Source organism: Scyliorhinus torazame, chromosome 7 (genome assembly GCF_047496885.1).
Source record: "Scyliorhinus torazame isolate Kashiwa2021f chromosome 7, sScyTor2.1, whole genome shotgun sequence".
In the NCBI taxonomy this organism is placed as follows: domain Eukaryota; kingdom Metazoa; phylum Chordata; class Chondrichthyes; order Carcharhiniformes; family Scyliorhinidae; genus Scyliorhinus; species Scyliorhinus torazame.
This window is the reverse complement of record NC_092713.1, coordinates 32,521,818-32,731,952: the sequence shown is the minus strand read 5'-3', so window position 1 is coordinate 32,731,952 and position 210,135 is coordinate 32,521,818. Positions and strand designations below refer to the sequence as shown.

General features: G+C 47.8%; 3 protein-coding genes and 1 pseudogene across 7 annotated transcripts in view; 1 reads left to right on the top strand and 3 right to left on the bottom strand.

The window, feature by feature from the left end:
* mtf2 (metal response element binding transcription factor 2) overlaps nucleotides 1–14,821 on the bottom strand; it is a 106,725-nt gene extending 91,904 nt beyond the window's left edge. Inside the window, exon 1 of one of the 3 annotated variants that reach the window (XM_072510505.1) lies at nucleotides 14,634–14,821. The gene's annotated coding sequence lies outside the window, so the exon portion shown is untranslated. The remainder of the gene's footprint in view (nucleotides 1–14,633) is intronic. The other 2 variants (XM_072510502.1, XM_072510503.1) reach the window with 2 other exon arrangements.
* Nucleotides 14,822–72,646: 57,825 nt separating this feature from the next.
* Nucleotides 72,647–158,277, top strand: LOC140426120 (divergent protein kinase domain 1A-like). 3 transcript variants are annotated; one of them, XM_072510498.1, is made up of 6 exons: nucleotides 72,647–72,996; nucleotides 83,741–83,802; nucleotides 114,543–114,677; nucleotides 142,876–142,983; nucleotides 151,041–151,217; nucleotides 151,294–158,277. In XM_072510498.1, the coding sequence occupies exons 1-6, from the start codon at nucleotides 72,915–72,917 to the stop codon at nucleotides 152,104–152,106; spliced, it is 1,377 nt and encodes a 458-aa protein (XP_072366599.1). In that variant the 5' UTR covers nucleotides 72,647–72,914; the 3' UTR covers nucleotides 152,107–158,277. The 3 variants fall into 3 exon arrangements, with proteins under 3 accessions (XP_072366599.1, XP_072366600.1, XP_072366601.1); XM_072510499.1 differs by lacking the exon at nucleotides 83,741–83,802; XM_072510500.1 differs by lacking the exons at nucleotides 72,647–72,996; nucleotides 83,741–83,802 and adding an exon at nucleotides 122,509–122,719 and having other exon boundaries at nucleotides 114,540–114,677.
* Nucleotides 143,105–148,364, bottom strand: LOC140427216 (actin, cytoplasmic 2-like; annotated as a pseudogene).
* A 5,598-nt stretch (nucleotides 158,278–163,875) lies between the features above and the next one.
* On the bottom strand, nucleotides 163,876–202,303 carry LOC140426122 (large ribosomal subunit protein uL18A). Its single transcript, XM_072510501.1, has 8 exons — nucleotides 202,178–202,303; nucleotides 196,247–196,316; nucleotides 196,016–196,131; nucleotides 191,227–191,361; nucleotides 178,560–178,762; nucleotides 177,830–178,007; nucleotides 172,177–172,265; nucleotides 163,876–164,052 (listed from the first exon to the last, which is right to left on the bottom strand). Exons 1-8 carry the CDS (start codon nucleotides 202,178–202,180, stop codon nucleotides 163,953–163,955), a joined length of 894 nt encoding a protein of 297 aa, XP_072366602.1. The 5' UTR covers nucleotides 202,181–202,303; the 3' UTR covers nucleotides 163,876–163,952.
* Between the last annotated feature and the right edge of the window lie 7,832 nt (nucleotides 202,304–210,135).

Genomic DNA, 210,135 nt, shown 5'->3' with positions numbered 1-210,135 from the left:
ACACACGCACACACAACAGCCAGAAACACACACACGCACACACAACAGCCAGAAACACACGCACACACACAACAGCCAGAAACACACGCACACACACAACAGCCAGAAACACACACACGCACACACAACAGCCAGAAACACACACACGCACACACAACAGCCAGAAACACACACACGCACACACAACAGCCAGAAACACACGCACACACAACAGCCAGAAACACACGCACACACAACAGCCAGAAACACACGCACACACAACAGCCAGAAACACACGCACACACAACAGCCAGAAACACAAACAGCCAGAAACACACACAACAGCCAGAAACACACACAACAGCCAGAAACACACACAAAGCCAGCCAGAAACACACACAAAGCCAGCCAGAAACACACACAAAGCCAGCCAGAAACACACGCACACACACAACAGCCAGAAACACACACAACAGCCAGAAACACACACAACAGCCAGAAACACACACAAAGCCAGCCAGAAACACACACAAAGCCAGCCAGAAACACACACAAAGCCAGCCAGAAACACACACACGCACACAAAGCCAGCCAGAAACACACACACGCACACAAAGCCAGCCAGAAACACACACACGCACACAAAGCCAGCCAGAAACACACACACGCACACAAAGCCAGCCAGAAACACACACAAAGCCAGCCAGAAACACACACACGCACACAAAGCCAGCCAGAAACACACACACGCACACAAAGCCAGCCAGAAACACACACACGCACACAAAGCCAGCCAGAAACACACACACGCACACAAAGCCAGCCAGAAACACACACACGCACACAAAGCCAGCCAGAAACACACACACGCACACAAAGCCAGCCAGAAACACACACACGCACACATAACAGCCAGAAACACACACACGCACACACAACAGCCAGAAACACACACACGCACACACAACAGCCAGAAACACACACACGCACACACAACAGCCAGAAACACACACACGCACACACAACAGCCAGAAACACACACACGCACACACAACAGCCAGAAACACACACACGCACACACAACAGCCAGAAACACACGCACACACAACAGCCAGAAACACACGCACACACAACAGCCAGAAACACACACGCACACACAACAGCCAGAAACACACACGCACACACAACAGCCAGAAACACACACGCACACACAACAGCCAGAAACACACACAACAGCCAGCCAGAAACACACACAACAGCCAGCCAGAAACACACACAACAGCCAGCCAGAAACACACACAACAGCCAGCCAGAAACACACACAACAGCCAGCCAGAAACACACACAACAGCCAGCCAGAAACACACACACAACAGCCAGAAACACACACACAACAGCCAGAAACACACACACAACAGCCAGAAACACACACACACACAACAGCCAGAAACACACACACAACAGCCAGAAACACACACACAACAGCCAGAAACACACACACAACAGCCAGAAACACACACACAACAGCCTGAAACACACACACAACCGCCAGAAACACACACACAACCGCCAGAAACACACACACAACAGCCAGAAACACACACACAACAGCCAGAAACACACACACAACAGCCAGAAACACACACACAACAGCCAGAAACACACACACAACAGCCAGAAACACACACACAACAGCCAGAAACACACACACAACAGCCAGAAACACACACAGCCAGAAACACACACACACAACAGCCAGAAACACACACACACAACAGCCAGAAACACACACACACAACAGCCAGAAACACACACACAACAGCCAGAAACACACAAACAGCCAGAAACACACAAACAGCCAGAAACACACACAACAGCCAGAAACACACACAACAGCCAGAAACACACACAACAGCCAGAAACACACACAACAGCCAGAAACACACACAACAGCCAGAAACACACACAACAGCCAGAAACACACACATGCACAACAGCCAGAAACACACACACACACACACACAACAGCCAGAAACACACACACACAGCCAGAAACACACACAAAACAGCCAGGAACACACACACACACAACAGCCAGAAACACACACACACTCAACAGCCAGAAACACACACACACACAACAGCCAGAAACACACACACACACACAACAGCCAGAAACACACACACACACAACAGCCAGAAACACACACACAACAGCCAGAAACACACACACACACACACACAACAGCCAGAAACACACACACACACAACAGCCAGAAACACACACACACACACACACAACAGCCAGAAACACACACAACAGCCAGAAACACACACAACAGCCAGAAACACACACAACAGCCAGAAACACACACAACAGCCAGAAACACACACAACAGCCAGAAACACACACAACAGCCAGAAACACACACAACAGCCAGAAACACACACAACAGCCAGAAACACACACAACAGCCAGAAACACACACAACAGCCAGAAACACACACAACAGCCAGAAACACACACAACAGCCAGAAACACACACAACAGCCAGAAACACACACAACAGCCAGAAACACACACAACAGCCAGAAACACACACACACACACACAACAGCCAGAAACACACACACACACACACAACAGCCAGAAACACACACAACAGCCAGAAACACACGCACACACAACAGCCAGAAACACACGCACACACAACAGCCAGAAACACACACGCACACACAACAGCCAGAAACACACACGCACACACAACAGCCAGAAACACACACGCACACACAACAGCCAGAAACACACACAACAGCCAGCCAGAAACACACACAACAGCCAGCCAGAAACACACACAACAGCCAGCCAGAAACACACACAACAGCCAGCCAGAAACACACACAACAGCCAGCCAGAAACACACACAACAGCCAGCCAGAAACACACACAACAGCCAGCCAGAAACACACACAACAGCCAGCCAGAAACACACACACAACAGCCAGAAACACACACACAACAGCCAGAAACACACACACACACAACAGCCAGAAACACACACACAACAGCCAGAAACACACACACAACAGCCAGAAACACACACACAACAGCCAGAAACACACACACAACAGCCTGAAACACACACACAACCGCCAGAAACACACACACAACCGCCAGAAACACACACACAACAGCCAGAAACACACACACAACAGCCAGAAACACACACACAACAGCCAGAAACACACACACAACAGCCAGAAACACACACACAACAGCCAGAAACACACACACAACAGCCAGAAACACACACACAACAGCCAGAAACACACACACAACAGCCAGAAACACACACAGCCAGAAACACACACACACAACAGCCAGAAACACACACACACAACAGCCAGAAACACACACACACAACAGCCAGAAACACACACACAACAGCCAGAAACACACAAACAGCCAGAAACACACAAACAGCCAGAAACACACACAACAGCCAGAAACACACACAACAGCCAGAAACACACACAACAGCCAGAAACACACACAACAGCCAGAAACACACACAACAGCCAGAAACACACACAACAGCCAGAAACACACACATGCACAACAGCCAGAAACACACACACACACACACACAACAGCCAGAAACACACACACACAGCCAGAAACACACACAAAACAGCCAGGAACACACACACACACAACAGCCAGAAACACACACACACTCAACAGCCAGAAACACACACACACACAACAGCCAGAAACACACACACACACAACAGCCAGAAACACACACACACACAACAGCCAGAAACACACACACAACAGCCAGAAACACACACACACACACACACAACAGCCAGAAACACACACACACACAACAGCCAGAAACACACACACAAACAGCCAGAAACACACACACACAACCGCCAGAAACACACACACACACCAGCCAGAAACACACACACACACACAACAGCCAGAAACACACACACACACAACAGCCAGAAACACACACACACACACAACAGCCAGAAACACACACACACACAACAGCCAGAAACACACACACACACAACAGCCAGAAACACACACACAAACAGCCAGAAACACACACACACAAACAGCCAGAAACACACACACAAACAGCCAGAAACACACACACACACACAACAGCCAGAAACACACACAACAGCCAGAAACACACACAACAGCCAGAAACACACACAACAGCCAGAAACACACACAACAGCCAGAAACACACACAACAGCCAGAAACACACACAACAGCCAGAAACACACACAACAGCCAGAAACACACACAACAGCCAGAAACACACACAACAGCCAGAAACACACACAACAGCCAGAAACACACACAACAGCCAGAAACACACACAACAGCCAGAAACACACACAACAGCCAGAAACACACACAACAGCCAGAAACACACACACACACACACAACAGCCAGAAACACACACACACACACACAACAGCCAGAAACACACACAACAGCCAGAAACACACACAACAGCCAGAAACACACACAACAGCCAGAAACACACACAACAGCCAGAAACACACACAACAGCCAGAAACACACACAACAGCCAGAAACACACACACACAACAGCCAGAAACACACACACACAACAGCCAGAAACACACACACACAACAGCCAGAAACACACACACACAACAGCCAGAAACACACACACACAACAGCCAGAAACACACACACACAACAGCCAGAAACACACACACACAACAGCCAGAAACACACACACACAACAGCCAGAAACACACACACACAACAGCCAGAAACACACACAAACAGCCAGAAACACACACACACAACAGCCAGAAACACACACACACAACAGCCAGAAACACACACACACAACAGCCAGAAACACACACACAACAGCCACAAACACACACACACAACAGCCACAAACACACACACACAACAGCCACAAACACACACACACAAACAGCCACAAACACACACACACAACAGCCAGAAACACACGCACACACACAACAGCCAGAAACACACACAACAGCCAGAAACACACACAACAGCCAGAAACACACACAACAGCCAGCCAGAAACACACACAAAGCCAGCCAGAAACACACACAAAGCCAGCCAGAAACACACACAAAGCCAGCCAGAAACACACACAAAGCCAGCCAGAAACACACACAAAGCCAGCCAGAAACACACACAACAGCCAGAAACACACACACGCACACACAACAGCCAGAAACACACGCACACACAACAGCCAGAAACACACGCACACACAACAGCCAGAAACACACGCACACACAACAGCCAGAAACACACGCACACACAACAGCCAGAAACACACGCACACACAACAGCCAGAAACACACACACCAGCCAGAAACACACACACCAGCCAGAAACACACACACCAGCCAGAAACACACACACCAGCCAGAAACACACACACCAGCCAGAAACACACACACCAGCCAGAAACACACACACCAGCCAGAAACACACACACCAGCCAGAAACACACACACCAGCCAGAAACACACACACCAGCCAGAAACACACACACCAGCCAGAAACACACACACCAGCCAGAAACACACACACCAGCCAGAAACACACACACCAGCCAGAAACACACACACCAGCCAGAAACACACACAACAGCCAGAAACACACACAACAGCCAGAAACACACACACCAGCCAGAAACACACACAACAGCCAGAAACACACACACACACACACAACAGCCAGAAACACACACACACAACAGCCAGAAACACACACACACAACAGCCAGAAACACACACACACACACACAACAGCCAGAAACACACACACACACACACACACAACAGCCAGAAACACACACACACAACAGCCAGAAACACACACACACAACAGCCAGAAACACACACACACAACAGCCTGAAACACACGCACACACAACAGCCAGAAACACACACAACAGCCAGAAACACACACACACAACAGCCAGAAACACACACACACAACAGCCAGAAACACACACACACAACAGCCAGAAACACACACACACAACAGCCAGAAACACACACACACAACAGCCAGAAACACACACACACAAACAGCCAGAAACACACACACACAAACAGCCAGAAACACACACACACAAACAGCCAGAAACACACACAAACAGCCAGAAACACACACAAACAGCCAGAAACACACACAAACAGCCAGAAACACACACACACACACACAACAGCCAGAAACACACACAACAGCCAGAAACACACACAACAGCCAGAAACACACACAACAGCCAGAAACACACACAAAGCCAGCCAGAAACACACACAAAGCCAGCCAGAAACACACACAAAGCCAGCCAGAAACACACAAAGCCAGCCAGAAACACACACAACAGCCAGAAACACACACAACAGCCAGAAACACACACAACAGCCAGAAACACACACAACAGCCAGAAACACACACAACAGCCAGAAACACACACAACAGCCAGAAACACACACAAAGCCAGCCAGAAACACACACAAAGCCAGCCAGAAACACACACAAAGCCAGCCAGAAACACACACAAAGCCAGCCAGAAACACACACAAAGCCAGCCAGAAACACACACAAAGCCAGCCAGAAACACACACAAAGCCAGCCAGAAACACACACACGCACACACAACAGCCAGAAACACACACACGCACACACAACAGCCAGAAACACACACACGCACACACAACAGCCAGAAACACACGCACACACAACAGCCAGAAACACACGCACACACAACAGCCAGAAACACACGCACACACAACAGCCAGAAACACACACAACAGCCAGAAACACACACAACAGCCAGAAACACACACAAAGCCAGCCAGAAACACACACAAAGCCAGCCAGAAACACACGCACACAGACAACAGCCAGAAACACACACAACAGCCAGAAACACACACAACAGCCAGAAACACACACAACAGCCAGCCAGAAACACACACAAAGCCAGCCAGAAACACACACAAAGCCAGCCAGAAACACACACACGCACACAAAGCCAGCCAGAAACACACACACGCACACAAAGCCAGCCAGAAACACACACACGCACACAAAGCCAGCCAGAAACACACACACGCACACAAAGCCAGCCAGAAACACACACACGCACACACAACAGCCAGAAACACACACACGCACACACAACAGCCAGAAACACACACACGCACACACAACAGCCAGAAACACACACACGCACACACAACAGCCAGAAACACACACACGCACACACAACAGCCAGAAACACACACACGCACACACAACAGCCAGAAACACACACACGCACACACAACAGCCAGAAACACACACACGCACACACAACAGCCAGAAACACACACACGCACACACAACAGCCAGAAACACACGCACACACACACAACAGCCAGAAACACACACACACAACAGCCAGAAACACACACACACAACAGCCAGAAACACACACACACAACAGCCAGAAACACACACACACACACAACAGCCAGAAACACACAAACAGCCAGAAACACACACAACAGCCAGAAACACACACAACAGCCAGAAACACACACAACAGCCAGAAACACACACAACAGCCAGAAACACACACAACAGCCAGAAACACACACAACAGCCAGAAACACACACAACAGCCAGAAACACACACAACAGCCAGAAACACACACAACAGCCAGAAACACACACAACAGCCAGAAACACACACACGCACAACAGCCAGAAACACACACACACACACACACAACAGCCAGAAACACACACACACAGCCAGAAACACACACAAAACAGCCAGGAACACACACACACATAACAGCCAGAAACACACATAACAGCCAGAAACACACACAACAGCCAGAAACACACACAACAGCCAGAAACACACACAACAGCCAGAAACACACACAACAGCCAGAAACACACACAACAGCCAGAAACACACACAACAGCCAGAAACACACACAACAGCCAGAAACACACACAACAGCCAGAAACACACACAACAGCCAGAAACACACACAACAGCCAGAAACACACACAACAGCCAGAAACACACACAACAGCCAGAAACACACACAACAGCCAGAAACACACACAACAGCCAGAAACACACACAACAGCCAGAAACACACACACACACACACAACAGCCAGAAACACACACACACACACACAACAGCCAGAAACACACACACACACACAACAGCCAGAAACACACACACACACACACAACAGCCAGAAACACACACACACACACACAACAGCCAGAAACACACACACACACCAGCCAGAAACACACACACACAACAGCCAGAAACACACACACACAACAGCCAGAAACACACACACACAACAGCCAGAAACACACACACACAACAGCCAGAAACACACACACACAACAGCCAGAAACACACACACACAACAGCCAGAAACACACACACACAACAGCCAGAAACACACACACACAACAGCCAGAAACACACACACACAACAGCCAGAAACACACACACACAACAGCCAGAAACACACACACACAACAGCCAGAAACACACACACACAACAGCCAGAAACACACACACACAACAGCCAGAAACACACACACACAACAGCCAGAAACACACACACACAACAGCCAGAAACACACACAACAGCCAGAAACACACACAACAGCCAGAAACACACACAACAGCCAGAAACACACACAACAGCCAGAAACACACACAACAGCCAGAAACACACACACACAACAGCCAGAAACACACACACACAACAGCCAGAAACACACACACACAACAGCCAGAAACACACACACACAACAGCCAGAAACACACACACACAACAGCCACAAACACACACACACAACAGCCACAAACACACACACACAACAGCCACAAACACACACACACAACAGCCACAAACACACACACACAACAGCCACAAACACACACACACAACAGCCACAAACACACACACACAACAGCCACAAACACACACACACAACAGCCACAAACACACACACACAAACAGCCAGAAACACACACACACAAACAGCCAGAAACACACACACAAACAGCCAGAAACACACACACAAACAGCCAGAAACACACACACACAAACAGCCAGAAACACACACACACAAACAGCCAGAAACACACACAACAGCCAGAAACACACACAACAGCCCGAAACACACACAACAGCCCGAAACACACACAACAGCCCGAAACACACACAACAGCCCGAAACACACACAACAGCCCGAAACACACACAACAGCCCGAAACACACACAACAGCCCGAAACACACACAACAGCCCGAAACACACACAACAGCCCGAAACACACACAACAGCCCGAAACACACACAACAGCCCGAAACACACGCACACACACACAACAGCCAGAAACACACGCACACACACACAACAGCCAGAAACACACACACACACACACAACAGCCAGAAACACACACACACAACAGCCAGAAACACACACACACAACAGCCAGAAACACACACACACAACAGCCAGAAACACACACAAAGCCAGCCAGAAACACACACAAAGCCAGCCAGAAACACACACAAAGCCAGCCAGAAACACACACAACAGCCAGAAACACACACAACAGCCAGAAACACACACAACAGCCAGAAACACACACAACAGCCAGAAACACACACAACAGCCAGAAACACACGCACACACACAACAGCCAGAAACACACACAACAGCCAGAAACACACACAACAGCCAGAAACACACACAACAGCCAGAAACACACACAACAGCCAGAAACACACACAACAGCCAGAAACACACACAAAGCCAGCCAGAAACACACACAAAGCCAGCCAGAAACACACACAAAGCCAGCCAGAAACACACACACGCACACACAACAGCCAGAAACACACACACGCACACACAACAGCCAGAAACACACGCACACACAACAGCCAGAAACACACGCACACACAACAGCCAGAAACACACGCACACACAACAGCCAGAAACACACGCACACACAACAGCCAGAAACACACGCACACACAACAGCCAGAAACACACGCACACACAACAGCCAGAAACACACGCACACACAACAGCCAGAAACACACACAACAGCCAGAAACACACACAACAGCCAGAAACACACACAACAGCCAGAAACACACACAAAGCCAGCCAGAAACACACACAAAGCCAGCCAGAAACACACACAAAGCCAGCCAGAAACACACACAAAGCCAGCCAGAAACACACACAAAGCCAGCCAGAAACACACGCACACACACAACAGCCAGAAACACACACAACAGCCAGAAACACACACAACAGCCAGCCAGAAACACACACAAAGCCAGCCAGAAACACACACACGCACACAAAGCCAGCCAGAAACACACACACGCACACAAAGCCAGCCAGAAACACACACACGCACACAAAGCCAGCCAGAAACACACACACGCACACAAAGCCAGCCAGAAACACACACACGCACACAAAGCCAGCCAGAAACACACACACGCACACAAAGCCAGCCAGAAACACACACACGCACACAAAGCCAGCCAGAAACACACACACGCGCACACAACAGCCAGAAACACACACACGCGCACACAACAGCCAGAAACACACACACGCGCACACAACAGCCAGAAACACACACACGCGCACACAACAGCCAGAAACACACACACGCGCACACAACAGCCAGAAACACACACACGCGCACACAACAGCCAGAAACACACACACGCGCACACAACAGCCAGAAACACACACACGCGCACACAACAGCCAGAAACACACACACGCGCACACAACAGCCAGAAACACACACACGCGCACACAACAGCCAGAAACACACACACGCACACACAACAGCCAGAAACACACACACGCACACACAACAGCCAGAAACACACGCACACACAACAGCCAGAAACACACGCACACACAACAGCCAGAAACACACGCACACACAACAGCCAGAAACACACACGCACACACAACAGCCAGAAACACACACGCACACACAACAGCCAGAAACACACACGCACACACAACAGCCAGAAACACACACGCACACACAACAGCCAGAAACACACACAACAGCCAGCCAGAAACACACACAACAGCCAGCCAGAAACACACACAACAGCCAGCCAGAAACACACACAACAGCCAGCCAGAAACACACACAACAGCCAGCCAGAAACACACACAACAGCCAGCCAGAAACACACACAACAGCCAGCCAGAAACACACACAACAGCCAGCCAGAAACACACACAACAGCCAGCCAGAAACACACACAACAGCCAGCCAGAAACACACACAACAGCCAGCCAGAAACACACACAACAGCCAGCCAGAAACACACACAACAGCCAGCCAGAAACACACACAACAGCCAGCCAGAAACACACACAACAGCCAGCCAGAAACACACACAACAGCCAGCCAGAAACACACACAACAGCCAGCCAGAAACACACACAACAGCCAGCCAGAAACACACACAACAGCCAGCCAGAAACACACACAACAGCCAGAAACACACACAGCCAGAAACACACACAGCCAGAAAAACACACAGCCAGAAAAACACACAGCCAGAAAAACACACAGCCAGAAAAACACACAGCCAGAAAAACACACAGCCAGAAAAACACACAGCCAGAAAAACACACAGCCAGAAAAACACACAGCCAGAAAAACACACAGCCAGAAAAACACACAGCCAGAAAAACACACAGCCAGAAAAACACACACACACAGCCAGAAAAACACACACACACAGCCAGAAAAACACACACACACAGCCAGAAACACACACACACACACAGCCAGAAACACACACACACACAGCCAGAAACACACACACACACAGCCAGAAACACACACACACACAGCCAGAGTGTGACTCACGCACACAGACAGAGAATCTGGGCAACTTGCTCACTAATGTCTGCCATTCCCAAGGAGCAAACCCACCCTAAAGTGAGGCCTGGATACAGTTATAGGTTGATCCACACATCTGGAGCCATGGCCTAGCAAGTCTCAAGGGAACCTGCACAAGATGGAGCGCGTTCAGATCCCACAGCAGCTACCCTCGACAGGCAGCATCTAGTGCCTGCTCAGGCTAAAGCCACGCCTCCAGTGTCAGCCACCAGTTTTTGTTTTCTTTTGTTTTTGACGTGCGTCCCGCCCACTGTGAGGCCGTTTTCCAGGATGAGGTGGACCGCTCGCATGGCCCACAGGAAAAACACAAACTTACCGTACATTCGCAAGGCGGCCACAATGGCCGATGACCCCGGCCATTGCGCACGTGCACGCCTCGGCAGTCATAACAATTGACCCCTAAGTGCCTGGTTAGCAGGCGGAAGGGTGACAGGGCCGCGGGGGCAGCGGAAGATCTAGAGGCGGTGATGAATGGCCCCGCCGCCGGTGGCGCAGAAGTTGCCTTTGAGGTGCTTGCCATGCCCACCCCGGTGCTGTGTGCTGTCTTGGTTGTGCGACAGTGTCTTGCTGGGAGGACCTTTTGTGGTGGGGGGGGGGGGGGGGGGGGGGGAGGAGTCTTCAGCCGGCGAGGGGCCTAACAATATCCCAATCTGCCCCGCAACCGCTGCAGATGGTAGGAAGTTGCAGTCATCAGTGCCCCATAACATTTTTATTAGTGTCACAAGTAGGCTTACATTGCAATGAAGTTACTGTGAAAATCTCCTTGTCACCACACTACGGTAGAGGGAGAATTCAAAATGTCCAATTCACCGAACAAGGACGTCTTTCGGGTCTTGAGGGGGGACACCGGGGCACCCAGAGGAAACCCACACAGACATGGGGAGAACAGACAGTGACCAAGTCAGGAACCAAACCTGGGCCCCTGGCGCTGTTAAGCTAACCACCGTGTTACCCATAGGCTACATCCACTGGCTAATGTGCAATGTGTCAGGGGCACAACAACAAACATGTCAAGGTCAGAGCCCACATATATCTGGCTACTACACAATCCTAAAGCTGACCAACATTGTAACCAAGGACAAGATTGAACGTAAGAACTAGGAGTAAGAGTAGGCAAACCTCTCGAGCCCACTCCGCCATTCAATGCGATCATGGCTGATCTCCCCTCGGCCTCAACTCCACTTTCTTGTCCATTCTCCATGACCCTTCAACCCATTACCAATTTAAAATCTCTCTCTCTACCTTAAATTTTGTCAATGTCCCAGCATCCACCACACTCTGGGGGTAGTGAATTCCAGAGATTCACAACCCTTTCAGATAAGTAATTTCCCCTCATCGGTTTTAAACCTGCTACTACTTATCCTAAAACCATAACCTCTTGTGACCCTCCCCTCTACGTCTACTTTGTCGATACCTTTTATCATCTTTATACTTCAATTAGATTTCCCCTCCAGGCACACCCAATTCAGATCTGACTGGTTTATTAGTTTTCTCCTGATAATTCGGTTTATTTGCAAGTTATCCAATAATTTACATTGAGAGAATATTGTTACAAAGTCAAATTATCAAATAATTTAGACAAAGCAATTTAGATTAATCAGTGAATTATAAATACAAATGGGTCTCATCTCCAGGTTTTGAAAGTCAGATGCCATGGATCACTGCTGTAGCTAACCCTCCGATTGCAATTTTACAATCAAGAGATCAGAGCTTTGACAGTCATCCAGACTTGAAACGTTAGCGCCATTCTCTCCCCACAGATGCTACCAGACCAGACCTAATGAGATTGTCCAACATTTATTGTTTTTGTTTCAGATTCCTGCATCTGCAGTAATTTGCTTTTATCATAGGTTTATTTGCCCGTTGAAATATTTAATGAATTAAACAACTCAAAATTCAGATAGAACTTAAATGTAAACGCAGTTTGTTCAAAATACCGATTCTGGAAAATATTTTATACACTAATTTAGATTTAAAGTAAAAATACAAGAATGTAGCAAGCAAAACTAAATCAACATTGTCACCTTACAAAGTACCCCCGTATAGGAGCTAAACGACCGCATTTAATAATTTACTCATTCCATTCACAAATATCACAAACTGAACCATTATACTTCATTTACTCAAAGGTTACCGTAAATACCTATAATCGATAAATATTTATACTTTACAAATTCAATCCAACGAACTCCAATAGTACAAATCGCAAGTGGAAAGCCGCGGCAATTTCCATGAAAAAGAAAAGCTCCGAGCTGCAAACTCCCTGTGGCTTCCTCCTCCCCCCTTGACTAAAGGGTCAGAAGACGAAGCCCCTACAACCTGTTAGACCTCCTTTCAAACAAAGGAAGTCGGCCAATGTAAACAAAGTAAAAGAAAAACTGCGCCACTGAAATCAGCTCATGGTAACCGCATCGAAACAGGTTGGTAAGGGGGGATGAAAGCCGAGCTATCGAAGAGACGGCGCTGAGCTGCTTTCCCCCCCCCAGAAACGGGAACAGCAAGGGCCTCGCTCTCGGGGTGACCGCGATCCTTTTTCAAACAAACAAACAGAATAAAATATTAAGGGCCACGTTCACCTCATTCGGGCACTGCGGTGAAATCCTCCTTAAACATACGGCTTTGCGGGCGGCTGCGCCCCCCACACCCCCCTGTTTGGAGCCGCTGCTCTTTCTCCTCACTCACTAACCCCCTCACTCACTCACTCTCACGGACAGCTCCCCTCACACCGCCGCCATTTTAGTTTCCCGCGAACTCCGGCGAAGCATTGTGGGAAAGGAGGGGAGCGGGCAAAGCGCGCGCGCGCCCGTGATCCATCACTGCTCGAGCACGCTGGGCCGGCGCCGCGCGTGCACCAGATTGTGCCTGGGCGAGAACCGGGCATGAAAGAGAGAGCGAGGGCGCAGAAGAGAACGCCAAGGGAATGGACGAGAAGTGCATGAGCCCGCGAGAGCTGCGCGCGCGCGCGCTAGACACGCGCTTACAGTCGAGAGGCGAGCGCGAGAACAGCGCGGATGGGGGAGAGGACAGCATGGGGGGGATTCTTCATTCGGGATCGTGGGCACATGAAAAATCTGGGTTGAGCAAGAGCCATCCAAAGGGGAAATTACGTTGACCGCAAATCGCATTCATATCTTTTGGTCTTGTCCAAAGCCGGAGGATTACTGGAAGGAGGCTTTGTGGTGAACCACGTTCCACTGTGATGTGCCATCGATAAACACACGACGGGTGATGAACGTAGCTGAGGCTTTAATACACCAAACAGCAAACCTCCTGACCTCTGGTCCCGAACTGGGTCGGAGGTGGAGACTAGCCACCATTATATATGAGCCCGAGGGGAGGAGCCACAGGCAGAGCATGGTGCTGCTGGTCATGGCCGCAGATGGTGACATTGTCTAAGTACGGGAACGTGGCCCGCAGCCCATACTGGTCAACCATTCGGTCCATTTCTCTTTGGAAGACCGGAACCCCGATTGGTGACGCCGAAGGGGACCCTGAGGAAGTGGTAGAGGCGGCCATCTGCCTCGAAGGCAGTGTTGCCGGTCCTCCGGGCAGATAGGGAGTTGGTGGTACGCAGACTTCAAGTCAACTGTGGAGAAGACTCGATACTGCGCAATCTGGTTGACCATGTCGAGCTGCGTGTACTGGTTGATGGTCTGACTAGCCGATGACCATCCGGTGCTTCTCCTCAGTCTTGACGACCACCACTTGGGTTCTCCAGGGGCTGGTACTAGCCTCAATTACCCCCTCTCGCAGGAGTCGCTGGACCTCCGACCTGATAAAGGCCCTGTCCCGGGCACTGTATCGTCTGCTCCTACTAGCGACGGGCTTACAGTCCGGGGTGAGATTTGCGAAGAGCGAGGGTGGGGCGACATTAAGGCTCGCAAGGCTACAGACGGTGAGGGGGGGCAGGGGTCCACCGAACTTTAAGGTAAGGCTCTGGAGGTGGCACTGGAAGCCGAGCCCCAGTAATAGGGCAGCGCAGAGATGGGGAAGGACGTAGAGTTTGAAGTTCGCCTACTCTACGCCTTGTGCAGTAAGGGTCGCGACACAGTACCCCTGGATTTCTACTGCATGGGATCCGGAAGTCAGGGAGATTTTCTGGGTCGCGGGTAAGATTGGGAGGGAGCAGCGCCTTGCCATATCTGGGTGAATGAAGCGGTCTGTGCTCCGGGAGTCGAAAAGACAAGCCGTCTCGTGCCCGTTGATCTGGTCGGTCATCGTAGACTTTGTGAGGTGGTGCAGCCGGGACTGGTCGAGCGCGATGGAGGCAAGCTTCGGAAGGTGGTTGGTAGGCCGGTCAGAGGTAGCGGCGGCCAGCGTACGTTTGGGTGAGCCAGGCTCCCGGGCAGCTGCGGAGTGGTCCCAAGATGGCGGCCCCCATGAGTCGCGCGTGGCGGGGGCATCGGTGATGGCGTCCAAGATGGCGGGCCCCATGGGTCGTGCGTGGTGGGTGGCAGCGGTGATGGGGGCCCCTGTGTTGGTTGGAGGATGTGTTAAAGATGGCGGCACCCATGGGTCGCACGTGGTGGCTGAAATTGAAGATGGCGGCGCCCACGGGTCGCACTTGGCGGGTGGCGCGGCAGCTGGGGGCGGCCCTGACAGGCAGCAGGCAGCGCTGGGCCTAGAAGTTTTAGGGGGAGATCGGGCCTGGCAGGCTTTTGCAAAGTGGCCCTTCCTCCCACACCCGTTGCAGGTTGCGTTCCGTGCAGGGCAACGTTGTCTGGGGTTACCCTGGCGGCAAAAGTAGCTGCGCGGACTAGGCTTGCGTCGCACCCGGGTCAGATGATGGCTGCGCCCACGAGGTCCATGAGGGTGCCGCACGGTCGGAGGTGTAGGCCTCCATGTTCTGGGAGGCCACCTCCAACGAGTTGGAGAGTTGTACTGTCTCTGGGAGGCCCAGTGTACCCCCTTGTAGTAATCGCTGGCGGATATAGTTTGATTTCATGCCTGCGACATAAGCGTCCCTGATCAACAGCTCCGCGTGCTGGGCAGCCGATATCGCCCGGCAATGACAGTTCCGGCAGAGTACAAGCAACGCACGCAGGAATTCTGCAAGGGATTCCCCAGGGCGTTGCCGTCTCGTGGCGAGGAGATGCCTCGCATACACCTCGTTAACGAATTTCACGTCTTGTCCCTTCAGTAGCATTATTGCCTCCGCATACGAGGGGGCATCCCTGATGAGAAGAAAGACTCGTGGGCTCACCCGTGCGTGGAGGATCTGCTTCTTTTGGAGGTCTGTGAAGTCTTCGGTGAAGGATCCGAGGTACGCTTCGAAGCAGCTTAGCCAGTGCTCAAATGTTTCCGCGGCGTCGGTTGCCTGTGGGTCCAGCTGCAGGCGATCAGGCTTGAATGATGAGTTCATCATAGAAGTTTAGTGTATTAAATTGATATGCCATCAATAAACACACGACGAGTGATGAACGTAACTGACGCTTTAATACACTAAACAGCAAGCCTCCTGGCCTCTGGTCCCGACTGGGTCAGAGGCGGAGACTAGCCACCTTTAGACATGAGCCCGAGGGGAGGAGCCACAGGTGGAGCCAGCCGGGACAAGCCCAGACATGTAACAACACAACACAATGCAATACAGTGGTTTACCACACACTTACTGCTGTATATAAATATATTCACTGTTATTGTTTGTTCCATTGTTATTTACTGTTGTTGTTGTTGCTTCTGTTGGCTCCGCCTGTAGCTCCGCCCCTCGGGCTTTGTATATGGTTGGCTGATCTGTGGCCCTACCCCCAGTGAGGGATCAGCAGCAGGCAGGTGGGGATAGCCCAGACGGAAAAGATACCCAGCCCCGAGCAATTTCTCTAGACCCCGTCATCCAGTCATCAGAGTCGGAGATGGACACGTTCGACGAGGCCGCCGCGACACCTCTCCCCGAGGAGGAGGAAGATCAACTTCCAAGGAGGTCGTCAAGGAAAAGACGGGCACCTATAAGGTACACCCCACCCACCTCGGAGAACGACCCGGCGGACGACACAGAGGTGACAGACCCGGACATGAGGAGCAGGAAGTAGCTCAGAGGAATGCCAGCTGGCAGGAATTCCTCGGACCTTGGGGGGGGGGGAGGGGTGTAATGACCTCCAATTGGCATTATTGGTTGGCCAATTGGAGTATGAGCTCCCTCAATGATAGCTCATTGAGGGGACCCATATAAGCACCTGTGTCGGCTTTGTGAACCAGTCTTAAATTGACTGGAATGCTAGCAGCACTGTTTGGAGCTGCTCATGGATATAGTTATTGCAAATAAATACTGGTGTAGTGACAGTACCCCTGACTCCTGTGGATTATTACAAAAGTGAAAGCCCATGGGATACAGGGCAATGTGGCAAACTGTGTAAAAAGTTGGCTTAGAAATAGGAAACAAAGGGTAATAGTCAATGGCTGCCTTGCAATTGGAAAGTTGTTTCAAGTAGTGTTCCACCGGTCTCGGTGTTGGAACCCTTACTGTTTGTGTTATATGTTAATGATTTGAACATGAACATGGGGAGCGTGATTGGGAGATTTGCAGATGACACAAAGATTGGCCTAGTGGTGGACAGTGTAGAGGATAATTATAATCTTCAAAATAATATAGTTGTATTGGTGGAGTGGGCAAAAAAATGGCAGATGGAATTTGTTTTTCTTTTCTTTTAATAAATTTAGAGTATCCAATTCATTTTTCCCAATTAAGGGCAATTTAGCGTGGCCAATCCACCTACCCTGCACATCTTTTGGGTTGTGGGGGCGAAACCCACGCAAACACATGGAGAATGTGATACTCCACACGGACAGTGACCCAGAGCCAGGATCGAACCTGGGACCTCGGCGCCATGAGATAACCGTGCTAACCACTTGCGCCACCGTGCTGCTAACCACTTGCGCGACTGTGTGGCAGATGGAACTCAACACACAGAAGTGTTAGGTCTTGCATTTAGGGAGGTCAAACATTTGTAGGGAGTACACAATAAATAGGTACATATTATACATTTTACCATTAATATATTGGTGTATAGGTGCATAGGTCCCCGAAGACAGTAGTTCAAGTAGACAAACTTGTTAAAGTTTTGTGAGGGCTACGAAGAATCCAGCACGTGTTTATAGAATCGAAAGAAATAACTTTATTTACAATTACATATATAAACACAACTGCAGTACTCCACCACTGCTCTCTCCTCTCTAGCTGGTTCCACACTGGCCAGCTCTATTTATGCAGGTGGCTCTGCTAATGATTTCTCCGCTCTCCTCATTGGGGGAGCTCATATTCACGAAGGATTGTGGGATGGGCAGCACGGTGGCGCAGTGGGTTAGCCCTGCTACCTCATGCCGCCGAGGTCCCAGGTTCGATCCCGGCTCTGGGTCACTGTCCATGTGGAGTTTCACATTCTCCCAGTGTTTCCGTGGGTCTCGCCCCCACAATCCAAAAATGTGCAGGCTAGGTGGATTGGCCACGCTAAATTGCCCCTTAATTGGAAAAAATGAATTGGATACTCTAAATTTATTTTGGGATTGAGGGATAGGCAATAGTCCCCAGCCAGTAGTAATCAGGCAGGTTATAACATTCTATCCTCGTCGCCAGTTTTGTGAGGGCCACAAAGAATCCAGCATGAGTTTGTAGAATCGAAACAAATAACTTCATTTACAATTACATATATGCAACACTACTCCACCACTGCTCTCTCCTCTCCAGCTGGTTCCACACTGGCCAGCTCTATTTATGCTGGTGACTCTACTGTTGATTTCTCCGTCCTCCTCATTGGGGGAGCTCATACTCACTAAGGATTGTGGATTAGGCAATAGTCCCCAGCCAGTAATAATCAGGCAGGTTGTAACAGAAAGCATATGGGATGCTCTCCTTCATTGACAGGTACAGAATATAAAAATAACAATATAATGTTAGAATTGTGTAAAACACGGGCGGCATGGTGGCGCAGTGGTTAACACTGCTGCCTCACAGCGCCGAGGACCCAGCCCCGGGTCACTGTCCGTGTGGAGTTTGTACATTGTCCCCATGTCTGCATCGGTCTCACCCCCCCAACCCAAAGATGTGCAGGTTAGGTGGATTGGCCATGCTAAATTGCCCCTTAATTGGAAAAAAAAATTAGCACTCTAAATTTATGGGGGGAAAAAAGAATTCTATAAAACACTGGTGAGGCCTCAACTGGAATATTGTGTGCAGTTTTGGTCGCCACATTACAGGAAGGACGATATTGCCCCGGAGAGAGTGCAGTGGAGGTTTACAAGAATGTTGCCAGGGCTAAAAGAGTGGCTACGAGGAGAGATTGGATGGGTTGGGGTTATTTTCCTTGGAACAAAGAAGGCTGAGGGGTGACTTAATTGAGGGTAAGGGATAGGATGGACAGGATAAAATTGTTTCCCTTGATGGAGAATTCTAGAACCAGGGGACATGGATTCAGGATAAGTGGCAGAAGGTGTCGAGGGGACATGAGGAAGAATTTGTTTTACCATGGAGGGTAGTGGGTGTCTGGAATTCGCTGCACGAATTGGTGATTGAGGCAGAGAGCCCAAGCTCTTTCAAAAGGTACCTGGATCTGCACCTTAAGTGCTCTGAGCTACAGGGTTATGGACCGAGTACAGGAAGGTGGGATTAGAAAGTGCACCTGGGTGTCTTCAGGCGGGCATGGACAAGATGGGCTGAATGGCCTCCTTCTGTGCTGTAATTTTTATATGATTCTATTCTGTGATTCTTTTTTTTATAGTACTCAATTTAGAGTACTCAGTTCAATTTTTATTTTTTCCAATTAAGGGGCAATTTAGCGTGGCCAATCTACCTATCCTGCACATTTTTGGGTTGTGGGGGCAAAACCCACGCAAGCATGGGGAGAATGTGCAAACTCCACATGGACAGTTACCCAGAGCCGGGATCGAACCTGGGACCTGGAATTTAAACCTGACAGCCAGAAGACGAGGTACTTATGGCAGTAGCTGAGCATTTAAAATTGCCTGAGATACAGTCTGATGCACTAGAACTGGCAAAAATTCAGTTACAGATTAAACAACTGGAACATGAGAAAGAATTAAAGCAGCTTGAATACGCAATGAGGAACAAAGAAAAAGAGATAGAGAGTAAAAAGAGAGAGAAAGAGATAGAGAGGAGAAAGGGATTGAAAGGAAAGGGAAAAAGAGAGAGTTCGAACTTCGGAAAATAGCCATGAAACATGACAGTCAGTTAAAATTGGCGGATGTAAAGGGAAACATACAGTTTGAGGATAGTGATGAGGATAATGAGTCTGAGCTTCATAGTCGAAGGCTTCGTGGGGATCTATTTAAATATGTCAATGCATTGCCAGGGTTTGATGAGAAGGAGGTAGAAGCCTTTTTCATTTCATTTGAGAAGGTAGCTAAACAAATGAAATGACCACAGGACATGTGGGTAATACTGATTCAAACAAAGTTGGTAGGTACAGCTAGTGAAGTGTTTGCATCACTATTAGAGGAGGTATCTGAGACGTATGAGGAGGTGAAAAAATCCATTTTGGGTTCATATGAACTAGTGCCCGAAGCCTACAGACAAAGGTTTAGAAATTTAAGGAAACAACCAGGTCAAACATACATGGAGTTTGAAAGGATCAACCAGAGTAATTTTGATAGGTGGATAAGGGCTTTGAAATTAGACCAAAGGTTTGAAGCTCTCAGAGAAATTATATTTTTGGAGGAGTTTAAAAATTCAATTCCTGATGTAGTGAGAACTCATGTGGAAGAGCAGAGGGTTAAAGCTGCGAGGTCAGCAGCAGAAATGGCAGATGATTATGAATTAGTTCATAAATCAAAACTTGGTTTCCAACATCAGTTTCAGCCTGTGAGGGATAGAAACTGGGGACATGAGAAATACTCAAGTGGTAGATGTCAAGGTGATCTGATGGGAGATAACAAGGAGAGTGTACCTTAGATTAAAAAAGAAATCCAGGAGGGTGGAAGAGAAATGAAACGTTTCAAATGTTTTCACTGTAATAAACTAGGCCATGTAAAGTCACGGTGTTGGTGGTTGAAGAAAAGCACTGGGAAGGCTGATGTGGTAAAACAGGATAAGGCAGTGGGGTTTGTAGAAATGGTAAAGGAAAGCCCAAGTGAAGCGAAGGAGGTGCAAAAGATTGTACTGCCTGATCAAGAGGTGATTGATAAGAAGGTGCCAGATGTCTGTAAAGAATTTACTTGTGTGGGTAAAGTTTACTCATTTGTATCAGGACGAGCAGGTAAAGAAGTCACAATTTTAAGAGATACGGGAGCTAGTCAATCTTTGATGGTAAGAGATAAGGAGTTATGTAATTTGGGAGGAATATTGCCAGAAAAGGTGGTCATATGTGAAATTCAAGGTGAGAAGAGTAGTGTTCCAATATATAAGGTAAGGTTGGAAAGTCCAGTGAAGAGTGGTGAAGTGGTAGTAGGAGTAATAGAGAAATTATCTTGTCCAGGAATACAGATTATCTTGGGTAATGATATAGCTGGGAGTGATGCCTACCGTGGTTGATAAGCCAGTGGAAAATCAAGACAACTGAAGTGTTGAAGGACGACTATCCTGGGATTTTTCCGGATTGTGTAGTAACAAGGTCGCAAAGTCACAGGTTAAGACAAGAGGAGAAATCAAAGAGTGAAGATAAAGTTGAAGTGCAATTATCAGAAACGATTTTTGATCAGATGGTTGGAAAAGAACAGGTGGAGGATAAGGCGAATATTTTTAGTTCAGGAAAATTGGCGGAATTACAACAAAAAGATATAGAAATAAAACGGATGTATCAGAAAGCATACACGGAAGAGGGATCTGAGTGTATACCAGAGTGTTATTACCGTAAAAGTGATGTCTTGATGAGGAAATGGAGACCTTTACATATGCAGGAGGATGAAAAGTGGGCAGAAGTTCATCAAGTCGTATTGCCGGTAGGGTATAGAACGGAGGTGTTGCGAGTAGCACATGAGGTACCAGTGGGAGATCATTTGGGAGTAAGGAAAACTCAAGCTAAAATCCAAAAAACATTTTTATTGGCCTGAACTACATAAAGATGTAGTTAAATTTTGGCGATCATGTCACACATGTCAAGTGATGGGGAAACCTCAAGCAGTGATAAAAATAGCGCCCTTAATACCCATTCCAGCATTTGAGGAACCTTTTACAAGGGTCTTAATTGATTGCATAGGACCGCTTCCTAAAACGAGAAGTGGGAATCAATATCTTTTGACTATAATGGATGTGTCTACTACATTTCCAGAGGCCATTCCAGTACGCAATATTACAGCTAGAAAGATTGTAGAGGAGTTACAGAATTTCTTTACTCGATATGGACTACCAACAGAAATACAATCGGATCAAGGATCAAATTTTACCTCAAGATTATTCAAAGAATTTATGGATAGCTGAGGAATAAAACAATTTAAATCAACTGCGTACCATCCAGAATCGCAGGGAGCATTAGAAAGGTGGCATCAGACAATAAAGATAATGTTGAGGGCGTATTGTCAAGATTATCCAGAGGATTGGGATAAAGAAATTCCATTTGTACTGTTTGCGATTAGGGATGCACCTAATGAGTCAACCAAATTCAGTCCTTTTGAACTAATTTTTGATCATGAGGTAAGAGGACCACTTAAATTGATTAAGGAAAAATTGGTGAGTGAGCAGTTGGAACTTAGATTATTGGATTACGTGTCAAACCTTAGGGAATGATTAAATAGAGCAGGGGAATTGGCTAGACAACATTTAAAGGTTGCACAACATGTGGTGAAATGGGTAGCGGACAAGAAAGCAAAGGTTTGTAGTTTTGCCAGTGGAGATAAAGTTTTAGTTATTACCAGTGGTAGGTGAACCTTTAAAAGCAAGGTTTTGTGGACCTTATCAGATTGAAAGGAAATTAAGTGAGGTGAATTATGTGGTAAGAACGCCAGATAGAATGAAAACTCACCGAATGTGTCATGTGAATATGCTTAAAAGGTACTTTGTAAGGGAAGGAGAGCAAAAGGAGGGGTTTTAATGATTCTAACTCAGAGTGAAGAACTGAATCCAGATGACTTTGAATTTGACATTCCTCAAATTAAATTGGAAAATGAGGATGTTCTTAAAATTTGGGATAAATTGTTGAGTTACCTTCCAGAGGAAAAACGAACTGACCTGAAAGAGCTATTGATATCACATGGGCAAGTTTGTGGAGATAAGTTGGGAAGCACTAAAATGGCTATATATGATGTCGATGTGGGGAATGCTGTTCCAATCAAACAACATCCATACAGACTTAACCCTTTAAAATTGGCCGAGGTTAACAAAGGGATTGAGAGTATGCTTAAAAATGGCATAAACATCCATTACCACGGTGACAGCATTGTGTACCATATACCAAGATGGACAGCACGGTAGCACAAGTGGGTAGCGGTGTGGCTTCACCCTTTAAAATTGGCACCGGTTAACAAAGAAATTGAAAGTATGCTTAAAAATGGCGTAATTGAAGTGGGTTGCAACCAATGGAGCTCACCCATAGTGATGGTACCTAAACCGGACGGTACCCAACGGTTGTGTGTGCACTATAGAAAGGTTAATGCAGTTACAAGAACGGACTCTTATCCTATCCCACGCTTGGAAGATTGCATTGAGAAAGTGGGACAATCAGCTTTTATTTCCAAACTGTATTTACTTAAAGGTTACTGGCAAAATTTATCCGAAAGGACGAAGGAGATTTCAGCTTTTGTGATTCCAGATGGTATATACCAGTTCAAAGTTATGCCATTTGGCATGAAAATCGCCCCAGCCACATTTCAACGGTTAACTAACAAGTTATTTCAGGATTACTCAATTGTGCAGTATGCATCGACGATCTGGTCATTTTTAGCCAGTCATGGAAAGAACATTTGAAGCATCTGATGGGGTTATTTGATCAACTTCAGGTGGTGGGTTTGGTAATAAACCTAGCCAAAAGTGTATTTGGAAAAGCGCAAGTTACTTTCCTTGGCCATACAATCGGACAGGGTCGAATGGACCCACGGGATGTAAAAGCAAACAGTTATTGAGGAGTTTTCAATACCCTCAACACAAAGAGAAAAAATTGTATTTTTTGGCCTGAGTGAATTTTACCGGAAATGTGTGCCGAATTTTAGCAGTGTGGTTGCTGCACTGACGGACTTACTAAAGTGGCGGAGCAAATTTTAGTGGACAGCAGAGTGTCAACAGGCACTTGACGGCCTGAAGGCTGTGTTAACCACTGCTCCTGTGTTAGCCATCCCAAATTATACAAAACCATTCAACGTGGCTGTTGATGCCAGTGATGTGGGCATAGGTGCGGTGCATCTACAAGACGACGACGAAGGACTAGAGCGGCCTATTGGTTATTTTTCAAAGAAATTAAATACACACCAGAAGAAGTATTCAACGATTGAGAAGAAGACTTTGAGCTTGGTGCTGGCTTTGCAACATTTTCACATTTATGTGACCAGCAATCCGTCTGACACAATTATATATACTGATCATAACCCGTTGATGTTTTTGGAGCAATTCCGGAATAACAATGCCAGACTGTTTCAATGGAGTTTATTGTTACAGCCATTTCATTTAAAAATAATATATGTGGCAGGACGAGAAAATGTGATAGCCGATGCTTTGTCACGAATGTGATGAAGAGAAGCAGATTTGCTGGAAGAAGAAGAACTAAAATGGACTGTTATTATATCTATTTGCGCGTTTTGTTTTGTGAAACTAAAAAATATTTTACTGTCTCGAAGGAATGTGAAAGGTGAAAAATGAAACCATCTTTTAGTTGATGGTTTATTTTTTCTTTCTTGGGGGGAGGTGTCAGGTAGATGTACCTTTCAGAAATGGGTGTTTATCAAATAGCTGCAGTGATGTCAGTGTGGGTGGAGCTGGGCTGTCTTTCTGTCTTTCACTTTCGTTTTGAGCTGTAAAGCTGCTTTGTGGCTCTGTTTTTGGTTTTGTTTTCAGAGTTGGAGAGCTATATTCAAAGCAAACAGATATGGAATGATCTTTCTCTCTACAAGTGAAAGAATGTCTTCAGCTCACTTGATGATTTCAAAGTAATACCTGTTTCTGTAGAGAATTTAAACCTTCTGTCTTTGTTTAAAAAGGGTTTAACTTATGGATGTTGCTGGGAAAGGTATTAAGGGTTACTTATAGAGTATGTATCTGTGGGGTTACGTGTGTTGGTAGTTGATAAGATGTTTACTGTGTTTACAAAATGTTAACTGGGTTCATAGAATAAACATTGTTTTGTTTTAAAAATACTGAAGGTCTCTGTTGCATAACACCTGGAGAGTGGATCCTTGTGCTCCCCATAACCAAAATCTATTAAAAGTCGTGGGTCAGATGAACTCCATGATATACTTTGGAGCTTTCTAAACCCTGGCCCATAATAAGCTCATTAAGCATACAGTATCCTGGGTTTTATTAATCAGCGCATAGAGTACAAGAGCAAGGAGATTATGCTGAACTTATACCAGACACTAGCTCCTCAGATGGAGCACTGTGCACAGTTCTGGGCACACTATACGAAAGATGTTAACGCATGCAGAAGAAATTTACAAGAATGGTTACAGGGACAAGAAACTTCAGTTAGGAGGATAGGTTGGAGAATTGAGACTTCTCCTTGGAGAGAAGAAGGCTAAGAAGAGATTTGATAGAGGTAATCAAAATCATGAGACCGCTGGATAGAGTAGATAGGGTGTTATAACCTGCCTGCTTACCATTGGCTGGGAACTAATGACAATCCTACAATCCTGTGGGAGAATGAGCTTCCCCAATGAGGGGGGCGGTGAAATCATTAGCAGACTCCCTGTATAAATAAAGCTGGCCAGTTTGGAACCAGCAGGAAGAAGTAAGCAGCAAGCGAGGTTGCTGCTGTTGTGTATATATATGTTATTGTAAATAAATGTTATTTCTTTGTATCCTTAAAACTCGTGCTGGATTCTTCGTGGCCCTCACAAAACTGGCGACGAGCATTAAAATGAATAGCTGTCTACACTGCTGAAGCCACCTCCCTGGACTTTTGTTGGATACAGGTTGGAAGTTGCTTTCTATTACACCATGCCTCTGTACGGACATTTGGATGTTTTTGATGCTGCGCTGGAAAGCTGGAACCAGTATGCACAACGGATGCGTTACTATTTCCGGGCAAACAATATCACCGAAAACGAGCGCCAGGTGGTCATATTGCTCACCGCCTGCGGCCCGCATATGTTTGGGGTGTTTAGGAGCCTTAACGAACCCAGCTGCGCCGGACACCAAAACGTTTGATGAACTTGTGAATTTAGCGGGGCAGCATTTTAACCCAACCCCGTCCACGATAGTCCAACGTTACCGGTTTAATATCGCTGAGAGGACCCCCGTCAGAAATGTTACGCGACCGTTTGGTTTGCGGTATCAACAATGCGGCCATCCAGAGAAAGTTGTTAGCTCAGCCAACATTGACTTTTCAACAGGCCATTCAAATAGTATTGTCCCGAGAGAGCGCAGAACGAGGAGTGCAGGAGATACAGGGAATGGAGGTGCATGCCTTGGGGCGCAACCACTTCCATCCGAAAACGTCCCCCCCGCACTCCTGCGGTACCTTGGGCGAGATGACGTCCAGATCGACGCCAGTGGCCGTCGGACATTCCTCCCCAAAGGGAGCCTTCTCCAGAACCAATAGATGAGGAGCCATGTCCATGTCAGACTTGTAGGCGCCGACCCCGTCGCGGACGCCAGTCCTGGGGGCACCAGAGGCGCCATCGTTCCGACCGAAACTGGGACCAGCCCAGGGGCTGTACCTTCCATGTGGATGAACCTGCGGCAACTATTCCTGAGGACGTGGAGACGGAGGACGACTGCCTGCAGTTGCATTGTGTGGCATCTCCCCGTGTGGCCCCCATCAAGATGACAGTACGGGTCAATGGTCACCCGCTTGAGATGGAGTTGGACACTGGCGCAGTGGTCTCCGTGATCGCCCAGAGGACATTCGACCTCATCAAGCAGGGTATACAGACCCTTACATTAACCGACACACAGGCCAAGTTGGCCACCTACACGGGGGAACCATTGGACATTGCAGGAACTACGATGACACCTGTTGTTTATGGACGCCAGGAGGGGTGTTTCCCACTTATCGTGGTGCGCGGCCATGGGCACAGCCTGTTGGGTCGGGACTGGTTGCGCCATTTGCGCTTGCAGTGGCAGCACATCCTCCAAACAGTTTCTGGAGGGTTGACTGAGGTGCTAGGACGATACCCAGATGTATTCCAGCCCGGTTTGGGGAAAATAAAAGGGGTCGTAGCCCGTATCCAAGTCGAACCAGGAGCCATGCCGCGCTATTTCCGGGCGTGCCCGGTGCCTTACGCCTTGCTCGAGAAGGTAGAAGGGGAGCTCACTCGTTTGGAAACTTTGGTATTATCAGGCCCGTCCGTTTCGCTGACTGGGCAGCACCAATTGTACCTGTAATGAAACCAGATGTTACAGTCCGCTTGTGCGGCGACTATAAACTTACAGTGAATACGGCTTCCCGACTCGACCGATATCCAATGCCTCGCATAGAGGATCTCTCCGCAAAGCTTGCAGGTGGACTCTCGTTCACAAAATTAGATATGAGTCACGCCTACTTACAGTTGGAGCTGGACCCTGCCTCCCGACCATATGTAACGATTAATACACACCGGGGCCTGTATGAATATACACATTTGCCCTTTGGAGTATCCTCTGCCTGCGCTATTTTTCAAAGCGTAATGGAGGGCATTTTGAAAGGTTTACCGCATGTCGCTGTCTACTTAGATGACGTTTTGATCACAGGGACGTCGGAGCAGGAACATTTGGAAAATCTGGAGGCTGTCCTTAGACGCTTTTCGGAGGCTGGAGTCCATTTACGTTGCACAAAGTGCGTCTTTCAGGCAGAGGAAGTAGTCTACCTGGGTTATCGGGTGGACCGCTAAGGTTTGCACCCCGTCGCAGAGAAGGTGCGCGCGATTCAATAGGCCCCCGCCCCGAATGACACTTCGCATCTTTGTTCTTTTCTCGGCCTCGTAAACTATTACGGGAAGTTCCTCCCCAATCTGGCAACTACGCTGGCCCCGTTGCATCTTCTGCTAAAGAAAAATCACACCTGGGTTTGGGGTCAGCCGCAAGAAACCGCTTTCCGGCGGGTAAAATAACTATTATCGTTGTCTGGGTTACTAACCCACTATGATCCTGGAAAGCCTTTTCTCGTCACATGTGATGCATCCCCGTATGGTATTGGGGCCGTCCTGTCCCACAAGATGGAGAACGGGGCCGAGCGGCCGACAGCTTTCGCCTCCTGCACATTGACTGTAGCGGAAAAAAAGTACGCGCAGATCGAGAAGGAGGGCCTGGCAGTGGTCTTTGCGGTGAAACATTTCCACCAGTATGTGTATGGCCGCCACTTCACTATCGTGACTGATCATAACCCTCTGCTGGGACGTTTCAGAGAGGATAAACCAATACCGTCCATTGCTTCCGCACGGATCCAGCACTGGGCTTTGTTGCTCGCTGCATACGAGTATTCTCTGGAGCACAAACCAGGAACGCAGATAGCGAATGCCGATGCACTGAGCCGATTGCCTTTATCGACTGGCCCCATGTCGATCCCCACGACCGGTGAGGTGGTTGCAACCCTAAATTTTATGGACACCTTGCCTGTCACGGCATCACAGATCCGTGAGTGGACCCAGACGGAGTCAGTCCTGTCAAAGGTTCGACACATAGTCCTGTATGGTGGGCAGCATAGACAGCTCCCAGGCGAGTTGCGGGCATTTTCCTCCAAGCTGTCAGAATTCAGCGTGGAAGACGGCATCCTCTTGTGGGGGACGCGTGTGATTGTCCCGGTTAAAGGACAGGAGCTGATACTAAGAGACTTGCACAGTGGGCATCCAGGTGTGACCAAAATGAAAATGTTGGCCCGGAGTTATGTTTGGTGGCCAGGCCTCGACGCCGACATTGAGAACAAAGAACAAAGAACAAAGAAATGTACAGCACAGGAACAGGCCCTTCGGCCCTCCAAGCCCGTGCCGACCATGCTGCCCGACTAAACTACAATCTTCTACACTTCCTGGGTCCGTATCCCTCTATTCCCATCCTATTCATGTATTTGTCAAGATGCCCCTTAAATGTCACGCCTCGTATCTTTCCACTGAAGGAGAATCCTTCGCCGGGCTACCAGGGACGCAAAAGCCAGAATTCCGGCCTCTTTCGCCTCCTGCACTTCCGGCTCCTCTGCCACCCCAAATAGTGCGAGCCCCCAGCCCGGTTTGACCCTGGATCCTACCACCCTCGACACCGTCCTCGCTACGCCCTTCCAAAATTCCTCCAGCGCCGGGCATGCCCAGAACATATGGGTGTGATTTGCTGGGCTCCCTGAGCACCTAACACACCTGTCCTCGCCCCCAAAGAACCTGCTCATCCTTGTTCCGGTCATGTGTGCCCTGTGCAGCACCTTAAACTGTATGAGGCTGAGCCTCGCGCATGAAGAGGAAGAGTTCACCCTCCCTAGGGCATCTGCCCACGTCCCCTCTTCGATCTCCTCTCCCAACTCCTCCTCCCACTTACCTTTCAACTCCACCACCGAGGCCTCCTCCTTCTCCTGCATCACCTGGTAAGTTTCCGAGATCTTCCCCACTCCCACCCCCCCCCCCCCCGAGAGCACCCTGTCCTGTACTGTGTGTGGCAGTAGCCGTGGGAATTCCACCACCTGCCGTCTGGCAAACGCCCTTACCTGTAAGTACCTGAAGGTGTTCCCTGGGGGGAGCCCGTACTTCTCCTCCAGCTCACCCAAGCTCGCGAACTTCCCGTCCACAAACAGGTCCCCCAACTTTCGTATGCCTGCCCTGTGCCACCCTGAAAACCCTCCACCTGTTCTTCCTGGGGCGAACTGGTGGTTCCCCCGTAATGGGGTCCACGCCGAGGCCCTAACTTCCCCCTATGCCGCCTCCACTGCCCCCAAATTTTGAGGGCCGCCACCACCACCGGGCTCGTGGTATACCTCCTTGGAGGGAGTGGCAGCGGTGCCGTTGCCAGCGCCCCCAGACTCGTACCCACACAGGACGCCGTCTCCAGCCTCTTCCATGCAGCCCCCTCCCCCTCCATCACCCACTTGCGCACCATTGTCGCATTGGCGGCCCAGTAGTACCCATAGAGGTTGGGCAGCGCCAGCCCCCCCCTATCTCTACTCCGCTCCAGGAACACCTTTCTCACCCTCGGAGTCCCTCGCGCCCACACAAACCCCATTATACTCCTGTTAACCCGCCTGAAAAAAGCCTTTGGGATAAACACGGGGAGGCACTGGAACAGGAACAAAAACCTTGGGAGCACCGTCATTTTGATTGACTGCACCCTACCCGCCAGGGACAGCGGCAACGCGTCCCACCTCTTGAACTCGTCCTCCATTTGCTCCACCAGCCTTGTAAAGTTAAGCCTATGCAGGGCCCCCCAGCTCCTGGCCACCTGGACCCCCAAATATCTGAAACTCCTCTCCGCCCTTTTTAGTGGGAGCTCGCCAATCCCCCTCTCCTGGTCCCCTAGCTGAACTATGAACAGCTCGCTCTTCCCCATATTGAGCTTGTACCCCGAAAAGTCCCCGAATTCCCTAAGCATCCTCATTACCTCTGGCATTCCTCCCACCGGGTCCGCCACATACAGCAGCAGGTCGTCCGCATAAAGCGACACCCTATGCTCCTCCCCACCCCGCACCAACCCCCTCCAGTTCCTCGACTCAGTGCCATAGCCACGGATTCAATCGCCAGTGCGAAGAGCAGGGGGGACAGGGGACACCCCTGTCTCGTCCCTCGGTGCAACCGAACGTACTCGGACCTCCTCCTATTTGTGGTCACACTCGCCATCGGGACCTCGTACAACAACCCGTACAACCTCTTCAGCACCTCCCACAGGTACCCCCACTCTACCCTATCGAAGGCTTTCTCAGCGTCCATCGCCACCACTATCTCCGCCTCCCTCGCCGGCATCATGATAACGTTCAAAAGCCTCCGCACATTCGCGTTCAACTGTCTCCCCTTCACAAACCCTGTCTGGTCTTCATGGATGATCTGCGGCACACAATCCTCAATCCTCGTGGCTAAGACCTTTGCCAGCACCTTGGCATCTACATTTAGCAAGGAAATCGGTCTGTAAGACCCACATTGCAGGGGATCCTTGTCCCGCTTCAGGATCAAGGAGATCAGTGCCCGGGACATCGTCGGGGGTAAAGCCCCCCCCCCTCCCTTGCCTCATTAAAGGTCCTAACTAACAGCGGGCCCAACAGGTCCATATATTTTTTATAGAACGCGACCGGGAAACCGTCCGGCCCCGGTGCCTTCCCCGCCTGCATGCTTCCTATCCCTTTGATCAGCTCCTCCAGCCCAATCGGGGCCCCCAGGCCCGCCACCAGTCCCTCTTCCACCTTTGGAAACCTCAATTGGTCCAGGAAACGGCCCATCCCTCCCTCCTCCCGTGGGGACTCGGATCGGTACAATTCCTCGTAGAAGTCCCTGAAGACCCCATTGATGCCAACCCCACTCCGCACCACGCTCCCTCCCCTGTCCTTAACTCCCCCGATCTCCCTAGCTGCGTCCCGCTTCCGATGCTGATGCGCCAGCATCCGGCTTGCCTTTTCCCCATACTCGTAGACCGCCCCCTGGGCCTTCCTCCACTGCACCTCCGCCTTCCTGGTGGTCACCAGGTCGAATTCGGCCTGGAGGCTGTGCCTCTTCCTCAACAATCCTGCCTCAGGTTCTTCCGCATACCTCCTGTCTACCCTCGCCATCTCCCCCACCAGCTTCTCCCTCTCCATCCGCTCCTTGTGGGCCCTGATGGAGATCAGCTCTCCCCTCACCACCGCCTTCAGTGCCTCCCATACCATCCCCACTCGGACCTCCCCGTTGTCATTGGTCTCCAAGTACCTCTCTATACTTCCTCGGACCCGCTCGCTCACCTCCTTGTCCGCCAACAGCCCCACCTCCAAGCGCCACAGCGGGCGCTGGTCCCTCTCCTCCCCCATCTCCAAGTCCACCCAATGCGGGACATGGTCCGAAATGGCCATTGCCGAATACTCGGTATCCTCTACTCTCGCTATCAGCGCCCTACTGAAAATGAAAAAGTCGATTCGAGAATAAGCCTTATGGACATGTGAGAAGAATGAAAATTCCCTAGCACCCGGCCTTGCAAATCTCCAAGGGTCCACCCCTCCCATTTGGTCCATAAATCCCCTCAACACTCTAGCCGCCGCCGGCTTCCTACCCGTCCTAGACCTGGAGCGATCCAGTGCAGGATCCAACACCGTGTTAAAGTCTCCCCCCATTATCAGGCCCCCCACTTCCAAGTCTGTGATCCGACCCAACACACGCCGCATAAAACCCGCATCGTCCCAGTTCGGAGCATACACATTGACCAGTACCACCCTCTCTCCCTGCAACTTACCATTATGTACCTACCGCCATTATCTGCCACAATGCTCGACGCCTCGAATAACACCTTCTTTCCCACCAAGATCGCCACCCCTCGATTTTTGGCATCTAGCCCCGAGTGAAACACCTGACCTACCCACCCTTTCCTCAGTCTTACCTGGTCTGCCACCTTCAGGTGTGTCTCCTGGAGCATAACCACATCCGCCTTGAGCCCCTTCAGGAGCGCGAACACGTGCCCGCTTATCCGGCCCATTCAGTCCCCTTACATTCCAGGTTATCAGCCGGATTAGGGGGCTACCCGCCCCCCTCCCCCACCGACTAGCCATGAACCCTCCTCGGCCAGCCACGCGCCCGGACTCCACACCTGGCCCGTTCCCCACAGCGGCATATCCCCGTCTTGACCCACCCCACTCGCTCCAGCTCCTCCTTGATCTTAGCAGCAGCAACTCAATTCCCCCCCCCCACCCCGGCTAGGACCCATCCTAGCTGGTTTACTCCCCCCATTGCACTTCCGCAAGTCAGCTGACTCCTGCTGACCCCGGCCACTCCTGCCTCCCCTTCGACTCCTCCCATTGTGTGGCACACCCTCCTCTCCCGCTCCCCATTCACAGGCTCTCCCCCTCCGTTCTAAGTGCGGGAAACAATCCTCGCTTCCCCGCCCCGGTCCCGCCCCCCCCCCCCAGTCTTCGGCGCAGGAAAAAAATCCCGCGCTCTCCTCCTACCAGGCCCCGGCACCAACCAAAACAGTGCCCAACCCGCCCCATCCACCCTCCCAAACCCGAAAGAGAAAAACACAGAGAAAAAGAAACCCAAAACAATGCAAAAGCCCCCCCCCCCGAACCAAAAATAGGCATAACATATCCACCGCAGTCCCCAATCGCCCATCCCGACCCTCAGTCTGTGTCCAGCTTCTCGGCCTGAACAAAGGCCCACGCCTCCTCCGGAGACTCAAAATAATGGTGCCGGTCCTTGTAGGTAACCCACAATCGCGCCGGCTGCAACATGCCAAACTTCACCCCCTTCCTGTGCAGCACCGCCTTCGCTCGATTGTACCCGGCCCTCCTCTTCGCCACCTCCGCACTCCAGTCCTGATATATCCGAACCTCCGCGTTTTCCCACCTGCTGCTCCTCTCCTTCTTGGCCCACCTAAGCACACACTCCCGATCGACGAACCGATGGAACCGCACCAGCACCGCCCGCGGAGGCTCGTTAGCCTTGGGCCTCCTCGCCAACGCTCTATGGGCCCCTTCCAGCTCCAGGGGCCCCTGGAAGGACCCCGCTCCCATCAGCGAGTTTAACATGGTGACCACATAGGCCCCCACGTCCGGCCCCTCCAGCCCCTCCGGGAGGCCCAGAATCCGCAGATTCTTCCGCCTCGACCGATTCTCCATCTCCTCGAACCGCTCCTGCCATTTCTTGTGGAGCGTCTCGTGCGCCTCCACCTTTATCGCCAGGGCTGAGATCTCGTCCTCATTGTCAGAGATCTTTTGTTGAGCCTCTCGGATCGCCACCCCCTGGGCCGTCTGTGTCTCCAGCAGCTTATCAATAGAAGCCTTCATCGGCTCTAGCAGGTCCTTTTAAATCTCTCTGAGGCAGCGCTGGATACCCTCCTGTTGCTCCTCCGCCCACTGCCTCCACGCTGCCTAGTCTCCGCCCGCCGCCATTTTGTCCTTCCCTCCCTTCTTCTGGTCCACCACCACCTTTTTTGTCACCCCGCTCCTAGTTAAAGCCATATACTGACGGGGAACTATTATTAACTCCTTCCCACACCGGGAAAAGAGCCCAAAAGTCTCGAGAGGGAATACTTTTGGCAGTGTTCGCTTCACCAATCTGCCCCAAAATGTCCGTGGAAACTCCTGAATGCGTGACCTACTCCTCCATGGCCGCCACCGGAAGCCTCGTCCCCGCTTCTTCAGTGGCCCTGGTGAGATCTTTTCACAGTTGTTCCAATTCACTTTTGATAAAGGTCCTCAGGTCAGTTTGCAGCTTTAAGCTTGCCCTTCCCCCGCTTGCATGCTGGAAGGGGCCCTGTTTATCCTGTTTGCAGCCAAATCTTCCACTGCTTCTGCCGGGCCTGGCAGCCAAAAGACACAATACTCCTGGGGGACACCGTCAGGGGAGTGTTGCAGTCCTCTTGCCACACCAGGAAATGTCAAACAAATGCCGTGGGGGCCCTGCAAAAGAGCCCAAAAGTCCGTTCCAAGCAGGAGCTACCGAATATGCGACCTAGCTCTGCATAGCCGCACCCGGAAGTCCATGTTCCTTTTACTAATCGACGCCCAGTCTAAATGGCTAGAGGTGCATAAGATGCTAGGCACAACGTCCTGCGCAACAATTGAGAAGATGCGTTTGTCTTTTAGTACACATGGCCTCCCCGAGGTGCTGGTCACGGATAACGGCACTCCATTCACCAGTGAGGAGTTTGCGAGGTTCATGAAGATGAACGGCATACGCCATATCTGCACTGCCCCTTACCACCCGGCTTCAAATGGGTTCGCGGAGCGCGCAGTGCAGACATTCAAACGAGGCCTAAAGAAGCAGTCTTCCGGGTCAATGGACACGAGACTGGCTCGCTTTTTGTTTTCGTATAGGACCACCCCCCATGCGGTGACTGGGGTAGCTCCCGCAGAACTCCTAATGGGCCGGAGACTTCGCACCCGCCTTAGTATGGTTTTCCCGGACATTGGCGCAAAAGTACGCCGCACACAAGAACGGCAGGGACAGGGTTTTTCTCGGCATCGGCCGATTCGGCAGTTTGCGCCCGGTGACCCAGTGTTTGTTCGCAATTTTGCTGGTGGTGCCCAGTGGGTCCCTGGCGTAATCTTTCGCCAAACGGGCCCTATATCTTACCAGGTGCAAGCCCAGGGTCGTCTCCAGCTCAAACATGTAGACCATGTTCGGTCCAGAAGACTACCCCTTCCAAAGATTCCCCTCGCCCAGAGCTCATTTCTACAGCTGCAGAGACTAGAGACAATGGAAAGTAGTCCTCACAATCTTCTTCTGGTGCCTCACTCAAAGCCTGCACAGATCGTTACAGAACTGCGCGAAGATAGAGACGCCAAGATGATAGAGGCAGCAGCCTCTGACTCTGAGATGGAGACACAGGACGCATCAGAGGGGGAATCCTCGAGCCCACGGGCCGTGGATGTACAACCGTTACGCCGTTCATCACGGAAGCGCCGGTTTCCGTCTCGTTACACGCCGCACGATCCAGGGCCTCGTGCAAATGGTGTCCGGCCTGTGGCAAAACGAGTCCGACGCCCTCCTTGCCAGGGTCTTCGGTGGATTCCTTAGACTTTGGGGGGGAGGGATGTTATAACCTGCCTGCTTACCATTGGCTGGGGACTAATGACAATCCCACAATCCTGTGGGAGTATGAGCTTCCCCAATGAGGGGGCGGAGAAATCATCAGCAGACTCCCTGTGTAAATAAAGCTGGCCAGTTTGGAACCAGCAGGAAAGAGTAAGCAGCAAGTGAGGTTGCTGCTGTTGTGTGTATATATGTTATTGTACATAAATGTTATTTCTTTGTATCCTTAAAACTCGTGCTGGATTCTTCGTGGCCCTCACAAAACAGGGAGAAACTGTGCCTTCTTCTAAAAAGCTCGAGAACGACAGTGCACAGATTTAAAGTGATTTGCAAAAGAAACAAACGTGATATCACGAATATCTGTCCATGACTGTATCAGTAGGAATGATTTTTTAAAAAAAAATTTACTGTACCCAATTCATTTTTTCCAATTTAAGGGGCAATTTAGCGTGGCCAATCCACCAAACCTGCACATTTTTTAGGTTGTGGGGGCGAAACCCACGCAAACACGGGGAGAACATGCAAACTCCACACGGACAGTGACCTAGAGCCAGGATCGAACCTAGGACCTCAACGCCGTGATGTAGCAATGCTAACCACCGCGCCGTCCCATCGGGAGGAATGATGACCGCACAGTCATCGTGGAGACAAAGTCCCGTCTTCACATTGAGGATACCCTCCAACCTGTTGTATGGCAATCGGGGGCTGATTTATAATGAAACACACGGCCCCCAAAAGGATTGCAGTAGAGACGGTGCAGAGGAGATTCACCAGGACGTTACCTGGGTTGGAGCGTTCAGCTATCAAGAGAGACTGGATAGGCTTGGGTTGTTTTCCTTGGAGCAGAGAAGGCTGAGGGGGGACCTGATGAGGTGTTTCAAATTATGAGAGGCAAAGATAAGGTGGATCGGAAGTAACTTTTCCACTTAGCAGAGGAGTCAATAACCAGACTTAAGGTGAGGGTGGGAGGTTCAGAGGGCATGTGAGAAAAACCTTTTATCACCCAGAGGGTGGTTGGAATCTGGAACTCACTTCCTGAAAGATTGGTAGTGGCAGGAATCCTCACAACATTTAAGAAGCAAATGCCAGGGCAGCACAGTGGCGCAGTGGTTAGCACTGCTGCCTCATGGCTCCGAGATCCCAGGTTTGATCCCGGCCCTGGGTCACATTTTTGTGGAGTTTGCACATTCTCCCCGTGTTTGCGTGGGTTTTGCCCCCACAACCCAAAGATGTGCAGGATAGGTGGATTGGCCACGCTAATTTGCCCCTTAATTGGAAAATTAATTTGGGTATTATGAATTTTTAAAAAAAGAAGTGAATGCCATATCATACAAGGCTACGGGCCAAGTGCTGGAAAATGGAATTTGAGTAATTGGTGCTTGATGGCTGACGCAGACACAATGGGTCGAAGAGCCTCTTTCCGTGCTTTAAAAGCTCTACAAAACCCCTCCTTTACCACCCCAATCTGCCTCCTTCATCTCCCAAACCCCTTTCTTTGACCCCCAATCCCCCTCCTTCATCTCCATCACCCCCATCTCTCCTCCTTTGTTAACCATCCTCCCCTCCTTTATTCTCATCCATGCTCCCCGTTTCCCCTTCCTTCACTCCCCATTTCGCCCAGAAGGAAAAGACATTGTGTTTGTGAAAGCGAGAGAGCAAGTTTGTTTGTGTGTATGTGTATGACTGTTTGGATCAGGAAATGGGCACGTTCTTCAGGTGTGAGCTGATGTTGACAACAGCCTCCATCCGGGGATGTGCCACATGGCATTGTGATGCTGTTGGCAAGGGGAGCCGCCATTGAAGTAGGATGTAGTGTATAAGAGTGCAGGAAGGGGAAGAACATTCAATAGCTAAATCCCTCACCCTGAGGATTCTTTTGCAGCCAGTCCGGATGAAATGATCAGTCGAACACCTCGTTACTTTAACATGTTTATTTCTCGGCTGGGGCTAAAACCACTGTATCTCTTGAGAGTTACACCAGCAAGCCAAAGTCAATACGTCTAATAGCAGTTCTTATACAGTTTTTGGCTCATTTCTGAGGGCAGCTCCCTCGCATTCCTATCTGTGCTCTCAGCTCAATTATAATTCAGCCCCCCTCAATTATAATTATCTTTAAGCCTAGTGCACCCATTCCCAAGGCCGTTACTGCAATTTGTCTGGTTCAAAAACAAGTGATACATTTTGTTACCAGAAGCCTGTCTTGACATTTCTTCACACAAAGCTTTATCTAACATTTTGTTTTTCCCATAAAGTTCCAATCCATCTTGAGCCAAACTCTCATTTATCGATCATCAGCCAAACTCTCAACCCAAGCACTGAGAAGAGTCTACTTCAAACTTTCATTCACTCAGAAAGAACAATGTTTTCTGATTTTCGATTGATGTCCTCTCTTCGTTTGTGTTATTGCGAGCAGGAGCAAATCGAGCAATATCCTCAGGATTAGAATCTCAACACATCTTTAGACTTCCAAACTTAATAAATATTTTATAAAGATCAAGACTTGGATCATGTAATGCCAAATTCTCGAAGAATATGGAGGTTTCTTTAGACCCTAGAACTTTTGTCAATCACTTCATTTATCCTATAGTATAATCAGTATCTAAAGTTAGCTATGTATATTATGATACAATGATAATTGGTCAGAAGTTAGGATCTGTTCTCTTATTCAACAGATAATAATGGGTAGAATCAGTGGCGGTACACCTGAGATGATATCCAATTTCCATGTGGGAACCGTAGAATTTCACAGCACAGAAGGAAGCTACTCAGCCCATCATTGTAGCTCCAGAGCTCTCAGAAAGAACAATCTACGCTGTCAGTTTCCATACTTCTCTTTTTTTTAAATTTCAGATATGAAATATATAATGCATTCTATACCCTCCACTGTTTCTAGTGGGAACATTCCATGTCCTGACAACCTCTCAATTCATATCAATGGTTATTGTATCAAATTTAATTTGATTAAGAAAATTAGGAATGAGTTCAATTTTAGGTATAGGTTAGGTATACAGTCAGAAAATATTATGTCTTTTTCTTTTTTTAAATAAATTTAGAGTGCCCAATTGTTATTCTTTTCCTATTAAAGGGCAATAAAGCATGGCCAATCCACCTAACCTGCATATCTTTGGGTTGTGGGGGTGTGTTGCTCGTTTTAGCCTTAGTTTATTTGCACTAATTCTGTCACCTTTGCTCTTGAGTCGCCAGGTATCTTTCTGATACCGCCACGTGGTTCAAGTCCGAGTAATGATTAATAATCCAACACAACGCTTAGTAAGAGTTAAATCAACGCTCATTTATTATATACAGCAAAGAACAAAGAAGAACAAAGAAATGTACAGCACAGGAACAGGCCCTTCGGCCCTCCAAGCCCGTGCCGACCATACTGCCCGACTAAACTACAATCTTCTACACTTCCTGGGTCCGTATCCTTCTATTCCCATCCTATTCATATATTTGTCAAGATGCCCCTTAAATGTCCCTATCGTCCCTGCCTCCACTACCTCCTCCGGTAGTGAGTTCCAGGCACCCACTACCCTCTGCGTAAAAAACTTGCCTCGTACATCTACTCTAAACTTTGCCCCTCTCACCTTAAACCTATGCCCCCTAGTAATTGACCCCTCTACCCTGGGGAAAAGCCTCTGACTATCCACTCTGTCTATGCCCCTCATAATTTTGTATACCTCTATCAGGTCGCCCCTCAACCTCCTTCGTTCCAGTGAGAACAAACCGAGTTTATTCAATCGCTCCTCATAGCTTATGCCCTCCATACCAGGCAACATTCTGGTAAATCTCTTCTGCACCCTCTCTAAAGCCTCCACATCCTTCTGGTAGTGTGGCGACCAGAATTGAACACTATACTCCAAGTGTGGCCTAACTAAGGTTCTATACAGCTGCAACATGACTTGCCAATTCTTATACTCAATGCCCCGGCCAATGAAGGCAAGCATGCCGTATGCCTTCTTGACTACCTTCTCCACCTGTGTAGCCCCTTTCAGTGATCTGTGGACCTGTACTCCTAGATCTCTTTGACTTTCAATACTCTTGAGGGTTCTACCATTCACTGTATATTCCCTACCTGCATTAGCCCTTCCAAAATGCATTACCTCACATTTGTCCAGGTTAAACTCCATCTGCCATCTCTCCGCCCAAGTCTCCAGACAATCTAAATCCTGCTGTATCCTCAGACAGTCCTCATCGCTATCCGCAATTCCACCAACCTTTGTGTCGTCTGCAAACTTACTAATCAGACCAGTTACATTTTCCTCCAAATCATTTATATATACTACAAAGAGCAAAGGTCCCAGCACTGATCCCTGTGGAACACCACTGGTCACAGCCCTCCAATTAGAAAAGCATCCCTCCATTGCTACCCTCTGCCTTCTATGGCCTAGCCAGTTCTGTATCCACCTTGCCAGTTCACCCCTGATCCCGTGTGACTTCACCTTTTGTACTAGTCTACCAGGAGGGACCTTGTCAAAGGCCTTACTGAAGTCCATATAGACAACATCTACTGCCCTACCTGCATCAATCATCTTAGTGACCTCCTCGAAAAACTCTATCAAGTTAGTGAGACACGACCTCCCCTTCACAAAACCGTGCTGCCTCTCACTAATACGTCCATTTGCTTCCAAATGGGAGTAGATCCTGTCTCTAAGAATTCTCTCCAGTAATTTCCCTACCACTGACGTAAGGCTCACCGGCCTGTAGTTCCCGGGATTATCCTTGCTACCCTTCTTAAACAGAGGAACAACATTGGCTATTCTCCAGTCCTCCGGGACATCCCCTGAAGACAGCGAGGATCCAAAGATTTCTGTCAAGGCCTCAGCAATTTCCTCTCCAGCCTCCTTCAGTATTCTGGGGTAGATCCCATCAGGCCCTGGGGACTTATCTACCTTAATATTTTTTAAGACACCCAACACCTCGTCTTTTTGGATCACAATGTGACCCAGGCTATCTACACCCCCTTCTCCAAACTCAACATCTACCAATTCCTTCTCTTTGGTGAATACTGATGCAAAGTATTCATTTAGTACCTCGCCCATTTCCTCTGGCTCCACACATAGATTCCCTTGCCTATCCTTCAGTGGGCCAACCCTTTCCCTGGCTACCCTCTTGCTTTTTATGTAAGTGTAAAAAGCCTTGGGATTTTCCTTAACCCTATTTGCCAATGACTTTTCATGACCCCTTCTAGCCCTCCTGACTCCCTGCTTAAGTTCCTTCCTACTTTCCTTATATGCCACACAGGCTTCGTCTGTTCCCAGCCTTTTAGCCCTGACAAATGCCTCCTTTTTCTTTTTGACGAGGCCTACAATATCATTCGTCATCCAAGGTTCCCGAAAATTGCCGTATTTGTCTTTCTTCCTCACAGGAACATGCCTGTCCTGTATTCCTATCAACTGACACTTGAAAGCCTCCCACATGTCAGATGTTGATTTGCCCTCAAACATCCGCCCCCAATCTATGCTCTTCAGTTCCCGCCTAATATTGTTATAATTAGCCTTCCCCCAATTTAGCACATTCATCCTCGGACCACTCTTATCCTTGTCCACCAGTACTTTAAAACTTACTGAATTGTGGTCACTGTTACCGAAATGCTCCCCTACTGAAACATCTACCACCTGGCCGGGCTCATTCCCCAATACCAGGTCCAGTACCGCCTCTTCCCTAGTTGGACTGTTTACATATTGTTTTAAGAAGCCCTCCTGGATGCTCCTTACAAACTCTGCCCCGTCTAAGCCTCTGGCACTAAGTGAGTCCCAGTCAATATTGGGGAAGTTGAAGTCTCCCATCACCACAACCCTGTTGTTTTTACTCTTTTCCAAAATCTGTCTACCTATCTGCTCCTCTATCTCCCGCTGGCTGTTGGGAGGCCTGTAGTATACCCCCAACATTGTGACTGCACCCTTCTTATTCCTGATCTCTACCCATATAGCCTCACTGCCCTCTGAGGTGTCCTCTCGCTGTATAGCTGTGATACTCTCCTGAACAAGTAGCGCAACTCCGCCTCCCCTTTTACATCCCCCTCTATCCCGCCTGAAACATCTAAAACCTGGAACGTTTAGCTGCCAATCCTGCCCTTCCCTCAACCAGGTCTCTGTAATGGCAACAACATCATAGTTCCAAGTAGTAATCCAAGCTCTAAGTTCATCTGCCTTACCCGTAATGCTCCTTGCATTAAAACATATGCACTTCAGGCCACCAGACCCGCTGTGTTCAGCAACTTCTCCCCGTCTGCTCTGCCTCAGAGCCACACTGTCCATATTCCCTAGTTCTCCCTCAACGCTCTCACCTTCTGACCTATTGCTCCCGTGCCCACCCCCCTGCCATACTAGTTTAAACCCTCCCGTGTGACACTAGCAAATCTCGCGGCCAGGATATTTATGCCTCTCCGGTTTAGATGCAACCCGTCCATCTTATACAGGTCACACCTGCCCCGGAAGAGCTCCCAGTGGTCCAGATAACCGAAACCCTCCCTCCTACACCAGCTGTTTAGCCACGTGTTTGTCTGCTCTATCTTCCTATTTCTAGCCTCACTGGCACGTGGCACAGGGAGTAATCCCGAGATTACAACCCTCGAGGTCCTGTCTTTTAACTTTCTGCCTAGCTCCCTGAACTCCTGCTGCAGGACCTCATGCCTCTTCCTGCCTATGTCGTTAGTACCAATATGTACAACGACCTCTGCCTGTTTGCCCTCCCCCTTCAGGATTCCCTCTACCCGTTCGGAGACATCCTGGACCCTGGCACCAGGGAGGCAACATACCATCCTGGAGTCTCTTTCACGTCCACAGAAGCGCCTATCTGTTCCCCTGACTATAGAGTCCCCTATAACTATTACTCTTCTGCGCTTTGACCCTCCCTTCTGAACATCAGAGCCAGCCGTGGTGCCACTGCTCTGGCTGCTGCTGTTTTCCCCTGATAGGCTATCCCCCCCGACAGTATCCAAAGGGGTATATCTGTTCGAGAGGGGGACAACCACAGGGGATTCCTGCACTGACTGCCTGCCCTTTCTGGTGGTCACCCATTTCTCTGCCTGCACCTTGGGTGTGACCACACTTACATAACTGCGATCTATGACGCTTTCCGCCACCTGCATGCTCCTAAGTGCATCCAATTGCTGCTCCAACCGAACCATGCGGTCTGTGAGGAGCTGCAGTTGGGTGCACTTTCTGCAGATGAAGCCATCCAGGACGCTGGAAGCCTCCCGGACCTGCCACATCTCACAGTCAGAGCACAGCACCCCTCTAACTGACATTGCGTCAATTAATTAAAATTAAAATTTGTCTTTTTTTTTTTAAATTACAAAGTTACTGTCAACTATCTGTTTCCTAGCACTAGATTTCTAATAGAAATGCGATAGCTAACTATAATATCCTCCGATCTCTGGCTTAGATATCCTCTAAATTATAATTAAGTTATTATGTTTAATTAGTTCCCAAATAGTGAAAAAAATTTAGGTTAGAATCCCAACCAGCCACTCAGGTCACAGCTTTTCTGTCCCCCCCGACACACACAATTTGAAAAAAGGTATAAAAGTAAAAATCACTTGCTTACCTTCTGAGATGTTCTCAGGTTCTCTCGCTGACAGAGACTGCTCCTCCACCTCCAATCCTTGGCCTGCACAATGCTAATAATATATAATATAATATGGCACTTACCTTACACCAATGGGTCTTATTATTAGGTTAGAGGAGGAGGGTGGGTGGGAGACACTACACGTGTAGTGTCTCGGGTTTCCTCTCCACCAGAATTTATTGGGGGGGGGGGGGGGGGGGGGACTTGCCAGAGGTCGAACTTCCGGTTCCCGCCGAAATCCAAAGGGCTGCTCCTGTAAAGGTAAGGTTTTTAAACACACTACTCACCTCCAAGAAGGCCCCTGCGCACCGCTGCCGCCGAAATCCAAAGGGCTGCTCCTGTAAAGGTAAGAGCTTTTAAACTAACTACTCACCTCCCAGAAGGCCCCTGCGCACCGCTGCCGCCGAAATCCAAAGGGCTGCTCCTGTAAAGGTAAGGTTTTTAAACACACTACTCACCTCCAAGAAGGCCCCTGCGCACCGCTGCCGCCGAAATCCAAAGGGCTGCTCCTGTAAAGGTAAGAGCTTTTAAACTAACTACTCACCTCCCAGAAGGCCCCTGCGCACCGCTGCCGCCGAAATCCAAAGGGCTGCTCCTGTAAAGGTAAGGTTTTTAAACACACTACTCACCTCCAAGAAGGCCCCTGCGCACCGCTGCCGCCGAAATCCAAAGGGCTGCTCCTGTAAAGGTAAGAGCTTTTAAACTAACTACTCACCTCCCAGAAGGCCCCTGCGCACCGCTGCCGCCGAAATCCAAAGGGCTGCTCCTGTAAAGGTAAGGTTTTTAAACACACTACTCACCTCCCAGAAGGCCCCTGCGCACCGCTGCCGCCGAAATCCAAAGGGCTGCTCCTGTAAAGGTAAGAGCTTTTAAACTAACTACTCACCTCCCAGAAGGCCCCTGCGCACCGCTGCCGCCGAAATCCAAAGGGCTGCTCCTGTAAAGGTAAGGTTTTTAAACACACTACTCACCTCCCAGAAGGCCCCTGCGCACCGCTGCCGCCGAAATCCAAAGGGCTGCTCCTGTAAAGGTAAGAGCTTTTAAACTAACTACTCACCTCCCAGAAGGCCCCTGCGCACCGCTGCCGCCGAAATCCAAAGGGCTGCTCCTGTAAAGGTAAGGTTTTTAAACACACTACTCACCTCCCAGAAGGCCCCTGCGCACCGCTGCCGCCGAAATCCAAAGGGCTGCTCCTGTAAAGGTAAGAGCTTTTAAACTAACTACTCACCTCCCAGAAGGCCCCTGCGCACCGCTGCCGCCGAAATCCAAAGGGCTGCTCCTGTAAAGGTAAGGTTTTTAAACACACTACTCACCTCCAAGAAGGCCCCTGCGCACCGCTGCCGCCGAAATCCAAAGGGCTGCTCCTGTAAAGGTAAGAGCTTTTAAACTAACTACTCACCTCCCAGAAGGCCCCTGCGCACCGCTGCCGCCGAAATCCAAAAAAAAAAAACCAAATCCAAAAAAAAAAAAAAAAAAAAAAAAAAAAAAAAAAAAAAAAGCAATTAATACTTATACAATAATTCTACTTCTAAACTACTACCTACCATAACAGGCCAATACTTTAAAAAATATATATATTTTATTCGAGTTTTTTGGCCAAACATAACAATACGTAGTGTTTCTTTTACACAACAATAAAGCAATATAAATAGCTGTAGCCAGTTTTAAATAAATAAATAATATATATAAACAAAAACAAAAGAAAAACAAAACTAAATGGCAACTGCCTTGTCCAAAATAAATAAATTACAGTCCAATATACAATTACATATACCAAATACCTATACATGTACAATAACATCCCTGAGAGTCCGTCCGATTCCTCCCCCCCACCCTCCCCCCTGGGTTGCTGCTGTTATCTACTTCTTTTCCATTCCCTCTATCTTTCTGTGAGGTAGTCGACGAACGGTTGCCACCGCCTGGTGAACCCCTGAGCCGAACCCCTTAACACGAACTTAATCCGTTCTAACTTTATGAACCCTGCCATATCGTTTATCAAGGTCTCCACCCCCGGGGCTTAGCTTCCTTCCACATTAACAATATCCTGCGCCGGGCTACAAGGGACGCAAAGGCCAACACGTCAGCCTCTCTTGCCTCCTGCACTCCCGGCTCTTCTGCAACCCCAAATATAGCCAACCCCCAGCTTGGCTCGACCCGGACCCCCACCACCTTCGAAAGCACCTTTGCCACCCCCACCCAGAACCCCTGTAGTACCGGGCATGACCAGAACATGTGGGTGTGATTCGCTGGGCCTCTCGAGCATCTCGCACACCTATCCTCTACCCCCAAAAATTTACTAAGCCGTGCTCCAGTCATATGCGCCCTGTGTAGCACCTTAAATTGTATCAGGCTTAGCCTGGCACATGAGGACGATGAGTTTACCCTACCTAGGGCATCCGCCCACAGCCTCTCCTCAATCTCCTCCCCCAGTTCTTCTTCCCATTTCCCTTTCAGCTCATCTACCATGATCTCCCCCTCGTCCCTCATCTCCCTGTATATGTCCGCTACCTTACCGTCCCCCACCCATGTCTCTGAGATCACTCTATCCTGCACTTCCTGCGTCGGGAGCTGCGGGAATTCCCTCACCTGTTGCCTCACAAAAGCCCTCAATTGCATATACCGAAATGCATTCCCTTGGGGCAACCCATATTTCTCCGTCAGCGCTCCCAAACTCGCAAACGTCCCATCTACAAATAGATCTCTTAATTGTACTACCCCAGCTCTTTGCCATGCTCCAAATCCCCCATCCATTCTCCCCGGAACGAACCTATGATTGTTTCTTATCGGGGACCGCACCGAAGCTCCCGTCCCTCCCCTATGCCGTCTCCACTGCCCCCAAATTCTCAATGTAGCCACCACCACCGGGCTTGTGGTGTATTTCTTTGGTGAGAACGGCAACGGCGCCGTCACCATTGCTTGCAGGCTAGTCCCCTTGCAGGACGCCCTCTCCATTCTCTTCCATGCCGCTCCCTCCCCTTCTCCCATCCACTTACACACCATTGAAACATTGGCGGCCCAGTAGTACTCACTTAGGCTCGGTAGTGCCAGCCCCCCCCCTGTCCCTACTACGCTGCAAGAATCCCCGCCTCACTCTCGGGGTCTTCCCAGCCCACACAAAACTCATAATGCTCTTCTCAATTCTTTTGAAAAAAGCCTTCGTGATCACCACCGGGAGGCACTGGAACACAAAAAGGAATCTCGGGAGGACCACCATTTTAACCGCCTGCACCCTACCTGCCAATGACAAGGACACCATGTCCCATCTCTTGAAATCCTCCTCCATCTGTTCCACCAACCGTGTTAAATTAAGCATATGTATTGTACCCCAATTCTTGGCTATCTGGATCCCCAGGTACCGGAAGTCCCTTGTTACCTTCCTCAACGGTAAATCCTCTATCTCTGCTCTGCTCCCCCGGGTGCACCACAAATAACTCACTTTTCCCAATGTTCAGTTTATACCCTGAAAAATCCCCAAACTCCCCAAGTATCCGCATTATCTCTGGCATCCCCTCCGCCGGGTCCGCCACATATAGCAACAAATCGTCCGCATATAGAGATACCCGGTGTTCTTCTCCCCCCCTAAGTACTCCCCTCCACTTCCTGGAACCCCTCAGTGCCATGGCCAGGGGATCAATCGCCAGTGCAAACAATAACGGGGACAGAGGACATCCCTGCCTCGTCCCTCTATGGAGCCGAAAATAGTCAGACCCCCGTCCATTCGTGACCATGCTCGCCATCGGGGCCCTATACAGCAACTGTACCCACCTGATATACCCGTCCCCAAAGCCAAATCTCCTCAACACCTCCCACAAATAATCCCACTCCACTCTATCAAATGCTTTCTCGGCATCCATCGCCACCACTATCTCCGCTTCCCCCTCTGGTGGGGGCATCATCATTACCCCTAGCAGCCTCCGTATATTTGTATTTAGCTGTCTCCCCTTCACAAACCCAGTTTGGTCCTCATGGACCACCCCCGGGACGCAATCCTCTATCCTCATTGCCATTACCTTGGCCAGGATCTTAGCATCCACATTCAGGAGGGAAATGGGCCTGTATGACCCGCATTGCAGCGGGTCTTTTTCCTTCTTTAGGAGGAGCGATATCGTTGCCTCTGACATAGTCAGGGGCAGCTGCCCCCTTTCCCTCGCCTCATTAAAGGTTCTCATCAGTAGCGGGGCCAGCAAGTCCAAATATTTCTTATAGAATTCAACTGGGAATCCGTCTAGTCCCGGGGCCTTCCCCGCCTGCATGCTTCCAATCCCTTTCACTACTTCCTCCGTCTCAATTTGTGCTCCCAGCCCCACTCTCTCCTGTTCCTCCACCTTAGGAAATTCCAGCTGATCCAGAAAGCACATCATTCTCTCCTTCCTGTCCGGGGGCTGCGCTTCATATAATCTTTCATAAAATACCTTGAACACTCCATTCACTCTCTCCGCTCCCCGCTCCATCTCCCCCTCCTCATCTCTCACCCCCCCTATCTCCCTCGCTGCTCCCCTTTTCCTCAGTTGGTGGGCCAACAACCTACTCGCCTTCTCCCCATATTCGTACTGTACACCCTGTGCCTTCCTCCATTGTGCCTCTGACTTACCCGTAGTCAACAAGTCAAACTCTATATGTAGCCTTTGCCTTTCCCTGTATAGTCCCTCCTCCGGTGCCTCCGCGTATTGTCTGTCCACCCTCAGCAGTTCTTTCAACAACGCTCCCTTTCCCTACTCTTCTGCTTTCCTTTATGTGCCCTAATAGATATCAGCTCCCCTCTAACCACTGCCTTCAGTGCCTCCCAGACCACTCCTACCTGTACCTCCCGATTATCATTAATTTCCAAGTACCTTTCAATACACCCCCTCACCCTTAAACACACCCCCTCATCTGCCAATAATCCCATGTCCATTCTCCAGGGTGGAAGCTGTTGTTTTTCTTCCCCTACCTCCAGGTCCACCCAGTGTGGAGCATGATCCGAGATGGCTGTAGCCGTGTACTCCGTCCCCGTCACCTTTGGGATCAGTGCCCTTCCCAAAACAAAAAAATCTATTCGTGAAAATACTTTATGTACATAGGAGAAAAACGAAAACTCCTTACTCCTAGGTCTACTAAATCTCCAGGGACCTACTCCTCCCATCTGCACCATAAAATCCTTAAGCACCCTAGCTGCAGCCGGCCTCCTTCCGGTCCTGGACCTCGATCTGTCCAGCCCTGGGTCCAGCACCGTATTAAAGTCTCCACCCATTACCAACTTTCCCGCCTCTAGGTCCAGGATGCGTCCTAACATACGCCTCATAAAATTGGCATCATCCCAGTTCGGGGCATACACGTTCACCAATACCACCGCCTCCCCTTGCAGTTTGCCACTCACCATCACGTATCTGCTCCCACTATCTGCCACTATAGTCTTTGCCTCAAACATTACCCGCTTCCCCACTAGTATGGCCACCCCCCTGTTTTTTGCATCCAGCCCCGAATGAAACACTTGCCCCACCCATCCTTTGCGAAGTCTAACCTGGTCTGTCAGCTTCAGATGCGTCTCCTGAAGCATAACCACATCTGCCTTAAGTTTCTTTAGGTGTGCGAGTACCCGTGCCCTCATAATCGGCCCGTTCAGCCCTCTCACATTCCACGTGATCAACCGGGTTGGGGGGCTCTTTACCCCCCCCCCCCCCCCTTGACGACTAGCCATTTCCTTTTTCAATCCAGCTCCTCACCCGGTTCCCACGTAGCTGTATTCCCCCCAGGCGGCGCCCCCCCCGCCCCGATCCCCCCTCCCATACCAGCTCCCCCTTCTCCCCAGCAGCAGCAACCCAGTTAACCCCCCCCCGCTAGATCCCAAGCTAGCATAATTGCACCCCCCATGTTGCTCGCAGAAGTCAGCAAACTCTGGCCGACCTCGGCTTCCCCCCGTGACCTCGGCTCACACTGTGCGAGGCCCCCTCCTTCCTGCTTCCCTGATCCCGCCATGATTACCATAGCGCGGGAACAAAGCCCGCGCTTCCCCTTTTGGCCCCGCCCCCAATGTCCGGCGCCCACAGCTCCTCATCCTCCCTCACCCCCTCCCCCACGACATGGGGAAGAGAGAGAAGTTACAGGGTCACAGGTTTAACAATCTGGGAAGTCTTCTCTTCCCCCTTTTCCCCCCTTCATCCCACAAATTCACCCCCCCACTTTTGTCCCAAACGTTCTTTTTCTTCTGGCCCGCTCACTCCAGCTTCTCCTCGACAATAAATGTCCACGCTTCGTCTGCCGTTTCGAAATAGTGGTGTTTCCCTAGATGTGTGACCCACAGTCTCGCCGGCTGCAACATTCCGAATTTGACCTTCCTTTTATGCAACACCGCCTTGGCCCGATTAAAGCTTGCCCTCCTTCTCGCCACCTCCGCACTCCAATCTTGATACACGCGGATCACCGCATTCTCCCACCTACTGTTCCGAGTTTTCTTGGCCCATCTGAGGACCATCTCTCTGTCCTTGTATCGGAGAAATCTCACAACTATTGCTCGAGGAGTTTCTCCAGCCCTCGGTCTTCGCGCCATAACTCGATAGGCTCCCTCCACCTCCAGCGGACCCGTCGGGGCCTCCGATCCCATTAACAAATGCAGCATCGTGCTCACATATGCCCCGACGTCCACCCCCTCTGCACCTTCGGGAAGACCAAGAATCCTTAAGTTCTTCCTCCTCGCATTGTTCTCCAGCACCTCCAGCCTTTCCACACATCTTTTGTGTTGTGCCTCGTGGATCTCCGTTTTCACCACCAGGCCCTGTATGTCGTCCTCATTCTCAGCAGCCTTTGCCTTCGCGACCCGAAGCTCCTGTTCCTGGGTCTTTTGCTCCTCCTTTAGCCCCTCAATCGCTTGTAATATCGGGGCCAACAGCTCCTTCTTCATCTCCTTTTTGAGTTCATCTACGCAACGCCGCAGGAACTCTTGTTGGTCAGGGCCCCATATTAAATTGCCTTCTTCCGACGCCATCTTGCTTTGTGCCTGCCTTCCTGGCCACTGCTCTTGAGGATCCACCGCAATCCGGCTACTTTCCTCTCTTTTTTCCATCCGTGTCCGGGGGGGGATTCCTTTCTGGATTACCGCACAGTGTTATTTGCCGTTAAAATTGCCGATGGGGCTCCTATTAAGAGCCCAAAAGTCCGTTCCACCGGGAGCTGCCGAAACGTGCGACTTAGCTGGTCATCGCCGCACCCGGAAGTCCTCTAACAGGCCAATACTTAACTTTGGAAATGGCCCACCAGGTCAGGGAAACGAATGGCCTTTCGAATGGGTTCTGAGCCTGCGGGATTCAAAAGCTGGTACAGGTCGATAGTCAGGAGTGTCTATCTGGTAGCGATCGTTGGGAGTAAAACTTACTGTTTCTTTCAGCAAGGGTCTCGAAGGGTGCGGAGAGGAGAAGAAGGGTCGAGTTGAACTTGGCCCCTATTCTTATAGTCCCCAGGGCTTCCCGCCTCTCGGGGTGGACCTTGTACCTGGTTCCAAGTGATTGGACTTGGTCCCAATCACTCGGTTCGATATTCTCCAATACTGGAGCAATTCCTTGATCGAGGGGTGGTCGTTTACCTCTCTTTGTGTCAGCTCCTGCTGGCGCCAAAAGGTCTGGGTTGGCTTTGTGTTGCTAATTTGTAGCAATTGGCCCCGGGGATGGCTGCTTAGTATGCAGATTGCTGGGGTGTTGTGATGTTGATGGCTGCAGGTATCGGTTTGGTCTGGCTTTTCCAGAGGCGAATACACTGTTTTACCTGCAGCTGTCTGTTTGAGTCCTGTTGGCTGATTTTCCCATCAGCCTCTTCCGTTCGCCATTTTAAATCGGGGTTTGGCCATTCTAATCGGGAGTCAGCCATTTTACATGGCTACAGGTGAAACCCACGCAGACATGGGAAGAATGTGCAAACTCCACACAGACAGTGACCCAGGGCCAGGATTCGAACCAGGGTCCTCAGCGCCGCAGTTCCAGTGCTAACCACTGCACCACATGCCGCCCTATTATGTCTTTTTCATAAATAGGTCGTGAAGGCAAAGGCAGCCGAGAATGAGGACGACATACAGGGCCTGGTGGTGAAGACGGAGACGCATGAGGCACATCAGAAACGATGTGTGGAAATGTTGGAGGCACTGGAGAACAACGCAAGGAGGAACAACCTGAAGATTCTTGGTCTTCCTGAAGGTGCGGAGGGAGCGGACGTCGGGGCATATGTGAGCACGATGCTGCACTCGTTAATGGGAGCGGAGGCCCCGGCGGGTCCGTTGGAGGTGGAGGGAGCATACCGAGTGATGGCGCGAGGACCGAGAGCAGGAGAAATTCCTAGAGCCATAGTGGTGAGATTCCTCCGTTTTAAGGACAGAGAAATGGTCCTTAGATGGGCAAAGAAAACTCGGAGCAGTAAATGGGAGAACGCAGTGATCCGCGTTTATCAAGACTGGAGTGCAGAGGTGGCGAGAAGGAGGGCGAGCTTTAATCGGGCCAAGGCTGTGCTTCATAAAAAGAAGATAAAATTTGGAATGCTGCAACCGGCAAGACTGTGGGTCACATATCGAGGGAGGCACCACTACTTTGAGACGGCGGATGAAGCGTGGACTTTTATTGTGGAAGAAAAACTGGAATGAGCGGGTTATTAAAAAGAACGTTTGAACAAAGTGGTGGGGCGAATGTGGGGGACGAAGAGGGGGGTTAAAAAGGGGGGAAAGAGGAGTTTTATGTACTAATCCTGCGATGTGGTAACTTTTCTCTCTTCCACAGGTGGTGATGGGGGGAGGAAGGGAGGTGGAGGAGATGGGGCGTTGGCCATTGGGGGCGGGGCCAAGGGAGAAGCGCGGGCTTGGTTCCCGCGCTATGATAATCATGGCGGGAATAGAGAAGCAGGAAGAAGGGGGCGTCGCACCGTGCGAGCCGAGGTCACGGGGGGAAGCCGAGGTCGGCCAGAGTTTGCTGACTTCTGGGAGCAACATGGGGGGAGTAATTACGCTAGCGGGGGATCTAGCGGGGGGGGGTGGGAGGGGGGAATTACTGGGTTGCTGCTGCTGGGGAGAGGGGGGAGCTGGTATGGGAGGGGATGGGCGGGGGGGCACCGCCTGGGGGAGATACAGCTGCGTGGGAACCGGGTGAGGAGCTGGAAAAAGGGGATGGCTAATCGACAAGGGGGGGGGGTAGGAAGCCCCCCAACCCGGCTGATCACGTGGAACGTGAGAGGGCTGAACGGGCTGATAAAGAGGGCACGGGTACTCGCACACCTTAAGAAACTTAAGGCAGATGTGGTTATGTTACAGGAAACGCACCTGAAACTGATGGACCAGGTTAGGCTATGCAAAGGATGGGTGGGGCAGGTGTTCCATTCAGGGCTAGATGCGAAAAACAGGGGGGTGGCTATATTAGTGGGGAAGCGGGTAATGTTCGAGGCAAAGACTATAGTGGTTGATAACGGGGGCAGATACGTGATGGTGAGTGGCAAACTACAGGGGGAGACGGTGGTTTTGGTAAACGTATATGCCCCGAACTGGGATGATGCCAATTTTATGAGGCGGATGCTAGGACGCATTCCGGACCTAGAGATGGGAAAGCTGATACTGGGGGGAGATTTTAATACGGTGTTGGAACCAGGGCTGGATAGGTCGAAGTCCAGGACTGGAAGGAGGCCGGCAGCAGCCAAGGTACTTAAAGATTTTATGGAGCAGATGGGAGGTGTAGACCCGTGGTTATTTAGCAGACCTAGGAGTAAGGAGTTCTCGTTTTTCTCCTATGTCCATAAAGTCTACTCGCGAATAGACTTTTTTGTGCTGGGAAGGGCGTTGATCCCGAAGGTGAGGGGAACGGAGTATACGGCTATAGCCATTTCGGATCACGCTCCACACTGGGTAGACTTGGAGATGGGGAGGAAACAGGAGGGCGCCCACCCTGGAGAATGGACATGGGACTAATGGCAGATGAGGGGTGTGTCTAAGGGTGAGGGGGTGCATTGAAAAGTACTTGGAACTCAATGATAATGGGGAGGTCCAGGTGGGAGTGGTCTGGGAGACGTTGAAGGCGGTGGTTAGAGGGGAGCTGATATCAATAAGGGCACATAAAGGGAAGCAGGAGAGTAAGGAACGGGAGCCGTTGCTGCAAGAACTTTTGAGGGTGGACAGACAATATGCGGAAGCACCGGAGGAGGGACTGTACAGGGAAAGGCAAAGGCTACATGTAGAATTTGACTTGCTGACTACGGGCACTGCAGAGGCACAATGGGGGAAGGCACAGGGTGTACAGTACGAATATGGGGAGAAGGCGAGCAGGTTGCTGGCACACCAATTGAGGAAAAGGGGAGCAGCGAGGGAAATAGGGGGAGTGAGGGATGAGGAAGGAGAGATGGAGCGGGGAGCGGAGAGAGTGAATGGAGTGTTCAAGACATTTTATAAAAAATTATATGAAGCTCAACCCCCGGATGGGAGGGAGAGAATGATGGGCTTCTTGGATCGGCTGGAATTTCCCAAGGTGGAAGAGCAGGAAAGGGTGGGACTGGGAGCACAGATCGAGGTAGAAGAAGTGGTGAAAGGAATTAGGAGCATGCAGGCGGGAAAGGCCCCGGGACCGGATGGATTCCCAGTCGAATTCTATAGAAAATATGTGGACTTGCTCGCCCCGGTATTGACGAGGACCTTTAATGAGGCAAAGGAAAGGGGACAACTGCCCCCGACTATGTCTGAAGCAACGATATCGCTTCTCTTAAAGAAGGAAAAGGACCCGCTACAATGCGGGTCCTATAGACCTATTTCCCTCCTAAATGTAGATGCCAAGGTCCTGGCCAAGGTAATGGCAATGAGAATAGAGGAATGTGTCCCGGGGGTGGTCCACAAGGACCAAACTGGGTTTGTGAAGGGGAGACAGCTGAACACGAATATACGGAGGCTGTTAGGGGTAATGATGATGGCCCCACCAGAGGGGGAAACGGAGATAGTAGTGGCGATGGATGCCGAGAAAGCATTTGATAGCGTGGAGTGGGATTATTTGTGGGAGGTGTTGAGGAGATTTGGTTTTGGAGAGGGGTATGTTAGATGGGTGCAGCTGTTGTATAGGGCCCCGATGGCGAGCGTGGTCACGAATGGACGGGGATCTGCATATTTTCGACTCCATAGAGGGACAAGGCAGGGATGCCCTCTGTCCCCATTATTGTTTGCACTGGCGATTGAGCCCCTGGCGATAGCGTTGAGGGGTTCCAAGAAGTGGAGGGGAGTACTTAGAGGAGGAGAAGAACACCGGGTATCTTTGTATGCGGACGATTTGCTACTATACGTGGCAGACCCGGCGGAGGGGATGCCAGAAATAATGCGGATACTTGGGGAGTTTGGGGATTTTTCAGGGTATAAATTGAACATGGGGAAAAGTGAGTTGTTTGTGGTGCATCCAGGGGAGCAGAGTAGAGAAATAGAGGACCTACCGTTGAGGAAGGTAACAAGGGACTTTCGTTACCTGGGGATCCAGATAGCCAAGAATTGGGGCACATTGCATAGGTTAAATTTAACGCGGTTGGTGGAACAAATGGAGGAGCATTTCAAGAGATGGGATATGGTATCCCTGTCACTGGCAGGGAGGGTGCAGGCGGTTAAGATGATGGTCCTCCCGAGATTCCTCTTTGTGTTTCAGTGCCTCCCGGTGGTGATCACGAAGGCTTTTTTAAAAAGGATTGAAAAGAGCATCATGGGTTTTGTGTGGGCCGGGAAGACCCCGAGAGTGAGGAAGGGATTCTTACAGCGTAGCAGGGATAGGGGGGGGCTGGCACTACCGAGCCTAAGTGAGTATTATTGGGCCGCTAATATTTCAATGGTGAGTAAGTGGATGGGAGAGGAGGAGGGAGCGGCGTGGAAGAGATTAGAGAGGGCGTCCTGTAGGGGGACTAGCCTACAGGCTATGGTGACAGCCCCATTGCCGTTCTCACCGAGGAACTACACCACAAGCCCGGTGGTGGTGGCTACACTGAAGATTTGGGGACAGTGGAGACGGCATAGGGGAAAGACTGGAGCCTTGGGGGGGTCCCCGATAAGAAACAACCATAGGTTTGCCCCGGGGGGAATGGATGGGGGATATGGAATGTGGCAAAGAGCAGGAATAACGCAACTGAAAGATCTGTTTGTGGATGGGAAGTTCGCGAGTCTGGGAGCGCTGACCGAGAAATATGGGTTGCCCCAAGGGAATGCATTCAGGTATATGCAACTGAGGGCTTTTGCGAGGCAACAGGTGAGGGAATTCCTGCAGCTCCCGACACAAGAGGTGCAGGACAGAGTGATCTCAAAGACATGGGTGGGGGATGGTAAGGTGTCAGATATATATAGGGAAATGAGGGACGAAGGGGAGACTATGGTAGATGAACTAAAAGGGAAATGGGAAGAAGAGCTGGGGGAGGAGATCGAGGAGGGGCTGTGGGCAGATGCCCTAAGCAGGGTAAACTCGTCGTCCTTGTGTGCCAGGCTAAGCCTGATTCAGTTTAAGGTATTACACAGGGCGCATATGACTGGAGCACGGCTCAGTAAATTTTTTGGGGTGGAGGATAGGTGTGCGAGGTGCTCGAGAAGCCCAGCGAATCATACCCATATGTTTTGGTCATGCCTGGCACTACAGGGGTTTTGGATGGGGTTGACAAAGGTGCTTTCAAAAGTAGTGGGGGTCCGGGTCGAACCAAGCTGGGGATTGGCTATATTTGGGGTTGCACAAGAGCCGGGAGTGCAGGAGGCGAGAGAGGCCGATGTTTTGGCCTTTGCGTCCCTAGTAGCCCGGCGCAGGATATTGTTAATGTGGAAAGAAGCCAAGCCCCCGGGGGTGGAGACCTGGATAAATGACATGGCAGGGTTTATAAAGCTAGAGCGGATTAAGTTCGTTCTAAGGGGGTCGGCTCAAGGGTTCACCAGGCGGTGGCAACCGTTCGTCGAATACCTCGCAGAAAGATAGATGGAATGGAAAAAGGAAGGCAGCAGCAGCAGCCCAGGATCGGGGGAGGAGGAACCAGAAGGACTCTCAGGGTTGTTAATATATACTGTATAATATGTACAGGTCGTTGCGACAGATAATTATATATTGGACTGTTAAATTATATTTTTGGAGAGTGTTACTTGTGATAAGGCAGTTGCCAATTAGGGTTAGTTTTCATTTTTGTTCTTTATTATTTATTCATTTTTTGTTTATAAAATAGGTCATTGTTATTTGTGTTGTTATAATATTGTGTAAAGGATGCAAAATGTACTGGGTTGGTTGACCAAAAATTTTCAATAAAATATTTATTAAAAAAAAGAGTACCAGCCTTAAGGTTTTGTACCAGAACGCTCAGAGCATTTGAAATAAAATGTATGAATTAGTTGTGCAGATATATGTAAAGGGGTATGATATACTTGGGATGCAAGGTTACCAAGGATGGGAATTAAAATTGTGGATTATTCAGTCTTTAGGAAGGACAGACAGAAAAGGAAAGGTGGTGGAGTTGCATTGTTGATTAAAGAAGATATTGATATGACGGCACGTGGCACAGGGGTTAGCTGAGGACCTGGGTTCGAATCCTGGCCCTGGGTCACTGTCTGTGTGGAGTTTGAACATTCTCCCCGTGTCTGCATGGGTTTCACTGCCACAACCCAAAGATGTGCAGGTTAGGTGGATTGGCCACGCTAAATTGCCCCTTATTTGGAAAAAAAGATAATTGGGTACTCTAAATTTATTTTATAAAAGATATTGATACAACATTGAGGAAAGATATTAGCACAGACGTTATGGAATCTCTATGAGTTGAGTTAAGAAACACCAAGTGGCAAAATCATTCGAAAGGGTGGTATGAGCTGGTTTAGCTCAGTTGACTAGACAGCTGGTTTGTAATGCAGAACAAAGGCCAGCAGCACGGGTACCGGCTCACTACCTGAACAGGCGCTGGAATGTGGCAACTAGGAGCTTTTCACAATAACTTCATTGCAGTGTTAACGTAAGCCTACCTGTGACAAGAAAAGATTATTAGTATTATTATACAGACCACAAAACTGTCGTGGTAATGTTGGGAATAGCATTAGACAGGAAACAGAGATGCATGTGATAAAGGAACAAATGTGATTATGGGTGACTTTAATCTGCATATAGGTCAGGTGAGCCAAATTAATCCCAGTAAAATAGAGGAGGAATTTTTGGAGTGTATACAGGATAGTTTTCTGGACCAACACATTGAGGAATCAACAAAGGAACAGGCCATTTTAGGATGGGTATTATGCAATGAGAAAGGATTAGTTGGCAATCTAGTTGTGAGAGAACCCTTGAGGATGAGTGACCATAATATGATAGAATTCTTTATCAAGTGGATTGTGAGGTAGTTGATTCTGAGACCAGGGTCCTGAATCTCGATAAAGGTAACTATGATGGATGAGGCATGAGTTGGCTATGATGAACTGGGAAACATTACTGAAAGGAAGGACAGTGGACAGTCAATGATAGGCATTCAAAGAATGAACAGTTGAACTCCAAAGGTTGCTTATTCCGATTTAGCACAAGAATAGAAAGGGAACTGTGGCCAAACCATGGCTTACAAAGGAAATTAGAGTTGGTATTAGATTCAAAGAAGAAGCATACAAATTAGCAAGAAAAAGCAACAGACCAGAGGATTGGGAACAGTTTGAAATTCAGCAAAGGCGGACCAAGGGTTGAGTAAGAAGGGGATAATACAATATGAAAGTAAGCTAGCAGGAACCAAAGGGGGTCAAAGGGGATTTGAAGAGGTGGGATGCCCTGCTCGTGTCTCTGGCGGGGAAGGGTACAAAGAACAAAGAAAGGTACAGCACAGGAGGCCCTTCGGCCCTCCAAGCCTGCGCCGACCATGCTGCCCGTCTAAATTAAAATCTTCTACACTTCCGGGGTCCGTATTCCTCTATTTCCATCCTATTCATGTATTTGTCAAGATGCCCCTTAAACGTCACTATCGTCCCTGCTTCCACCACCTCCTCAGGCAGCGGGTTCCAGGCACCCACTACCCTCTGTGTAAAAGAACTTGCCTCGTACATCTCTAAACCTTGCCCCTCGCACCTTAAACCTATGCCCCCTAGTAATTGACCCCTCTACCCTGGGAAAAAAATCTCTGACTATCCACTCTGTCTATGCCCCTCATAACTTTGTACATAATTGCTGAGGCTTTTTAAAAAAATTTTTTATCTCTTCCAATATTCCTTCCTAAGGCGTTTTTCTGGAGATGGATCAATAAATTTCGGAATTTGTTTGGGCAGACAAGACACCGAGGATTCAGAGGACCCTTTTGCAGAGAAGGTGGCAGGTGGGGGGTTAGCGCTTCCAAACCTGTAACATGGAGAAGGTGAGAAGCTGGTGGAGGGGGGGGGGGATGTGGTCGACATAATGGGTCTTTGTGTGGGGATGAGCTTGTGGGCCCTGGTGAAGGCCATGCTCCAGTTTTCTCTGGGTAGGCACACTAGTATTCCCACGGTTGTGTCATCTCTCAAATCTGGAATCAGTTGAGGTGGCACTTTGATATAGAACGCATGTCGGTATTGGCCCCAAAATGCAGGATCACATACCAGGAGGTTTGGATGCGATGTTCAGTTGGAATAGAGAAGGGTTAGAGCGGTTTCAGGACCTGTTCGTAGAGGGGTGATTCGCAAGGCTGGAGGAATTGCAGGAGGCGTTTGAGTGGCCAAGGGGGAGTGAATTCCGATAATTTCAGGTCAGGGATTTTGCATGGAAGAAGCTGTCCGTGCCCCTCAGCTGCCAAAGCATATGCTGTTACATAGGTTGTTAACTCAGGATGAGCTGGGGAGTGGGGGCTACGGGATTGGGGATATTTAGAGTTTTTGGAGACTGAGAAGGTGCCAGTGGAGGGGATTAGGTGGAAATGGGAGGAGGATCTGGGGATTGAACTTGGATCGAAGGGCCTGGAGTGAAATAATGCACTGGATAAATTGGATTTCATCCTGTGCTAGGACGGACCTAATACAGCGCAAGGTGATGCATAGAACTCATATGAGCCCGTATGAGTGGGTTTTTCCCAGAAGTGGAGGATGTATACGACATCTACTTCAATGCCAGGAGTATACGAAATAAGGTAGGGGAACTGGCAGCATGGGTTGGTACCTGGGACTTCGATGTTGTGGCCATTTCGGAGACATGGATAGAGCAGGGACAGGAATGGATGTTGCAGGTTCCGGGGTTTAGGTGTTTTAGTAAGCTCAGAGAAGGAGGCAAAAGAGGGGGAGGTGTGGCGCTGCTAGTCAAGAGCAGTATTACGGTGGCGGAGAGGATGCTAGATGGGGACTCATCTTCCGAGGTAGTATGGGCTGAGGTTAGAAACATGAAAGGAGAGGTCACACTGTTGGGAGTCTTCTATAGGCCTCCAAATAGTTCTAGGGATGTAGAGGAAAGGATGGCGAGGATGATCCTGGATAAGAGCGAAAGTAACAGGGTAGTTATTATGGGAGACTTTAACTTTCCAAATATTGACTGGAAAAGATATAGTTCGAGTACATTAGATGGGTCGTTTTTTGTACAGTGTGTGCAGGAGGGTTTCCTGACACAGTTTGTTGACAGGCCAACAAGAGGCGAGGCCACATTGGATTTGGTTTTGGGTAATGAACCAGGCCAGGTGTTGGATTTGGAGGTAGGTGAGCACTTTGGGGACAGTGACCACAATTCGGTGATGTTTACGTTAAGGATGGAAAGGGATAAGTATACACCGCAGGGCAAGAGTCATAGCTGGGGGAAGGGAAATTATGATGCCATTAGACGTGACTTGGGGGGGATAAGGTGGAGAAGTAGGCTGCAAGTGTTGGACACACTGGATAAGTGGAGCTTGTTCAAGGATCAGCTACTGTGTGTTCTTGATAAGTATGTACCGGTCAGGCAGGGAGGAAGGTGCCGAGCGAGGGAACCGTGGTTTACCAAAGAAGTGGAATCTCTTGTTAAGAGGAAGAAGGAGGCCTATGTGAAGATGAGGTGTGAAGTTTCAGTTGGGGCGATGGATAGTTACAAGGTAGCGAGGAAGGATCTAAAGAGAGAGCTAAGACGAGCAAGGAGGGGACATGAGAAGAATTTGGCAGGAAGGATCAAGGAAAACCCAAAAGCTTTCTATAGGTATGTCAGGAATAGGCGAATGACTAGGGAAAGAGTAGGACCAGTCAAGGACAGGGATGGGAAGTTGTGTGTGGAGTCTGAAGAGATAGGCGAGATACTAAATGAATATTTTTCGTCAGTATTCACTCAGGAAAAAGATAATGTTGTGGAGGAGAATGCTGAGCTCCAGGTAAATAGATTAGATGGCATTGAGGTACGTAGGGAAGAGGTGTTGGCAATTCTGGACAGGCTGAAAATAGATAAGTCCCCGGGACCTGATGGGATTTATCCTAGGATTCTCTGGGAGGCCAGGGAAGAGATTGCTGGACCATTGGCTTTGATTTTTATGTCATCATTGGCTACAGGAATAGTGCCAGAGGACTGGAGGATAGCAAATGTGGTCCCTTTGTTCAAAAAGGGGAGCAGAGACAACCCCGGCAACTATAGACCGGTGAGCCTCACGTCTGTAGTGGGTAAAGTCTTGGAGGGGATTATAAGAGACAAGATTTATAATCATCTAGATAGGAATAATATGATCAGGGATAGTCAGCATGGCTTTGTGAAGGGTAGGTCATGCCTCACAAACCTTATCGAGTTCTTTGAGAAGGTGACTGAACAGGTAGACGAGGGTAGAGCAGTTGATGTGGTGTATATGGATTTCAGCAAAGCGTTTGATCAGGTTCCCCACGGTAGGCTATTGCAGAAAATACGGAGGCTGGGGATTGAGGGTGATTTAGAGATGTGGATCAGAAATTGGCTAGCTGAAAGAAGACAGAGGGTGGTGGTTGATGGGAAATGTTCAGAATGGAGTTCAGTCACAAGTGGAGTACCACAAGGATCTGTTCTGGGGCCGTTGCTGTTTGTCATTTTTATCAATGACCTAGAGGAAGGCGCAGAAGGGTGGGTGAGTAAATTTGCAGACGATACTAAAGTCGGTGGTGTTGTCGATAGTGTGGCAGGATGTAGCAGGTTACAGAGGGATATAGATAAGCTGCAGAGCTGGGCTGAGAGGTGGCAAATGGAGTTTAATGTAGAGAAGTGTGAGGTGATTCACTTTGGAAGGAATAACAGGAATGTGGAATATTTGGCTAATGGTAAAGTTCTTGAAAGTGTGGATGAGCAGAGGGATCTAGGTGTCCATGTACATAGATCCCTGAAAGTTGCCACCCAGGTTGATAGGGTTGTGAAGAAGGCCTATGGAGTGTTGGCCTTTATTGGTAGAGGGATTGAGTTCCGGAGTCAGGAGGTCATGTTGCAGCTGTACAGAACTCTGGTACGGCCGCATTTGGAGTATTGCGTACAGTTCTGGTCACCGCATTATAGGAAGGACGTGGAGGCTTTGGAGCGGGTGCAGAGGAGATTTACCAGGATGTTGCCTGGTATGGAGGGAAAATCTTATGAGGAAAGGCTGATGGACTTGAGGTTGTTTTTGTTGGAGAGAAGAAGGTTAAGAGGAGACTTAATAGAGGCATACAAAATGATCAGGGGGTTGGATAGGGTGGACAGTGAGAGCCTTCTCCCGCGGATGGAAATGGCTGGCACGAGGGGACATAGCTTTAAACTGAGGGGTAATAGATATAGGACAGAGGTCAGAGGTAGGTTCTTTACGCAAAGAGTAGTGAGGCCGTGGAATGCCCTACCTGCTACAGTAGTCAACTCGCCAACATTGAGGGCATTTAAAAGTTTATTGGATAAACATATGGATGATAATGGTATAGTGTAGGTTAGATGGCTTTTGTTTCAGTGCAACATCGTGGGCCGAAGGGCCTGTACTGCGCTGTATTGTTCTATGTTCTATGTATGTGAGAGATGTGTGAGGTGACCGGCGATCCACACACATATGTTTTGGGGTGCACAAAGTTGGGGGTTTCTGGGCAGCGGTTTGAGACTCTGTCAGAAATAGTGGGGTGAGGATGTCGACGTGCCCTTTGGTGACGATTATTGATGTCGTGGTCTTTGCGTCCCTGATCACCCAGCAGCGAATCTTACTGAGTTGGAGGTATGCAGTGCCACCGGGGGTCTCTGCATAGCTGGGGGATCTGTATGAATTTTTAAAACTAGAGAACAAATTAACTCTCGGGATCGGAAGAGGGTTCCTATATAAGGAGGTTTTTTCTGACCTCGTTTGAGGATTTATTTGTCGCTAGCAGGTAAGGGGGGGGGGGGGGGAGAGGTTATTGGAATAGTCTTGGAGACAACAAGGGGAAATTGACAAACTGTTTGATTGTTATAGGTATACGTTACCGATTGTGTTTGGAATAAAATATATATATTTTTAAAGGAATATATTCATTGGAGTTTAGAAGAGTGAAAGGGGAGGGCAGCACGGTGGAGCAGTGGTTAGCTCTGCTGCCTCACAGCGCCGAGGTCCCAGGTTCGATCCTGGTTCTGGGTCACTGTCCGTGTGGAGTTTGCACATTCTCCCCGTGTTTGCAGGGGTTTCGCCCCCACAATTCAAAGATGTGCTGGATTGGCCACGCTAAATTGCCCCCTAATTTTTAAAGTGAGAGGGGGGTCATAGAATCATACAATAAAATCATAGAATTTGCAGTGCAGAAGGAACTTTGCGCATGCGCACCGGTATGAGTGGGCACGCATGCGCAGTGCGGCATTTTTTTTATATGGTAAAAAGGCCGCTTGCAGCCGGCATAGTTAACAGCCGGCTGCTGCTCGCTTTGCCCAGTTCGGAAGTGGTCGGTTCTTCTGAACGGAGCTAAGGCCTAGATTCCCCCCGGTGACTAGCACCATCGGACCCACCTGCAGAGATCCAGAGCCATGGCCTCCACCTTGGAACTCGCCTGTATCTACAGCGCGCTCATCCTGCACGACGACAGGTCACTGTCACCGAAGACAAACTTACTGCACTGATTAAAACCATTGATCATTGGTGTGACCATTGAGCCTTTCTGGCCTAGTCTGTTTGCCAAGGCACTGGCTAATATTGGCATAAATAGTCTGATCTGCAACGTTGGTGCTGATAGCAGTGCCCCAGCTCCTGCAGCAGTTGTTTCCACCTCTGCCCTGTTTTTTTTTTTTGCTACAATAAAATTTATTTTCAGTTTTGAAGAAAATCATTAGAAAATGTATTCTTTGTGATAATACAGACTGCATCAAGCTGCCTATGTACTCGCAGACATCACCTAGTACCATCTGACTGGGACAGAACTTCATTTACATGCAACTTCTATTTATGGAGGAGTGGGACTTCATCTTCTCTCTTTCTTCTCTTTCATGATCTTTTTACTTTTCTTCCTCCTTGTCAGATCCCTTTTTTGTCTTCGTTGTTCCAGGTTCACTTTCAACAACTGGAACTGAACTTAGCCGGGGGTCATCCTTCAGCAAATCATGACTACTTTTGCTTTTTCCTTTCATACTCTGGCTAACTCTGTTCACTTCCTCTTCTTCCTCCTCTGCTTCTTCACCAAAGGAAAGTAAACTTAAATTTTTTGTTCCTTTGGAATAAGATTTTTTCACTTCTTCCTCTCTTTTTTTCCTTTTTATGTTTTTTCAACACTCTTGGAACAATGTCATCAAAACTATTGTGCAGCACCTCTGCAGACTTCATCTTATGAGGGCTGAAAAAGGAAGAGAAGAAACAGGAAGAATCTGAAGAGTCTGACGATGACATGGGCTTTGGTCTCTTTGATTAAACGTGCCGTGCAGCAACATTGTTACAATTTACAAAAAATAAATAAAAATTGAATATAAAAGCCGGCTGCTGCGGTTGAAGACCACGAATTTGCCCAATCGGAGACGCAGAAGATTTATTTAAAAATTCTATGTAATCTTCCTGCCTGAGGGAGGCAGAGAGCAGGTCACGGCCCCCGAACGTCACCATCACGTGCTTTGGGCGCGATTGCAATTCGTCCATTTTGTCAGCAGCAAACAAGGTAAGAGAAAATGGCGGGTCGCGAAGGTTAGCCGGCATGGGTCGCGAATTTTGGCCGGTGTGGGTCGTGAAGGTTGGCCAATTGGTAAAAATGGGTCCCTGAAAAAAAGTTTCAAAAACACTGACTTAAGGTTTGCGTAAGAGTGGTAGATTGATTCTCAAGCAGGCAATCAATGAGAAGTAGCAAACAGAAGAAAGGCAGAAAACCCACATCTAAAAGTAGGCTTACGTATTCCTTTACTGACTCAAGTGGTAGCACTGTTATGTTGGATTCAGAGGTTGTGGGGTCAACAACTATTCCAGAGACTAGAGTACACAATCTAGGCCAATACTTTAACACATTACTGAAGGAGTACTGGATTGTTAGTGGTGCCCTCTTCTGGATAAGATATTAAACCAAGATGCCCTCTGCTTTCTCAAATGGATGTAATAGATCCCATGGCACCATTCAAAAAGCAGGGCAGTTATCCCATTGTTTTGTCCAACAGTAATTTCTCAACTGACTTGACTAAAACAGATTTCAGGATCATTGATATCATGGTTGTTTATGGGATATTGCGATGTACAAATTGGCTGCTGCATTTCCATAACAACAATGACAGCAATTCAAAAGGTTGGCTGTAAACTGCTTTCAGAATTAAAGGCACTATATAGAGATACTTTTTCTTTTTTTTAAATCCACTGTTACCCCTGCCAATGCATGATGGCCAATCTGCACTGGTCTGCACATGCACATAACACCAATGGCCCAACCTGCCAGTACACCTCTTCCTCTGCATGAAAAAGCTTTATACCTGTATGGACACACTGTCTGCAATTAATATGGTTGGAAATTTAGGTTTAGCCTGAAGAACAATAAAGCTATCTATTAATTAACTGGGAACAGGTATCCTTCCAAATTCCAGTGTGGTCTTGCAAATTATAGCTGGTAGTTTTACATTGTGTATGTACAATCTGATAGTCCCCTGAATTCAGACTTTATTGGCTGGCATTTTAAGTTGTCTGTACAAACCATGATGCATTGGATGTGCTTGGTACATTTTATCTTGATGCGTCCAGGTTAAAAGAAAGAGGATACAGTTTAAGATCTCTGCCTTCTTAAAAAGATAAAAGTGAAATCATTATTCACAAAGGTAATTAATTCAAGTTCTGAATTGAGAATTGTAACATCTTTAAAAAGCCGATGGTTTTGACTGTTGCTTAAACAAGGGAGAAAACACAGCTGTGACTATTTGAGCAGCACCACTTTTGGTCCAAGCCACTGCCAACACCATTACTCAGTAGGACATTAGGGAGCAACAGGCTGTGCTTGCCCAGCATTGGAGCAGCTGCAGCCTTCTTTTATAGCCATGGCACAGAACAGTACTGGAGAAGTGCTGCACTGTCCAAGGCACCATTTCTTAGTTGGGATATTAAAGTAAGGCGCTGCAGGTTTTCTCAAGTGGATGAAATTCGGCATGTCCACATTAACCCTTACCAACTTTTACAGATGCACCATAGAAAGCATCCTATCTGGCTGCATCACAGCCTGGTATGGCAACTGTTCAGTCCAGGATCGTAGGAAACTTCAGAGATTCGTAAACACCGCCCAGTCCATCACACAAACCTGCCTCCCATCCATTGACTCCATCTACACCTCCCGCTGCCTGGGGAAAGTGGGCAGCATAATCAAAGATCCCTCCCACCCGGCTTACTCAATCTTCCAACTTCTTCCATCGGGCAGGAGATACAAAAGTCTGAGAACACGCACGAATAAGACTCAAAAACTGCTTCTTCCCCGCTGTTACCAGACTCCTAAATGACCCTCCTATGGACTGATCTCATTAACACTACACCCTGTATGCTTCATCTGATGCCAGTGCAGTTACATTGTATACCTTGTGTTGCCCTATTATGTATTTTCTTTTATTCCCTTTTCTTCCCATGTACTTAATGATCTGTTGAGCTGCTCGCAGAAAAATACTTTTCACTGTACCTCAGTACACGTGACAATAAACAAATCTAATTGTTATAACCTGCCTACTTACCATTGGCTAGGGACTAATGACAATCCACAATCCTGTGGGAGTATGAGCTTCCCCAATGAGGGGGGCGGGGAAACCATTAGTAAACTCTTAGTATAAATAAAGCTGGCCAGTTTAGGAAGCAGCAAGAAGGAGTGTGCAGCAAGGGAAGTTGCTGCTGCTGTTATACATACATATATATAATGTATGTTATTGTAAATAAATGTTATTGCTTTGTATCCTTAAAACTCGTGCTGGATTCTTCGTGGCCCTCACAAAACTGGCGACGAAGGTAAAAGTGAATAGCTGTCTACACTGCTGAAGCCACCACCTCCCTGGATTTTTGTTGGATACAGGTTGGAAGTTGTTTTCTATTATACCATGCCTCTGTACGGATGTTTGGATGTTTTTGATGCTGCGCTGGAAAGCTGGAACCAGTACACACAACGGATGCGTTACTATTTCCGGGCAAATAATATCACCGAAAACGAGCGGCAGGTGGTCATATTGCTCACCGCCTGCGGCCCGCATACGTTTGGGGTGATTAGGAGCCTTAACGAACCCAGCTGCGCCGGACACCAAAACGTTTGATGAACTTGTGAATATAGTGGGGCAACATTTTAACCCAACCCCGTCCATGATAGTCCAGCGTTACCGGTTTAATACCGCTGAGAGGACCCCTGGAGAATCCCTTGCCGATTTTCTATCCAGGCTACGCAGGATTGCGGAGTACTGTGACTATGGTGAGACCTTGTCAGAAATGTTACGCGACCGTTTGGTTTGCGGTATTAACAATGTGGCCACCCAGAGAAAGTTGTTAGCTGAGCCAACATTGACTTTTCAACAGGCCATTCAAATAGTATTGTCCTGAGAGAGTGCAGAACGAGGAGTGCAGGAGCTACAGGGAATGGAAGTGCATGCCTTGGGGCGCAACCCCTTCCATCCGAAAACGTCCCCCCGCACTCCTGCGGTACCTTGGGCGAGGCAACGTCCGGACCGACGCCAGTGGCCGTCGGACATTCCTCCCCGAAGGGAGCCTTCTCCAGAACCAATGGATGAGGAGCCATGTCCGTGTCAGACTCGTAGGCGCCGACCCCGTCGCGGACGGCGGTCCTGGGGGCGCCAGAGGCGCCGTCGTTCCGACCGAAACTGGGACCAGCCCAGGGGCCGTACCTTCCATGTGGATGAACCTGCGGCGACTATTCCTGAGGACGTGGAGACGGAGGACGACTGCCTGCAGCTGCATTGTGTGGCAGCTCCCCGTGTGGCCCCCATTAAGGTGACAGTACGGGTCAATGGCCACCCGCTTGTGATGGACACTGGCGCAGCGGTCTCCGTGATCGCCCAGAGGACATTCGACCGCATCAAGCAGGGTATACAGACCCTTACATTAATCGACTCACAGGCCAGGTTGGCCACCTACACGGGGGAACCACTGGACATTGCAGGAACTACAATGACCCCTGTTGTTTATGGACGCCAGGAGGGGCGTTTCCCACTTATCGTGGTGCGCGGCCATGGGCCCAGCCTGTTGGGCCGGACTGGTTGTGCCATTTGCGGTTACAATGGCAGCACATCCTCCAAACAGTTTCTGAAGTGTTGACTGAGGTGCTAGGACGATACCCAGATGTATTCCAGCCTGGTTTGGGGAAAATAAAAGGGGCCGTAGCCCGTATCCAAGTTGAACCAGGAGCCACGCCGCGCTATTTCCGGGCGCGCCCGGTGCCTTTCGCCTTGCTCGAGAAGGTAGAAGGGGAGCTCACTCGTTTGGAGAGTTTGGGTATTATCAGGCCCGTTCGTTTTGCTGACTGGGCAGCACCAATTGTACCTGTAATGAAGCCAGATGCCACAGTTCGCTTGTGTGGCGACTATAAACTTACAGTGAATACGACTTCCCGACTCGACCGATATCCAATGCCTCGCATAGAGGATCTCTACGCGAAGCTTGCAGGTGGACTCTCGTTCACAAAATTAGATATGAGCCACGCCTACCTGCAGTTGGAGCTGGACCCTGCCTCCTGACCATATGTAACGATTAATACACACCGGGGCCTGTATGAATATACACGGTTGCCCTTTGGAGTATCCTCTGCCTGCGCTATTTTTCAACGTGTTATGGAGGGCATTTTGAGAGGTTTACCACGTGTTGCTGTCTACTTAGATGACGTTTTGATTACAGGGACGTCGGAGCAGGAACATTTGGAAAATCTGGAGGCTGTCCTTAGGCGCCTTTCGGAGGCTGGAGTCCGTTTACATCGCACAAAGTGCGTATTTCAGGCAAAGGAAGTAGTCTACATAGGTTATCGGGTGGACTGTGAAGGTTTGCACCCCGTCGCAGAGAAGGTGCGTGCAATTCAACAGGCCCCCGCCCGACTGACACGTCGCATCTTCGTTCTTTTCTCGGTCTCGTAAACTATTACGGGAAGTTCCTCCCCAATCTGGCAACTACGCTGGCCCCTTTGCACCTTCTGCTAAAGAAAAGTCGCACCTGGGTTTGGGGTCAGCTGCAAGAAACCGTTTTCCGGCGGGTAAAGCAACAATTGTCGTCGTCTGGGTTACTAACCCACTATGATCCTGGAAAGCCTTTGCTCGTCACATGTGATGCATCCCCGTATGGTATTGGGGCCGTCCTGTCCCACAAGATGGAGAACGGGGTCGAGCGAACGATAGCTTTCTCCTCCCGCTCATTGACTGCAGCGGAGAAAAAGTACGCGCAGATAGAGAAGGAGGGCCTGGCAGTGGTTTTTGCGGTGAAACGCTTCCACCAGTACGTATACGGCCGACATTTCACTATCGTGACTGATCATAAGCCTCTGCTGGGACTTTTCAGAGAGGATAAGCCAATACCGCCCATTGCTTCCGCATGGATCCAGCGCTGGGCTTTGTTGCTTGCTGCATACGAGTATTCTCTGGAGCACAAGCCAGGTACGCAGATAGCAAATGCCGACGCACTAAGCCGATTGCCTTTATCGATCGGCCCCATGTTGACCCCCACGACCGGTGAGGTGGTTGCAACCCTAAATTTTATGGACACCTTGCCTGTCACGACATCACAGATCCGTGAGTGGACCCAGACGGAGCCAGTCCTGTCAAAGGTTCGGCACATAGTCCTGTATGGTGGGCAGCATAGACAGCTCCCAGGCGAGTTGCGGGCATTTTCCTCCAAGCTGTCAGAATTCAGCGTGGAAGACAGCATCCTCTTGTGGGGGACGCGTGTGATTGTCCCGGAAAAAGGCCAGGAGCTGATACTAACAGACTTGCACAATGGGCATCCAGGCGTGACCAAAATGAAAATGTTGGCCCGGAGTTATGTCTGGTGGCCAGGCCTCGACACCGACATTGAGAAGATGGCCCAAAACTGCTCCATTTGCCAGGAGCATCAGAAGCTTCCGCCGGCCGCGCGCGCCCCTACATCACTGGGAATGGTCAGGGCGGCCTTGGGCACGCTTGCATGCAGATTCCGCAGGCCCTTTTCAAGGATCCATGTTCCTTCTATTAATTGACGCCCAGTCTAAATGGCTAGAGGTGCATAAGATGCAGGGGACAACGTCCTGCGCAACAATTGAAAAGATGCATTTGTCGTTTAGTACGCATGGCCTCCCCGAGGTGCTGGTCACGGATAACGGCACTCTATTCATGAGTGAGGAGTTTGCGAGGTTCACAAAGATGAACGGCATACGCCATATCCGCACTGCCCCTTACCACCCGGCTTCAAATGGGTTGGCAGAGCGCGCAGTGCAGACATTCAAAAGAGGCCTAAAGAAGCAGTCTTCCGGATCAATGGACACGAGACTGGCTCGCTTTCTGTTTAGGACCACCCCCCATGCGGTGACTGGGCAGAACTCCTAATGGGCCGGAGACTTCGCACCCGCCTTAGTATGGTTTTCCCGGACACTGGCGCAAAAGTACGCCGCACACAAGAACGGCAGGGACAGGGATTTTCTCGGCATCGGCCGATTCGGCAGTTTGCGCCCGGTGACCCAGTGTTCGTTCGGAATTTTGCTGGTGGTGCCCAATGGGTTCCTGGTGTAATCTTTCGCCAAACGGGCCCTATATCTTACCAGGTGCAAGCCCAGGGTCGTCTCCAGCGCAAACATGTAGACCACGTTCGGTCCAGAAGACTATCCCCTCAAAAGATTCCCCACCCCCGGAGCTCATTTCTACAGCCGCAGAGACCAGAGACAAGGGAAGGTAGTCCTCACAATCTTCCATTGGTGCCTCACTCGAAGCCTGGGCAGGTCGTTACAGAACCGAATGGAGATAGAGACGCTGACATGACAGAGGCAGCAGACTCTGACTCCGAGATGGAGACACAGGATGCATCAGAGGGGGAATCCTCGGGTCCACGGGCCGTGGATGTACAACCGTTGCGCCGTTCATCACGGAAGCGCCGGTCTTCGTCTCGTTACACGCCGCCTGATCCAGCGCCGCGTGCAAATGGTGTCCGGCCTGCGGCAAAACGAGTCCGACACCCGCCTTCGCCAGGGTCTTCGGTGGATTCCTTGGACTTTGTGGGGGAGGGATGTTATAACCTGCCTACTTACCATTGGCTGGGGACTAATAAAAAACCCAACAATCCTGTGGGAGTATGAGCTTCCCCAATGAAGGGGGGGGGGGCAGAGATACCATTAGTAAACTCCTAGTATAAATAAAGCTGGCCAGTTTAGGAACCAGCAGGAAGGAGTGTGCAGCAAGGGAAGTTGCTGCTGTATATAGATATGTTATTGTAAATAAGTGTTATTACTTTGTATCCTTAAAACTCATGCTGGATTCTTCGTGGCCTTCACAAAACTAATCCAATCCAAACAAAGAACAAATAAATGTACAGCACAGGAACAGGCCCTTCGGCCCTCCAAGCCCGTGCCGACCATACTTCCCGACTAAACTACAATCTTCTACACTTCCTGGGTCCGTATCCTTCTATTCCCATCCTATTCATATATTTGTCAAGATGCCCCTTAAATGTCCCTATCCAATCCAATGTAAAAGATCCTATGGCACTGTTTAAGGAAGAGGACATTATGCCTGATGTCCATGCCAATGTCAGTAACATAGGAAAAACAGATGATCAGTTTTGTGTTTGTGTGAGCTTGCTGTGCACAAGCTGGACTGCATTTCCTACATTACAACAGTGACTATAATTTCAAAAGTACTTCAGTGGCTGTAAAGCACTTTGAGACGGTCGCTATATAAATGCACGTTATTTGTTTTTGCACAGCAGCTCAAGACCTAATTTCTGAGGCCAGTCGGGGTTCTCGTGTGATCCATCCATGCCAATGTTTAACGTGTGCGTAAGCGTTCCTTGCGCTGACTCACCTCACGGGGAGAATTTGTAGCTGCGGGTGGGGTGAGACCGTCTTTCGCTGCGTCGACGAACAAGTGGGTCCCCAGGGGAGGGGGGGGGGGGGGGGATAAATTGCGTCGGCTAACTGTACCGTATTGGCCGCTTTCCAGAAGCAGCTGCGCCTTTAACCAGAGAGTGAGAGTGAGTGGCCGGAGGAGCAAATAAATGACAACTTCAAACAAAACCGGCGGAGCGAGCGAGGGACAAATGAAGCCGGAACCACACGCGGGGTGGGCGGTGATGTGTGTGGGTTGGAGTCAGGCGGCTGCCAAGTGTTGGAAGGCGTGAGAGGGGGAAAGGGGGGGGGAGAGGCGGCGCTGGAGTGGATGCGGTCCATGCACCATGGCGAGGGGGCTGCTTTCCCGGGCCTCGCTCAGGAAGATCTGCGGCAGCCACTACTACATCCAGGTAAGATCGGGCCGGCTGTATCATTGCCAACCCCCCCCCCTCCATTCAACCCCGATGCGAAATCGGGGGGGGGGAGAGATGGAAGAGGGAAAAGGGAGAGAATTTTCCTTTTTAAAAAAAAAAAATTCAGCCGTTTTTTTTGTTGAAGATTTGAAAACGGGCAGCGGCCGGGCGGTTGCCACGTGACCCCGGCTCCCTCCTTCCCGCTGGAGGCTCGCGCGCTCCAGGGAGACCCCGGGAATCGGGCAATGAATGAACGGCCGTGGCGCAGCGCGGGGGGCATGGCCGGCTGCAGCCTCCACGCTCAGACCTGTACAACAATTCGCAATGTACACATTGCGTGCGTGCATTTAAAACATATTCTGTGCGCGTGTGTGCACAAATAAAATGTGTGTGCGCGCACAGCATCCCCCATCATCTACGTGAATTCGCATTTAAAATTGCTTCAACCCCCCCCCCCCCTGCATTCTGTTCCTCGCTTGTTTAAAGGTTAAAAGTAAACCCATCCTTTTTCGATGGTGCTCCTTCCCCCCCCCCTCCCTCCCCCCCCCCCCCCCCCCCCCCTCCCTCCCTCCCCGCTTAGAAGTCAGTATAAAAGGGCCAAACTAATGATTTATTCTCCCGCGACGGTCTTTGCAGTTACAATGCAGCACAGCCCATTTTATTTGGGGGGGGGGGGGGGGGGGGGGTACAGATGATCGATGTGAAATCAAAGCTACGAAAGTGGACTATTTTTTTTTTGCCGTAAAATTTGTGTTCGGTTCCCTTGAAAAGTGCACTTCGCTTTTCAAGCTTCATTCGGCGATTTGTTGGATACCAGATTATCCGAAAATGCGATGGCTTCCCCAAAAGAGGGGTTTAAAGTATTGCGCCACAGCTTTGTGAACCCTGAAGGGATGGCGCACTTGTACCGACGAAATGTTCGTTGAAAATAACAGGGGCTTAATGTAAACCTCGGTTAATAGATCGCGCGAATTTAATTTTCTGTCCGTTATTTGTAGAAAAATAGTCGAACGGGCAGGGCGCAGAATTAATGGTCGGCTTACTTTCTGCTTGTGCAATGATGGTGACCAGCACCAGTCTGAATCTGAAGAGAAGGACAGAACAGCCGACATCAGTTGACAGGATTGAACCCAGCACTTGGTTTGACGTCCACAATCCCCGTTGTCATGTGAACAGTCGGGGACACGCAGACTTGGTTGTGATGCAGCCCGAATTCCCCCATTAGGAGAGATTCCATCACTCTGGTCCCTTTCTGACTGAACCCTTCCCTCCTCCAGTTTACAAATACGTGCAGGTAATGGATGAGGATAGGATTGGGTTCAGCTAGACCATCCCGCTCCCACCTCCGGGTGGTGACATTAACAGTGGACTGACACATAAATAACGATCACTTGCTGTAAAGTGCTGGTACCAGTTGAATTGTATTCTGTTAAAGGTTGGCGCATTCACCAGAAGGGCAACGGATGCAAGTGACTGACTACACGGGTTTTAATCCTTTTTCTGAAACCTTTTAATAGTTTTTCTCTGTTTATCGGCTTACCTTGCATGACGTTTTATTTTTTTTCGGACACATGGATGGATAATGCTTGAAAAACAGGCACTTAACAATCATGGCTTGAACATCACCCAGCTCATTCAAGGCCCTGTTCTTCCACAGCTTCACCAGATTCCACCTGTCTAAGCACATCCATTCCTTTTTTTAACCTCTGGATTTGACTATTCCAACACTTTCCCGGTCCATCTCCCTTCTTACCCCCCTCATAAACTTGAGCTCATTCAAAACTTTGCCCATTTCCTACCAATTCGCCCATCGCCCCTGTGTTCACTGACCCACATTGGCATCTGTTCAAGCAACACCTCAATTTTAAAATTGCTTTCCTTGTTTGCAGATGTCGTATAGGTTTTGCCTCTCTCTCTAGATCTAACCTTCTCCCGTCTATGTTCTTTGCATTCTGGCCTCTTGCGTATTCCTGGTTTTAAGTCATTCCACCCTTTGTACCACGTAAAATAAAAGTTGTTGTTAATCATGAAGCTTAATTTCTAGAACCCTGAAAGAAAAAGACCATAGTGGCATTAATCCACTTGTGCTCTTGGAATTCCTTTATTTTCAGTATCTGACGTGTTAACTTTGTATACAAGTATTCATATAGTGCAATTTTCATTCTGATCACATTTCAGTAATCCAACAGGTAGCTGTTGGATTGAGCAGGTGGTATGAAATTCCACTGAGCCCTTTTAGTCATAGATTTTTCTTGTTCATTTTCCCTGCTACCTAATCTATTGGATGCAGATTGCGGGGAAGATGGTGGCAGAGTAGTAATGTCACTGAACTAGTAACCCAGAAGCACAAATAATGTTCTGGGGGACAAGTTCAAATACCACTAGAGCAGCTGGTGGGGTTTAAGTTCAATCAATAACTCTGGAATTGAAAGATAGCCTCAGTAATGGTGACCATGACAATGACCATCGATTTGTGATTTGAAAACCCATCTCCCTCGGAAAGACAGCCACATGCTGTCACGGCATAATTAAGGACCCCACGTACCCCGGACATGCTCTCTTCCACCTTCCATCAGTAAAAAGATACCAAAGTTTGAGGTCAGGTACAAACCTACTCGGGAACAGCTTCTTCCCTGCTGCCATCAGACTTTTGAATGGACCTACCTCGTATTAAGTTGATCTTTTCTACACACCCTAGCTATGACTGTAACATTACATTCTGCAGTTTCTCCTTCCTTCCCTATGTACGGTATGCGTGTCTGTACAGTCACTGTGTATACTAATACATGTGACAATAATAAATCAAATCATCTGGTTCACTAATGCCCTTTTGGGAAGGGAATCTGCTGCCCTTGCCCAACCTGGCTGACGTGATTCCAGACCCACAGCAATGTAGTTGAAACTTAACCTCCCTTGGAAATATGGCGAGCCACTCCGTTCAAGTAGAATTAGGGAGGGGCAACAAATGACCAGCAACACTATACTGTCACCACATTTTAACTTTGCTCTCATTGAAAGGTTGGGCAGGATTTTCCACATCCCGTGTGGCGTGTTTTGTAGCAGAGACGGCTGGCCAGTGGCAGGATCTTCTGGTCCCACTGCTGTCAATGGGATTTCCCATTGTTCAGACCCTCTGCCGCCAGGGAACCCACAGCAGGGGATGCTGTCGGTGGGACCGGAATATCCCGCCAGCAGGAACGACCAGAAAATCCCACCCGTTCACTTAGTGGGGATGGTGTAAAGAAATTTAAGAGTGACAAGAAAGCAAAATGAGGAGAAGCATTGACTATTTTTTAAATATAAATTTAGAAGTAACCAATTTTGTTTTCCAATTAAGGGGCAATTTAGCGTGGCCAATCCACCTAACCTGCACATCTTGGGGTTGTGGGGGTGAGGCCCACGCAGACACGTGGAGAATGTGCAAACTCCACACGGACAGTGACCCGGGGCCGGGATCAAACCTAGGTCCTCGGCGCTGTGAGGCAGCAGTGCTAACCACTGCGCCACCGTGCTGCCCTAAAACATTGACTATAGTAGGGTTAAAATAGAGAAGTGTTAGAATAAAGAAAAGGTTTGAGGATGAGAGCGTTAACTTTTAGTCACCAAGCTGTCATTGTATCTCATCCAAGAGCATAAAATATTTGCCTCATTCTGATTTTTTTCCCCCAAATTACACTCCAAAGAGACTAGGAGGAATATTATTACAGAACAATTGAACTTCATGTTTTAGGCACCCAAGTAAGATAAAAGCATAGCTGCATGCAAGATAACGTTTCTTCTACTCCCTTTGATCTGAAATTTGGAAGGTGCCCGACCCCACTGTGCTGATGTGACATTTCTTCTTCACTTAACCCCAGTTACTCTGTAGCCCTAAGTGTTTTGTGCGGTTGATATAGTCTACATGGACTTTAGTAAGACTTTTGACAAGGTCTCACATGGGAGGCTGATGAAGAAGTTAAGAACCCATGGGATCCAGTGCAGTTGGCAAGCTGGATCCAAAACTGACTTAGTGGTAGGAGACAGAGGGTGAATGTTGAAGGGTGTTTTGTGCCTGAAAGCCTGTGTCCATCCAGCGGTGTTCCGTAGGGATCGGTGCTGGATCCCTTGATGTTTGTAATATACATTAATAATCTGGATGTGGAGTGGAAAGGTCACCGCGGGGTCACCAAGGAAAATGGAGGCTGGAGCACCAGGGAAGGCCACACTGCTTACGGCTGAAGAAATAACTCGGGTGATGGCTGCGGAATTTGAAAAGCAGTTGGCGCAGATTGCGAAATGCATGGAGACGGCGAGGAAGGAGAGGAGGGAGGCTTTGAGTGTGCTGGTGGAGGAGGCGGTTTCCCCGGTGAGGACGGAGGTGGCGAGCGCAGTGGCGGAGGTGCGAGAGCAAGGGGAGGCGCTGAAGGAAGTGGAGGAGACTTTATTGCAGCACGGTGATCAACTTGCCTCGATGGGGAAAGAGATGCGGAAGGTGATGGATACTAACAAGGATCTGCGAGGAAAAATGGCAGACCTGGAAAACCGATTCAGGCGACAGAATTTGAGGATTGTGGGGCTGCCCGAAGGAGTTGAAGGACCGAAGCCGACTGAGTATTTTGCCGCGATGTTGGCAAAACTATTGGGGGAGGGGGAGGACCCCTCCCGATATGAACTGGATCGGGCTCATCGGTCGTGGAGGCCTGTACCAAAGGCGAGTGAGCCGCCAAGGGCAGTGACTCTGTGCTTCCGTAGGTACAGTGTGAAGGAGAAGGTCCTGAGCTGGGCCAAGCAGAAGCGGGTGGTGCAGTGGGCTGGAGCTGGTATACATGTATACCAGGACTTTACGGTGGACCTGGCAAGGAGGCGGGCTGCCTTCAACCGGGTGAAGAGGGCACTGTACATTAGCAAGGTGCAGTGCGGCATTGTATATCCAGCGAAGCTGAGGGTGACTTACAAGCTCAGGGACTTTTATTTTGGAACGGCGGAAGCAGCGGAAGAGTTTGCGAAAGCAGAAGGACTGTGGCAGAACTGACAAATTGAGGAATGGCCCTGTGCCGATGTAACCTCATGACTGTATTTTCTTCTTTTTTGTATCACTCCACCCCTACCAAAACCTCGCGGCTCACCGTGAAAAAGGTGATTCTGGAGTATACCCTGTAAATATGTGAGAAAAAGGAATACTCCCTTCCCCCTGGGTTCTTAAAGCACCACGGGTCCACCATCCCCATCATTTTCATGAATTCTCCCAGCTCCTTTGCCATCCATAGACCTGGAGCTCGACCTGTCCACCTTCGGCTCTTGAACACAATTAAAGTCTCCCATGATCCACTGGTGCATGGCTAAGTCCAAGATCACTGCCAGCAACCCTCTCATTAAACCTACATCGTCCCAATCCGGTGGGTATACATTCATTGGCATCCCGCTCACCATCACATTGGCATCCCGCTCACCATCACATATCTTATATCTTGTGATCTCTCTCTCTCTCTCTCTCTCTCTCTCTCTCTCTCTCTCTCTCTCTCTCTCTCTCTCTCTCTCTCTCTCTCTCTCTCTCTCTCTCTCTCTCTCTTCTCCCCAGTCCGGCCACCCCGCACAAGTCAAACCCCGCGTGAAACAACTGACCCACCCATCCCTTTTCTCAACCTAACCTGGTCCTTCATGCGGAGGTGAATCTCCTGCAGAAAGACCACCCCCGCCTTCAACCTCATGAGGTGTGTGAAAACCCGAGATCTTTTCACCGGTCCATTGAGCTCTTGCACATTCCACATTATAAGCCTTGCTGGGGTTTACACCTCCAATCCCCTCTACTGTCCGCCGTAGTCTCCTATCAGCTCTGCCCCTCTAATTTCGCCCTGTGCCGAGCTCATCCAAGATAGCCCCCTGCGCTCCTGTCCATGCTTCTCCTCCAGCCTCGCCCCGTCGCATCTCAGTCCCCATCCCCTCGGCCATCTTTCGCCGTCATCGCCCCCCCCCCCTCCCCTCCCCCACCTCACCTCCGTTCACCAGCGTGGCAAATCCTGCCCAAGGGTTCCTCGTACTGATCCCACCTTCAATGGCAGGGGGGCTGGTGGGGGAGGGGTGGGGGGACAGCAGATGGTGGGGGGAGGAGTCCCCTTACAAAAGTATCACCTCTGTTCGCCATTGTCAATCTAACACTTGGGAGGGGGGGAAAAGAGGGGAGGGGGGGGCAAGTCCCCTTACAAACGTTTCACGCCTGCTCCCCATTGCCGCCCCAGCAAGAAAGGAAAAAGCGTCCACTTGGGAGGAAAACGAAGAAAAAAAAACACTCTACTCGTTTCTTCCGTTGGTCTAAAGTGCTGGCGCCTCCGTCTGCCAGTAAAGTTCAGTTCTCCCCCAGTTTGGGATCTTTAATAAAGTCATTGGCTGCTTCTGGAGTCTCAAAATAGTATTCCCAGCCCTCCATAAGTCTCCACAGTTTTGCCGGGTACAACATCCCAAACCTGATCTGCTGTCGCTATAGCACCGCCTTGGCCCTGTTGAATCCAGCACGCTGTTTTGCCAGTTCAGCTCCAGTGTTCGGAATTGTTCCCCTCCCATTCACAGTTCAGCATTTCCCTGGCCCACTGCAGGATCTTCTCTTTCCACGAACTTGTGGAATCTTACGAGCGCTGCCCACGGTGACACCCTAGCTCTTGGCTTCTGGCTCTTCACCTGTGTGCTTTATCCACCTCTGGAGCTTTGTCCAGCACCCTTTCCGCACCAGCCCTGCCAGCATCCTCGAGACGTGCCTCGTGGCACTCGTGCCTTCCACTTCTTCAGGCAGGCTGATGATGCGCAGGTTCTGCCTTCTCAACCTATTCTCTTGCTCTTCCACCTTTGCTCTCAGCGTCTTGCAACGGTCTCCTAAAAGCCCCACCTCTGCCTCCAATGCCACCATCCGATTGTTGTGGTCCGACATCACCCTCTCCATCTCTTGGATCTGTGGCCCCTGTACCTCCAAACACTTTTCAACCCTTTCCATCGAGCCCTTGAGGGTTGCCACAGCCCCTTCGATAGCTTTCGATCTGTCCTCCTGCATCTCTTTCCTTTGTTGACGGAACTCTTCCCTGATGAAAGCCATCAACTGTTCCATCAGGGGCTTTCCAACCTTTGCTGGTCCATCTCTCTCCCTCTCCCCCTCCCCTCTGCCATCTTTCCAATAGCTGCTGAGCCACAGGTCTTTTCCAACTCCTTGGCCAGGTCTTTCACCTTCTGCCGGGTTTGGTAACCAGCAGACATGCCACACCCGGAGGAACGGGAGGGATCGTCTCCTCCAACCTTCAGCTACACTTTTCCGTCGAGGCTTCTCCCGTTTTTGGGTAAAGGAGCTCTTTTCTATGCCTTCGAGCAGGGGCTGCCGTGTGTGCAACCACTCACATCAAGGCCACCACCGGAAGTGAACTATAATGATTTCAATTGCTACGTAAGCCTAAATATTAACTCTCTTAATCCCTATGATTTTTTTTGCTGTTCATGGTGCCTAAAGCAGCCCAACAGAGATTTTATATAGGATTTCTTTGCAATGAGATCTTAAAATTTGGATATTTTTAAAAAGGAGAGTACTCTTCATCGAGTTGATTCAACAAGGAGTCAGAGCTATTATGTCCATGAATCCACACCAATTCTTTGCAGAGACCCTCTTCATGGTCTCTTTTGAAAAGAGCATCATGGAGTAGTTGGAAGATATTACATGAAATGTCTGCTTCTGGGGAATGGCAGTTCAAATTAAAAATACTGCAGACATGGGGAAGGATGGAGGGGTTCTACAATTCATCGGCGTTATTCATTATGCACTTTCAAGAATTGGATTACATCGAACATTGGGGAGGGGGGCTGTATGTATTAATGGTGACCATGCGTGATTCCTGATTCCTTTGCGTTATTTGTTTATGTTAACATGCGGGCTGTTGTTTGGGGGTTTGGTGGGAGGATGGGGTTGTTGTTGATGTGGGGATTGACATTGTATTCGTTACTGCTTATTGTTTATTGTTGGTGGCTGTAAATTTGGGAGAAAATGTGAAAAAGAATAAAAAAAAATACTGCAGAAGGATGGGAATTTGAAATAAAATCAGAAAATGTTAGAAATATGTAGCACCTCGGTCAGCAAGCCTCGAAATATAGTCCAAGTTTACAAACTATTCGGAACTGAGAAAAGAGACGAAGAAGCATGTACAAAATCATGAAAGTCCAATTATGAAAAGGGATCACAGATATAAAAAAAATGAGCACGGTAGTGAGAGATGTATGGAATGATCCACCATTCTATGCTTTCACATCAGAAATGTTTTTTGAAATATGATTGGAGGAAGCAGAAGGAGAGATGCCATTTAATGTACAAATATCGTTCTTCTACTAGTATTTTGTTAAAGAAACTTGCACAAGGCATTGCAGGGTTAAAGAATGCATAGAACAGAATCCCTCGAGTGCAGAAGGAGGCCATTCGGCTGATTGAGTCTGCACCGACCCTCTGAAAGAGCACCCTATCTCAGCTCACCCTACCCCCGCAACCCCACCCATCCTTGGGCACTAATATTTAGCATGGCAAATCCATCTAACCTGCACATCTTTGGACTGTGGGAGGAAACCCATGCAGACACTCGGAGTGTGTGCAGACTCCACACTAGTCACCCGAGGCTGGAATTGAACCTGTGTCCCTGGCCCGTGCCGCCCTAAGTCATGGTTTCATAGATAGAATTTATAGTGCAAACAGGCATTCAAGTCTGTATGGCCCTTTGAAAGAGCACCCTACATAATTCCATGCCTCCACCATAACTCTTTTGGACACTAAGGGACAATTTATCACCAATTCACCTAACCTGGACTGAGGGAAGAAACCAGACCACCCAGAGGAAACCCATGCAGACACTAGGAGAAAGTGCAAACTCCACAGTCACCCGAGGCAGGAATTGAACCCGGGTCCTGGAGCTATGAAGCAGCAGTGCTAACCATGTGCCACCATGCTGCCTCATATCTCACCAGGTGAAACATGGGCAAGGAAACCTGTTGATTAGTACGTACCATAGTTCATATCTCCCCATAGCTGATGAATCGGTACTCCCCCATGTTGAACATCACTTGGAGGAAGCAAAAGAGGGTGGCAAAGGCAAAGAATGTACTTTTGGATGGGGGCTTCAATGCTCATCACCAAAAGTGGATCAGGTGTACCACCAGAGGGTCCTAAAGGACATAGCTGCTAAACTGAGACTGCAGCAGGTGGTGAGAGAATCAACAAGAGGGGAAAACATAATTGCCCTCGTCCTCATCAACTGCAGATGCATCTGTTCATGACAGTATTTCTTGGAGTGGCCAACGCTTAGTCCTTGTGAAGAGGGAGCTTCATCTTCACATTGAGGATACCCTCCTTCGTGTTGTGTGGCACTACCACCATACTAAATGGGATAGAAAGGATCAAGCAACTCGAGGCTGGGCATCCATGAGGCACTGTGGGCTGTTAGCAGCAGCAGAATTGCACTCAACCACAATCTACAACTCATGGCCTGGCATAACCCCCACTCTACCATTACCCCCAAGCCAGGGGATCAATCCTGGTTCAATGAAGAGTGCAGATGGGCATACCTAAAAATGACATGTCAACCTAATGAAGCTACAACACAGGACTATTTGCATGCAAAATAGCAGAAGCAGCAAGTGATGGACAGAGCTAAGCGATCCCACAACCAAGGATCAGATCTAAGCTCTGCGTTCCTGCCATATCCAGCTGTGAATGGTGGTGAACACTGGAAGGGGAAAGCTCCACAAATATCCCCATCTTCAATGATGGAGGAACCCAGCACATCTGTGCAAAAGATGAGGCTGAAAGATTTGTAGCAATCTTCAGTCAGAGATGCTGAGTAGATGATCCATTTTCAGCCTTCTCATGAGATCTTGAGCATCTCTGTCTTTAACCAAGTCGATTCACTCCACGTAATATCAAGAAACGGCTGAAGGCACTGGATACTGCAAAGGCTATGGGCCCTTACAATAGTCCTAAAGACTTGTGTTCCAGAACATGCTGTGCCCCTGGACGAGCTGTTCCAGTCCAGTTACAACACTGGCATTTACCCGGCAATGTGGAAAATTGCCCAAGTATGTCCTGTACACTGAAAGCAGGACAATTACCTTCAAATGTTTTTAAAATGGAATACCCACAACGGAAGGATTATGTGGTTGTGGAAAAAGACTTGCATTTATATAGCGCTTAAGAGCACCAGTCTCAAAGCACGTTATGGCCAATTAAGTACTTTTTGAAATGCAGTCACTGTTTTAATGCAGGAAGTGTGTCAGCCAATTTTGCACACAGCAAACTCCCAATGTGACAGTAACTGGATCTGGTCCAAATCTTCTGATTATCCAGTACAACAAAGTCTGGGTTTATGTCTATTGTCTGTCGGGGCCTTGCAGATGCCCTGGTGTAAGTACACACTGCAATTATTCGAGAAGTAGAAACTTCCAATAGGCTGTTTCGCACTGACCTGGACACTAGGTGAAAGTCTCTTAGTGACAGAGACTTGGTCAAGATATGAGCTACTTACCTGGATACGTATATTGGAAATGTTATGCTGGTTGATACCTGGTATAACTGTGATTGGACTGCAAATGAGTTAAGCTCCACTACAAACTACTTCCCTTCCACCACTCCCCCCAACACACGCTTCCCGAACCCGACCGATCACTGACTAACTCACCCACTTGAGACCTTTAAAAACTTGTGATTAAAAGCAATTTGCTTCTCCTGCCCTGATTGATCTTTGTTTCCTTGCAGAAGCTGTGCTGATCCGTCACTGCTGCAGCCAGGATTTGAAGAAAAAGTGCAAAAATGTTGGGGTGCAGTAAACTTTGCAGACAGGAGCAATGCGCCCAGCATTGCTGCTTATCAGCAGATTAGGGCCAACCTTTTTTTTGATCAGGGCACAAGGGAGAATTCCTGCTCTTCGTCAAAATAGTACAGTACAATAGGATCTTTTTTACATCTCATCCAGTGCTGCAAGTCCTCGGGTGTACTGGATTTTCAGTCTTGCTTGATGTGCTCCAGTCCCAGAGTAACCTTGCGACTGAGAGACCCGTGTGTTACCAACTGAGCCATAACTAAGATTCAGTAGGATGATGCTAGGAATGAGATGTCTTAATTTTGAAGTAAAATTTGAACACTCTTTTAAGGAGGGAGGAAAAGGAGTGAGGGGGTTTAAGGGTTTTTTCCAAATTCTGCAAGGTTTCTAAAGGGTAAACTGAAAATATAATTTCAATTGGCAGTTTGGTTGCAAGGTGACACAGATTTTAGATTATAACTACAAGATTGAAGTGATGGTTAGAAGAAATGTTTTCAAATGCAAAGATTATTAGAACAGTCAACGTTTTTATTGAGACAAAGACTGCAATATATAATTTGAAATGGACAAGTACTGGAAAAGGAAAATTTGAAATGATAAACTAGAAAGAGTTCAGAAAACATTTACTAGGATGCTACCTGGACTTGACTTGATGGTTTGAGTTACGAGAGGCTGGATAGCTAAATTGCCCCCAAACTGGAAAATAATAATTGAGTATTTTAGGTGGGGCTACGGGGTTATGGGGATGGGGTGGGAGCTTGGGTCTAAGTAAAGTGCTCTCTCTAAGAGTTGGTGCAGACTTGATGGGCCGAATGGCCTTATTCTTCACTGTAGGGATTCTGATTCAGTGAAAGAATTTTGGGGGCAAACTGAAGTTATGCTCTAGGTGCCCTCTCCAGTAAAGGCTAAACCTGGAACCTAATGTTTACATATTTAGTATCTTTTATTGACATACACACACATTACAAGCATGCACTTCCTAACACAACCAGCACAGTCAATTCCTTTACTGCATAATGCTCCTGTAATTTTATAATAAGCCCTTGCAATTTAAATACAATATGAGTGTAATGTTTATTGTTCCATCAACATCACTATTAACAAATTATCTGGTCATTGTCACATTATTTATGAGAGCTTACTGTGTGAAAACTGGCTACTGCAGCTTCAGTAGTATGTTGTTGACCATGAAGTGCTTTGGGACATCCAGAGGTGCCTGGGAAAAAGTTCTGACTCCACAGAATTCCTACAGTGCAGAAGGAGGCTATTCAACCCACCAGGTCGACACCATCGTCCGAAAGAGCACTCTAACTAGGCCCAGCCCCACCCTATTCCTGTAACCCTGCACATTGACCATGGTCAATCCATCCAATCTGCACATATTTGGACTGTGGGAGGAAACTGGTGCACTGGAGGAAACCAACACTGACCAGGGAGAACATGCAAATTCCACACAGTCACCCAAGGCCAGAATCTAACCTGGATCCCTGGCACTGTGAGGCAGCAGTGCCACCATGCTGTCCAAATGTAGTTTGTTACAACGTCTGTAGAGATCAATAACTTTTAACTGGAAGATTCTATTTCTTTTTAATAGCTAAAAGGATGGTATGACTTTCACGTTTTAAGGCATGTATTGTAATCAAAGACTCAAACACTATTGACTAATCACAGTCTTTATAGAAATCCTTTCCATTTCCATAGCACTGAATCATATAGGCCCTGAATCCAGGTAGTGAAGCCTGAGGTCCCAACTCTTTTCATTTTTGAACTAAACAGACAGCTATCATAGAATTTACAGTGCAGAAGGAGGCCAATTGGCCCATCGCGTTTGCGCCGGCTCTTGGAAAGAGCACCCTACCCAAGGTCAACACCTCCACCCTATCTCCATAACCCAGTAACCCCACCCAACACTAAGGGCAATTTTGGACACTAAGGGCAATTTATCATGGCCAATCCACCTAACCTGCACATCTTTGGACTGTGGGAGGAAACCGGAGCACCCGGAGGAAACCCACGCACACACTGGGAGGATGTGCAGACTCTGCACAGACAGTGGCCCAAGCTGGAATCGAACCTGGGACCCTGGAGCTGTGAAGCAATTGTGCTATCCACAATGCTACCGTGCTGCCCTATTAACAACCCAAGACTTTTCTGGGACTTTGAAGCCTTGCAGTATCCATTGTTGGCATGCAGGATTATATTGTCTCCTAGTGGAAACATCTTGTACTTTCTTCCCAGTAGAACAATTGGACTCCTCTTTAATTTCTAACAATCAAAGCACCCAGGTTTGCTCTCTGGCAGACCTACGAGCAGGTCACATGACCCCTTTCATTTTTACCTTGAATTAATGACATAGTTTATTTTGTTGATCTACATATTGTTATATGCAACCAGAAACTCATCAGAACTAAACTCCACCACAGTGGAAATGACTTTCAACTCCGGACACCATGGGAACTAATATTCATTTCTGTGGTTCTTGTACTGGAGAACTCCTTTCCTTTTCTATGTCCTCCTTCCTCTCTCTCTCTTTCTCTCTTTACCACCCCCCACCCCATTTACTGTGTGTGCACATAATCTTTCTCCCCCACCCCTTTTACTGTGTGTGCACATAGTGGGACATTGTAGAGTCTGGGTTTCTGAATGAGAAATAAATTTACCCTTCTGAGTTAATCAAAATGAGTTTGCTGCGGATTCACGTGCCAAACGACGGATTGGGAAACTACAGCATACTTCAAAATTAATTCAAAACATTTCTGCTTACAGATTGTTGGTAAGGCAATAGGTGCAGTTTGCCTGGGAAATTGTTTGGTTGGGTAAATGAAATCTGATATTGAGAAAATACATTCCAGTCTTGGTGTTTCCTTTACTCTGTGGGATTGCAATTATAGACACTAATGTAGTATTCATTGTCTACTTGTGTACCATTTTGTATATTAACTCTTTGTAATTTCCTAGAGCATGACTAATAAAGTACCTAGAGGGTAATACATTGGGGAGCATCATATTATAAAATATTGCGGTGAGGTACTGTACATAATTAATTGCACAATGCCAACTATAGTAGTAGAGTTTATTCTTTAATCCACCTGTGCACCAGCATGCAAAATGTTGGTATTTGACATCAGATGTGTGCGTGTAAAATTAAAAAATGCACCAATTGTGATGGACATATGAAAGTGAAATTTTGGAAAGGGGAACTGACGGGATAAATAAAAAGAAACTTTTTGCTAGTTGGGAAATCTAGGACTGGGAGACACAAGTGTTAGATTGAGGAGTGTTATATGCAAGTTTAGAGGTATAAATTTGCCATTCTCTGGGCAGCACAGTGGAGCAGTGGGTTAGCCCTGTTGCCTCACGGTGCCAGGTTCGATCCCGGCTCTGGGTCAATGTCTGTGTGGAGTTTGCACATTCTCCCCGTGTTTGCGAGAGTTTCGCGCGCCCCCCCCCCCCCCCCCCCCCCCCCCCCCCAACCCAAAGATGTGCAAGGTAGGTGGATTGAACACGCTAAATTGCCCCTTAATTGGAAAGAAAATGAATTGGGTACACTAAATTTAGGGAAAAAAAGAAATTTGCCATTCTCTTCTGCAAATAGTAGTTGATGTTAGATCACTTGTTAATTATAAATGAGATTGGTTTACAAAAATCAATCAAAGATATTAAGGAAAATGTGGCTTGGACAGGTACTGAGTTATGTCATTGGCTAGCCATGATTGAATTGTATAGTGGAACGATCTAATCCTGGGCGGGATTCTCCCATTCGGCGGCAGAGTGTCCATGCCGTCGGAAACGCCGTCGCGTTTCATGACAACGTGAATGGCCACTAGGAGTACCGATTCTGGTCCCTAGAGGGGGCCAGCACGGCGCTGGAGGGGTTCACGCCGCTCCAGCCTCTCATCCCGCGTGAACTGTACACCGTGGGATCCACGCATGCGCAGTGGCGCCGGCATCAACGAGGACATGCGCAGTGGCACCGGCGCCAACCCGGCATGCACGGTGGCCTCCCTCAACGCCCCGGCGCAACATGGCGCGGGAGTTCAGGGGCCCGCACGTAAGAAATTGGCCCGGGGAGTGAGAGGCCGGCCCGCAGATTGCGGGGCAGGCCCCATCGGAGTTCACAATATGCTTGTTCTTGTACTACCTTGTCAAGTGTTTCATCAGTATTCAGTAGATCAAATGAGCCCAATGAAAATGATACTTGTTCTCCCATTGAAACTCCTTGAGAGTTGACAATTGGTCATTAACTTGGAGGATATATTAGCACTTGTGGTTCAGTCACGTTTAGCTTCTAGCATTTGGATGCAAACTTGAAAGACTTGGCAGAAACTCTTCGAGCCTGCCAAGTGTTTGATACTCTTGGATCTAATCGTGTTTATTCAAATCGTGACCATGATTTTAGTATCAGAATTCTTAACATAGAAAAGATCAATGTCCTTTACTGCTACAATCAAATCCAAGGCAATGAGGGCAGAACTGAAAATGGCAAACGGCTGCTCCCTGTTTTAAATTTTATATTTGCTGTCCAAAATCGAATGCTACCCGGCTGATAAATCTAATTTCTTACATCAGCTGTATTCTGTTGTTGGCTCTTTGCATTAAATCAGTGAACCCTGTTTCTAATGAAAGCTTTGAGTTTGTTTCACTATCCATTTAGCTTTACCGAACAATGGCTAAAACTTAGCTACAACGTACTTTGGGGCGACTTGAGCACTCAGTTATTTTTGTTCTTCTCTCTGTGTTTTTTGTTCTTCACTATTATGAACAAACTGCTAAACTATTGCAACAATCTACAGTGTCCTTTAGAAATCTAGATACTGGATAAATGCTGAATCCAAATACAGTCCACTGCATGTTTCTAAAGGCAATCTGCAATATCTGACTTGTATTACCAGACATTCTCCACATCTCTCCAAGGACATATGGATTTTTGAAAAAATGTTGGTTCAAACCAAGGTCTAGATGTGAAATATTAAGCAGGCCTTTCTTCCTCCACCGATTTGTTGTCTGATACAAGTGTTTCCAGCAAATTCTCTTGTTTTATGTTGGCTTTCACAATGGATTGAAAATAAGCGAATCAAATAAAAGTTCAGCTTAGGGTGGGAGGTCGAGGGGGGATTTGAGGGAAAAACCTTTTGACCCAGAGGGTGCTGACGGTCTGGAACACACTGCCCTGGGAGGGTGGTAAAGGTGGGATGCCTCCCATCCTTTAAAAAGTACCTGGATGAGTACTTGGCACACCATAACATTCAAGGCTATGTGGGCCAAGTGCTGGCAAGTGGGATTGGTGGGCATGTCAAGGCCTTTCATGCAGCGGTGCAGATTCGATGGGCCGAAGGGCTTCGTCTGCACTATCTGTCATTCTATTTACTATTGTGCTCAATATATCCAAAGAGCTTCAAGTTAGATAATGGAGAGGGGTTTGCTGTAAGTAAGTGAAAATAAATGGCCCTGCAACTATCTCCTGCTGTCACATTTCCAGCTGGCCTCATCAAGCACATACAGTATTTTGCAGGCAAGTGGGATCCTGTCAGATGGTTACGTGAGTTAGACTGTCAGACGATGCTGCATGCTTATTTTCCTGGTGAAGTGTTTAATCAACACCACCACCAAAACCCGATATTAAAAGACTTATTTATTGCGAGAACTCTTCCTGTTGATTCCATTAGTTCCTATTTCTTTTATTTTGTCTTTATCGTTTTGGTCCATGGATCGTTAATGGAGACATACCTTTAAGTTGAGCAGAGGAAGAAATGTTAAGTGTTACAGAGTTTTGCATTTTGGGCAGAAGAACCCAGACATTAGGGCACCCAAGAGATTGGAGGGGTTTAATTCGATTGGTTGGCTGATGGCCAATAGATTGGCCAAGGAGAGTATTCTGTCCTCCATCCGACAGCTGTGTGTCTCTCTCTCTCTCTCTCTCTCTCTCTCTCTCTCTCTCTCTCTCTCTCTCCTCTCTGCTGCCTACTATCTGCACGCAGAAGTTTGTAGACTCCGAAAGAATCTGTCTCAAATGCTGGCTGCCTGCTATTTCTGAGTCCATAGTGAAAACCATTACAACCTGAAAACAAAGGTCACATCCATCTGAAAGCCTAGACTGAAGAAATAACTGGAAGATTTCCATCTGAAACCTGGTCAAATGGAGTTGGAATTGACCGCTCACTGGCCTAGGGTGTTGTAACAATTTGTATGGCTGTAACTGGACTTCAAAGTGAGTAAGTGATGATTATATACTTTTTAAGATGTTAGTGCTATATGAATGGAACTTTACCTTTCTTTCTCCCTTGATATCCAAAATCACCTTTCTTGAAACAGTGCAGCATGTGAAATGCTGTTTCAGTTGCTGCAATAAATCCTTGTTTGGCATGAAGTTTTAATCTCTCGCACAATCCTGTATTTGTTCCCTGTACGTTTTAAATGCTGACTTTGTGCTTGTGGAGAGGCGTTTATCTAGAATCTTTGGAGAAAAAAAGGAAGTTATATAATAATTTACATTTGCATTGTCCTTCTATAGTGAAACCTACCAAGCTATTTTAGAAAAGGAGGGGTGGATTAACACAGAATTGGGAGAGGAAGATAGTGGAGGTGACTGCAGTTGCAGTTCAAGGAGGTTTTGTTTAGACTTTTGAAGATGTTGTGAGGTGAAAAGGCGTAGGATTGTGATGTTTCAAGGCTGTGCCATCAATAATCAAAGAGTGATTGTCACAGACCTGAAATTAACTCTGTTGCTCTCCCCATAGATGCCTGGTGAGTATTCCCGGCATGTTTCCACCTTTGACCAAGTTTTCGGTTTTCTGTTCTGTCCTGGTATTCCAAATGTGGCTCAGTGTCAATTTTTCTTTGCTAGTGCTCCTGTGGAGAGTCTTGGGACATTTTACTATGTTAGAGGTGTTACTTAAATGCAAGCTGTTCTTGTATTACACACTGGATAATAGGCTTGTGGAACCAGAAGGAAGACACAATTGAGTCATAGTATAAGTGGTTCAAGGCTCAATTGGATAGCTTTCTGGGAAAAGGAAATGGTTAAACAAGGGATTGAATCTATCAACGGTCAGATTTGTTGAGCTCAATGGCCTTTTCCTTGCCAACCTTGTGTCCCTGATTGCAAAAGAGCAGCACAGATGAAATATCTTGATTACACTGTAACAACCATCCTCTTAACTGAGCAGGATTTGGTTGAAGCTACCTAATGAAAGGTGAATTGTGGCAACTGAAATTATTTGTTTTTCTTCTGAAATGTGTTGAAATATGCTTGAACGGTAATAATTTTATCTTGGAGTATGTTCTACTTGCATATGTTTTGACAACGCCTGGTACAAAATTTAGTTTTTAATTTTAACATTAAGGTAGGCACAAGATATCCATTCTAATCACACAATTGGTCCATTTAAACAAAGGGTCACCATGTACCCTGACTTTGCGAACAAAATCTACATGAACTGAAGCAACAAAAGACTACTGTAACCTATAAGCAGTAACCTGCTCGTCGATATTCAGTTTTGTGTTCTGTCAGGGCCATTTAATCATTACAACATTTGGACAAACGAGCAGGTGAGCTAAGAATGACTGCCATTGATGTGAAAGCAGCATTTGGCAGTAGAGAGTCTGAGCCAAATTGGAAGTCAATGGAAATCGGTGGGACGAAAGTTTCCACTGGTTGGTGTCATACCTAACTCAAAAGATGATTGGTTGTCAGAGGCCAATCACCTCAGCCCTAGGACATCTACAGGAGTATCTTTAGTTGCTTCCCTCCCTCGTAAGGTTGTAAGTGGCGATGTTCACTATGAAATGTTCAGTTCCATTTGAGGCTCCTCAAATACTGATGCAGCAAGATCTGATAAGTGGCAAGTAACATGCATGCCATACAAGTGCCGGGCAAGGATCATCTCCAACAAGACTGAATCCAAATCTCCACATGACATTCAAAACTTGTTACTGTAGCTGAATTACCCACCATCAACACCCTGGAGGTTACCGTTGACCATAAACTGAACTGGGCTGGGGACATAAAAATGCTGGCTGCAAGATTCCACAATGCCTGTCCATTATCTGCAAGGCACAAGTCAGGAATCTGATGGAGTACTCTCCGCTTTTCTGGTTGAGTGCAGATCTAGCCACACTCTGCACCATCCAGCACAAAGCCGTTTGATGGCACTTCACCCACCACCATAAAAAATAAATTCACTCCCACGACCACCTGTGAACTGTGACAACAATGTGTACCATCTACAAGATGCACTGCAACAACCTGCCAAAGCTTCTTGAGCATCTTCCAAGCTCCTGACCTCTTATTGTCTAGAAGGACAAAAGGCAGCAGGCAAATGGGAACATCAGTAACAGCAAGTTCCCCCAAGCTACAAACTATCCTGACTTGGAACCATGCCTCCACTGTGGCTGGGGCAAAAAAACTGGAACTCACAGCATTGTGGCTGCACTGACAACACATGGAAGGAAACTCGCCACCACTGTTCTTCAGGGCATTTCGCAATGGGCAATAAATGCTTGGTGACGCTCCAGTCTAAGGAATGATTTTTAAAAAACACTGCATTTCTTAGCTACATTTGCTTTGTGCATTTGCTACTATTCTAGATTTAAGGTGAGGTGAAGTTGCAAGTGGGATCAGCACTGAAATAATTAAATTCTTCGATAGTTCCTGCACCACTGGATTAGGAAAGAAATGTGCAAACTTAGAATATTACAAAATATAAGGATGAATACCTATTCTGACGTTTCGCATAATTACCCCAGGTGTTCAGCGTAGACCTCTCCCTCAGGAGATCGAACCTGTGATTTTAGTGTCCCAAGATTAGCTAGATTGTACATGATCTGTAGTAGGCTTAATAGATTCAATTTCCTTAATTTTCCAAGCGTTATGTCCTCCTGTGGGAGGGATACGGTTTTGCTTTTCACAATAGATAAATGACTGCATCCCCAAGTGAAACCATGTCAAAACTGGTCAGTCAATGTGGTTTTAAAAATAGAAACAGGAACTTTGCTCCAAATGCTGTAACATGTTTTGCTTCAGCTTCACTTGCATAGTTTATCACTTGAACAGCAAGAATGTTCTGCAGTTTCATAAGAGCATGGAGTCGCCATTCGGTCCATTGTGTCATTGCTGGCCCTCTGGAAGAGCAGCAATTGACTGCCTCGATTGATCCTGCCTCCACTGCACTCTTGGGCAGTGTCCAGATCCTAATTACTCACCTGCATTTTTAAAACCGTTTCCCTCGCGTGCCCATTGTTTCTTTTGCTAGTTACCTTAAATCTGTGCCCTTTTGTTCCTGCTCCATCCAACAGTGGAAACATGTTTCAGATGCCTCATGGTTTCTGAACCCTCTATCAGACCTCCTCTCCTATTTACCTTGCGATTTTAAAAAAAAATTTAAAAAAAAATTTTTTTTTTGTGGTGAACATGTCACTTATTGCAGGTACTGTATTATTCGGTGATGCTCTTTCTTTTCTAGCCATTTTATTTACTTTAGACTATAGCAAATCTAGACTTGGGCTACTTTAATGTAAGTTTAAATGGGTTATCCAGAAACCAAAATTATGTGGAATCCAAAATGCAATTGGCACGGACGGTTTTGTATAAAGGGTACTGGACCTGTAATCATTCTTGGAACTGAGCAAGCTTTTAAAAAAATAAATTTAGAGTACCCAATTCTTTTTTCTAATTAAGGGGCAATTTAGCATGGCCATTCAGCTTGACCCTTTAACTGCACTCTTATTTGAAGTTTTTAACTTTCCGTTGATCTTTGTTATGTTCGGGGAGTGGCCCTTTCTTTGCTTTGTCCCTCAGTTTCTTTCCTTTCTTCTGTTTTGTTGGTGGACCTCAAAAGAGTGGCCAATTCACCTACCCTGCACATCTTTGGGATGTGGGGGTGAGACCCATGCAGACACTGGGAGAATGTACAAACTCCACAGTGACCCCGGGCCAGGATCGAACCTGGATCCTCGGTGCCGCGAGGCAGCAGTGCTAACCACTGCGCCACCAAGCCGCTCCTCCAATATGGTGCTTTTAACCGTGATTCAGTGGTTGCACTTTCGACATTTTTTAAGTTCGAAAGTTGTAGGTTCAAGCCTCACTGGAAGACTTCAGGCCCACATTTCACTGCAGTGTTAAAGTAATGTTGCAATGCTGGTGATGCCATATTTTGGATGAGATGTTGAGCTGAGGTCCCATCTACCCTCTTGAATGGACATAAAAGATTCCATGACTCTGTTCAGAAAAGAGCAGGGGGGCTTTACTGATGAAAATGCCGATATTTATTCCTAAACCAACCCTCCTAGTCAGTTATCTCTTAGTTATTTCTGGAATTGTTTGCTGTGTTTCTTTGTATTTCAACAATGAGAACAAGAGAAAAACACGCCTTTTGCTTGTAAAGTGGTTCTGGATATGCTGCAGTAGTGGCTGAAGTGGCATGAACTCTGGGTGCTCTGTCCCTCCCCCCCTCCAAACGCCGTGTGGGAGAATCGCTGGGGGGGCCGCGCCACGCTGCCCCGACCCCCGCACACGATTCTCCCACCCCCCCGGAAACTAGCCGCATGCGTAAGACGTTCCCTTGCGCATGCGCAGGATGGCGCGGCCCAACTGTGCATGTGCAGGATTGGGCTGCCCCAACTGTGCATGCGTGGGTTGGTGCGGCGCCCATTTGGCACCGCGTAAGGATGCTGGAGCGGCGTGCACCCCTATGGGGGCCAGAATAGGTCGTGCCCGGGCCCTGTTCGCGCCGTCGTGAAACGCAACGGCGTTCACGACGGCGCAAACACATGGCCTCCATATCGGAGAATCGCCCCCTCTATTTATGTCTCTCTCCCCTTCTGTCCATCTTCCTCACTTTTTATAGCAGAAATATTCACACTCTTCTTACACACTTTTCCAGTGTACCGGTACTCATTAAATAAGCTGCTGCGTAACCAAGATAACCTTGAGGGAATATTCAAGGGGGGGGGGGGGGGGGGGGGGGGGGGGAGCTAATTAACTAAAGCTAAGGCAAAATGAAGAAGGGACAAAAATATAATTCGAGTAAAAATGGAGGATATCACCAATCAAAGGTTGAAATCTTTTATTGTCACAAGTAGGCTTATATTAACACTGCAATGAAGTCATTGTAAAAAGCTCCTAGTCGCCACATTCCGGCACCTGTTCAGTTGCCGTTGTGAAGAATTTGAAGAATTTATACTTCTAGTTTTATTTATTTTTTTAAACAAAAATATTTTTGCTGCTTTACTTCCATCGTGCTTTTTCATTGTAATCCAAGTTTAAACTGTTAGGAAAACGAGGACAGTTTTATGAGATTTATATTTGCATTGGTAAACAGTAGAAATAAGGTATGGATTTAAGTGGGTTTAATTTAATGTTTCTGTGCCTGGAAGGATAAAACCTGTAGTTAGGTTCATGCTGGTCAAAGGTGTTTGTATGTGTGGGAGTTGGTTAAGTTCCAACTCTGTTTCTATATTGCTCACAGAGGGCTACGGCGTGTAGAATAAATCAAATGCATAAGCATGTGGGGGTTGCTTAGCAATTGGGGCCTTGTACGGTAGAGAAGCTTTAAGTTAATTAAGTTTTAATTTAGTTAATTTAAAAAATAATTTAAGTACCCCGATTTTGTTTTTCTAATTAAGGGGCAGTTTAGCGTGGCCAATTCACCTAATCTACACATCTTTGAATTGTGGGGGTGAAACCCACACAAACATGGGAAGAATGTGCAAACTCCACAGGGACAGTGACCCAGAGCTGTGGTCAAACCTGGGACCCTCGGCGCCGTGAGGCATCCGTGCTATCCACTGCGCCACCGTGCTGCCCCTTAATTTAGCTTGTTTGATTGCAGTTGGAGATACATAGTGAGAGAGAAGGCACCTCTGCTAGAAGCAGTTTGTATAGAAGGCTAGAGAGGGAATATCGTTCTCCGCTTTGCCAGACAAAAAGACATGCCATGGAGTAATCAGTGCAGACACCTGAACAGCAGCTAGTTAAAGAAACTGTGTCCAAGAAGTCTGCAGTTAAGTGAACAGAGACCAGGGGCACCCTGGTGGCGCAGTGATTAGCATTGCTGTCTCACGCGCCGAGGTCCCAGGTTCGATCCCGGCTCTGGGTCACTGTCTGTGTGGAGTTTGCACATTCTCCCCGTGTTTGCGTGTGTTTCGCCCCCCCACAATTCCAAGATGTTCAGGGTAAGTGGATTGGCCATACTAAATTGCCCCTTAATTGGAAAAAATGAATTGGGTACTCTAAACATTTTTTTTAAAGTGAACAGAGACCAGGGTATTGTTTAAAAGAATTTAAGGAAGAGTAAACCAAGTGTTCTGAGTTAGAGAGACAATCACAGTAACCAGATGTAAAGTGGGACAACACCCTATAAAGGTAAAACAAACATCTGATGCCATTTTGCCAGCAGTCAAGACAGAAATCATATAGGCGTTGGTGTGAAGTCCTGGACTGGTTTCGCTGTTAAAAGTGGAGCAGAAACATTGTTTAAAAGCATCGTTTGGAAAACCTCGTCTGGATTTCAGAATGCAAGTAGCTAAGGGAAAGCATACTTCATTTAAAAGAACATTTTAAGTGTGTTCTTGGGAGCGGAGTTTGGGAACTCACGTGGCAATCATCTTGGGGGGGGCGGGGGGGATTTTGAGGAGAAATCCACAGACACTAATTTTCCTAGCAGAGTGTTTGATTTGACCACAGTTGTCATGTGTGCTTAAAATGGACTTGTGTTAATTGAGACTATTGTAGCTTAAGTCGTGCTCTGTAATTCATGTTCATCTTTAAATTGTCTGCATTTGTTAAGGAGTGTGCAAAGGAGTTTGTATTATAATTTTCCCATGTTTAATAATGTTTTTCCTTGTTGAAACTAATTAGTGGTCCTGTAACAGTTCCTCCATGTTTATATATTTTTTAAAAAGTAAAAGTTGCGATCTTTTGAGCCAGAGTTCCATTCTGGGAACTTCCTGTCCAGTTATAACACCAACTGGGATCGTAACAAAGGGTACATTGAGGGCGGCATGTGGCACAGTGGTTAGCACTGGGACTACGGCACTGAGGACCCGTGTTCGAATCCTGGCCCTGGGTCACTGTCTGTGTGGAGTTTGCACATTCTCCCATGTCTGCGTGGGTTCCACCCCCACAACCCAAAAATATGCAGGTTAGGTGGATTGGCCATGCTAAATTGCCCCTTAATTGGGAAAAAAAAAAAATTTGATACTTTAAATTTATTTAAAAAAACAAAGGGTACATTGGCAATCACAACCTGCACTATTAATTTATTGCATACAAATATCCCGATATCGGCATTGCAACTACCCTACTAAAGTAGTGACTTAACCACGTAATGTTCACATTAATTACAACCAGGCATTACTTTAAAACTTACTAGTGCTTATGTTTTCCTCATATAATGAACACTTTTTCATAATATAAAGAACATACTTTGATTATCAGAACTTCTTTGCAGGATTTATTTTAAGAGTACTTCCATGCGTTTAAACCCCCATAAGTCTTTAGCTTAAGTGCTTTGAAAACAATTGGATGTCATGATTGCATTAAATTTGTTGGTTTCTAGAGGTTTGCATTTTTTCAGGGGTGTGGAAGCTCTTCCATCCACTGAAGTTAAGCACAAGTGGGAAGTAACTGTCTGATTTACCCAGTCCTGCCCACTGCTCAGCAACATTAGATCCCTCTATTGTTTTTAACATTTTAACTCTCCAGTTCTGGCTTTGAATGCTTTGTGCATTCACAAACATATTATTTGATTCTAATTCCAATTTATTTTTCTGGGCTTTTCATTTTGTTTTATTTGCTATCCCCTTATTCTGCAACAGCACTTCTTTCATTTGACCATTTCATTCTTTTTCCTTTGATCATATCTCCTCTCTGTTTATTTTTTAATAATAATAAACTGGCTCTCCATTTAGTTTAACTGCAACAGATTGTTTAACTGTGCAGTTAAACCCCATTAGTGCTTATTTGGATCACCTGAAATGCACCCCCCCACACACATCTCCACCCCCCCCACACGCGCACACAACAGTTTCCCACCCCTCGCCTATTTTCCCCCATAGGTATCCATCCAACACAGCCCTCAGACACACATTTCTTTCTCTTTGCCCCCCCCCCCCCCCCCCCCCCCCCCCCAATATGCACATGTTTTATTAACCAGGAGTGTTGATGAGGGTAAGGCTTTTGATGTGGTTTAAATAGACTTTAGCAAGGCTTTGGCTAGGGTCCCTCATGGCAGACTGGACAAGAAAGTACAGGTTCCTGGAGTCCAAGGCACATTGGATCCAAAATTGGCTGAGCGGTAGGAAGCAGGCGGTGATGGTGCAGAGATGTCTCTGTGACTGGAAGTCTGTTTCAGTGGGGTACTGCAGGACTCGGTGTGGAGCTCTTGCTATTTGTGGTGTACATTAATAATTTTGACTTACGATCAAGAAGTTCATGGATGACACAAAAATTGGTAGGGTGGTAAATACTGAGGAGGATAGCTGTAAGTAGGCAGTCTTGTGGTACAGTGGGTAGCATCCCTGCCTCTGAGCCAAACGTTTGTGGTTCAAGTCCTACCCCAGGACTGGATGGCCAAGGAAGGTGCGTTCTATAAATCCTTTCAAATATGCCAATGGCTGGCGGTAAGAGTGGGAGAGACTCTGGTCAGCCACACTTGATGTGAAGTGGCGTCCCTCAAGCTATAAGCACCTGGCAATCGACTACTGACTTGCTCTGAGAATTACTAGCTGTGGAAACAGACTAAGGTCTGCTGTAGTTCACCACTAGATGCAGGAAGAGAAGTGGAATAGCTCTAGACTTCAGGAAGATGTCAGTGGGCTGGTCAGCTGGGCAAAGCAGTGGCAAATGGAATTCAAACCGGAAGTGTGAGGTTATGCACAGGTACTGAAGATCAGAGGAACCTTGGAGTGCATAGCCACTGATCCCTGAAAGTGGCTGGGCAGGTAGATAAAGTGGTTAATAAGGCAATGGGATACTTGCCTTTATTAGTCGGAGCATAGGGTACAAGAGCAGGTAGGTCATGCTGGAGTTGCATAAAATGCTGGTTATGCCAAAACTAGAGTACTGCCTGCAGTTCCGGTCACCACAATATTGGAAGAATGTGATTGCACTGGAAAGGGGCCGGTTTAGGTCAGTTGGCTGGACAGCTGATTTGTGATTGCACTGGAAAGGGTGCTGCCTGGGCTAGAGAGTCTGAGTGAGGAGGAAAGATTGGATAGGCTGGGGCTGTTTTCCTTGGAGCAGCATCAGTTGAGAAGGGACAAGATGGGCACTTTTTTCCATGCGTAGAGGGGTCAGTGATCACTGGGCATAGACGTAAGGTAAGAAGTAGAAGGCTAGAGCAGAGTTGAGGAGAAACAATTTCACCCAGAGGGTGGTGGGAGTCTGGAACTCCTGAAAGGATGGCTGGGTTAGAAACTCTCCTAATTCACTTGCACTGACAATCTTCAGGGCTATGGGCCGAGCGCTGGGAATGAGAGTGTAGTCCGATCTTTGTTGACTAGTGTGGACACAATGGGCCAAATAGCCTCTTGTGCTGTAAATGTCTATGAATCCACACACCACGCGCGCATGTCCCAACATATACACACCAGCAGGGGCTGGTTTAGCTCACTGGACTAAATTGCTGGCTCTTAAAGCAGACCAAGGCAGGCCAGCAGCACGGTTCAATTCCCGGACCAACCTCCCCGAACAGGCGCCGGAATGTGGCGACTAGGGGCTTTTCACAGTAACTTCATTGAAGCCTACTTGTGACGAGCGATTTTCATTTTCATTCAGTAGGGTACATCACTGTATGTTCAGTTATGGTGATTTTAAATCCTTTGTTTTTAAACGAGTGGGACACTTTTTTTTCCCCAATAAAATATTGGTAGTTGTGTAAGTACTAGGCCCATCAGCTGCTTTTCTTAAAAACCTAATTTCTTCTGCGTTCCATTGCTTAGTGTTTTTATTGGCGGGAAATAACATTTAAACTATAAAATTGAGTTTCTGATATTTAATAGAGGGCAGTGAATTGTAAGGATTGGCTTTGGTTTGGTCTGAATGTTCTATGCTTTGTCATTTTAAAATAGTTCCGTTCTTAATGATTTAGACTCCTCGAGTGAAAAGTAATTAATTCCTTCACTGTATAAGGGTGCGTTAGAACTTGTAAACCATCAGTCTCCACATTCTGTTTCGAAAATGATTTTTGTTTCCAAGACATGGATGAATTCCTAATACTAGCTATTTCAAGAATTATGAGCACTCACTGAAGTCCTTTTTTAATTTGTAACATAGCTCATTCAAGCACTCTGCCATCCCTCCACTGCAACTCTCATCTCTCATCTCCTCACTGCCATTTTAAACATATAATTGCATCTCCGGTTTTTTTCTTTCTTGTCCTGCTTATACCACTCCTACCAGAAGACCATCTGCCATGGCATGTCACGTCCTGCTAGTCTCATCATCGCACATCCACTATACCCAATCTCTGTAGCTTTTCTTTTTTTTAAAAATGTATTTTATTTCCAACATGTATCAAAACAGGTTACGACACATAAACACCCCAGGAAACATACTTTCCAGCAACCAACTATTCAGTCTGTACAAGTTTTCCCCCCCCAAACCTCGCGCGACGTACAGCTCCTCAAACACGGTCACAAACACCCTCCACCTTTTCTCGAACTCCCCTGCTGAACCCCTTCACTCTAACCGCAGGAAGTCGTACAGGTCACCTAACCAAGCTGCTACCTCCGGTGGCGATGCCAACCACCACTCCAGCAAAATTCGTTGCCGTGCAATCAGAGAGGCGAAGGCCATGACATCGGCCTTCCTCCTCTCCATGAGCTCCGGCTAACTGAAGCCCCAAATATCTCCACCAAAGGGTCCGGGTCCACCTCTTCCTCCACTATCCTGACTAAGGCCCCAAACACTCCCGCCCAGCATCTTTCCAATTTTTGCAACCCGTAAATATGTGCGCGCGCGTGATTCGCTGGTCCGCGCCCACACCTCTCACCCTCATCTGCTACCCCCTGAAAGAACCGACTCATTCTCGCCCGAGTCATATGCACCCTGTGCACCACCTTGAACTTTATCAGGCTCATCCTTGCACAAAGCAGTGCCTCACTCCATACTCCCCAATTGATTTCCATTCCCAACTCCGCTTCCCATTTCTCCTTGATCTTCACCACTCGCTCGCCTCCCTGCTCCCCCAGCCACTTACATATATCCCCAATTCTTCCCTACCCTCCCACATCCGGAAGCAGCAGTCACGAAATCTGTTGATGTTTGTACTCCACATGAGCAACAGTCCCAATTATGTTTGCCTGTTGGGTTTTCATATCACTTGACCCACTATCCTTTAGTTAGAGGATTATATACGTAGGATGCATGGCATCGAAACAGGACATTTGGCCCAGCCAGTTTGTGCCAACATAATGCTTGACTCCGACCTCCCAACTTTCCAAATCAATTATCATAACCCTCTGTTGCCTTCTTTTATATACTTTTCTAGACTTGGAATTATATGTATTATTCGCTTCAACCAATTCCTGTGGTAGTGATTTCCACATTCTCATCACTCTTTGGGTCAGCGGTATGTTCTCGGGGCAGCACAGTGGTTAGCATTGCTGCCTCACGGCGCTGAGGTCCCAGGTTCGATCCCGGCTCTGGGTCACTGTCCGTGTGGAGTTTGCACGTTCACCCCATGTTTGTGTGGGTTTCACCCCCACAACCCAAAGATGTGCAGGTTAGGTGGATTGGCCATGCTAAATTGCCCCTTAATTGAAAAAAATGAATTGGGTACTCTAAATTTAAAAAAAAAAAGAGGTATGTTCTGAATTCCCTACTGCATTTCTTGCTATCTCGTATAGGTGAGTTAAAGTTCTGCACCTCCGGAATTCCGGTTGCGACGATGACCAGCTAAGTCGCACGTTTCGGCACCTCCCGTTTTAACGGACATTTGGGCTCTTATCGGGAGCCCCAACGGCAATTTTCGAAGGCTAAACCCACTGTGAGGCGACATAGAAGGGAGTCCCCCCGGATGTGAATGGACAGAAGAGATAATAGTGGCCAGATTGCGGAGGATCCTCTGGAGCAGCGGCAAAGAAGGGAAGTGAGAAGCAAGATGGCGGCGGAGGGAGGCCAGTTGGTATGGGGCCTGCAACAGCAGGAGTTCCTCCGGTGATGTGTGGAGGAGCTCAAGAAGGAGGTGCTGGCGCCGTTGCTGCAGCCGATTTGAGGGGTTAAAGGAGGCGCAGAAGACCCAAGAGTTGGAGCTCCGTGGAGTGAAGGCAAAAGCTGCCGAAAATGAGGACGAGATACAGGGCTTGGTGGTGAAGACGGAGACGCACGAGGCACTGCATAAGAGGTGTATGGAGAGACTGGAAGCCCTGGAAAATAGCTTGAGGAGGAAGAACTTAAGAATCTTGGGTCTTCCCAAAGGGGCAGAGGGAGCGGACGTTGGGGTGTATGTGAGCACGATGCTCCATACCTTAATGGGAGCTGAGGCCCCGACGGGCCCCCTGGAAGTGGAGGGAGCGTATAGAGTCCTCGTGAGAAGACCAAAGGCAGGAGAAATACCTCGAGCAATAGTGGTGAGGTTTCACCGCTACAAGGACAGGGAGATGGTCCTGAGATGGGCGAAAAAGACACGGAGCAGCAGGTGGGAGAACGCGGTGATCCGCGTGTATCAGGATTGGAGTGCGGAGGTGGCGAGAAGGAGGGAGAGTTTCAATCGGGCCAAGGCGGTGCTCCACCAGAGGAAAGTGAAGCTCGGAATGTTGCAGCCGGCAAGACTGTGGGTTACACACCAGGGTAAACACCACTACTTTGAGACGGCAGAAGAGGCGTGGACATTTATTGGAGAGGAGAAGTTGGACTAGATTTGAGAATGAGTATTTGAAATGAAGTAGCGAGGTGGTGGCAAGGGACTGGGAATCAGATGGGGGAAAATTTTCTTTCCCCTCGAAGGGGGGGGGGGGGGGCACGAAGAAATGTGGGCGCCGGTGGGGAAGGGGAGGGGGAAGGAGAGAGGGAGCTGCGCCATCAGGGGTGGGGCCGAGAGGGAAGCGCGGGCTTTGTCCCCGCGCTATGGAAATTGTATCGGGAAAAGGGGGCGCAGGAAGGAGGGTGCCTCACATGATGGGAGGCTAAGGATAAACGGGGGAAGCCGAGGTCAGCCAGAGTTTGCTGACTTCCGGAAGCAATATGGGGGGAGCAACTAAGCTAGAGAGGGATCTAGTGGGGGGGGGGGGTGGGGGGGGGGAGGTAAAAGTGCCCCCCAACCCATTTTTTAAAGAGTTTTCCTCCTTCTCCCATGTCCACAAAGTGTACTCCCGGATAGACTTCTTTGTCCTGGGAAGGGCGCTGATCCCGAAGGTGGCAGGAACGGAGTATTCGGCTATAGCCATTTCAGATCATGCCCCACATTGGGTGGATTTGGAAGTAGGAGAGGAAAAGGAACAGCGCCCACTCTGGAGACTAGATATGGGACTGTTGGCGGACGAGGGGGTATGTGTAAGGGTGAGGAGATGTATTGAAAGGTAACTAGAGACTAATGATGACGGAGAGGTCCAGGTGGGAGTGGTCTGGGAGGCGCTGAAGGCGGTGGTTAGAGGGGAGCTGATCTCCATAAGGGCCCATAAGGGGAAACAAGAGGGTAAAGAAAGGGAGAGATTGTTGAGGGAGATTGAGGGTGGATAGGCAATATGCGGAGGCTCCAGATGAAGGGCTATACAGGGAAAGACTGAGATTGCACACGGACTTTGACTTGTTGACTACGGGTAAGGCGGAGGCACAATGGAGGAAGGCACAGGAGTGCAGTATGAATATGGAGAGAAGGCGAGCCGGCTGCTGGCCCACCAACTTAGGAAGAGGGGGGCGGCGAGAGAGATCGGAGGGTTTGGAGACGAGGAGAGAAAGATGGAACGGGGAGCTGAGAGGGTGAACGGGGTGTTTAAGGTATTTTACGAGAGGCTATATAAGGAATGATGCGTTTCCTAGACCAACTGGAGTTCCCGAAGGTTGAGGAACAGGAGATGACAGGACTGGGAGCGCAGATTGAGGTGGAGGAGGTGGTAAAAGGAATTGGGAACATGCAGGCAGGGAAGGCCCCGGGACTGGATGGGTTCCCGGTGGAGTTCTATAGGAAATACGTGGACCTGCTGGCCCCACTTCTGACGAGAACCTTCAATGAGGCTAGGGAAAGGGGGAACACTACCCCCGACGATGTCGGAGGCGACGATATCGCTGATCCTGAAAAGAGACAAAGACCCGCTGCAGTGCGGGTCATACAGGCCTATTTCCCTCTTGAACGTATATGCCAAGCTTCTGGCCAAGGTGATGGCGACGAGGATGGAGGACTGTGTCCCTGGGGTGGTGCATGATGATCAAACGGGGTTTGTTAAAGGGAGGCAATTGAATGCTAATATACGGAGGCTGCTGGGGGTGATGATGATGCCCCCACCGGAGGGGGAGGCGGAGATAGTGGTGGCGATGGATGCAGAGAAAGGATTTGACAGAGTGGAGTGGGACTACCTGTGGGTAGTACTGAGGAGATTTGGATTTGGAGAGTGGTTCATTAGATGGGTTCAGCTCCTGTACAGGGCCCCGGTGGCAAGTGTGATCACAAATAGGCAACGATCTGACCACTTCCGACTATATAGGGGTACAAGACAGGGATGTTCCCTGTCCCCGTTACTGTTTGCGTTGGCAATTGAGCCATTGGCCATAGCGCTGAGGGGCTCTAGGAAGTGGAGGGGGGTACTTAGAGGAGGAGAAGAGCATTGGGTGTCATTATACGTGGACGATTTGTTGTTGTATGTCGCGGACCCAGTGGAGGGGATGCCTGAGACAATGCAGACACTCGGAGTTTGGAAAATTTTCAGCATATAAATTGAATACGGGGAAGAGTGAACTGTTTGTGGTGCACCCCGGGGAACAGGAACAGGGCAGGGGAATAGACGATTTACCGTTGAGGAGGGTAACAAGGGATTTCCGGTATTTAGGGATCCGGGTGGCCAGGAACTGGGGAACCTTGCACAAGCTTAACTTGGCACGACTGGTGGAGCAGATGGAAGAGGACTTTAGGAGGTGGGACATGGCGCCCCTGTCATTGGCGGGCAGGGTGCAGGCGGTTAAAATGGTGGTCCTTCCGAGGTTTCTTTTTGTGTTCCAGTGCCTCCCTGTACTGATTACAAAGGCCTTTTTTAAGAAGGTGGACAAGAGTATTATGAGCTTTGTGTGGGCTGGAAAGACCCCAAGAGTAAAGAGGGGGTTCCTGCAGCGCAGTAGGGACCGAGGGGGACTGGCACTGCCGAGTCTAAGTGATTATTACTGGGCCGCCAACATGTCAATGATATGTAAGTGGATGAGGGAAGGGGCAGCGTGGAAAAGACTGGAGATGGCGTCCTGTAGGGGAACTAGCCTAAAAGCACTGGCGACGGCGCCGTTGCTGTTCTCCCCGAAAAAATACACCACAAACCCAGTGGTGGTGGCAACTCTGAAAATTTAGGGGCAGTGGAGACGACATAAGGGAGTGACAGGTGCCTCAGTGTGGTCACCGATAAGGAACAATCATAGGTTCGTCCCTGGAAGGCTAGATGGGGGATTTAAATCTTGGCAGCGAGCAGGAATTGCGAAACTGAAGGACTTGTTCTTCGACGGGACGTTCGCGAGTCTGGGAGCACTGACAGAAAAATATGGGCTGCCACCGGGGAATGCATTTCGTTATATGCAAGTGAGGGCATTTGTGAGGCAACAGGTGAGGGAATTTCCGCAGCTCCCGGCGCAAGAGATCCAGGACAGTGATTTCAGGGGCATGGGTGGGTGATGGCAGGGTGTCAGATATATATAGGGAAATGGGAGACGATGGTAGAGGAGCTGAAGGGGAAATGGGAGGAGGAGCTGGGGGAAGAGATTGAGGAGGGGCTGTGGGCAGATGCCCTAAGTAGGGTAAACTCTTCGTCCTCGTGTGCCAGGTTCAGCCTGATACAATTCAAGGTTCTACACAGGGCGCATATGACTGGAGCAAGGCGGAGTAGATTTTTTGGAGTGGAGGATAGGTGCGGGAGATGCGCGGGAAGCCCGGCGAACCACACCCACATGTTCTGGTCATGTCCGGTATTGCATGGATTCTGGGTGGGTGTGGCAAAAGTGATTTCAAAAGTGGTGGGGGTCCGGGTCGAACCAGGCTGGGGGTTGGCTATATTTGGGGTTGCAGATGAGCCGGGAGTGCAGGCGGCGAGAGAGGCCGATGTTTTGGCCTTTGCGTCCCTAGTAGCCTGGCGAATGATTCTACTTGTGTGGAAAGAAACTAAACCCCCGGGCGTAGAGGCCTGGATAAACGACATGGCATGGTTCATAAAATTGGAGCGGATAAAGTACGCACTAAGAGGTTCGGCTCAAGGGTTCACCAGGCGGTGGCAACCGTTCCTCGACTATCTCGCAGAGCGATGAGGGAAAATAGGAAAGACAGCAGCAGAAACCCAGGAGGGAAGGGGGGGTGGGGCGGGGAACTCATGTGGGTCCTTGGGGGTTTTATGTGTGTGTTTATATATTAGGTATTTATATTGATTTTACGAAGCTACTATTTTAGTTTCTATTTCTGTTATTTCTTATTTTGCTGTTGGCAGTTGCCGTTAGTTAGTATATTATTTATTTTAAAATGATCAATTTATATATTATTACAAAGTTGTAAAATGGGAAATTTTTGTTTTTGTTTGATCGAAAAACTTTAATAAAATATATATTTTTAAAAAAAGTTATGCACCTCTGCACAAGAGAAATTGTTCTCTCGGGACTTCCGGTTGCGGTGATGCCTTGCTAGCCGCACGTTTCGGTGGCTCCAGCTCCGACGGACCTTAGGGCTCTTTTAAGAGCCCCAACGGGGAATTTTTTGACGACGCAACCCGGTGTGGGGTGTGTGAGAAGGGAGCCCCCCCCACCCCCCACCCCCCAACGAAGGAGGAAAAAACCGGCGGCGGCGGCTGCAGCGCGAGGAATCGTCGACCAAAGGGTTAGAAAGCGAGAAGCACAAGATGGCGGCGGAGAAAGCGCAGGCGAAAAGGGGGCCTGAGCAGGATGAAATTTTGAGACGGTGCGTGGAGCTGCTGAAGAGGGAGGTGCTGACCCCGATGCTACAGGCAATTGAGGGGCTCAAGGAGACACTAAAGAACCAGGAGGCAGAGCTCCGCGTGGTGGAGTAGAAGGTGACAGATAATGAGGACGAGATCCTGGGCCTGGCGGTTAAGACACAGACGCACGAGGCACTTCATAAAAAGTGTACTGAAAGGATCGAGGCCCTAGAAAACGGAGCGCGAAGGAAGAACCTTCGGATACTGGGTCTCCGAGGGTGTGGAAGGAGTGGAATGTGGAGCTTATGCAAGTACGATGCTGAGCTCACTGATGGGTGCTGAGGCCCCTACGGGCCCCTTGGAGGTGGAGTGGGCACATCGGATCCCGGCGAGAAGACCAAAAGCGGGAGAACCACCGAGGGCGATAATCGTGCGATTTCACCGCCTTAAGGATCGAGAAGAGGTCCTGAGATGGGCTAAAAAGGTGCGGAGTAGCAGATGGGAGAATGCAGTGGTACGGGTGTACCAGGATTGGAGTGCGGAGGTGGCGAGAAGGAGGGCGAGCTTTAACCGAGCCAAAGAGGTGTTGCATAAAAGGAAGGCGAAGTTCGGGATGCTGCAGCCGGCAAGACTATGGGTCACGTATCAGGAGAGACACCATTATTTCGAGACGGCGGAGGAAGCATGGACCTTTATCAAAGAGGAGAAATTGGATCGGAACTGAGGGACTGATGCTGCAGGAAATGTTATTGTTAATGTTATGGTTGAAGTTAATTGAGAAGTAAATTGGGAAGGGGGGAGACATGGGGAAATGTGGGCGCCGGTGAGGGGGGAAAGACGGGACATAGTTGGAGAATGGGGGAGGGGAAAGGGAGCTGCGCCATAAGAGGCGGGTCAGGTAAAGGGATGTTCCCGCGCCAGAAAGAATAAGGTGGAAAGACAGGCGCAAGGCGGATGGGAATTCCCCACACGGGGGTCGAGGAGTGAGCAGGAGTAGCCGGGGTCAGTTGACTTACGGAAGTAATATGGGGGGAGCAATCACGCTAGAAAGAGATCTAGCGGGGGGGGGGGAGACAACTGGGTTGCTGCTGCGGAAATCCAAAAGGAAATGGCTAAAGAGTGGGTGGACGGGGATGGTGTGCGACGCTGGGAGAGCGAGTGGGAGCGCGGAGGCGGGATATGGGACTGGCCTAGAGAAGGTAATCGCTAGTCGACACTGGAGGGGGGCAGGTAGCCCCCGAGTGAGGCTGATCACGTGGAACGTGAGAGGCCTGAACGGACCGATAAAAAGGGCCCGAGTGCTCGCGCATTTGAAAGGACTAAGGGCAGACGTGGTTATGCTTCAAGAGACGCACCTAAAGGTGGCGGACCAAGTTAGGTTAAGGAAAGGATGGGTGGGACAGGTGTTCCACTCAGGACTAGACGCAAAGAACAGAGGGGTGGCCATTTTGGTGGAGAAACGGGTAGCATTTGAAGCAAAGAACACCGTAGCAGATAACGGAGGTAGATATGTAATGGTGAGTGGCAGGCTGGAGGGAATGGAGGTCGTGTTGGTTAATGTGTATGCCCCAAACTGGGACGATGCGGGATTTATGAGACGGATGCTGGGGCGTATACCGGACCTGGAGGTAGGAAACTTGATTTTAGGAGGGGACTTTAATACGGTGCTGGACCCGGGGCTAGATAGATCCAGCTCAAGGACCGGAAGAAGGCCGGCAGCGGCCAAGGTACTTAAGGGGTTTATGGACCAAATGGGGGGAGTGGATCCATGGCGATTTCTTAGACCTAGGGCTAGGGAGTTCTCCTCCTTCTCCCATGTCCATAAAGTGTACTCCCGGATAGATTTTTTTTGTTTTGGGAAGGTCGTTGATCTCTAGGGTGGAAGAAGCTGAGTACTCAGCCATAGCGGTTTCGGACCATGCCCCACATTGGGTGGACCTGGAATTAGGAGAGGAAAGGGAGCAGAGAACACTCTGGCGATTAGATGTGGGATTGATGGCGGATGAGGGAGTGTGTGCAAGAGTGCGGGGTGTATTGAGAGATACCTGGAGGTCAGTGACGACGGCGAGGTCCCTGTGGGAGTGGTATGGGAAGCACTAAAAGCGGTAGTCAGAGGAGAGCTGATCTCCATTGGGGCCCACAAACGGAAAACACAGGCCAAGGAAAGGGAAAGATTACTGGGGGAGATTTTAAGGGTGGATAGGGAATTTGCAAAGACCCCGGAGGAGGAAATGTACAGGGAGAGGAGACGACTCCAGACGGAGTTTGACCTTCTGACCACCAGAAAGGCGGAGGTACTGTGGAGGAAGGCACAGGGGAGGAGGTATGAGTATGGGGAAAAGGCTAGTCGCCTGCTGGCTCATCAATTGCGAAAGAGGACAGCAGCGAGGGAGATAGGAGGAATTAGAGACGAAAGGGGAGACACGGTGCGAAGGGCAGGAAAGATAAATGAGGTGTTCAAGACCTTTTATGAGGGACTGTATAGGTCTCAACCCCCAGAGGGAGAGGAGGGGATGCGTTAGTTCCTGGATCAATTGAGGTTCCCGAAAGTGGAGGAGCAGGAGGTGGTGGGCCTGGGGGCACTGATTGGGGTGGACGAGGTTATTAAGGGACTGGGAAGCATGCAAGCAGGGAAGGCCCCGGGACCAGACGGGTTCCCGGTGGAATATTACAGAAAATATGGGGACTTGTTGGCCCTGTTGATGGTGAGGACGTTCAATGAGGCCAGGGAAGGGGGTCTCTACCCCCGACGATGTCGGAGGCGACGATATCGCTAATTTTGAAGAGGGATAAAGATCCGTTGCAGTGCGGGTCCTACAGACCTATTTCACTATTGAACATGGACGCCAAACTGCTAGCAAAGGTGCTGGCATCGAGGATGGAGGACTGTGTCCCGGGGGTGGTGCACGAAGACCAGACAGGGTTCGTAAAAGGGAGACAACTGAATGTTAACGTGCGACGACTATTAGGGGTGATAATGATGCCCCCAGTGGAGGGGGAGGCAGAGATAGTGGCAGCAATGGATGTAGAGAAGGCATTTGATAGGGTGGAGTGGGAGTATTTATGGGAAGTGTTAAGGAGGTTTGGGTTCGGGAACGGGTTTATTAGCTGGGTTAGACTTCTTTATGGGGCTCCAACGGCAAGTGTAGTTACGGGTCGACAAAGATCGGAGTATTTCCGACTATATAGGGGAACAAGACCGGGATGCCCGCTGTCTCCATTGTTGTTCGCGTTGGCAATTGAACCTCTGGCCATGGCTTTGAGAGACTCCAGGAAATGGGGAGAAGAACACCGAGAATCGTTATACGCGGATGACCTATTGTTATACGTGTCGGACCCAGCGGGGGGGGGGTGATAGAGGTTATGCGAATGTTGAGGGAGTTCGGGGATTTCTCGGGGTATAGGCTAAACATGGGGAAGAGTGAATTATTTGTGATACATCCAGGAGACCAGAGTAGAGAGATAGAAGGCTTGCCTCTAAGGAAAGTGGAAGGAGGCTTCCGATACCTGGGGATTCAGATCGCTAGGAGCTGGGGAACCTTGCACAGACTTAATCTGACACGGCTGGTAGAACAAATGGAGGAGGACTTCAAGAGGTAGGACATGCAGCCTCTGTCGCTGGCAGGCAGGGTGCAAGCAATTAAGATGATGGTCCTCCCGAGGTTCTTATTTGTATTTCGATGTCTCCCTATACTAATCACTAAGACCTTTTTTAATAAAATAGACAGGAGCATAACGAGCTTCGTGTGGGCAGGGAAAGTTCCGAGAGTAAGGAGGGGGTTCCTTCAGCGTAGTAGGGACAGAGGAGGATTGGCACTACCGAACTTGGGCGATTACTATTGGGCCGCCAATGTGGCAGTGATACGTAAATGGATGGTGGAGGGTGAGGGAGCGGCGTGGAAAAGACTGGAGAGAAAGTCCTTTAAAGGGACGAGTTTAGAGGCGCTGGTGACGGCGCCGCTACCGTTCTCACCTAAAAAGTTTACCACTAACCCGGTGGTGGCGGCAACATTGAATATCTGGGGACAGTGGAGGCGACAGAGAGGGGTGCGGGGAGCCCTGGTGGGGTCCCCAATCAGGAACAACCATAGGTTCGCCCCAGGAAGAATGGATGGAGGATTTCAGAGCTGGCACCAGTTGGGAATTAGGAGGGTGGGAGATTTATTTATAGATGGGACTTTTGCGAGCTTGGGAGCATTGGAGGAAAAGTATAAGTTGCCCCGGGGAAATTTCTTGAGATATATACAGGTGAGGACGTTTACTAGACAACAGGTGAAGGAATTTCCGTTGCTCCCGACACGGGATACAGGACAGGGTGCTTTCAGGGGTGTGGGTCGGAGAGGGCAAGGTGTCAGAGATTTACCGAGAGATGAGGGAAGAGGGGGAGGAGTCGGTGGGCGAACTAAAAGGAAAGTGGGAAGAAGAACTAGGGGAGGAGATAGAGGAGGGTATGTGGGCTGATGCCCTAAGCAGGGTAAATTCCTCTTCCTCATGCGCCAGGCTTAGCCTGATTCAATTTAAGGTGCTACATAGAGCACACATAACGGGGGCAAGATTGAGCAGGTTCTTTGGGGTGGAGGACAGATGTGGGAGGTGTGGCGGGAGCCCGGCAAACCACGCACATATGTTTTGGGTGTGCCCGGCACTGGAAGGGTATTGGAAGGGAGTGACAGGAGTGATTTCGAAGGTGGTGAAGGCCCAGGTCAAACCAGGCTGGGGGGTTAGCTCTATTTGGAGTTGCGGATGAGCCGGGAGTGCAGGAGGCGAAAGAGGCCGACGTTGTGGCCTTTGCGTCCCTAGTAGCCCGGCGCAGGATCCTACTCATGTGGAAGGAGGCGAAACCCCCCGGACTGGAGGCCTGGGTAAATGATATGGCGGGGTTCATTAAATTGGAGCAGATAAAGTTTGCCCTGAGAGGGTCGGCTCAAGTGCTCACCAGGCGGTGGCAGCCATTTCTCGACTACCTAGGGGAACGTTAGAGGGAAGACAGATGACCAGCAGCAGCAACCCAGGGGGGAGGGGGGGTGGGTGTGGGTTTTAGTTTAGTTTATGTCAAAAGTTAATGGGGTTTTGTTATTTGTGTATTGTTGAAAATGTCTTTATTGTTACGTTTGCTTTGTAAGAGGGGAAAAATTGTTGTCTGGAAATTTTTTTTCAATTAAATATATTTATAAAAAAAAAAAAAAAAAACTGGCTGCCACTTCTAGGAACTGCTGTGAAATGTGTGATAAATGTTGAAGTTGTAAAATTTATGGCACATCTATAATGATGGGGATGTGTGGGAAGTTTGGAAATGTTTGTGGTCCGAGTACTTTGCAGCACTTCTACAGTTCAAATGGTCTTTCAGGGTACCAATGCAGACCTGATGGGCTGAATGGGCCCTTTCTACATGGTAAAGAACCTGTAATTAACAGTAAATTGAATTTAAGCTTTTCAACAAAATGTAGTTTAGATTTTCATAGACAAAGCAAATGACATCATTATGGTTTGGTTGAAATGTTGGTTTTCTGTTGTTGTTTGCATATTTCTGTAATCTGTAACTGTTTACAATGCCCAAAAATACCTCAATAAAATTGTTTATTAAAAAAAAAAAGAAATTGTTCTCTCTATATCCACTCTACCCAAGCCGTTGATAATTTTAAAGACCACTGTTGGGTCGATTCAGCCCTTTTTGCATGAAAAAAGGGACCCAGCTTGATTGCCCTGTTCTGATTATGTATACCCACAAGTTTCTGGTATCATCCTTGTAAATCTCCTCTGCACCTTCCAGTGTCTCTGTGTACCCTCTTTATAATACGACATCCAAAACTGCACATAGCAGTCTGTTCAGCCGAACAAAGGTTCTATACAGCTTTTTCATAAGATCCCTACTTTTTTTTGTTGTTCCGAGATGTTCTCCTTTTTCCTACCACTAACATTAAGCTGACTGGTCTGTCATTCCCTGGACATATTCGATCCTGTTGCTGATCGTCTACATTAACCATGAAGAAGTGCCTCCCACAATTTCACAACGTGCTGTGCAAAAACTTTCCTCCTGCTCTTGCATTTAATCCTTTTATCTAAGTATTTTGTCGTTTTAAAATACTTAGTCTACCTACTCCGGCCAATTTCCTTCAGGATGTTAAATACCAATAGATATACAACAAAAGGTATTTTAAAAAGTGCCACACAAAAAAAAAGGTTAATGCGCAAGATAGGGGCTCATGGAGTTACGGTTGATATATTGGGATGGATAGAAGATTGGTCAACAAATAGGTAGCAGAGAGTAGGGATAAATGGGGCATTTTCAAGTTATAACTAGTGAAGTGCCGTAAGGATAAGTACAGGGGCTTCAGCTATTTACCATCTATTGCAATGATTTGGACAAAGAGACCGAGACAGAGAGCAATGTATCTACATTTTCAGACAATACAAAGCTGGGTGGAAATGTAAACTGTGAGGACACCAGTTGATTTGAGATGCAGGTTAAGTGAATGAGCAACAAGGTGGCAGATGGGAAGTGTGAGGTTCTTCACTTCAGTTGTAAGAATATTTTTAATAGGTGTTAAGCTTGTAAATGTACATGTTCAGAAAGACTAGTGTACTTGTACAAGGTGTACACAATGCAGGTGCAGCAAGCAATTAGGAAGGCAAATGGCATGTTGCCCTTTAGTGTAAGGGGATGCAGTTCAAGAATAAAGATCTTTTGCTACAATTGTATGGAGCTTTGGTGAGTTTACACCTCGAATACTGTCTGCGATATTGGTTTCCATATTTAATGAAGGACATATTTGGTGTTGGAGTCAGCTCAATGGCAAAGGTTCACTAGTTTGGTCATGGGATGAGAGGGCTGTACTATAACGAGAGGCTGAGTAAATTGGGTCTATATTCTACGAAGGGGTTTGACAGGATGAGTACTGAGAGGTTGTTTCTTGGGAATCTAGAACTAGAGGTACAGTTTCAGGATAAGGTGCTTTGAGTGAAGAAATTCCTCATCTAAAGGTCATAAATTTTGGGAATTCTCTACCCCAAAGTATTGTGGAATTTGTGACCAATATTGAATATATTTAAGGCCGAGTTAGACAGATTTCTGGTCTCTCTTGGAATCAAGGAAGTGGGCGGGAAAGTGGAATCGAAGCCGAGATCAGCCATGATCATATTGAATGACAGAGCAGGTTTGAAGGGCGATATGGTTTTTTTCTTGCTCTTATTTCTCATGTCCTTGTTATATAGTTGATTGATTTGATAGAACACGAAGGGATTGAACAGGGCAGCACGGTAGCACATGGTTAGCACAGTTGCTTCACAGCTCCAGGGTCCGGTAGTCTGCACGTTCTCCCCGTGTCTGCGTGGGTTTCCTCCCGGGTGCTCCGGTTTCCTCCCACAGTCCAAAGATGTACAATTAGGTAGATTGGCCATGATAAATTGCCCTTGATGTCCAAATAAAAAGGTTATGTGGGGTTCCTGGGTTACAGGGATAGGGTGGAGGCGTGGGCATGGGTAGGGTGCTCTTTCCAGGAGCCTGTGAAGACTTGATGGGCTGAATGGCCTCCTTCTGCACTGTAAATTCTATGAACCGCAAACCATTTGATTCGTATAACTACAAGATGGCTTGTAATTTTTTTGAAACAAACCCATTTAAAAATAATTATGTGTGTACTTTGTTCTGAAATTAATAATTGGGGAAAAATGCTATTTTTGTGCTCACAGGCTCGCTTACCATGTGTACGTGTCAAGTATCTCTTCTTTTCATGGCTCGCAGTATTTGTTGGCAGTTGGGTGGTGTATGTCCAGTACTCTACTCATACAGAATTGTGCCGGGCCCATGACTGCAAAAAAATAATTGTAAGTATGAATATTTCTATTCTAATTGATAGGGGATCTGCTGTTTTGTTCAAATGTATTAAATCTTAAGTTGATATTTTGTCCTTCATTATGATTTTATCATCCTGTATTATTTCAAATGCTAAATTAAAGATTCCTCATGGCGACAAAATATTTTCCTTATAATTAACATCTTATGAAATGTAAAGATTGTATGGCAGTGGTCTTTGGAAAGAACTTACTATATATTTGTGCAGTTTTTTTTCTCTTGTCTTTCATCATTAAATTACATACCAGGCTCAAGAGATTTGTATACTTAAATTTATATCCTTGTGTCCCCCCCCCCCCCCCCCACTCTTCTCGTGTTAACAGCCACGTGGTCCCTACCTGCAGTTATTTAGTCTTGCTTGTTCATCACAATCCTAGTATGTCAATCTAATACATGTCCTTACTATAGATGTCAGTGGTATTTGTAAATCGATAGGCCCCACACAGACCAATATTGTAATATGAACAGAAAATCTGATATTTTGAACAGCAAAAAATTCGATGAAAATTGGATACAGATTATGTTTACTATCGTAAGTAGGCTGCTGTGCTTCACTTGGAATTGGTCCAAGTGCTGAGGAGATTTCTTTACTTTGAGCATGGCTGCATCATTTTATTCTGAAGAATTCATTTCCTGACTTCCCCGTGATTCTGCATAAAGACAATCCACTCAATGGCCAACAACTCCATGATTGACGACTACAGTGCAGCTTTGAAGTAGAGCACCAGATCCATTTCTCCAGTGAAACTATGAACTTTTCACTTGTATGTATTTTGATTGTTACTGAAGCCCCTGCAGCAATTTAAATGTATTGCCGTGCTGTGTGGTCAAACTGCTGAGCAGCAGGCTTGACAAAAATGTTGTGGTAAATTCTTGTCATTCTGAGGCCTTTATTTTCTTCCAAATAGCAACAGGCACCTGTTTCACCTCAAATGCACATCAGAACTTTCCAGCAAAATCTCTGAAGGCAGACATTTGCCTTTATCAATCGAGGCATAGATTCCAAAAGCAAGGAAGTCATGTTGGAGTTGTATAGAACATTTGATGAGGCCACAGCTGGAATACTGTGTGCAGTTCTGGTCACCAAATTATAGGAAGGATGTGATTGTACTGGAGAGGGTGCAGAGGCGATTCACCAGGATGTTGCCTCGGCTGGAACATTTTAATTATTTAGAGAGGTTGGGTGGGCTTGCGTTGTTTTCGCTGGAGCAGAGAAGACTATGGGGCAACCTGATCGAGGTGTACAAGACTATGAGGGGCATGGACAGGGTGGATAGGGTACAACGGTTTCCCTTAGTTGAAGGGTCGTTACAAGGGGACACGAGTTCAAGGTGAGGGGCAAGAGGTTTAGGGGTGATTTGAGAAAAAATCCTTTTACCCAGAGGGTGGTGACGGTGTGGAAAGCATTGCCTGGGAGGATGGTAGAGGCGGATTGCCTCATCATTTAAAGAGTACCTGGGTGAGCACTTGGCATGTCTTACATTCGAGGCTATGGGCTAAGTGCTGGCAAATGGGATTAGGATTGGCAGATCACGTGCCTTTCATGCGGCAGTGCAGACTCGATAGGCCGAAGGGCCTTTCCTGCACTAATTTTCTTAAATTCTGTTGCCTCATAGTGCTGAGGACCCAGGTTTGATCCCGGCCCCGGGTCACTGTCCATTTGGAGTTTGCACAATCTTCCTGTGTCTGCGAGGGTCTCTCTCTCTCCTTTTTTTCTCTCACTCTCTCTCTTTTAAAAAAAAAAAAAAAAAAAAAATTTCTGTGATTCTGAGAAGTGCAACTTCAGTGAAATATGAACAACTGTTTGGAACATTTTAAAATTATATAAACCCAAAGCAGAACGATACAGACAATAATTCCCCATCGCTATGGAAAACATTGTTTAAAAACAAGAGGTTGCTCATTTAAGACAGATGAGAAGAATTATTTTCTCTGACAGTTATGAGTTTCTGGAACTCTCTTCCTCAGAAGCTGGTGGAAGCAGAGACTTTGCACATCTTCAAGGCATAACTAAGACAGGTTATTGCTTAATCTAATTAGTTGTCACGGTAGCATAGTGGTTAACACTGTTGCTTCACAGTGCCAGGGTCCCAGGTTTGACTCCCGTCTTGGGTCACTGTCTGACTTTCAGTGAAATATGAACAACTGTTTGGAACATTTTTAATTTTTAATTTTATCAATCCAAAGCAGAATGATACAGACAATTACTCCCCATCACTATGGAAAACCAGGGTCACTGTTTCAAAATAAGAGGTTGCTCATTTAAGATCGATGAGAAGAATTATTTTCTCTGACAGTCATGAGTTTCTGGAACTCTCTTCCTCAGAAGCTGGTGGAAGCAGAGACTTTGCACATCTTTAAGGCATAACTAAGACAGGTTATTGATTAATCTATTTAGGTGTCACGGTAGCAAAGTGGTTAACACTGTTGCTTCATAGTGCCAGGGTCCCAGGTTCGATTCCCGCCTTGGGTCACTGTCTGTGCGGAGTTTGCACGTTTCCTCCATGTCTGCATGGGTTTCCTCCGGGTACTCCGGTTTCCTCCCTCAAGTCCCGAAAGACGTGTAGTTAGGAGAATTGGGCATCCTGAATTCTCCCTCCGTGTACCCGAACAGGGGCCGGAGTGTGGCGACTAAGGGCTTTTCACAGTATCTTAATTGCAGTGTTAATGTAAGCCTACTTGTGACAATAAAGATTATTATATTATTATAACAAGAGGAAAAGTTATCGGGTGTAGCAGAAATGTGGGTTTGAGATTCTAATCAGATCAGCCATGACCTTATTGAATGGCAGAGCAGGCTTGAGTGGCCTACTCCTCCTAATTCATATGTTTGTGTGTAAACTAGGAGAGCAATCTGAGTCCTCAGCATTTCAAGAGCATCACCCCCCCCCCCCCCCCCCCCCCCCCCACCCGACCCTGGTGTAATCTTGAATAGTCCCTGTTTCCAGCTCCAGTATCCTCTTGCGTTAGTATTATAACATCAGATGTTATGCTAATTTTTGATCAAGCTTTTCACACACAAGCAGATTTATTTTCTCTATTCACTGGTTCACAACATTCTGGTTGACAAATCTGGACTTCTTTGCTAAAAATCAGGTAAATATGTTTCATCATTTTCTTTACGTATTGCATTGTATTTTGTTTTTGAATAATGTAGCAAAAATGTTGGGATTATGAAAAACATATTAATGAGGAAGTTTGCAATATTGTCCCTATTTCTGCCTCTTTGCATTTTGCTAAACATCTTGTTTTTATGTGTGTGAATTAGGTTATTAAATGTGACCAGAAGAAATATCCCTGAATTTATTTTCTAACAAAAAGGATTGTATGTTTATGATATGCTCTATCTCTATCCAAAGGTTAATCAGCATGATATCAACACAGCTTGGGGACCATCTGGAGCAATAAGGAAGTACTATCTGCTTGGTATTTGGATTTGGGGCATAAATCAGCATGCATTTGCTGTGCACAATGACATTTTTTTTTAGAATTGACCAGAAAATTCTGTGTATGTATCTCGCTATACAACAGGGTCAACCAGGTATTATACAGGAAGCAGTGCTATTGAATGTAGCCTGCAGCAAGGATGAAGAGCCATGAATGCACAGTTGGTGGGTTACCCACTGAATAATGTCCTGCAGTCATTGATGTCTCCTTCGGTGCCAAACCACTGAGAGGAACTATCAGCCTAACTGTTCAAGCCTATTGAAAGTGGAGAATGCAATGGTAGTCTCACTGAGTCGCTCACAGGGCAATTCCTAGAGGTGGAAGGGAATTGTAAATCAGACAACTCTAAATTCCATTGTAAAGGACCATGTTCACAACAGATAGTTCACACATTTAGTGCCATGTGTTCATTCATCCTACCCAGACTACCATTCACTGTGCCCAAAGTGGAGCTATATTTATGTAATTATTCTCACGTTTTCCACATCTTACATGGGAGGCATTGAATTCAAAAGTAGCATACAGTAAGAAAGGAGAGTTTAAAAAGTAGTCCAAGGTCTCCACTCAGTTTGCCAATGTGGGGAATTATAGGAAGATTATGGCAATTGGGACATTAATGTTACACTCGGTGGAGTACGTTCGGGAACAAGGAAACTTTGGTCATCCGCTAACAATGTGGTTATTGAAACCTGTTACACCAGATCGGCAGCATGCAATGGGAGGAAGGATGTGTAACTGTCTTCATTACCACCAAGGGCAATGTACCTCAATGTCAGTATTTTAAATCAATGCATCAGAGCCAATGGCCGTATTCCTGTGGCCCAAGCACTTAGCTTGCCCTATTGTTGTTTGAAGGGGCAGATGCACCCTGAAGCAGGATAAAGAAGAATTTAATTTTAGGCCATGGATTACGCTTTTTCCTAAACTTGATACTTTCATGGAACCCGAGGTTGAGGGAGCAGCTCATGCTGTTGAGTCGTTCCCTCCAAACGGGCCTCTTAATGGACCTTCTAGTGCTGAGTGGAAGCAATTCTGCTTTCGAGAGCTACTGGCAGTTCCTGAGGTTCAATGTGACCAGTGACATAATGCAGGAAAATTGCAATCGCTTTCTGGTCACCACCTCTTCCACTGTCGTTCAGCTTTTGGAAACTGGGAAGCTGTTGGCCATCCCTGACTCGGTGCTTAAATCTATCAATCTCCACTTTGGACATTTTCTACAACTGAGCATCCCCAGTTCTCTGGAGTAGAGAATTTCAAATATTCAAAACACTGATTGAAGAAGGTTCTCTTCTATCAATTTTTAAAAAATTTTAAATTTTCCAATTAAGGGGCAATGTAACGTAGCCAATCCACCTACTCTGCACATCTTTGGATTGTCAGGGTGAGACCCATGCAGTCTCTTCATTTGGAGTCCGCTGTAAGTTAATAATTGACTCTGGGGTCTCAAACTCTAAAGGGTTTTCCTCTCACTACCTTTTCAAAATCTGAAAATTCTCCTCTGGAAAGGAACGATAAAAACTTTATCACCACAGGCAGGTGCAACTAAGTAAGGCTTAGCAGAGAGAATGAATCTCTCGGCTATAGTGTGAGGCATTTTCTCTTTTTTAGCTACACGGTAAGCTACCATGCAAGAGGCTGGGAAGTGTTTTGTCATTCACTGTTACATTTCTGCTGAGGACTTCAGCTGATGAAGTTCTTGCTGAAAAGAGATCAAGAAGTTTGCCCTCTAACTTACCATGCTTAGTCTTCAAATGCCTTTGACGTTTTGAGGGTTTTCAACTCGCATTTGCCAATATTTCCTTGCATATAGCACAAATGGGCTTTTCGTCCTGATTTGAATTGGCACAATCCTGATTTGCATTGGCACAATGAACAAAGCCATACCACAAGGAATCATCTTTATACTGCTTTGTTCTCCATTCCAGTTTTTTCTTGTTTGGCTGTTAGCACCAGTGTCCCTGGAGCTCTGTACAGAGCTAATAATAGCACTGCATTGTCCTGTGTGGACTCCTGAGCAGCGCTCTCCAGCAGGTTCAGTTGTGAGATCCTGGCCTGTTTGTGTCTCTGGCCCCCTCTTCCTTGTAACAAAACAGTCCATTTTCAGTTCTTCACAGTCCTGTTGCCTTGCTTGCTCTCAGCTAGAAAATGGAAGAATCTCTCTTCTGTGATTTTGCACTAAAAACACGGGCATCAGTGTACATGCCAGGCGCATGCCTCTGTCGCCTCTTCTGGCCGGATGACTGCATTATTCAATTTAAAAGCCGGTCGCGGTCTTCATCTCAATTCAAAAGTGGCATTGGCACTTCTTCTGTGATCAGGAGCGCTGTGACCAATCGCTTCCCAGCCCTCCCGACAACCACCCGCGGGTTGCGATCCACAGTTTGAAAAAAACCCTGGGTTAAAGCAGTGTTTTTCAAACCTTTTTGCCCGGGACCCGTTTTTGCCAACCGACCATCCTTCGTGACCCTAGCCGCCCAAACTTTGCGATCCACTGTCTTCACTTCCCTTTAACGTGACAGGTGAGCCTGCTTGGTCCTCATGATCTCACGCTTTGTTATTCAATGTTACATTTCTGAGAATGACTTCAGCTGATGATTTAAGATCTCACTGCATCCGTTGAAAAAGAGGTTTGTCCTCTAACTCGCCATGCTTAGTCTTCAAATGTCTTTGATGTTTTGAGGGTTTAAAACTTTCATTTGCCAATGTTTCCTTGCATATAACACGTGAACTTTGAAACCTAATTTGCAGTGGCACAGTTAAGAAACCCATACCTTGAGTAATCATCTTTTATGCTGCTTTGTTCCTGTTTTCAGCTTCTTCATGGGTTGTTCACCAGAGGTCCTGGAGCCCACACCAGCACTGCTGGCAGCTGCAAAATGGAGGAATCTCTATCGCACCCAGAAGACATGACGCCAGTGTATGGGCGCATGATCTCCCTGCCGCCAATCCAGGCAGGAAGACTCCAGCGATTTATTAAAATAAAATATCTGCTCCTGGGTCACAGTGCTGTCTTCAGGAGGAGTGCTGTCTTCAGGAGCAGAACATTCTGTCTTGCTGGGCTCCCAGCCTGCGCACTGCTGCAGGGCATGCATGCGCAGAACGACCGGTCTTCTGAAAGCTGGTCGTAGCCGGTATTTTTAAATAGCATAGCCCCCTGATCGGAAACGCCGCAGCACATGGTCCCGAGACCCACCCGCAGGTGGCGAACCCGGGTTTGAAAATGACTGGGTTAAAAGAACTGTGACCTATACGAACAAATGCATCACATTCTCAAACATGTACCTCCATGTTAATTATGCAATATAGGTCAGGTTTTTGTGTAGTAATGACAGCAAAACAAGTCAGCAGTCACCATCATTGCTCCTCAGAAGTTGCCAACAGTTTCAGGAATTTGCCATTCATTGCAGATATCCAGAAGCTGTTGTCAAGGATTCCAAGCTTCTCTGAAGGATGTATTATGGAGATCCCTGCAGGATTAATTAATTAGAAATCACTGAATTGATGAGAACTTCACTTCTTGCACTCTTAGTCTTGCTGTAAAAGTTAAAGTTACAGCTTGTTGAATGAGGTGTAACTTGGTTTTTAATGGGGTATTACATTCATAATGAGTGCTGAGCAGCTTCATTGGCCCTGAATAAATAATTTTATAATTGTTGAATTTCTCTCGAGTTTGTTTTAGCTCAGGGGCAGCACGGTGGCATAGTGGTTAGCATTGCTGCCTACGGTGCTGAGGACCCGAGTTCAAATCCCGGCCCTGGAATTTGTTGGAGTTTGTGTGGAGTTTGCACATTCTCCCCATGTCTTCGTGGGTTTCAGCCCCACAACCCAAAAGACGTGCAGGATAGGTGGGTTGGCCACGCTAAATTGCCCATTAATTGGAAAAGATAATGGGTACTCTAAATTTATATATTTTTAAAAAAAGGTTGTTTTAGCTCTATCTTAATTCCATGTGCGTGCCCCAATTACCTATTGTGCTTTCTGAAAAATCTAAAAATTTATAGAGAATGGATTCTGTGGTTTATTGTCCCTGTTTGCAGTTTATGTTGGTTGGCTGCTTACCGTGCTAGATAACATCACAATTGCTGGAGGCCTGGAGATCCTCTTGACTTTAAAAAAAAATAAATATATATATATATATTTTTAGCGACAAAATTTCTCATTATAACAAAATAATGCCACACTATACCACCAATACATAAACATACAATGCAAAATAACAATCCATACTCAACAACCCCCAAGCCCAATTCATCAACAACCAACAGTGACTAACTCTTCGAAAAAGGAAATGAATGGCTGCCGTCTCAAGTAGAACCCTTCTACCGACCCCCTAATGATGTACTTGACTTTCTCCAGATATAGGAACTCCATGAGGCCAAGGCACTGAGCGGAGGAGGAGGAGATCTCCACCCAAGCAGAATTCTCCTCCGGGCTATCAACGAGGCAAAGGCGAGGACACCCGCCTTCACCCCCGCCTGCAGCACCGATGCAAGTCCAAAACGCCGGAAATGGTCCAGAGATCCTCTTGGGGAATAAAGTCCATGCCACACAGATTGCAAGATCTTTTGTGAGCAACTTCCTTCAATGTCAGCAGCAAGCTCCATTATTTTGTTGCCGACTGCAAAATCCAGCACTTGTTATATTTTGACCATTCTCACTCTCCCACAGTCTATAAAACACAGGTTATTATTTCATTGAGGATACGTGGTCTTTGTATTGAATTTTGCAAGTGAAATTTGTTACTAAGCTGGACAATCGCAAATATACCCTAAATGGAAATTTGCACCCTGAATATTGAATTGTATCTTTGTTGAATGTATTTATTGTTGTGAACTACGTGTAATTTTCAGTTGAATACATTTATATATTTTTTTGTGTGTTAAGAAAAGTTAAAATTACTTACTAGTTTCCTAGGTTTTATTTATGAACTTTGGTGCCTGGGAGTCTGGATAGACTGGTGACTGTTGTGTTATGCTGCTTCGGATAACACAGGCTGCTACTTGATGCAGTCTTAACTAAAGGATGCTCCAGACTCTGAAATGAGTTCAATGTGTTTATTGAACTATTAACACAGTTCTCAAATGATGTCAATTCTCTGCTAATCTAACTGTAGTAACTCAGTCTAACTGTACCAGCTTGCTCTGAGCCACGTGCTGGGGTGTGATGCTACTGATCAACCCTGTCTAACTCTCTAGATGTCTAGATGTCTGTCTGTGGAAAGAGGCAGGGTGTGAGTGCCTCATCCATTTTATAGTGTTTATGTCATGCCCCCTTGTGGTGATGCCACCTCTGAGTGTCCTGACTGCCCATTGGTTGTGTTCTATTCTGAGTGTTCATTGGTTGCATGTTTGCATATCATGACATCTCCCTTTTTTTAAAAAAAAGATGTATATACATGTGAATATGTCTGTCTAATGTGACTGACTGAGGAATACAGAACAGAACAAACAAAACAAATGCTCATAAGTCCAGTCTCTGAGGCTTGCGTCTGATCCTCGTCGCCCGCTGGAGAGGTGGTGGAGGGGATGATGGTGTCTTGACAGGCGAGTGGGAGGCACGACTGGTGGCCTCGTGGTTCGAGGTGGCAGTTCGACATGTGGAAATGGAGGGGAAAGCGGTTGTGGGCAAGCAACCTTTCGCAGTGCCCTTCGATTCCTTTGCACAATGGAGCCTTCAGCCATACGTATGACATAGGATATGGGCACGGCCTGTCGAACAACGACAGCCGGTGCAGACCACCCACTATCCGGTATCTTGATCCTGACCGTGTTGCCGGGGATAGCACGTCCAGATTGGTGGCATGCGCGCCATAGACCTGCTTCTGGCTGTTGCGAAGCTGCTGCATCTTCTGCAGCACCGGGAGGTGATCAAGGTTGGGCAGGTGTATGGCTGGAAGCGTCGTCCGCAGGTCCCTGTTCATCAAGAGTTGAGCTGGCGACATGCCAGTGGACAAGGGAGTCGCCCGGTACGCAAGTAGTGCAAGGTGTCTAAAACATTGACCTTAGTGTCCAAAATTGCCCTTCGTGTTGGGTGGGGTTATTGGGGTAGGGTGGAGGTGTGGGCTTGGGTAGGCTGCTCTTTCAAAGAGCCAGTGCAGACTCGATGGGCCGAATGGCCTCCTTCTGCACTGTAAATTCTATGAGTTTATGTCGGAAGCGGAGTCCGAGGCCTTGCAGATGAGCTGCTTAACGATATGCACCCCTTTTTCGACTTTGCCATTGGACTGCGGATAGTGTGGACTGGAGGTGACATGCCTGAAATTGTATCTCTTGGCAAACGTGGACCATTCTCGACTGTGGAAGCTCGGGCCATTGTCGCTCATGACTGTGTTCGGGATGCCATGCCGTGAGAATGTCTCTTTACACGTTTTGATGTCGGTCCGTGAGGTGAGGTCTGGCAGCTTCAGCACCTCCGGATAGTTCGAAAAGTAATCGATGATTAAGATATAGTCGCGACCATTCGTGTGGAATAGGTCCATGCCAGCCTTGGACCACGGAGAGGTCTCTAGGTCATGTGGTTGGAGCATCTCCTTGCTCTGCGCTGGTTGGAACCTCTGACAGGTTTCGCAGTTCAGGACCATGTCCGTGATATCCTGGTTGATGCCGTGCCAGTAGACAGCTTGCCGGGCCCTGCGTCTGCACTTTTCTACACCCAGGTGTCCCTCACGAAACTGCTGTAGACACAAACCCCTTCTATTCCCTCCATCATCTGTTCCATGATGCGATGGAAAATCTCTGATGCCGAGATGATGCCAAATGGCATTTGGTTGCAGCAGGACCTGCCAAAAGGCGTGTTGAAGGTGCAGAGTCTTCTGCTGGATTCTTCAAGTTGGATTTGCCAAAATCCTTGGGATGCACCCAATTTTGTGAAGAAGCGCGCGTGTGCCATCTCACTCGTGATTTCGTCTCTCTTCAGGATGGGGTAATGTTCCCGCATAATGTTTTTGTTTAGATCCTTGGGGTCAATGCAGATGTGTAGGTCCCCCGAAGGCTTCTTTACGCACTCCATCGAGCTGACCCAGTCGGTTGGTTCAGTGACCTTGGAGATGATGACTTTTTGTTGTAGACTCGTGAGCTCTGCCTTCAGGCGCTCTCAGTGGAGCAGGGACTCGTCGTGGTGCGTGGACCACTGGCTTGGCATCAGGCTGCAGTAGAAACTTGTACTCGTACGGCAGCATGCCCATCCCGCTAAATACATCTGGGTACTGGGTTAGGATGTCGTCTATGCTGGCCAGAAGATCCGAATGGGATGGTCTCATGGTGTAGACCCTTTGAATGAGATTCAGTTGCTTGCGGGCGGGCGCACCTAGCAAGGACACCCTGTCTGGTTTAACAATCTCGAAGCGTAAGCTTGCTTGTGTGTCGGCTGGACACCTGCAGTGCCTTGATTGAGTTTCCATTGTAGTCCAGGAGTTTGCAGGCAGCTGGAAGGATTGTGGGGGGCTTCTTGATTTTCTTGAAGTCCACCTGCGAAATCAGATTGGCGGAGGCACCAGTGTCCAGTTTGAACTGGATGGGACAGTGGTTGACCATCATCACTGCATGCCATTCGTCCTCTGAATCCACGGCCAGGATTGATTGGACTTGTGATGTATCCAGTGTGGCGTATTCGCACTTCGTAATAATGCCCACTCGGTAACTGTTGTCCAGGTAGTCATCATCTGGATCCGTCGCACTGCCTGGATCAGAGTCATGCATTCAATGTTGCACACTTCTGATGCGCCGCTGTCTGAATTGGGAGCGCTGGCTCCTGACTGGTGGTGCAGATCTGCACAGGGCTGCATAGTGGTTTGGTTTCCCACAGTTTAAACAGTGTTTGCCTCTTGCAGGGCAGTTTTAAAAAAAATTGGGCGGTGCCGCAGTTCACACACGTCATGACATCGGCGTCATGACGCTCAGTGCGTCGTTGCGCGGTGTGGTTCTCGGACTTCTGCACCTGCTCAGTGCGGTTTTCAGCCGTTTCGTGTTCCCGATGGCATTGCGCATGCGTTGGGCCCTGGGAAGAGCTTGCGAAATGGCCGCTTTCATCAATGTGGAGGCGCTGCATCCGGAAGATGGCCTGAACACATTCCACCTCGTGGGGGAGGCTTATTTTTCACTTTCTACCGTTTTGTACTGTGAATAGCGATTTTTAGAGTGCTCATGCACAGTGCACATTTCAATTGCGACTGGCAGGGTCATGTGCTTGATTTTCAACAATTGCTCTCGCAGAGGATCAGAGTGGACTCCAAAAACGATTTGGTCTCTGATCATGGAGTCAGTGATATCACCGAAGTTGCAGGATCGTGCTAGCAGTCTTTAGTTAGATAGGAGGTGAAGGATTCATCTTTGCCTTGCATCCTCTGCTTGAAGATGTAGTGCTCAAATTTTGTTGGTGTCCACCTCGCAGTGGTTGTCATATTTGTCCAGGATGGTTTGGTACTTCGTTTTGTCCTGCCCTTCGGTAAAGTGAAAGGGAGTTGAAGATCTCTATCGCATGGTCACCCGCAGTGGTGAGTAGAAGAGCTATCTTCCGCACATCGGTCGCGCCATTGAGGTTGGATGCTTCCACGTATAGTTGAAAAGGGATGAGGCACTCACATCCTGCCTCTTTCCACAGACCGACATCTAGAGAGTTAGATTGACAGAAGCTGGACAGACAAGGGAGCTGCAGATTTCCCAAAATAAATGTCTCCAGAAGACGGGTAAAAGAAAAGAACAGCGAAAAAAAGTTGAGGTTTAGCACCAGGCTAAATAGCTGGCTTTTAAAGCAGACAAAGACAGGCCAGCAGTGCGGGTTTTATTCCCTCACCAGCTTCCCCGAACAGGCGCTGGAATGTGGGGCTTTTCACAGTAACTTCATTTGAAGCCTACTTGTGACAATACGCGATTTTCATTTCATTTTTTTTCATTTCCTGTTGGGTAAAAAGCAGAGAAAGTGCACCGAGTTGAAGAGACTGCTGCAAGAACTAGATTTAAAGTTGGCTCAGTGAGAACATAAGAACTAGGAGCAGGAGTAGGCCTGCCAGACATCCGAGTAAATCAAAAGTTTGTTGAGCCCCTAATGCAGCCTGTGAAGCAGTAGTGTTCTACTGGCAAGACTGGGTACCTGGGAGGTTGTGTGGTAACTTGAATGCACTGATAATCCATGGAAGAGAAATACCGAAAGGAGAGATAGAAATCCTGGAAGTGGATCAATGATGATGACGACATCAAGAGAAAGTGTTATTTGGGAAAACACAACCGTGTTCTTCGAGAGGAGTTTTAGGAAATGTCCAAAGATGTGCAGGTTAGGTGGATCGGCCATGATAAATTGCCCTTAGTGTCCAAAATTGCCCTTAGTGTTGGGTGGGGTTACTGGGTTATGGGGATAGGGTGGAGGTGTTGACCTTGGGTAGGGTGCTCTTTCCATGAGCCGGTACAGACTCGATGGGCCGAATGGCCTCCTTCTGCACTGTAAATTCTATGATATCTATGAAATGCTAGTGCAGAAGTCTGAGTTCCAGTGAGACCAGTTGGTTCCAGTGCGACAAATGTGGGGATTTGATGAGAAAGTTCTCATGGATGGCCCCTGTCACTTGATTTCAGGCTGTGATGTATCTGACCACAGTGGGCCTATTGCTTTGCATGGACTGTGTACTTACTGAGAAATTTAAGAGTACAAGATATATTTTGGAGCTTCCGTTCCACTTACAAATCTGTGTATATCTCTAAAGATGCAGTTGGGGTTGAGGAGTCATTTATTATAGTTAATCCTGTAAAGCTGTAGTTGGGGTGGAGGAGTCGTTTATTTAGTTAATCCTGTAAAGATGTAGTTGGGGTGGAGGAGTCGTTTATTGTAGTTAATCCTGTAAAGATGGAGGTGGGGTGAAGGAGCAGTTTATTATAGTTAATCCTGTAAAGATGGAGGTGGGGTGAAGGAGCAGTTTATTATAGTTAATCCTTGTTTAATAAATGTTCCATTCTTTTGGTAAAAGTTAATCGGCAGTCCTGTTCATCCATGTCTCAAAACAATAAAATAAGAGTCTTTAGAGTCAAGGTTCAGCTCTGGGACCTGACGGTTAAATGTTGAAGTCACTTTGATTTTTGGGTGGTCTTCATCTGAACCATGTTGGGATCAGTGTTCTGGCAAGTTGTATAACTAGGGTGGTAGAGAGGGTATTAAAATAAATAATGAGAATGTGGACCAGGTGCGGCAGTGGTGGGAAGGAGAAGGGGTAGAGTAGGTTAGGATGGAGGAGGAATCTTGTCAGGGGTCTAGTTTGAGGGCTATGGTGATGGCAGCATTGCCAATGGCTCCGAGTAGGTATTCAGGAAGCTCCGTCCACGGTGAAGATATGGAATCAGCCGAGGAGGCATTTTAGGGTGGAAGGGATGTCGGCACTAGCGCCGCTGTGCGTGAATCGTGGGTTTGAGCGGGGGGGGGGGTGGGGGTGAATAGTGTATACAGGAGGTGGAGGGAAGTGGGGCTGGTCAAAGTGAGGGATTTGTATTTGGAGGAAGGCTTCGCCAGTCTGGAGGAGCTAAGGGAGAGGGTAGAGCTGCTGAGGGGTAGTGAGTTCAGGTATCTACAAGTTAGGGACTTTGCACAAAAGATCTGGAAGGGGTTCCCTAGATTGCCGGGATACACCATGCTGGAGCGACTTCTGCTTCCGGATGTGGAAGGGGAGGGAAGAATTGAGGATATATACAAGTGGCTGGGGGAGCAGGGAGGCGAGCGGGTGGTGAAGATCCAGGAGAAATGGGAAGCGGAGTTGGGGATGGAGATCAATTAGGGAGTATGGAGTGAGGCACTGCGAAGGGTAAACGGGACCTCCTCTTGTGCAAGAATGAGCTTGATACATACAGTTCAAGGTGGTGCACAGGGTGCATATGACTCTGGCAAGAATGAGTGTGTTCTTTCAGGGGGTAGCAGGTGAGTGAGAGGTGTGGGCGGAGGCCAGCGAATCATGCACAATTTGTGAAAAATTGGGAAGATTCTGGGCGGGAGTGTTCGCGGTCTTAGCCAGGATAGTGGAGGAGGGAGTGGACCCGGACCCTTTGGTGGCGATATTTGGGGTTTCAGAGAAGCCAGAGCTCATAGACAGGAGGAAGGCCGATATCGTGGCCTTCGCCTCTTTGATTGCACGGCGACAAATTTTGCTGGAGTGGTGGTCAGCATCGCCACCGGGGGGTAGCAGCATGGTTGGGTGACCTGTATGACTTCCTGCGGTTAGAGAAGATAAAGTGTGAGTTAAGGGGCTCAGCAGGGGAGTTTGAGAATAGGTGGGGGATGTTTGTGACGTGTTTGAGGAGCTGTTAGTCATGGGGGGTGATGGGAAGGGGGGGGTGAAAAAGGAGAAAAATCTGTACAAACTATATAGTTGATTGTTGGGAAGAATGGTTCCCGGGGTGTTGTTTTCCGGGGTGTTTATTTGCTGTAACCTACTTTGATACAAGTTTGAATAAAATGCGTTTTTAAAAAAAAAATAACAATAATATGGGGACGGGAAGGGATCCTGTGAGAGTAGAGATGGTAAATCAAAGGGAAACAACAAGGTTAACAGAGCAGGTAGCAATTTGGATCATGATAACTAGAATGTGACCGGAAAGGACAGAGCTTACAACCAAGTGCATCAGCAGAGAAAGGCCTGAGATTGCAAATTGGTAAAAGGAGACTTAACGGCTCTGTATCTGAATGCGTGCAGCATTTGTAACAAAATGGATGAATTGTTAGCACAATAAATAAGTATGACCTGATAGACTGGACAAAGGACATGATTGCAGGGTGACGAACATCTTGACTATCGAAGGGTATTTGACATTTTGAAAGACAGGAAGCTAGTAAAGGTGATGAGGTAGCTCTGTTAATTCAGGATGGCCGTACAATAGTGGGAAATGTCCTCTATTCTTTTTTTTTTTTTTAAATAAATGTTTTATTGAAATTTTTTTCCCAAACAACAATTTTTCCCCTCTTACAAAGCAAACGCAACAATAACAATACAGAAATTTTAAACAATACACAAATAACAAAACCCCTTTATCTTTGACCTAAACTAACCCCCCCCCCCCCCCCCCCCCCCCCCTCCCCCTGGGTTGCTGCTGCTGGTCATCTGTCTTCCCTCTAACGTTCCCCTAGGTAGTCGAGAAATGGCTGCCACTGCCTGGTGAACCCTTGAGCCGATCCTCTCAGGGCAAACTTTATCTGCTCCAGTTTAATGAACCCCGCCATATCATTTACCCAGGCCTCCAGTCCGGGGGGTTTCGCCTCCTTCCACATGAGTAGGATCCTGCGCCGGGCTACTAGGGACGCAAAGGCCACAACGTCGGCCTCTTTCGCCTCCTGCACTCCCGGCTCTTCGACTAGCCATTACCTTCTCTAGGCCAGTCCCATATCCCGCCTCCGCGCTGCCGCTCGCTTCCCCCAGCGTCGCACACCATCCCCGCCCACCCTCTCTTTAGCCATTTCCTTTTGGATTTCCGCAGCAGCAACCCAGTTGTCCCCCCGCCCCCCCTTCCCCCTCCCTCCCCGCTAGATCTCTTTCTAGCATGATTGCTCCCCCCATATTACTTCCGTAAGCCAGCTGACTTCAACTGCGACCTAGCTCTGCATAGCCGCACCCGGAAGTCGAAATGTCCTCTATTCTAAAGAGCAAGATATAGAATCAGTATGGGTAGAGATAAGACATAGCAAAAGTTGGAAGTCGCTTGTGGGAGTAGTTTATAGACCCCCCTAACAGTGTTACAGTTGGACCCCAGTTGGAAGAAATAAATGGGATGCGTAAGAAAGTAACCACAATAATGATGGGTGACTTTAATCTACCCATGGATTGGCCAAATCAGACTGGGAAAGGTGACCTGGAAAGAGTTTTTTTTCTGAACAATTTCTTAGAATAGGAGGTTGTGGCTCGAACCTGAGAACAGGCTATTCTCGACCTAGTAATGTGCATTAGTCAATGACCTCCTGGTAAAGGAGCAGCATAATCATATAATTTCATGTTCAGTTTGAAGCTGAGAAGTGATTTAAACCTAAATAAAGGTGAATATAGGGGTATGAAGGCCGAGTTGGCTAAAGTGAACTGGGAAACTAGGTTAAAAGGGAGGTCAGATGCAGTAGCAGACTTTAAGGAGATATTCAATCGCTCTCGGCAAAGATTTATTCCATTGAGAGAAAAAGACTCTAGGAAAGGGATACATCGTCCAAGGCTAAATAAAGAAGTTAGAGTATGAGAGAAAGCTAACGAGAAATGTAAAAACAGGAGCAAGAGTTTCTACAAACATTTAAACAGGAAATACGTTTCTGCAGAAGTGTTGAACTTTTATTTTGTCATAGAATCATAGAATTTACAGTGCAGAAGGAGGTCATTCGGCCCATCGAGTCTGCACCGGCTCTTGGAAAGAGCACCCTGACCCAAGGTCAACACCTCCACCCTATTCCCATAACCCAGTAACCCCACCCAACACTAGGCAATTTTGGACACTAAGGGCAATTTATCATGGCCAATCCACCTAACCTGCACATCTTTGGACTGTGGGAGGAAACCGGAGCACCCGGAGGAAACCCACGCACACACTGGGAGGATGTGCAGACTCCGCACAGACAGTGACACAAGCCGGAATCGAACCTGGGACCCTGAAGCAATTGTGCTATCCACAATGCTACCCTGCTGCCCACTTTGTGTCTGTCTTCACTGAAGAAGACTTGGTAAATTTCCAAATGATATTTGAAAATCAAGAAGTAAAAGGAAGGGACAGACGTCCGGTGGCGGCCATGGTGTGAGTGGTCGCACATATGGCAGCTCCTGCTTGTTGCGGGTTTTTTGGGGTCCCTTTCCCCAAATAAGGGGCAGATGTTTTGATGGAAAAAGGTGCAGGCGTGGTGGAGGAAGATTATATTATATGGATGGATTCGTGGACCAAAAAAGTGGTTTTAGGCAACAGGAAAAGATGGCAATGGGCAAAGGGGTTGGCCCTGTCGTATCAATGGTCGATGGAGCAGCTGGTGGATTTCTTGAATGGGACATTCAGCCAGCTGAGAAAGGAGTCTCTGGAGGACCTGGCAAAGATGGTGGACCTGCTTAAGGCAGGAATCAACAGTGAGGAGCTGAGGCTGGAGACCCAAAACCACGCAATTTGGAAGGTGGGGGGAACACAAGGAGCAGCTTACTCCGTTGGCTGCCGAAATGGGGGTTTGAGAGATATCCAGAAGCAGCATCAGGAGAAGGTGGAAGATCTCCCGGAGACAGAATCTGAGGATTGTGGGGTTGCCAGTGGGCATTGAGGGAGCGGACGCTGGGCCTTTATGTAGCCAAAATGCTGGAGAAGTTGCTGGGGGAGGGGGTCTTCGCACAGGGCGCTGATGAGGAAGACTCAGTCTAACGAGTCACCGAGGGCGATGGTGATACGGTTGCACCGGTTCCTTGATAAAGAAAGGATCTTGAGGTGGACCAGGCAGACGAGGCGATATACCTGGGAGGGTAATGAGCTTCGGGTATACCAGGACCTGGGTACAGAGCTGGCCAAGAGGAGGCTGGGTTTTAACCAAGTGATGGGTGCCATCTTTTTAAGAAGGGGGTGAAGTTCGGGATGCTGTACCTGGCCAGCTTCTGGGTGACCGACAATGCGGGTGGATATTATTTTGGTACACTGGAGGAAACACAGTTTGCGAGTTTTGTAAGGGCCACGAAGAATCCAGCACGAGTTTTAAGGATACAAAATAATAACGTTTATTTACTATAACAATATATACATAACAGTAGCAGTAACGTCCCTTGCTACCTTCTCCTTCCTGCTGGTTCCTGAACTGGCCAACTTATTTATACTAGGAGTTTCTCCGCCCCCCTCATTGGGGAAGTTCATACTCCCATAGGATTGTGGGATAGTCATTAGTCCCTAGCCAATCATAAGTAGGCAGGTTATAACATCCATCCCCCCCCCCCCCCCCCCCCCCCCCCCCCCAAAGTCCAAGGAATCCACCGAAGACCCTGGCGAAGGAAGGCGTCAAACTCATTTGGCCGCAGGTCGGACGCCATTTGCACGCGGCGCTGGATCAGGCGGCGTGTAACGAGACGGAGACCGGCGCTTCCGTGATGAACGGCGCGGTTGTACATCCACTGCCTGTGGACCTGAGGATTCCCCCTCTGATGCATCCTGTGTCTCCATCTCGGAGTCAGAGTCTGCTGCCTCCGTCATGTCAGCGTCTCTATCTCCATTCGGTCCCGTAACGACCTGCGCAGGCTTTGAGTGAGGCACCAGTGGAAGATTTTGAGGACTACCTTCCCTTGTCTCTGGTCTTTGCGGCTGTTGAAATGAGCTCCGGGGGCGGGGAATCTTTTGAGGGGATGATCTTCTGGACCGGACGTGGTCTACATGTTTTCGCTGGAGACGACCCTGGGCTTGCACTTGGTAAGATATGGGGCCCGTTTGGCGGAAGATTACACCAGGAACCCATTGGGCACCACCAGCAAAATTCCGCACGAATACTGGGTCACCGGGCGCAAACTGCCGAATCGGACGATGCCGAGACAATCCCTGTCCCTGCCGTTCTTGTGTGCGGCGTACATTTGCGCCAATGTCCGGAGGAAGACCATACTAAGGCGGGTGCGAAGTCTTCGGCCCATTAGGAGTTCTGCGGGAGCTACCCCAGTCACTGCATGAGGGGTGGTCCTGTACGTAAACAAAAAGCGAGCCAGTCTCGTGTCCATTGATCCGGAAGACTGCTTCTTCAGGCCTCTTTTGAATGTTTGCACTGCACGCTCTGCCAACCCATTTGAAGCCGGGTGGTAAGGGGCAGTGCGGATATGGCGGATGCCGTTCATCTTTGTAAACCTAGCAAACTCCTCACTCATGAATGGAGTACCATTATCCGTGACCAGCACCTCGGGGAGGCCATGCGTACTAAATGATAAACGCATCTTTTCAATTGTGGCGCAGGACGTTGTCCCCTGCATCTTATGCACCTCCAGCCATTTGGACTGGGCGTCAATTAGTAGAAGGAACATGGATCCCTGAAAAAGGCCTGCGAAATCTGCATGTAAGCCTGCCCAAGGCCGCCCTGGCCATTCCCAGTGATGTAGGGGCGCGGCTGGCGGAAGCTTCTGATGCTCCTGGCAAATGGAGCAGTTTTGGGCCACCTTCTCAATGTCGGTGTCGAGGCCTGGCCACCAGACATAACTCCGGGCCAACATTTTCATCTTGGTCACGCCCGGATGCCCATTGTGCAAGTCTGATAATATCAGCTCCTGGCCTTTTTCTGGGACAACCACACGCGTCCCCCACAAGAGGATGCCGTCTTCCACGCTGAACTCTGACAGCTTGGAGGAAAATGCCCGCAACTCGCCTGGGAGCTGTCTATGCTGCCCACCATACAGGACTATGTGCCGAACCTTTGACAGGATTGGCTCCGTCTGGGTCCACTCACGGATCTGTGATGCCGTGACAGGCAAGGTGTCCATAAAATTTAGGGTTGCAACCACCTCACCGGTCGTGGGGGTCGACATGGGGCCGGTCGATAAAGGCAATCGGTTCAGTGCGTCGGCATTTGCTATCTGCGTACCTGGTTTGTGCTCCAGAGAATACTCATATGCAGCAAGCAACAAAGCCCAGCGCTGGATCCGTGCAGAAGCAATGGGCGGTATTGGCTTATCCTCTCTGAAGAGTCCCAGCAGGGGCTTATGATCAGTCACGATAGTGAAATGGCGGCCGTACACATACTGGTGGAAGCGTTTCACCTTGAAAACCACTGCCAGGCCCTCCTTCTCGATCTGCGCGTACTTTTTCTCCGCTGCAGTCAATGTGCGGGAGGCGAAAGCTATCAGTCGCTCGGCCCCGTTCTCCATCTTGTGGGACAGGACAGCCCCAATACCATACGGGGATGCATCACATGTGACGAGCAAAGGCTTTCCCGGATCATAGTGGGTTAGTAACCCAGACAACAAAAATTGTTGCTTTACCCGCCGGAAAGCGGTTTCTTGCGGCTGACCCCAAACCCAGGTGTGATTTTTCTTTAGCAGCAGGTGCAAGGGGGCCAGCGTAGTTGCCAGATTGGGGAGGAACTTCCCGTAATAGTTTACGAGACCGAGAAAAGAACGAAGATGCGAAGTGTCAGTCGGGGTGGGGGCATGTTGAATTGCACGCACCTTCTCTGCGACGGGGTGCAGACCCTCGCGGTCCACCCGATAAACTAGGTAGACTACTTATTTTGCCTGAAATACACACTTTGTGTGACGTAAACGGACTCCAGCCTCCGAAAGGCGTCTAAGGACAGCCTCCAGATTTTCCAAATGCTCTTGCTCCGACGTCCCTGTAATCAACACGTCATCTAAGTAGACAGCCACACGTGGTAAACCTCTCAAAATGCCCTCCATAACACGTTGAAAAATTGCACAGGCAGAGGATACTCCAAAGGGCAACCGTGTATATTCATACAGGCCCTGGTGTGTGTTAATTGTTACATATGGTCGGGAGGCAGGGTCCAGCTCCAACTGCAGGTAGGCGTGACTCATATCTAATTTTGTGAATGAGAGTCCACCTGCAAGTTTCGCGTAGAGATCCTCTATGCGAGGCATTGGGTATCGGTCGAGTCGGGAAACTATTCACTAAGTTTTATAGTCACCACACAAGCGAACTGTGGCATCTGGCTTCATTACTGGTACAATTGGTGCTGCCCAGTCAGCAAAACGGACAGGCCTGATAATACCCAAACTCTCCAAACGAGTGAGCTCCCCTTCTACCTTCTCGAGCAAAGCGTAAGGCACTGGGCGCACCCGGAAATAGCGCGGCGTGGCTCCTGGTTCAACTGGATACGGGCTATGGCCCCTTTTATTTTCCCCAAACCAGGCTGGAATACCTCTGGGTATCGTCCTAGCACCTCAGTCAACCCTCCAGAAACTGTTTGGAGGATGTGCTGCCATTGCAACCGCAAATGGCGCAACCAGTCCCGACCCAACAGGCTGGGCCCATGGCCACGCACTACGATAAGTGGGAAACGCCACTCCTGGTGTCCATAGACAACAGGGGTCATTGTAGTTCCTGCAATGTCCAGTGGTTCCCCCGTGTAGGTGGCCAACCTGGCCTGTGAGTCAGTTAATGTAAGGGTCTGTATACCCTGCTTGATGCGGTCGAATGTCCTCGGGGCGATCACGGAGACCGCTGCGCCAGTATCCAACTCCATCTCCAGCGGGTGGCCATTGACCCGTACTGTCACCTTAATGGGGGCCACACGGGGAGCTGCCACACAATGCAGCTGCAGGCAGTTTTCCTCCGTCTCCACGTCCTCAGGAGTGGTCGCCGCAGGTTCATCCACATGGAAGGTACGGCCTCTGGTCTGGCCCCAGTTACGGCCCCTGGGCTGGTCCCAGTTTCGGTCGGAACGACTGCGCCTCTGGCGTCCCCAGGACTGCCATCCGCGACGGGGTCGGCGCCTACAAGTCTGACACGGACATGGCTCCTCATCCATTGGCTCTGGAGAAGGCTCCCTTCGGGGAGGAATGCCCGATGGCCACTGGCGTCGGTCCGGTCGTTGCCTCGCCCAAGGTACCGCAGGAGTGCGGGGGGGGCGTTTTTGGGCGGAAAGGGTTGTGCCCCAAGGGATGCACTTCCATTCCCTGTAGCTCCTGTACTCCTCGCTCTGCGCTCTCTCGGGACAAGACTATTTGTATTGCCTGTTGAAAAGTCAATGTTGGCTGAGCTAACAACTTTCTCTGGGTTGCTGCATTGTTAATACCGCAAACCAAACGGTCGCGTAACATTTCTGACAAGGTTTCACCATAGTCACAGTATTCCGCAATCCCGCGTAGCCTGGATAAAAAAATCGGCAAGGGATTCTCCAGGGGTCCTCTCAGCAGTCTTAAACCGGTAACGCTGGACTATCGTGGACGGGGTTGGGTTAAAGTGTTGCCCCACTATATTCACAAGTTCATCAAACGTTTTGGTGTCCGGCGCAGCTGGGTACGTAAGGCTCCTAATCACCCCAAACGTATGCGGCCCGCAGGCGGTGAGCAATATGACCACCTGGCGCTCGTTTTCAGTGATATTGTTTGCCCGGAAATAGTAACGCATCCGTTGTGTGTACTGGTTCCAGCTTTCCAGCGCGGCACCAAAAACATCCAAACGTCCGTACAGAGGCATGGTATAATAGAAAACAACTTCCAACCTGTATCCAACAAAAATCCAGGGAGGTGGCTTCAGCAGTGTAGACAACTATTCACTTTTACCTTCGTCGCCAGTTTTGTAAGGGCCACGAAGAATCCAGCACGAGTTTTAAGGATACAAAATAATAACATTTATTTACTATAACAATATATACATAACAGTAGCAGTAACTTCCCTTGCTACCTTCTCCTTCCTGCTGGTTCCTGAACTGGCCAACTTATTATACTAGGAGTTTCTCCGCCCCCCTCATTGGGGAAGTTCATACTCCCATAGGATTGTGGGATAGTCATTAGTCCCCAGCCAATCGTAAGTAGGCAGGTTATAACAGCAAGAGACCATAGACTGGCAGGAGAAGGCGGACATTGAACTTTGGAGGAGGTGTTTGGGGAGAGTTCTGGGTTTGTTGTTTTTTCCCCTTGGGGGAGGCGGGGTTTTTCTTATTGGGCTGTTATTGCTGTAATTTGTTTGTCCTCCTGGCTGGGGTGGGGGGAGGAATCTTCCTTTGGGGTCTTTGTTGCTTCATTCGGGGCTATTCTTTTTCTCTTATGATACCCAATTCATTTTTTACAATTGAGGGGCACTTTAGCGTGGCTAATGCACCTACACTGCACATCTTTGGGTTGTGGTGGTGAGACCCACGCAGATACTGAGAATGTGCAAACTCCACACGGACAGAAACCCGGGGCCGGGATCGAATTTGGATCCTCGGCGCCGTGTGGCAGCAGTGATGCGCACTGCATCACAATGCCACCCATGCCCGGTGGAGGTTATTCATGAAGGCCCCGCCTTCTCAACCTTGTCCCTCGCCTTTGGTGTGGTGATCCTCGGGTTAAATCACCACCAGTCAGCTCTTTCCCCCCCCCCCCCCCTCCAAAGGGGAAAGAAGCCTACGGTCACCTAGGACTATGGGGACTTAAAAAAGAGGGCGTGATTTAAAAATAAGTCCTCTTGGGTGGCTGGATGGGAAGTAGGAGGCTTGCGGGGAGGATGTGATATGAGCGCGGGAGCAATTGTGTATCTGCGATCTCCAGCTCTGCTCGTCCTTTAATCCATCATTTCATCCTGGTGCACACTTCATATTCGTCTTTTTCTGGGTTACGTGGCGTTTGCGATGTTCCAGTTCCTGACTGTGAGTAAGAGCCAAGATAAAATGTTGAAATCCTCTTCTGTTTGTGGCCGTCTGAGTGGACTGGTGTGGGGCCCAGCTTACAATGGCGTAGTTGTTGCTAAGCAGGCTCGCCTTGGCGATACTGCGTGCATCTTTGATGCTGGCCGCCATTGAAAATATCTTAGCTGAGGAACCCTGTTCTGTGGTGCGGGTCATTAAGGATCACTTTGAAGAATTATGAGCTGCTTTTTTGAGAGCGGTGGAGCTGCACGAGAAGGTTCATGCACCTGAAAGTGCACTCTCTCTGGTGAGGGCCCACCTTCGTGTTGTTGAAATCCTGTTGCATGTGTGAAGTCCATGCAGTCTGGTCCGGGAGTGGGGAGCCATGCAAGGTGTGTACCTGTTGAGATCCCAATGGTACTAAATGCAGAGGAGTGGCAAACAGCAAGGGTGATATAACTAGACTGCTAGCTTGCAGAATGGGCAGACAAGTGTCAGATTAAATTTAGTACAGAGAAGTGTGAGGTGACGCATTGTGCAGAAGGAATAGGGAGGGGCAAGAGCGTGCAAAGTAGGGGGATCTGGGGTTTCATGTGCAGAGATTTTTGAAGGTGGCCAGACGTAGAAACAGCATAATTAACAAAACATGTGGGATCTTGGGCTTCATAAATAGAACAAAGAAAAGTACAGCATAGGAACAGGCCCTTTGGCCCTCCAAGCCTGTGCCAATCATGATGCCCTGACTAAAAACAAAACCTTCTGCCCTTCCTCGGTCCATATCCCTCTATTTCCTCCCTATTCATGTATCCATTCAGATGGCTCTTAAATGTTGCTAAGTGCCTGCTTCCTCCACATCCTCTGGCAGCAGGTTCCAGGCACCCACCACTCTGTTTGAAAACTTTACCCCGCACATCTGGCAGCACGGTAGCATTGTGGATAGCACAATTGCTTCACAGCTCCAGGGTCCCAGGTTCGATTCCAGCTTGGGTCACTGTCTGTATGGAGTCTGCACATCCTCCCCTGTGTGCGTGGGTTTCCTCCGGGTGCTCCGGTTTCCTCCCACAGTCCAAAGATGTGCAGGTTAGGTGGATTGGCCATGATAAATTACCCTTAGTAACCACAATTGCTCCTAATATTGGGTTATGGGGATAGGGTGGAGGTGTTGACCTTGGGTGGGGTGCTCTTTCCAAGAGCCAGTGCAGACTCGATGGGCCGAATGGCTTCCTTCTGCACTGTAAATTCTATGCAATCTCCCCTTAAACTTTCCCCCTCTCGCCTTGAACCTGTGCTCCCTTGTAATTGACACTTCCACCCTTAGAAAAAGCCTCTGACTATCCACCCTGTCTATGCCTCTCTTAATTTTGATGACCCCTATCAGGTCTGCCCTCCGCCTTTCCAGTGAAAACAATCGTAGTTTATTCAACCTCTCATATCCAACCCCTTGAAACCAGGTAACATCCTGGTGAACCTTCTGTGCACTCTCTCCAAAGCTCCCACATCCGTTTGATGATAATGTGGTGACCAGAACTGCACACAGTACTCCAAATGTGGCCGAACCAATAGAAGCATAAGAGTATGAAAGCAGGGAACCTCTGTGGTTAAGCTCGAATATTGCATCCAGTCTGGTCATCACACACAATGTGAAGCTTGTTGAAGGATGTGGAGAAGATTTACCAGATGCATCCAAGCTAGAGGAGCTTTAGCTACAAGGTTAGGTTGGAGAAGCTGAAGTTGTTCTCCTTCGAGCAACGGAGATTGATGGGAGAATTTGTAGAGGTGCACTAAGATTCTGACAGGTTTGGTTAACAGCAGAAAAGCTGTTCGCAGCAGCTGATTGTACAAGCATTAGGGGACACGGATTTAATGCTTTAGGCTGGAGATGCCTGGGGATGTGAGGAAAAACCTTGTAACACAGTGAGTGGTCTTGAGGGAAATAAACTTGCAGAGCTACAGGAATAGAGACTGGATTCATCTGCAAAGAGCCAACATAGCAGTAGGAGGAGGTTGAACCAATATGAACAAAATTGAGTAATAATAAGGGTGATAAATCATTAATTGGTAAAACAAGATGAACAGTGGAATAGTTTGAGTAAACGAGAAGGAATATAGAATATAACCGTGTACTAATCATAGATCAGAAATTAGAAATATTCTGGTCGGCACAATTGGATTGGATTTGTTTTATTGTCATGTGTACCGGAGTACAGTGAAAAGTATTGTTCTGCGTACAGTTCAGACAATCGTGCATAAAAAGGAAATACGTAGAGCAAACCTAAAATACACAATGTAAATACATAGACACAGACATCAGGTGAAGCATACAGGAATGTAGTACTGCTCAGTAGCGAAGATGTGTGAAATGATCAGATAATAGGGTCATTTAGGAGTCTGGTAACAGCAGGAAAGAAGCTGTTTTTGAATCTGTTAGTGCGTGTTCTCGGACTTTGGTATTTCCTGCCCGATAGAAGATGTTGGAAGAGTGAATAAGCCGGGTGGAAGGGGTCTTTGATTATGCTGCCCGCTTTCCTACAGCAGCGGGAGGTGTAGCCAGAGTCAATGGATGGGAGATGGGGTCGTGTGATGGACTGGGAGCTATTCACAACTCTCTGTAGTTTCTTACGGTCATGGGTCGAACAGTTGCCATACCAAGCTGTGATGCAGCCAGATAGGATGCTTTCTATGGTGCATCTGTAAAGGTTGTAAGAGTCAGAATGAGGACATGCCAAATTTCCTTGGTTTCCTGCGAAAGTAAGGCGCACTGTTGTGCTTTCTTGGTTGTAGCCTCGACGTGGGTGGACCAGGACAGATTTTTTGGTGTTGCGCACACCTAGGAATTTGCACACCTAGGAATTTGAAGCTGTCAACCATCTCCACCTTGGCCCCTTGCATCGAGGACCAGGGATCGATCCCGGCCCGGGCTCACTGTCCGTTTGGAGTTTGCAGATCCTCCCCATGTCTGCGTGGGTCTCACCCCCACAACCCAAAGATGTGCCGGGTAGGTGGATTGGCCACATTAAATTGCCCCTTAATGGGGGCGGGGGGGGGAAATGGCCACAAAGAGTCCACACTGAGTTGTTGAAACTAAAACTTACTTTATTTTACAACTACTGCTATATACAGCTCCAATAGTTTCCCTGCTGCGTCTTCTCCAGCCGGTGCCTTACTGACTGACTCTATTTGTATGTAGCCAGAAATTGTTAAAGGTCCCCTGTCCCCTTATCGGGGGAGCTCGTATTCTGCAAGATCCACTGGGTAGTTAATCATTCCTATTCCGTAAGACCCATCTGGGTTATAACAGATACTATGTGCCAGTAAGGGAACAATGAAATGTGTTGATGGCTTGGGATCCATGGGTGTATAAGAAAATATCTTTCATTTATAGAGTGCTTTTCACAACCTCTGCACATCCAAAAGTACATTATAGTTACTTGAGTGCATTTTGAAGTGCCGTTTTAATAGGTGGCAGAAATTACCAAAGAGGAATAAATTGGAGATAGTTGTATCTTTAAAATGAAATGAATTTAATATTTGTTATAGAGGAATATGAGGGTTAAAGAGACAGTAGCACTTTGACAAAGGTCATCTGGACTCAAAACATTAGCTCTTTTATCTGCCTACAGATGCTGCCAGACCTGCTGAGATTTTGGTGGCAGCAGTAGTACTGTTTGACTCATAGGAGGTAGTAGAACCATCATTTTCCCCAAAGTAGAGATAAAAACATGGTGATGTGGAAATGTGAAGGAATTTATGCAGAAAGGGGTTTGCTTGAGAGAGTGGCATTTTCTTTTGTTGTAAAAACCCATCTGGTTCAGTGGTGTTCTTTTAGGGAAGGAATTCTGCTGTCCTTGCGCAGTCTGGCCTGCTCATGTGACTTCAGAGGCAGACCAAAGTGCTTGACTCCAAACTGCTTCTGAAATAGCCTTAAAGCCACACAGTTGTACTAAACTGCTGCAAAAAGTTGTTTAGGGGTATTTTTGCCACAGGACAGCAATGGTTCAAGAAGACTGTTCACCACCGCTTTCTCAATTGGGGATAGGCAATTAATGCTCACCTTTTATTTATATATAAAAAAAATAAAAAAAATTTAGAGTACCCAATTCATTTTTTTTCCAATTAAGAGAGGCAATTCAGCGTGGCCAATCCACCTAGCTTGCACATCTTTTGGGTTGTGGGGGCAAAACCCATGCAAACATGGGGAGAATGTGCAAACTCCACACGGACAGTGACCCAGAGCCGGGATCGAACCTGGGACCATGGCGCCGTGAGGCCGCAGTGCTAACCCACTGCACCACCATGCTGCCCTAATTAATGCTGACCTTGCCAGTAGCTCCTTATTCACATGAATGATTTAGTTTTACCAAGTAAAAAATGTGTCCATCAAATCAAGAGGACCGCTTTAATTGCTTGCAAGTCTAAATCTTTTGAAGATCTTTAAATTTCAGAATGTCCTTTGTATGATAATGTTTCTGAAAGGACCTTTATATCCTTGTGTTATTTCTCTTCTAGTGTGATAAATACAAGAAGGGGATTATTGATGGATCAGCATGTGGCAGTTTGTGCGATAAGGGTACACTCTATTTTGGCAAGTGCCTCTCTAATAAACCTAATAATCAGGTAAGAACATTGCTTGGAATTCGTCTTCTAAATTGTTCAAGTTAACACACAAGTGTGCTAATTTTTAAATGTTTTAAAGTAATGTATTTGCAAACAATATTTTTGGAGCAGCAAGGTCAAGTTAATTGGCTGATTTTAGACCAACCCCCAAGCCTGGTTGTGAAGGAGACGCTGAGACTAGGGCACTTTTGTTTCTTTTATTCCTGAGGGAACCTCCTGAGTATTTACGCTCAGGTGAGGCAATAATCTTGATTTTCATGAGCAAGAGCTGTGATCTCCTTCTGCATATGGTCTGCAATGCCAGGATATCACATGCTTGTCTTCATAGTACAGGGTGTTGAGTATAAAAGCTCGAAAATTATGTTAGCCACGTTAGTTAGGCCACATTTGGAATACTGTGTTCAATTCTGGTCACCGCACTACCAGAAGGACGTGGAGGCTTTGGAGAGAATACCGAAAAGGTTTACCAGGATGTTGCCTGGTATGAAGGGTATTAGCTATGAAGAGAGATTGAATAAACTGGGATTGTTCTCCCTAGTGAAATGGAGGCTGAGGGGCGACCTGATAGAAGTTTATAAAATTATTAGGGGTATAGATACGGTGAACAGTTGATGGATTTTTCCCAGGGCGGAAATGACAATTACAAGGGGGCACAAGTTCAAGGTATGGGGGGAAAGGCTCAGTGGAGATTTGCGGGGGAGGTTTTTTTTACACAAAGAGGGCACTGCCAAGTGAGGAAGTTGAGGTAGATACATTAGCGACTTATCTGGATAGAACGTGAACAGACAGGGTATAGAGGATACAGGTGGTTGGTCTAGATAGGACACGTGATCGGCGCAGGCTTGGAGGGCCGAAGGGCCTGTTCCTGTGCTGTATTGTTCTTTGATACATAGTGGTACCCTATTTTTAAAAAAAATTGAGTACCCAATTCATTTTTTCCAATTAAGGGGCAATTTAGCGTGGCCAATCCACCTACCCTGCACATCTATTGGGTTGTGGGGGCGAAACCCATGCAGACAAGGGGCGAATGTGCAAACTCCACACGGACAGTAACCCAGAGCAAGGATTGAATCTGGGAGCATACTGATCCTTCCTGATATCTACATCACACTTCATGGTGAGTTGAAAGTGGTCTTGTGTATACCACAGGATTCCATACCCAGAAAAGGATGGTTGGAAGAGGACCTCGGGGCATCTGAATCGCTCATTGCCAATGGTGATTACCTGCCCATCAGGCAGCTCTTCTCCGGGGAGGAAGAGGAAGCAGCAGTGGCCATCTCCTGTTCAAAGTCCAGTGCAATATATCTGAGCTTCTCCTTGATGTCACAAAAAAAATTTCTCTCGGCTATGGTGGTGAAACAGTAGCCTCTTTGAATCTTTGAGGTAGTCTGTCAGATCACGACCAGCCAAATCCAGACGCAGAATAGCCTGGGGCATGGCATAGCCTTCTTGGATGGGCACAGTGTTAGAGACTGTTTATTACAGAGCATGCTTCTCCAATCGAACACAATTTCTGTGTTGGTTGATCCTTCTTTATGCACATCTGAGTAGAATGAACTAATCAGTACCCAACTCCTGTTAACCTTATTTTATTAAACTACTGGTTATTTAATATCCATCGATAGGTACAAGCTATCCTGTATCAGCCTCCCCGAACAGGTGCCGGAATGTGGCGACTAGGGGCTTTTCACAGTAACTTCATTTGAAGCCTACTCGTGACAATAAACGATTTTCATTTTCACTTCATTTTCAAGCTGTGTTGTTAAATAATGTTTTATGGAGGGTGTGGTTTCTGTTTCGGTGTGAGCGAAGAACTGTCCTAGATAAAGTTGTATTTTTGTTTTTTACTGATCTATGCGTTGTTGGTAGCAGATTACATCTGCAACAAAATGATATTAAAATAAAAAAACATCCAGTGCTTTTTCCACAAGTTTTTAAAAATCACATGGCCATGCATGATTGCACCTGTGAAAATGGAATTTTCAACTGCTAATGATTAACTTGACGGGTTCAGGAAAGTGTATAGTGTTGTGCAAACACCAACGTGACAAGATATGGACTTTAGATGCCATCAAAATGAAACATTCACACCTTGTGATCTGCAATTATTTTTCATTCTTGAGCCTGTTTTCAAATTTGAACCAATTGTCAACATTGTTTTCTCTTTCTACTCGCACAACTCGGGCTTACAGGTTATTCAAGCAGATCAGACTTTTGAAGAAGTACCACCTAGACGCGTAATCTTTACGTACCATTATAATTCACATTTTGCTCTTTTATTCCCCTGACTTTGGTCTTGCTAATCAGTTGGTTGAAGGTGTCTGTGTGGGAGAAAGTACACACAACACAGCTGCTGCCTTGTCAGACCATATAGTAAGTCCCCATTTAACGTTGTAGTTGTGTTGCTGAAAATTGTGACTTTTAAGTGAAACGACTTTAAAAAAATCACATTTTCCCATAAAATAAATGTAAACGCTGTAGTTCAGTTCTGTTGGATATTCCTCATCAGAAAATATACATTAAAACATTACAACCTGTAAATTGAAATACTTTTCTGAATTCCTATATTGTTAAATGAACTTTTCAAATGAAATAAATTTAAAGATATAAAATAATGTAACTTTGTACTTGTATTGCCTTTGGCTTGCAATGTATGTATACCCCTCCCCGATGAACTCGATGCATTCTATGCTCGGTTCGAGCAGGAAACCCAACGATCCACTGTCGAGTGCCCAGCAGCCAATAACACACCTATACCCACGATCACATCTTCCGAAGTCAGATCAGCCTTCCTGAAAGTGAACCATCGGAAGGCGAAGGGTCCGGACGGGATCCCTGGTCTTGCACTCAGAGCCTGCGCGGACCAGCTGTTCGCGGACATCTTTAACCTGTCCCTACTCCGCTCCGAGGTCCCCACCTGCTTCAAGAAGACCACCATCATACCGGTGCCAAAGAAGAACCAGGCAACGTGCCTCAATGACTACCGTCAGTGGCCCTGACTTCAGTCGTAATGAAGTGCTTCGAGAGGTTGGTCATGAAGTGCATCACCTCCATACTCCCAGAATGCCTTGATCCACTGCAATTCGCATGCTGCCGCAACCGGTCCACAACAGACGCCATCTCCCTGGACCTACACTCCTCCCTAGAGTATCTCGACACCAAGGACTCCTACATCAGACTCCTATTTATTGACTACAGCTCCGCTTCAACACCATAATCCCAGCGAAGCTCCAAAACCTAGGACTTTGCTCCACATTCTGCAACTGGATCCTCGACTTTCTGACCCACAGACCATAATCAGTAAGAATAAACAACAAAACCTCCTCGAGACCAGGGCCCCGCAAGGCTGCGTATTTAGCCCCCTACTCTACACCCTGTACACACACGACTGCGTGGCAAAATTTGGTTCCAACTCCATCTACAAGTTTGCTGATGACACGACCATAGTGGGCCGGATCTTGAATAATGGCGAGTCAGAATACAGGAGGGAGATAGAGTACCTAGTGGAGTGGTGTAGCGACAACAATCTGTCCCTCAACGCCAGCAAAACTAAAGAGCTGATCATTGATTTCAGGAAGCAAAGTACTGTACGCACCCCTGTCAGCATCAACGGGACCGAGATTGAGATGGTTGGCAGCTTCAAATTCCTAGGGGTACACATCTCCAAAAATCTGTCCTAGTCCAACCACGTCGACGCTACCACCAAGAAAGCACAACCGCGCCTATACTTCCTCAGGAAATTCAGCATGTCCACATTAACTCACCAACTTTTTCAGATGCATCATAGAAAGCATCCTATCGGGCTGCATCACAGCCTGGAATGGCAACTGCTCGGCCCAAGACCGCAAGAAACTTCAGAGAGTCGTGAACACAGCCCAGTCCATTTCACGAACCTGCCTCCCATCCACTGACTCCATCTACACCTCTCGCTACCTGGGAAAGCGGGCAGCATAATCAAAGACCCCTCCCACCCGGCTTACTCACTCTTCGGGCAGGGGATACAAAAGTCTGAGAACACGCATGAACAGACTCAAAAACAGCTTCTTCCTCATTGTTACCAGACTCCTAAACGGCCCTCTTATGGACTGACCTCATTAACACTGCAGCCCAATGCCGGTGTTATGTAGTTACATTGTGTACCTCTGGTCCTATGGTGACTTTCATTTCACTTCATGCCCACCCTGTTTTGCAACCTCATGGTTTTGATTTATTTAATGAGTTTTTTTTGTCTGCTTTTTAAACCTACTTTGCTCCCTGAGGAGCCCTTGGACATGTAGTGAATGCCATCCAGGTTTGTAGGAGGTCCCCTCATTTCTCTTGTTGTTTGTTCATGACCCACCAGTATGTTTGTGCTTCATGTTGATTTGGCAGCTTTTCTGTTGCTGAAACCATGATTTGATTTGCCCTATTATGTATTTTCTTTTCTTTTCATGTACTTAATGATCTGTTGAGCTGCTCGCAGAAAAATACTTTTCCTCGGTACACGTGACAATAAACAAAATTGAAAATAAATGTTACAGCACCATCTGGTGGTCTTCCAGCTCAATTTGTCTGTCTGAGCAAAGGCATGATTTGGATTCTGAGAGTTTGAAGCTGTCACAAGTGTGCAGACTGAAAAGAAGGCCAACCAAGAGTCAGAAAGTGCTGTTTTAGAAAATTGTTCTTTTTCACTTTTCTCGTCTAAGAGAATGGGCAGAAACAACAGTTTTCTATTCATTCCTGCATGAGTAAATCTTTGAGATTGGAGACTTCACAGGTGCAAACCTGTAATCAATTTCATCTTTCTTTTACCCCCTTTCCACCTTAAAAATATTGACCAACCAGTGACATTTTATGTTTCTAATTCAGATCTCCAGTTTTTCGTCTATGGTGACATTGGTTAGCCAGCCTCTCCGCGCCAGAGACCGGGTTAAATTCCGACCTTGTGTGACTACCTCTGTGGAGTTTGCATTTTCTCTGTGTCTGCGTGGGTTTCCTTCGGGTGCTTCTCTGTTAGCTCAGTTAGCTGGACGGTTGGTTCATGATGCAGAGCAGCAGCGTGGGTTCAATTCCCGTACCGGCTGAGGTTATTCATGAAGGCCCCGCCTTCTGACCTCCTCGCCTGAGGTGTGGTGACCCTCTGGTTAAATCACCACCAGTCAGCTCTCTGTGAAAAGGGGAAAGCAGCCTCTAGTCCTCTGATGACTTTCATTTCACTTCATGCCCACCCTGTTTTGACTCCTCGTGGTTTTGATTTATTTAATGAGCTTTGTTTATGGCTGCTTTTTAAACCTTTCTCCCTGAGGAGCGCTTGGACATGTAGTGAATGCTATCCAGGTAGGAGGTCCCCTCATTTGTCTTTTGTTGTTTGTTCATGACCCACCAGTATCTTTGTGCTTCATGTTGATTTGGCAGCTTTTCTTTTGTTGAAACCATTATTTGAGTTTTGTTTTCAGAAAATTTGTTAAAGGTATGGCAAGGTCTGAAGTTTGTACAATCGCTTGTTAACTTTTATTAGTACAGGAACTTGATTAAAGTGTGTTCTCATAATATGCTTTCATTTTTGCACAGTTTGTAAATAATGTTAAAATTAAATTAAAAATATGTTTTTTTATTTAAAAAGTCTTGTTTATAACATATGAAATAGTCAAACCAGAGGTGGCATGTCGCACAGTGGTTAACACTGCTGCCTCACTGCACTGAGGACCCGGGTTCGACCCGGCCCCAGGTCACTGTCTGTGTGGAGTTTGCACATTCTCCCCGCGTCTGCGTGGGTTTCACCCCCACAACTCAAAAGGCTTGGTGGATTGGCCATGCTAAATTGCTCCTTAATTGGAAAAAAATAATTGGGTGCTCAAAATTTATTTCTAAAATAGTTAAACCATTCCAACAAATTTTACATTATTACAAAAACAAAATATCCCCTTCACCCTAACTCAGCCCTCTACTAAGACTAACCCCATCACCACCTAACAGCTGACGGTAACCAGCTCCTCAAAAAAGGTAATGAACCGCCGCCATCTTGAATAAAACCCCTCCACCGATCCCCTCATAGTGTACTTTATCTTCTCCAGGTGTAGAAAATCCATCAAGCCCCCTATTAAACCCAAAGCATTAGGCAGCCCTGGGGACCTCCACGCAAGCAAGAATCACCTCTGGGCTATTAGGTGAAGGCCAAAACATCAGCATTTTTCCCCTCCTGCAAGTCCGGCAAGTCTTAAACTCCAAACATGGCCACCATCGGACATGGCTCTACCTCAATCCCCAGAATCCCTGAGAAACCCAAAAATCACTACGCCTGGGGCAAGACCAAAATATCCGTGTACGGTTCGCCGGTACCATAAAACATCTCTCACATCTATCCTCTACCTCCGGGAAGAACACACACTCAAAAGCGCCTTAGTCAAATGTGACCCATGCACCACCTTAAACTGCATCAACCTTAACCTTGCACAAGAGGAGGTGAAGTTGACCCTATGCAGTGCTTTGCTCCACACATCCCTCCAAGACCACACCCAACTCGTCCTCTCACTTTCCCTTTACTTCCAATGAAGCCCGCTCCATCACCAACATCTGCACATAAGGAACTTCTCTGAAATCCTTTCCAAACCTATCCTCCAAACACAGTTCTCTGAACCTCTCTTAATCTCTCTCTCCCCCCCCCCCCCCCCCAATAGCACTGAATATTGAGGTGGCACACGCCTATGGGGCTGGATTCTCCGTTAGCCGATGCCGAAATTGGGAAAGGCGGTCGCGAGGGGAATAGCTTCCGACGCCGAAATCGCCGTAGATGCCTGAAAGTACAGTAGGCATATCATTAGTGGGGCCTCCGCGATTCAGTGCCTTGGATGCGCCGATTTCCCAAAGGCGTGGTTCACTTGTAATTTAAAAAATTGTGAACCTGGCGTCCTGGCTGCTGAGCGAGAGGAGGTAGGAAATGGCGTGGAGTGACTGCGGGCTGCCGGCTCGGACACCGGCCGTGCTGGCTGCGGCAGTGGGGGGGGGCCACACCACCACTAGTGAGGGCAGTGGTAGTCAACGCTGCCCCTGGCAGCAGCGACTGGGGCGCTAGCAGCAGGGGCACCGACAAGGGGGGGGGTAACGTGTGGGTGGGGCCTGCAGTACCAACCGGGGCACCTGGTTGGGCGTATGCTTGGGCGAAGGAAGCGACGTGCAGGAGGAAGCTTGGAGTTCAAGAGAAGCAAGCAGGGTGTGGGAGGGAGCGAGGAGATTGGAGTTTGGGAGAAGGAAACAGAGCGGGAGGGAACGAGGAGCTCGGGAGAAGCAAGTGGCGAATGGGAGAGAGTGAAGTAGTTGGAGGAGGGTAGCATTGACATGGAAGGAGTGAGAAGGGTGGCAGGAGGCAGCAGGTGACTGGTAAATAGACAAAGTAGTAAGTTAGTAGGAGAAGTGTGTTTGGCCTTTTTAGGTCCAAAGCAGCAGATGGATTTTTAATGTAAAATATTACAGGTCTGGAATGTAACTCGCCCTTATTAAATGTTTTCTTATGGGAAAGTCATTTTAATTTAGCACAGCAAATTTTTAGGAACACATTAGGAGTGGGAGGTGTATTCAGGATGTTAATCTGATGTCATGATAAAAATTCAATAGATCAAAAATATGGCAAACCGTGCCAATCATGTTCAAAGACACAATGGTGGCCGTTCATGAAAGTCATGCTGACTATGTTGAGCAATTTGCCAAGCTAAGATGATCCACTCTATCTTCTGCAATGTTTCTGCACATATTTGAGTGATCAGAAGCAGAGGAACAAGTTCTGATGCCCCTCTGCCTTGGGAAGGAAAAAGAGTTTTACTAATTTTTAACTTGAGTTGTGTGATTTCCATTGAAGTTATTTCAAAATGTATTTAAAGAATGGAAATCAAAAGTTGTAAAGAATCCATGTTTTCTTAACTGTTCAGTGTTTAAATATTCAATAATCAAGCCACCTACAGTTTTGGATGAAAAATAAGTTAGAAATATTTTTCCAACATTCTTCAAAGCCCAAGCCTAAATATTTCAGAAAATGTTGTGTTTTGAAATATTCTTTGAACAACTGTCATTTTGTCACTTTCAAGGTGTACAAGGGAGTATGGGACGAATCGCAGGTAGTCTTAAAATGCAAACTTGAAGAAACTCTCCACTTTGATTTGGATTCTGACATGGAGCCGAGAAAGGAAATGGTGTTATTTGACAAACCAACAAAAGGGACTTCCTTAGAGGAATTTCGAGAAATGGTTTACAATCTCTTAAAGGTAAACTTTTATATACATGTTCAAAATTAACATCAATTTAATGTGAGAACAGATTATATAATTGTATTTTTCTCAGGAAAAACTTGGTGATCAGACAAACCTTCAAAAGCTACTCAAATTGGTTGTCACCGCAGCAGATGGAAATAAAGATGGCCATGTCTCCCTCGCAGAAGCAAAATCTACATGGGCATTGCTGCAGCTCAATGAGTTTCTGATTACAGTAATTCTCCAGGATAAGGAGCATACACCAAAACTAATTGGATTTTGTGGAGATCTTTATGTAACTGAAAAAGTCCACTACAATTACTTGTATGGACTCACTATTCCTTGGGTTTTGGAGTTCTTCATTCCTTCTGGTCTGAGACGTAGTATGGATCAGTGGTTTACTCCTTCCTGGCCCAGAAAAGCTAAGATCTCAATAGGACTCTTAGAATTTGTTGAGGATGTCTTTCATGGAACATTTGGTAACTTCCTTATGTGTGACATGAGTGCAAATAACATTGGCTACAATGCTAAACATGATTTAAAAATGATAGATATGAGAAAAGTTGTACCTGAAGTTAGTTTCAAGCAACTACTTGGAGGCCGCCACTGTGAGACTGATGTGGATTGTGTGTATGGCACAGACTGCAAGACTACATGCCATCAAAGCAAAAAGCAGTGCACCACGGAATTGGATCAGCCAAACCTGACCAAAGTCTGCACATTGCTGAAAGACTACCTTTTAAATGGTGCTCCTTCTGATGTAAGAGAAGAACTAGAAAAGCAACTTTACTCTTGTATAGCTCTTCGAGGAGTAGCAAGCCAAATGGAGATGGAACACTCCTTGATACTAAATAACCTAAAGACATTACTGTGGAAGAAAATTTCTCATACAAAAGATTCCTAAACTCTTAACGGAACAAGAACATTTTTAATGTCAGTTGAACAGCATTGGTAAAGTTTTTTTTTTTTTGGTAAATAGTTCTAGTTGGTTCAGTTTGACCATGTAGCACAGAACAGCATCATTCACAATATTTCCCTGTTCCTTACTGTTAAACAAAAAAAACTAAAACCACTAGATTTTGTTTTTCATTTTGTGGTTACAAATGTTGCTGCTTGCTTTTTAAAAAAATATATATATTAAAGTTTTTTAACAAAACAATTTTTTCCACTTACAAACAATAACCCCCCCCCCCGTAACAAAATAACACAAAATCGCCCTGAGCAAGATATATACATGGTAAAATGATATATTTACATAGCTTTATACACTGGCTCTCGCCCATTCGTGCCAGTTTCCCCCACCCTCCATGTTATTCCCCCGCTCATCCGTCCCCTCAAGCAATCTCTCGTCTCCGTTCTCTCTTTCCCCCCCCCCCCGCCACATCAGGGTTGCCGCTGCTGCTGACCGACCTTCCTCTAACGCTTCGCGAGGTAGTCTCGGAACGGTTGCCACCGCCTGTAGAATCCCTGCGCAGACCCTCTCAAGGCAAACATAATCCTCTCCAGCATTATGAACCCAGCCATGTCGTTTATCCAGGCCTCCAGGCTAGGGGGCTTCGCCTCAAAGAACAAAGCCTTCCACATTAGCAAGATCCTTCGCCGGGCTACCAGGGATGCAAAGGCCAGAATGCCGGCCTCTTTCGCCTCCTGCACTCCCGGCTCGTCCACTACTCCAAATATTGCTAGCCCCCAGCTTGGCTTGACCCGGACTTTCACCACCTGAGATATTGCTCCCGCCACTCCTCTCCAGAACCCCTCCAGTGCCGGACATGTCCAGAACACGTGGACATGGTTCGCCGGGCTCCCTGAACATCTTCCGCATCTGTCCTCTACCCCAAAGAACCTACTCGACCTCGCCCCCGTCAGGTGCGCTCTGTGAACCACCTTAAATTGTATCAGGCTGAGCCTGGCACATGAGGAGGAGGAGGAATTAACCCTACCCAGGGCGTTAGCCCACAAACCTTCCTCGATCTCCTCCCCCAGCTCCTCCTCCCATTTACCCTTCAACTCTTCTGCTGGTGTTTCCCCCTCTTCTTTCATCTCTTGGTGTATTGCCGAAACCTTGCCCTCCCCGATCCATACACCCGAGATCACCCTGTCTTGAATTTCCTGTGTCGGGAGCAGCGGGAATTCCCTGACCTGTCGCCTCACAAAAGCCCTCACCTGCATATATCTGAATGCATTTCCCGGGGGTAGCTCAAACTTCTCCTCCAATGCCCCTAGGCTCGCAAATGTCCCGTCGATGAACAGGTCCCCCATTCTTCTAATCCCCGCCCGGTGCCAGCCCTGGAACCCCCCCCCCGCCCATCTTCCCCGGGACAAACCGGTGGTTACCCCTGATCGGGGACCACACTGAGGCTCCCACTGCACTCCTATGCCGTCTCCACTGGCCCCAGATCCTTAATGTTGCCGCCACCACCGGGCTCGTGGTGTGCTTTGATGGCGAGAGCGGCAGCGGTGCCGTCACCAGCGCCCCCAAGCTCGTTCCTTTGCAGGACGCCATCTCCATCCTCTTCCATGCCGCCCCCTCTCCCTCCATAATCCACTTACGGATCATCGCCACGTTTGCTGCCCAGTAGTAGCTCCCTAGGTTTGGCAGCGCCAGCCCTCCTCGGTCCCTACTGCGTTCCAGGAACCCCCTCCTTACCCTCGGGGTTTTGTTCGCCCACACAAACCCCATAATACTCCTACCTACTCTCTTGAAAAAGCCCTTGGTGATCACGATGGGGAGGCACTGGAACACAAACAAAAACCTCGGAAGGACCATCATTTTTACCGACTGCACTCTACTCGCCAACGAGAGCGGCAACATGTCCCATCTTTTGAAGTCCACCTCCATTTGGTCCACCAACCGCGTCAGATTCAATTTGTGTAGGGCCCCCCAGCTCCTGGCTATCTGGATCCCTAGATACTGAAAACTCCCCTCCGCCCTCCTCAGCGGTAGGTCCCCTATCCCTCTTTCTTGGTCCCCTGCCTGTAGTACAAAAAGCTCGCTCTTCCCTACATTGAGCTTATAGCCCGAGAACTCCCCAAACTCCCTCAAAGTCTGCATGACCTCCACCATCCCCTCCATTGGGTTCGCCACATACAGCAGCAGGTCGTCCGCGTATAGCGACACACGATGCTCTTCTCCCCCGCGGACCACCCCCCTCCATTTATTAGACTCCCTCAGTGATATGGCCAAGGGTTCGATCGCCAATGCAAACAACAGGGGGGACAGAGGGCACCCCTGCCTCGTTCCTCGGTACAGCCGAAAGTACTCCGACCTCCGCCGGTTTGTCACCACACTTGCCACTGGGGTGCTGTAAAGGAGCTTAACCCAGCTAATAAACCCTCCCCCGAACCCAAACCTACGCAACACCTCCCAGAGGTACTCCCACTCTACTCGGTCAAAGGCCTTTTCCGCGTCCATGGCTGCCACTATCTTCGCCTCTCCCTCCTCCGATGGCATCATTATCACGTTTAAGAGCCGCCACACATTCGTATTTAATTGCCTGCCCTTTACAAATCCCATCTGGTCCTCATGTATCACCCCCGGGACACAGTCCTCAATCCTCGTGGCCAGCACTTTTGCCAATAGCTTAGCGTCCACATTAAGGAGCGAAATCGGCCTGTACGATCCACATTGCAGTGCGTCCTTGTCTCGCTTCAGAATCAAGGAAATTGTCGCTCCAACATTGTCGGGGGCAGGGTCCCCTCATCTCTTGCCTCGTTAAAGGTCCTCACTAGTAGCGGGGCCAACAGGTCCGCATACTTTCTATAGAACTCCACCGGGAACCCGTCCGGCCCCGGGGCCTTCCCCGCCTGCATGCTCCCCAAACCCTTACTCAGCTCCTCCAACCCGATTGGTGCCCCCCAACCAGCCACCTCTTGCTCCTCCACCCTCGGGAACCGCAGTTGGTCCAGGAATCTTCTCATCCCCTCTTCCCCCCCCTGGGGGCTGGGATCTGTACAGCTCTTAATAGAAGGCCTTGAATACCTTGTTTATTTCCACTGCACTCTGGGCCATGGCTCCCCCACCATCTTTGACTCTCCCTATTTCCCTCGATGCCGCCCTCTTATGGAGCTGGTGTGCCAGCATCCGACTGGCCTTTTCCCTGTACTTGTAGGTCGCCCCCTGCGCCTTCCTCCACTGTGCCTCCGCCTTCCCCGTGGTCAACAGGTCAAACTGGAGCCGTCGCCTTTCCCCAAGTAATCTTTCCTCCGGGGCCTCTGCGTATCTCCTGTCCACTCGCAAAATCTCCCCCACTAACCTCTCCCTTTCCCTGCCCTCTGTCTTCTCCCTATGAGCCCTGATGGAGATTAGCTCTCCCCTGATCACCGCCTTCAACGCCTCCCATACCACTCCCACTCGCACCTCCCCGTTGTCGTTGGCCTCCAGGTACCTTTCAATCCACCCCCTTACCTTCCCACACCACCTCATCTGCCAGCAGTCCCACATCCAACCGCCACAGCGGGCGTTGGTCCCTCTCCTCTCCCAGCCCCACTTCCACCCAATGAGGGGCATGGTCCGAAACGGCTATGGCCGAATACTCCGTCCCCTCCACCCTCGGGATGAGCGCCCTGCCCAGCACAAAGAAGTCTATCCGGGAGTATGCCTTGTGCACGTGGGAGAAGAAAGAAAATTCCCTGGCCTGCGGTCTTGCAAACCTCCATGGGTCCACTCCCCCCATCTGGTCCATAAAACCCCTGAGCACCCTGGCTGCTGTCGGCCTCTTTCCCGTCCTTGATCTGGAGCGGTCTAGTGCTGGATCCAGCACTGTATTAAGGTCCCCTCCCATTATCAGTCCTCCTACCTCCAGGTCCGGGATGCGCCCCAACATGCGCTTCATGAATCCAGCATCATCCCAGTTCGGGGCGTATACATTTACCAACACCACCCACGTCCCTTGCAACCTACCACTCGCTATCTCCCTCCATTGTCCGCTACGATAGTCATGGCCTCAAATGACACGTTTTCCCACCAGAATTGCCACCCCTCTGTTTTTCGCGTCCAGTCCCGAGTGAAATACCTGTCCTACCCATCCCCTTCTTAACCTAACCTGGTCCGCCACCTTCAGGTGTGTCTCTTGGAGCATAGCCACGTCTGCCTTCAGTCCCTTCAAGTGCGCGAACACTCGAGCCCTCTTCACCGGTCCGTTCAGGCCCCTCATTTTCCACGTTATCAGCCGGATTGGAGGGGCTCTCACCACCCGCCCCCCCCAGCCGACTAGCCATCTCCTTTTCTGGGCCAGTCCCGTGTCCGCGTCTCCCCCTCACCCTCCAGGCCCCCAACCGGGGGACCTCCGTCCCGGCCACCTCTTCTGTATCCCATTCCCTTTCGGCCAGTGCAGCAGCAACCCTGTTTCCCCCCCCCCTTCCCTCTCCCCCGCTAGATCCCTGTCTAGCTTTTTTGCTCCCCCCATATCACTCCCGTAAGTCTGCTGACCCCGGCTTCCCCCGCCATCCCTTTCACCCCCCCGTGTGGGAATCTCCCCATCAGTAGACGTTCCTCCTCCCACCTTTCTTCCCGCGCACGGGAGAAAAACCCCGCGCTTTCCAGAGCCTGCCCCGCCCCCCCCCGACGCAGCTTCTTTTGCGGCCTTGTCTCTCGCCCCCAGCCCATATAACATTCCCTGCGCGTGCTTGCCCCCCTATATACAACCGCCATCATACTTCAACCCTCAAATACCCCCCACCCTCACAAACCCTCAATTAGAGTCCAACTTTTCCGTTAATATAAAGGTCCACGCCTCTTCGGGCGTTTCGAAGTAGTGGTGTTGGCCGTTATATGTGACCCACAGTCGCGCTGGCTGCAACATTCCAAATTTCACTCCTTTCCGATGCAGCACCGCTTTGGCCCGGTTGAAACCCGCTCTCCGCTTAGCGACCTCCGTGCTCCAGTCTGGGTATATTCTAATCTCAGCATTGTCCCACTTGCTGCTCCGCTCCTTCTTGGCCCATTTCAGGACCCTCTCTCTGTCTGTGAACCTGTGAAATCTCACCACCATCGCCCTTGGCGGCTCGTTTGCCTTGGGCTTCCTCGCCAGCACCCGGTGCGCCCCTTCCAGCTCCAGCAACCCCGGGGGGGCCTCCGTGCCCATCAGCGCCCCGATCATTGTGCCCGCATATGCCGCGGCGTCGGCCCCCTCCACTCCTTCTGGGAGACCCAGGATCCTCAGATTGTTTCTCCTCGACCTGTTCTCCAGGTCTTCGAGTCTTCCCGCCCACGTCTTGTGTAGCGCCTCGTGCCGCTCCACTCTCACCGCCAGGCCCAAGAGCTCGTCCTCATTCTCACTCACTTTGTACTGGATCTTCACCTCGTGGGCTTTCTGGGTTGCCCCAAGTCCTTCAATTATTGCCAGCATAGGCGCCACTATCTCCTTGCGCAGCTCCTCAAAGCAGCGCTTGATGAATTCTTGCATCTCCTCTGTCCCCGGCCGCCGCCATTTTGTTTGTTTTCCCCCTCTTCTCCCGCTGCTCCAGTGCCGTTTGTTTGGCCGTTTCGCTGCGGGTCCGGTCCATACAGGTTAGTGGGGGACCTCTCTCCTCTCTTCCCCACGGGTTGGCTATGTGAAAAGTTCCGTTGGGGCTCTTCTATCGAGCCCGAAATTCCGTCTTCGCGGGAGCTGCCGATTCGTGCGGCTTAGCTCCGCATAGCCGCAACCGGAAGTCGTTGCTGCTTTCTTTTAATGGATTTTTAAACAAACACTCACCCAGCATGAGAAGTTTTTAATGTTTTTTTTTAACCATTGTTTGTAGCATGACTATTTATTTACAGAAGAAAATGCTGGTTAATATTGACCCTTCTCGTAGCTTAGAGGAAATTACATGTTAAGATGGTAAACTGGAAAAAAATCTGTAAATCAGAAAGATTGCTTTTACTTCCTATTTTAGAATAGAAATAATTTTAAAATGCATTAGAATTGCAACTATATAATTAGATTGCAAAATCTGTTTTACAAAAAATTGTAATTGAGCACTTTATATTCATATTCATTAATCCGTTGGCTGAGTTGTACAGTATTTAAAGATGCCAGGTCAGTTTTAACACTTATAAATGGACATTAAAATTATTTCTGCTGTTTATCCAAAAGGTATTTTTGATAAGGTACCACTTAAAAGTTACTGTTACTGTACAAGATAAAAGCCCATGGTATTGAGGTAATATATTAGTCTCAATAAAGGATTAGCTAACAAAAACCAGATTCCGGATAAATGTGCCATTTTCAGGTTGGAAAATTAACTAGTGACGTGCCACAGGGGTCAGTGAAGGTGCCTCAACCATTTATAATTTAGATAAATGATTTGGATGAAAGGACAGTATATTGTATCCAAATGTTCTGATGATGCAAAGATCTGTGGGAAAGCGAGTTGTGAGGAGGATATGAGTCTGTAAAGGGATATAGAAAAGGTTAAGCGAGAGAGCAAAGATTTTGCTGATGGGAGTTATAACGTGGGTAAATTTGAAGTTATCCACTTTGGTAGGAAGGATAGAAAAGTACTAAAATGGAAGTGACTAAAGAATAATTTGAGTGTTCTCGACATGGAACACAAGTCAGAATGCAGGTACAGCAATTAGAACGGTAAATAAACTTGGCCTTTATTGTAAGGGGTATGGAATATAAGAGTAAGGAAGTCTTGCTACAATTGTATAGGTTGTTTGTGAGACAACTAAAGGGATCTTATGAGACCAGGTTGAGAAAGTTGGAGCCATACTCAATGGAGTCTAGAAGAATGGAAGGTTATTTTATTTAAAGATGCAAGATTCTGAGAGGGGGGGGGGGGGGGCTTGACCAGTAGATGAGAATATTCTTTCCCTAAAGGGGGAAATCTAGAACAAAGGAGCATAGTTTCAGAATACTGGGTGTCTTGCTTGACTGATCAGGAGAAATTTTTTCTTTGGGGGTATTAAATTTTGGGGATTCTTTACTCCAGCGAGCTATGGAAACCAAGTCAATTACTATATTCAAGCCTGAGATGGATAGGTTGAGAACTCCTTCAGGGTTATGTTTTTAATGATCTATCCGGGCACAATCACATTGATGATGTTTGTGGCAGCTTGCTGTAACCTACATTACTGTGGAGACGACACTTCAAAATAACTCCATCGAACATGCAGCACTTTAGGACTTCCTGAGATTGTGAAGAATATTTTAGTCTTTTTTTTTTTTCTGTCTTCCCTTTATCTTGCTTCCCTTAATATGAATGACGTTTTAAATTTAATGCGCCCAATTCTTTTTTCCAATTAAGGGACAATTTAGTGTGTCTAGTCCACCTACAATGCACATCTTTGGGTTGTGGGGGTGAGACCCACACAGATAGGGGGAGAATGTGCAAACTCTCCACGGACAGTGACCCAAGGCTGGAATCAAACCCAGGTTCTCGGCACTGTGCTAACCATTGTGCCACCGTTCCGCCCTTTAACATGACCTCGGTTATGTTACTTTGTTGCAATCCTGTTAAAGTACTTTGTGTGCTTTTATCTTGGGACAGATGGCAGCCTGATGAACCAGGTACTACTCAGTGGAGTCATTGGGTAGAAAGTGAGAAAGGGCTGTTTTATCCCACACTAGACATAGCACCTCATATTTCTGCCTCAGTTGAGGTTGTCAGCCAGTTCTCTAAACAGGGTATCAAGTTTGGGATCTTCCTTATGATTTACTTCATCAATGAGCAACTGACACTCATTCAGATCTTGGTAACTGTTGGGTTACATTTTAAAAGTTGTAGGTATGTAATGCCAAATAAAATGGTGTCACCATCAATCTCAAATACTTGGCTACCATTGACTGTCCCTACTGCCTGGTCTGTCCATCCTGGTATGTTTTAATGGTCCACCCCATTTTGTGCTTTTCATTGCTGTGACTGCCACAATCATCATTACCATCTTTGTGATCTCCACCACTTTGCTCTTGACTTGGTACCATAGCTTCTGCGATCTTCTCTAACTCCACCACTGCATCGTTCGCCTCCTATGAAGTAGGCATTTCTTCTGATACTGGATTGCAGCATTTTAATTTTCCACAGCTGGTTGAGTGGTGGATATTGCTGCTTTGATTTGTCTAGCTCAACCAACAAGTGAATGAATGATGGAAACTCAAAGGACTGAAACAAACATTTGAAGAAACAAAATGCAGACAGCTTGGGCTTAATGGGTTGGATAATGGGAGTTTGCAGGTGGGATCCACAGAAGGGAAAGTTGATGGTGACAAAAAGCTTACATTGAATAGCAAGCAATATCAAACGACTTTCATTTCTAGTGAGTGTGCCATCTATTGGAGACTCGTACTCCCAATATAACGGGCAAACTATTCCATAAAAACACATTTCCTGGGCATGCTGTTGACACATTTGATATCGGGCAGGTTCAATATATAAATCCGCTATATACCATATTGCATATCTTTGCAGGTGTGTGTTTAATACATCTTATTAAAACTGATATCCAGTTTATTCCCAAGTTTGTGCAGTCAACAAATTCTGTGGGGTATGGGGTTGATGAGCCTGTTTGTATATTAACCAGAAAACATTGGGTGATTGAACACCACACTAGAGATTTCTTGATGGGAACAGTGATGCTGTAAACAAATACATCTTTGATTATAGTAAGCTGTCACTTCCATCATGAAATGGAAAACCCAATACAATTACACAAGTTAGCTTGACGTAAGATTTTATATTCAGACTATTTGGTCAGAATCAGTTTTTTGTTTACATGCAGGTGTTATTTTAGATCTTCAGCATTTAATTAATTTTGTCCCCATTAAATTATTTGTATGCCCCTGCTTGACAGTTGTATATTTCCTGAGTGTATATCTAGTTGTTTTCCCATTTTGTTCCCAGAACCCAACTTCCACCATGTGCAGTTTTGAAGAGGATGGACGGATGACATGAGCTCAAGGCTCCTGTGGTTCTGCTGTGTAACCAACAATTTTGCTTGTACCTTGCAATGCAAAGTGACAAAATATTTACACATAAATAATGATCTCTTGTGACTTTGCACAATATTATTCTGAGGTTTAGAGGAAGGCTGTGATTTTTAGCTGCTTTCCTTGAGGCTATCCAGATAATTGCTTGAGGCTCAGGTCACTCAGAATCAGCAACTTGTAAATTTCAGGTTGAAATGTACCAATAAGGTAGTTCACATGATTCCATTATGGTCGAGTATAACTGCTAAAACAATGGCAAGATCATTCAACAGTTAATAACTAATTTAAAGGACGATCAGAACATTGTTCATATGGTCAGTTATGGGCCTACGTATATAATGACAGGTAATTTCCTGGATGTTATTTTAACAGAGGCAGTCATTTGTAATTTTAAAAAGGCATGACACATTTACATTAAACAGTGAAATGAACTGGTATCTTATGGCATTAAATATACTTCATCCAAAAATGAAGTATATCATACACTAGCAATACTGGATTTTATCTTCACCATCTCTAATGTATCACAGCTTTTCTGAATCCAGGCAATTAAATATTGGAAAGGCAGAACCACCAAACTGAAGTTGGACCAATACAACCATAACTTTGATTTGGGCTAAAATGTTCCAGCCATTCCAGTTGGTGGGAGCAGCACAGTAGCACATTTGCTTCACCGCTCCCGGGTCCCAGGTTCGATTCCCAGCTCGGGTCACTGTCTGTGTGGAATCTTCACGTTCTCCGTGTGCGTGGGTTTCCTCCCACAAGTCCCGAAAGACGTGCTGTTGGGTAATTTGAATATTCTGAATTCTCGCTCAGTGTATCCGAACAGGTGCCCGAATGTGGCGACAAGAGGCTTTTCACAGTAACCTCATTGCAGTTAATGCAAGCCTACTTGTGACAATAAAGATTATTAGTATTATGATCCTGCCGACAGTGAACCCCCCTGCCATGGATTTTTTGGCAGTTAAGGGTGCAAACAGGAAAATCTGCTGACAGCGACGGAACTGGAAGATCCCGCTGTTGGCCAATGGCAGGCTGCCTCTGCCACCGCAACACATGCCGTGGGGGTGTGCAGAAAATCGCACCCATTGTCACCAAGATACGCTTCTGATCACATATCCATTTCATCACATACCAAGAACTCCTATTTCCATCTCTGTAATACCACCTAGATCTGACTGTCTCAACTCATTCATTGTATTTGCTAACTCTAGGATTGACTATTCCAAAGCTCTTTCAGCCAATCAATTTTCAACCCAGCATAACTTTGTGCTCATCTAAAACTCTGCTCTGCTGCTTGTATTTAATTCATACCACATTCCTTTCAGTTGCATTTTTAAATAAAATGTTTTATGGTTCAATTTGTCTTTTTTGGTCACCTTTCTTTGCATTCCGCCTTTTTCAATTTCTTCCTGTAACTATTACCATTCTGGCTTTATCATATTTTTGACCAGTTCATCTTGGTTTTAACATTTGTCGTCCGTGGTGTATTTACTTTGGATATTCTCCCTTTTTGCCTCTGATATGCCTAATTTGTACCTGAACGATCCTCAACGCCCCCAGGGGCATTTTACTTTTACTCGACAATCACTTTTCTCAATCTCCCTGTGCTGGGTCACTAAATCCTTGAAATTAGCTCTTACCCAGTTGAGCATTTTTCAACTGGTTTGCTGGTCTCTTTCCATAATGACCTCATTGTAATAAATAAGTTTTCCAGAATCACATCCATGTTGGGCTGAAGACAAATTGATCAGAATAGTGTGTTGCAAGTTGTTGAACTCATTGTCTTTAAAGCAGGAACTATTAAGTCGTGTTAGTCTCAGTTTTCCATGAGGGAACTATGCAGTTTGAAAAATATTTTCGGTGCTTTCTCTCCTGCATTTTCTGTATTTATTAGAGCCACGTCAGCCACTTGGACAAAACAGATTAGATTTATCATTAGCAGGTGTATTATATTTATCTATTCAAGGTGAGAATATGCTATCCAACAGTGGAAGTTGTACCATATGACACCATTTCGGCTCATCTCCCTCAGCATTGTGCAATACTCTCTTAACAATCCATCACTCCTTTAATAATGCACTGAAGTCAACCTGGAGACCATGAGCAAGAAGGGAATACAAAAATTGGGACAGTTCATGAATTTTGTATTCCATTCTTGCTCATGGTCTCCAGGTTGACTTCAGTGCATTGTTAAAGGAGTGATGGATTGTTGAAAGTGGCAAACAAGACCTTGTCTGCTTGCTCAACTGGATATAAAAGATCCCATACCACTTCAAAGATGACCATTACTCAGTTGACCCCGTTTCCCTCCCTTTACCTCAGCAACATGGAGACAAACTCCCGAAAGGCAAATTCCAAATTACAGAGCCAAGATTTAGGGAATCCTCAGATACAAGTGTATTCCTAGCATTTAAACAACTAGGATCACACCAATAGTAAAAAAATATCTGCTTGTACAGTTATCTCAAGTATTATTCTACCTGCGATCTTTATGTCCAAGTAGAATTAAAAGAAAAATCTTCCTCCTGTTAACAGCTGATAAAGCAGCATTGATGGTAAGAAACCTACAATCCACTATCCATGTGTTCGGTTCTTATAGACTCAAGATGGCATGAGACAAAAGTCACGGCCTGCCTGTTAAGACTGAACCAGGTCTCTGCCAGCTGCAACTGAGATGGGGAAAGATATCACAGACAAGTAAAATTCCGTTGAAGTGCAGTTGCTTTCCCTTCATATTTAACATTTGACACAAACAGAAGCACTTTTTCTTTAAATTTATTTGACAGTTTATATGAATCATTAGATGTATTATATTCAATAATGACTGAAAGTGCCCTCAATTCTCGCCAGTGTGTTCCTGTGCCCTGAGGAAGCTGGCCTTCTTTTGAGCAATACGATCCTGTCTCTGTTGCAATGACATCTTGGGACGGTTCCACCTACAAAATGAGAAAAATAATTCAAATATATTTGTCACTATGAAATCACTTTGTTGAGTAGAAAATGAACATCCAGCAGATGCATTCAATTAACTCAATGACCTAAGACCAGCCTTGCCAATGGGTTCAAACCTATATATGATGACCTGGGGTGAGTAGACAAAAACAAAAAGTGGGGTTACGGGGATAGGGCAGGGGAGTGAGCCTTGGTAGGGTGCTCTTTCAGAGGGTTAGTGCAGACTCAACAGGCCTTCTGCACTGTAGGGATTTAAAAAGTCCCCAATTCTTAAGGGGCAACTTAGCATGGCCAATCCACCTACCCTGCACATCTTTTTGGGTTGTGGGAGTGAGATCCACGCAGACATGGGGAGAATGTGCAAGCTCCACACGGACAGTGACCTAGGGCCGGAATTGAACCCAGGTCCTCGGTGCCATGAGGCAGTGGTGCTAACCACTGCACCACCGTACGGTCCTGTACTGTAGGGATTTTCACTCATCACCATCATCTCATGGGCAATTAGAGTGGACAACAGAAGCCGACACTGCCAGCAATATCCATACTCAAGGACACAATGATATACCTCCCACGCCCCCTTCACTGCCTCATGTGCTGCCTTACATCGGAAGGAAAATAAAATGCAAATTAATTTAATCCTAGATGCCAAAAAAAAAAGCATTGTGTTAAAATATAGCTACATCCTATAAATTCGGAATTTGTAAAAAATGTATGTACTCATGTTGGCTGCAGCCAAGCTCTCCATATTCCAGTGACGGGGCTCCCACACACACATTGTATCAATTCCTCTGCTTCCATCACACACACCCATCCACCCAACCTGCCTCCCAAACCCCACTCACTCATGCCCTTCCCTCCCCCCACTCAGCTTCTCCTCCTTCCACACCTGTACCAACTAGATCTTACCACCTTGCCCAGACTCAACTACTTGTTGCAGCTGTTGCCCAGCAGTGGATGGTCACAGCTTTCTTTGGCCAGTGCCAATTGGATCCACAAACCAGGAAAGGGCAAGCTGTCTCTTTTTGAAGCAGTACATAAGAACTAGGAGCAGGAGTAGGCCATGGGCCTTCGAGCCTGCTCCACCATTCAATGAGATCATGGCTGATCTTTTATGGACTCAGCTCCACTTTCCCGCCCGAACACCATAATCCTTTATTCTTCAAAAGACTATCCATCTTTATCTTGAAAACATTTAATGAAGGAGTCTCAACTGCCTCACTGGGAAGGGAATTCCATAGATTCACAACCCTTTGGGTGAAGAAGTTCCTCCTAAGCTCAGTCCTAAATCTACTTCCCCTTATTTTGAGGCTATGCCCCCAGTTCTTTTAAAATTTTTAAAAAACATTTTAGAGTACCCAATTCATTTTTCCAATTAAGGGGAAATTAAGTGTGGCCAATCCACCTACCCTGCACATCTTTGGGTTATCATAGAATTTACAGTGCAGAAGGAGGCCATTCGGGCCATCGAGTCTGCACCGGCTCTTGGAAAGAGCACCCTACCCAAGGTCAACACCTCCACCCTATCCCCATAACCCAGTAACCCCACCCAACACTAAGGGCAATTTTGGACACGAAGGGCAATTTATCATGGCCAATCCACCTAACCTGCACATCTTTGGACTGTGGGAGGAAACCGGAGCACCCGGAGGAAACCCACGCACACACGGGGAGGATGATCAGACTCCGCACAGTGACCCAAGCCGGAATCGAACCTGGGACCCTGGAGCTGTGAAGCAATTGTGCTATCCACAGTGCTGCCCTGTGAGGTTGTGAGGGCGAAACCCACACAAACAGGGGAAAATGTGCAAACTCCACATGAACAGTGACCCAGAGCCGGGATCGAACCTGGGACCTCAGCGCCGTGAGGCAGCAATGCTAACCACTGCACCACCGGGCTGCCCTCTATGTCCCCTAGTTCTGCTATGAATAGACAGATGGGCATAAATAAGTTTTGTCTTTCCCCTATTTAACTGGAGAAAATTATGGTTCATTCAGGATCCGATGTAAGGCAGCACATGAGGCAGTGAAGAGGGCGTGGGAGGTAATTCAATGTGTCCTTGAGTATATGAAAGCTAACACTATGGACAGGATTTTCTATTTTGGTTAGGGCCTTGACGGTGGGATCAAATGCGCATCCTGACCACATCCGCGGTTGGGAAGTCACTGGACAGTATTGCCTTGATTGGCCAAATTAGCAGTGAGAGTGTCTGCTGTCCAATTAAAGATGGTGGGCAGGCAGGCTCTCTAAGCTGCAGCCTGCCACTGCAGGTAAAGGACAGAGGGGATGCCTCCATCGTGAGGTGCCCTCACCATCTACAAAAACCTTTGAATTAAAAACTCCAACCCACGCCCCCAGGGTGACCAACAGAGCCCGGGCCCCCAGTCTGCCGGGAAGCTGCCTCCAGTCAGTTGCTGCCTGCCAATGTCACAGAGAGACCTGCAGGTTGTCTGAAAATTTCTAGTTAGTCTCTGATCTGCTACCTTAATCAGCTTTTAATTAGCCCCATAAGCCATTTGCTGCCTATGGGCGAGAGACTGCTGAAGATGGAGACAGCAATGACAGAAGCAACAGCCAACACTTCCAGAAATTATATTTTTCTGGTCAAAATAAAGGAAAATAAATTGATGCCCATATCGAACTGGATTTCTTTGTTTTTGGGTCTTTATTGCCAAGCTGCACCTGCTGTGTTTGTTTTTTTGCACCACTCCCAACTATTTCCAATCTTATACCAGTAGAGTGTCCTTTTTTTAAAACCATAGAATGCCTACAGTGCCGGAGGCCATTTGTCCCATATAGTCTGAACCGGCCCTCCGAAGGAGGACCCTACCTTGGCCCACTCTCCATAGCCCCACTTAACCTTTGGACACAGGGGCAATTTACCATGGCCAATGCACCTAACATGCATATATCTCAAGACTGTGGGGGGGAACCCACGCAGGGTTTATTAGTTTATAAAACATTTTCATCATACCAACCGAAACAAAGAAAAAATGCAAAAACATCACCAGTTTAAAAAAAAAACCACACATGTAATAACTACTAAAACTACCATACCCCCCCCCCCCCCACCCCTCCCAACAACTGACGGTGACTAACTACTTAAAAAAAGAAAATAAATGGTTGCCATCTTAGGTAGAACATCTCCACTGACCCGCTGCTGGTGAACTTGATCTTCTCCCAATGCAAGAATGACATTACGCCAACCAACAAAGCAGAGGCACTGGGTGGAGTGGGAGACCTCCAAACAAGCAATATTCACATCCAGGTTATCAGTGAGGCAATGGCAACAACATCCACCTCTACCCCAGACTGAAGACCCAGAGAATCCAGCACCCCAAATATGGCCAACAGCGGTTACGGATCTAACTCCACGTGGAGTATCTCCGGCATGGTATTAAAGAAGGAAACCCAAAAGCCTACAAGTTTGGGGCAGGAGCAGAATATATGCATCTGGTTACCTATCCGTAACATTTTTTGGGGGGGGGGGGGGGGGGGGGGTGCAGCGGCGACCACTCACCTTTGCCCTGGTCAAGTGCATCCTGTGTAACACCTTAAACTGAATTAGGCTCAGCTCAGCACATGAAAACCTGGAGATGAGCCTGTGAAGGGCCTCGCTCTAAACCTCACCAGTAAGAATGGGGCCCAGTTCACTTTCCCATTTTGCCCTCACATTGCTCAAAACAAAATCCGCTGAAAGGATATGACTATACATGTCGAAATAGATCCCCTTGTCAGGGACAGAGTGAGTGGCACGGTAGCACAGTGGTTAGCATTGTTGCTTCACAGCACCAGGGTCCCAGGTTCGATTCCCGGCTTGTATCACTGTGTGCGGAGTCTGCACGTTCTCCCTGTATCTGTGTGGGTTTCCTCCGGGTGCTCCGGTTTCCTCCCACAAGTCCCGAAAGTGTTTGTTAGGCGAATTGGACATTCTGAATTCTCCCTCAGTGTACCCGAACAGGCGCTGGAGTGTGGCGACTATGGGATTTTCACAGTAACTTTATTGCAGTGTTAATGTAAGCCTATTTGTGACACCAATAAAGATGATCATGAATTATCATCAGGGAAGAAGATGGCACCAAAGGTAAGGAAGAAAAAGCCTTACACAAAAAATCAGAAACTTGAAAATATCCAAAAAGACTGGAGTTGGGCAACTGGAATTTATCAGCTAACTCCCTGAAACTGGTAAACCTCCCCTCCACGGAAAGGGCCCCATCCAGTCCACACCCTTCATTTCCCAAGATTAAAATGTTGGTAGGTAGGAAACAATGATTATTGCAAATAGGAGCTAGAGAAAACAGGGAAAGGAGCTTTATATGCTGTCTAAACTGTTCCCACACCCAAAGAGAGGAGACCACCACAAGTCTCGAATAAATACTCCCACTGCACTTTATCAAATGCCTTTTCAGCGTCAAGAGATACTATCACCTCCGGCTTGGGCACCGGGGAGGCGGAAATAACATTTTAACAAGCGATATACACTGGTTGACAATTGTCAACCCTTCACAAAGCTAGTTTGATCCTCAGATTACATTTGGGAGGCAAGGCTCCAACCAAAGCACCAATGCCTTAAGGGAGTAGTTTAACATCTGCATTCAGAAGCGAGATAAGACGATATGAACCACTCTGTCGGGTCTTGTCCCTTTTGAGAAGCAAGGAAATCGAGGTTGGTGAGGGTCAGAAGTAATAACCCCCAGGATAGGGAATCATTGAACATGTCCAATAACGAAGGGTCCAATAATGAAGGTACAAGCTGCTCAGAGAACGTCTTGTAAAATTGAATCGGAAACTCATCCGGCCCACGAGCCTTGCCAGACTGCATCAACCCGATACATTTTTAAATTTCATCGGGGCGGAACAGGGAATCCAAGTCACTGCTCCTATCCACCTCAACCGTTGGGATGGGTAGACTGTCCAGAAAGTCGGACATAAGCGATTTATCGACAGGAAGTTCTGATCTATAGAGATTGCAGCAAAAATATTTTTTTAAATAAAAGCTGCATTAACCGAAGGAGGGGCGGAAACACGATTGCCACCCGCCTTTGAGTTGGTGGGCCAGAATGCAACTGACCTTCCCTCCATACTCATAAGTGTTGTAGTTGACTTACCGCCCTGCCAGTAGACAATAGCTCAAACTGGATCAGTATTTTGACCCTACTTGCCAACAGCTCCAGAGTACGTTCCAGTGAGCACCGGTGATCCACCTCTAAAATTGAATCTACCAGTCTTTGCTGCTCCAACCCTGTTCTCTTCAACACTTACGCCCTATAAGAGGACTGCCTTAAGAGCCTCCCACAACGTGGAAGGCGAGATCAAATCAAATCTGATTCAATGTAATCATTTATAGAAGTGGGCACACGCTCACAAGATCTTTAACCGCTGACAGTATAGTATCCAATTTCCAGGGTGGGCATTGGGTGGGTCCAGACTCTAGCAACAAATCAATAAAGTGCGGGGCATGGTCCGAAATAACAATTGCCGAGTGCTCAGCTGAGTCTGGAGAACTGTATCCAAAACAAAAATAATAATTTGGGTGCAGAAATCACCAAGGATCCCCCCCCCCCACACACACACACCTGAGTCATAAAAGATGACAAAGCCCTGGCCATCCCCGATGGAACAAGAGATTTAGGCTTGGAATAATCCAGCCTAGGGTCCAAAACACAATTCAGGTCCCCACCTAAAATAAGCTGATGTGAGTCTAGGTTAGGGAAGGAGGCCAGCAGGGAGTTAATAAAATTCATATCATCCCAGTTGGAGGCGTAAACCTTGACTATGACAACCGGGGTCAACAGCAAATTACTGCGGATGCTGGAATTTGAAACAAAAACTGAAAATGCAGGACAATCACAGCAGGTATGACGGCATCTGCGGAGAGAGCCGCAGATTCTGTCAGATCTACTGTGATTGTCCAGTATGACAACCGGGTGTTCACCAGTGAGCCACAGACAATAACATATTGACCATTGGGTTCGGCTATAGTCTGAGAGGAGGAAAGCTGAACTCTTCTGTTAATTAGAATCGCTGTAGCCATGGCCCTGCCATCGAAAACAGAATGAAAAACTTGACCCACCCATCCCTTGCACAACCTAGTCTGATCCGACACACAAATGAGTCTCCTGCAAAAAGACTACTTTGGAGTTTAAGCTCTTGAGTTAACAAATGCCCTTGACCTTTTCACTGGGCCATTCAAACCTCCAAATCCGGAGTCAGCCATTTCCACCAAGAGATAGGGAAAGGGTGAAGCAAAAATATTCACCGAAGATGGCCACTCAGACAAATCAAAATTCAACAGAAAAACAACAGACACAGTCAGCAAACGACCCTCATCCCCTCCCAACAACACCATTGCCATTGAATGTGATTACACCCAAATGAAAATAAGAGCAAGGCAAACAAAGACTTACCCTAATACTAAAACCTACATTTAACAAAACCAGACAAAATGCAAACCTAAACTCATTATCTAAAAGAAACACTAAGGAGCTGCAGCGAACCCTCCAAAACTACTCCTGTAAACTAACTCCCCAGTTAGCAGTGAAATTCCCAATTGGAGAAAGGGGAAAATAGATTAAAATAACAAAATGCCGAAACCCCATTTTACTTGTGCATGCGCCCCACCAGTGACCAGGGTTTTCAGACGCTGTGTGTATTGCCAGTTTAATTTTTTTTAAATTTAAAATATAGCCCACAGCTCATTACAAGCAACCAGTACACAAGGCAAGAAGGCTAGAGTAGCCTCAATAGGTTCACAGTGATGGAACAATGATCTATCCGACACAGCATTTACTTACTTTAATAAAATAATTTACAGGGGATCCAGGATAGAGTGATTTCGGGGGTATGGGTCGGGGAGGGCAAAGTGTCCGAAATATATCAGGAGATGAGAGACGAGGGGGAGGCGCTGGTAGAGGAGCGGAAGGGAAAATGGGAAGAAGAGCTGGGGGAGGAGATTGAGGAGGGGCTGTGGGCTGATGCCCTAAGTAGGGTAAATTCCTCGTCCTCGTGTGCCAGGCTTAGCCTGATACAATTTAAGGTTCTACACAGAGCACATATGACGGGAGCAGGTTCTTCGGAGTGGACAGGTGCGGGAGGTGCTTGGGAAGCCCGGCGAACCACACACACATGTTCTGGTCGTGTCCGGCACTGGATGAGTACTGGAGGGGAGTGGCAAAGGTGATCTCAAAGGTGGTGAAGGTCCGGGTCAAGCCAGGCTGGGGGTTAGCTATATTTGGGGTAGCGGAAGAGCCGGGAGTGCAGGAGGCGAAAGAGGCCGATATTCTGGCCTTTGCGTCCCTAGTAGCCTGACGAAGGATCCTACTTATGTGGAAGGAAGCGAAACCCCCCCGGCGTGGAGGCCTGGATAAACGGTATGGCAGGGTTCATAAAACTGGAACAAATTAAATTTGCGCTGAGAGGATCGGCTCAGGGGTTCTCCAGGCGGTGGCAACCGTTCCTTGACTATCTCGCGGAACGTTAAGGGAAAATAGATCGACAGCAGCAGCAGCCCAGGGGTGGGGGGGGGGGGAGCACTATTTTTTGTTACTTTGTTAGTTCACCATATTATTTAAATAATGTTATTTATCAATTACTGTTCTATTTTTATGTTGATTTGTAAAATGGAAAAATTCTGTTTGAAAACTTGAATAAAATATATTTTTTAAAAATAAAAACAATTTACTTGTTACAAGCAGTTACAATTGAAATAGAAAATTTGTCTTCAAGTGACTTTTTCACCCTTTCGTAACCAGCTAGAGCTTACATACTTACAACAATTAGCATTAAGTATGAGGGGCCTGCGGCTCATTGATACATATACAAAGCAAGAGTTAACATCTTTAAGGGTACCCAAAATAGGAATTTGTATCCAAACATGGTTTAACCACTAACAAATGTGCATATATTTATACTTTAGTTTTAATAAATTGCACTCTTCCCATTACAAGAACAAAGTTCCTTTAGTCTATTCTTCACCTAAAATAAGTTACTTTCTACCTGCAAGACCACACATAACCCTAATTGTTTGGTTATTGTTGATTCAATGAAGATTAAAAGTTTAATTTTACACTTTGTAAAGGTCATTAGCGAGCACAGTATTTGTGTACAATACCTCTTTTTCTTGACTTCTCTCTTGGGCTTCTTCTCATGAAGAGGGTTTTCTCGAATAATAGCATGAGCTTTCTTATACAAATCTTCTATCTATGAAAATACGTTGGAAAAAAAAGCAAATGTTTAAAAGAACCTTGCAACATGATTCGGCATTCCCTTCATGAACATCCTTTCAAGCTCTGGCAAAAAGTATAGATTTCCCAAACCTAATCAGTTCTAAAAATTCACTTTGAACATTGGTATCATAAGCATTGGCAACATTTTTGTAATGTGACTTCTTGAATCACTGCAACTATATTTTCACAGTATAGAATCAGAGAATTCCTACAGTGCAGAAGGAGGCCATTCAGCCCATCGCATCTGCACCATTCTCTTTTCTACTCATCATTATTTTTATAGTTTCTTTAATCAATTGATGAGGATAACAGTTCACACGCTGTATCTGGACTTCCAGAAGGTATTTAATGAGGTGCTACATGATAGGTTTTCCAGCAACGTCGAAGCCTTTGGAATAAAGGACACTGGCAGCAGGGACACAAATTTGGCTTAGTAACAGGAAACAGTATTGGTGGACAGTTAATTTTTCAAACTAGAGGAAGGTGTACAGTGGAATTCCTGAGTCACTGCTTTTCTTGATCTATACTAATGACTTAGACTTGGGTATACATTGCGAATTTCAACATTTGCAGATAGCACAAAACAAACGAAAACCTGGAAGCATTGTGAACCGTGAGGATAGTGATGTAGTTCAAGGAGAGACAGGCATGTGGAATGAGAGAACACCTGGTGCGTACAATTTAACACAGGTGCAAAGTGACACATTTTGGTAGAATGAGGAGGCAGTATAAAGATACAATCAGAGAAACCTAGCGGTATGCATGCAAATCGTTGAAGATGGCAGGGCAGATTGAAAAAATAGCTTAAAAAGACCTACAGGATCCAAGGCGTAGCCATTTATAAGTAGAGGCACAGCGTACAAAGCAAGGGAGATATGATGGAACCCTTTATAAACACTGATTCAGCCTCAACTGGTGTGTGTAGTGTTCAATTCTGGGCACCACAATTAAGGAAGGATATAAAAGCATTGGAGAGTGCAGAAAGGATTTACAAGAATGACCCCAAAGATAAGGAGGATAGATTGGAAAAGCTGTGTTTGTTCTTCGAGACGGTTGAGAGATTTGATAGAGGTGCTCAAAATAATGAGGGATCTAGACAAGAGTAAATGTAGAGGAACTTCCCATTGTCAGTCAAGAACCAGAGGGCATAAATTTAAAGTGACTGGCAAAAGAACCAAGGGTGACACGGGGAAGAATGTATTTTATGCAACCAGTGGTAACGATCTTGAGTGCACTGCTCGTAAGGATGTTGGAGGCAGATTCATTGCGGCCATCGAAACGGAATTCAAAATTTGCAAAAAATAAATTGCAAGACAACGAGGAAAGGAACTGGAGTGGGAGGATCCAAATTATTTTTCCAAAGAGTCTGAACAACCTAGATGGGCTGAATTCTTAGTGATTCAGAACTCATAGTACTGAAAAGAGACATGCTGTCAAAGCTTTTCATCTTGCATTGTTCAGGACAAATGCAAGAACGCCAAATTTTAAATATAATAATCTTTATTGTTAGAAGTAGGCTTACATTAACAATGCAATGAAAAGCCCCTAGTCGCCACATTCCAGTGCCTGTTCAGGTACAATGGAGGGAGAATTCAGAATGCCAAATTACCTAACACGTCTTTCGGGACTTGTGAGAACCGGAGCACCCGGAGGAAACCCACGCAGACAAGGGTAGAACGTGCAGACTCCGCAGTGACCCAAGCGGGGAATCGAACCCGGGACCCTGGTGCTGTGAAGCAACGGTGCTAACCACTGTGCAACGGTGCTGCCCTTAACAGATCTATATCTGCAAATATCCAAAATGGGGGAAGAAATTAGACTAGTTTCTGCATTTTAATTTGACAGAAAAGCATAGCTCTATCCTTCTTCTTGGATAGCCACATCCAGAATGTCAATACATTTCCTCCACTCCCCAGACACCAGTGAAGAAAGTGGAAATATGGGCCAAAGTCTGAAGTTACGACGGTAAGAGTTCAGAGATCTGGCGTGCAGGGAGCCCAGGGGAAATCCTGTTCCTGATGTTGGACTTAAAACCATGTAGAACCTCAACTTAATTTCACAAAAACACAGATATCCTCGACATAAATTAACTTTAGACATTTATTGAACAGATACACACTTACAAGCAAGCAAATGCTTGTAATCAAATGCAAATAATCACAACAATTTATACTACAGAAGAAAAAGGTGATGATTTGCATTTATAAGACCATAAAACATCAGAGCAGAATTAGGCCATTTGGTCCATCGAGTGTGCTCCACCATTCAATCATGGCTATTATGTTTCTCATCCCCATTCACCTGCCTTCTCCCCATAATCCCTGATCCCCTTATTAATCAAGAACCTATCTATCTCGGTCTTAAAGACACTCAGTGGCTTTGCCTCCACAGCTTTCTACAGCAATGTGTTCCACAGATTCACCACCCTCTGGCTGAAGAAATTCCTGATCAGTGCAAGACATACAGCTTCAGCAATATGCCTATCCTTACAGCAATAAAACCACTCTGAAACCTTCAACAACCACATTTTAATATAATAAAATCATAGTTACACAGTTGCCCATCCAACCGCATAAGGATCACTTTCAAAATTCAACTATTGAAAAGAGAGAAAATAAGCAACCTCTCTTTCCATTGCAGCAGCAACAATTTAATCTGTGCCTGCCTCCCAACCACGAGGCCAGATGAACAAAACTGTCCATCCCCTCTCAATCATGCAAGGCCCAGCCTGTCTAGGTTCTTAATCAGCTTGTGTCTCACAAGCTAACATGGTTCAGCATTCCTCTTGTACAAAACACAACAGAACTACTGTCAGAGGCTGAATCATACCATTCATAATCCTGCAATCCGATCTGTCCATGAGATGAGCTTCCTGCTTGATCAGTTAGATTGCCTAGTTCCACCTCCACAATAGTACACTTTTCTGTCCCTGATTCAGCTCATCTGCAGCCGAAACCCTCATCTGTGTCTTTGCTTACATGGAAGCTTTGGAGACAGGGCAACAAAGGTTCACCAGGACGTTGCCTGGTCTCGAGGGTGTTGGCTATAAGGAGAGGTTGAACTAGGATTGTTTTCACTGGAAAGACGGAAGCTATGGGGAGATCTGATAGAGGTCTACAAAATTATGAGGGGCATAGACAGGGTGGATAGTCAGAGGCTTTTTCCAAGGGTGAAATGTCAATTACAAGGGGGCACAGGTTCAAGGTGAAAGAGGGAAAGTTTAAGGGAGATGTGCGGGATAATTTTGACGCAGAGAGTGAACAGACTCAAAAAAAGCTTGTTCCCTGCTGTTACCAGACTCCTAAACGGCCCTCTTATGGACTGATCTGATCTCTTCACACATCTTCGCTACTGAGTAGTACTATACTCCTGTATGCTTCACCCGATGCCTGTGTCTATGTATTTACATTGTGTATTTTAGGTTTCCCCTATGTATTTTCCTTTCATGTACGGAATGATTGTCTGAACTGTACGCAGAACAATACTTTTCACTGTACCCTGGTACCCGCGACAATAAAACAAATCCAATCCAATTGTGCCGATCAGAATATTTCTAATTTCTGATCTATGATTAGTACACGGTTATATTCTATATTCCTTCTCGTTTACTTAAACTATTCCACTGTTCATCTTGTTTTACCAATTAATGATTTATCGCCCTTATTATTACTCAATTTTGTTCATATTGGTTCAACCTCCTCCTACTGCTATGTTGGCTCTTTGCAGAGGAATCCAGTCTCTATTCCTGTAGCTCTGCAAGTTTATTTCCCTCAAGACCACTCACTGTGTTAAAAGGTTCTTCCTCACATCCCCAGGCATCTCCAGCCTAAAGCATTAAATCTGTGTCCCCTAATGCTTGTACAATCAGCTGCTGGGAACAGCTATTCTGCTGTTATCCAAACCTGTCAGATCGATTTTTATTAAACTGGAAAGAGTGCAGAAAAGATTTACTAGGATGTTACTGGGACTTGATGGTTCGAGTTATAAGGAGAGGCTGGATAGACTGGGACTTTTTTCCCTGGAGCGTAGGAGGCTTAGGGGTAATCTTATAGAAGTCTATAAAATAATGAGGGGCATAGATAAGGTAGATAGTCAACATCTTTTCCCAAAGGTAGGGGAGTCTAAAACTAGAGTGCATAGGTTTAAGGTGAGAGGGGAGAGATTCAGAAGGGCCCAGAGGGGCAATTTCTTCACTCAGAGGGTAGTGAGTGTCTGGAATGTGCTGCCAGAGGTAGTAGTAGAGGCGGGTACAATTGTGTCTTTTAAAAAGCATTTAGATAGTTACATGGGTAAGATGGGTATAGAGGGTTATGGGCCAAGTGCGGGCAACTAGGACTAGCTTAATGGTAAAAACTGGGCGGCATGGACTGGTTGGGCCGAAGGGCCTGTTTCCATGCTGTAAACTTCTATGATTCTATCGAGCTGCCAGAGGATGTGGTGGAAGCAGCCACATTAGTAACATTTAAGAGGCATCTGGGTCGGTACATGAATAGGGAGGAAATAGAGGGATACGGACCAAGTAAGGGCAGAAGGTTTTGTTTTTAGTCAGGGCATCATGGTCGGCACAGGTTTGGAGGGGCAAAGGGCCTGTTCCTATGCTGTACTTTTCTTTGTTCTATTTATGAAGCCCAAGATTCCACATGTTTTGCTAATTATGCTGTTTCTATGTCTGGCCATCTTCAAAGATCTCTGCACATGAAACCCCAGGTCCCCCTGACTGCACGCTCTTTGCCCCTCCCTATTTCTTCTGCACAATTTCTTGTGCTGTACTTTTCTTTGTTCTTTAATTGCCTCAACTATTCCAGCATGTTCCAGGATGGCCTCCCATCTTCCACTCTCCATTAACTTGAACTCAGCCAAAACTTTACTGTTTGTGTTCTGACTTGCAACGTCCCATTTACTCATGACCCATGTGTCTTAGTGAACTACACCAGTCCAACAATACAGATTTTAAAACTCACATCCTCATTTTCAAATAATTGCAAGGCTTTGCATTCCCCCCCCCCCCCCCGCAAAATAGATAGGTCATCCAGCTCACATCCAAAATCTTCGCACTCGTCTAATTCGGGTGCCTTGTACAACCCTGATTTTAAGCACTGCACCATGCCTTTGGTTGCCTAGACCTGAAGCTATTGAATTCCCTCCCTAAATACCCATTTCCGCACAACTTCAATCTCTTTATCCAAACGTTTGGTCACCTAACACCTCATGTAGCATGTTAATGGATAGATTTTTTTTAAATGACCAACATCACAAAGAATACATCAAGCAGAATATTCGTCTGTCCCCCTTAATGTAAATTTGAATTTACTAGGATTGTGAACATCTAACTACTGCAAAAATGTATTTAATTTCTCAGCCTCAGAACACAACTGGCTTTATTTTATTATCTGATTTTTTTTTACATAAAAAATATTCACCAAGGATCATGAACTTTACAATTCCCCGACAAACTCCTAATCATACCCTAGACTACAAACACCAGTTTCTAAAGACAGTTCGACAGAGAATGGTGCACACTTAAATACAATTCCTTACCATGTCAGCTGTGACTCCATGCTTGACGTATTGAGAAAATTGCTTTTTAAAGGAATCCTCGTCCTCATCCATCAGGTAGCGCATGTACTCTGCTATGTTCACCCCAAAGATGTGTTTACGGTGGACTTCAGGATTGAATTCCTTGCTCTCAGAATCATAACCGGGGAATCGCTTGGTGCTGGGAAATTAAAAATCATCAGTGTATTTAGCCTTCCATTTATTTTTCTGCTTTGCCGAAGTTATGAGCTGCGTTCAGTACAGTCTTTAAACAAAAGTAGTTCTTTTGCACTTGATATGTCAGCTTCATGTCAAAACAGCTATAAAAATGTAAATAAGTCAAAACCATAGTCACAAAAAATTGAGTTTGAAATGTAATTGTGTTATTTTTGTGTAGGTTTATAATGACAGAGATCACCCAACATTATCGCATCACCACTCGGCATGACCTAGCCACGTCTCTATTCCGGTGAGATAGCACCTCATTTCAAAGGCATTGTCACGGTCAGGAATTAGTAGAATTATGAATCCAATCCCCTATATATTACACCACTTTACACCCATCAGTTCTGAAAGAACACTGTCAAAAGCCTTGCTTTTTCCAAATTTACACAGGTCATTGCATTTCAACATCCAAGCATTAAATCACAAAATTGTAGCCTGAAATAATGAAACGTCACCTAATTATTATTATTTTTAAAAAACGTATACAATGCCTGAACATTTCCCATACCTGTGTGGAATAGACAGGCCACCGTCAACTGCACCTTTCAAAGCTCCAAAGACTTTGTTGCCTGTGGTGGTTCTGGCAAGTCCAGCATCAAGGTAGCAGGTGAAAGCACTAGGCTTCCCATCGACGCTTTCCACATTGTATTCATCACCAGTCACTTCCACCTGACCTTCATAGATCGTATCCAAACCAAATTTGCGCAGCAGCTTTTTTAAAAAAAAGGACAAAAAATTGCAGGTTTTATCTCGTCAAAAGTAAACCCATAAAAACTGCAATGCTCAGAACATTATCTTGTCCACAATCAGGTTTTAACATTTATAATTTGGCATATCTATCGTATACAATCCGGACAGCTATATTAAAATGTGCATGGCATACAAATTTCATGCAAATCACAGTGAATTTTTTTCATCAATATTCCTGCAACGTGACTTGGGACACAGGTAGGTTAGAGCACTGCCCTTTCATCATTGGAGACAAGGTGGGAAGAAAATATATTTGGTTCAGAGACTGGGATTAAAGCAAGATATACTCGACAGGTCAGATAGGGTCTGTGGAGAGAAATGGAGTTAACATTTCAGAAATGTTCTGATGAAAGGTCATTGACCTGAAACATTAACCAACTTTCTCTTCACAGATACTGCCTTAACCTGCTGAGTATTTCCAGGTTTTACTTCAGATTTCCAGCATCTACAGTATATTGCTTTTATGCTGGGGTTAAAGTATGTTGTTCGTCCAGAGTTGATGACACTTCATCCCACACAAAACCCAATGAAGCAGCTAATGGAGAACGTGATGTTGACATTAGTACCTTTGCCACAGAGTATTCACCAAACACTTAAGAACACTAAAGGAGATATTGATACAATAATGAGAAAAGATGTTAGGACAGATGATGTAGAATCTGTACAGGTCGAGTTATGAAAACAAGGGGCAAAAAACATTCGTAAGGGCGATACACAGACCACCAAACTGCAGTGGTAATGTTGGAAATAGCATTAGACAGAAAGTCAGAGGTGCATGTATAAAGGAACATTTGTGCTTATGGTGACTTTAATCTACATATAAATTGGGGGGGGGGGGGGGAAAAAAGAGTCAAATTAGCCACAGTACAATAGAGGAGGAATTTTTGGAATGTATAGGGGATGGCTTTCTGGACCAATACGTTGAGGAACCAACAAGGGAACAGGCCATCTAGGACTGGGTGTTGTGCAATGAGAAAGGATTAGTTGGCAATCTAATTGAGAGAGAACCCTTGGGGATGAGTGACCATAATAATAGAATTCTTCATTAAAGTAGTGAGGTAGTTGATTCTGAGACCAGGGTCCTGAAGCTCAATAAATGGTAACTACGAGGCAGCAGTGGTTAGCATTGCTGCCTCACGGCACCGAGGTCCCAGGTTCGATCCGGGCCCTGGGTCACTGTCCGTATGGAGTTTGCACATTCGCCCCGTGTTTGCGGGGGTTTCGCCCCCACAACCCAAAGATGTGCAGCGTAGGTGACTTGGCCACGCTAAATTGCCCCTTAATTGGAAAAATGAATTGGGTACTTTAAATTATTTTTTAAAAAGGTAACTGTGATGGCATGAGGCATCAGGTGGTTACGATGGACTGGGAAACATTACTGAAAGGAAGGACAGTGGACGGGCAATGGCAGGCCTTCAAGCAATGAATAGGTGAACTGCAAAAGTTGTTTATTCCTATGTGGCACGAGAGTAGAAAGGGAACTGTGGTCAAACCATGGCTTACAAGGGAAATTAGGTTTAAGTCCAACAGGTTTGTTTGGAATCATTAGCTTTCACTAGTCCTGACTCATCTGATGAAGGAGCTGCGCTCTGAAAGCTAGTGATTCCAAACACACCTGTTGTGGACATTTTTTAAAAAATAAACATTTTATTGAGGTTTTTTTTTTGGCATTGTAACAGCAACAAAATCAACAATGTACATAAAAATATAAACATAGGGCAAATACCACCTCCCTCTCCCACAGGTCCCACCATTACTTAACCCCCTACTCTACGCTAACCTACATCCCACCCCTTCTGCTGACGATTAATTCTCTGCGAAGAAGTCGATGAATGGTTGCCACCTCCGGGCGAACCCTAACAATGATCCCCTCATGGCGAATTTAATTTTCTCCAGGCAGAGAAAGCCAGCCATGTCCGATAGCCAGGTCTCCAACTTCGGGGGCCTTAAATCCCTCCATGCTAGTAATATCCGCCTCCGGGATACCAGGGAAGCAAAGGCCAGAACATCTGCCTCTTTCTCCTCCTGGATTCCCAGATCCTGCGACACCCCGAAAATCACCACCTCTGGACTCAGTGCCACCCTTGTGTTTAACACCGTGGACATGACGTCAGCAAACCCCTGCCAAAATCCCCTCAGCTTTGGACATGTCCAAAACATGTGGACATGGTTTGCTGGTCCTCCCGCACATTTTGCGCACTTATCTTCCACCCCAAAGAATCTGCTCATCCGGGCCACTGTCATGTGATCCCAGTGCACAACCTTGAATTGAATCAGACTGAGCCTGGCACATGTTGCGGTCGCGTTGACTCTACTCAACGCGTCTGCCAAAAGGCATTCCTCTATCTCTCCCCCCAGCTTCTCCTCCCACTTTCGCTTCAGCTCCTTGGTCTGCGTCTCCTCTGATCCCATAAGCTCCTTATACATGTCCGAAACGCTCCCCTCACCTATCCATCCTCTAGAAACCACCCTATCCTGAATCCCCCGTAGCGGCAGAAGTGGGAAGATTGGTATCTGTCTACGCAGAAAGTCCCACACCTGCAGATATCAAAATTCGTTTCACCCCACCAATGCAAACTTCTCCTCCAGCGCCCTCATACTCGGAAAGCTCCCCTCTATAAACAAGTCCCCCATTCCCGCTCTCCGCCAAATTCGGAACCCCCCCCGTCCATCCTCCCTTTGAGTACCAGACCGCTGCTCCCACATGTCTCCTCCACTGCCCCCAGACTCTCAAGGCCGCCACCACCACTGGGCATGTGGAGTACCGCGCCGGCGGGCACACCTGTTGGAATAACCTGGTGTTGTAACACCTCTTACTGTGCCCGCCCCAGACCAACGCCGCATCTCCACATCAAGTGAAATTAGAGATACTATTAGATTCAAAGAGGCATACAAATTAGCAAGAAAAAGCAATCGACCTGAGGATTGGGAACAGTTGAAAATTCAGCAAAGGCGGACCAAGGGATTGATTAAGAAGGGAAAAATACAATATGAAAGTAAGCTAGCGGGGAACATAAAAACTGATGTAAACGTTTCGACAGGTATGTAGAGTAAAAGATTAATAGAAACTAATGTAGGCCCCTTACAGTCAGAATAGAGGAATTCAAACGGGGAACAAAGAAAATGCTAAGGAACGTTATTTCTGTTTTCACAAAAAAAGGCATGAATAACACACCGGAAGTTCTGAGAAACACAAGTTTCAGTGGGGAACTGAAGAAAATTAGTATTAGCAAAGAAATGGTTTTGGGGAAATTAATGGGGTTGAAGGTTGATAATTCTCCAGGGCCTGATAATTTTCATCCCAGAATATTTAAGGAAGTGGCCCTAGAAATAGTAGATCCACTGGTGATCATTTTGCAAAATTCTTGAATGGTTTCTACAGATTGGAGGGTAGCTAATATAACCATTCAAAAAGGGAGGTAGAGAGAAAACAGGGAACTTAGAACAGTGAACCTGATATCGGTAGTAGGGAAGTTGCTGGAGTCCATTTATCAGGAATTTCATAGTACAGCATTTGGAAAGCAGTGAGAAAGTCGGCATGGATTCTCGAAAGGGAAAACATGCTTGACAAATCTACTCGAATTCTTTGAAGATGTAACTAATAGAGTTGACCATGGAGAACCGGTCGATGTGGTTTATTTAGACTTTCAGAAAGCTTTCGACAAGGTCTCACATAGCAGATTACTATGTAAAGTTAAAGCGCATGGGATTGCGAGTAGCGTCTTGAGATGCATAGAAAGCTGGTGAGCAGACAGGAAGCAAAAAGTTGGAAGAGATAGAATTTACAGTGCAGAAGGAGGCCATTCGGCCCATCGAGTCTGCACCGGCTCTTGGAAAGAGCACCCTACCCAAGGTCCACACCTCCACCCTATCCCCATAACCCAGTAACCCCACCCAACACTAAGGGCAACTTTGGACACTAAGGGCAATTTATCATGGCCAATCCACCTAACCTGCACATCTTTGGACTGTGGGAGGAAACCGGAGCACCCGGAGGAAACCCACGCACATATGGGGAGAACATGCAGACTCCGCAGTGACCCAAGCCCAGTGAACCTGGGACCCTGGAGCTGTGAAGCAATTGCGCTATCCACAATGCTACCGGGCTTTGGATAAAGAACGGGTCTTTATCCAACTGACAGGCAGTGACTAGTGGGGTACCGCACGGATCTGCGTTAGGACATTGGTGAAGCCACATCTGGAGTATTGTGTGCAGTTCTGGTGTCCTAATAATAATCGCTTATTGTCACAAGTAGGCTTCAATGAAGCTACTGTGAAAAGCCCCTAGTCGCCACATCCCGGCCTCCCCGGTACGGGAATTGAACCCACGCTGCTGGCCTTGTTCTGCATTACAAGCCAGCTGTTTAGCCCACTGTGCCAAACCAGCCCCTTTCTGAGGAAAGATATTCTTGCTAAGGAGGGAGTGTAGCAATGGTTTACCAGGCAGATTCCTGGGGTGACGGGACTGTCCTGTGAAGAAAGACTAAATTGGTGAGGATTATATATATATATATTTAAAATATATTTATTCAAAATTTTCAACAAATTTTCAACAAAACCTCCCCCCCAAACAGAAAGAAACAAGAACGCAACAATCAGAAATTATACATTGGATTTCCCCCATATACAATAACCCCCCCATATAACATTTAAAAACACAAATAAGGGGGAAAAAAACACCTTCACCCATACGCCGCCTCAAAAGAACCCCCCCCCCCCCCCCCCCCCTTGGGCTGCTGCTGCTGCTGACCTCCACCTAACACTCCGCGTGGTAGTCTAGGAACGGTTGCCACCGCCTGGAGAACCCTTGCAAGGCAAACTTTATCCTCTCCAGCTTGATGAACCCTGCCATGTCATTGATCCAAGCTTCCACACTAGGGGGCTTCGCATCTTTCCCTAGTAGCAAAATCCTCCGCCGGGCTACCAGGGACGCAAAGGCCAGAATACCGGCCTCTTTCGCCTCCTGCACTCCCGGCTCGTCCGATACCCCAAATAATGCCAACCCCCAGCTCGGCTTGACCCGGGCTTTCACCACCTTGGACATAGACCTCGCAAAACCCATCCAGTGCCGGGCACGACCAGAACATGTGGACGTGATTTGCCGGGCTCCCCGAGCACCTCCCACATCTGTCCTCCACCCCAAAGAACCTACTCAACCTTGCCCCTGTCATATGCGCTCTGTGAGTAACTTTGAACTGTATTAGGCTGAGCCTGGCACAAGAGGAGGAAGAATTAACCCTACTCAGGGCATCAGCCCACAGACCCTCATCTATCTCCTCCCCAAGCTCCTCCTCCCACTTGCCCTTTAACTCCTCCACCGAGGCCTCCTCCTCTTCCTGCAGCTCCTGGTAAATCGCCGAAACCTTGCCTTCTCCAACCCATACACCCAAAGTCACCCTGTCCTGAATCCCACGAGCCGGAAACAGCGGGAATTCCCTCACCTGCCGCCTCACAAACGCCCTCACTTGCATGTACCTGAAAGCGTTTCCCGGGGTAGCCAAAATTTCTCCTCGCAAACGTCCCATCAATGAACAGGTCCCCCATTCTTCTAATCCCTGCCCGATGCCAGCTCCGAAACCCCCCATCCATCCTTCCCGGGACGAACCGACGATTCTCCCGAATTGGGGACCAAACCGAGGCTCCCACTGTGTCGCCTCCACTGCCCCCAGATCTTCAGCGTCGCCGCCACCACCGGACTCGTGGTGTACCTTGTCAGCGAGAGCAGCAGCGGTGCCGTCACCAGCGCCCTCAGGCTCGTGCCCACACAGGACGCCATCTCTAGCCTCTTCCACGCCGCCCCATCTCCCTCCATTACCCACTTACGGATCATCGCCACGTTGGCTGCCCAATAATAGCCACACAAATTCGGCAGCGCTAGCCCCCCCCCCCCCCCCCGTCCCTGCTTTGTTCCAGGAGCACCCTCTTCACCCTCGGGGTCTTATTCACCCACACAAATCCCATGATGCTCCTGCTTACCCGTTTGAAAAAGGCCTTGAGGATCATAGTGGGAAGGCACTGGAACACAAAGAGAAACCTTGGGAGGACCGTCATTTTGACCGACTGCACCCTACCCGCTAGTGAGTGGCAGCACATCCCATCTTTTAAAATCCTCCTCCATCTGCTCCACCAACCGCATCAAATTGAGCTTGTGCAGGGCCCACCAACTCCTAGCTACTTGGATCCCTAGGTACCTTTCCGCCCTCTTCAGCGGTAGCTCATCTATCCCCCTTCCCTGGTCCCCTGAATGCACCACAAAGAGCTCACTCTTCCCTACGTTGAGTTTATACCCCGAAAAGTCCCCAAACTCCCTGAGGATCCGCATGACCTCCGACATCCCTATCCATTGGATCCGCCACATACAACAACAGGTCGTCGGCATACAATGACACCCGGTGTTCCTCTCTCCCCCCCCCCCCCCCCGGACCAGTCCCCTCCATTTCCTGGACTCCCTCAGTGCCATGGGCAACGGCTCAACTGCCAGTGCAAGGGGGATAAGGGGCACCCCTGCCTCGTCCCCCGGTACAGCCGAAAGTACTCCGACCTCCGCACGGTTCGTAGCCACACTCGCCACTGGGGCTCTAGATAGCAGCCTGACCCAACTGATGAACCCCTCCCCGAAACACTTCCCAAAGATACTCCCACTCCACCCGATCAAAGGCCTTCTCCGCGTCCATAGCTGCCACTACCTCCGCTTCCCCCCTTCACCGAGGGCATCATAATCACATTGAGGAGCCTCCGCACATTTGTGTTTAGCTGCCGACCCTTCACAAATCCCGTCTGGTCCTCATGAATCACCCCCGGGACACAGACCTCAATTCACGTAGCCAGCACCTTCGCCAGCAACTTAGCGTCAACATTGAGGAGCGAGACCGGTCTATACGACCCACATTGCAGTGGATCCTTGTCCCGCTTCAAGATCAAAGACATCAGCGCCCTGGACATTGTCGGGGGCAAGGTCCTCCCCTCTCTCGCCTTATTGAAAGTCCTCACTAGCAACGGGCCCAGGGCGCCTGCATGTTCCCCAATCCTTTAACCAACTCCTCCAGCCCAATCAACGCCCCCAAACCAGACACCTCCTCCACCCTCGGGAACCTCAGCTGGTCTAGGAATCGTCGCATCCCCTCCTCCCCCGCTGGTGGCTCAGACCTGTACAGATCCCCATAGAAGTCCCTAAACACCTTGTTTATTCTCACCGCACTCAGCACCGTATTCCCCCCTCTATCCTTAACTCCACCAATCTCCCTCGCTGCCTCCCTCTTACGAAGCTGATGTGCCAGCATCCGACTCGCCTTCTCCCCATACTCATACATACATCGCCCCCTGCGCTTTCCTCCACTGTGCCTCTGCTTTCCCCGTGGTCAACAGGTCGAATTCCGTCTGGAGGTTCCTTCGCTCCCTAAGTAGCCCCTCCTCGAGGGCCTCTGTATACCTCCTGTCTACCCTTAGAATCTCCCCCACCAACCTCTCCTTCCCCTCTCTCTTCTCCCTGTGGGCCCTAATGGAGATTAGCTCTCCCCTGACCACCGCCTTCAACGCCTCCCAGACTACCCCCACCTGCACCTCCCCGTTATCGTTGGCCTCCAAATATCTTTCAATACACCCCCGCACCCGCCCGCACACCCCCTCATCCGCCAACAGTCCCACATTGAGGTGCCAGAGCGGGCGCTGGTCCCTCTCCTCCCCCAACTCCAGCTCCACCCAATGCGGGGCGTGGTCCGAGATGGCAATGGTCGAATATTCCGTTCCCTGCACTTTCAGGATTAGCGCCCTACTCAAAATGAAAAAAATCTATCCGGGAGTAGGCTCTATGAACGTGGCAAAATAAGGAAAATTCCCTGGCCAGCGGCCTGGCAAACCTCCATGGATCCACTCCCCCCACCTGGTCCATAAACCCCCTGAGCACCTTGGCCGCAGCCGGCCTCTTACCCGCCCTGGACCTAGAACGGTCCAGTGCTGGGTCCAGCACCGTGTTGAAGTCCCCCCCCCCCCCCCCCCCCCCATTATCATGCTTCCTACCTCCAGATCCGGAATCCGACCCAGCATGCGTTTCATAAATCCGGCATCATCCCAATTCGGGGCATATACGTTAACCAGTACCACCCGCACCCCCTGCAACCTACCACTCACCATCACATATTGACCTCCATTATCCACTACAATATTCAGTGCCTCGAACAACACCCGCTTCCCCACCAGTATTGCAACCCCTCTGTTCTTCGCATCCAGCCTGAATGAAAGACCTGCCCTACCCATCCCTTTCTCAGCCTAACCTGATCTGCCACCTTCAGATGTGTCTCCTGGAGCATATCCACGCCTGCCTTCAGTCCCTTTAATTGCGCGAACACCCGGGCCCTCTTGACCGGCCCGGCCCGTTCAGGCCCCTCACATTCCAAGTTATCAGCCGGTTCGGGGAGCTACTTGCCCCCCACCCCCCCACACCTACTCCTACACCCGGCTCCCTTTTGGCCAATGCAGCAGCAACCCAGTCCCCCACCCTCCCCCCCCGCTAGATCCTCATCTAGCCATTTTGCTTCCCCTATGACACTCCCGTAAGTCAGCTGACTCCTGCTGACCCCGGCCTCTCCCGCCATTCCATCGACCCCCCAGTGTGAGAATCCCCCCACCCCTTGGCAGTCAGTGTGCCCTTCCCCCCGGCCCCGCCCCCATCCTGCCTTAACGCGGGAAAAAGCCCGCGCATTCCTGAGCTGGCCCCACCCCCTCTGGCGCAGCTCCTTTTTGCGGCCTTACCCCCAACACCCCATCCCCGGGCCTCCACTCCCCACTTCCTCCGTGGGGCCCTGCCCCTCCAACACCAGCGCCCACACTCACCCACAGCCCCAACATCAAATCCATTCACCCATCCCCACCCAGCACTCAAACAAAAAGAACATTCCCCAAACGCGGTAAACACAGTAAACATCCCCCCACGACAAACCCTCAGTTTGAGTCCAACTTTTCAGTCTGTATAAAGTTCCATCCTCATCAGACGTTTCAAAATAGTGGTGCCGATCTTGGAACGTGACCCACAATCGCGCTGGCTGCAGCATCCTGAACGTCACCCCCTTCCGATGGAGCACCGCCTTAGCCTGGTTGAAATCAGCCCTCTTCTTAGCCACCTCCGCACTCCAGTCCTGATAAATTCGGATCTCCGTGTTATCCCACCTGCTGCTCCGTTCATTCTTTGGCCCATCTCAGGACACACTCTCTGTCCACAAAGCGGTGGAACCTCACCACTACAGCCCTTGGCGGCTCGTTGGCTTTGGGTCTCCTTGCCAGGACCCGATGAGCCCCATCCAGCTTCAGGGGCCTCGGGAACACTCCCGCGCCCATCAGCGAATTGAGCATCGTGCTCATATATGCCCCGGCATCGGGCCCATCCACTCCTTCAGGGAGACCCAGAATCCGAAGATTCTCCTTCCTCGACCTATTCTCCAGGTCCTCGCATTTTTCCGCCCACCTCTTGTGCAGCGCCTCGTGCGCCTCCACCTTCACCGCCAGGCCCAAGATCCCACCCTCGTTCTCCGAAGCTTTTTGCCGCACCTCCCGGATCGCCGCCCCTTGGGCCTTCTGGGTCTCCACAAGCTTCTCAATCGCCGCCTTCATTGGCGCCAGCATTTCTGTCTTCAGCTCCTCAAAGCAGCGTTTAAGAAACTCCTGCTGCTCCTGCGACCACTGCGCCCATGCTGCTTGGTCTCCACCTGCCGCCATCTTGCTTTTCCTCCCACGCACTTTTCGCAGCGCCAGGATCACGTTTTTAGCCGCTCCACTCCTGGTCCAATCCATATAATGTCAGGGGGACCTTGCTGTCACCTTCACACACTGGAAGCTGTCGAACAATTGCTGTTGGGGCCCCTCTGAAGAGCCCAAAAGTCCGTTCCCGGCGGGAGCTGCCGAACGTGCGACCTACCTAGGCATAGCCACAACCGGAGGTCGGTTAGGATTATATTAATTGGAGTTAAGAAGAGTAAGAGGGATCTCACAGAAATTTATAAATTCTAACAGGATTAAACAGCGTAGATTGAGAAAGAATGTTTGCGATAGTAGGAGTGTCCAGAACTAATGGTCATAGTTTGAGGATAAGGGGTAAACCTATTAGGACTGAGGTAAGGAGAAATGTCTTCACCCAGAGAGTGCCAAATCTGTGGAATTTACTACCACAGAAAGTAGTTGAGACCAGAATGTTGCGTAATTTCAAGAAGGAATTAGATATAGCTCTTGGGGCTAAAGGGATCATGGGGAGAAAATGGGATCAGGATATTGAATTTGATGATCAGCCAGGATCACAATAAATGGCAGAGCAGGCTCGAAGGGCTGAATGCCCTCCTCCAGCTTCTATTTTTTATGTATGCTTCTATTAATAGAGGTTCCTTTTGTGCAAAAAGCCAAATTGCCAATCATGTTCTCCCCTCTCCCTCATTCACCTCACCTGGTCATGCATAAGGCAGAACCAGACTGCAAAAATGGCTTCCTGTTCTACCTCGAGCTGAATTTCTGGTCACATATGCTCTTATTGACAAAGACCACATATTACTACCACCCCTGTGCTTGAGGTGCTGTTACCTCCAAGGCTACAGACCATGAGCTGGGATAGTTGTTTCTTAGAACATAAAGACTAGGAGCAGGATTAGGCAATTTAGAAACTCGAGCCTGCTCCTCCATTCAATGTGATCATGGCCTCAACTCCACTGTCCTGCCCGTTCGCCATAACCCTTCAACCCATTACTAATTAAAAATCTGTCTTATTCCTCCTTATATTTACTCGCCATCATCAGGGTAGCATATTTCACAGATTCACCTTTTGAGAGAAGTAGTTTCTCTTGATCGGTTTTAAATTTGCTACCCCTTATCCTGAGACGATGACCTCTCGTTCTAGAATGCCCCACAAGAGGAAGCATCTGCTCCACGTCTACTTCATCAATACCTTTCATTATCCTATATACCTCAATTTAATCTGCCCTCATTCTTCTAAATTCTAGAGAGTATAGGCCTAAACAGCTCAATATCTTTCCACAAGTGTTAATAAGACAAACCCCTCATCTCTAGAATCAATCTAGCGAATCTCCTCTGAACTGCCTCTACAGTTTTCCTCAAATAAGGGGACCAAAACTGTGCACAATACTCCAGGTGCGGTCTCACCAATGCCTTGTTCAGTTGCAACAACATTTCCTTAACTTTTCCAGACTCTTCTAGCTGCCTTTCCATTCTGCATAGTTGCTAAACATCAGCTCACCCAAAATGCTGATCTTTGGCTCGTCAATTTCCCTGGTCTCTACAGACATATTTACACCCCATACCACCAACTCCTCAGATTTAAAATATTATTCCTGGTGTTAAAATTCCAGACAATCACCAAAGCCTCCTGTCTCCCTCCAACCGCAGAAAGGGATTAAAAATTCTAGGCCCCCATTCTGGCTCCAGGTAAAAATTCAATCTCCAAGGACCTTATCCTAGCTTCGGGTTTTGTGATGCCATGCCAGAGCAAAACCTGGATCAGAGAGAACGTCAAGGCAGCACCTCACGTTGCTTAAGGTTTGTCCTGGAAGACAATGTACAATAAGCTATGGGGAAATTCAGCAAGGCCTTTACATAATTCAGGTTGCATTTAGTACCCTAGAGCATTGCATAACGCTAAACTATTCTGGCTAGGGCCTGTAGGCCCATACGATAATACATCTCTTTACAACACCCCCAAAACCACCAAACTACATTGTGGGACTGTGACCTTTTGTGCATTTCCACTGATGATTGTGCTTTCAACTATTTAGACTCCAAGGCCTGGACTCCCTCCCTAAACCCCTCTGCCACTCCAGGCCGATCTCTACCTTTTAGACCTTCTTGGATGGAGCTTTTAGACGCCCTCCAAATAGCTTCCACTTCAACTCTATGTCCAAGATTGCACCTTTGTGAAGCACCATGGGATCTTTTTCAACGTTAAAAGCACTGCGTAAATGCAAATTATTGCTGTTCATGTCAACAGTCAGATGTTTTAGAAAAGGTCATATCTTGTGACTATAGGTTCCTCTATTTATCTAACGACTGCAACAGAAAGAAAGACTTGCATTTATTCAGCGCCTGTCACGACCTCAGGACATCCCAAAGTGCTTTACAGCCAATGAAGTATTTTGGATGTACAGCCACTGCTGTAAAAGTAGAAAAAATAAGCAATGCAAAAACCATGTAAAACTTTACACCCAAAACCTCACATTTTGCAGTAGTTACAAGAATATAAATTATCTGTAGCTGTACCACACCAAAAAGAATATTTGTGGTTAACAGCCATTAAAATTGAAGTATTAAAAGTTCTACATCCCACAAAAAGAATCTCAACTAAGGAAATTATCTTAAAAGTGTAATTATCTCAGAAATACTTTCAATAAATTAACAGCCTTAAAATAATGCAAGATTCAGGAAGCCACTCAACTTACCCTGCGGGCAAGAAGCAGACCAGTGCAATAAGACGCAGCATAGTTGGTGAGCCCAACCTTTATGCCATACTTGGGCAATTCATGGCCATAGGCAGCACACACAATGATATCACCCTCAATCTTAGCATACGCAATCTGTAAAATAAGGCATCAATTGTAATGCATTCATGTTGAATTGAAATACCCAACAACCGGCGGATGAGGCATGGACCTTCATCCAAGAAGAGAAACTGGACTAGAACTGAGAGACTGATGTTGGGGGGGAAACAACGAGGTTGTTGTACAGAAGTGTAAATTGGGGAATGGGAGGTTTACAGTATTGAAACAAGACAGGGAATTTTTCTCCTCTAGATGGGGGGACACGGAGAAATGTGGGCGCCGGTGGAAAAAAGGGACTAAGAGGGGGGATGGGGAATGAGGGAGCTGCGCCATAGGGGGTAGGGCCGATAGGAAAGCACGGGGTTTTTCCTGCGCTATGGAGATGATGGCGGGAAGATAGGCACAGGAAGGGAGTTCCACACGCAGGGGGGTCAAAGAGAGAACGGGGGAAGCCGGGGTCAGTTAAAGTTAGCTGACTTTCGGAAGCATCATGGGGGGACTAACCATGCTAGATGGGGATCTTGCAGGGGGGGCGGGGGACTAACTGGGTTGCTGCTGCTGAGAGCAAGGGGGAGCTGGCACGAGAAGAGGTGGTCGGGACGGGAAGGCGCCGCCTGGGGGATGGGTGGGTGCGTGGGACCCGGACGGGGGGCTGGCCTAGAACAGGGGATGGCTAGTCGGCAGGGGTGGGGGGCAATCCGGCTGATCACGTGGAATGTGAGAGGCCTGAATGGGCCGATTAAGAGGTCCCGGGTGTTCGCGCACTTAAAAAGACTGAAGGTGGATGTAGTCATGCTTCAGGAGACGCATCTGAAGGTGGCCGATCAGGTTAGGTTAAGGAAAGGATGGGCGGGACAGGTGTTCCACTCAGGGTTGGATGCAAAAAATAGGAGGGTGGCAATATTGGTGGGGAAACGGGTGTCGTTCGAAGCTAGGAATATAGTGGTGGATAACGGGGGTAGATACGTGATGGTGAGTGGTAGATTGCAGGGAAAGGAGGTCGTGCTGGTAAATGTATATGCCCCGAACTGGGATGATGCGGGATTTATGAAGGGGATGCTGGGACGTATCCCGGACCTGGAGGTGGGAAGCCTGGTAATGGGGGGGAGATTTCAATACAGTGCTGGATCCAGGGCTAGGCCAGTCCACATCCAGGACCGGAAGAAGGCCGGCAGCGGCCAAGGTGCTTAGGGGGTTCATGGAGCAAATGGGGGGAGTGGATCCGTGGAGATTTGCTGGGCCGTTGGCCAAAGAGTTCTCCTTTTTGTCCCATGTCCACAAGGTATACTCCCAGATAGATTTCTATGTTCTGAGTAGGGCACTGATCTCGAAGGTGGCAGGAACGGAGTACTCGGCCATAGCTGTCTCAGATCATGCCCCGCACTGGGTGGATCTGGAATTAGGAGGAGAGGGAGCAGCGCCCACTCTGGCGACTGGATGTGGGTCTATTGGCGAATGAGGGGGTCTGTGGAAGGGTGCGGGGATGTATTGAGAGGTACCTGGAGGTCAATGACGATGGTGAGGTCCAGGTGGGGGTAGTATGGGAAGCGCTGAAGGCGGTGGTTAGGGGAGAGTTGATCTCCATTAGAGCTCACAAGGAGAAATAAGAGGGCAAAGAAAGGGAGAGATTAGTGGGGGAGATTTTGAGGGTGGATAAAAGATATGCGGAGGCCCCGAACGAAGGACTATATAGAGAGAGGCGAAGAATTCAGACGGAGTTTGACCTGCTGACCACAGGAAAGGCAGAGGCACAGTGGAGGAAGGCACAGAGGATGAGATAAGAGTATGGGAAAAAGGCGAGCTGCCTGCTGGCCCACCAACTTCGCAAGAGGATAGCGGCGAGGGAGATTGGGGGTGTTAGGGATGAAATGGGAACTACGGAGCGGAGAGCAGGGAAAGTAAATGAGGAGTTTAAGACCTTTTATGAGAGGCTATATAAGTCCCAACCCCCGGAGGGAAAAGAGGGAATGCAACAGTTCCTGGACCAACTAAGGTTCCCGAGGGTGGAGGAGCAGGAGGTGGCAGGTCTGGGGGCGCCAATTGAGGTGGATGAAGTGACTAAAGGGCTGGGGAATATGCAGGCAGGGAAGGCCCCGGGACCAGACGGGTTCCCGGTGGAATTCTACAGGAAATATGTGGACTTGCTGGCCCCGCTGCTGGCGAGAACCTTTAACGAGGCCAGAGAAGGGGGGATACTACCCCCGACAATGTCACTAATCTCGAAGCGGGATAAAGATCCGCTGCAATGCGGGTCATGTAGGCCTATCTCACACCTAAATGTTGACGCCAAGTTGCTGGCAAAAGTGCTGGCGATGAGGATAGAGGATTGTGTCCCAGGGGTGGTGCATGAAGACCAGACAGGGTTTGTAAAGGGGAGACAATTGAATGTCAATGTTCGACGGCTGTTGGGGGTGATAATGATGCCCCCAGCGGAGGGGGAGGCAGAGATAGTGGTGGCGATGGATGCGGAGAAGGCATTCGATAGGGTAGAGTGGGAGTATTTATGGGAGGTGTTGAGGAGGTTCGGGGAGGGGTTTGTCAGTTGGGTCAGACTCCTATATGGGGCCCCAGTGGCATGTGTAGTCACAAACCGGCAAAGATCGGAGTATTTTCGGCTTCACAGGGGAACAAGGCAGGGGTGTCCCCTGTCCCCATTACTGTTCGCGTTGGCAATTGAACCACTGGCCATAGCGTTGGGAGACTCTAAGAAATGGAGGGGGGTGGTTAGAGGGGGAGAGGAACATCGAGTGTCACTCTACGCAGATGACCTACTGCTATATGTGGTGGATCCTGTAGAGGGGATGACAGAGATTATGCAGATATTGAGGGAGTTTGGAGATTTTTCAGGATACAGGCTAAATCTGGGGAAGAGTGAGCTTTTTGTAATACACCCTGGGGACCAGGGAAGAGGAATAGACCCCCTGCCGTTAAGGAGAGTGGAAAGGAGCTTCTGATATTTGGGGATCCAGGTAGCTAGGAGCTGGGGAACTCTACACAAACTTAATCTGACGCGGCTGGTGGAGCAGATGGAGGAGGATTTCAAGAGGTGGGATATGTTGCCGCTCTCATTGGCGGGCAGAGTGCAGGCGGTAAAAATGATGGTTCTCCCGAGGTTTCTTTTTGTGTTTCAATGTCTCCCCATTCTGATCACGAAGGCCTTTTTCAAGAAAATAGACAGGAGCATTATGAGTTTTGTGTGGGCAGGGAAGACCCCAAGGGTAAGGAGGGGGTTCCTGCAGCGTAGTAGGGACAGAGGGGGACTGGCATTGCCGAACCTGGACGACAACTACTGGGCCGCCAATGTGGCGATGGTTTGTAAGTGGATGAGGGGGGGAGAGGGGGCGGCGTGGAAGAGGCTGGAGATGGCGTCCTGTAAAGGAACAAGCCTAAAGGCGTTGGTGACAGCGCTGCTGCCGCTCTCCCCGAAAAGGTATACCATAAACCCAGTGGTGGTGGCAACCTTAAGGATCTGGGGGCAGTGGAGGCGACACAGGGGGGTGACGGGTGCCTCGGTGTGGTCCCCGATCAGGAACAACCACAGGTTTGTCCCAGGAAAGATGGACGGAGGGTTCCAGAGCTGGCAACGAGCAGGAATTAGGAAACTGAGAGATTTGTTTATAGACGGGACGTTTACGAGCCTGGGAGCGCTGGAGGAAAAGTATGAGTTGCCCCCGGGGAACATTTCAGATATATGCAAGTGAGGGCGTTTACGAGGCAACAGGTGAGGGAATTTCCGCTGCTCCCGACACAGGGGATCCAAGATAGAGTGATTTCCGGGGTATGGGTCGGAGAGGGCAAAGTGCCCGAAATATATCAGGAGATGAGAGACGAGGCGGAGGTGCTGGTAGAGGAGCTGAAAGGAAAATGGGAAGAGCTGGGAGAGGAGATTGAGGAGGGTCTGTGGGCTGATGCCCTAAGCAGGGTAAATTCCTCGTCTTTGTGTGCCAGGGGATTCAATTTAAGGTTCTACACAGAGCACATATGACGGGAGCAAGACTGAGCAGGTTCTTCGGAATGGAGGACAAGTGCGGGAGGTGCGGGGGAAGCCCGCCGAACCACACACACATATTCTGGTCGTGTCCGGCACTGGATGAGTACTGGAGGGGAGTGGCAAAGGTGATCTCAAAGGTGGTGAAGGCCTGGGTCAAGCCAGGCTGGGGGTTAGCTATATTTGGGGTAACGGAAGAGCCGGGAGTGCAGGAGGCGAAAGAGGCCGATATTTTGGCCTTTGCGTCCCTGATAGCCCGGCGAAGGATCTTACTCATGTGGAAGGAAGCGAAACCCCCCGGCGTGGAGGCCTGGATAAACGACATGGCAGGGTTCATAAAACTAGAACGAATGAAATTTGCGCTGAGAGGATCGGCTCATGGGTTCTCCAGGCAGTGGCAGCCGTTCCTTGACTATCTCGCGGAATGTTAAGGGAAAATAGATCGTCGTCAGCAGCAGCCCGGGGAGGGGGGGGGGGGGGGGGCACTATTTTTTGTTACTTTGTTAGTTCACTATATTATTTAAATGTTATTTATCAGTTACTGTACTATTTTTATGTTGATTTGTAAAGTGGAAAAATTGTTTGAAAACTTTAATAAAATATATATATTTAAAAAAAAAAAAGAAATACCCAACAACTTTATTGCTTGCTGGTAATAGCCCCCTTTTAACACTGAAGAGATTATTCATGCAAGTTCTTTACCTGGCATATGATGTCCCGGTTGGTGAATCGTACAATCATCCGGTACTTTGGCGTGTTGTACTTGTTTTTATCCTGTACCACCAAGCGTTTTCGTGCAAAGTAATCAGTCTTTCCCTCTAGAAATGGGAGAAAGAAATTTTATAATAGCCTCACCATTGATTATAAAAACTCTTGAGCATTAAAATATGGGTTTGAAAAGTAGTCGGTCAACAGATTCCCCCATTTACTTACCTCTCCTCCTCCTAAACTTCACTTGGTACCGCTTGAAGTACGCCTTGCTTTTCACAACTTTAACAAATCCCTATGTTTGAAGGAGAAAGAATATAGTTAGTGTTGTAAGAACTTAAAGTGAAGGGTTCCAAAAATCTATTTTAGTACTTGCCGAACTGTATCACATCCCAGCTGGTCCATAAACATTATACCAATACACATTTTATTTGAGCAAAGTTTCACAAACAAATTTACATCACCACTAAATATGTATGAATAAAACCATTTTCACCTTCGCAATGGAATAATTAAAAGCTGGTAGACAAGTTAAGTCTAACTCACATGTATCCACCTTTTGCATTCAGCTATTATTGCTCACTGTTGGGTAGCAGGCACATAAATTCCACAAACATGCGTTCATGCCCACCTCACCTATCTGACTTTGTCATATTTCCGAACAGCAAGTTAACAAAATAACCCAATCTCACATGTACCATATTTGAATAACGAACAGACTGGTCAACTGAAAGTAGTTTGGAGGTGCCGGCTAGAGTTCAGTGAAGCTAGTACAAGGTTAAAAACTGCATCTATACCCAATCTAAACAGCTTGGAGCACTACAAAGAACTCATGCCATTTACTTCAGGGGCCAGTTGTCAAAGACAGCAACAAATCAAGACCAAAGATGAGGTACAAGAGTTGCTAGGTAGGGAGTGGACTGGATTTTCAATTTCAGGATTTTGTTGCAAAGAATAATGCTTTCTTAACATTTGAGTTAGTTGTTTCTGCATGTTGCCAACATCAATACCCTCAGTCTCATCAATTTCATTGTGAACAAGAGAAAATTAACCTTTGTAGAAAAAGCTACGACACTTAATGTCCCTCAATCTGAAAGCATATGATGGGAAAGAAAAATTTAAATTTCACCCCAAATTATTTTATTGCAAACACCATCAGTACCAGTTAGTGGGGGAGCTGTGGTTTCTAATTTAAATAAATAACTGCCCAGGCTAGAAGATTGCTTCAGCTCTATATATATGGTATTATTGACCTTATGAAGTGCAGTAAGCGGCAGAAAGGCAATTCCAATCAGAATCAGTTGTTGAATGTCTGGGGTTTCAATACATTAGTTAACTTTTTGCTTTAGGCCAATCAGATGTTTCCTACTTGATCACTTTTGGAAGCCAAGGCTCAGTTGAGACTGAAAAATTGGTCAGAAGTTATCCCAAAAGACAAGCTTTGAGGTCTTAAAGGAAGAGGTGGGAGAGGCAGACATTTTCAGGGAAGAAGTTGCAGAGTTTAACCAAAGCTTAGTAGCTATCTTCCAAAATCTTAACATTTTCTCCCTCCTCAATGTTAAGATAAACTGGCCAACACGTTAGTTAGCCAAGATCACAACAAAACCAGCACCTCCAAACTAAAAGCAATGACCACCTATTTTATCAGCATTTGTATTGATATATTCTCAATACCTTGTGCTCTGTAATATACTTTCAACACCAGATTTCAGTTGAACATAAATTGAGAGTATTGATGCTTTTTTCTAAAAAAAAAAAAAAAGATTTTGTGCCGATTTATTTCAGACTATTTACAGGAAACTGGACTTCACTACAAGCTTTAGTTAATATGGTCACTGATTCAAATGGTTTCCTGAGTACAACAGATATTTTACATATATGGCTTTGTTTGGTGAATTGAGACATTGTGTTACTGATAAACTTCCCTGGGTCCGTCTGCGTATAGTGGACAAGTGATGGATGCACTGTGTCCACTGTAATGGGCATCTCCAGCTCCCAGCAACTGAAAGTATAGAGTGCTGACACCAATCGTTGGCTTACTTTCTAAAACACTGACCTTCAACTGCCCAAAATAAACAAACCATTAATGCACGAGAACCAGCAGGTCTGAAACAAGCACAAATGCACATGTTAATGCCATTTTGCCCGAAATAAGCAGAAGCCATTTTAACTCTGGTCATTTAAAACTGGGGATTGGAAATCCAGTAAGTTTTTCCTGAAGGGTTTAAATCATCACCTAGATGGGGGAGTCTGAACTGGATTCCTAAACATTGTTCCTTATGAGATGTGATCTCATTGTTGCACCGTTTCAAATTATTTCCCTGTGTAAATCCTAGTCTCAAGGATAAATCTTATAATTATCATTCCAAGACCCCAGGTTTTCATAGGCAAAATACTATGGATACTGCTGTTCTGATTATAGGTCCTGACCTGATTGCTAACTCTTGTTTTTTTTCTTTTCACAGGTGCTATCAGACCGAGTATTTCCAGCATTTTCTCTTTTTACCCCAGTTTTGCATCTTACCCCAGCAATCTTGAAGAAGAAGGTCTGCAATTTTGAAAGCTAGTCTTGTTTTTACTGAAGTCACTGCCTACTTTTAAATCAGTACCGCTGAAGTTAACCATTCAGTCAGGTCCAGCCATCAATCCATTAACATGTCATCGTTGGGTGTGCATTTTGTAGTTTGATACAAATAACGGCAAACAGAAGAGCTTTGATTCAGATTTCAACATTCCCACTAACCATCTGAAAGTTCTACATCTCGATTTAAATGGGGATCGGATGGCTCAGCAAGGGTAAAACGTACTGTATCACATTACCAACTCAGCAAATCAGCTTTAGCAAACCCCGCTGGCCCACAATTCTCAATGTACGAACAGTAGTACAGGTGCTCTTCAATAGCATTTGAATAACTTTCAGGGCACTTGGGTCTAGTACCCAATACTTTATTTCAATTAATAAATGGAGTAACAAACTCAATCTATATCCTCTGCCACGGTCTTGAGGGCAGGTCCAAACATTAGCTGGACTCACAATATTCTTGGGTTGCTTGGGTGCAAACTTGGACAAATTTCAGACTAATTGAATCTGTGATCACTTTGCATTAAAAATCTATGTTGTAATTTAGTTTTTCACTTCAAAAGCATTCTATTTTGAGTATTTTCATTTACTGCTCACTGTAGTGGGAATTTTGTTGCGTGTTGATTCAAAACTTCCATAACGAAAGCAATGATAGGTGCAGTTTGCACTTTTCCAACTGATTTTGACCATTCAATAACCAAAGATTTGGAACAAAGATAAATTCAATAAATTAGCCAATTAGCAGTTTTCCACCTTTTTAAATCAAGCAACCAAGCTAAAAGCCTGACCCCGATCAAGAGACTGGAGCTTTATTTTAGCATTAGCCCAGATTTCATCAATCACAATACCATCTGAATCTTTCAATGTACTTCTTAGTCAGAGCGTCCTAAAAATTCCTCAGTCTTTCACTACGTTGTGATGTTTTATTTTAAATTGTATATACTCATTGCCGTTATATTATTATTTTAGTTGAGAAGATAGCCTACATGTAATCTAACACTTCCTTTTCCATACCGTTGAAATCACACCAACCACTAACGCTATTTTTTACATCAGGAGTGCTATCAATGTGCAACTGTACCTGCACTTCTAAGTCTCAGTGACCCCAATCACAGGGAAACAAAATTTTGGGCAACAGTTAATGGTAATCACAGGAGACTAAACACAGATTTGGTCCTGCACGTTTCCATGCCTGTCGTTTCCCAGCATATTTGTGTGACTGTTCTCTTAAATGGGTATAGTGTCGTGGTATCACAGAATTTACAGTGCAGGAGGAGGCCGTTCGGCACATCAAGTCTGCACCGGCCCTTGGCAAGAGCACCCCATTTAAGCCCACACTCCCAATCTATCCCCGTAACCCCACCTAACCATTTTGGGCTCTAAGGGCAATTTAGCCTGGCCAATCCACCTAACCTGCACATTTTGGACTGTGGGAGGAAACCGGAGCATCCGGAGGAAACCCACGCAGACACAGGGAAAACGTGCAGACTCCACACAGTGACCCAGCCGGAAATCAAACTGTGCGCTAACCACTTGCTACCCTGCTGCCCACCACGGTTTTGATGCTGCACTAGCAATCCAGAAGCCTCGATAATGTTCCAGAGAACATAAGTTCCAAATCAACCACAGCAATTTCAGAATTTTAAAGTTACCAGTAAAAGCGATCATGAAGCTGTTGAATTGTAAAAAAAATCCTGGTTCACCAAAGCTCTCGGGATGGAAACCTCTGTCCTTACCCAATATGGCCTATGTGACTCCAGTCCCCAACAAAGTCAGTCACTTCTATCAAACCTCATTTAACAATCTTTATTAGTGTCACAAGTAGGCTTACATTAACACTGCAATGACGTTACTATGAAAAGCCCCTTGTCGCTGCATTCCGGCTCCTGTTCGGGCACATAGAGGGAGAATTCAGAATATCCAGTTCACCTAACAGCACGTCTTTCGGGACTTATGGGAGGAAACCGGAGTACCCGGAGGAAACCCATGCAGACACAGGGAGAACGTGCAAACTCCACACAGCGACCCAAGCCAGGAATCGAACCTGGGATCCTGGAGCTGTGAAGCAACAGTGTTACCCACTGTGCTACTGAGCCACCCAAAGATCCATCCTCATTCTTCTGAACTCCAGCGAATATAATAATAATCTTTATCGTCACAAGTAGGCTTACATTGCAATGAAGTTACTGTGAAAAGCCCCTAGTCGCCACATTCCGGCGCCTGTCGGGAACACAGAGGGAGAATTCAGAATGTCCAAATTACCTAACAGCACGTCTTTCGGGACTTGTGGGAGAAAACCGGAGCACTCGGAGGAAACTCAAGCAGACACGGAAAGAACGTGCAGACTCCGCAGACAGTGACCCAGCCGGAAATCAAACCTGGGACCCTGGCAGTGAAGACAGTGCTACCGTGAATATAATCCTAACCAACTAAACCTCTCATGTCAGACACACCATCCCAGAATCAGTCTTTTAAACCTTCACTGCACTTCCTGTATGGCAAGAACATCCTTCAGATAAGGAGACCAAACCTGCGCACAATATTCCAGGTGCGGTTCACCAAGACTCCCCGCTCCTGTCCTCAAATGCACTTGCTATGAAGGCCAACATACCATTTGCCTTCTTTACAACCTGCTGTACCTGCCTGCTTACAGTCAGTGACTGGTTTACAACACCCAGGTCTCGTTGCACATTCCCCCCTCACATTTTGTAGCCATTTACATAATAATCTGCCTTCCAGAATGAATAAAACGCATGTACTAACCCCGCACCAGTAACATTAATCGATTGCTGATGACATTCATTCATATTCAGAAAGTGCACCTGTCCTGCTAGAACCTATTTGACTAAAAACTCAAATATTACATTTTTCAAACCCTGGTCATTAAAGGAACTTGCATAATGTTGGACACAATGCATCAAACGTAACAAACTGCAGGAGACTGCTGTCTGTTCCCCAGTAGCTAAACTACTGAACTTTCTCATTACATATATCTCTTACAAGTAGTTTTAAACGATGTTAACGACAAAAAAATTGAACCTATGGGTAAATAAAGAAAAAGTGTCTAGAAACGAGGGACTAGCAATAAAAGTGCGAGACCCACATTTTTTGACATAAAACTTCTAAATAGCGACTTAAAAGGATTAAAGTTCTTATAAAGTTGGTACTAAACAACAGACCAGCTCATTCACTTTTTTTGTGCAGCACAGCCCCAGACCCAAGTTCAGCAGAGACCATCCCAGGACAAGCACCTATTTCACACGGAATGGTTTCAGCCAGTGTGCAATTAGAGCACGGGAGGGGTAAAGGGCAGAAAAATATTTTTTTTAAAAACCCATTTAGTCCAGAACATTGTGTTATTTACGATTTCCATCACATCCTGTATTGCTCTGTACTGAAGCTGCTCCTCAGCTTCCACACCAATGGCCACGTTGGGAGAATATCAGCAGCTCAAGCTGCCGACAATCTAACGCCATCCTGCCGAACACAACATATTGTTCGCTATCTGGAGGATCCGTGCGATCGCTGCAGCTCTCAGCTGCCGGAATCGATGTTTCTTTCGGGGAGCTACCAACCATTTTTAGGATTCTTCCCCCTCAATCACCCGGGACCCAGGCGATTTTCTCGGGCTGGCAGATTCCGCCAAACTGGAAAAGGCCGAACATACTGCGCATGTGCGGTATGTAGGCAGTTGTTGTTGTAAAAGTACCGCCAGGAGAACCCCTTCCGCCGCCTGTCAGGGACCGCGCGGCGCCCCCTGCCGCACGGGAGGACCGTCAACCTGCTCAAGGCAGCCCAGTCAGCTGAAGCCTCTGGACAGAGTGCTGCAGAAGAGTTATAAATGAAAGTAAACTACTACGGATGCTGGAATCTGAAATAAAAACAGAAAATACTGGACAATCTCAGCAGGTAGCCTACTTGTGACAAGAAAGATTATTATTATATTCACCAGAGTTCAGAAGAATGAGGGTGGATCTTTGGGCAGCATAGTAGCACAGTGGTTAGGACAATAGCTTCACAGGGCCAGGGTCCCAGGTTCGATTCCCGGCTTGGGTCACTGTCTGCGCGGAGTCTGCATGTTCTCCCTGTGTCTGCATGGGTTTCCTATGGGTGCTCCGGTTTTCTCCCACAGTCCAAAGACGTGCAGGTGTAGGTGGATTGGTTATGTTAAACTTCCCTTACTGTCCAAAAAAGATATGGCGGGGTTATGGGGATAGGGTGGAGGTGTGGGCTTGGGTGGGGTGCTCGTTCCAAGGGCCGGTGTGGACTCGATGGGCCGAATGGTTTCCTTCTGTGAGGTCTGACACCATCTGTGGCTGGACTTCGACAACTTTGACAAAGAGTCATCCAGAGTCAGCTCCCTTCTCTCTCCACAGATGCTGAGATTGTCCAGCATTTTCTGTTGTTATTTCGATCCATTAACTGTTTCTCCATTCACAGATTCTGCTGAGCTTTTCCAGCACGTTCTGTTCTTTTGAAAACATGTCGCACGGTCCAAAAAAACCATCTGCACCTGAAATCTTTAGACATGACACCACATTTAGTTGTATTCAATCCTGAGGAAGATTCTGACACATCACATGAATTAATTTGCCCAATAGGCGCATAATATTTCAAATGAAAACAAAAAGTACTGGAAAATCTCAGCAGGTTTGGTGGCATCTGTAGAGAGAGACAAAACGTTGAGGTTTCAAGTCCAATATGACTTCTTCCCAGCATATTGCTTCTGTTTTAGTGTACGATTTAAATATAGATTTCTCCCTATGTCTGCGTGGGTCTCACCCCCCACATCCGAAAAGACGTGCATGTTAGGTGGATTGGCCACTCTTTTGAGGTCCACCAACAAAATAGAAGAAAGGAAACAAACTTAGGGAGAAAATAGAGCCGCTCCTGTTAGGGGCACTGCCCGAAAACAAAGATCGACGGAAACTTCTAAAACATCAAATAAGAGTGCAATTAAAGGGGTCAATAAAGCCTCCCAACCCCTGTGGTGCCCACCGGCATGGAAGGCCTTAATGGTGCCCGTGGACACCGCATGCTCCTTTCCCAGGGACACTCGGCCACAAATGTAGCCTCAGAAGAGGGCCAGACAGTCTAGCCAGATGATCCCCACGGTCACCTGCTGCCTGGACCTATAAATGTCGCGCTTTGCCAGGCCTAGGAGCAGGTTCACAAGGAGGTCCTCTGCTTTCCCTGCCCCTCTACGCATCAGGTGTCCGTAGATCAGGAGCTTGGACTGAAGTGCAAACAAAACTCCAGCAAAAGATTGGTCAGAAAACTAAAAAGCGGGTGCAGCCTATAACATGCAACATAGACATGGTCCACGGACTCCACAAGGCCACAAAAATGGCAGGCTTCTTGAGAGTCCGCAACCGGTGCAATTGTGATTGTACGGCACTGTTGCATGCAACACCCTCCAACCCGGGTCCCCAGGATTGAGGGGGAAGACTCCTCCATAGAGGAACCTCCAATGGGGACCTCCATCGCAACAAGGCATGCCATGGCATGTCCAGATGACGAGCGAGGGTAAGGGGGTGAAGGGTGTGCAGCAGCAGCCCATTCAGGAAACCCCTCAGCGCTGTGTGAAAAGGCACGGAGGGTATTTCCACAAGGTGGCTAGGATTGTGTGGCACCAGCCCGCGAGGGAGGTTTTGGGGCCTGGAGCCAATGTGGAATTCTGTCCGGGCAGGGGTTCGCCCAGACGGGATACCACCACACACCTGTGCATCCTCCAAACCATCGAGTGCCACCGGGTCTGAGCACGACCATTTTGAGGTCTCGGATGGCATTTGCCGTGAGCCGGACGTCCACTGCCGCACGTTGTGTTAACTCGTGGGGTGTCATCCAGCCCACTCCTCTGCCACCCAGCCCATCCCCGGTCCTGGCCAGCCAGCAACCACAGCTCGCTCCTCCGCCAGCCACTCGAAATGGTATTGGTGGAGGTGCGGAATCCTGAGCAGCGGCTCCCTAACGACAGCCAACACTCCTGGTGGGGGACAGCTGTGGCGTGAGGCGACCATGTTCAAGACTTTGAGCAGGTCCTGGTAAAAGACGGGCAGCACCTGCAGAGGGTAACAAAGTCCTTGCAGATCTATGAACAGGAGCTGCACATCATACTTCAGGCCGTGCACCTGGTGGAAGAAATGCTTCGCCAGGTTACACCATCGTGGAGGGGGCTCAATGTAAAGGTATCGCTGCAGGGTCTGAAGGCAGAAGGTCGCCACCTGGGTTCAAAGGCACACCAGCGCCTGGCCGCCCTCCCTAAGAGGGAGACTCAGAACCTCAACAGTGACTCAGTATAGTCTCTTGTCCCAGAAGAACTCTACAAGCGTTCTCTGGATCTTTGTGACAAAGTCGGGGAGAGGTCAAAGTGACCAACCGGTACCACAACATGGAGACTATCAGCTGATTTATGATGAGAATTTGACCCCTGTAAGGCAGCACTCAGAGCAGTCCTGTCCAGCATATCAAGCAAGCGGTGACCTTGGTGTCCAGCTCCTGCTAGTTAGCCGGCCAAGATTCCTCAACCGGGCAAAATGGGCTCTCAAATAGAGGAGGCTGGTCCTGCTCCAGGTGAAAGGCCTGATGTCCTCTGGGAGGGGGTCTGTCTGCCAGGGACCGACCAAGAGTCCGGAACATTTGGCCCAGTTGATCCTGGCAGAGGACGCAGCAGAGTACACAGCCTGGCACTCTCGCATCCTCCGCAGGGTCACATAAGGAGCAGGTCATCAGCATAAGCCGAGAGGACCATCCCAATGTCCGGCCTGTGCAGAAGCTGTCCCGACAACCTCCTCCGCAGGTGGCGCAGGAAAGGCTCCACGCAAATAGAATAAAGTTGGCCAGACAAGCGGCAGCCCTGATGCACTCCTCTTCCAAAGCGAAGCGGCACCGTTAGGGACCCGTTAACCTAACGAGAAACTCTACGACAGTGTACAAAAGTCGGATCCGGGCGGCGAAATGCATCCCAAACCCAAATGCTTGCAGAGTCCCGAATAAATATTCGAGATCCACCCTGTTGAACGCCTTCTCCTGATCAAGGGACAGGAAGGCAGTCGACAGACCAGCCCTCTGGGAATGATGGACCAGGTCACGGACCTGATGGATGTTGTCGTGGATCATGCGCCCGGGTCCGTGTAGGACTGGTCAGGATGCATCATGTGGTCCAGCACGGTACCAAGGCGCAAAAACATCACCTTGCGAAAATCTTGAAATCCGTCATGAGGAGGGAGACCGGATGCCAGTTTTTAAGATGGCAGATGTAATGATATATATATAGTCAGGTTAATGAAGGGTTAATCATTACATCTCTGTGTAATTCAAACACTAGAGTGCACCACCACATCTCTGTATATAAATAAGACCTCAGGGAATGCTGGGTAGTTAGTGAAGAAGCAAGCATGAGAACAGCACTAGGAGTAGATTAGATTAGATAGAGTTAACAGGTTAGATCATAGTATAATTAATGACTATTTAGATTATTGAGTGCTGCTAGACAGATTCAATATTACATTATTATTAACTATAGCTCAGTAGGGGGCGGCATGTGGCACAGTGGTTAGCACTGGGACTGCGGCGCTGAGGACCCGGGTCCAAATCCCGGCCCTGGGTCACTGTCCGTGTGGAGTTTGCACATTCTCCCTATGTGTGCGTGGATTTCATGCCCACAACCGAAAATGTGCAGTTTAGGTGAATTGGCCATGCTAAATTGCCCCTTAATTGGAAAAAAAATAATAATAATTGGGTCCTCTAACTTTAAAAAAAAACTATAGCTCAGTAAAGTGTGCAAACTTCATTTAGTTAATAGTTATACAATAAATCAGTTTTGTTTCAATCTAATGATTGGTGCACTCTTTGTCATCAACACAACGGACCATTCTGGAAGAAAAGACAAAGAACACAACATATTACCACCAAGGGTAATATAACGGGAGACAAATTGCTGATGATTTACATTGAGAAACAAAGTGGTTTAATTTTGAGCACTTCTGTAGCACATCATGACGTTGTCTCTCCGACACATGAGTGACGTTCGCGCATGCGCATGTAGAAGTTAATATTTTCCTGCTTCTTTGACTGTGGTAAAGACCCAACAATAGATTGTTTTTTTTAAATAAATATTTTATTGAAAATTTTTGGTCAACCAACACAGTACATTGTGCATCCTTTACACAACATTATAACAATACAGATAATAATGACCTTTTTTATATAAACAAAAAACAACAAATAAATAAATATTAAATAACAAAAATGAAAACTAGCCCTAATTGGCAACTGCCTTGTCACAGGCTATACCCCCCCCCCCCACCCCCATCCCCCCCCCCCCCCCCCCAAGTCCTGGGCTGCTGCTGCTGCCTTCTTTTTTCCCCCATCTATCTTTCCGCAAGATATTCGACGAACGGTTGCCACCGCCTGGTGAACCCTTGAGCCGACCCCCTTAGGACGAACTTAATCCGCTCTAGCTTTATGAACCCCGCCATATCATTTATCCAGGTCTCCACCCTCGGGGGCTTGGCTTCTTTCCACATTAGCAATATCCTGCGCCGGGCTACTAGGGACGCAAAGGCCAAAACATCGGCCTCTCTCGCCTCCTGCACTCCCGGCTCTTGTGCAACCCCAAATATAGCCAACCTCCAGCTTGGTTCGACCCGGACTCCTACTACTTTTGAAAGCGCCTTTGTCACCCCCACCCAAAACCCCTGTAGTGCCGGGCATGACCAAAACATATGGGTATGATTCGCTGGGCTTCTCGAGCACCTCGCACACCTATCCTCCACCCCAAAAAATTTACTGAGCCGTGTTCCAGTCATATGTGCCCTGTGTAATACCTTAAACTGAATCAGGCTTAGCCTGGCGCACGAGGACGACGAGTTTACCCTGTTTAGGGCATCTGCCCACAGCCCCTCCTCGATCTCCTCCCCTAGCTCTTCTTCCCATTTCCCTTTTAGTTCGTCCACCATAGTCTCCCCTTCGTCCCTCATTTCCCTATATATATCCGACACCTTACCATCCCCCACCCATTTCTTTGAGATGACTCTGTCCTGCACCTCTTGTGTCGGGAGCTGCGGGAATTCCCTCACCTGTTGCCTCGCAAAAGCCCTCAATTGCATGTACCTGAATGCATTCCCTTGGGGCAACCCATATTTCTCAGTCAGCGCTCCCAGACTTGCGAACTTCCCGTCCACAAATAGATCTTTCAGTTGCGTTATTCCTGCTCTTTGCCACATTCCATATCCCCCATCCATTCCCCCCGGGGCAAACCTATGGTTGTTTCTTATCGGGGATCCCCCCAATGCTCCGGTCTTTCCCCTATGTCGTCTCCACTGTCCCCAAATCTTCAGTGTAGCTACCACCACCGGGCTCGTGGTGTAGTTCCTCGGTGAGAACGGCAATGGGGCTGTCACCATAGCCTGCAGGCTGGTCCCCCTACAGGACGCCCTCTCTAATCTCTTCCACGCCGCTCCCTCCTCCTCTCCCATCCACTTACTCACCATTGAAATATTAGCGGCCCAATAATACTCACTTAGGCTCGGTAATGCCAGCCCCCCCCTATCCCTACTACGCTGTAAGAATCCCTTCCTCACTCTCGGAGTCTTCCCGGCCCAAACAAAACCCATGATGCTCTTTTCTATCCTTTTAAAAAAAGCCTTCGTGATCACCACCGGGAGGCACTGAAACACAAAGAGGAATCTCGGGAGGACCACCATCTTAACCGCCTGCACCCTCCCTGCCATTGACAGTGCTACCATATCCCATCTCTTGAAATCTTCCTCCATCTGTTCCACCAACCGCGTTAAATTTAGCCTGTGCAATGTGCCCCAATTCTTAGCTATCTGGATCCCCAGGTAACGAAAGTCTCTTGTTACCTTCCTCAACGGTAGGTCTTCTATTTCTCTACTCTGCTCCCCTGGATGCACCACAAACAGCTCACTCTTCCCCATGTTCAATTTATACCCTGAAAAATCCCCAAACTCCCCAAGTATCCGCATTATTTCTGGCATCCCCTCCGCCGGATCCGCCACATATAGTAGCAGATCATCCGCATATAAAGATACCCGGTGTTCTTCTCCTCCCCTAAGTATTCCCCTCCATCTCTTGGAACCTCTCAGCGCTATCGCCAGGGGCTCAATTGCCAGTGCAAACAGTAATGGGGACAGAGGACATCCCTGCCTTGTCCCTCTATGGAGCCGAAAATATGCCGATCCCCGTCCATTCGTGACCACACTCGCCACTGGGGCCCTATACAACAGCTGCACCCATCTAACATACCCCTCTCCAAAACCAAATCTCCTCAACACCTCCCACAGATAATCCCATTCCACTCTATCAAATGCTTTCTCGGCATCCATCGCCACTACTATCTCCGTTTCACCCTCTGGTGGGGCCATCATCATTACCCCTAACAGCCTCCGTATATTCGTGTTCAGCTGTCTCCCCTTCACAAACCCAGTTTGGTCCTCGTGAACCACCCCCGGGACACATTCCTCTATTCTCATTGCCATTACCTTGGCCAGGACCTTGGCATCCTCATTTAGGAGGGAAATTGGTCTGTAGGACCCGCATTGTAGCGGATCCTTTTCCTTCTTTAAGAGAAGCGATATCGTTGCTTCAGACATAGTCGGGGGCAGTTGTCCCCTTTCCTTTGCCTCGTTAAAGGTCCTCGTCAGTACCGGGGCGAGCAAGTCCAAATACTTTCTGTAAAATTCAACTGGGAATCCGTCCGGTCCCGGGGCCTTTCCCGTCTGCATGTTCCTAATTCCTTTCACCACTTCTTCTACCGTGATCTGTGCTCCCAGTCCCACCCTTTCCTGCTCTTCCACCTTGGGAATTTCCAGCCGATCCAAAAAATCCATCATTCTCTCCCTCCCATCCGGGGGTTGAGCTTCATACAATTTTTTATAAAATGTCTTGAACACTTCATTCACTCTCTCCGCCCCCCGCTCCATCTCTCCTTCCTCATCCCTCACTCCCCCTATTTCCCTCGCTGCTCCCCTTTTCCTCAATTGGTGTGCCAGCAATCTGCTCGCCTTCTCCCCATATTCATACTGTACACCCTGCGCCTTCCTCCATTGTGCCTCTGCAGTGCCTGTAGTCAGCAAGTCAAATTCCACATGCAGCCTTTGCCTTTCCCTGTACAGTCCCTCCTCCGGTGCTTCCGCATATTGTCTGTCCACCCTCAAAAGTTCTTGCAGCAACCGCTCCCGTTCCTTACTCTCCTGCTTCCCTTTATGTGCCCTTATTGATATCAGCTCCCCCCTAACCACCGCCTTCAACGCCTCCCAGATCACTCCCACCTGGACCTCCCCATTGTCATTGAGTTCCAAGTACTTTTCAATACATCCCCTCACCCTTAGGCACACCCCCTCATCCGCCATTAGTCCCATGTCCATTCTCCAGGGTGGGCGCCCTCCTGTTTCCTCCCCTATCTCCAAGTCTACCCAGTGTGGGGCATGATCCGAAATGGCTATAGCCGTATATTCCGTTCCCCTCACCTTCGGGATCAATGCCCTACCCAACACAAAAAAGTCTATGC

Coding starts and splice junctions, on each gene's coding strand:
- LOC140426122 (XM_072510501.1), bottom strand. Junction 178,763..191,226: donor GTCTGCTTCTTGCCCGCAGG/GTAAGTTGAGTG, acceptor TTTTTAAAAAAG/CTGCTGCGCAAATTTGGTTT. Junction 178,008..178,559: donor GGCCTGTCTATTCCACACAG/GTATGGGAAATG, acceptor TTAATTTCCCAG/CACCAAGCGATTCCCCGGTT.
- LOC140426120 (XM_072510498.1), top strand. CDS start 72,915: ATGCGGTCCATGCACCATGGCGAGGGGGCTGCTTTCCCGGGCCTCGCT. Junction 114,678..142,875: donor ATGACTGCAAAAAAATAATT/GTAAGTATGAAT, acceptor TTTCTCTTCTAG/TGTGATAAATACAAGAAGGG. Junction 151,218..151,293: donor TGGTTTACAATCTCTTAAAG/GTAAACTTTTAT, acceptor TATTTTTCTCAG/GAAAAACTTGGTGATCAGAC.